At 46.7% G+C, this 288,358-nt stretch overlaps 5 protein-coding genes across 6 annotated transcripts in view; 2 read left to right on the top strand and 3 right to left on the bottom strand.

The window, feature by feature from the left end:
• LOC125939776 (embryonic growth/differentiation factor 1-like) overlaps positions 1 to 16,609 on the bottom strand; it is a 92,157-nt gene extending 75,548 nt beyond the window's left edge. The window contains exon 1 of the mRNA XM_049655213.1: positions 16,387 to 16,609. Within this exon, the coding sequence (XP_049511170.1) occupies positions 16,387 to 16,406 (20 nt within the window). The 5' untranslated portion in view covers positions 16,407 to 16,609. The remainder of the gene's footprint in view (positions 1 to 16,386) is intronic.
• LOC119436027 (sodium/hydrogen exchanger 3) overlaps positions 1 to 38,279 on the top strand; it is a 190,835-nt gene extending 152,556 nt beyond the window's left edge. The window contains exons 2-11 of the mRNA XM_037702760.2: positions 21,108 to 21,568; positions 23,116 to 23,372; positions 23,981 to 24,198; positions 25,422 to 25,624; positions 26,034 to 26,123; positions 26,219 to 26,292; positions 26,884 to 27,277; positions 28,962 to 29,172; positions 32,187 to 32,372; positions 32,717 to 38,279. Of these exons, the coding sequence (XP_037558688.1) occupies positions 21,108 to 21,568; positions 23,116 to 23,372; positions 23,981 to 24,198; positions 25,422 to 25,624; positions 26,034 to 26,123; positions 26,219 to 26,292; positions 26,884 to 27,277; positions 28,962 to 29,172; positions 32,187 to 32,372; positions 32,717 to 33,249 (2,627 nt within the window). The 3' untranslated portion in view covers positions 33,250 to 38,279. The remainder of the gene's footprint in view (positions 1 to 21,107; positions 21,569 to 23,115; positions 23,373 to 23,980; positions 24,199 to 25,421; positions 25,625 to 26,033; positions 26,124 to 26,218; positions 26,293 to 26,883; positions 27,278 to 28,961; positions 29,173 to 32,186; positions 32,373 to 32,716) is intronic.
• Positions 38,280 to 65,241: 26,962 nt separating this feature from the next.
• LOC119436025 (lysophosphatidylcholine acyltransferase 1-like) lies at positions 65,242 to 192,043 on the bottom strand. 2 transcript variants are annotated; one of them, XM_037702757.2, is made up of 14 exons: positions 191,773 to 192,043; positions 128,036 to 128,175; positions 125,430 to 125,575; positions 113,540 to 113,757; positions 109,186 to 109,359; positions 103,055 to 103,113; positions 102,937 to 102,971; positions 99,315 to 99,369; positions 99,094 to 99,176; positions 98,003 to 98,125; positions 90,612 to 90,765; positions 82,527 to 82,619; positions 79,167 to 79,305; positions 65,242 to 66,530 (listed from the first exon to the last, which is right to left on the bottom strand). In XM_037702757.2, the coding sequence occupies exons 1-14, from the start codon at positions 191,855 to 191,857 to the stop codon at positions 66,418 to 66,420; spliced, it is 1,617 nt and encodes a 538-aa protein (XP_037558685.1). In that variant the 5' UTR covers positions 191,858 to 192,043; the 3' UTR covers positions 65,242 to 66,417. The 2 variants fall into 2 exon arrangements, with proteins under 2 accessions (XP_037558685.1, XP_037558686.1); XM_037702758.2 differs by lacking the exon at positions 113,540 to 113,757 and adding an exon at positions 117,109 to 117,326 and having other exon boundaries at positions 191,773 to 192,042.
• LOC119436026 (uncharacterized) lies at positions 191,932 to 241,732 on the top strand. The gene is made up of 4 exons (XM_037702759.2): positions 191,932 to 192,309; positions 214,809 to 214,950; positions 236,583 to 236,715; positions 241,232 to 241,732. Exons 1-4 carry the CDS (start codon positions 191,932 to 191,934, stop codon positions 241,329 to 241,331), a joined length of 753 nt encoding a protein of 250 aa, XP_037558687.2. The 3' UTR covers positions 241,332 to 241,732.
• A 13,573-nt stretch (positions 241,733 to 255,305) lies between these two features.
• Positions 255,306 to 288,034, bottom strand: LOC125946229 (uncharacterized). Its single transcript, XM_049668839.1, has 4 exons — positions 287,734 to 288,034; positions 259,774 to 260,362; positions 257,789 to 258,846; positions 255,306 to 255,865 (listed from the first exon to the last, which is right to left on the bottom strand). The coding sequence occupies exons 1-3, from the start codon at positions 288,032 to 288,034 to the stop codon at positions 257,904 to 257,906; spliced, it is 1,833 nt and encodes a 610-aa protein (XP_049524796.1). The 3' UTR covers positions 255,306 to 255,865; positions 257,789 to 257,903.
• Positions 288,035 to 288,358: the final 324 nt, after the last annotated feature.

The following is a 288,358-nucleotide window of genomic DNA, read 5'->3' as shown; positions in this document are numbered from 1 at the left end:
GCCGTGATGGGAAAACATGACGAACAAGGCGGCATCTGCACGTCGACCACGCCGTATAATTGTCATTGTTTTCCGCTTTATTTTAGTGTTCGTATATTATCTCACTCCAAACTCACCAATGTACAGCATACGAGATGGTCTGCAGCTAAGCGGAAGCATTCAAAAGCTACGCCTCTCCCAGTATTATACACGTCGTGCGTGTGCACAACCTCGTGTAGGAGTTCTGGGTGTATTTGCTCAGAATAAATGTGGCCCCGGGTTCATGCGGCCACATTTATCCTAAAAAGCGGTGGCCGCACAGTATTCCGGCGCGTTCGGGCCAATGGCTCATGTAATTCTGACGCGAAACTAGCCCTTTCCTGCCTTTACGTCAGTGGCGCTCACACGGAGGAATGCTACATGCGCACGCCCGTCCATCATCTCACCTGTCGAAGCTGTAAAGCACGCCGTATTGCGCTCTGAACGCCCACGTGCGGCAGCCCTCCGTAGGCATGGCTCTGTCCCTCGCCATGCAGGACCTCATCAGCATAGAGCCTCTCTACTATCAGTGGCCTAGCGCACGTGCACCTCGCGCCGCTGCGTGCGCAGCACTGCGTATAGGCAATGCTGCGAGCGCGTCGAGATCGATGCGACTACGCGCAGGGACGCGTACGGGACGCTGACGGCCGCGGTGCACGCGTGTACCGGCTACGTCGCGACCCCTGCACTGGCCGCGGTGACGCTTCCGCCACGTGACTGGGGTGGGCGATCCCGCGGCTACGTGTTTGGAAAGTGAACGTAACCATGGCAACGCAGTTCCGACCTTGCAGGCCTCTCTTTCGCTTTGTTCGATCGCCAGGCGTGTGCCAGTGCTGTGCTTTCAAAAGACCACACTACCTCTACAACGCCTCGCGGGAACCACTTTCGCCTAGCGCCGAAGGGGGACAGCAGCCACTAGGGACGCCATTTAAGCCGGGGACGCCTGTGAATCCGCACATACGTGATCTGCGTGCTCAAGGAGCCGTCGATGTGAGGCTTACACTGAGAATGCGCTCGGCACAGATGGTAAAAAAAGTCGCGGCAAGGTCAAGGTCAACTGTGTATGTCGTATCCAGTATTTCTGAATTCTTACGAGGTAGTGTTTGTTCGCTTGTCGAAGTTGTTAACTGATTAAAAACATAATGACCCTGTGTCGTCTCTGCGTTAATATGTGGTAGGGCAGTCAGCATTATTTAATGGAGAGAATGATCAATGTTGCCACGTTGCGAGAGGCTCACGTGGGAACGCCCTGACCGGGGTGGGTCGTGCAACACTGCTATCCCGTGACGCGGTACCGTTCATAAAACGCAGTGTTCCAAGCTTTGTTTTCGTATTTATTGAATTCGGATAGAGGGCTTTTGCTTTATGTCAGTCAAGAAGTTATGTCTGACAAGAAATTGCAGTGCGCCGTGTACAGACATTCCTGAAGTGCCTTTAGGTGTGTGACGGGTGCACGGTATTCCTATAAGATAGCCAAAATATTATTATTATTATTATTATTATTATTATTATTATTATTATTATTATTATTATTATTATTATTATTATTATTATTATTATTATTATTATTATTATTATTATTATTGGAAGTAGAAAGGTAGGCGTACTTATCGCTGTTGATAGCGTGATAGAAGGTGTCCGTCACTTGGATCTTGAGTGCGAACATGAGGCTGTTTGGATAGATAGTCGCGGTTAAAGTGGTGAATGGCTGTTGCTTGGTGCATTCTATGTAGCCCCTGACGTAACTCCTGCTGCATTTGGTTTAATCCTGGCATCAACTTAAACCGTTATAATTACGCATAATAACCACAAAGTGTTATTTATTGGAGGCTTTATGTGACTGGAATTTCATAGATTAATAATACTGTCTGCCAGAATTCCCTTTACATTTCTCAAAAATGACACTCCTTGCTTGACTTTGCCTCTTTTAATTCTCTGCAGCAGTTAAACTTCACTGAGAGCTGCTGTGTCAACATTTTAGATCTTTGTCTCACGCATCTTGAAGATGTCTCCGTCACGCATGGCCACGTTCATCTGGTTGCGCCAGACAAGTTCCACCCTCCTTTAATTGTTTCTTTAACTCTGGCAGCACAGAAACGCAGCACCCATTCCGATGACAACACGAAGCGCAGCTTCAACTTTTCCTTTGGACACTACGTTGGCTTGAACCATTATCTTGAAAACGCTTACTGGTCGTTCGTAGATGGGACAGCTGATGTTGATGAACAGGTTACTTTGCTTACGAAAACTATTGAAGATGGCATGCGCATTTTGATGCCTACAAAAACGCTCGAAAAGTCAAGCTTCCCTCATTGGTTTTCTGAAGAAATAAAAATGGCAATAAAACTGAAAGACCGCATACACAAAAAAGCGGGGCAAACAGGCATAAGATAAGTAGAAACCTGAATTTAGGCGCTGTCGTTCTCTTTGGAAATTTTATTATAACAATGATCACTACAACCACACTGAACGTGTTGAAGCTGGCATGGCACGTAACTAAAAATATTTCTGGAGCTACGCGCACTCTCATTCTTCTAAAAAGAGCGCCGAAGATGTATGTCTGGTTGATGAAAATGGTGATGTTGTCTCGAACGCTGCTGATGCCTCTGCAGGACATTTCTGTTCTGTATTTGGTGTGAAATATGGTTCTACCTCAAGTAACCTCCCTCCTCAGTCTGGCACGGTGTGTACGCTATCAGCCAATGAAGACCTTGTTTTCTAGTGTATAAAGCGACTCAAACCTTCCCTTTCCTTGGCGCTGATGGTATCCCTCCCGCAGTGCTTAAGACGTATGGAAGCAAACTTATGCCTGTTCTCACAAGCATCTTCAACAGTTCTTTGAAGTCTAGTATACGTTTTCTAGCGTTTGGAAGGTAGCACGGGTAGTGCCCGTACAGAAATCGTGTGCTATAGAAGTGCAGTTACTAACTACAGGTCTATATCTATCCTCTGCACTGCGTCAAAAGCGTTTGAACCTGTATTGCATTCCCTGCTTTCCGTTAGTGCTAAGCGCATTGTGATGGATGAACAGCGTAGCTTTGTATCAGGGTGCTCCACAACAACGAACTTTGTCACATTTATTACCCATGCTTACAGTGCGGAACATAGTAGGGGCCAATTAGACGTCCTTTACTTCGGCCTAAGTAAATCATTTGATGTAGTTTGCCATGAGCTCCTCATTACAAAGCTCCCGCAAATGGACTTACCTTCTTCCATCACTGCCCTGGCATCTAATTACCTAAGCAATAGAGCTTGCTTCGTTGGCTTTAATATGTTAGCTATTGTTATATGTTAGCGGAGTTCCTCAAGGATGTGTTCTTGGCCCTATTCTCTTCCTACTGTTCATAAATTGTATTTCGTCAGCAATTCAACACTCTACATTTCTTCCATGTGCTGACGACTTAAAGCTATTTAAGACTGCCAACGGGGTTCACGACTGCATTGACCTCCAAAAATACATTTTTTTTCGCTTTCAAACTGGTGCATAAACAATAAGCTACTCTTAAATGCTACCAAAACTATTCTATAAAGTTAGACGTGGAGAACACTCCATGTGCAATTTTTATACACTGCCCAGGGTCGATGAAATGAAAGATCTTGGTGTGTACTTCGACAAAGCGCTAAGCTTCTCTTCACACGCTAAATATGCGAAACAACGTGCCCTTCGCGCTCTTGGAATTGTTTGTCTTATATTCCATGACTTCCACTCCCCTGTTGCCTTTCTGAAATTGTATTCTACTGTGTGCCTTCCACTACTAGCATATCCTCTGTGGTTTGGGACGGAACGTGCAAGTTTAATTCTGACCTTATTGAACGCGTCCAGAATGAATTTCTATCGCTTTTCAAGCACCGATTCTGCCGTTCTGGCGAACATAGTCCAACCTTCTAAAATATACCTCAGCTCACACCTCTAAAATGAAAACGTATTAAATCGGACCTTCTGTTCCTCTATAAGGTGTTCCATGGCATTATGGATTGTCCAAAGCTTCTTGTTCATGTGCAATTATCCGTGCCGCAAAAGTATACCAAGCAGCATTCCGTGTTTTCTGCGCGGCCTTGTTGCATCAGAGACTGTCCTATATGATTCGACTCCAAAAAACATGTAATAAGTATTCTGCCTGCATTGACATATTTCAGAGTTCATTTCCTGTGTTCTGTATATATGCATATAATCATGCTGTATGATTAACTCTTTTTTACATCCGCCTCTTCGTTTTCTGTTTCCCTATATCTCACATTGTTTTGTCTACCACATTTGTCGTCTGTGTACATTTTGTCTCACGTATTGATTTTTAAGTGCACTAGTGCGAAGGCTGCGTAGCTGTTCCTGGGCACTATAATAAACATTTGATAGATAGATTGATTCATTCATTCGTTATTATTATTATTATTATTATTATTATTATTATTATTATTATTATTATTATTATTATTATTATTATTATTATTATTATTATTATTATTAAAAGCACCTTTACACTAAAGTCACAGTTTCAAGGAAGGAGGGAGCACGGCAACCGAGTTGCGTTGATATATATATATATATATATATATATATAATACATTCCTTTGAACTGCCATTATGTGAGCACCCAACGTCAGTTTTACTCATATATTCGGCTGTTCTTAATTATTACTAAGGCAACATTTGCCTCTCTCGAAACAGAAAGCTTTCTGCTCTCTTGACAAGAGCCCTTTCTTTCTGCCCATATATCTACCACTATGAGTGAAGAGAAGATTAGCTCTGCGAAAAAAAAAAAAGAATGCGAAAACATTGGAAACGTCGATGATGTATGTAAACGACTGTATAATCAACTAATGACCCAGAGTTTTAATATGAATGAACTTATGGTTCTATTGGCAGCGAAAACGAACAGTGCGTCAAAAGCGACATACACACGCAGGCAACTACAGGTTGCCGAAACGGTGTGTGTACACACACCGTTTGTACACAGCGCAGGCGCGCGCGCGTGCGCGCACGCGCACGCACACACACACACACACACACACACACACACACACACACACACACACACACACACACACACACACACACACACACACACACACACACACACACACACGCACACACACACACGCACACACACAGCACGCACGCACGCACGCACGCACGCACGCACACACACACACACACACACACACACACACACACACACACACACACACACACACACACACACACAACGTCTGTATTCACAGGTGTAAGGTTTATTCACGCGGCTAAAGCCAGTGACAGATCAAAAATACAGAAACTGCTCCCACAAAAGCATTCCATATCTGCTCTCTGTTGCTCCGCGTGTTCCCAGTCAAAACTGTTCATTTACAGGTCACACGAAGAGGTGGTAGCAGTGGTGCAGCAACAGCGAACATGCCAAGATCGACAAGTGTTAGAATAAAGAAGACAGCTCACATCCCAAATATGAACACACGTAGACACAGCAACAGTCCCCATGTGGAAGCGTTGGTGCCCGGCTGAGGTTTTTTCTTGTTCGCGCACTGTCGATCACAAGAGACGCACAGTAACAGGGGACAGACAGAAGTGAAAGATTCGGAGAGAGAAGGCAGTGATGTTAACCAGAAAAGCGTCTGGTCGGCTACCTTGCGCTGGGAACACGGGAATAGAACGATGAGGAAGAGCTAGGAAAGAAATACCACGCGCATGAATGCGTGCTCACGCGTGGACAGCGCTATACACGTCAGAGGCGCTAGCATAAGTCGATCGTTCTTAAGATGCACAAAAGTGCATTCGCTGTCGGCTGCGCACATGATCCGTGGGGACGGTAATCCAGTAGCGTCTGCACAGACAGTGGACGATCGTCTAGTCGCCCCAAATCATCGGACATTGTATATCAAATCGAGGACAGTCGCACAATAAGTGGTCCATGTTCGCTTACAAACCGCAGATATCATATACACTCCTGCCAGCCATTCCAGTTACAGTAGTGCTATGGAAAGGGATTACGAGAAGGACATTGGACCTGGCCTATAACGTCCAGAGAACCACCTCGCCTACAGATGACAGGGTGCACCGCAAAAGATGGAAATTAGCTCAGCGCATATATCTCAGCGCAACAGTTGCCCGTCGTGGCTTCCCTACAACTCAGTTCTGCTCGTTGCCGACTTTTTTTTTTTGAACGTGTCTGCCATGAGGAAGGGAGCGGTTCCACCTCGATGCCTTAGGCGTTGTGAATCCTGCGGCTGAACACGCGCCGCCGTCTTCTGAGCACGCGCACGACCGAACGACGCTCTGGTCTGGGTGCGGTGCCGCCTCTGCGCACAAAGCGCGGCCAGATCCCAAGGGCGGGACGACGACGCCGTTCGCTTGTGGCCGGGACCCAGGTGCCCCGCGCGTAATTCAGTCGGTGGCAGCGACGGGACGTTGGCGCGCGCGAGGAAGGGGAGAGACCGTGCGCCGACTCGGATCCATATAGAGAGCAGCGCGGCGGCGCCTGGCCGCCCGAATAGCTATGCAGGTCGCCGTCTTTCTTCGCGTTTGTCCAGTCTTCTCTTGCTTGCTTATTGCTTTGCTCCTGGAGGTGTCGCCGACGTTGTTGCGGGCAAGCTCTGTTTATCTGTGTAACGGGCGTGTGGACTGCCACAAAGAGGCAGAAGAGCGCTCGGTCTAGCGGCTCACCCGAACGATCGTTTTTCTCAGTCAAGCGCGTGGGTTTGTGGCTCCACCCGCGCACGTTTCGTGCACCCATTACGCTGCGGCGTCGCAGTTCCTGTCGCGCGAGCGTTATCGTTTGACGATGGTGAAACACGCCCTTTTGTGAACAAGCGAATCCTCCTCCCAGACACCAAATCAGAGCACTCCAAGAAATATATTTCTAGAATGCAGAAAACCAGTCTTCTTCGCCTGTTAGAATAATCTGTGTTAATTTAGCGTTCATTTGCTTATAGATCACGTTTCGGAATGAGCGTGCGGTAATCTATGAGTATTCATTTTATTCTATTTTCTTTCGAGGTTTGGGCTTCTTCAAGAACGTTTTTGTCTATATATGTTCCGTAGCATTTTCGCTCGTTCAAATATGATCTATTGCTCTCACATTTTTTTTTTTTTTTTTTGTAATCTGGTTTTACCGGTCTTGACCAGTATAAGTACCCAAGAGCCCCTTTCATGAACGAAATTTTTGCTTGATCATTCCACTCTGTGTCTATTGTCACTGTTCTTTTCTTTATCAAGCGTCCGTACCATCTTTCTGAACGTGTCTCACAACACCACCTGAGGCGTTGCGGGCGTTTGTGCTAAAATTCGAGCTAATTAATTTCAACGTTTCTTTATTTCACTACTTCTGCCCTCTATATCTCCCAGCATACCGTTCGCGTATATATTCGTTTCTTGTTTTTGTTTTTTGCGTGTGTGAAGTCATTACTTGCGGGCTTCACTGGCGTCCCGCCGTAGCGGCGGCGCTGCATCGACTGATCGATCCTAAGGCGCGACGACGGGCCCTCTCTAGACCAGCGGGTGCCGTTCTCTCGCCTCTTCCGCCACGTAAAGCGGAGACAAATGAGCGGTCGCTCCCGGACGCAATGCGACGCTCGATCCTCGTATACTGTGTCTGCAATGTGCAGAGCAGCCGATCCGAGTCGTGCCCACGCAACTCGTGCGGCTCTTGTGACACCCGATAGAGCGGTTGGATGCTCGCTATAAGAACTGAGTCAGCCGTAGGCCCGTCGAAAGCACCCGAGTAGACAGAGAGAGACACTGGCCTTAGTTGAAAGTGGAGATGTTAGCCTGGCCGTAGGCCTGCCATGTTATTCTAGGTGAAGCGGTCAAATATGAGGCGACACACACATCGAGAGCGTGATCATCGCAAAGTGGCACGCAGGCACGCTCAACGTATACCGTCAGCGCCAACAGAAGTGGGAACAGCGAAAAAGAATGTAACATACAGCAGTTGTTGCTGTTCCGGAAATTCGGGCTGTCGTTCTGATAACTCCAGTGATAGGCATCCGTTTATCTGCCATGTTCACTGGAGTGTGATGCAGTCGAAATGCATAGAGCATGCCGTTTCAATTACGATTGCTGTCGCGTACACCCATTTGCAGATCTTGCCTACCAAGAGCAACCTTGCGGAGCACTTTGAACGGAAACTTTCAGATAAATGTATTCTGCTTTCGGAGCACTCGTCGCACGCAACTCCCAAGCCCGCTAGGCGTAGTCTTCTCCTCGAAGGATAACTCTGGAATCCTGCCATCGGAAGTTTTTCACAACATTAAAAATACGCGAAATATTCGCTATCGAAACACAAGACAGTGGACACATATGGCGCTGTAAAGTCGATCTATATGAAAACATGTTCTAGCAGATGCTATGCGACGGCATGAGTGAGCAGCCGCAGACACCGCCGCGAACCCTTCGTGCGCATTCGGCGCTCACAGAACGCGAACTGTCATCGCACCTCTTTCCCGACGACAACGACCTTTGGCCGTGGCGAGGCTGAAAGCGAAGTGTGCTGTTCACGGATACGTGCGCGTACATCAAGAGTCGCGCTGCCAGGGTTGCTTTTTTTTTTTTTTCCTCCCCTGCTGCAACCGCTGCTGCCGCTGCTTCCTCTCGGGTCCTTTAGTGGATGCGGGCATTATATTCTGCCACCATTCCATGCATGGCGTGTCCAGAAAACTGTTAAACGACGGCGGGTTTAAATGAAGGGCCGAAATGGGTCGCGCACCACGACGTTCTTTGTCGAAGACAGAGCGAGCCGAGCGCACGCCGCCGCCTTGTGGTATGACAGTATACGATCTTCGGTCAACCTACTGCGCCGGTCCTGCGAACTGTCAATTCGGCTGCATTGATACGAATGCCCATAAGATAGCATCGAAGGTAAGAAAGAGATAACGCGCACTCTTTGCACCCCCCCCCCCCCCCCCACACACACACACACCTAACCCCCTATTTTTCTTTCTTGTTCTAATACTTTTTTTTTCATTACCCTCGATGAACTATGAAAGGAAAAGCTTTCGCACGTCATAATTAGAGCAGCACGAAATGGTCTTTTACAATGAGTTGTGAGTACCCCGCTTACCTGTGTGGCGTGACTTCGGTCACGCCGCGCTTTCCGCCCACTGTCACTGACGCTGTCCACAAGGGGACGGGTTTTCATTGACAACGGAACCAAACTACATTGTACATGTGTTCAGAAGCCATTCAGGCACTAGGAGGCGCCTTACTTATCCATGATGTAGCCGGCAATTTCCAAATCCTACATTCTTTCTCTTGAAATCTTGAAAGAAGATGCCGGATTTTGACCCCCGATAAAGAACTGTGTCAAGTATAGATGTGTACCGAACACTATCTCGCACTCCTTAGGATACCTCAACGTAACGAAAGACTTAATACACACTTCTAGAAATATTCGCACGCAGCTAGAAAAAAATGCATCTTGTAGTAGCTTACATAACAAAGAGCCACAATCGATGATCATGACAACTATATCTATATATTGTACAACCCTTTTCGTGGGACCGGGCTGCTACACGTTTATTATGGAAAAGCCAGACCCTCTATTGCCGATAGTGAGTAGCACAAATGGGAAGGGAAAGCTATCATGTTCAGAAAGATGGGCCAAACAATTCATAATGTTACTAGTTTCGTGTTTTAGCAGATTATGATAAGCGACGCATATTGTAATCATAAGCTGCAATACTGGCTATCTTGCTTGCAAGCATTTTGACCAGTCATTGGAGAAAGCGAGCTCTTCAACTAAATGTACACTCATGGGTCAGTGTTCGTGACTGCATTCGTTCTCGTTCCGAAGTGTCACGGGCGATGCGCAGTATAGTGCACTAGTGCACTGTAATGTGTGGCATCATAAGCTTCCCGCGCGTTTGCGTGACAAGAAGACAACTCTGTTCTGACTGGTTGCCGCTGTATGAAGCCAAACTGCACTGTTCATTTATTTGAATGGGCGTCATATATAAAACACCTGCTTTGAAGTTGGGTCTGATGAACACTGCTACTTAATTGGCGCATGCACTGGCCTTGGGCTACGTTCTTATTATTTTTTTTCATAAGAATACGCGACAGAATGCAGACGCGTCCCTATGTTGTTCATAATAAACAATACAGCACACAAAATACAACTGTAAAATTTATTGATAGGACGAGGTACGTTCACGAAGGTCATACGATGTCAGTTATTGCTCTATACAGCATTACATGTTCAGTCAGTGAGTATATGTTTTCAACTAACTATGAAAGCCCGTGCTTACTACCGCAATTGCAGTTAAATGCGCATATCACCTCTGGATCCACTACCATGATACTTCTATGTTCTTTCGGGTCGATACCGTTTGTTGCGCCACCATATTAGCACCCCCCCCCCCCCCACACACACACTTTTTCTAGCGCACATTCCATTCCATCCAGTCTCTGCTCTCCACCTTCCTCCTGAAGGCACGCTGGCGATTTTAATTATTGCGTCCTCCGAAGGCGACCTGACCCGCTTGGAGTAACGCTATACAGTGCACACCCACGGAGGCCGTTAACACACTTCAGCTGACTAAAAGACCGGCGTTAAAGGGGAAGCAGACGGCGAAAACAAACAACGCGGCCTAAATGCTGGGAGCGCTTTCATGAGTCTCCGGCTTTGGTTTGATTCCCCGTCCCCACCTTAGCGGCGGCGTTTTTTGAACGCGCCGCTGCATAATGCGTCTTGGCGCCCGCGCACGTCCGCCGCCCCATTCAACGGCAGTCTGAAGGGGCGTCGGCCTTTGCACTGTTCAGCGCTGTCACCATTGCTGCTGCTGCTGCTCAGAGCAGCGCAGCCATCCGCCATGTGCGGCCTCTGCGGTGACGGGCCCCACCTTGCCGGAGACTATAGAAGCCGACTCGGAGCATCCAGCTTGAGCAGCGCATGCGGTGCTCACCGGTGCCTCAGCGACAGCGTATGCCTTCAGGGCTGGCTCTTGCGCTCGCCCAAACACCTGGGCTCGTATTTCTCAAAGAGCTACTAATTAGGCGAGAAGTGTTCGTAAGAGCGAATTCCAGCCAATCCTGGTGCTGGGAATATTATTAGCCAAGGCGGCTGACGAATGGCAACGAGAACTTACGAACGAAAAGATTTGCGAATTCGACCCCTGTGCGGCCCGCAGTCTAGACGTGCGGTGCTAGTTCGTGGTGCCGTACCTTTCGATTGACAATCTGGTAGATGGACTGCGTACACAAATATTCGATTACATGGCCGTGGATTACCTCTACGGCTTCGTTAAATAACATTTCTTCATTTAGCAGCAAAATTCTTGTAGCCTTTCGCACTGCCTTCCTGACATGTGGGAGCATACCCAATATCGACGCCGCTTAGTAAGCGCACTCATGTGGCGAGAAACGCTGACGGCGAAAGGCAGTTTGCCCACGGTAAGGTATCGTTGTAACGGCTACTCTATACAGATAGTGCTGCAGGACCGGGATTTATGTTTATTTGTTTCGGCGGATGATATATATATATATATATATATATATATATATATATATAAAGATAGCTACAATGGCTAAAGGACATATTTACAGCTAGAGAGGCAAATACACACTAAAGAAAGTAAATGACCACACGAGGGGTACGCTTATATACAGCCAACATAAGTAGACAACAGTTACTATAACTGGGAATATAAGTGTCATGTTTTAGAGTAGAATTCACTTGTGAATATATTAATCCCGGATATTGTATACGAAAACATTATCCGTAATATAGCAATTAATATAGCAATTATTTTAATGCCTATTCTAAAGCGCAGGTGGCTCGCTTGACCGGCCGATCATTTGTCAAGTTATAGCGCGTGTCCGCCATCATGTGATTTGTGCTTGAGATCACAACGGTGTCAAATGCGGTGTTATTCAAAGCGAAGGCGGTTCTTGTGCAGTCGCAGGTTCAGCCAATATTCAATCGGTTTGTCCTGCAACAAAGCCAGAACCCAAGAGCATCAAAAGGGTGTGCGTCCTGGTGGTAGAAGTGCGCCTTCTAAGTTCGATATGTTAATATTCAGTTCGAAATAAGCGATATATATTGCTCGACACCGCTAACAAGGTTGCGGCGTTTATTATAGGCCACACGTTTACTGTGTCTTATATACATCGTGATAGCCGGTTTTCATGATACGTAAATGAGCTGAGCCGCGAGCATAAAAATATGGAATTCCTGCTTTATTTAGATTAAACCTTAAAGTACACAAGGTCAGATTAAACAACGAACATAGCGCATGACCTCTAAATTATCTAAAGTGAGCTTGTCCTGGGCAAATCCTGTAGTGAACAACTTCCCACTTCGGCGCCGGCGACATGCGTATTTCTGACGAGAAACGTGTTTGCAGATGCTACAACGTAGCTTTGGGTCTTAAGTGTGGTATATCATTTAAATAAACTTAGGCGGTAAAACTGGGTACAACAGCTTGCTGCTAGAAAAATGAAGCAGTCGATGTGGCATGCCCACACACACACACACGCAAAAAAGATCTGTCAAGCATTTGCGAATGGGAGTGCAATGCATCCATCGTGGAATGCATCGTGTGCGCGTGCGTGGGCTTGAATTTTCGCACGACGCACTCCCATAACAACCTCGAAGCACTTATTGAAGTATTTTGCTTTCAGGACGAATTCATCCTTTCTAAATCTCTGCCTTGCACGCATGCCCACACAGGTCTACGCCCCTCGAGGTCATGGCCCAATAATTGGACCGATTCTGCGAAAAGTTTTGAGCTCGTAAGAGCCAGGCAAGTACAGGCCTATCACCAGGTGTCGCGTATTCGCGCAGCCGTCGCGTGAACGTACGTGCCTGGAATCAGTGCGCTGCCCCGGATCTTGTATCATTACATTACACGATTTCACTCTCAGTGGCTCTTCACAACGCATACCTAATATATGTATACACACTACCTGTGCGTGTGTGTGTCTGCTCGACTTTTTTCTAGTTATTGTTGTTGTTTACTTTTCTTTTTTTAGAATCGTCTGACGGATGCAACGCTAATAAGTATTTCCGGGTGGATTTCTTGAAGTTGCACAAATTACCTGCAAGAGAAATCACGATGCCTAAATACCTAATTAACAAGATTCCCTAGTTACCTGTTAAATTATACATTTTAAGGCACACTTTAAGGTCTGGACATTGAGATTTGTCATGCAGGTAAAAATTAACGTCCGCCTGCTCAGGTAATTCACCTAACCATACCACACTGCGCTATACAGGGCGTCCTAACTATCATGCACCAAGATTTAAAAATATGAAAATACCACGTAGCTGGACAGAAAAAAGGTAAAGTTGTTTGCCGTCGCTTCGAGATACTCAGATTATTTTTTTCGTTCCGCCTAATTACGTAATTAGTCTTAATTATTTAATCAACTTCTCAAATATTATAATTAGATGAAAAGTGTCAATGAGAAAATTGTAGAGCAACATGAAAAAAATCCCGATACAGGTTTCTGTTGCTCAGTACGTGCTACATAAAAGTGTTTTTACGAGCGTCAAAGAGGCCCGCGAAAACACGCAACGTGCCTCGAGCGGCCAGTCGCGCGGTAAGTTGGCGTGTATTCGCCGGCTACAGCTCACACCGTGGTACTCTGAAGCTGCTTCTCTTTTTCCTAGCTCACTTTCTGTTGTGTTCTATTTATTTGCCATAATTTCCACGCTTGCAAATTTGCTCTTACTAACCTGGAAAGGGTAGTCGAGGTTTCGAAAATATTGTTGTATTATAAGTATACTATCATTCTCGTAGCAGAAAAACACTGAGCGTGACGGACAGGGAGGTCATAGCGTGTCTTATATAGGCAGGAGAAAAAAAAAAAAGAAGTCCTGCGCCTTTTCGAGTCGCAGCAGCCGACACATGTTCTAAACACGCACGCTAAGATTCGGTGTCAGAAGGGTGATGAAAAAAGCGGCGTCGCTGTTCACGTGCACGTCACCCCAACCCTTTTGTATTGCGAGGGACTCGCTTTTCTTCTTCTTTCGCAAGCCGCCAAGGATCGTGGGAAAACCTGACAGGTGACAAGTCGCTTTGGCTCATGGCGTGGGCAAATAAAGTCTACGTGACGGTATGGTAAACACGGCACCCAGAGTCCGAGGAGCTGCCAGTCCAGCGCTGTGGCACGCTCTATTCGCCTACGAAATGACGAACACGCAAACAACAAGCGTTTCGGAGATTGAAAGTTTTCTGAAGGAAAGGAAACGGGGAAAGAGATTGATTTCGCTCCATCGGCACGTGTCAAGGCGGCGTATAGCCGCGAGCTTGGAAATGGTGTAGTTGAATTTTGGCTTCAGAAACCTCGGTCGTCTTCCGGGTTCTTTTGCCCGTTCAACTTTTTTATTTGTCTCGCTGACCACTCATGTTCGATTTCGGTTAGGCGTCACATGTTTAATTGCGGCATTGTTAAAGGCGAATTTCATTTGCAAGTCCAACGACAGGGCAGTGTATTAAATAACTTTTAACTGGAGATGAGAGTATCTATGGCCTTGCGGCGGCGGCAGAAACGTGAGCGATGCGATGAGCATGGAGTGACCCCCGTATTCTCGAACGGGGGTTCGACGATACGGGGGTTCACTCGACACTACACGAACTCCGCCTCGACTCAAGGAGGTGGACGGCAGCGTCGCCCCTCCACTAAGCTGGCCATGCCAATTCAGTGACACTTCATGTCTAATCCCTAGCAAAAATTTTGTAACCAGGCACTCTCAGCCTCTGCTCGAATGCATAACGAAAGAAGGTGTGTTCTTCAAGTAACTCCTCGTCGTTGAATCGGCCGAGGAGCGTTATTGAAGGGCAGTGCCTCCTTCAGTTCAAAGGCGGCGCTGTGCTTCACTCCAAGGTAGTTTCTGTACTCTAAGCCTTATTCTATAGAGTCGAGCAAGAGCTTCGAGTCGAAACCCGTTTGTGAATACGAAGGTAAATGACAGTCGATTTTCTCGCTGTAAGATACCGGTGCTCGACAACGCACCTTCAACGCCTGAAGCGGTATCTGCACTTGTTCGTTTGTCCGTATGGCATACGCTGTGCCTTAATTTTACTGGCGCTTGCGATTCCTCGAGATTTCGAACTGTGGAAGCTGTCTTTTTTGCGTGGACCTACGGTGAAGACACCTTGAAGAATAGAGGGTTACGTAGACTCAGTAGCGAAAAAAAAAAAAAAAAGTTTGCTGCGACGTTTGGACTGTGGGCCCGGTCTTTGTCAGAATAGACAATGTCATTCTGACAGAACCTGAAGTTTGCTGCGACGTTTCGACTGTGGGCCCGGTCTTTTTCAGAATAGATAATGTCATTCTGACAGAACCTGAAGCCCACGGAAGAAACTTCACACCTTATGTGTAGCTCTGGGGTGTTAAACCTAATTATTATTAATTAAACTTTAGGATATGGATAGGATCAGATAAGTATCTTCATTCAAACACGGTGCATGAGCTTAACTCACAGTGTCTTTCAGTGAGATATGACAGGAAGACACACAAAAGCACTGAATTTACATGGCTATTGAAAGCCATGACAGGTGCAATTGAAGGGTCATGACATATGGATGGTAAGTGACTCGCCACAGCACATCACTAAATGTATATCCCATGCCTACTGTTTATTTCGATGCGCTGACTCTTGAGTTGTTCTCTGTTTATTACTTGTTTCCGTGTCTAAATTAATGCGTTCTAAACTTGCACGTTTGTTCACCAACTAATGACCTAGCGGGCAAGCGGCAAGACCGGGCAGAATCTCGCAGCCCGCATGCCATGGAGCAGATAATACCCAGAGCGCAGCATTCGGTTGATAAATCATGGCCACAGTGCACCACGCTCACCGCCACGAATATAGCAACGTTCACCGGGATTTCCAACACAGACGTGGCACGCCATTTTTACATGTTATGTGCACTGCCGCTACGCGTTAAAAGCTGAGAGGTTTCTCTGTGCAGTTATGCGATTTATCAAAGACAAATAAAGAAAGGGAACCGTAGAGTTTCAGGATGCCGCCACGCCGTTTGTTTAATCTTTCTTTTTGTACACTACGCCTCTCAAGACCACTGTTAGGCGACAGTTTGCCGCCTGCAATTTGTTTTAATGTCTTCCCGCCCAGTGTATGAACAAATGACGGGTCGCAGTGTTGAAACCGCACGGCCTTCATTAGGCAGTTTGTCACGCGGACAAACAAGAGACTCACTGGGGTAATGTGCATTCCCTGTGGGCGGAACCGCGAATACCTCTCGACTTTTACTCATCCTTCGCCTTGCGGCACCGCTAATATGCGGCAGAGCTTGCACGCACTAAGTGACGCACGTTGCGCCGCAACGCGCCTAAAGTGCCCGCTTGCAATGGCGAAAGTAGTGGGTTAAGACCAAACCAGGCGCAAAAGGAGTAATAAGCGACGTCTGCTGTACCTGTTGGTGTCCTTTTGCATTCACGGAAGGTGCACAAGGAGGGCGAGGAAGCTCGTGTCGTCCGTCGCATCTTGAGCCGGAAGGCAAGCTCAGAATGTACGCGTGTATTCTCCTGTGCATGCTCTTGACGTCTCTTCTAAGAGTCGCGACAGCTGAGCCGCTATATACTTAGCCATCTGCGAGCTTTCGTCTCCGCGGCTGAATTTAGAGGCGAGGACGGACATCTGCCCGAACATTTTATTTTTCTTGATTCACTTCTGTCAGCGACGCCACGCTCATATATGCACATGTACACACACACATTATATATATATATATATATATATATATATATATATATATATATATTATATATATATATATATTAAATATATATATATTAAATATATATATATATATATATTTTTTTTTTGAGGAAGCTGCCAGTTTGGCAGACGAGAGCTTGCGTCTGCCAAAAATGCGTGCCCCAGCCATCTGCTTTGACAACGCAGTGTTGAATTAGCCCCGCTTAGTAACAATGCTCACGTCAGAGCTGGTCGAGTTCAGGCTCCCAATGTATGACGTCATTTCTGACATACGTGCGCTAGAGCTGATGCATCAACCCGACAGCGATGTCTTGTCCCTTTTTCTCTGACTCCGCCGTGCTTCGAGCCTGCGGCGCTCTACTGCTGGCCATGAAGCCACGGCAGCCGCATACAGAGAGGGGTATGCAAAACCGCTTGTCTGAGGTGCTAGTGTTTGGCTGCACGTCACGTAATCGACATTAAAGTGTAGCATTGCATCTACAGCATTTCTCGAAGACCAGGCGTAGTTTTGTGAAGTGAAAATCAGTAGAGTGTTTTACAATTTGGGACCCAAAACTTAGGGTCCTCAAACCTCGTTCAGTGAGCCGCTATTGGATATAGAAGAGCAGTACAGGTTGAGCACAGCAGCGTTGGACGGAGCGCTCAGGACGACACAGCGGTGAAAATTAAAAAAGCGGTTCTAAAACGAGAACCCTGAATTTTACGCACAAGAAAATGGTTAACTTATAATAAAGGTAACCACACTGCAAATTTGGTCCATCCTTTGGTCCATCGAGAATGTACACGGGAACTTGGTAATTCACCCTGTTGCGCCAGAAAATCGCGGGAAGTCTAAAGTTTCTAATCGCGTGCACATAAGCATACACACGTTTAACACTGTCGGTGTTAGCTGATTTAAGTACGGGTGGACAATCAGTATAAACGCCGAACTTAAGTTATACCCGCTTCGGGCTAATTTGTCCCCAGCAAAGGTGTACAAATCTTTAGAGCCGCCACATCAAAGCTGGACGCAAGCTTTCGACTGCAGGCGCTACATATTTGCGATCGCAGCGAGGGACGATGACAGTGAAAATGACTACGTGCCGGCAGTGCCAGCTGCTGTTTGTTCGGTGGATTCGGGTTTATAAATCACGCGACGAAGTTTGCGCCCGGACGCCAGCAAAGTCACTTTGTCACTCGTTGCGCGCTCACGTCGCGCTGCTCGTTTCCGAATTGCTCTCCTCTCTGTCGCATCTTCCGGCACGTGACTCGGAATAAAGAGGGCGCGCGGCTCTCGACTCGATGCTTCTGGTGCAGCCACAGGAAGTTTGCCTTCCTGCGTAGTGTGGCGTTCCGAAACAAGCAGGCGATTTGCTGACCGCTGATGCTCTTACTGTACTGAGATATGTGCGCGCTATGCAAGCAAGACGCGGGGAAATTCCACGGAATACCCGCTACGGAGTTCCTGAACGTGATCAGGAGGCGTCCGTGGCTCGAACAAATTACGCACAGCAACTAGCATCGTTCATTTTCTTCCTTCGCTGAACGAACATTGAAAATGACCGGACGGGACCAAACACAACTTGACTTGTTACGGAGACATGGGCGCGCGTTTGGAGTGCGTGAATCACTGTGCAGTTTAGGCAGCACCAGCAAAGTTTGAAGATCGTGGTGGTCGTGTAGACACAAACCTAGATGCTGCGCGTCCCGCCACTAATTTGTCTTCAAGGTGAACAATCTTAACCGTGTACATTGCACAACACATTATGTGAAAGAATTTAATGTCGCCGACAGTTTGGGGTAACGGCAGGAATGAATAAACCTTATCTTCATGCATTTCCTATAGCACTATACAGTGGTCTTGACAGAAGCATAATTCTCGTTTCTAATTACTGTTTCATCAAAATAATTATGAATGTTACGTAAAGTTATAGCTGGAGTTGATATCCTGAATAAAGTGCATGAATAAAATCGTATTTACGTACAAATATACAAAAGCTCACAAGTACAATGTATGGCTGGAAGCCCACTATGGTTATACTCGGACATTTAAGAAGCCTCGCATATTCCACCGGAAAGGCGTGCCTCTCGGATCTTAAAAAATCATCATCAAAACGGTTCGGAAGCCATACTGACGTCAATGCGCTAACGAGTCACGAATTTACTGACTACAGCCGTGCAGCTTTAACACGTTTTATTTCATTTTTTCTTTCCTTCATTATTATTTTCTTGGCCAGGCTTTAAGTGTCTTTAAAAGATAGCACTCTTCAGTAGCTAGAAGTTTGCTATGGGTACCCACGTTATACGCTAACGGCTATTTCTGGGCTTTCTCCAAAAAACATATTTAAAGTAAGAGTGGATCGAGGATGACTTTATCTGTGCTAATAACATGTTTAACTAATTCTGCAAGTGGTTGTATCGATTGTGATTTCGCCAATGATGGAGTAATAATGACAACACGATACAGGATGCTTCAACTTTTTTGTGAGTAATTGAGTAGAAATTGAAAACCGTCCCGACCGGGCTGTCACTGAACTCCAATTTAAGTATTTGTGATATGAGGACGTCTGCATGCCCCCATGCTAAGGTATTAACGCGTTAATGTTTAGGGCCCCGTGTCGCAGAAAATCTGGCGTTGGCATCGGCGTCGGCATTGGCGCCGCGGCCGAGAAAATCATCCCCAACCACGTTTAGGTATGCTACACCATTCTATCATTAATGTTGCTCATACCTTGTCTTGCATTCTTGGCAAAGCTATTACTAGGAGTTTTGAGAATGACAATCCACAAGCAAATGTCATGAAACAAAACACCCACAGCGCATGCCTTTTATGTTAAATCTTCTCAGACTGAAATATTAAAAGTACGAAACAAATACGGAAACCTGAAAATGATGCAATTTCTTTGGTGCGGTTGTGCACTATCTCCGGGATCGGCCCACGCAAGAGGCCGCGTTTCCACCAGAAAGTTCGCCTACGTGCATAGCGTTCGCCGCCAGTGTTTGCCAGTAACCATTACGGTTGCATAAGCTGCAGTCGTCGGGAACCATGAGTAGCAGTCAGGGATCTTTGAATGCTATCGCGTTCCACTCTTAAAAGCGAAGCTGAAGCGTCCTCCCAATTTTACTTAAATTCACACATTTATTGGCCTTGAGTTTTCATTAGTCTGCTCAGCTTCGACGAATACGTAACACGAAAACATGCATCTTGAATGTTGCATAGGCGAAAAGAAAGAGGTAACAAAATGTAAAAAATGACGCGCGGATAGTGTTCGTGTCTCGAATGTCACGTGTGCACGACACCTGGCACACAGTCTTAAAGAGCTTGTTCTTATCAGCCTGGTGAGTTTGTAAACGTTGTCGCACTTCCGCGTTTGTTTCGACATTCAGCAAACGACGTCTTGGAGACCCCGCCGGTTTCGCGCTCATTTCACGCCATGCGGGTCATAGTGATGGCTGCGCGCGCGGGGTGCCAAGTGCTCCTTGAGCCGCACCTCTCGGGATTGACCGAGTTTCGCTTTTATAGTCGTCGGGAGGAGGCCCGCCAAGACCGCGGAATCCGATACGAGTGCGAACACCGCTGGGGGCGCACCGATAACCAGCCTGACCCCATATTTTCACCCAAAAGCGCTCAACCAACGACCAGAATACCCAGAGCTGATATGCATATAGGAAAAAAATTATCATCCCCGATTTTCAGGAAGGAAGAAAGACCTGCGCTAAAAACTATAATATTGTCGTCGACATGATACTACATGCTATTCAATCTAAAGCTTACTACTCGGCAGCTGAAATTTTTGGAAATCGCGTTCTTCGTGGCTTTTTATCTGTTCATTTCGCGCCCTAAAACGCCTTTTGCGTTACCTTTATTGCGAGGATCAGTAATAATTAACCAATATCTGTAAATATTGCTGGTTATAAGCTCTCCATGAAAGGCAACAACAACTACGTCTATAAGGCCTTCACTCCAGTACAATACGCATGTGCTTACTGTGTGGGTGCCTTCGGATTATGTTGGATAGCCATGCGTGCCCTTTATTCTATGGCGTAAAGTGCGTGTAGAACAAATGCATGGGGATGGCTCGATAAAAAAAAGCGTATGTGCCGTTCAGTACATTACTGTCTCCTTATACAGCAGCCAAAAGTGCAGCAAAATCTAACCCATAAATCTACGCTCCTCTGTCACCGATCAATTCCAGAGAAAACAATCGCTGAGGAAGCGCACCCTTCCCGAAACCCCTAAAATGGAATGCAAGGACCCATTCACGAGAGAAAGAAAGGCTTGAAAAAGAGTGATCATAGCCACGGATAGTGAAATTTTGAGCCCCTAGGGATTCAGCATTAGGGGTAGCGGGCACCACGAGGCCCACCGAACCCAGTCGCTGACGGTGTCCCCTGCCTGCAGTCCTGACATGCGTGACGATGTTTCTCATGTCGCAGGTTTCCACGTGACGCCCAAGTTGCACTTGATCTGCCCCGAGAGCTGCATCCTGATCGTGATCGGTGTGGTGATCGGGCTGTTGCTCTTCTACACGGGCCTGACGTCAGTGGGGCCCCTGACGCCAGACGTGTTCTTCCTCTTCATGTTGCCGCCCATCGTGCTGGACGCCGGCTACTACATGCCCAACCGGTCTTTCTTCGACAACCTGGGCTCCATCATGACGTACGCCGTGCTGGGCACTGTGTGGAACGCGCTCACCATAGGTCTCTGCCTGTGGGCAGTGGGCTTGACCGGCCTCTACGGCACGTCCGTGCCCCTCCTGGACACCCTGCTCTTCAGCAGCATCATCTCTGCCGTTGACCCGGTGGCCGTGCTGGCCGTCTTTGAGGAGATCCACGTCAACGACGTCCTCTACATCCTCGTCTTCGGCGAGAGCCTGCTCAACGACGCCGTCACAGTGGTCAGTGAGAGCTGCACGTCAGAGCTATACAGCGATCCTACGGGAAGCTCTCTCGCATGCTTGTGCCCTCGAAAGAGAAGTGGCGTGGGCGGGTTTCTACCGGGCTGTAATTAAGCGTTTCAGGAATACCAATTCTTGCCACAAATGTTTTTCTCATATAAGCAAGAACTGTTAATTCATGAATTTAATGATTGTACACTTAAGCGAAGAGCTGAGTATATAAAAATTAATTGTAGTAATTGCTGCGGCTTACACGAGTGAAACAGCTGGTAGAGAGAGAGGAAGCGGTTTGAGCAACTTTGTTGCCCTCAGCCATCGTAATCGTGACTTTATCGCCCTTTGTTGCGACGGCCATCTAGCAGAGATGAAGACAAGTAAGGTATTCACGAGTTTTGACAAAGGAAAAAAAAATCTAAACCAGTCGAAGGCCATAATATACAAAAAAATAAAAATATATATCTCTATATGATTAATTTTGTGTGTGGTAGCAAACTGGACAAAGACCAGTTAACCTCCCTGCCTTTCATTCTCTCCCTCTCTTCAGAACTTTGACTCGCCGCGGTGACTCAGTTGCTATGGCAATGAGCACGAAGTCACGCCTTTAGTTCACGGCCACAGCGGCCGCATTTTGATGGGGGCGGGGGGAAAAACGAAAAAAAAAAAAGACTTTCGTGCACTGAACTTATATTCAACTTCACGTTAAACAACCTTTGGGGGTTAAAACTAATCCGAAGCCCCCATCATACGGCACTTCTTGTAGCCCCAGTGTTGTTCTCTTTTCGGACGTTCAGCACAATGAATAAATCATTTTCCATATAGTGAGTAGACATAGTATAGTCCATCGATCGTTGTTTCTCGTATTAAAAGGGATAACATTTTCTTCTAGATCAGCAAGATTCCGGTTGTTCTTTACGCGGCTCAAAACTTTTTACAAGAAGTGCGGAGTACTATTTTGCTATATGGCCAACATTTTCAAGTTTTGGAAAATGGGCTCTGGATGAAAGTCATCTAAAGTCACAGTGGCAATCATGGGAATTGCCTTCTTCTGTAATCTCTGCAGTCTTGTGAGACTGGCGCTTGTGGCATAGTGCCGCGAACAAGGTTAAAATAACTGATGACGGGACGGTCGCCACAGCCATCGAGCAGTGCGAGAGAAATTCGTACAAACATGCTCAGCATAAAAATCCCATGACATGACGCGTGCGCGCAACTAATTCGAGCTTTGATCAGTTGGCGCCAGCTCTATAATAGCTTTACGATTCGGAAGTAAGGCATAATCGCACAAGACAGCAGTGCAATGAAATCCAGGCAGTTACGTTTAGGTGCCAGTTGTGCTGGCAGTTAGAATATCATCCTCCGGAGAAATAACTGCCAGTTACAGCATGTGTTATAAATGCCGCGATACACAGCGTGTATCGACCGATACACGGTTGGCCACACAGGCTGGCCAATACACAGTGTGTATCGGGCCAGCCAATGAATGGTGTGGCCATTTCCACTGGCCCCGCCACGAGATGATGAAACAGGAACCGTGTGATGTGGCGCAGGTGCTGTACCGCATGTTCGAGGGCTACACGGACATGGGCACGGAGAACATAATACCGACAGACTACGTGTACGGCGTGGCATCCTTCTTCGTGGTGGCGCTGGGCGGCACGGCCGTCGGCATCCTCTGGGGACTGGTGGCTGCCTTCGTATCGCGCTTCACGCACCACGTGCGTGCCATCGAGCCCCTGTTCGTCTTCATTCTGGGCTACCTGTCCTACCTCAGCGCCGAGCTGTTCCACCTGTCCGGAATCCTCGCGTGAGTTGCCATACCCGGCGTTCACCCCCTTAGCCCTCTCATCAGTGCCTCATCTATCTAAGTTAGCGTTATTCATAGAGTGCAGCGAATCAGCAACACTTACAATGCAATTATAGCAACGTAGTATAAAAAGTGCACAATAAAGCAAGCGCGGCCCAACACGCTGATAAAAGTTCCCAAAGCAGAAGGAACTCACGTTAAAGTGCGCTTTCGGCCACCTGGTTGATTCTACGCAAATAATTCACTGAGAATCTATATATATATACCAGGAAAGCAATTAAACAATTCATTGTCTTGTGCTTTATTCTTCATTGGCTCCCTAGTCTAGTCGTACTGCAAATGTTATTTTTTCTCGAATATACACCGGCTAGCCAAATTGAAATCCTTGAGCTTACCTTTCCGGGAGTGTCAGTAAAATCGAGAGCCCTGCAGTAGCTCTTGGTCTATGTGCCAAAAAACGAGAAGTAAAAGTGATCAGGGTCGCCGCAGCTAAAGCATGCGTCGTTAGACTGCATCAAGCTTCCAGATGTTGAAATGTTTAGCTAAGCTAGAGGTAAACCGGAATGTTACAGTTATCACTTGAATTATTTTTTTTTCTACACACGCAGGTTAACCTTCTGTGGCCTGACAATGAAAAACTATGTCGAGGAGAACATCTCTCAGAAGTCTCACACCACGCTCAAATATGGCATGAAGATGTTAGCCAACTGCTCGGAGACCATCATATTTATGTTCCTTGGTGTATCGACGGTGAATGACATCCACGAATGGAACACCTGGTTCGTCATCCTCACCATTGTCTTCATCACCGTCTTCCGTTCTGTCGGTAAGACGCTGACGCTTCCTCCAGTGCTTACTTGTTTTCTTGCGCCTAATAAGAATATACATGAAATTTTAAATAATCGTTGCTTTTTATGTGTGTGTATGCTTCCTACTTTTATCTTTTATCTTTCTTTCTCTTTCTTTCTTGATTTTTTTGTTCAGCATACATATACTCTTGCTAATAATGGAAGACAGTGATACTACAAGAACGCTAACAGGCCTCCTAATATAGAAACTTGCAGCATACCGCAACACTCCAAGCTAAAAAAATTTTTCGGTTTTTTTTTTTTCCGCTTATAGTGCGACGATACAGGCCACAGTGAGTAAGTATAATGCCACCTAAGTGAAAAGCTCAGAAACGTGCATACATCACAGGTGTTGAAATTAGGAACGCTGGGCAAAGCTTTTTGCGATGACATTTGTTGAAGAGGAAAGACACTGCAGGTCGAAGCCGAACCCCATGCTGACAGAATGGCACATGCACGCGACGGCCGTAAAGAGCAACAAACATTTTTTTTTCTGGTCTGAAGAAGCCACCGAGAAATGGAGGACACTTGCTTTCGAGTGCAAGGTGTGGTACGCTATTTTTTTTTTTTTTTCGCTTTTTTGTTTGCAGTGCGCTGTCACCGCAGTAGCTCCTCCGTCGTTAAAAAATAGAATGGAATGAGATGCTTGTGAAGAACTCAGCTATACGCTTCAGTCCCCATGAGCTATCTCTCCTTTACTGGATGCCAACACTCACACCCTGTTCACTTTCGATTTCAGTTGACGTTCGTGATAACTAGAACGTGAATCTGCACGAACACGTGGCGGCGAAGCACTGCGTGTTTTCTTTTTCGGGCAAGCTCGCAGTAGGCGGCTACATTAGCATGCGACAGGGTGGGCAGACAGCTGGGCTGCAAAGAATTTGGTGATGCTCAGTATATTTTTGGGCGAAAATACGTGCACCGCTGGAGACGAACAACCTTACAGTTGCGTGTTGCTACAAGCCAAAGTATTAAAGGACCAGAGGTGGGCCTGACAAGACGTTGCGTTCCTTGCGTATACATCACATTTAACAGCTAAATTGCTGCAAATGAGACGACGGCATGATAGAGGAAAATACGGGACATGAAGGATGAACGCCCGTTTTGTAACGCGTCTTTTCTCGTTTAGCACTGCATTACCGTCCGAAAACGGTGCAAGACAATTCCCGACTACTCGTCTTATTAAGGCCCTTTTGCACAGGCGTGGTTCTGCTCACGTGGCCCATCAACCGGTTCCGCGTACACACTCTCAACAAGGTGGATCAGTTCATCATGGCGTACGGGGGCCTTCGAGGAGCCGTGGCCTTTGCCCTTGTGCTCGTCGTCAACGAGGAAGTCATACCGACAAAGAAGATGCTCGTGACAACCACCATCGCAGTCATTTACTTCACCGTGTTTGTCCAGGTGAGATACCTCTGACGGGCCCCACACCGCGACGATTCGTAGCATCCAGCAGGGTGGGGCAAAAGCGTCCTCAGCAGCCGTATACGGACCGTGAAAGGAACATGACCAAGACGTTTCTATATTTTTGTGATCTCGCATAAAAAGGGTGACAAGTTCTAAACTTCCCCTTAAATTCCACAAAACTTATATGGGAAGTTCAATAAAAGCTCAATGCAATTATTCCAAGATATTTTTAAAAAATCACAGAGCGTTGGCTCATTGTGTGACAATGTATACAGTGCTCGAACAAAGGAAAAAATATTCTATGGGAATATTCGCTTGTCTATGTTGTTTCGCTTCTGTATCGTCATTTGTTTCCACGCTACCAAGTTACACCTAGAGGAAAGGCAACATTTTTTTTTTATTGTAGGGGATGACTATTGGACCTCTAGTACGTCTGCTCAATGTGCCACGGAGTGTCAAGAGCCAAATGTCTATGAACGAAAGGCTACACACCAGGGTAAGTACCACACGCGGCCTGTTTATGGTCACGGGCACGGTCGCTCCTGAGTACTTAATTACGTGTGTTAAAGATGCATCTTCTTCATATTTCAGTTGATGGACCACTTAATGGCTGGCCTGGAAGACGTGACGGGGCAGTTCATGGGCAACTACAAAATACGAGATAAGTAAGTTCGGCTCGCACGTCAGTGCAGCTTTTTACAGGGTATTCTGCATTCATACGTTATTGTGCTCATGATTACAAGCTAATATTCTCCATTTGCACAGAAGTCAATACGTTACAAAGCAGCGGATTGTTTTTAGTTTATGTTCACCGCATAACATCACTAAAAGAATTTTGTGATACATTCCCTACCTTCATAATGAATGTTAGCTAGGTCCTGTAGCTAGGTATTGGACATGCAGAATATCTCAACTTTTGTTGCCACAATAAGGAAGCGTTAAACCGTGTACTGACACCAGACTTGCAGATGTTACAGAAAAAAATGTAACCTATTACAATTACAATTAATTAGTTCAAAAATGTAATTGATTGCAGTGACCAATTACTGCTCCCCAAAACTAATTAACGAATTACTCAATAGTTATTTATTACTTCTACGTTACTTTCCTCCGAAGTTTTATTAGCATTGCATAGATGCATGTACACAGAACTCCATGGCTTGCGCCCCTCAGCAGTGGCCTGTTATGTGCCGAACAGCACGTGTCCAGTGTCGATGCGCTTGTTTGGCTCATAGCGCATGTGCGCTGTCGCACAGGTTCAAGTACTACAACAATCGCTTTCTGAGGCCGATGCTGCTCAAGGACCACAGCATCCGCGAGCCTAAGATCATCGAGACGTACTCCAAGCTGAACCTTGCCGACGCAATGAACTTGCTGAAGAACAACAACAGCCTGGTTCCTGTAATGAACGGCGAAAACGGCGTGTCTTTAGCTTCACTCTTCCGAAGCTACACACAGACCAACCTGAGCAAAGGCGCCGCGTCGGCCAGCGGCGACACGCTGCGCGAGCTCGACCTACCAGTTGACCGGTCGGCCACCGTGCTCAACTTCGACATGAACGAGCTGCAGTATTCGCCCAGCAGCAAGGACTACGCAGACGCCCAGCTGCACCACATATTGTCAGACTCCATGTTCAAGCCATCGAGGAAGGTGAGTACCGCCCGGTGTTGCCAAGAGCTGAGACAAGAATTCATGAGGAAACTCTTCCGAAAAATCTGTAGAGAGAATTATTCACCCACCCCTTCAGCGATACTGTCAGCTGGAACACTTATAATCTGCGTAACCAAAATAGCTGCTTTATTCAATGCGAAATATAGAAACTTTACTAGCTGCTAGAACTCAGTGAGTGAGTGAGTGAGTGAGTGGAGTGTGAGTGAGTGAGTGAGTGAGTGAGTGAGTGAGTGAGTGATGTGAGTGAGTGAGTGAGTGAGTGATGTGAGTGAGTGAGTGAGTGAGTGAGTGAGTGAGTGAGTGAGGAGTGAGTGAGTGAGTGAGTGAGTGAGTGAGTGAGTGAGTGAGTGAGTGAGTGAGTGAGTGAGTGAGTGAGTGAGTGAGTGAGTGAGTGAGTGAGTGAGTGAGTGAGTGAGTGAGTGAGTGAGTGAGTGAGTGAGTGAGTGAGTGAGTGAGTGAGTGAGTGAGTGAGTGAGTGAGTGAGTGAGTGAGTGAGTGAGTGAGTGAGTGAGTGAGTGAGTGAGTGAGTGAGTGAGTGAGTGAGTGAGTGAGTGAGTGAGTGAGTGAGAGCGGAGTAGAGTGCCATTTGAATTGTTCAATATTGCACATATATACCCCTCTTAAAGCCACAGAGAGATAGAAAACGGGAAAGACAAAAACGTTAGTCGCACCATAGTCCCTGACTATGGTCACACGGACATTCGAATGTCTAGTCTGTACGGAACGGTGAATCGAACGCGATATATCGAGAGGAGTTCGGAGGTTGGGAGCTGTGCCCTTCAAGCAGTATTGTAGTCGTTCTTGTAAGCGCTCAAACAGCACTTCCAAATGAATATAATGCAAGTCATATGCTAGGCTATGCAGTAATGAGCCCGCTGTTTTTTTTTTTTTTTTCATTTCAAGCGCTTGTCAAATGCTGAGGCCTGAAACGCTACATAACAAAATAATGTCGCCATGGCACGCGTGCAATGGCACAAAAGGCATAATTAGGACGTGGCGCTCGTTAATACGCTCTGAGTGCCTACCGAAAATTTAGCTGGGTGCGGGAGGCAGCCTTGACGAAAAACAGCAGCGCTTCGTAAAAGCTTTTTGCGGGAACTGAATCAGCACACGACGCCGTACGAGCTGAACGTATAATGACACCCTTCCCTTGCAGCAGCCTTGAAGTTCAGCTCACTGGAACACTTAGTCTGCTTGGGGTATTTTTTTCTGCCAATTTCTGCTGCCACATTATTGTGGCTTCGCCTAACGCATTCGCATGGTACCCGTGACACCATATGGATTAAAAGTCATCAGTAAAAAAACATTCTTAAACAAGTTTGGCGTGTTCGTGACAGTCTAGAGGCTCGTTCACACTAGGTCGACACGACACCGATTTTGGTCTGCCGACTGTTGGCGACAGCAGTTTACAGGACGGGAAAAGCTGGGGCCAACGGTTTAAAGGAAGAAAAAAAAACACTGTCGCCGACAGTCGGCAGACTAAAAACGGTGTCGTGTTGGCCTAGTGTGAATGAGCCTTAATCAGTACCTTGCTGATCATATCGCTGGCTTGCAAGACTAGATTACGCACCATCCCTAAGAGCTGGCGCGCTGCTTGCCTCCCATTGCGCGGCTGGGTGGCGCGAGTGCGGGAAGGAGATGCTCACGCCGGCCGCGGGCGCAGGTCAAGCGGCTGTACAAGGACCGTGTGGACGGGCACGAGGACCACCCGCCCTTCCACCACCACATGCGCATGCAAATCCGCACCTTCTTGGGAGAGGAGAGGCGACGCATGCGCAAGGCGCGTAACGGCCGCCTGCCACGCCACGATGGCAACGACGGGGCCCCACTCACCTGCCGACACGTGCACGAACCGCGCAAGATTCCCAATGGAGGTACGTGGTTCGACTTCAAAGAGGCGAGCTTCGCTGCCTATCGCGATGACGCAACAGCTTGAGTGAGAGACGGGTGTAGTTTTCTGCAACCTTTGAGATACGGAGGGTATACACACCGTGCAGATTAGTCATGCAGCCGACGCTGCACAACCAAAATGCAGACCTTGTTTACAGCCAGTGTCTAACTGATATCTTCAAACGCACGTAGCCTTGAGTGGCGTGCGTCGGATTCTGGCGCATAGAGCGCCGAAATGGCACATTGGCATCAGTAGCGCTGGCCTCCGCGCCAGCGTCAGTGCACGCGGTGATTTCCTTGTTCTCTAGATGAATAATTTGCTGCGAAATTGCCTTCCTGTGTAACGGTAAAGTCAACGAGCACTACGCGTCTTATCTAGCCAAGGTAGAGAGACCGCACTGGTCCGGTACCCTAGTTCGTATCACAAAATTGATACTCAGCGCGAACGGAACAGGGATGACCACCGAAAGGCACACACAAGCACTTAGCGCTCGTGCGTGTAGGCCTGTGTTTTCGTCCCTGTTCAATTCCTACTAAATATACAGAGCACCCCTTGATGATTTGACGCGAATCACATATTATACTAAATCAGCTTTGGCTAATTATAACAGTCATAAATGAATGGATTTGGATTGACGCACCTAATCATAAAGGTAACTAACCTCATGGATGACACATCTTTTTGCCAGACACCATCTTCAGGGTGCCATCACTGCGAAAGACGTTGCACTTTGCCCCACACACTAGTCTATAACGGTAGTCATACCATGCATTGTTGACGAAACTGCAGCTTTACAGTGAGCCGCTGCCAGGCTCTCTTAATGATAAATTAAAGCTGCATGGAAAGGACAGAGAGCCCTAGATGCATAATTATTCATTACATAGCAAGGGAGGCTACTCTTTAAGCGCTCAACACGGTTAATGAGCATTTATTTAAACAGATCGGAATAAATAGTCTACTATCCTAAAACTGGCCGACAGCAAAAAGAGGTTCTTCACTGCGGGCCATTCAGGATTTCGGAAGCAGCAGACGACCATTAGCCAGTGCTTCTACGGCCTCACTTGGCTGAAGTTTACTGAAAAAAAAAATCATGCGGACCCCACGCACTATGGTTATCGGCGCATCGCGATAAGAGACGCATAGCGCATGCATTTTGGCGACGGACGCATCCCGCAAGCGCCCTCAGCCACGGACCATGCAGAGATAGAGAGAAGTTTAAGGCTGTTAACGGAACATGTCGAAATAACAGAGGTGAACAATTCGGGACAATGACGGCGCTGTACTACTGACGACAGCATGGCCGGTATTTTGTAGCGATGCGTTAGGCTTTATTCCATACTAGTCTTATCATCTACCGCTCACGGCCGGCTCATCCCGTTGATAACGTGAGCGACCGTCGCTCTGACCACTGACCAAGCGCGAAAAGCACGAAAAGGCATTAGCATCGGAAAGGCATCGCTACAAAATACCGGCCCATCTAAACAGACGTCACAAACAAAACTTCACCATTCTTCTTCTTCTTTCTGTGGTTTTACGTGCGAAAACCAGTTCTGATTATGAGGCACGCCGTATTGGAGGGCTCCGGATTCATTTTGGCCAACTGGGGTTCTTTAACGTGCACTACAACGCAAACACACGGGCGTTTTTCCATTTCGCCTCCATCGAAATGCGGCCGCCGGGGCCGCGATTCGATCCCGCGACCTTGTGCTCAGCAGCGCAACGCCTTAGCTGACTGAGCCACCCCGGCGGGTAAAGCTTCACCAAACAAGGTATCCCAAATGCAGCCAGTCTTCTCCCACTGAAACAGTAGAATTATGGTTTAGCAAATATATTTGTGGAATGAATGACTGCGCGGCTGCATTGGCTTCTTTTTCAGATGTAAAACTTGTATTTTCAATGTGAGCTATCCAAGCGCGCGCTGTCATTCTATGAATAAATTATTATGCGACGCGACACACGCACCATGTGTCTAAAGGCGCTAGATTACAGGAGAGAATGTGGAAGAATAGTACCAGACAGAAGTTTTCTGTCTCACTATGCATGCGTCTTTGTCCTATATGGGTAGAATAGCGGGTCGAAACCCACCATGGGACAGGGAATTTTTTTTTTTTTCATTAGAACTTTTCGCTCGGCGATACAGACACCGATGACAAGCCAAAGCCCTAGGGGGTAGGCAAGCTTCGCTTAAAAAAAAAACCTGCCAGAAAAAATAAGATGGCTGGTGATCTTGGGGGTGTAGAAAACCAGTCGAAGGACAGCGGACAAGAACACAAGGATAAGCGCTTGTCTCCAGTCCTTCGTTTGCCTTCCGGCGCTAGATAAGCACAGTATGGAAAAACACCAAATAGCTCAGACCTTCATGTTACTTGAATAAATACCGAACCTCCGGAAGCCACAGTGCGACTTCTCGAGGAAGGTCTCAAGCATGACGTGGAACCTCGCCGTATTATGGCTTCAGCCATAATTTCCCCAGTTGTGGAACCACGCCTTACTGAGGAGAGTGGCCTCAGCCATAGGTGGCTTCAGCCATAAGTGTCATTAGTTGTAGCCAATAATGGTAGGTCATAGGCGGAAAAGAAATGCCTGCTAGAACCAGTGGGCAGGCTGTTTAAGCACGTTCACAAGAACGGAGGTCGTCCTGCCCAAGTTTCGTTAGACAAGTTGGGATCTGGACGAAGTGACCGTGCAAGCGTACAATGAAGTTGGGTTTGTTAAGGCTTAAAAATGATGTATGAAACAAAAAAATGGCTCAGGTTGGAGAGCTGAAGTCGGAAGCCAAAGGAAGCGAAAGTGTTATGCGAGCTGTTTATAAAAGAAATGGGACACTCCTTCGTTGCCGCGTTCGCGTAGCAGGAACTATAAAGTAAACCCTGGCTCGCTTGTTTGAGGAATTTATGCGTCTGTGCCGCGTTCACAAATGTACGTGTGCTTCGACGTCGAATGTATTCGTGCAGTAAACACTCAGCATAACCACAGTAACGAACTTTCCGCTTTCAGATAAACCACAGCTGCGCTTCAGTCTTCCGATGAACGGCGACTGCTCGCTCAACATCGACTGCCGCAAGGTTACAGCGCCAAGCAATGCGACGTCCAAGTCCGAGGTAAACTCGGGCCTGCAGCATAGCGGGGAGGATGAAGGCATCGTCTTTGTGGCTCGTCCGACAGGCGAAACGCCTCTCAAAGGTGAGCTCACGAGACCGGACTCTCCATGCTGGATGGAAACGCTACTTGTTAGGTTAGATTTCTGGCAGCCCCTGAACGCGCATGATCTGTTGCATTCCGTTCTATAGTGCTCTAAGTACTTAGAGCGGAAACAATAGAGGCAGGTGGCTTCTAAAGTGGTGATGGTAGTGGTGTAGGTTGCTGGCAGGTTTGGCCCAGCAATCTGGTCAAGTGATTTTCTGCCTGAGCGCCTCTTGTTTTTTTTACTGTGGCGCTGTAGCAATGAAGTAATGTGAGTAACATTGCACAATGAGATTGCTGAGATTGAACAGACATGCAACTGATGCATGGTGACTTCTGCGCAGGCTCCCCGCGCTCGTATTCGCCTCCGCCCGAAGCGGAGACCCTGACGGAGACCGAGACCACGCTCCCCTGGAAGCGCGACGACGTGCCTGACGCGGCGGGAGTGCGCGCCCGCTGCGGCAGCGGCGACGGCGGCGTCCGCCAGCGGGAGTTCCCGTCATGGATCGACAATCGCGAGTATATCGCCTACCAGTCACCCACGTCCACAATTCTCGGTCGGCTGGACCGCCACAAGCGCTCAACTCCGGATGTCTTCGAAGTGTTCCAACTCAAGTCATCGGGCGCGCCGGCCGCCCCGATGGAAGAGGTGACCGAGGAGGACCAAGACGGCGGCTCTCCGGAAATCGCCGGCGGCCTGTCCGAGTTCGGTGCCGAGCTCGTGCAGGCGCCACCGCAGGGAGAAGGCACCGGGGAAGGCCCGCCATCTACGACGTCGACAGAACCGCTAGCTCCGAGTTCACGTTGGGAAGAGACAGTCATTGACTTAGAGAGCGACGATTCCGAGAGCTGTGGCTCGAGGCATGTGCGGCTGTGATGTGGACGGAGTTGTTGTTCCTGTGGCCCGTGGCCATCACAGGCAATCCTGGTGGACAAGATGTCTTGCTGTAGTGGCCCAAGGGCGAGAAACAGCGGGTGACGACAGTGCTTCTCTCTGTGCTTGACAAGCTGTGCTCGACTATACCATACAGTGAGAAGGTTAGCATTCAACAGACCCAGCCCATGACAAGCTACGATGTTTATGATGCTGTTGTCGCTTCACTCGTGTGAAGCATCGGCACAGCGAACTGATATCGGCGCACTTCGTGCGCGTCGTCTGTTGCTGCTTGAGCCGGGGTATGGAGCTGCCGGATCCAGATGCGGAATTTATTCTAGCAGTTTTGGATAATTGGCTTTCTTAATTTTTTGCGCGGATCACGTGGTGCAAGTATCCTCACGCAAAAACTTCCGAAAGCCGTTTTCGTTTTCCGTTCCAAAAAAGTGACACTTTTTAATAATTTTATACTGTGTTATATCGCTGGAAGCGGTTTTTCTTCGCCTTGCTTTTCTTTTTTTCTTTTTCGCGCATGGCACCACGCGATTTATAAGGATAGCTGGCGTTGCCAGCGGACAAGGACATGCGGGATCTCTGATACAGGTGCATTTATGAGGAGATGTGCTCTTTCCTTTTAGCTTTGTACATACGAGCACAAATTCATCCTTACAACAGGTGGCAAACCGTGTCGCACAGTAATGGTCAATAGCCGTAAGAAGGCTCCAGCGGCCAGAAACTACGCAATGCAGGTTTTCTTAGTGCTATATAGTTCTCCGGCTTGATGCATTCAGTAAAGCACTTCAACAGAAAGCTTGTTTAATAGGAGGCCTAGACACTCAGGAAGAATAACGCTGACGCAGTCATCAGACTGCAAACAGAGATGCTTCCTTATAGTATTGCCGGAGCATGGTTTGATGGATCACTTTTGAGCAGCGGTAACATCAGCGCATCTTCTGGTAACAATGGTAAGTTGCCATGCGCTTCCCAGAATGTTTTTGACTATTAAAACAACGGAACATGCCACGTTTAACGCGTATTTCCTCCCCAAGCACTTCCCAGCTTGTAAAAGCTTATACTGTGGCTTACCGCAGGAGCGATGCAGGGTTGGTGCCACTTGCTCTACGTTACTAGTATATTGATAGATGTTCATACATCAAGAAAGCTGTTCTCTAAGGTAGAGCACACAGCGCGGTCTAAAAACTTCTTACGGTCGTTACTTAACGGTCTAAGGCAAATAATGCTGTTGTGACAAATGAATACAATCCGACCTCATTTCAAGAAATAAATCGAACGTATGTAATTTGGCTACCTTAGTAGTTGTAGCGTTTATATTGTCAGACCCAACGCTTTCTCGATGGCATACTGTCATGGTTTGTTCTCAATATTGCCACATCAGTGTATGGCTGACAATATTCCCAGGTAACAGTAGATTGCAAGTCCTAAGGAACATAGAGTTCTAGCGTAATCTATCAGTAACGTTTAGATAGTGTGTCACAGAAAAGCGAGAACGAATCTAGTTCTCTGTTCTCTTGGTATTTAGATATAGCGACGTACGTCACGCATACATATATATATATATATATATATATATATATATATATATATATATATTGTTGCCGCCGTGACTGTGATGACATCAAGGACGTAAGAATCCCTGTTACTTGCTCGTGTTGAACTTAGTCTTTAGTTTGCTTTTATTCAGATTTGTTAGTCTTGAAGGTGTGCTTATAGGCGCCGGCATGGTAGGCACACAAGCATCAAATGACGTTGACAGTTATTGCCATCACTGCTTGGGAGCTGAACAGTGAATAGCATACGAGTGCACTCATGTCTGGTAGCATAATCTCTTTAGCGCCGAGCACTTGAACACGGTAAGTAGCGACTGGTACGCATCGCGGCATATGGCGTAGGAGGACGTGTTTTGTTCTATTAATTTGCGTATGTTACGCTCGGTTTCATGAACTCAATGTGGTGAGCTAAGTCGTGCCTCCCTGAAGATATAGGTTGAATCTGCATTTTATGCCGAGCCTATATAAAATGCAAAATTCTTGCTTTCTTTTAAACATGAGTGTGCATAAAAAGATGAAAATTTTTATGTATACATGCTATAGTATGTTTACAGCTTCAGCTGATATATGATTTCAGAGAAGTGCGAGAACGTTTGCATCTTGGCTGGATTTAGAATCAAGCTCAGGTTACAGCCGCACAGCATAAGCAACCTGGCGTAATTCCGTTCTTCCTCCTAAAATAAGTGATGCACGGTGTCTAACACATTGCGAGCTCGGTTTGATGAATTAACCTGTCAAACACGACCTAGTTCATTTCAGTAATGTGCCAGTGATCACTATGTCACTCTTCCGCCTTTGGTCCTAATGTGAATGAGAAAAGCCTGCCGTTTATTTGTGAGTTCTGTATACATCAAAGTGTTTACATGTGTACACTGCTGTGTTTGCACTTTAAGAGTTTAAAGGTGCAAGGCTGCGTCCTGAGCGGAGCCTTCCTAGTCACGCGCTTGCGTAGTCGCTCGAGCAAAGAGGTCTTAGAGCGTTGGCGTCTTCGCCTGGCAAAGCAGCGCTGCACGTAGCCTTGACATTTGCCGTATGCCGTCCTTGTCTCCACGAGACTTGCCGATTTCCTTCCCGCTGAAAAGTATCAATGCCTCTACTAGTCGCGTCGCCTCCTTGGAAAGACAGTGTGGGCATTGAACTGAGTTAGGGACGTTGCCTCCCTGTGCCCTCCGGTAATGTTCGAAATCCGTTACGCTTTTTCTGTGCAGTCTTATTTTTAAGCTCAGGAAAAACATCGGGTAAGAAATCCGACGAAATTAGCTCGCGTCTCGTTCTTTTCTTGCAGCTGCCTGCCGCTGTTTCAATGCCGTCACCACCATAGGAGTAAAATCTGATTACGGCTGCTATCGTAGCAAAAAAAAAAAAAAAAAAAAAGCTTGCGCAATGACGAAAAGCGAACACGGGCAAAAGCTATAAAGAAATACTGGTCTGCAAGCTCGCCAGGCTGGTGAAAAAGTCATAATAAACTTGGTTGGATTTGGCATCACTTTCTGCTTCATAACGCAACATGAGCTACACAAAAAAAGTATACTTTTGAGAATAACGATGTCAAGTTAAATCCGCAATTTGACAAGTTGGCAGTGTATAGAACCTATAAATGTACTTTATGTGAGACTTCTTTTCCCCGACGTCCATTGTTAGTTAATAAACACATATTTTTCCTCGTTTGAATGGTAAGACGCCGCGTTCTCTAGTGCCTCTGTTAGCCCTAATGCTTAGAAGCGCTAAGTAAGTCAGTTCGTTAAACCAAAACTGGCCAAACGTGCCATGGTGCTTTATGGGACCACTCTGGAGAGCATACACTGAGCTTCCGCGTATCGCATAATCTCTTTGCCTTTTCGCTGTTTTCTCTTTGCCCTGATTCTTCTTCACCCACTGGTGAAACCCTCTGCGTTTAGCCGTTGGCACACATAAACAGCCGAAGACTGCACTGGCTGCCTTTACCGCAGACTCCGGCATTTATCGTTTGCGGGCGGGGAGAAATGGCAACCTGCAGTAGTAACAGAAAATTTGCCGCGTTTATCGCTGTTGCGATAGGCAAACTTCATTCAGCCTTTCATTCATATTTTATTGGCACGTATGTTGCTGCTTACACTGAATAGCCCACACAAGCGTTCCTGTAATAGCGTAGAAATACAACAAAGCACGGTCTGCGGTGTAAACACAGCTTCAGTCATGTGCCGTCAAGCATCCATATACTGATGTTTATTAAAACGCCAAAAACTCTCGCGGAAGCAAACGGCCACCCTATAGTGAGAGCAGAGAAACGTATATTTTGGTCTAAGTGACACCATGGAGCGCGCCTATTAAATGTCAGACCAGTCTGCTTAGCGTCTGCCAATTGGGAGCGCTCGTGCGACAATCATGCCTTCGTTATATTTCCAGCTGGCACCTTAGTCAATGCATCCATGCGCGAACAAACAGACGAGAAAGCTTCACGCGGCACTAGCTTAACTGCATGGCTGCGGCGCGCCAGTCTTTGTGCGCATGTAGTAGCCGGCACGTGACGAAGTTCCTAGGACACCCTTTCCACTGAGATCTGAAATCAGCTATTTGTTTTGCTCTCCTTGGCATAGAAACAAGTGTTGTTGTTTCCCATGCTCCTTCCTCACACTGTCTGCATTACCATTGTTTTGAGCAGACCTACCATTCGTCCTCCTGACTGTTTCATTGAAATGAAAGTGCACGTTTGTGAGTTGTGTAGTGGCTGTTTACATGTCAGAGTAGCTGGCTGCCGTGGTGTTATTCTCGACAAGGTCAAGTCAAGGACAGTGACTCTCGTACGACGAGTCGGTTCGACTATGTTTACTGTAACGAGAGCACGAAATCACCCACCAACTTTTTCGAGTAAGAGTACTGCACCGAATTGTATCATGTTAAGTTTACCTTTTTTTTTTTTTTTTTCCTTAGGTGTTTACTTTTCACTGCGTCGATATGTGAATTCAAGTCCGCCTTGTTTCTTCTTCTCTACAGAGGTCTTAAGCACATATAACAATGCATGTATATAGAAAAGTAGAGCATAGTTTGTTTCTTTTTCATTTGTATTGTTGTATTTATTGCGACCACATGCAAGGTCGACAGAAACGCGATCAACAAACGATGCTCATTAGCTTTGCAGATCAAGCTAGCATCCTCCGGTAAAGCTGTATTCTCCATAATGCTTAGCATTAGATACCGTGGCAAACAGCCAACCATCATCCTATTTGTAACGCTACGTGCTTCGAAAATTAAATAGAAAACAATATACGATCTGGGAACCAGAACAGCGTCATGGCAGCCTAGAAATGGACTCTTGTTGTCTTGTTTACAAGTTCATCGAAACACTCAAAACGCGTACAAAACCATTCCAAACAAGTTTCTGGTTTGCCATGTCTACTACGCCACGATGCGAAGGAAATAAACTGTTGTTATGAAACGGCAGAGTTCATTTGTCGTCATTCATTGCAAGAGGAATGGAATTTTGGATGAGAGGAGCGTTACCACGGATTTGCATTGTTCTGCACGGTGAAGTGTTTGCATACGTATTGGTCATGCAAGCTTGGTAAGTATAAGCATGAACGCTTAGTAATATTGTTCAAGAGCGCACCAGCACACGCATCAGAAACTGCGGTCCAGAACTGCCACCATGGTCTAAAGCTTAACAAAGGAATATTCCTAAACACAATGAAAAGGGTACTCTCATTAAGGTTGCTATCGCTCAAAGCAAAATGCGGTGAACTAGACATGCAATTAATCTGCAAAAATTCAAGAAATGCAACAGCGCGCCTGCTTTCGAAATTTAAGTTGTCGCGCATAAAATGGGGCACAGTAGAATTGGATTTGAAACCTTTTCCCGTTGCAGGATTCTAGACCATTTTCCGAAATGAAGATCCTTGGACCTTGGCCGTACGCGTCGATGGCACAGAAAGCGACGAAAGCGTTGTTGCAGTTCCTGGAGTCGACAGGCCTTGGCGACCGTGTGTAAACGGTGCGAACATTTAAAGGTGTGCGCAACTGTGCTCTCTCTATCTCCTCTCTCTCTCTCTCTTCATCCTATACCCCTTTCCCCCAGAGCAGGGTAGTAAACCGGACGTGCGTCTGGTTAACCCCCTTGCCTTTCCTCTAGATCTCTTCTATTTCTCTCTCTCTCTCTCTCTCGCTCTCTCTCTCTCTATTTCCCGATGTAGAAAGAAACTCACGGGAAGGCATGAGGGACCTTGGAGCGACGCCATCGCACGCGTAACGGCATATATGCGGGCTGCCACCACCGGATAAAACTTGAATTAAAAGCTGAGACCACATATGTTTTACTGCAGCCTCACATGCGCAATCCGCATGAGCCAAACTGAGGCTACATATTATTACTGGAGAGGGAAGCCCAGCATGAATCTTAGCAATCGGTCTCCCCGTACCCCGAGGACGAGCATACGGCCAAGGCTGTCCAATGTGCTCTGTTAGGGAGTATTCACCTTGTCTTATGAAGACTCCCTCACGCTTTGTATCGACAGCGCCAGCAAGAAGATAGTTATGCTCGGTTGAGTGTTCGAGCAGGGAGAGACGGCTTCAGTGAAGGAGTCATCCACGCACAGCGCCATTCGACGTCGAGGCTCGTCCATCACGAGCATATGTATAGTAAGTTGAGTTGAGAAGGGTGTTTTCGCGAACCCTCGCCTATCAATGAGAAATAAAGGATATCGAAAATGCATAGTCATCTGGCAACACTGGCCACCCGCGTCTGCCATGTTGCGGCGGCCTATTTTGCAAGGCTCAACCATCGTCGTCGTGAGGCTACTCAGGAATCGCCTTCATCGTACAGTGAGTCGTAAACAGCGAACTTCACTGTGCTGCCACGAATCAACGAAGTCGCACCAGTGGGTTTTTTCCCCTTGGATATCCGTCTGGAAGGCATTCACAATAGGCGCACCTGTTTGATATCGAAACCTACGCCGAGCCTTTTTCTGCGGCGACGCGCACTTGGAACCAGAGCTAAGAGCCCTGAAAAATTGATAATTCACGCTGAAGTTTCCGCGCCAAGCCTCTAAAACAACCTTTCTTTGTAATACATTGCCCCAGATTGGTTGCGTCCGCACGAAAATGCGATCCTTCGAAGCTGATAATAAAACTCCATGCACGCAACTAATGAGAACTGTGGCTGCTCTGCTCGAGTTGGATTGTAGCTTTGAGTGGACGAAATGAAATTGTGCAAGTCAGGTTGCACATGCATGTGCTGTGCAGGGGGCTATATTATAAGTCGCAGTGAAAACACCAGGGGGCGAGATGTAAATTTAATGCTGTACTGTTACGTGCTATAGCAGCACCCGGTTCGCAATGTCGTCAGCGTCCGCCAGTGTTCAGCATGCGGATTTTATTTTATTCCCTCACTTTGTTGCGCCCACTGCCGAAAAAGACAGCTCTAAGTTGCTGTCGGCGTTGCCACGGATAAATTGCTTCACTTTATATAGCAGTGAACAGCAGTGGGATGACACCACAGAACAAGGGTGAAAACAGCAGCAAATGCTGTATAAAGCAAGCAGTTTCCTTTTGCCGCGCCGTCAAGAAGATGGTGGATGGTGCTTTGTGACAAGTTGATAGATGACGCTTGACATTTTGAATATCCCATATTAACAGGTGTCTTCCAGCATCTAAATACAATCCTGTGTTTTCTCGAAAAATTCGATGCTTCTGGGCGCTATTATTGTAACTTGCAAAGTAAGCTCGGCTTTCCATACAGCTGCTGCCTCCCGCGCAGCAACCACTGACTTCAGTGTCTCAGAAAGTTATACTCGCTACTTAGGTACCCTTACTCAACCAACGCGACCTTTAACATATGAACTACAAACAAACAAATAAATAAATAAGAGGCTATCCAAATTCAGCTTCAGCTGCTTCTTTCTCTGACACGCGTGATCTGTGCACTTACAATCGGAAAATCGCCCCACCGCATTCTGGCGCTGATCAACTAGTCAGCGCACCATGGAAATCCGCTGGTTAATGCTTCAATTCCCGGTTCTACTCTGAGGTGCAGAATTTCTTGAGTTTCCCTTCGTTGCTTTTGACTGTCCCTTTATAGTCGTTGACAAATGGGGCTTAATTGCTGAAGTTTTGTGAAATCTGTAGAGTGGGCAAGCCGGTTCGAACCATGCAGGGTTCCGAACCGGAAACAAATGGAAAAAAAAAGAAAGTTATTCCTGAACACAGCAGGAACGTTACAATTTTTGCACTTCGGAACATACATAACCGAAAAGAAAAAAAAGTCGGTTCCAGTCTGCTAACCCTACCCGAGAGGTTTGTGGCTCAACCGTGAGTGAGTGAAATAACTTTATTTAGGTCCAGAGAAGACGCAGGGGAGACCCCTTGTCACCCGGCTAGTCCTACGTAGGGACCGCCAAGCCGAGCTTGACGCATTTGTAAACGCATACATACGGGCATACATACGGGCTAGAAGGTATGAATGAATACCTTCTTCCGGAAGCGCAGCAACAGGAAGTGGACCTGGAAAAGCCCTAATGGAGAAACAAAGAATTAAATAGATTTCATACTCTCTGCCGATACCAGCATAGTGCAGGTTGTAGAAGTGTTAGGTAGGGTAAAGTGCAGTGACCATAGGTTAGTGAGGTTTAAGATTTCTCTCAATTTGAAGAGCGAAAGAATAAAATTAGTCAAGAAGAAACAGGCCAACCTAGACGCAGTAAGGGTAAAAGCAGACCAATTCAGACTGGTGCTCACAAACAAATATGCAGCTTTAGAACAGGGAGATGAAGACAACATAGAGGTAGTGAAAGAAACTGTAACTAGGCTGAACTCAGAAGCAGCAATTGAAGTGGGAGGTAAGGCACCAAGGCAACCAGTAGGTAAGCTCTTCTAAGTAATAAAGGACCTATTAAAAAACGGCAAAACATGAAAGTGTCAAACTCGAGAGATCAGATAGAATTCGCTGAACTGTCGAAACTGATCAACAAGAAGAAAGTCAGGGATATCCGAAATTATAACGTGGAAAAGACTGAGGCAGCAGTAAAATATGGACGCAGCATGAAATCAGTTAGAAGAAAACTTGGCATATAGACAAGGCAAAATGCATGCACTGAAAGATAAGCAGGGTAATATCATCAGCAATTTCGATTACATAGTAAAAGCAGCGGAAGAATTCTATACTGACCTGCACAGTTCCCAGAAGCAGCCAAGCTACTTTCATTCGAAGCAGTGATGACATAGGCGTATCTACCGGGGGGGCAGAGGGGGCACGTGCCCCCCCCCCCCCCACTGTCAAAAGTGGGGGGGCAAAGCATGCCATTTCCCCCCCCCCCCCCCCCCCACACACACACACTTTCGAAAGCGGGCACTTTCGGCTACACACTGGAAAGTCCAACAAAACTACAGCTGAAGCTATATTTTATTTCTTAATAGAGTCACCACGTTAATAATGCTTTTCTTTACTACTGATCCCCGGTTTGGGCAGCGAGTATTGTGCCTCCTCATGACGCGCTGTAGCGGGCGACGTGCGAGATTCGCCATATACGCTTGCATTGCGCAGAAGTAGTGTCGCTGTACAGTTCCCGCAGTTACATAATACCGCCTAAGCATACTTGAAAAAACAAAACAATCGGCTTGATATGTTTAACCTTCGGGCGAGGGGAGAGGTCCGGATAAAGTATTTTAATCAGCCACGCCCAACAATGGGTGTGCCTTACTGCATGAACTGGTTGGATTATCAAATGCTGGAACTATTGAATATCCGTCCAGAGATAGTCTACGTTGCGTTGCAGTATAAATATATATCTTATCATCATCAAAAATCTAATCAAACCACTTACAGGTGTAATTACCGAATTTATTTGTGTAATCACGACTTATCGTATATTTATTTATTTATTTATTTATTTATTTATTTATTTATTTATTTATTTATTTATTTATTTATTTATTTATTCATGATACCTCAAAGGTCCCAGAACGGGACATTACATGAGGGGTGGGCACGTAGAAAAATGGCGGGACAGGTTAGGTGGCGTGACTTGAAGGATGATTTTCAATATCAGTTTTGAAACGGGAAATGTCGGGAATGAGGGCGATGTCAGAAGGAAGCGTGTTCCATTCTCGGGCTGTGTGCAGAAAAAAAGAACGCTGATACGTGGTGGAATGGGTGCGTGGTGGATACACAGCATTGGGATGCGTATGGCGGGAGAAACGATGCGCTGAACAACCTAAAAAATTAAAAAAAGACGAGCACTTTTGCGGCGGGAGGTGAACGAGAGAAGACACAACCGGGATTTTAAGGCTGAGACACTTGTATTATAGGAGTAGTCAGAGAGAATGAACCTGGCAGCACGGTTCTGAACCGATTCAATGGAATGAATTATATTAACCGGGTGGTTATCATAGACAGCACTGGCATATTCTAGTTTAGGACGGATTAGGGTTTTATATGCAAGTTCATTTATTCATGATACCTCAATGGTCCCAGAACGGGACATTACATGAGGGTCTGCGAGGTGGTATGTTCGTGAAAGCGACCTTGGTCGAACGTGCAGAGCCATTTCAATGCCAATAGAACACTTAACTGAATTTTTTCTAAAGGCCTTTGTCACTACTGCTTTTATCGATTTAATTTTCAGGCGGTTTCTGAATAAGAGCTACCCTACTACTTGTTTCCCGGCAGGAGCAAGAACAGCAGATATTTTATATTTTGAAGAAATGAAGACCACCTTATTGTGACGTGTTCCGAAAATTTGAACTGCGGTGGTTGCTTACGTACTCGAAAAACCGCTACTGAATACTCCCTTTCCCCCAGTTTTTATGCTTTATACACGGCATTTGGTTGTTGATCCCGGTATCCTCAGTAAACTATGCGGGACACGGTGTTAATATTTATTCCAAGTACGAAACAATATCCCGAGTGACGAGCGATAAATGTTTTTTTCTGTGTAGGTTCATTGCAAGCCTTTGTAGAAAGTTACATATTGACGTGTTCTAGGGTGCCATAACGCCGCTTTCCCCAACTCCTAAAACAATTGCATGAGATATGGACTTGAATTTCCATGAAAATAGGGAGAATTTTAAGCGCAGTGCGTTGCGAAAATGTCACTTTCCTGGTTTAAATGCAAATGTTGCAGATAATTACTAAACCCTTGTTTTTCCATTTGTTCCCGTGCATCATACGGGATGTGTATAGGTTGCTTCTTCGGTGTCCTCGGTGAGCTAAACAAGGCATCTTGTTTATATCTGGGGATAATGAAATTTTCTGACGAAGTAAGATGTGTATTGATGAATTACTGTCTTTTTTAAGTTTCAAGCAAGAATTGCTTCAAAGCATTACACGGGGACAAGGTTTAAAACGGAACACTAATATACGGGTAACTTTTCAAGGTATGTGATGTAATTACAGGAAACTAAAACTTTTAGTGCAACTATTCGAGAAAAAAAAAACAAAAAAAACAGCTTCACCTAAAATCGGGTTGTACTTAACTAAGTTCGCACACCTCTGCCGTCTTTCTTTCTTTTCATTATTGAGAGTAATTTATGTTGATTGTACTTCGTTCTGTATAACCTCGACAGTACTACTACCTTAACTAGCGATACATTTAATCTGTAGACTTAAACACCAAGTAAAATTCTTTAATTAGTAAAACTGACTGCAACAAATATGCATTTTTTGTGAGCTGCACTGCTGCTACTGGGTTGGATCAGGGACCTCTGGGCACTCAATGCCATTTGTCCCTGCATCACATATAGATTTTACAGCGACAAGAAATAAATGCAGATTCAAATAATTTTTCGGGCCTCGATGGTTCACCATGTACGTGTGATTGAGAAATAGGTCTATATGTCTGGTACCTGTAAGAAAAATACTTGACAGATGCATTTCCAGGCTTTTTCACTTATTATTATAATAGTAATATATATATATATATATATATATATATATATATATATATATATACCATCAGCCTATATTTTATGTCCACTGCAGGACGAAGGCCTCTCCCTGCGATCTCCAATTACCCCTGTCTTACGCTAGCGTATTCCATATATATATATATATATATATATATATATATATATATATATATATATCATAAGAAGCCAACAAACATTGACACCAAGAACAACATAGGGGAAATTACTTGCACACACTAATTGAATTAAAGAAATGATTTATCATTGTGTGATTTATCAAGAAATGAATGATTTATCATCATAGTGTGTGCAAGTAATTTCCCCTATGTTGTTCTTGGTGTCAATGTTTGTTGGCTTCTTATGATATGATTAATAAAATCGGGCCCCTCGGTTCCCTTTCTTCTCGTTCATTATATATATATATATATATATATATATATATATATATATATGGAGAGAGAGTCAGATCTGCGGTTTGCCCCCCCCCCCCCCCCCCCCCCCACTTGAGAAATAGTTGGTACGCCTCTGAGTGATGAACAGGCTACAGAGGCTCCTTCTATAACCAGCGATGAAGTTAGAAGGGCCTTGAAAGACATGACCAAGGGAAAATCTGCTGGAGAAGATAGAATATAACAGTCGATTTAATTAAAGATGGAGGAGACATCATGCTTGAAAAGCTTGCGGCCTTTTATACGCAATGCCTAACGACTTCAAGTGTACCAGCGAGCTGGAAGAACGCCAACATTATACTAATCCATAAGAAGGGAGACGTTAAATAATTGAAGAATTATAGACCTAATAGCTTGCTTTCAGTATTGTATAAAATATTCACCAAGAAAATTTCCAATAGAATCAGGGCAACACTTGACTTGAGTCAACCAAGAGAACAAGCTGGATTCAGGAAGGGATATTCAACGATGGATTACATCCATGTCATCAATCAATTAATCGAGAAATATGCGGAGTGCAATCAACCTCTCTACATGGTTTTCATAGATTATGAAAAGACATTTGATTCAGTAGAGATACCAGGAGTCATAGAGGCATTGCGCAATCAAGGAGTCCAGGAGGCATACGTTAAAATCTTGCCAAATATCTACAAAGATTCCACAGCTACCTTGGTTCTCCACAAGAAAAGTAGAAAGTTACCTATCAAGAAAGGGGTCAGGCAAGGAGACACAATCTCTCCAATGCTATTCACTGCATGCTTAGAAGAAATATTCAAGCTCTTAGACTGGGAAGGCTTAGGAGTGAGGATCAACGGTGAATATCTCACCAACCTTCGGTTTGCAGATGACATAGTCCTATTCAGCAACAATGGAGACGAATTACAAGAAATGATTGAGGACCTTAACCGAGAAAGTGTGAGTGGGGTTGAAGATTAATATACAGAAGTCAAAGATAATGTTCAATGGCCTGGCAAGGGAACAAGAATTCAGGATCACCAGTCAGCCTCTAGAGTCTGTAAAGGAGTACGTTTATCTAGATCAATTACTCATAAGGTACCCTGATCATGAGAAAGAAACTTACAGAAGATTAAATATTCAAGCTCTTAGACTGGGAAGGCTTAGGAGTGAGGATCAACGGCGGCGGAGGCAATTAAAGTTAGGAAATTTGCAGGCGCAAGTTGGAATCAGCTAGCGCAAAACTGGGGTAATTGGAGATCACAGGGAGAGGCCTTCGTCCTGCAGTGGACATAAATATAGGCTGATGACATACGGGCTTCCTTTAACATTACATGCTAAAAGAAATTTTTAAAATTGGGTTTTACGTGCCAAAACAACGATCTGATTATGGGGCACACTCCGGCTTAATTTCGACCACCTGGGCTTCTTTAACAGGCACGGGTGATTTTGCACTTCACCCCCATCTAAATGTGGCACCGGAGGCCAGGATTTGATCGCGCACCCTCAGGCTTAGCAGAGCAACGAAGGTACCTGGTAGCGAAGCTTCCATAAGCCCATACGTTCAAAACATGGCGGTTCATCAGCGATGATGATGATGATTTAATGGCATCTCCTTTGAAACGGGGCGGTGACAAATAGTCACCCAGCCTGCTTGATTTAATCAGGTATACTATACATGTTCTTTATCTAGCATTTTTGTATACCTCTCATTAATATTTTTCTTTTTTCCACAAAAAAATCTACCTTGTACCTATGATTCTAAGAGATCAGGTCATATCAATCTCTTCCCTGCTTTTTTTCCACCAATACTCTAATCGTATCTTGCTTATCTCTACGGCTGATCGGTTGATGTTTCCTTTCATTTTAAACCCAAGCGCTTCTGGAAGTTGTACGTTACCTACGGTTCTCACTGGGTGAATCCCTTCGCATTCCATTTGGATGTGCTGAGATGTGCTCCGGATCTTTACTGCGGCATACACATGCCTCATCTAGTTCCGAATATTTGCTCCAGTATGTCTTGGTCCTTAGGCAACCGGCTCGAGCCTCAAATACCAAGGCACTGCCCTTTGTGTTATCGAACAGATTTTCCTTATCGTACACATTTTGCTTATTGTACAGCGGTTCGTGGGACTTAGCGTCATCTGTGTGAGGAGGAAACACTTCTGGCGGAAGAAAAAATAATGTGACGTCATATCCGTTAAAACAGAAGTGACGTCATTTTGTTCTCAAAGGCGCGAACGGAGGCCTGCCATTAGAGCTGTATATTCACATGGCCCGCCACTCGACTTGATGGGCGTTCCAAGCTTTCAGCGCGGAAAGCGATGCCGGAAAAGGTCAGCCGTACGGGTGTCGAAATCGCATCCCTGCACAGAACTTCTAGTACACTGTAACAGAACATACTTGCTTTGGAGGCCGACGAACGCTTTGGGCGTACAGTGCTCGTTCTTTCGTCGGGCGCCAAGCCCGTCGGCCAGAGCAGTCGCACGAAAACAACTAACGTAAACAATTATCTGGCGGTCGCAACTCACTACTTTTTACTGAACAGATTAAGAAACAATGAAACTACCCGCGTCACCAAATTCAGACAAACGTGGACAAGCAAAATAACACAACATGTGAGAGCGGCGTATTGTAACAGGTGAACTTTACGAGCGCGCGTTTCTGCACACTTCACAGTTGCATTGCATTGCAAGTGATAGCGACGTCAACGCCCGCCGCTATCGACGGGCGCTCTTATGGTGGGCGCTGAAAAAAGGTATTTATTGATAATGATCAAGTAAAATAGAGTTGTCTCTTTTCTCGCTATGCGTATATAAAATCGATTAGCAATTTTATTTTGGTAGAATGAACCTAACTGTGTCTTGCTTCAATTTTAAAAAGAAACCGCTTTTTTTTTTTCTTTTCCATTGTTTGTTCCCTGCAAACACAGTCGCGCTTTAATCGCTGCTCCCATAACCACCCTTGCTGATGTCGGTGACAATTCATTCCGAACCGCTTTTCGCCCGAAGCTTCACGACCTATTTGAATCGACCTTGGAGCAACGACATAGCCACTACTCAATCGTGGCGGGTTAACTTTAGATGTGGTGGCACCGTTTTCGCAGTAGCATACGCCGCCCTACGCCACCTTCAGAGCATGGCAGTATCGAAGATACATGCATCTAATCTTAGACATATAATCTTAAGAGGCTCTTTGGGTATCTTGTATCTGTGTCATGATACATTCGGCAAGAGTATCGCTATCTGTTTTTTCGATACATCATCTGAAGTATCGTGAAGATACAAGACACACCTACGGCAAAATCTGTGCACAAACGCACCTGGACGTTAAACGACAGTTGAACGATTATTTTAAGCGTGCAACACGGAAGCTGCGCCGACCATCCGGCACTTGCTGCGGGAGTGTCCCAAGTAAGCAGCCCTCCGACGAAAGCACCGGAGGCAAGTGACCAGCTTCGACGAGTGAATCCATTCTTCAGCAGAGGCTGACAGTGTCCTGCGAGCGCAGTACGCCTTTGCTGCATAGGTGGCCATTTTCCGCATGGTGCAATCGTGCTGGAGAGCATTCCTCGGTAGCTGGCCCTGCTGACATATCCTGATTCCACAATCCCATTGCCCTTAGGAAGCCTGTGAGGCGTCCATATTTTAATAAAGCTTTATTATCATCACTCTCAGAGACAATCCTTTTATGCTAATTAATTTATCTAATAACAAAGCACGACTGAGAAAATCGAATTCGGCACTAGTATTAACAATAAATAAAGTTGAACTGATTAACTTTTTTACTTATGGTCATCAGAAGAAATGCTCCCATTGTAGATTGGAAGTCAAGCCAGTGCTCATGTTGCTACCATGTTGCTATGTCTACCATGTTGCTAGAAGCTTTATGCTCGAAACCAGTTTCGAGAAATACGTTTTGAACACGTGTAGTTAAATGCATTGCTGTTCCCGCTAACAGTTTTAGATACAACATTTTGCACAGTGAATACTGTAAAACGCTGTAATATTGCGTGGTTGCTTAGTGGCTATGGTGTTGGGCTGCTAAGCTCGAGGTCGCGGGGTCAAATCCCGGCCTCTTTGGCAATTTCGTGCTTAGGCCTTACAATCTACTTGGGCCGCAAACTTCCTTTGTGTAATATTATTAGTAGTAGTCGTAGTATTATTGCAGGCACGGTCCTACAAGCCAACTGAGACTTAGACCGGCCTGTTCGTGTTGTTCTGCATTTTTGGGTGGCAACAAATATTATTATTATTATTATTATTATTATTATTATTATTATTATTATTATTATTATTATTATTATTATTATTATTATTATTATTATTATTATTATTAGCAGTAGTAGTAGAAGTAGTAGTAGTACTGCTGCCATTGACCACCTCTCCAAAGCAGCACGGAATGAACGTCAGCCTGCCTGTGTTATAGGGCTGGGGAGAGCAAGGAGATATCGGTGGTTAAAAACGCCCCGCGACCGAAAGACATTTTTGTATCCAGGCCCTCTCATGAAACTTCTTCTGCTGATCTAACTGCGCACCTCTCAAACTTTTTCTACTTCGTGCTGCAGCAAGAGGATGTACTTCCGTTTTGTCTGCTGGTTCCCACGTCGCGCAGTCGCACGCGCAGAGAACGAAACTATGTCATTATTTTCTACCGTGTTCCTATCATGCTCTTTCATCCGCTCGCGTCTACATCAGTGTTCATGTGGCACTGGCTTATCATAGCGCTAGTCAGGGGCGTCGTCCCTGAAGACGGTTGCAGCTGTACAACGGCGCGGTGTATCGCGGTAAGGATCCATGAGCCGGGCCAGCCTTTCAAAACCTGCGTGCACTGAGGGATCCATTTCGCAGAAGCAGCCAGACAACAACGCAGCTGTGTTCTCGAACATAGCTCGCAAGATCGTGCACAGAGCGAAACGAAACAAACGCAACAGCTCGCGGGCTCGCGCACAATACGGTCACCAAAAGTGCGCCGCGCAACAAAAATGCGCGAGAAAAAAAAAAGGCGGCGACTATGACGTGTAAGTACGTGTCGCGTTCCTCCGGCTCCGGTGTGGGAGAACGCAGGGAAGAAGAAGATAGATTACGCTCCCTGGAGGGCACGTAATCTATCTCTGCTAATAATGAACTTATCTGAAAAATTAGTGTAGGAGAACGCTCCCTAGAGGGCACATAACAACTTTCAGTGTATAACCAAAATTTGCTATGTGACCTGCTAAGGGGCTCCTTAAAGAAGCCCAGGCGGTCAAAATTAATCAGGAGCCCCCCACTACGGCGTGCCTCATAATTAGATCGTGGATTTGGCACGTAAACCTCCAGAAATTAATTTTTAATAAAGTACGCTTGTAAAAAAAATGTCGCAGTTTCGCCCGAAAAGCGAAGCATCAATTGCGATAGCAAATTAGTAGAGAGCTATTCGGAGTAGGGATAGTAGGTATATCGGCTGCATAAACTTGGACACATTCGCTTACTAATGAATTAACAAGCGTGGTGTCAGCGCGCACAAACAAACATGAACAAATCACACTGAATGGCCGCAGACGACTGTCCAAACGCTGGCAGCAAGCGCAGCCGCCGCAGCGGGCGAAGGCTCGTGCGGTCTATCGCTTCAACGGAAACTGAGCGGCGAATGCACAGCGCATACAAAGGTCAGAGCCGTGTGGAGATAAGAGACGGTGCGGGTGACCGCCACAGCCGGGCAAAGTACAAACGAAGTTATTGGCAGAGTAGAAGCTGCCCCCCCCTCCCTCCCACGCTGCCTTCCCGCTTTCTTACTTTTGCGGGGGAGATTGAGTGGCCAGTTCCCCTTGCGCCCGGTTGCAAGGTACGCATTTCGTGCCGCAGCACAGCGTCGCCCCACCTCCCTCCCTCCCATACCCCACGGCCTTTCGCGCGACGGTCGCGTTTGCTTTCCGCCGTGCGTTCGCTCTCCGTGATAGCGCGCGGGGGAATACGGCGCGCGGTGACGATTTTATCGCTCTTGGACTTTATACGGAACATCACGGCGACGGCAGAAATCCGGTTGAAGTGTCCATATAATTGCTATCGCAATAAAAGGAGAAGAAACGAGAAAGATCGATAGCTGTCTGTCTAGGTGGTGATTCCCAAGCACGAGAAAACAGAAACTTTAGGTTTATGCTTTCCTTTCTAGCTATTTTTACGGGGATGGCTTCGCTGGTGAAATATGCATACACTTTGCCTAATTTCTGCTACTCTTCTCCTTTTCTTTCTTAAAGTCTATTCTAAACAAAAATATTTCTTGGCTATTTGTCGCGCACAGCAGTGCATAACGCAGCCCTCAACTCCTCAGAATATGCATGCAGAGTTGAGGTATAGAAGTTCACTTGAACTTGAAAGGGGCACGACAGAGAAACGCTAAATCGATTAAACTGATAAATTATTCTTTTAAAACGTCGTTTACATCGCGGTAGGTTTGTTACTAGAAGAGAAAATGAAGTCCAGACTTCCATACATTTTTCACTCCGCGCCGAAACCCCAGCGCATGCGCGTCATTGTGACGTAAGGGATTTTAAAGTATGCTTTCTTATCGTAAGCTGTAATGGGCTCATTCTAACAGTCGGTTCGGTTGGCGATGGTGTCCGCCGCCGGTGTTGTCCGTAGCTGCTATCGCCGGGAATGAGAGGAAAATTACCCAGCTCCCGCCGGGATCGAACCCGGGCCCGCTGCGCGGGAATCGGCTATTCTACCAGTGAGCCACGCCAACGCTTTCGAGTTTACAGCGGAAAATGCTTTATAAACGCACCCTGGTGCGCAAGGAAACACGCGATGTGAAGTGCGCGCCGCGTAGCATCGATACGTGCACACTTTGCATTGCATGTGCATATTGTTACACCAGGTAGCACGCCATGTAGCAGATGCGCAGGTAGCGGTACAAGGTAGAAGGTTTGAGGAAGAAAAATAAGTTTAAGATGTATACAAAAATGTTAGAAAAATATCTATTGTGTACCTGATTAAATGAACCTGGCTAGGTGAATATGTCCCCGCCGCGCTTTAAAGGGGATGCCACTGATCTCTACATTAGTACAGGTCAGTGGGGGATGCCAATAAATCTTCATCATCCTTATCATCGTAGCATGCTACTTATCACGCGATGTGAGACGCGCGCCGCGTAGCCTCCTTACGTGTGCACTTTATATTGCAGTTGCATATTAATACATCAGGTGGAACACCATGTAGCGGTTGCATAGGTAGCTAGTTCATCAGGGAGGAGTGCCTTTTAGCGCGTCGGACGTAAGGGTGACGCCCCTGTACAATGTAGACAGAGAAGGTTTGAGAAGAAAAAGATTACGGAGACGTATACAAAAATGCAAGAATGAAAAACATCTATAGCATACCTGATTAAATCAAGCAAGCTAGGTGATATCACCGTACCGTTTCAAAAGGAATGCCATTAAATGATCATCATCATCATCATCATCACTAGCATCGTACATATTCTAGTACACTCTACATCGTACCCTGCCATTTGTCACGCGATGTGAGATGGGCGCCGTGTAGCGTCAATACGTGCGAACGTTGCATTGCAGTTGCGCTATACTCCACCAGGTGTCCTGACATGTAGTAGATGCATGTAGTAGGGACATGGAGCAACCTCCCTGTAATCCTGACTATGCATGGGAATATTGCAATAGAACAGACGGCAGCAGAAAAGGGGGTGGAATTGGTGCATTCATTCATAAAAGTATGAACTGGCAAAGGGTCAAACAGGAATGCAAGGAGCATTTATGGCTAAAAGGGAAAGTTGCAGGAGAGCAGACACTCCTTGGCTTTGTATACCTGTGGACAGGAGCAAATGCCAAAGAGGAAAACAAAAAAATGCTGGAATGCATATCAAGTGACATTAATGAGCTAGGAGAAGGGTGCGAGATTATTATACTAGGAAATATGAACTCACACATAGAAGACATGGACGGGTACACAGACTCAACAGGCAACATGATGCTGGATATGTGTGAAATGCATGACTTAGTTGTATGCAACAGTACTGAGAAGTGTGAAGGGCACATAACATGGGAGGTAGGGAGCCTGCAGTCGACGATAGATTATGCACTAATGTCACATAGGATGCACGATAGGCTAAATGTAATGAGCATAGATGAATATGGCTCCAGAAGTCTAGGTAGTGATCACAAACGTATTAAGGTGAGTTTTAGAAGGGAAATGAAAGTAGGTAGGAGGCAATATGAACAACCAGGTGGGATATTTTACTCGGAAAAGCAGCTTGAAATAGCAACCCAGCAAATTGAGGAAGTAATTTCAGGGGATACAAAAACAGAATGGACATATGCAAATTTAACAGGACTATTTGAGCTAGAGCTTACTAAGGTACGAGTCAGGACAAAAGGGAACAGAAGACGTAAACCCAAGAGCTGGTGGGATGAGGAGGTTAAGAAGGCCATAGAGAAACGTCAGGAAGCATCCAGGGAACACAGATATTCAAAGCAGAGGGGTGAACCAGAAGCTGATGTAGGCAGAAAATGGAATAACTTCTTAAACTGTAGAAGGGAAGCATCCAATTTGATCAATGAGAAGATCAGAAGAAAGGGGAGCCAATGGTTGTCAGAAGTAAACAAAAAGGATAGAAAAGCAGCGAAGAAATTTTGGAAACATCGCAACTCCTTGAGTAATAAGACTAGCCTAGAGCAGAGGTTTATAGTTACAGCTCAAGGTGTTCGACTAGAGGGAGATGAGGCAATGGAACATATAAGAACAATGATGACAGAAAAATTTAAAGAACGAAACATAGCATGTGCTCAATCAGGTGAGGATGGACTATAGTCAGTGCAGTGGCTCCACTGGCACAAAGCGAGTGGGAAAGGGCAGAGAAGAGGGTTCCTAGTAGCACGTCGACAGGTCCTGATGGCATCCCAATTATGTTGATAAAGACATTGGGCCCAAAATCTAAGAAAGCATTAAGAGAGGCAGTGAGCAAAATGATAATGGACGGTAAAGCCCCCGACGGGTGGAGACTGAGCAGGATGAGCATGATATATAAGGGAAAGGGGGACAAAGCCGACATAAACAACTACCGTCCCATAACAGTGAAGTCAGTGGTTTACAGGGTGGTGATGCAGATTATAAAGGACAGACTGCAGGCATGGGTGGAGAGCGAGGAGGTGCTGGGGGAACTACAAAATGGGTTCCGAAAACAAAGAAGGTTAGAAGATAATCTGTTCTCATTGACACAGTGTATTGAAATAGCAGAAAAGGAACACAGGCCCCTATGGCTTGCCTTTCTGGATATGAAGGGAGCCTATGACAGTGTAATCCAAAAGGATTTGTGGGACATACTGGGCCCTCTAGAGGTGGAAGATGGAGTAAGAAATCTTTTGAAAGATATCTATAAAAGTAACAAGGTGCTTATAAAATGGGAAAACAAGGTATCTGGGCCTATAGAGATACAGCAGGGGCTTAGGCATGGGTGCCCTCTGTCACCTCTGTTGTTCATGCTGTATTTACAAGGATTAGAGAAAAAATTAGAGAGGAGCGGACTTGGCTTCAACCTTTCCTATTTCAAGCAAGGAGAATGGATTAAACAGTCATTACCAGGACTGATGTATGCGGATCACATTGTACTTATGGCTGACAGCAAGGAAGACTTGCAGAGATTAATGGACATCTGTGGTAAAGAGGGAGATAGCTTAGGTTTGAAGTTTAGTAAAGAAAAATCGGCGGTCATGACTTTTAATGATAATCAGGACAGCGAGCATAGGATACAGGAGGTTACGCTGGAGGTGGTGGATAAGTACAAATATCTTGGAGTGTGGATTAACAATGGGGCTGAGTACCTAACGGAGCATGAAAAATATGTGACGGCTAAAGGTAGCAGAAATGCAGCTGTGATGAAAAATAGGGCACTGTGGAATTACAATAGGTACGAAGTGGTGAGAGGGATTTGGAAAGGGGTGATGGTCCCTAGTTTAACTTTCGGCAATGCGGTCCTGTGCATGAGATCAGAGGTTCGAGCAAGGTTGGAAGTTAAGCAGCGAGGGGTAGGTAGAGTGGCTCTGGGAGCACACGGAAATACGCCAAATCAGGGGGTACAGGGTGACATGGGATGGACGTCATTCGAGGGCAGGGAAGCCAGCAGCAAGATAGAATTTGAGGAGCGATTGAGAGAAATGGCAGAAAAGCGGTGGGCAAGGAGAGTTTTCAGTTATTTGTACATGAGGAATGTTGATACAAAATGGAGGAAGCTGACCAGAAAACTGTCAATCAAATATTTGGACTGCAGGAGGGGTGCAAACCAGGAAACAGCGGTTAAGGAAAAGGTTAAGGAAACAGAGAGGGGTCTGTGGAAAACAGGGATGCAGACGAAATCAGCACTGGGAACATACCGAACTTTCAAGCAAGAAATTGCCAAAGAAAATATCTATGATAATTCTAGGGGAAGCTCTTTGTTGTTTGAAGCCAGGACGGGAGTATTGCGGACTAAGATGTGGCGAGTCAAGTACCAAGGTATAGACACGTTGTGCTGTGCGTGTGGAGAAGAAGAGGAAACGGCTGAACACCTCATACTTTTCTGTAAAGCGCTTAACCCTACAGTGCAAGGCAACGGGGCTGATTTTTTCAAAGCATTGGGGTTTAGGGACAGTGAAGGCAAAATAGACTTTAAGCGGGTAGCAATAACCAAACAGAGGTTATCTGATTGGTGGATAAAATCAAGGCAGGGGTGAAATTTCACCCACCACAAAGTACAAAATATGTTAATAGTCATGGCTAGGTGGCATATGCCACCGCCCGGTTTAAAGGGCTCAGCCTGATCCATCCATCCATCCATCCATGCATCAGCGCCTGCATGCTGCATATAGCACTTGCATGCTGCTTGTAGCTGGACCTGTATAACTGAAGTAGGCTAGGTTTGTCACCACCCCGTTACGGTGTCTAGAAGGGGGTCCCCTTCTAGCCACCGTAACCCCGTTTCGAAGGGGCCAATAAACCATCATTGTTATCATCATCAACATCGCATCATGCCACGGGTCAAGGGATGTGACATGTGTACCACGTAGTCTGGATGTTTACTCTTCAGTGCACGTTATGGCGCCTCCTCGCAAGATACGAACCTCTTCTGAAGAAGCGAGTCATAGAGCTACGCACGTGGCTGCAACCAGGATACGTCAGGCTCAGCTAGTACACTGCTGTGCAGATCCCAACGGGTTCGGTCGCAAGCCACAGCTCGCCGTCGATGCAGGGTGGACAGTTCAAATCGTTCTGGTGAAAACGATGCGAAGAGACTTCGCCGCGAAGACCGTGTAGTGCTTGGTGCAGAAACTTAAGGTCTTATGGAGCCGCTTCTCCAGCCTACGCTGCGACTGTGCTGTGTGTGCTGCGCAAGCCTGTGACATTTTTTGGGTGGTTGTGGCTCAGTAAAAGTTCAGGAACCTTGCTAAGGTCAGCATTTGGCTCGTCTAGAATTCAATGTAGTCCATCTTTGCTGATAAACAATTAACTAGGCCCGAGCAGAAGCCGCCAAAATCAATGACGTCACTGCGAGCTGGTGCGGGAACTTCTCGGCAGTGTCACCACCTGTCTTTCATTTTTGCGCGTTTTCTTGCTTGCCAAACCTCCACTCCACTTGCTTGCCAAACCTCCAAGAAAGTCCACTCACGTGGACTTTCTCTTTTTTTTTTTGCATTCTAGGAGCATAATTCACCAATACAGATCAGCTTAACTTTCCCTTTAGTGTCCCTTTCAGCTTCATCATAACATATTCCCCGGGCATCTAACTTCTGTTGTATGTGGACGAGCTTCTCACGATAGTGAACCCAGTCGTGATGCTGCAAGTAACTAGAACTTAATAAGTACAGTCAAGTTACCACCAAAAAGTAATTAAGTTGGAATACTATTTACTGATCACAGCAGTAGGTGCAATAATTTACAAAAGTATTGAGGTTGCAGTAACATTATTTCATTTTTCTAGGCGGGAGGAGGGGAGGCTTCTCCATCATCCCTTTCTCTCGCCCTCCCATTCCACACACACACAATAGATATATATATATATATATATATATATATATATATGTACATGCACAGCGAAACACCTTTATTTTCTGACTACTGACCAAAAAAAATAATAATTCTGGAGTTTTTATGTACCAAAAGCATGATCTGATTATGAGGCATGCCTTTGCTTCTTTCAGGGCGGCGGGGAAGCTTTGTGAGCATTGTAATAACGCCTCGACACAGACAAAAAACGAAGGTTATTCATTGTAATCTAACCATTAATTAACCAACACACTTGAAAATTTTTTTGCACGTTACCACTAATGCTCCCTACATTCTCTCAAAATAGACCTTATATTTATATAGGCAGCGCACTTGAAAAAACACGGACACGAAGAAATGAGACACTGAAAAATTTTGAGTGCTACTTGGGTGCCCTCGGGTACTATTGCGGATCCTGAGCATATATATACCCACATCTGAATCTGCAAATGGAAAGAACCGACAGAGAGGAAGAAGGTAAGCTGCCACATGCCTTCTGCACCAAGAAGTTAAGCTCTTCCTTTGATAAAGCCACAGACGGCTGACTTGAGAGAGAGAGAATAAACTTTAATAAAAAGAGCACGCGAGCGTAGGTAGCTCCTCCGCTCTGCAGTGGGTGGTCCCCTCAGTCCAGGAGTCCAGCAGCCTTAGCTGCCCTTCTCGCTCGATTGACCAGGTTGAGCTGGTCCGTCGAGTCGGAGCTGGACAGTGCTGCCTCCCATTGCCGTGTGGTGGGGCGTGTTATGGGTGTTAGCTGTGGTGTGTTTGCGCAAGCCCATACCATGTGGTAAAGTGTTGCACATTGATCACAGTGTGGACATTTATAGGAATACAGCGCAGGGTGTATGGCGTGGTAAAGACTCAAATGTCGATATGTGTTTGTTTGGAGTTTTCGCCATATTACGGCTTCCTCTCGCGTCAGAGCATTATGAGGTGGGGGTAGTGTTCTTCGTGAAAGGCGATAGTGTTGTAGGATGTGAGTGTAGGTTAATGGTATGGGCTCTGGTTGGAACTGCTCGGAGCGGTCATCTCGCGGCTCCCGGTGTGCATGCGCTCGGGCGTAGGCATGTGCCTGCTGATTGCCGCGTAAGGACTCATGCCCCGGAGTCCACACGATTTGTATGTATGGTAGCTGGTGCACTCCATTCAGAATGCGATGTGCAGGCCTGGAAATTTTGGCCCTGGAGTAATTTCTGCATGCCGTCTGAGAGTTCGTCAGAACTATGACGCAATCCCACTGCGATCTCGTCATGATGGCTAATGCTATCGCTAGTTCCTCTGCCTCCGCAGCGCTCACTCTGGAAACCGACGAGGCATTTATTTCGGTCCCGTGATTGTCGACTACGCTGGTGACGAATGTGGTGCTTCTTGCGGTACTGGCCGCATCTACGTACAAGACATTGGGGTGGTTTCCATACTTTCTCGCGAGCGCCTGCGCTCGGGCTTGTCTCCGTCTGATGTGGAAGTTTGGGTGCATGTTCCTGGGAATCGGCGAGACGTGCATAGTTTCTTGTATTCGTGTTGGGATTTTGGTCAGTACACTGGTCTTCCGTACGGAATATCCAAGACGTTCCAAGACGCAGCGTCCCGCTATTGTGCGTAGTAGTCGTTCCTTCTGGCTTACCAGGTGGGCCTCTATGATTTCCCGTGCGTTGTTGTACACCCCTGTCTCCTCGAGGCGAAAAGTAGCCGTTCCGGGTGGGAGTCCGAGCGCTTGCTTATACACCTTGCGTATCAGCCGGTCGAGTACCTCCACTTCCGCGTTCCTTAAATTTAAATATGGTGCCGAGTACGCAATGCGGCTCACAATCAGAGCTACTAATCGGATAAGGTCCTGTTCCTTGAGTCCCCTCTTCCTGCTAGTAATTCGTTGAATCATGCGCAAGATCTGCGTGGTTGTGTGTTGTAGCTTCTGTATGGCGTATCCTCCGCCCCCGTCCTTTTGTAAGTGTAAGCCGAGGCGTCTGCAAGAGCACTACAATAAGTTGGCTACGTAGCTACAGACAACCAACTGGCTACCTATTGTAAAAAATGTGACACAAAGCCACCTTGCCACCCTGTTTTCGAACAGACTACTGTTGTGTATCGCCACCTAGATAGCATGGGCAGGAGATGTATGCGTCTGTCTACGGCTGACTTCACGCATACATCTCCTGCCCGTGCTATCTAGGTGGCGATACATAACAGTAGTCTGTTCGAAAACAGGGTGGCAAGGTGGCTTCGCGTCAGATTTTTTACAATAGGTAGCCAGTTGGTCGTCTGTAGCTACGTGGCCGACTTATTGTAGTGCTCTTGCAGACGCACATTCAAGCATCTGCCGGACTGACTTTCACACTTTAGGGGCCCGGGCTGTCGGCGGCGTCCGTCGTGTGTCATCTGTCATGATCACGTTCACAAACAAGTGCTCAAAACAAGGTCAAAACAAGTGCAGAATTAATCAAAACTGGTTCAAAATAAACTAACATGATTCAGAATAATTTAAAAGACAGGAATAATCAAGCATTAAGTGCATTAATTAGCAGAAAATCGTTAAAATCGGTTCCAGACTGGTACCAGCGCAGCGCAAGAGAGGGCGCCACTAAAGTCCCTAGATATTTTTGCTTTCTTTAAGTAGCGAAAAGCTTTGAAGCACCACCGATGAATCTCATTGGGCGACGCTCATTCCGGCAGCCATGTTCTTCCCTAACACTGTGCCCCCGCAATCACTTGCAGGCTGCTGCGAGCAGCGTGGATTGCAACGGCTGTTGACGGTCGCATGCTATCTAGGAAGATAATGGCTGCCGACGGAGTAGATGTCGCTACTTTAAAAAGAGCACGAAATCTAGGGACTTTAGGCGCCACCACCTAAGAAGAAGAAGGGAGACCACAAACAACGGAGACGTCCAGAAACAGAGTTCTAGTAATGGTTCAAAAAGGCTGATGCCTGGAATTCTTTGTATTTGTGTGTTTCTCAAAAATAAAGGTAGGACATTAGGCAAAATAATAACAACAGCTTGGTGGCGCAACCCACCACCCCGTTTCAAAGGGGACGCTCATAGCATCCATCCATCCATCCGCTCGATTGCTTCGCACTTCCCCACGATTCACGTTAGTGGAGCTGTGTTAGCACTGGATTTAGGGAGCTCCATGTACCACGCAGTATATGGAGGCTCCCTAGCTGGATTTGAACTACGCAAGCGCAGGATTTGAGCAGAATTGGAGCTACATTAAGCGCTGGATTTGAGCAAGACTTGAGCTGGATTGGAACTGCATTTGACTTGGGGCGCAGAATGATCTCGAAGTCGTTCCGAGGTAGCGGCGGCAGCCGACGACGCGGGCGGCGCGCAATTAGCTCTTGGCGTTCGCTGCGGACGCGTCGCTGGTTCGATTTTTTTCACTACCACCCAAGCGACGACACGCTGTTGAAACGCTCAGAGACTGCATAGCCATTTTGATAGTTTGCAATTTATGGCATGTAGTTGCGAACGCTCCCTAAGTAGGGCAATGAAAAAGGCGGCCAACACGACAAGATCAAGAAGCGGGAGCGCACTTCAGAGCACCCGCTGTTGAGGGCACTCCCAGTTCTAAAAAGCGCCATCCCCGAATTTTTAGCAACGCCCCTTTTGCAGGGGACGTAGGCATTTTTGTGCTTGATAGTGCAGTCTGGTTTCCGCTTTCTCGTGGGGCAGCTCAACTTGCACAAACTGAAAAGCTTGTTTGGCACCGTAAACAACACTTTGACGCCGGAACGTTGCCCTACCTTTTTAAGATTGTGACATAATTTATGCAGGTAGGGAACCACTGCTACCTTCTCTTTGTCTTTTTTTTTTCTTCCACTCTATGTTCGTTGCTCATGTGCGATTTCGCCTTCCTTCTGCGATGCAGGCATTCGGCAACTGAGACTATTACATGCCTCGGATAACACGCCGCCTCCAAACGTGCCACTTGCATTTGAAGGCTTTCTTCCATGGGATGATCGCATGACTTGCAGAGAGCGCTCGACAAGAAAAGAAATTACGGGGGATGCTTAGAACTTTTTCAAGAATGTGAAGGCGAAAGCCTAGTTGGACCCATAGCGATGTAGAATCAAGCTCTGAGCCAACGCGGCGATGTATACAAGGCACGCGAGCGTGCTGCCGCCGTTTCCAGAACGTTCTACGGGCGCCGCCGCTGACATTTCCCTCGTCCTCCCCAGTGTTGCCACCGCGCTTGCCGTCAACGCCCCTACTGCGCTGCTGCTGACATTTTTTCCCTCCTCCCCAGCGCGGCCGTTGCCCTTTCCGTCAACGCCCTCCCGCGCCACCACTGACATTTCCCTCCTCCTCCCCACGCCACTGTTTCCCTTTCCCTCAACGCCCTTAAGCGCTAGGGGCAAATAAATTATGGGTTTTACATGCCAAAACCACGATCGGATTATGAGGCACCCCGTAGTGAGGGACTCCGGAATAATTTGGACCACCTGGGGTTCTTTAACGTGCACCTAATTCTAAGTACACGGGTGTTTTCGCATTTCGCCGCCATCAAAATGCGGCCACCGTGGCTGGGATTCGATCCCGCAACCTCGGACTTTTAGCAGCCCAACACCATAACCACTAAGCAACCATGGCGGGTAGCGTTAGGGGCAGTATGGGAACGCTGGCCTGATGAGCGGCGTCAGAGCCAGTTGTGGGCCAGCGCGAGGCAAGCACGAGGCACGAGGCGAGCTCGTTCACTTTTTCTTTACCTCACAGTGACCCTGAAACAGAGATTTAAGGCTTTTGCCTTAAAAGAAAGCACAATATTTCTTTTTACAAGCTTCGAGTGTGCACAGCTGTATGGTAAAGGCGGCTTGTTGGCTCTTGGCACAGACGGCACGTGGCAGTTTACGTTTTTCCTCTCGGTTGGTTCTTTCCATTTGAAGGTTCAGATGTGTGTATATATATATCTGCAAAAAAACCTTAGTTGAGAAAGTCAGCGCTTGTCCTGTCTCGACCTGTCCTTTGTTCTTACTGCGCTATGTATTCTGCATAAACCTCCCTGACCGGCTGCTTTCTGCAGCTGCCGGCAGGCGGCAACATAAGTTTATGCTTGCACTGTAGCGGCATCAGCTCCAATCTCCATAAACAAAGGCAAATTTGCACTTTCTTCTTAAAAAGCAGGCAGTTAACTCTGGCAAGTATTACACTGAACGACGTAGACTCCAAAATGTGATCCTTCTGCAAAATTTTTAGCAAGAACAGTGCAGAGGTAACATTTTTTTAACACGTTAAGCGAAATATGCATGTCCCTCTATGTGGCTTTTACACAAAAGTATTGTTGCTACATGGAGGTTGACATGCTAAAACCCCTTTTTCCACATCATTAATGCATATCTTCTTTTCCCTTATGGTTTTGCAATGAATCGGCTCGTTCACTTAGGTTCTTACTGTCGTTTTATGCATTGGTAATACGGTATTTTTTTTTAAGCAGATTTTTATTTTGAAAATATAACATGGACCATACGCATAGATCTGTTTAGGTGGGTTACCAGAAGGGCCGCGAACATTACTTGCCAAATTAAAATGGTCTGGTGGCTAATTAGAAAGAGACACTAACTTTTTATTTAGTCACTTTAGGGCACATGTTGCAATCACAACATTCAAGCCGCTCGGTAGTGAAATCGTCTGCTTAGCAGGCATACTCAATCTAACTCCACTTTCAAGATATCAGTTTCCAAAATCTGCTAAAGAGATGAACTGGTATTCCAATTAAGATCATCCCGAACTACTAGGAGGAGGCTTTTGGGAAACTAACTGTAACACAAATATTAGGTAGCACATTTTCTAAATCAAGAGTAGTGATAGTCTTAGTATTTCTACTAAGCAGAAATGATGACTTCATTACTGCTCAGCATCAATTTCATAATTATAACCTGCACCCTAAGGTGGATAATTATAAAGTTCATTTGCAGATCTTTTTAATTAACTATCTGAACATTGCAATTACTTATACACTATAAGCCTCATCTAGAAATATGCGTACCTGAAAAATAGGAGCGGCACTATCTGTCCCAGGCAATTAAAAAAAAAATCTGTTCAAACTAAAGAAAAGGTGGTATATATTATCTGCATTAGTTAGCGGAAGATAAAGTTCTGCCTGGTTGTTTCCACGGCAACCTTGGCCAATCCCACATCGTGGTTATATGCCATGTTTCTATCAGGTAACAATCGCAACCGTGTCACTGATTAAACAGCCTCTTTTCAAATATGTGACCTCTCCTCCCACTGTAATCTCCACTGGCAGAGATGCTTGAATCCAGTTCACCTAATGTGACAGTATCCTGGAAGGTAAATATGAAAAATGTGATGATAGCCCCTGAATCATCCCCAACTAAAAAATCTTGGCACCACCCCTGCAGAAACACTATAAAGATAGCGACTTCCAGCAGTAAGGTCCCACGCACACTGTCAATACACCAAAAAGCCCTCATTACTGCCACTGCAGGACCACCATGGAAACAAGAAGTCCTAACACTACCAAAAATTGTATTCGCAGGCTTCACCGTTTTTGCTGACGGGCAACTAACAGCCTTCGTTGATAGTGGTGCTGATTTCTCTACAGTAAGTCATGACCTTGCTGCCCACTTTGAAAATCGACAGGGCCCCAAATACCGACATTGTGTGAGCGATTAAGTGTGCCAAAAGTTATACTACAAAAATCCACATGGAGTTTCTTCGCTTGCCACTATTTTCATTGTTCTCCCTGCATACTGCAAAAAACTGACCATAAAAGTGAACTTGAGGAAACAAGGTGGGTGGTGAATATCCTGATTGATAAGTCCAAATTGCTTTGAAACCCTGTCCAAGCCGTTAGTGTCTCACGATGTGGTCACCCGCGTTTAGGTTTTTGATTAAAGTGGCTGTACCACCTAGTTACCCCCTCATCACTGAGAAGCTCCCACCAAACCAAACTATTTTAGCCTGTTGGTCACATGTACATGCTCCTGCACCATTCTTACGTCTGGGATATCAAGAAGCTGTGTGATGCAGCAGTGTGAAGTAGTTTTTGTCACTAAGACTTCATATCACATTTGGCTTGTTGCTGTTAAAACTACACAGACACTGCGACCCAAATTTCGGCATTTTTTTTTAGCTTACTGTTGTCAAGGGTGCCCACAACAAGATAGAGGCCAGATGCAGAGGTTTATGTTGAATTACTTTTAATTACTTTTCATACCACATTCAGGCAAATGAATTCCATACACTAATACATGCAAACTGGTAAAGACATAAATAAGAAATCAGTAGTATTACAACTTTTCCCAACTTGTCATACTTTACAAATAACAATCATATTGCAACATCACAAACATCAAATACCTAATGCAAACAAGTTTTTAGCCGACAATGAATATGTATGATGACGTTAACAAATCATGAGCCAGCTGTGTCATCATTCACACTATAGTCGCAACAAAATTAATCAGCAAACTTAAGTGAAAAAAAGCATATTCCATTAATAAACTTAAAGCCACTGACACTGAAACAAAGAATCCTGTATATGCATTTGCTTCCTTACACACCAATGATGAATGCTAGTACAAAAATATGGGCATAAAAGATCCCTCTCAGTTGATAAAAACAACTGGGACAAGCCTGTGGCAAGGATAAGCTACAAGCAGACATTTTGTGCCAAATTTGGCCAAGATTCATCACACCAGAATCAGCCTAAAAGCTACTGAATGGGCTTGACAAAGTCAGAACATTCATCCGTGCAGCCTTTGGCAATCCTAAGTAAAGCAGTCAGGGTTTGAGACAACAAACAGCAACAACATTTACACCAACCACAGCTTGAGCCAAGACAGCTTGAGCTAAGCAGCATACAGGCTTTTCATACACCTGGTCTGGTTCCATCTAAAGAACACTATACACATTCATTTAGGTCCTGCTGCACATTATCCAAACAATCCTTCAGTGACAACATTTTTTTCAAGCTCTTCCCATATAACACGCACTGATAGCAAGCATGCACATCTGCAGCAAACATCTCCAGAACCAAGTGGCACAAAAGCTTATGTGCAGAAGTTAAAACTCCTAGCAAATTTTTCTTCAGAGGTAGCTTTATGTGATCTGCAGTGTGATAATGCAACTGCATGCAACATAGCACTTTTTTTTCGTTTTCAGATATACCTTAGAGCCCAACTGAACTTTGCCCACTTCCACATTTGTCATCCACTGCATGTTTTCAATAGATAAAAAATATCTACAAACGTGAACAACAATGCGTTAAAAGCAAGAGCCTACTTCATGATGGTCATAGTACACTTACTTTTGCAAAGTCTTTCAAAGCCTCAATTGTTGGTGTTGAAATTCACAAAACACGTCAGCATTATTCAGGCAGGTCACTAACTTGCAGCATGAGTGAGCTCCCTGAATTGGGACAAAGCAAAGAGGCTTAAAGGCAGCCATCAGCTAACACCGGCCAAGCCTACAAGTACCATTTCAGGGCAGAGTTTTGTAATATGGTTACGCACCTGGTGTGTAAATGAAGAAGTACACTGGACTACTACTTCCATTGCATTCCTTCTTAGGCACACGCAGTACCAAGCAGTGCTATATACTACACTCAGTTCCAAAACATATAAAAAGGCCATTGGTATATAGTGTAAGCTGTAACGGTAACTTCCAAGATTTAAACAGTAGTAAAATATGGCTGTTTCCAAACTGAAGCCAAGCTCAGAGCATTTGCAAGTGCCATAAAGCACAGCCTCACCATAAAACAGCTTGTTTATCAAACAATCTTAAAAGATGGCATCCAAATGCAAAGAGCTAGGTGAAAAGTCCTGTGGGGCAAAACACCCGACACCAGAAAGGTCTACCAATCACTTTTACAAAGGTGAGTCTACAAGGCCAACTGGGCTGAACAGCAAGCAAAAGCTGCACAAGTAGTATTTCCTTCCAGCATCACTGCATGCTTTGGCCGCATTACTTGTAAGTGCACCACTTACAGCAATTTTTGTCAAGGGTGGAGCTTGTTATGTACATAGAACATATACTAAATCTAAGTGCAATGCTATGTCACACTGCTTCCACTAAGAAAAGTGGGGACAGATTAAAAACCAGCACCCATGGCATCTGGTCCCATGTAAGGAAGTCCAGCACTTTGCCAAGTGACTAGCACTAGGCTCCAAGGACCATAGTGGCCATGCTCTCTGCAGGAAATGGTCTCTCACAATGAAAAATATAAATATCTTACACTGAGTGAAACAAATGACATTTGAAATCTGTGACTAAAAGAGAACTGGCAGTTCCTGGTTTAAAACAATAAAAATCACAAAAGAAAACAAACACAGTGTGTATCTACAGTCACGGCAACTGTCCCTTATCACTCTTCTTTGCTTGGCACACATTTGTCTCCATCTTGTAAGTCATTGTTGCCCAACGGTGACGCCAAGATGTCAGCCCATTTTGTCATCGAAATGAATTCCTTGAAGTCTTCTGAAAAGAGGTAATACACCAATCGATGTGTGACAGCAGCCATTTGACTTGTGTCAGAAGCGCTATAGAACATTTGGTAATAGGGTGTTATGAGCCACTAGAGAGGTGGAGGTTACTTGCCCGCCACTGCACTCTCCAAAGTGTTTGCATGGGAAACTATTTTTAATCTCAAGATGAGGCACTAGGGGTTTGAGGTAAAATAGGGACAGGAAGACTAGAAACTATCAGTACGGTCCCCAGTTCTGATCAGCCATCAATAGGACATATTAAAGGGGCCCTGAAACACTTTTTTAACATAGTAAGAAAATGTTGCCAATCTGTCGTAGAGGTTGCTGTGAACATGTAAGCCAAATATTACTGCACTGCATGCAGCAGGGAAATTACAATATCCTGTCAAACACAGCGAAAAATTGCTTGCTCTAGCTTCCGGAATGTTGTCATGAAGCGTCATCAAAAGCAGCTGGACCCACCAATGCTATTGGCTGATTTCGTGAATGCGAGAACATTTTCTGTAATACATAACTGCTAATCTTGAGTTATTTTAAATAAATGAAAAATATATATGTCTGCAATCTCAAAAAGACAGAAAAATCATTTCATCTTTGCAGCGCGCATAGCTGCGCCTGCTGCACGTGGCCCACCGAGATCGCAGCGGCGTGCTGCATAGCGTGGCCTACCGTGGCCGCCATAGGGTGCTGTGACGAGCCCGTTTGCTGTCGCGGCACTCAACTTCTGGCCGGGGCTTTGCCCTCTTCTTGGCTTCGCTCCGTACATAATTTTACATAATGCCAAACTTGGCCAGTGGTATACAAGAGAACGTCTCAACATTGCATGACACGCTGGTGCCAGTTAATATACTACTTGTGGCTAGGCTAGTTGGTACATACTAGCTCCTTGCAGTGGAAAAGACGTGAAAACATGTAAAGGTCCTGTCTGGTCATTTCTCTACATATGGCTTAAAAATTTATTTTCAGGAAACATTGGACATAATAAACTAGGTTTCACACTGTCTACTACGAATATTTGTAGCAGGGCAATTCTGTACACTGTACAGCTTAAAAATATGAAGAAACTGTCAGTGTGTTTTATTCACTTGACTAGAAATGCAAGATTAAGTGTATCTGTCAAAGTAACATGACATCAAAACAAATTTTATACAAACACACAAACATAGTTTTATGTTTCAATACACAAACACCTAAAACAAAAAGCTAGTGCACTACCTATTCTGTGTTGGTATCATTGCTTTAACTTAAGGACTTATTATGCAAAAATGGGTCCCTTTTCTGCACAAACCTTTGCTTAAACTTTACATTGCTACTCTTGGGGGCTTGAAATTTAAGCCAATTTGCTGATCTAAGAAAAAAACAGAAAACAATGTTTTTATTCCCTGTAATTTTTGTTTTTTTGACCATTTGCATATCTTTCTTAGACACGCATACCCGCATTTTGCGGGTATGCGTGTGGCGCATACCCGCATATGTGGCTAGGAGCCAGGAATAAGAAAGAAAGAAAGAAGGAAAGAAAAAAATCACGTGTGGCTCATACCAGGGTCGCACATTTCAGCTTCTCTGGTGTTCTATCTGTGCATGGGCGGTGAATTTTTTTTTCACAGTTTCATTTCATTTCTGAGTTGTTTTGCTCTCATTCTCCTCTTTATACCTTAAGTACATTAGTTTTGTTCCCCCCATGCAATTTAAGCTGGCTACATAAGTAGGCGTCGTCTTCAAGATCAAACCACTTGCGCCTTCCAGTGCACTATCCCCGGCAGTGGCGCAGCCACTGCTCCAACAGGCATGCATGCCGTGTTGCTTGCGGTTTCAATGGAGGAGGCCTCTTGCCTTTATCAGCACTCAGAGGTTACTCTTTACATCTATTTCAGTGTGCGTGTCTTCACTGGGACATTACACAAATATATACTATAAACAACTAAACTGTTATATTCAAGTGTGCTCTAAAATCTAATTTTGATGCAGTACCATAAGATGAATAATTTAAAAATTAATCACTACTAATCAGCTAATAAGAGCAACACCACAGTGCGAAACTAAACCCCAACACGGACCGAAAACTGCACCTGAACCATTATTCAGGCTGGAACTGAACCCAAATCGAACTAAAGAAGATAATGGCTACTGTAAGGTCAAAATGAAATAATTAATCATAGTATTGGCTGATGTAGAGTCAAGAAATGCATTAGCCCAGTGAAACACAAATATCCATTGGATGTACCACAAAAGACCAAATATCCAAGACATTTAATGATGTCCAGTTTACATCTATAGTATGTTCGACTAGTACATGGCAGTCAAGGGTCATCCAGAGGACGTCGAATGTCCTTATAATTTGGACATCTCTTGCACATTCAAAGCTCTCGTGCATTGATCGTACATTGTGGGTTATGAGTAGATGCACGCACTATGCCACAGAAATACAAGCAAATTGTCTCTAATGCCTAACAATGGGAAGCTAGGAGAGCAAAAGCATTTAATTAATTATTTTGCAATTTAGCACGACCTTTGCACGCACTGCTGGAGGTCTAGTAACATTGCTGCCGGACACCCCGCACAAAAGCCAATATGTGCTTTATTTGTGTCTTTACGACTTTTGTGTGGTTGACCATGGCCCAAGTACATATATACTAGGCAGAACTGTACAGTTGCGTGCTGAAATTTAGAGCTGTGCTTCTGACTGCTATTTGTGGTACGTTTGTTCGCCTTGCGGAGCGCTTACGGGAATGTTCTGGAGGCAATGTTTTGATGGTTAAGGTGCATTCACACGACCGGACAGAGGAGGAATTTTCGTAGCAGATGGCGTATCACGTGACGCGCGAGTCATCAAAACGTGCTGCCCTCGCCTAGTCCGGCCAGCTCCGCGCGCGGTCCGGATTGAAAATGCTCGCCGGTATTTTCGTCCATCCGTTTGGCGGTCGTCTGACCTCAATTTAGCGTAGTCAGCATCAAATCTGTCAACGCTGGCAACATTGGACGGATTGGCGTGGTTACGATGGCGTAGTGCTTGAAGCCACGTGTATTTTTGTTGTGCAGCAGTTACCGCATGTGCTTTTGTTGTGGTGCAGCGGGAAAGGCGAGTCGGGGTTGCGCGCGCATTTCCATTTGCTCAGACCACGCAGCCTGCGTGACCTCAACTTGAGTGATGTGCACAAGAAAACGCTAAGTGAAGAGGCAATCGTCACTTTTTTGGCTCTTGTTGAGGGATTCACAGCTCTATGGAATATAGAGCACGCCGATTATGCAAACGCGCAGCATTGGAGTCGAGAGTAAGCACGCGGATTCTGCAAATGACGCTCCGGCTGTGGGAATGTGACCTAAATCGACTGCGCCGGATTCAAGCGATGACGTGACTGTTTGGCCCGTGAAGCAGGCGGGATTTTGCCCTCGCATCTGTATCCACCTTTAATTTTCGCACATGTTTGTATCGCTTGGTTTCCGGCGTTCCTCTTCAAGTGTAGGGGATATTTCTCATTTGCAATGCCTACCTCTAAGTCTCTGGCAGCATTATGTTATTGGCACTTTTGTGACCTGAGAAGCTGCCTGACCAAGTTGCCTATCAAGATGAACATTCCATCTCTGGATTCTGCTTGCGTAGAATTTATTTTACCATATATTTTTCAATGCAGCGAGAAAGTACTGGCTTTCTATCTTGAATCCGATGGCCCCAGAAGCAGGTGCTGGCAAGCAGGCACTTTTGGTCATTAATTAGTATGTGATACTACCTCTTACTAATCAGTTTTATTCTTTTTATATAATTGTGGCACTGTGCCTACTAGTCATTTTGTGCCTACTCGTTACTTGTGTTTTAATGACGTTTAATTTTCAAGAATCTGTTTTTGATTACGTGTTTTTTTTTTTTTAGATCCGCGTTTAACCTATTTGTATACAGCGAGAACATGTAATGAATAATTTCATACATGTGCGTGGCTGGGGGCCGATCATTTTTGTAATAAAGCTTTATCAGTTGTATAAATAAAAAAGTAACATTGGTATGACATTGTGAGTTTCACTGGTGTGCTTTACCTAGTGCTTACTGAACTCACTATTTTTCATTTATCCATTGCAGGATTTGTAATGATGCATAATGATCAAAATGCGGACTTACGGTTTTGTTAGCACAGTTTTCGCATTTTGATGAGCGCTAGAACTATATATAAAAGTTGACAGTCACTTTAGCGAACACTGAAGAGGATGAAGGCAGAAGCCTGCGCACTCACAAAACCTTAATTAAATTATTTGTCATTCTCATTTGCATGCGTTGTTACTTCTATTGTTTTCTCCTATCAAAGTTGTGGGCTCGAGTGCCTTAATTACCTGTGCCTTAATTAACTTCGTCATAATTAACACCAATGGTTGCGGGCTCTACTCCCACCAAAGGTCGAGGGTTTGAGTGCCTTAATTGTATCTTAATTACCTTTGTCTTAATTAATACCAAAAGTCGTGGGTTCGACTTCCACCAAAGGTCGAGAGTTCGAGTGCCTTAATTAAGTCTGCCGTAATTAACTTGCCTTAAGTAACTTCGCTCTAATGAACACCCAAGGTAGTGGGTTCGACTCTACCTTCACCATGTCAATTGGAATCCAACTTGGAAATAATTTGGAGATGTGGCCGGTTTGCCCATATCTCCAAGTGGTTTCGACTCCCAACAAAGGCCGTGGGTTAGAGTGCCTCAATTAACTCTATCTTAATGAACTATGCCTTAATTCATTTCGACCTAATTAACACCAAAGGTCGAAGGTTCAATCCCCAATTTTGGTGCCATTGAAGTTTGGTGCTGCAACGCTGGACATCGGATTTTTCGACCATTGAGCCATCTAAGGATTTCACCTTAATAAGTGTTGCAATTTATATTTTCACATTCACACATTTACATGTTAACAAAACATTTCAAGCAAAGTCACCAGCTACATGCCGACAATGGGGGTAACTGTGCCATTAGTGTGCCTCAGCAGATGTACCATTGAGGACAAATTAAATGCGAACAGCGAAGCATAACTAAAGGTATACTGTGCATGTCGTCGGCCAGTCGTTGGGCACGTGCGTGGGGATGTAGTTCTCGAGGAAGAGTGCAGCGCTGCTCGCCCTATTGCGATAAACGTCACACGTATTTTGTCCGAAAGTTGTTTTCTCATCTCTCCTCGGCAGTGCCATACCCACCTGGCAGTACACTGTTATGGTGACTAGCACCATCGCTACATCTGTAGTGTGATATAGCTGGCATGCACCCAGTTTGCTAACGTGCATTGCTTTGCTTTTGTTACTACCATCAAAGCTGCCAGTGTCTAATTGTAATTTGAATAGCACGAAAAATGTATTGCATTGGATGCGCAACAACAGTGCTAGCCACCTTAAAAGTAATCACAGATAGGAATGGCACTGCAATGGCGGGGTGAGAATACAAGCTTCAAACAAAATACAGGTGATGTAATACACACTAGGATAAGCAGCCCCGCACTCCGCATCGAAACCACATGCATGTGTATACAATCATCCCTGGCCGACGCCACACACTCTGCTTCTAGTTATGTTTTGGCCACACACTTTGCTGTTCGCATTTCATTTGTATTCAATAGTACATCTGCTGTGGCACTCACAGGTATACAGATCATTATAGCGTCAGCAGGAAAGATCCACTAGATGTTCTATGGACCTCCTGCATCCCCAAAAAGAACATCTATTAGAGGTTACTTATGTCCAGCTGCGACATCCTTTCAACATTACAGCAACGTGATCTGGATGGGACTTAGATTATCCATGGGACGTATTTGTAATGTTGTTTGGAGAAATACAGATATCTATAGGATGTGCGCAATGTCTCAAACGTGATGTTCTATGGACATCTATGGGACATTAATGGTTAACTGGGAGGCTAAAAAAAAAAAAAGCAGGTTCCCTTCTACAGGCAGCATGCCTTCCCAACAGTGTGTTACATCTTACTAGACAGGTTGTATGCACAAGTCAGGAAAGATGCTATGTATATGCCTGCTATGGGCAACTATGCTGAGGTGCTTGCAGTTCTGAGCTCAGAAAGGTTCGTAGAAATGTTTTTGAAAAGTGGACTTCTGTTTGTGTTGCAACCTTATTATTCAATGATTAACTAAGGTAACCCAAACACCAGGTATAAATGATGCTTCACTGCACCAACAAGCAAGCCCTTGACCCTTTAACAGACACAAGTAAACCTATCACATTGTGTCTAAAGCATTACGAGTGTGCTACTGATCAGGTATTGTTCATGAAAAGTCAAAGCCGAAAGCTGAGAAACGTCTTGTATAAAAGAAAAAGCAGGACTTATATGTGTCCACTATACATCTAGTCCATTTTCATCACGCAGGGCATACATATCCTTGTTACCTGCTTGTACTTACTTGTGGCAGCTTATAAAATAATCAAAAGCAGCCTCTATTTCACAATACAAGCAGCATGTCAACGCTTTTTTGCATGTTTTCATTGTGTTTATTGAGTACCCTTTGTACCAGCATTACTTGTCAGGACTGCCCATTATCACAAAAGCTATCAAAGAACAGATGCTTTTGGAAAGCCTCAAATCATATGTATTTCTCACACATATAGGGCTGTGATGTGTTGGTGAGGCCAATAAACAGATAATTTATGATTGGTAGAAGTGGACATGGCAAATTGACGTTCCTAAGACCACCAAAATCATAAAAGCAAACAGCTGCAAGGAATACACATCTTGAGTATTTTTAATGACTATTTTCAATACTAAACAAAAATGGCCTTTGCCTTTTTCTCAATCTTTACTCTTGTACAAGAAATCCAGCTCAAAAGAGAAATAATTTATTGTTGTGGTGGCTTAATAAAATCTATAGCAATAACAAAACGTAGCTTAAAAGGAAGAGCAAGTAAGCAATTGGTGTATCCATTCTGTCCTATTGAGACATAAGATTTAAGGGGAGATGCTACTCGGAAAACATTTTCTTTAAATATTAGTGACAGATCAATGGAACTTTCACCATTTGCAGAGTTTGCGCTCCTCTTTTCAAATCTGTGTTTAGTTTTTTGATAGCTTATTTGCTTAATTTCTTTCACACCATGCATCTGTAAAAATAATGAATTTTTATGCAAGCTTAGGTGATAACAGTGAGCACAAGAAAGCACTAAAAATAGCTCATATTGCTCCCAATGAATAGTAGAGTTCAATAAAACAAAAAAAAATAGTGTAAGATTTGTGTTCTGGTCTAGAAAAAAATTCCAACACTGAGTTTCAGTTTTACCATTCTCAATGAAGAAACTTTTGAAGTTATCTTACTGAATATATTTAAGGAAAGCTCTGAAAGTTGTTTCTTTGGAATTCAGGACATGTTAAAACATAAGCGTGTGAATTTCATTATAATCAGACTACATAAAGTGCACAAATTTTAGTGCACAAACTCTAAAAATGCTACAAAATGAGAAACTGAGAAAAACACATTTGAAAGTGAAAAAGAAAAGTCGCAACGCTAGACTTCGGCAGGGAAACAATTTTTTTCCCATATTTTCAGCAAGAGAATGCGGCGCTCAGAAGTGGGCTATGGGGAGAAGAGAGGCCTACATCCCTGCGAAAATTCAAGAGCAGGCAATGCCGCGCAGTGAAATACCATGCGCACAAGTGCTTTTTGCATTTTTTAGTAACTTCTAGTTGATTCTCAGGTTTCATTTTTCAATACATAAAAAGAAGAGGCTTGGGTAATATGAAACACAACAAAACACAAAATCAACATTTTCGGAAAAAATCGTGTTTTTTTTTACCCTCATCTCCCCTTAAACAATGTTCAAATGAGGTCCAGAGACATATTCCTGCAAGAAAGTTCAGTCGTGAAGTGAAGTTGCTCTGAAAAGTGGGACCAATATGTTCCACTCTCCATCAAAGAGTTGAAGTGTGCATGCCAGGAGACATGTAGAGGAGAAGACAGATGCGTTAGCAGAAGGAATGTGGCAAGTCAACCAGTGGAGTGGGTCATAATTCTTGCAACCATCATAGTGCTATCGTGTGTGAATGTAACTACAGTATAGACCACTTATAACGTAACCGCTTATAGTGCAGGACCGGATATAGTGTGGTCTTTTCAGACTCCCGTTAATTTTACCATAGCACTCTATGTATACACGTATCGCTTAAAGTGCAGTTGCGGGAAACGAAATACCGGTTACAGTGCAGCTGCCTGGGCGTACGGAAGTCAGCGGAGACGGCGAACGCTCCCCTCAAACCGGCGCCCCAAGGAGTGCTCGAGGAAGGAAGAGAGACGAAGTGGAGGAGAAGGGCACGTGGTGCGAACGAACAGCCAGTGAGGCTGAAACCAGAATCTTGAGTGTGAGTCGTGAAATATCACGGCACGGATCGCGAGCGAGGGCGACGAAACTGCCAACGCCCACCAACGCTCGCTTCAAGATAACGGCAGTAAACGAAACTTCAGGGAGCGGAGCAGGAGGCGCCGGCACATCACGGCGAAGGGTGCACGCGGAGATCGTGGAATGTGAGGGAGGAGGGCGGCAGGGAAGCGGATTTCGCCTCGGCAACTCCGCCGCTTCGGTGGCTCCCCTTGCCCTCCCACATAGCTCCCTCACTTTCGACTGTCACCGTGCGCACCCGCCGCCGTGCAGGCACCACCGCTCCAGCCGGCCCAGCACCAGCTCCCCGAAGTTTTGTTTTCTGCCGTTATCGGGAAGCAGTCGTTTGCCGGCGTGGGCAGTTTCATTGGCCAGCCTGGGACAGCACCGCTGCTTCCCTCTGCGCCGTAGCCACGGCGTGCATGGTCAACACGTGACTAGAAAGTAGGGGAAGCATAAAGGAGAAAGAAGGATTCACTGCCCTTTTCTACACGTGGCTACGGTAGCGTGGCTGAGACGTCGGCACGTACACACATGTTCCGGCGCAACGCAGAATCGGCGACCTTGCCATTTGAGAGAGGGTGAAATTTCCTCCGCATTTTTTTTTCTTTCTTTTTTTTTTTCGTTCGCGCGACATTGAGGGGTCTCTCCTAAGCTTTTACTCCATGGCGGTGCCGGGAAGCAATGCCAGTCGGAGGCGCAGCCGCGTGATTTGGTTCGAATTAACGAGATTCAACTGTAAATTGAATGCAAACTTTCTAGCCACGTTCCTCGAGTGTAGCATACGCGTGGCGGCTCGGTGCACATGTTTTGCATATGTGCGGGCCTTGAAAATTGTTGCTTTAGTTATAGTGTGGTACCGCTTATAGTGCGGATATTCGCGACTCCGGCGACTTACGTTATAAGCGGTCTACACTGTATCTCAAAAAGATAAGCACTGGTGTCACGAGGGGGGTGCAGCTGACCACGACAGGTGTTCAGGAAAGAATATTTATCTTTGTAGAGAAGAGCTCCAAATAAACACTTGAACGTTACTCTGAGCAGAAAGAAAAATAGTGAATGTTCAACATGGGCCTAGCTGTTTTATCAATAAAGAAAAATAATGAGTGACAAGTGTATTACCGACCACCTTCAGCAAATCCATCGAGCTACTCAGCCAGCCTGCTCGCGATGCTGCTTTTTTAAGACTTAGCTACAACGTCCATCTACAGCCAATGTTTAAAAACAATTCATCATCATATATATATATCCTCCAACACAGCAGGCATCTTACAAAAAATCCAGCAACAATTACTCAAAGAAGAAAGAAAATTTGGCAGAACCCATCTCAGGATGACTGTCAACGGTACTGCGTTTAGCATTGAATCAATATAGCGACACAACGTATTGCCACCGTTGAAATGAGTTATGTATGAGCCTTGTACTGAAGTGGGACTCCTCTTTCACGCTTCCCTAAGAACACTCGGCACAATCTAGTGACTCCACTGTGAAGCCTGTGCGTGGCCTACGAAGTGCATGGCATGCTGGTGTGTGCGAACGCTTAGAAACGCGTAATGTGGCAACCGGGATTCTTTCTCCCGTTTCTTTCTGGACACACAGCGCCACCTAGTGGTGCTGCCAAGAAGTCTGTCTGTGGCCTCCAAGACGAGAAGCGTGGTACGCCAGTGCCTTAGAACGCTGAGAATTGTTCCCTCCCTAGCTGCGCACCCAGTGGCACATATTCAGTGACCCAAGTTGGTGAGAGGTTCATTGAAAAGCAGCCCATGCCCAGTGCCTTTGTGGCACGGCCTGCTAAAGCGTCGAGTTGCTGTCCTTGAGGAACCCTTGTGACGTGGATTCGATCCCGCTGAGCATTGGAGAAATTTAAGGGATCTTTTTCGTCATTGTCGAACAGCACATTCCCAGTAGTACATACCTAGTTGCCCAAACTGGAGTAAGAAACATTCATTGAGGAGTGGCACACACCTACTGGCACATACCCAGGGTCCCAATCTAGTATAGACTGAGCAGCAGCTACTCGTGTTGCTGGCATTTCAACATATCCTAACGTTGCCCTAAGCACACTAAAAGTAAAAGTTGCAGTGGTGTTATTTATGTTCTTGAACGTTTTCACTAGAGAGCTTCAGCTTTGCCCATACTAACTTTGTACAAGATTTTTTCATTGCTTTTTGGAAATTGTGTTGTGTAAGCAACAAGGTGTGTCACTGTTTGTTAAAATAATTTGCACAATTCTTCTTCAGTATTAAACTACAAGTCATCCCTGTGCATGTACTACAGCTGGTGTTAGTTTTCTGATTGTTTTGGCCTTTAAGCTGTCATATTAGTCACCATGAAGTTGCTTGAAAAAGTTGCCTGCAGTGCCTGTCACTAAACTAATTTTTACATTCGTGCAACAAAAAGCACAATAATTCATTCAGAACTGCTAAATTGTTTTTCAGTTTACAAAATAAATGCTTACAATTTCATGCACTTGTGAAGCAACTTATTAAATATATTAAAATAAACATACACAGTATCAATAAATGATGCATGTTCAACACACTGCTTTGTACAGTGAACATCATCACCTCATGTTTTTCATCTTAGTCTTATGTATGTATGTATTAAATTTGAAATACACTGATCCAAACATTTCAAATTAAAGCCAAAGGAAACATGTGTATGCTGTAGCCATATAGCAATAAATTTATATGCTTAAAACCACATAAAGTATCAAGTTCCATCTCCCACATGCAAGTTAGGTCAAGACCTCTAATGTTACCAATAAAAACTTGCACACACAGACAAGTTGTTGAGAGGCTGTGTACGCCCCAGCTCTTGAATGATTACAGTTGAAAAACGCCCCATATGTCCCATGTTATAGAATCCAGACACAGTTAATGGCTAGAAGCATCGGGGTCTGCCGACTGTTGCGTACCTATGGACAACAAAAATATAAAGTGCCACTTGCCTTGACATCACAACAATAGAAAAAAGAACTAGGTTTATTAGCACATAGTAGGCAAAGTAAAATAAAACACATTTCCAATCAGCACCTTTCTTCAGCCGATTAAAAACTTTTTAGATGTTAGCAGGTAGTGATGCACTGAAGCAAAGTTTCATTTTGTCACTCACTGATAGTGCATCAGTCAATTAACCCCACAGAAGGATACCTGGAGAGATCCGAAGTTTGAAATGAAATTTCTGGACTGGTATATTTAAACAACTATGCCATGCATCATGTTGAACAGCATGGGATATGCCAAATATCAAGTCTACTATGTTGACTTGGTTCGTGAACAGTGAAGTTTTATTCCCCAAACTAAAACTGAACCAGAACAATATCAATGCACATTGAACCCAAACAGAACTCTCTTCTTGTTTTGTTTTTTTTGCCGGCTTGACCATCTGGACAACATAACAAATATAGGCAGTTTCCTTATATGGCTTTCATTTCCATAAAAGACTGTTCATAAAACTGTTTTATAAGACTGTTCCATAAAAGACTGTATATGTTAGCCGGGATAGCTGTACACCTATATTTCTGCAATAGTAAAATTCTGATGTGCTGTAGTGGATGGAAGGTCTTGACTGCACACAGATGTCTACCAGCTCTAATTCACTTGCATGTATCATTGATTTTTTTTATTTCTTGGAAATTTCATTGACTGATTGATTTTGATTGACAGTGCCCAAAAAATTGGCAGAAACTTCAACGTTTCTTCCATCTGATGCTGGGACAACTGCAGTGAATGGGCCTAGCATTAGACATACATTTACTGGACTGACAGGCTTATTATAGTGAGTCATAGTAGCATCAATTCATAATCACATATATTCTAACTGAATATTTCCTAGGCTGCATGAGCCAATACTTTTGCCTCAGGGCTGGACACGAAATGTCTACAGACCAACTGTGTCAATTAATTCCAAGGAGTGGAAACAATGGAATACGAGCCCTATGAAAAGTGATAACCTTGTCCTTAATAATGCTTCACATTTCATATTTTTTTTGTGCATCAATGACCAATGGCAGCACTCGTGTCGATGCTGAATCAGCACCTTTTTAGTGCTACTGTATATTCACACAACTTTGTAAACCAAAATTCAATTTTATGAGCAAGGATCACAAAATAATAAACTTCATTCCATGTTTCAGGAATACGGAAATTAAAAGCTCATATTCAAGAAACTTACTTTGTGGCTATTTCAAACAGCCAAATAAGACACCATAAGGCAAGAACATTGCTAGCTATGTCTCACATAATAAGTATCTATACAAGTTCCCCATAATAAAATGTGGAGAACTCACCAAAGTAAATTCGCCCCAGGGCAGCAGTGTCAATCTTCTGAAACATTGACATGGCTGCAGACTTTGGAAGTGCAAGAAGAATCCAGATAAGTTGTGCAAAGTCCTCCAAACGTATTCCATTGCTACCATCACAAAATGCCTGCAGATGAAATGACACAAGGACATCATCAACAAAAACCTACCAATTAATTAATAATTACACTGAGCTTGTAGCTTAAGTTGTTAGGGACAGTTAGCACATGTTGAACTACTGAGGAATCTACCAAATAAAATGTAGACAAGGAAGAGCAACAGACAGCACTTACTTTGTCCATTTCTCTTCCTTTGTCTATGTCTCTTTCTGGAATCCACTATAAGGGTCACTAAATTTCTTTTTTTTTTTTAGCCTCCGAAAGCACTTTTTACTTAAGTACCAAAATGAATGTTTCATCAAGCTAATAGACTATAACATGCATAAAAAGCTTGCAATGAATGTGTCACAACAATAAGATTACAGGTTATGACCCTTAACAGCAGACTTCATGCATTCATGGCAGCACACTTCTGCAATATGACAGCCATGAGCCTGGCAGTGCATCTGGAGAAAATAGTTATAATATATACATCAAGAACCAGCATGATAGAGACCACCTGGGAATGCCAAAGGATTGGCTTCACTTCCCCCACAGATGTAAACAGCACTTAAAGCATATGCAGGGTGTTTCAGCGAACACTTTCAAAAATTCTTTACCTGTGGCAGATAGCCCAATTCTTGTTAATGAGCCGGTCTACTCGAAGCGGCGGACATTACTTGTGCAAAAAATTGAAATGCATAATCGACTAATTAATAAAAATTCACAAATTAGTTTTTAACTAATTACGTGATGGCCGATATTGTAATCTAAAAATTGTAGCCAAGGAGTTCGCAAGACGGATCCACTTAGAATGAATTCTCGGGATGACACTAGTTTCGGGATATTAATTCCCGAACTTTGCGGAGAAATGCATTGGCGTTCCAGTTCATTTTGTCCTTCAATGCATAAAGTGACGTTTTGTTAAGATACTAACTGGAACGCCAATGCATTTCTTCGCAAAGTTCGGGAATTAATATCTCGAAAGCGGTGTCATCCCAGGAATTAATTTCAAAGTGGATCCGGATCGCCTTGCAAACTCCACGGCTACAATTTGTAGATTACAATATGGGCCATCAGGTAATTAGTTAAAAACTTAATTAGTGAAGTTTTTATTAATTAGTTGATTATACAGTTCAATTTTTTGCGAAAGTAATAGTCCGCCGCTTCGAGTAGACCAGCTCATTAACTAGAATTGGGCTATCTGCCACAGGCAACCTTAAATAATGTATGAAAGTGTTCGCTGAAACACCCTGTATATACACGAGCAGCTGGAAAATTAGTAATGTTTTTATCTTGCTTCTTGCATCTTTTTATTTTATGTGGTTGCAAGTTTAATAAGAATTACTTTCCAGAACTGATCAATCAACATAATTGCCAATCCCCTACCCTCCCTCCCAAAATATGGTCCCAATATATATAAAGGGCAGAGCTTTTTCATTTTTCTAAACCTCCCACAATATAAAGCACCCAATTTTCTCCTCATTAATTCAGGTGCCTGGCTTGAGCTAGATAGTCATGATGTCAGGGACAGCAGATTCATGCTGGCATTGATGTACCAAGAGACGATTTGACATTAATGTATTCAAACAAATTTTATCTTAATGCTTAGCCTTGCTTACAGTATGTGTATCAGGTTAGCGCATTACCACATTAAACACACACCTCGCTGTGTGGACAAGCTTATGAAATAATTATTAGGTGCAGTTGTACAGGACTCAAATGGATGTTGTTAACCAAGCTTGAGAAACTGCAATGCATGATTTCAATGCACATGCCACCAGACTTGATACCTTGAACATTAGTTGGGACAAAGCGAATTACTGTGTTTGACAAGTGTTACTTGAAAGTATAGTAAAAAAAGGAAAGGAAACAAATGCTGTCATAAGCATCTAAAGCTTCTAAATTAATAATTAGCTACTGATCACCAACAGAACACTACTCTGACCGAATGTAAAATTCTCATTGTAATAAGTGAAACTTCAAAACGCGTGGCTTAGTGAAGAGAACATACTGATGTTTTGCTCAACAGCATGCCAGCCTTTTATGCTAGGTTATTTGTTACAGTTGGCTCCAGAATATTTTACTCATCACCCAAAATAAACCTAGACACTTATTAAACCACCTAAGACCTAATCTGCAAACATCTTATATCATGCATTAGTGTAGCACACACTGGAAAAGTGGGAGTATAAATGCACCTTCCAGTTGTCTTGTGTGCACTTTTCATTTCAACATGATAGTATACCTCAATTTAGTTTTATGCCATGAAAGCTAGCAAAATGTTCGCCTAAAGCATCATACTTCCCTATAAGATGATCTGGTTTCATCTCATGTGCAAGCATTAAAATATTCATGCACTGCTACAATAATGTAAAAGCCTAGTCAATAGTTTTGAGTGAAGTTCTACATAAAATACCACTAATTTCTAAAATGTGATTTATATATGATAAGGCTGAAAAAATAAATGAAGATATGAAAGATCCTTGGATCAGTAACAAATGTCAGCGTGCCAGTCATTATAACTGCAAATACATACAATTTGAATTACCGCCAATACCCATTAGTATACAATGCACATTTTGCTGAAAATGAGCCCCAGCCACAAGGATTACAATATGCACTATCTGCACTATATGACACACCTATCTAGCACAAATTAAAAATGCTTTATTAAAAAATCATGTGTTGTAATGGAAGCTTCAGCATTAAGATGGCGATTTCTTAATCAGCATATCTTTGATTAACTATGAACATATACAAGAAAAGATAGGTTCACACATGTAAACAGCACTTAAAGCATATATATACACGAGCAGCTAGAAAATTAATAATGCTTTCACTCGCTTCTTGCATCTTTTTCTTTTTATGTGGTTGCAAGTTTAATAAGAATTACTTCCCAGAACTGATCAATCAACATAATTGCCAATCCCCTACCCTCCCTCCCAAGATATGGTCCCAATATATATAAAGGGCAGAGATTTTTCATTTTTCTAAACCTCCCACAATATAAAGCGACCCAATTTTCTCCTCATTAATCTCAATGAACACAACACCAGTGAAAACGAGCCTCAATCATATTTTATCAAGACCAGGGGTGCCTCTACACTTTAGTCTGCATGACCATCTCATCCCCATCAAATCACAGCAACATGACATGCTTTATTACATTCAGTGCACAAGTATTTGATATTTAGTACACAGGGACACATCAACTGAACTGTAATGAACTACAGTGTAAGACACCAACCTCAAAAGCTTTTTTGGTCTGATACCTTTCAGACTTGTGAACCAACCAAAAAGCAGCCAGGACAGCCCGCAAGTCCACTTGCTTTGTTTGATCCTGAAAATATCCAAGTGATAGCGTTTTAACTCAGCATAGTTGAACTACTGCGAAAGTAAAATCATTCATCTAGAAGCAGATAAATTGTTAACAGCAGAAAAGAAATAATACCCACAAATTGTCGCTTCCTTCTTTTGAAGGAAACTTTCATTAATGTGGCTTCTTGCAGTAACTAACTCACAGAGCCTCATACAGCAACTTCACCTATTTCATTTGTTTTTTTACATGCACTACGATTTTGCATAGCAAAAAAAAAAAGAAAGAAAGAAAGAAAGAAGCAGGTGGAAGAGTAGGAGTATGCAAAGAGTCTACATTTTTGAATAGCGAATCAAATAGCAATCAAATCCCTAGCTATTAAATTTTGTCCTCGAATCAAACTGCCACTATTGAGATTCTGAATACTTTTTCCAGTAGTTTTCGAATAATTTGCATTGTCATGAGAATGACTCAAAACAGAATGTAAAATGAAGGTGCTCGACTTTCCACTAGAAATAATGACAGGCATCAACCAGAAAATTCAGACAGCAAAGTGCACAGCAAAACTTGTAACTCCTCACTCCTAGTGCAAATGTGGAGCTGAATCAAAACAACTATTTGACCCTGGCACTGTCACTTTCATAAGGCTCTCCAAATACTAGTAGCACAAAGAGGACTCAGAAAATGTTTCTCTGTGTGAAGGGAAATTTCATTACTAAGCACACACATTGCTTTTATTATATTAATTTCTTCACTGCACATCCCAGAAATGACAGTGAGCTGAGCCAGTTATTACTATACTGTATAATTTCAAGCTGTGGTGGGCGACGAGTTGTAAAACGCCTCCCATGAACAACCCACACAACTAGTGTGAAACATAAAATTCAGTGCCTGCAGCAAGCAATCACCTTACATTTGCAGTGACTGGCATGTCAAATTAATGAAAGCTTTCTCTAGAAAAAATTCCAATAGAGACATTTTATTGGTTTCATCTTACAGGATTATGAAACAATAGACCCGATACACTGGCAACACTGGTAGCCTGTATTTGTGTATTGGATTACAAAACAGACCTGATAGACTGAGCCTGGATTGGTATATTAGCTTCCAAGTGTATTGGTGTAGATAGGAGCACTGTCCCTAGGAAAAATTCCAATAGAAATATTTTATTGACTTCTATAGGTTTCATGTTATTAGATTATGAAACGATAAACCTGATACACCACTAAAGCTGCTAGCCTGTATTGTTCTATTGTATCATGTAATAGACCTGATATGCTGGTAAAACTGATAGCCTGTATTGGTCTATTGGATTATGAAACATACCTAATACACTGATAAAACTGACAGCTTGTGTTGGTCTATTGGGTTACAAGTGTATTGGTGTAGATAGCACTGCATGTGTACAAAAGTGTTTTTTTTTTTTCAACAAAATTGTTAATTTTAAAATGAAGCTTTCTAGGCGAACCCCCCTGGACTTTGCTGATTGTGGTTGCTGCTGCTGCCTTGCTAAATAGCTTACACACAGAACAGCACTTACATAACGAATCATGGCTTATATATAACCCCATTTGTACTACCCCTACAGATGTGCTGGCAGCCAGCTCTGATCTCAATGAAATTACACAGTGAAACAACAAACAGTACCTAAATATCCTCAATGCAACAAAAATACAACTTGGAACGCATAATTCCTTTATTAAAGTGACGCCTTCTGTGTTTTCATTCTCAATGTTTGCTGCATCTGCTTAATTGGGTGGCTTCTTGTCGAGCAATACTACCAACACAAGCTTATATCATCATCATTACTTCTATTGCATCTACTGGGACCTATAAAGCATTTTACTTGCCCAATACAAGTTTATATCATTACTTATATTGCTTCAATTGGGACCCATAAAGCATTTTATTCTTATAGAGCATTGTATTGCCCTGTACAAGAAGCTACAAAACTGGCAGAAATCTCTATGAGACCTGTACATTTTGCTATTGGACCTATAATTTTTGTATAATACCAATAGTAATTTCTATTGGAATTTCCCCTAGGGAAGCTTTTAATACCATGAGAAGCTGGCACAAATAAGCATTCTCAATACATGTAGATGATTTTTTTTTCCACTGTACCAATACTTGCTTAGCCAGTTTAATATACTGAGACCCATGACTTGTGCTGGAATCACGGCATTCCAAGCAGGAGTATTTGCAGTAGCCGATTCATTCAAGAAGTTTAAGAAGCAATTTTTTGCAACTTATGTCAGTGTGAGAGGGTCTTGACTCTCGTTGCCCTGATGCCATTTGGTAGCCCACGATGGTTTATTGGCCAGTTTCCAGCTCCTAAGATAATGTACTACATGATGCCTGCAGTTACAAAGGAATTTCCACATTCGCCACCATGGTCTTGAGTGGTCCTGGCAAGCAATTCTAGAGCTAGGTTTAATTTTAACATGTACAACTGGCCTATCATTTACTAAGAATATGAAGCTTATCACAAATTTATCACTCATACTTAAATTTTTTTACATTTCCATCAGAAAAAGAAAAAAAAAACTTTCCCTATGCTTTTTCATGGTTTCATTTTCTGTTGGCTTCATATGGTCAGGTCAAGAACATATTACATAAACCATTTGGTCCACCAGGTCATTGTACCTTGTCTTTAATAATATGTACACCAGCAGTATTTACATCTAAAGTTGGAAAAGGGACTCATGATAACATGTTGGTACGAAATGTAGGGTTATTATTATGATCCCAAAGAGAATTACTGATTTTAAATGGTTATTGCATGCTTAAGAAATAACAAAAGAATCAAAGCAAGACTCCTTATTGATGATGAATGCATAGGGACTGTGAACAAGGGAAACAACTGCTTTCCAAAACTTTGCTAGCTCATATTGCCATAAAGCAATGTCTTGCTTTGGTGATTTTATGTTTTAGTGTTTAGTGCAGTTTTGAGCGAATAAACCAAGGCGGTGTCAGCACCAAAATGCTAATACAGCTAATGAGCACAATTGCTTCTTTTGCTTTTACGCTTAACAGCGTGAAGCTGTGATACACAATTCTGAATTATGGCAAAAACTTTATAAGCAGCTCGGTGACACTACAAAGATTAGTAACCTGAGTAGTTCATTAGTAATTAGCAAATTATTAACGAGTTATTGTTTGAAATCTTTTTAATAAGATTTCAATAATTGCTTGACACAGCAAACCTTCAAAATCCTTAAATTTAATGTTTACGCCATTGACCATTGCCAACAATCACATATGCCAAGAGCAAGGAACGAACTGCCAACTCAAAGTTTTTTATAATATGCAAGGCTGTTGATACATAAAACAAATAGGTAAGTTGTTCTGCAGAACTTGTAAAACCAGTATAACTCTTCATTGTTCTTAACAAATGTACATAATCAATATTATAAGTTGTCAATGCTACAAATTTTGCACTAAAGATGCCTGAAAAAGGTGACTTGAACGTTTTCAAAGGCATCCTAAAGCTTTTGTCATGGCCACAAACAAACTGATTGCCCAAATGTGTAATGTAAAAATAGGAAAGTGCATAACACAAATAAAACTGTGTGCTGGTTCCAGTTGTCTATCCTATACTGGAAATTGATGACTGATGATTTTAGTCACCAGCTGCCAGACTGGGGTCATCCATATTTCCTTCAATGGACTAATTTATTAATTACAATTTATTCAATGAAATAATAATAATAATCAATCAAAAATTTGTTGGGTGTATAGAGGAACACCCCAATAACTTGGAATGTTTCTCAAAAAGTACAAGCTGACAAGATACTTTTTGTATAGTTTGTTTCTTAAGGCAACGACAGTAGTTGTTGCCTTAAGAAACAAACTATGCAAAATATGTAAGTGCCTGAAATGAAAAAAAAAGGAGAGCAATAATAAGGTGACTAACAAAGCTCCTATGTGCTGTGTCCCACTTATCCTTTTCCTGGAAAAAAGAAACAATGGGAAAAGTAGCTTGCAAGAAGCACTCGAATCATGTGTTTCTGAACATGCTCTACAGCTTTTTGAATTTTACTTGAGTTATGAAGTGATTACTAAAGATGCTTGTTATTGTTAATCATTTGCTTAACCACCATGCAAAATTGACAAGTCTTTACCAGATCTGAAGTGATCAACAACAGTCGAACAAGATATGTCTCTGACCAAGCTAAATGGTTTGACAAGGGGACTTGTTTTCATCAGGGCCTGATGGAAGACAACCCTCCTTCGACCACTGTTGATCCCTTCAAGCCTCCATTTTTCTGTGAACCTGTCTTGTTTGCTGGAGCTAAGACATAAGAAAAAGCCTCCCTCATACATGTATTGAACACTGGATGCCCTGCAGGCATGTTTAATAGCTGCTGTGAATGAAATTGCTCAATCAACTCTTGCAGTCAGAACTTTGCCTAATATCAGGCAATTTATCATAATGCCTCCTTTCAATCAACTCCCACCATAAACAACAGTGTATATATCATGTGATACCCCTTTGGTGACTCCTCTCACTCAAATCAGTAGGCCAAAGTAACAGTACCCGTCATTATTTTACACCATGCATCACTGAGCCATAAGTGCATCAGAAAAAGGCATATGCTGGTAAAAATACTGGAAGCTAACGTAAACAACTGGTAACTATATGCAGTTTTAGCTCACAGCTCTTCATTATTTTGTATGTTGTGTGGACGTATTGTAGAGTAGCTGACGTTCAATTCGTGATGCTTCCTCTTAAAAAGATATTTATCTATATGGTGGGATCACATTCAAAGCTACATTTATTTAGTGCTTTCAAGATGATATTACAAAAAGTCATCTTGATAGCCTCATTTCTCCCTGGTTGCGATAAATACTGCATGGGACAGCACTAGTAGGTTTAGGCAGTGCCATGTGCCAGAAGGATGTCTCAAAACAAACTTATCAGTATGCTTCAAAGACAAAGGGTTCATCATGACACCATCAAAGAAATACATGATGACTGCGACTCACTGCGGTGTGAGCAAATAATGTAGACATAGCTGCAGCAAGCATGTACTTTCATGAGAAAGACAAGCTGAGTAAAGTATTGCAACTGATTACATTTAGCATTCTGTGACAATCCTCCTGTGGTAGATTCTGTGAGCATAAATGTAGTCCTGATTATATTAAGGTAAGCTATGATAGCTTTTTAGTCTTTTTTTAATGAAACATAGCGGATGAAAGAGTGTAAGTGCAAACTTGCCAGCAGAACAGTCTGATTACAGGGTCACTGACCACAACTTTGCAAAAATGAGAGAATATGGAAAATTAATAGCTGGTAAATCATTCAACACAATCAAGTTGGCAGATTGCCGATTGGTCTCAGAACCCTGATAGTTGCAAAATTGCTCAAAAATTCTAAAGTACTATATGCTAGTATATCACATACAAGTCCATCAAAGGGCTTTTAACTTATCTTTTAAAATGGTTGAATTAGTCTGTATTTCCCAATCAGTACTCAGTGTAATGGTATGAATGTTTTGTTCAGTAATGTAAGAGAGGAATATGATAATGTGAAAACACTGAGCAAGCTTCTAATGTTAAGACCTGCGATGACAACCGTTAATACGCTACTAAGAAGCGAGAGCGGAGGAGGGGGCGCCTAATAAGACCTTCGCTGACAACCGTGAAGAAGCTACTGAGAGGCAAGTGAGAGCCAAGGGGGGCCATTAACGACACCGTCCGTGCGAGTTAATTGTGGTTACCACTGTGCCCCGTGTCACCGACCCGACAGTGTCCACTGCACCCTCCCCACGGCACTGCACGTGCCTGACTCACGCCCTTTTACTGTGCTTCTTTACTTCTCTCTTTCCACTTTCCTTTCCCCACTCTAGTCATTTACTACTGCAAATAAACCAGTCACGAAACGGATCCCAAAGAGTGAACTTCTTCCTTCGTGGCTCCTGCACGCGCGGCCGATGCCGTCCTAAGTTCAGTTAACGCGCAGCAAAGTTAGCAGTCGTTCAAAGGCAACAGTGATTAGATTCAGTCCATCGGCGCGAATATTCAACATCTAAGGAACAAAAAAAAACAGAGAAAACGCTTATGCATGCTAAACTGGCTCTTTCAGAATGCTCCCTGCATTTACCTAGCAGACAAATACTGCTTATCATCATCATCAGCAGCAGCAGCAGCATATATTTATGTCCACTGCAGGACGAAGGCCTCTCCCTGTGATCTCCAATTATCCCTGTCTTGCACTAGCTGATTCCAACTTGCGCCTGCAAATTTCCTAACTACATTACCCCACCTAGTTTTCTGCCGTCATCGACTGCGCTTCCCTTCTCGTGTCCATTCTGTAACTCTAATGGTCCACCGGTTACTATCCTATGCATTACATGGCTTGCCCAGCTCCATTTTTTTCATCTTAATGTCAACTAGAATATCAACTATCCCCGTTTGCTCTCTGATCCACACCACTCTCTTCCTGTCTCTTAATGTTAGGCCTAACATTTTTCGTTCCATTGCTCTTCTTGCGGTCCTTAACTTGTTCTCGAGCTTCTTAACTTCCAAGTTTCTACCCCATATATTAGCACCGGTAGAATGCAATGATTGTACTTTTCTCTTCAACTACAGTGGTAAGCTCCGAGTCAGGATTTGATAATGCCTGCCGTATGCACTCCAACCCAATTTTATTCTTCTGTAAATTTCCTTCTCATGATCAGGGTCCCCTGTGAGTAATTCACCTAGATAAACGTACTCCTTTACAGACTCTAGAGGCTGACTGGCGATCCTGAATTCTTGTTCCCTTGCGAGGCTATTGAACATTATCTTTGTCTTCTGCATATTAATCGTCAACCCCACTCTTACACTTTCTCAGTTAAGGTCCTCAATGATTTGTTGTAATTCGTCCCCATAGTTGCTGAATAGGACAATGTCATCTGGAAACTGAAGGTTGCTGAGATATTCGCCGTTGATCCTTACTCCTAAGCCTTCCCAGTCTAAGAGTTTGAATACTTCTTCTAAGCATACAGTGAATAGCATTGGAGAGATTGTGTCTCCTTGCCTGACCCCTTTCTTGAGAGGTAACTTTCTACTTTTCTTGTGGAGGACCAAGGTTGCTGTGCAATCCTTGTAGATATTTGCCAAGATATTCACTTAAGCCTCCTGTACTCCTTGATTTCACAGTGCCTCTATGGCTGCTGGTATCTCTACTAAATCAAATCTATAATCTATGAAAGCCTATAGAGAGGTTGATTGTACTCCACAGATTTCTCTATCAACTGATTGATGACATGGATATGATCCATCGTAGAATATCCCTTCCTGAAGCCAGCCTGTTCTCTTGGTTGGCTGAAGTCAAATGTTGCCCTGATTCTATTGAAAATTATCTTGGTGAATATTTTATACAATACTGAAAGCAAGATAATATGTCTATAATTCTTCAATTCTTTAACGTCTCCCTTCTCATTACACAGGCACTCAAAAAATGAAAGCCAATTTTTCCTAAGTTACATGTGAAAAGTGCAGCATCCATTATAGACTTGCATAATATGTATAGTAGACTTCATGACATTTTCATGCCTTTTGGTTCATCCTATTGTAGAAAAATGAGCAAAAGATAAAAGTATAAGCTTAAATTACCTTTTTACTGTAGCGCAATTATTTTTTAAATATAGTTAACTATACCTCGTTAAAATGCACCATAATCTGTGGTATGACTGTGAGATGGCTTGTGCAAGAACTCCGAGGAGGTGTGACGGCCCTTTGTTTTTATGCTGCTTTATGGCCATACCAAGCCTTAGCTCTTTACAAGTATGACAAAGTCAATATTTGAGAAGTGTTACTTAACCGTCTAGTTTAAACCAATAACTTTCTTTGATGTCCCTTCAAATCCACATAAATAAGTCGCAAAGGAATTGTCTCAATCACTGCACTTTTAACTGGTAACGTATTGCATTTTCAAATACAAAAGCTTCAGCACGGAAAGAAAAGATAGAACCATGCACAAGTACATCTGCCATGGCAGAGTATCAATGTGAAAGATGAATGACTTACTATATCAAGAGCCTCAAAGATGTTCTTGGAAATGTGGTCTGAGGGCACTCCAAGGATAGCAACAAACTCTAAAAAGCTCACCCTTGAGCTGTCACGGTTCTTTATGGCAGCTTTCACTTTGAGAATCACATCACTTATATCTCGGAACTGGATGCTATTTGAATGAAATGGGAAAAACAGCAGCAGTCAGCATGTTATAATAAAACAATTACATTACAGTGCACAGCCTCTTTACTTTACACATGAAAATAATGTGAATGAATATGGCTACAGTCGAAGCACTGCCAAACAACATCAAATTCAAAATAGAAATCCAGTCAAACTCCTGATAAATTAAACAATAATTTCATGAAATCTGCAATATATAACCAACATTTTAAATTTCTCAATCTTAGATCCATCGAACACCGTGTGTCTTTTCCGATGATTTAGCGAAGTAGCATATTGTTCCACAGCTTTTGATTTGGCAAAGTCTACGTGCACTGCATGCATGTATCTTTGTGACAAGACAAAACAACATCACCCAAAATTGAACTCTTCATTTGCAGGTGTCTTTACGCATGCAAACGTTAATAGCGTGACAAATTCCATTATGTTTTGTCATGGTGCCATCCCACAGTGCCATTGTCGCAAACAACTACCGTTAAAGGCCAACTGCAATGAAATTTTAGACTGAGTTCCTTAAATAGCCTAGTTTAAGATAATGTAGATCGATATAGCAGTCTCCGTGAAAAATTTTAGTTTTGAAATACAAGCGTAAGCATCACGGAAAGCTCGCAAAAATAGCCGTTTTTGACACCAAAACTGAAAAAAAAAAAACACTGCCATTCATGCTCGCCGGAAGTGACGCAAGACCTAGAGCGCATGACTCCTATGCATGACCTCCGAGATAAGACAATATCTGCGGCAGCCCACGGCGTGCTCAAAAATCTCGGAGGTATTGTGCTGGGCCTTACGTCATAAGGACAACCATCAGGTGCATACATTTATTTCTGCTTAAGTGCTGTTGAAAGGCTGCTAACACAAAAACTATGCAATTACCAGCGCTGCAGCTTTGCCAAGATTGCTTTAGTGATATATACTACTCATTTATAACAAATTTAGCCACAGTGATATTTCGTTGCATTTGGCCTTAACGTCGTGCAGTGATCTTGGCCTCATGACTCCCTACACCTTTTCAAACAAACAAATGGCTTCCTAGTTTTGATGAGCTGTGATTATGATGATACATGAGCAGACATGATGCCATATGACAGCGGCCACTAGCAGTAGGCATGGTCTGCTTTGCTTTTGACTCGATCTCTGGCACCACCACTGGTTGAATGAGAAGGGAAACAGAGGGGCTCGATTTTTTTAATCACAACCATATAAGGCTAGCAGGCAATGAAGCTAAGGAAAGCATAGGGGTAATTAGCTGTGGTTCAAATTGAAATGTAGAAAATAATGAAGAGGAAAAGGGGAAACCCACAACCTACGCAATCCCAAGGTTGTAGGTTCGGTCCCCACTGGCGACTAGTTATCTTTTCGTAAACTTTCATTTCCCCTTTTCTTCATTAATTTCTACATTCCCCTTTTCTACATTTTCTAGATTTCGTCACCCAATAGAGGTTACCACGCTGCGGCTCCATGCTCCTCGCTGTCGCAGCACACTGGCTGCCTGCTCTAATAAGCTTTAAAGGGTGTGATGTGAAGTGAATGAAACACTGCTGTAAAGGCTGTCACATAGGTTAACAACAGCTTCTAGTTAACATATGCACGATAAAAACATTCTCATTTGATAGCTGGTATTCTACTTATCATTTGCACCTAAGAGAACTAAGCTGAGTATAAGCATCAATCATCTGGGACTTTAAAGCACTAGAGCAATACAGGTGTGAGTAAACAACCAAACACTTCATTTCTGCTTTTAGCTTGAATCGCTCGTGCCAAGGTTTCATTACTAGGTTGTAAATATTGGATATAGCTTTTTGCGAGTAAATCAGAAAAGTAATTTCGATTTTAGTCAGAATAGCATTCCTGCTGCTTCTACGTTTGCTTTAATTTTAACTGTTAGTGAGTGGCTCCTCCAATTTTTCTTGAAGTAGCTCATCCGCAAGTTTCAGCCTACATGAGTATATATACAAACTTCTTGTTTTGTTGCCAATGCAATTTGAAACATTTTAATACTCGTGGCCATGAGTAGCAGCACTTCTAACAAACAAGTGCAAGCACACTCCCGAGTATTTAAATGCTCAGTTTGGCCCCTTTATCAAACCCACTAAACTAAGGAAACTGATCCTTTCGGCAGACCTCATCAATGGCTGGTGATAACTTGCATTGCTGAACAATGGCCATAAACTTTTCTTTTCGATGCAAGCAACTTGCCACTTTGCAGGGAACAAGCCTGCAAGAGGTGGTTATCAAAGAGGTACTGAGCAATGCAGGAGGGCCTCTGTAAACTCAAAACATCAAAGAGTGGCGAACAAGTTTACATTTATATTCTGACTTTGTGCCTTATTCAAATTCCATGCTACTCAAAGCATCAGTATTTTGATTCTGTGAAGAGATCATCTGCAAGGAGCAGGTGGGGGTAGAGCAAAGTGCATTGTTTTTGTTTGACGATGACTGCCAGAATCAGATGACTGCTGCAGCAATAGACACAAGTATTTGGCAGATGCTTTCAAGCTGCTTCAACAGTAGGGCTCTCAATGCTACTTCGCATGGAGCCCTACTAAGTATAAAAAAAGGTGACAGCTAGACAGTCCAAAATGCCAAACTTGCTTTTGGTTTAATATAAAATGCGATTTAACTTTTTAGTCAAGATAGCAGATCATTTACCAGCAGAATGGTTAACTATTTAAACTGGTTATATTTTGCAGAGAGGCTCTCAGACTACTTTAACAAGTTGATAGAGGCCTTTTTAGCCACGAAACACCATATATTAATTTGAAGGCACTTCTCTGTCCGACTCGGCTCTGCATTTTAATAACTATCTGCCAGGAAATATACTAGTAATTTTAAGCATTATCACACACATACCTTAAGAGCCCAGTACTTTAAGATAAAGGAGGGCTTAAATTTATTTTTAATTTTAGTCAAACTTCTTGCTTGGCACATATTGCTAATTCAAGTTCCAATTTGCACATTCTCATTTCCTCTTTTGTTTTTGTTTTTTCCCTCGTCTGTGCAGGTTTTGCTTGCTTGTGTCTACAAGAACCTTCACGCGTGACCGGCGACAAAAAGCATTTGTGGGCAGCCAGTGCTCTCCTACAAAGACTGGCCTGCTCTGGCTGCGGCAGCAATCATCTTCAAGCTCTATGCATGGCCACCTTTGCTGCTATTTGTCACTCTTGTTATTTACAAGTTCTGCATCTTTTCTCAAGTCATTAGGTAATTAAGTTTGACTGTGTCACATGGTGTGAAGTAGATTTCTTGCAGCATTTTAGCTTGCAGTCATGTTTTATGCACTGCACTGCATGAAAAGCTCATCGTACAGTGTGTGTAAAAAAATAGCAGCTTATTCTAATTTATCTTTCAGTTCTGGTAAAATGCAATATGCAAGGAATTCATTCAAGGATGGTATGCCGAAGAACTGGCCATTATTTATGCGTGATGCTCTGCAAGCATATGCAAGCATATGCATATGCAAGCACTTTTAAATGAAGCACAAACATCAGAAGAAAATATTTGTTTTGCTGGATAGAGTGGTGCGCAGAGTGCTTTTCCAGATGTGAATCATTCTTTATTTTCAAGAATTCATTGTAGCACAACATTCTGTTTCGTATACTTGTGTAATGCTATTCTACCGGCTGTAACTGATACCAGGATGTCATCTCTGCCTGAACCGCAGCATCACTGACAAAAATGTTTCCCTGCTATAAACTATTGCAGTCCGCAGGAGACCCAGCAGGGCAAAGTTTTGTCGACAGTGATGTGTTTCATGCAGACGTGACATCCTTGTTTCAGTCAAAGGCGGCACATTGGCATGACATCGGCATACAATACAGATCTTGTTTTATAGACGAAATAATTGTGACCGATGTCATTCAATTGATTGGTCTAAGCAAAATGCACTAGTAAAAAAATCAGGATATGCTACACTATTCCCATGGTTCACATCTGGAAAAGCAACCTGTGCATCACTCTATCCGACAATATAAATGTTTTTTTTTTCTGATGTCCATGCCTCATTTAAAATAAATTGTAACTGTGGACAAACCTCGTGTTACTGTAGCCGCTGCCACAAAATTTTGAGGGAATGTCTAATAAAAGTCTTCGGTTGTTCTTGTCAAGATGTCCGTAAGCCAACTTTAAGCGTAACGTTAGCAGGGCTTAGTGAAGTACTTCTAGACGTCCACGGCTACAAAATGTCTTGATCAAGACAGCTACTAGACTTTTGAATTATTCGTTCAAGACATCTTTTAGACATCAAATAGCTGCTTACGTGTTTCATGGGTGGCATAGCACTCACTGCCACTTAGTTCACCCTCCCCATTTGCAACCTTTCTACTATATAAGAGCCATCTCCTGCTAGAAGCCTGTTGAAAGACATGAATCCCATTCAAACATTGACTGTGGCAGCTTGTGAATGCATGTTCACAGTTAAATGAAATGTTCTTCTTAGTTTTCTTATTATTTAGAAAATTATTTGCATATTGCTTGAAGGGTAAAATCTCAACTACATGCATTTTATATGAATGCAATGAAATATTTGCCCACATTTGCACATCATTTGAAAGGGGTGAGTAGAAATCATAGGAGTGCTACTATATCTGGCTACAGGTGTACCCTTTGGTGTATCCATTTGTGTACATTTGTATCCTACAAGTGTATCCATTTATGTACTCTAATGGGTACACAAATGGATAATGCTGAATACCATAAATGGTCATACAACCAATCTTACGCCACTGGTATGAGCAGCTGTGTGGTGCAAACCTGCCTTTTGCATTGCGCTGTGGTACCATCTCAAGGACACCATGAAAAACAAAATGGCAGGCATTGAGCTGCCACGATGGCAGCCACATAGGCTGTGTGAAGTGAACTGCATTGATCTCATGCAGTTATTAGCTGTGTTAATGATTCCCATTTTACATCAAATGAAGCTACCTCATCAGGATTTCATCTCTTCTTCCCCACTGACATTGTTTCTGCAAATAAGTTAAAGGATTTGTCTGTGGACATGCGAGTGTGTCATGTGTCTGAACAATGAAGAGATGAGGACCAGAAGTTCAAGGAAGGAGTTTACTCATGCAAAGTTGATTACAACCTTGCTCATTCAGTTCTCACAAAGGATTTTGCAAATTATTTCCCATCATTCAGCTACTCTCGCTCATGTTATCATTGAGAGATTGAGGCACTGTAATGGAAGGCTATAGTCTCCTGTATTTTGCATCTGTGCATGAGCAAATCCATGACATTCTGGAGGACCATAATCTAAGCATCTATCTCAACTCTGCCATTCAGGTCATTTTTTTAACAGTATGGGCAATGTAGAGCGGCAACAAAGGCTTATTGATCCCTGCTAGCTAGGCTAAACAGGAAACTGTATGCAGCCAAACTTAAAAGTTCTATTTCTTACTTTGATTAACTCTGGACAGAAAGCACTACAGATAGACTGAGATAGTTAAACAAGGGAAGCAGTCAGTACAGAGCAACAAAATCTGTTTTGTCAAGATATATACAGGCATGAAGTGTAGCCAGCTGTTTTAAAACTGATCGCTTGTTCATGAAAGCTGCTCTAAACAAGCTGATCACGATGGTCTCATCATCACCATCAAGTTGGGGGTCCCATAAACTTGCATAGCATGTGCATTAGCTGTGCATGAGATATGTGATCACAACGTGAATGCAGACAAAGAGACATGGCAATCTGGGCCTTTGGCTAAGCTAGCTAAGGTTATGGAAGTAGGGTGTTTAAAATAGGTGAGCGAAATGAACAGCCCTGGGCCTGGCAATTCAGTGGGTGAGTTCTCTTGCATTTCCAAACAGATTGCTGATTTGGGGAGATCTTGGCATGAGAACTCAATTCGTCACGGCGAGCTATGACTATCCAGTGATACAGTAGCGCACCCAGGATCTCTGCCAGGGGGGGGTTGACAGTTTGCCAATGCCATCTAAACAGCACTAATTTCAATTTCTTCACGGGAAATTGTCAAAAAATGCGCTTTTTGCGAGTGTGCAGATGATTGCGCGTCTTACATCTTAGTTGCAGTACTCAAATGCGCAAGGAAAGAAAAGCGGTTATACAAAAGGGAGGGTTAAGTCGGCCTCAGGGGGGTTTACAACCCCTGAAACCCCACCCGTCGGTGCGCCACTGCAGTGACAGCACAAGGCTCTGCGTAAGCAAAAGCAACAGGCCGTGCTAGTTGTGTTACAGCCTGTGAGTGTTTGACTATGCTTTGGGTTTTTGTATTGGCTACCAAGCACAGTCCACACTGCTAATAGAACAGCCCTTCTTCCCTTGCCAGGATTGAATGAGTGTTACAAAATTTTGAATTGCATGTCTGTTGAGCATTGTATGAATCCTTACATGCCAAACAAGAAGGCATTATCTTCAAAAAAACTTCCAAACAAACACTGCTGGTACATCTGCGGTACTCTGTGACTGTTAAATTTCAGTGCAAGGTGGTTGTAAAATATTTTTCAGCCGCATACATTTTCATGCTGTCACAGTGCCTCCCAGCATCACATCTCATGCTTTGTGGAGCATAACAGAAACTCAATCTGAGCTACCGTGATTTGTTGGAAAATACTAGCACAAGCAGCATTATCATCAGCATTGCACAATAAGCTCTAGGCCAGGTCGTCAATGCTGCTGGCTTCACGTTCCTTGCGCATTGTCTGCTCTGCAAGCAGCCAAAGCTTGGCAAAATATTTCAGCACTCATGGCTGGGGTACAGCACATGTGTGCTTTGATCATGCAAAAAGCAGATTGGCCTAGACCTGGCTGCTAGCAATTGGCCAATGCAGTGCTGTGAAATGCCAATTATGAGCCAATGTGTACATTAGCTCAACATTGGCAACAATGGGACAAGTAGGATTCAGTGTTGGTGTGATGCCTCAATAGTCTCGCCATACCTATGACCTTAAGCACTGACTGGTTTCAATTCCAGAACTGCAACATGTTACCTATAAAGCCATAAATTAAAAAGAAAATAAGTGAATCTTAGTTAATTGACAATTCAATAAGTGAGTGATCATCATAAAATTTCTTATGTTTGCTGGCACCAAATGGTGTGTCACCAAAATAATCTATCTCTGCAGCACTATTATTAAATAGAGTCTTCCCTTAAACACCTGGTACACATTGCCAGTAAACATCCATGGCCTGTATACATTAAGATTAGATGCACAACAAAATCAATTAGAGATGAAGTAGGCTGCCAAGTATAGAAGGAAGATATGCTCACCAATTCCTACTGATGAGCTGCTGCAGGCGATTGCACACAACTGTCTTCACACGAGCACTGTCCTCCACATCTGTCTGTTTGAGATCATCATATGAATATGATGAAAGTGGAATTCGCAGGGCCCTGCAAACAACACAGGTCATTATTAAATGGCAATCAGCAGTGCAATGGTAACTGTACTAACCTAACTCATCCATTTCTAGTTACACGTTCGAGTTAACATTTATCAAGACTGTGTAAAATACAGTATTAAGTGTTAACTAGAGCATCAATGGATTTCACAACAAACTTTGAGGACATATTTATCGAAACTAGTGATAAATACAGCTTTTCCACTAAATGAATATTACTTAATTACTGCTCCACAATTGCAATTGGAACATGCACTCTATTTGATTAACTATAAATTTATTTAGTAAAAATTCGTTAATTAGCAAGCATCACTCTGCTATTTATCTTTCAAGTAGTATCCGCCGCTTCAAGTAATCTAAATGGTGTGAAAAAAATGATATCTACTACAGGGGATCTTCACCATCTGCTTTTATGAAAATGGATTGCCCAGTTTATATTCACATGCATGCACATGCATACACACACATCCGCTTTCTAGTGTACACAGATTTTAATAACAAAAAACTATTTTTCACTGTTAGCACATCTGCCAACCTGGAAATTGTATTTGAATGCAGTAAAAACTGCTGTAGGAGTGACACAGAACAAAACACAATATATACTGCTAAGAAGGACGCAAAACAATCTGTGTGCAATAAGCATCAGTTTGACTGCTGCAATGTAATTCAGCATTCACACTTGCAATATCACATATGAAACACCTGCAATGAAACCATCTCTTAATTTTCTAGTGATGGAATCAGGGCAAAATTGTTTTGTCAAAGCTACGTGGAAAAGAAGCATGTCAAGTTTCTCTGACAGTCTCAATTCTAGCGAGGTGTTGCACAGTTTTTGTGCAGATATCTCCATAAAGAGCTTTCATTTGTTACATATACATTTCTGGTACACTAAAAATCCCTAGACAGTCACGTGTTTTTATATGTTTCAAGAGGACTGCACCAATAAAAGAACTTCCTTACTTGGCCATCAAGCAGCGAACATTTTCAGCATAAAGCTTGGGGTCTTTCTTCTCCCGTTCACTTGGGACATAGACAGGAAGGTACTGAAGAAAGAAATATCAGCAATGTATAAGAATCAATGATAGCAGTTAAATGATGCAACTGTAACACATAAATATACTTTAGACTTCATTTATATTAAAGTTTTGTAAAAGCAACTAAAAATGCATACGCGTAGTTACCTCAATTTCCATGTGTGTTCGTAACTGGCACAAGGTCAACCATAAGGTCTCAAAGCTGAAATAAAAGGAATGAAAGCAACATCAATGTAATACAAACAACAGTATGTTTTTTTCTCTGCATGCAACTACCATTTTCATTGCTTTTTAAGATGAGTTATAACTACAGGGTTCAGCATTATCAGTTAAAAAAAAAAACATTAAAAAAGTATGCTGAATATTTTTCCAGAATTCGGTTTACTAAACAGGGTCAGTGAAAGCAAATTTACCAGAGTGCCAAGACAGTGATCGGGTGCGCAGCTGCAGGACTACGTGTGATCAGACACAAGGAGCCAGGCAATGTCAAGGTCACACGTCTTGCCTGCCACCTAAGCAATATTTACTTTTTAAAGTGCATGAATACCTTTTTTTTTTGGCTCTTTCACCCGTTTTCATGGTGACTGGTGTTTGGTGGTTGAACCAATAAAAGGAACTGATGAAAACAATGTGTGCTCATGCATAACCAAGTTGCAGGTCACATTTGTTACCGAAAGCCAACTATTATAGCTCTTTGAGGCGCACGCGCTGCACCGCGAGAACTTTGGGACGACTGAAGGTTTAGATGCTGTGGTAAATCACTCAGTAAAGACAGCCCAGTTCCTCTTCACCTGCTGCTCTCTCCCCCCATGGCGTTGGAGAAGAGGATGGCAGTCGCCTTCCACGCCAGCGCTTTGGCCGCTGGAGACAACACGAATGTGATGAATCAGCTTATATGGATAGCTACCTATACTACCCCCACAGATATGCTGGTTAATTGCGCTGTTCTCTATGGAATTATGCAGTTAAACAACAAACACTACCTGAATATCCTCACTGCAACAAATATACACCTTCAAGCGTATCATTCTATTAATAAAAGCAAATAGCTTTATAGAAGCATTTGCTTACACTAACAATTAGCGTAGATAGTTTCTGCACAATTTTTATTTTCCTTATTAATGTCTGTTTTACTTGCCGTGCTGCAACAAAAATGAGAAGAAGAAATGGGGGGACGTCTACGCAGAGGGGACATGGGATCTCTGACCAGGCTGCCACTGCTGGTGCATGAACTAAGGAAGTTCACTGATGGTAACACGGGGTTGCATCTACATAGTTTGTTTTTTTTCGTAATATTTGTTGGAACTCTGTACCTCCATAATGTTACAAATAGTTTCATTCAATTTATGTTTGAATAATAAAATGCACTTCCTCTTATTTCCTGCATGTCACCCATCCACACCAACATATGTCGTTGTGCCCTTACAAGACAGCTGCTTCACAAGAAATGTTCGAAAACTTTATTATTCTGTGTATTTGATGCAACTGCAGCATTGAAGAGCAGGATCTACAGTTATACAACACATTTCAGCGTTCAAAAAATTGGTGAACCAGATATTCACCAAAAAAACAGAAAGCTCAAAGCGGAAAAAGAATCCGCCAAGGAAAGCCAATGAGAGTTATCTGAAAAAATATTTTTATGAAAGAAACTGGATTTTCAGCTGGAAATGAAAACCAAAACAGTATGCCGCATTTCTAGAAAATAATAACTTCAAATGCTGAACCCTAGTTATAACGTTTCAACATGCAATCTACGCAACACATTTAGCGTTGATTAAGGCTGCATGCGCAGTGCTATGGCGGCATCTCTTAGGTGGAAATCAATACAATTCTCGCCCTCGATTCCATCCTTCTAGGCCTACCGGTGTCGAAACAAACAACTGATCTCAATAATAACAAAAAAACAGTGCTTAGACTTAGTCATTAGTGTGAGATGGGACTAAGCGATGGCTGATTTTACCATTTAATTATTGGTGTCGCAACGGAGGGCAAGTAACATGGGCGAATCAGGATCGAAGTGCATAACCTGGGCATTGCCATGTTGTTATGCAGTCAAGGTAACTGGCAGTAGCCATCCAGTAACTTAACACTTAACTCTGCATGCGCAGCTGAGACAGCTGGTATTGGTGACGGTAAAACGGTAACACTATGTTAAAATTCTCTATTTGCTCCCTCTTGGATCAGCCACTCGGCATAGTTAACGATAAGAATAGAAAATAAAATGGATTGTTACAAAATACAACATATCTATGCTACTCTTATGTACTTGGCGATTGTTCAGCTTGTCAATGTTTAGTGACCACCAGAGTCTGCAAGCTTTGATTTTGTGCTACGCTCGTCGCAGAACAACAGCAAAGAATTGCTTTTCATTGTGATAGCAATAATACGGACAATTGAAGAAATCACGTTTTTGCCGTCATCGCCACCGTGCTGTCCTGAGTAATCATGTGAGTAAAGTCCAAGTGCGAGGAGAATGAGTGGCCCACGCGTCATGTGTTGGTGGTCACATGATATGCTGCTGTTATGTCGGCGAGCATGCCAGGGCTCAGCATGCCAGGCTGGAGATGGCTGGTGGTTTGATGTGCGCTGTCATCCCGCGCGCTTGCAGCACACCCAGTGTTGGAGATTACTGATAAAGCCCTGGCCTACAGCTGGGCTAGAAGAGCTAGAGAGCGTGTGTCCCCTCTCCTCTAGCTTGGCCGTGGCTGCACGTGGCCGGCATGGCCAATGTTGGCTGTGGCTACCCTCACGGCCGAGCGCATACACAATGTGTGCGCTGTATCTTGGAGGCCATCTGCTGCGGTTGTCAGGGCACAGGGCGAAAATGCAAGGGCGAGCTGTTGCAGCTGGTAGCTTCATGCCCTGTGTATTTCCGCCTGCCTAGTATTGTAGCTAACGTGATCCGAGTTTTGGATACACGGCGCAGTTGAAATGATGAAGCTTGAGGCAACCAAGGTGAAGCAAGGGGCAGCACGAAATGATCACTTTGGGACAAGCATGTGCACTCCCCACTGCCGGTGCTCCTCATCACACCGGCGTTGTGATGGTGATCTAGTGCTCGTGGTCATCAAGTGAAATCTGTTCATGTTTGCCTGCGCGCACATGACACCACGCTTATTTATTTGGTAAATGTTTGTTGCAATTTACACCAGCCCATAAAACTAAAAACTTTTCATTAAGCAATTGTATATTATAATAATTTGCTGTTGCTATCAATGCTCCACCTTTCAGGCGAAACTGCGACTTTTTTGTTGTCGTTGTTGTTGCTGTACAGCTACAAGCACTGTGTGAAATCAAAGGCGTTAAGCGCTCCACAGGCACACTCACCAAATGCTGATAAAGCCTGATGCGCCGCTACTTCTGTGCACCTGACACCGCTACTTACGCGCGCATGGGGCATGTTGGGAACGGCTCTGGTGTAATAGCGTACTATGTTATAGTAGAGTAGCGGTACGTACGTGTAAATTTGTCACAGTTTGCTCCGCCAATGTAGCGAGTGATCATAGTGTACACTTACTCATTCAAGATATGTTGCAAGCTTGATTTCCACTTTTTTTTGCTGAAATTGGATGCTGATATAGATGCTTTGAATGAACAAACATACTACAAAGGGGTGATCCTCTAAAAGAATCCACCAAGAAATGCTTGTTCACTTCACATTGCATGCTTGAGAAAAAGCAAATAGCAACATTTCCCTTCCTTCTAGAATTGCACATCAGCACTTATGCACGAAAATGCAGTTAAAGCCAGCTATTGAAGCTGCACATACGCAGAGGGGCCATCCCATGTCCATATGAGGGTATTCTGAAAGAACAAAACAGAGGCTTGTGTTATCCAGCTGACATAATATGCACAATATTGACTCTTTATGCATATAGTGAACATACCAGTTCATTCGGGTACCGAATGAGAACAGGCTGGACTGGGACTCCGGGAACAAAGGCACCTTAAAGAGAGCAATGTTACCACGCAATTAAATGACTTTATTCTGAATTTTAAATATTATACTTTTATTTCAAGTAAGCTATTTCCAATGATAATCTTCAGATTTACATACAGTGACATGCTATACGATGGGTAGCATGAAAGAAATATATGCACAGGCATGATGTGGAAAGGCCTAAACCTAAAGTTTATAGTTTTGTCACATTATATATAGTTAAATCTAAGTATAAAATTTTACAAAAGAATCGGTATTACATTTGCAAATCTGCAAATATGAGCAGCCTTTGAAAGTGTCAGGTACCAAGGTGCAGTGCAGTGTTATTGCCACAGGCTTTGCAAAGAACAGCAGATAACGGCGATCAAGAGACGCAGACTGGCAATAAATATTAGTGCAGATTTTTTAAGCCAGCTCACGCGTATGACCATTATATGGCTTCTTTAAAAAAAATCACCAGCCCTTCCCCTGTCCAGGAAATGGGGGTAAGCGAAGCTTGTGGCAAGATGACACCGTGGCAACATGATGCTGTCGCAAGCGTTCCGCTTCATTTGCCCTAAACTCAGGATCGGCGGCTCTTCGCTGACGTTTGGCCTCAATGTCGCGCTCCCGCAACTCGGGGTCCGTGGCTCTTCGCGACGTTTCGCCTGGGCTTCGGAAAACCTCACGCTAAAATCGGCACGTCGACGACGAGCCCTTTCCCGAGCGAGTTTGCGGCGCCGTTGCTCAAGCACAGCCTGCTCCTCGGCGGAACGCACCACGCGCGGCCTTCCCATCCGGACGCCGAAACTCATCAGAGGCGCCGGAAGCCCGGTTGAGCGCGCGCCAACCCCCTTTCCTTCCCTTTCTCTCCCCGCGACACACCAATTGAGCGACCCTCATTGGTCGCACGCGTCACATGATCCGGAGCCGGCGCAGCTTTCCCCGCATCTGGTCTACTCTGGGAGCAGCCGGGTTTTTTTAGCGTGACACCACCACCGCCGCCGACACTTGTGAGGCAATACAAGCTTCGCTTGAAAATTACATTCTGGGGTTTTACGTGCCAAAACCACGACCTGATTATGAGGCACGCCGCAGTAGGAGACTATGGATTTTGACCACCTGGGGTTCTTTAACGTGTACCCAATGCACGATACACGGGTGCTTTTGCATTTCGCCCCCACCGAAATGCGGCCCCCACGGCAAGGATTTGATCCCGTGCGTCAGTCTTAGCAGCGCAATGCCTAAGTAACTACGCCGCCGCGGCGGGTACGGCTTAGGAGACCACAAAATTTGAGCACCATAGACCCTTTTCGCAGAGTAACTTGCTCTAGAGGAACGAGATCGCGCTTCCGGCGCCGTGCCACACGTTGCCTCAAGCGAAAGCGCTCGAATTCGAAACGATTACCGCTTCTACACAACTATAAAGTGCGAATTTGAGCCGGTTAGTACATGTATAGAAAACGAGTAACACTGCAAGACACAGGACATAAGAATCCACCCAGTGCTTTGTCCGGCTCCTTATGTCGTGCGTGTACGCTTGTGTCTTGCACTGTTCCACGTTTTTTAGCTGTCGGAAATGCAACCGGGTGTTGCTAATGCACTGTGCACAATTCATGCTACAGAATGTGTAACGGTAGAGGCAAGACATGTGCAGTAGTTGGCTCCAAAAACAGTGACTCGCATATTAACGAATAGAATTAATCTGACTGGGCCAAGTTCACGGAAAGTTGCTACAAAGGACTGCCTGTGTTGCCTGCCCTTCACGGTGCACGGCTTTCCTCGAGGACAATAAAATTAATTCATTTGCCAGCGTTGTACACTCTTAAAAGTTTCCATCCTTTGGGGCTTATCTTGTCCCACGACGATAATCGTCATCTGCCTTGCTTGCGTTTCCTTTCTTGAAAACTCTGCACTCGCTACTTTCTTGTAGAGAATGCTATGCCACGCTGATAACCTGCATGCCATTCGTGACCTGGAAGTACCGGGCGCACAGCGTTAAAGAAAGGAAAGGCGCGCAAGATAGATGGCGATTATCGTTGCGCGACAAGCCCCAAAGGGTGCAGACATTTTTAAGAGTGTATCGCTAACCTCTAGACAAAGGACTTAACCCCGGAATTAACGTTTGCAAGAGTGAGTACCGCTCGTTCCGCAGTGACAAAGAGAGTATAGAGCGCCGCCTCCTGGCCATAGTAAGTTTATCTCACGTTACCTATACGCACATCGACCCCAACTCACATTCAAACTTACGCCAACTATATCGCCCACGTGTCAAGAATAAGTGAACGGGCGCTGTATTGAATCAATGCGCCAAAGCATGAGTGACAGATATATATACACACCGACAGCACACAAATATTCCAAGCTGAACGTTTCATGACGGGCCACAGAAGTGACTTGTGACACGGCCACAGAAAAGGTCTTGTGCGTGGAAAGAACAAATCTACCGCAACTGAGCACGCGCGAGCGGTTAACCAGAATGACCGCACTGAGGAAGGTTACCGAGTTAGAAACATGACAAGCAGCTGCTTCGGAGTGAGTAGCAAATAAAGAACGAATAGCCAGAGACACGGGTCATGATTAATTTCAGAGCGGAGAGTTTGGACAGCTTGGAACACATGTCTAGCCCCACTTCTAGTACAAGCACCGTAAACGCTGCTCGCGCCATTTGGACAAGGCGTTATGAGCTCCGAAAGCGCACGTGTCCTCTGAAGCTGTGGCCAAAACTTCGTGTCGTCCACCCAGTCACCGTCTACGATATCCGCCGAAAAAAGGGCTTGCTGAGCCGCACCAACATGATGCACATGCAAATGTAAACACGGTGGCAATTGAGGCAGCTGAGGTAGAGTGAGCTGAGGCAAGCAATGGACGCGTCACCACATGATCAAACATGGCGGCGAACATAGGATCGCCGTGAAAAGGATCTAAAGAGACCTACAATCATTCATTGCTTTACAATTCTTAAGGGAACAGATCAGCCAATGACATGTCAAATAATTAGGGGGCTATCTAAGTGCAAGCATATGCGCAGTAAAACATGGCAGTGGCACCAAGTAGCAATGTAACCAAGAGCGTCGTCGGCATCAACCAACCATGAGGCATGGAATGAGCAGAACTGCTGCCATTCATTTCATCTTTACCATGAATTAAATTTAGTGTCTCATCTCGACATCATGTGGATTTTGAAATCTATTAAAATTAGAAAATGTGTACTTGCATGGTGCTAGAAAAGTGAAGTGCACCTTTATATACCGGGTGTTCAAAATTAAGTTTTACAGTATTTTTAAAATCGCCTGTGGCAGGTAGCATAATTCTTATCGTTGAGTTGGGTTATTCGAAGAGGCTGACATTAGTAGCACGAGAAATCGAAACACATACTCAACTGATTAACAAAAATTGACTAATGAATTCTTCGTCAATTACTTTACAACACATATTGCAATTTACGGATTGTAGCCGGTGAGTTTGCAAGACGATGATGCATCCGCTTGAAATGAATTTCCAGGTTGACACCAGTTTCGAGATATTATTTTGCAAAGTGTGGAACCAGTTACTTTTGTGCCTCAATCTATAAAACAGCATTTTGGTAAAAAAGTAAGTGGAACAACAGTGCATTTTTACGGCGAGTTTAACTCCGAGTTTGATGGAAGATTTTGTTAGTCAATTATGCTATTCTATTTATTGTGCAACGGCCACGGAGTAAGTCTGCCTCTTCGAAGGTTCAAGAAATCAGGAATTATTTATAGTTGTCACAAAAGCGCGCGCCGCATGTCACGCGAGCCAGCGAAAGAAGCACGCTGGCTCGCGTTGAAGCATACGCTTCAAACGGGCGACGCGACCAACGGCGTCTAGACGTCTAGACTCTAGAACATCGACGATGCGACGGTAACGAGAGAGAGAGAGCGCGCGCGCGGGCGCCGAGATACCTTCTCACCCGGCGAGTCGAGAGAAAGAGATTACTACAGCGTGAGCGTGGGCCAACAGGATGACTCACCACCCCCTCGACGACGCTCCGACAACGGCGGTTGAAGGTGCGAGAAAAGACTAGAAGGTTCCCAGGCTTTGGCCATACTACGGATCACGACTCCGATAGGAAGGTTCGAGAACCCCAACAGAGAGTATAAAACCACCGTGCGAGAATCAGAAGGGAGATCAGACCGCTCCGGTGAAGAGATATAACGTGGAGACTGACCGTCTGCGGAAGAAGGGGATTCCCCGGCAAGCTAGTCGACGAGTTCATCGAGCGTCTGCATTTAAAGAAGTTCCTTCTTTGAGATTTGCCCCGAGCTACGCCGAGATCGTCCGAATGAAGACCAGCACGGGTGAATACGATTGGACACTTAATGTTCCTTCTAATTTTGTACTTTACGTGTTGGACTTTTAAGTGCTTGTCGTTAATTATTTTCCTGTATTTTGCGAATACCCATCTGAATTGTATTGTGATGTGTCTAGCCTGAGTGTGCACGTGTGTGTGTAATTGCCTTGTGTGAAGAATATATTTTGTTGTGTTTTGACAACTCTGGGCTCTGACTCGGTCTTTGGACAGCAACCGGCGTTCGCTGGCGCACCAGAGGGCCCATTACTAATTGTCCTTGCTATCGTGGGATTATTTTCGGAAGCTGACAAGTCAGCTTTGGAATTTGGTCCGGCGTCTGCGCCTCGTTCACGGGGTCTGTGACAACAGTCTAAAAAACACCTGGCATGTTATTATATACACGTACCTCCCCACATCACCGAAGGCCGCTTTGATCTGCATGATATGCTATCGATCGCATTAAAACTCCTGTGATGACACATTTCATCATGTCCAGGAATTTTGGACATTGCCCCTTCGGCATTCTGTGGAACTTCGCGGCGATGCACCAGCGTAGCAGGTTGGGCACGATTTTTAGGAACTTTATATTTCAAAATATCGACCGAGTTTCAAAAAGTTTCAACTAACAGCACTGAGAGGGTACTTCCCTACTTCTTTAGTAAGGGTGTGCGAATATTCGAAACTTTCGAATAACGAATCGAATATGCCCTATTCGATTCGGTCTTCGAATCGAATAGACACTATTTGTAAACAATTTCTTTTCGAATAGTTTTAGCATATTTCCGAATCGTCAACTGTGCACACTAAACATAATTTTGGAGCAACAGCACATCCCCGCTGCCATAGTAGACATAAAACAAGAAAAGTTACTTAGTGAAGCAGGCTACGTCGCTCAGGAAGTCAGACTTAGCTGGCTAAACCGTGATCATTCGCACTCTGCGAAGAGTCCTGGGTATTGCCGCGCGACTGACCGCTCGAGGCACTTTGCATATATTCGTGGGCTTCTTTCACGCTCAGAAAAACACTTTTATGTAGCACGTATTGAGCAACAGAAAGCTGTATCGGGAGTTTTTCATGTTGCTCTACAATTCCCTCCCTGACACTCTTCATCTAATTATAATATTTGAGAAGTTGATTAAGACTAATTATGTAGTTAGGCGGAATGCGAAAAAATAATATGAGTATCTCCAAGCGACGGCAAACAACATTACCTTGGTTCTGTCCACCTAAGTGGCATTTGCATATTTTTAAACATTGGTGCATGATAGTTAACTAGGATACCCTGTATATGTTGGCATGCACTGTTATAATGCGGCAGCAATCTTCTGAATCCAAGTGCTTCACTACAGATGGGCCGGTGCAGGAGGAAGGCGACAGATGGCGAACACCTGCCCTGAGATTCTGAGGTTTCGTACAGACAATTTATTTATTATTTTTTACCACATTGTACATTATGCAAATAGTCTCCTTCGTCCTAGTCTATCTTCTCTTTCTATCCTCTCTTACTGTCTGGCTTATGAAGTAGGATACAAGTGTGGAGGACATTCCAACACTATATATATACGACTCCCTGAAATTAGCTCAGCCTCTCACTGCCACCCGATTACGGAAAGTCTGGAGCCGTCCATGGCTGCAGATAATACCATATAGCAGCAAGAACTGAGTTAGTCCTTGTTCAGAAGATTGTAGCGCTTGACAGCTGTACGAACGCAAGAGAGCACGCATGGAAATCCCGCAACAAAAATGCCGCAACAAAAACACCGCTGAAACGAAGCGGCACTCACCCAGCTTGAAGGTGATGAGGCAGGAACGGTTAGTGCAGGTTCCCTCCGGGAAGATGATCACCTGGGACCAAGGCTCCTTGGAGGTAGCGCGGCGGGTGATCTCCCGCACAGTGTTGTGGCGCGAGTTGGGGTCGCTCCGCTTCACGTACACGGGCTGAGTGAAGTTCAAGATGGCTGCCGGGCACACAGCGAGGGCCCGCGGCCTATTAGGCGCTGCCTCTCCTCGGTCGCAAAACACACACGCACACACCCATACCACAGGAAGGGAAGCGTGAACACTCAGCTCTGAAATATGAGGCCACTTATAGTGACTGAATTTGTACTCCATTTACACATGTGCGAAGACGGCACAGCGAAGGTTCACCTGCTCGCAGCCTCGCCATGCACTGCTCAATTCTTTAAACACAAAGCTTTCGCAAAGTGCATCTATTCGGCGAAAAGTACAGGCGGTTTGTGTTGACTGTCGCAAAATAATGAAACAAGTGTAAGTGAATCAATGGCGATGATATCAATTCGATATCTTGAGTCGTTGGAGATACAAAAAACACGTCACACGCTCAATCGAAGTGAGGGAACCCTCCCCCCGTCGTACACGCGCTGTTTGCGTCACGTGCTCAAGAGTGCATAAGCTGAAACGAATTTTCCTTCACCCCATTGTGAACAAGGCTTCCGTAGCGAAGCCGAAACGTCTTTTACTGAGTTTTTATTATTTTTTTAGCTTTTATTTTGGTCGGTGTCTGTCGTTTTGTTGCTTCATATCAATTCGAACACGTGATCAGTTCATAGCGGTTTAAATGTGCAGTTGAAAGCATCAAAATCAAAGGACAAAGGTGCGACCGGTACAGGCTAAATTTAGTTTAAGAATTTATCAAGAAGCAGTGGGCTAAGTTTGACAGTTCCGACGAACCACCTCAAATTATCATATTCCAGAAAATCTATACAAACAGCGTGCAATTAAAAATAATGATAATAATATGTTGCCAGCCATGCCATAAAGCCTGAAGTAGACCGAGTTTCATGGTGGATTTGGACTGTTTGTAATCTGAGCTCTAGGTATCACTCTACACGGGTTTTCGTGAGAACAATACACCACAGGGAAGCGAAACACGTGTGACCGGCGACCAAACTAAAGTGAACTAGATAGGGGTAGTGGGTCGAGGGAGAGCGGATAGGGGCAGCGCCGGCGAGGCGAAACACACGGAAATATTCGCGCGCCGTGTGGTGGCGCCACTGCGCCTTTCACCTGAAGCCGCATCCCCGCCGCGCCTTTTTTCTATGGCCGCGCGCGTTCGGACCCGCAATCACAGGCCCCGACGTGTTTACCGATTGTAGTTGAACGTGCGTGGTTTTGTTGGTGGCGTGTGCGCGTTGAGTTGGCTGATTTACTGAATTATGAGATAGAGAGACCTCGGCGAAAGAACTATTGCTTTGCGCCTGGTTGTAAGACTGGGTACATCAGAGTGAAAGATGCCCCGAAGTTGTCTCTGTTCAGTGTCCCCGAGGATGAAGAAATGCGCCTGACATGGGAGCGGAATCTACACCGCAAAGACAAGCCGCTGTATGCCACTGACGCCGTATGCGAGCTTCATTTTGAAGGAAAGTATGTACTGAGAGATTACGTACACGTGATAGAAGGCAAAGAGGTACGTACACCACGCGGAAAGCTCTCTCTCTCTCGACAGACGCCGTGCCCACGATTCTGCCTAATCTCCCCATGTACCTTTCGAAAAATTCATCGCGCGAACGGCCCACAAGGAAAAGGGCTGCCTTACATCTCCATGGCGGCCAGACAAAAAGGCGGTGCCTGCAAGAGGACGACCTGCAGACCAGTGAAACTGTGGACATAGGTGACGGCGCTGAAAATCGTGCCTTTGTGCTGAGTGAAATTCCCAAACTCCATGGCGACAGGGCTGAGAGTCACTGAACAACATGGCAAGGAGTGTGGACGGTGCAAATGGCACCCCTTATATCATAAATGCACTTCTTAGCGTGAACGACAAAACTCCCAACATTTCTCCAAACAGTGTTGATGAGCTGCTCGCCCAAGGGAGGTTAGAAGAAGCTGAAGAGTCTCTAGCCATAGTAGAAGCTACCCGTGCTAGCCACTCATCATATATAGTAATGGAGAGGAGTGACTCGCGGCTAGTATATTACGTAGCTGGCAACGTAGCAAGAACGTGCGTCCTAAAACTTGACTGTTGTTTATGTGAGCACATCCTCCACGTCAGGCGAACAGAAGTCACACCTGTTAGCCTCAGAGTACACTGAGCTGTGTGACTGGTGTGGACTTTTGTATCCGTCGCAAGATTTGTATTCATTTATTGAAGCTCTTGAGAACATATTCACAGAATGCTTCAGCATTTTAGAACAGCATCTGCGATGTTGTGGCTCTTGTAAAAAAGAGTAAGTTCTTCTGCTCAAATGGTGTTGGATGCGACGCTCACAAGGAAGAAGCATGAGAATTGTTTCTTTCTATGTTCTCGCGCTACTCCACTTCTTAGTCAAAGGTATTGACAGTCAAGCTCGAGAAGCGCAAAGCTACGGAGAGCTAAGCACCTTAAGCTGAGCAGGACGACCTAGGGGCCTGGTTTTGTTTTGACGCTGGTATTGTGATCTGAGCATTAGTCCTGAATAAAACGGTTTCATATCTTCCTTCAGAGCATCTCTCTCTCTCTCTCTCTCTCTCTCTCTTTTTCTTATTTTTTGCAATCACGACGCCGGAAACGCGCCCCGGTGGTCCCCTTTCGATGTACTGGTACACCCGCGGATTTGTACCTAAAATCCCATGGCTGGGAGCTTTTGAGACAAAAATATTTATTTACACAAAGGTGGTTGCTTGGGCTAGTTTGTAATCTATGGTAAAAAAACGATACCCAGCGCGAAGGACAGGAACTCAGAGAGACGAAACGCACTGCGCTGCGTGTGTGTCGTCTCTCAGCCCTTGTCATTCGCACTGTACATCGTTTTTTACTGTTTATTCACTATAGACAACACTATATAAATATATTTATTCTCCTTTTGCTGACATTGTGAGCAATGTAAGCATTCAGGAGTCAAGCATGAGCTTCAGATCTATCGTACTCTTCCGATGAGTCCGCGGCGAATAAGCGCGCACTGCCGGGCGGTTCAGGTGAAAGGCGCGGCAGCGCCGCCTGCGGTTTCCGTGCAAACGACCTCGTCTCCCGGATCGCCCTCGTCCCACTACCCCTATCTAGTTCACTATAACCAAACCAACCGTAGGTCCCCAATCGGGAGCTCCCTTGACATTTCTATTCACTGCAGCATAAAAACGTTACGTCCACCACACCAGCATTTCCCCTATTATAATGTTACCGGAACCACTGCATGATTGAAACGCACAAGCGACGAGCTAACACACTGTGTGATCCCAATATCTTGCACTTGTTTATGCTTCATAATAACTTTTTATTCCCACAAAGCACTTTTTTTAATTAACACAAATTGAATTATACGTTTAAGAGAGCACTGCGGTTTAAAAAATGCTATAAATAACACACCAATTACACAGTCAAGAATTCGCAACGAAGTTTGAATTGCCAACTCATTGTAGTGTGAACCTAAATGATTATATTACTTCATGTTACTGATGGTAATAACAGTTAATATGCATACTGCGACACCTGGTGGTCATTTAACGTAACTTGGGCCTGGCGGTTTTTCTCGTTACGCTTCGACGCTTAAAAACTGGCAATAATTCAAATACAATTTACAACAACATGCCTTACTAATTCACTGGAGCGACGAGCACACATACCGCTAATACAGCTAATACAGCTAAAGCCGTCGTTACTCGCCATATCTGCAAAACGGGAATTCACGGCAATGTTGGAACGCTGCTTTTATCGACAGTATTCCCAGCCATCAGTCCCATCTTCGCAAATCGGAAGAATGCGAGTGTTCCGGATGATGAGTGTCACGTGCACAATGCTTATTTGTGGTATTAGTTCACCGCCAATTCCGGGCAAAGTACCGCAGTGCTTCGTGCACTCAGTTTTGTGAGGTAACGAGCAGCGAAACGTGCGCTCAACTGTTTTTTACCTGCTAACAGTAAAACTGTGGCTCCAGATCACCGCCATATAGAGGCGCCGGCGCAGCTAAAGACCTCCCGTCAGCAGCCTTTGGACAAACAAGTCTCATGTGCGCTCCTCGCTCCAGTGAAGGGGGAGAGCCCCTGCCGCAGGCATTGCCGCGCAGCACCCGCGGGCCCTGTTAGCACAGTTAGTTGGCCCCAAGCAGGCGACACACCAGAGGACCCAACCACCAAGGGGAGAGAGACAGGGACAGACACACAAGACCCACATGAAATTGAGAAGGAGGGGTGCTGAGAACGTACTGCCGAGGAAGAACATGCCCTTGCTCTTGGAGCGCACGACGGCCGAAGGCACCGGGTTGCCGTGCATGGCGGCCACTGTGTCGAAAAAGGAGGAGTGCGGCGCGGCCACCAGGATGGGAGCCTCGTGGGCGGGCGCGGCCCGCCCCACCGTCCGCAGCACGAAGCCAGCGGAGCGCACGCACATGAGCACGCACTCTCGGGACGCGCTTTGGATGGCCCTGCGGCAGTCGCCAGCCACCCGGACACCACGGAAAAGAGACACAGGCGGACACACCATGTACGTACGCACACAAACACACAAGACACGCAAATGCGCCGCCTGCAGGCTAGCCGCCGCAACGGGCGCCAAACCTCTGCGACCCCTGGGGCATTCGCGTGTGTGGCTCCTTAGCCCACATTGAAACTCGATCGGCCCATTTGTTTCTGATTGGTATGACTGCATACGTCGCGGGCAACCCCAATGAAACAGCCAACTGAAGAGATGCATTTATAAGCATAAATATTGCGAGACAGCCAGGTGAGAAGAGGAGTGGCACCCGCTGTGCGATAAGCGACGAGGCGGCTTGTTGACTTAAGAAAGCGTATGGTGGGGAGGAGGAAGAAACTTTACACAAAAAGAAAAAAAGAAAAAGGTACGATGGCGTCTGTTTTTTACGGCCTGTCACTTTACACGGAGCAAAGAAGGTCTCTTTAAGCAAGTATAACGCTGCAGCTTGAACTTTCCCCGTTTAGGTCGAAGGAGCAATACGGTACAGAGACAGATCAAGGCTTACGGAGTGCGGGTACAGACGTGACGAAGTTTATGTTAAAGCTGTAACGTCTGCTAACGAAGACAACTATGTCAGCTTTTGATTTCTTTATTGGTATGTGGCGACAAGATTACGGGGTTAAAAATGTAACAAAATATCTGCTGGTCAACGTGGAAGCAGAGGACTCGGGCACCACGTGATGGAAAACGTTCGTGACGTTCAATATATCATCTCCCGCTCGCTTCCCATCTTTCCTTTTTTCGCATTCCGCAGCTTGCGTAACAATGCTGCCATGCTAGAGCCCTTGTATTAAACATCTCACGTATTTCCTCTTCCCCTTCTGTGGCGGTTATTAATCCAGCTCTTAATGTAGCTCCAATCCTGCTCAAGTCCTGCGCTTGTGTAGTTCAAAACAACGGTGAGTTAACATAAGGGAAACACCGGCCCATCACTGCTTCGCACTTCCCCAGGTTTCACGTTGGTGGAGCTACATTAGCGCTGGATTTTAACTACACAAGCTCAGAATTTGAACAGGATTGGAGCTACATTAAGCGCAGGATTTGAGCAGGGTTTGAACTACACAAGCGCACGATATTTTTTTTTTCGCATTTCGCAACTTGTGTAACAATGCTGCCACGCTACAGCCCTTGTATTAAACATCTCACGTATTGCCTCTTCCCCTTTTGTGGCGGTTATTTATCTGTGCAGTTGCAGCTAAAGAACTCAGAACTGATAGCAGTTCCTGGATGTCAAGAGTAAGAAACGCGCTCACGCGATCCCCGAGGCGTGCAGGACGTAACGCAACACCGCTGAAAAAGAACTTCAGGAACGTGATCAGACACCACTGGCACAGCAGCAGAGGCAACGGCAGTTATTAATTAAAGAAAGGTAATTCGTAATAACCCAGAAATTGACACTGCATGCACCAAGATACCCATGCAATTCCTCCACCAGTTACACTTAAGTAATACGCGTACATCACAAAATTGCACACCAACACGGCACACGTAAAAACTGCGCAAGCCAGCAACCCAGCAAAACAAAGAAAAAGCACAGTGGGAGAGCAAAAGGAAAGACGAAAGAAGGTAAAACGTGACGAACAGAAACCGGCAAGCATTACCGTGGCATGCTAAACGGACAATGTGCAGAGAGAGAAATGCGTCGATTCATTTGTACTCTAGATTCATAAAAACTGTCCAAGTTACCTAAGGGCGCACACCTTTCTATACGTTGTGTGTGTGAAACAAGTGTGAGAGAGCAGCCGCTCTGCATCACACATGTGACACGATTTCAATTTTTCTTGGTCGAACGGACCTTGCGTCAAAAACGAACAATAATAAGTGGACGCGGCATTCTCATTGCCGGATAGCGAGGGACAAGATCCAAGCGTCGGTTTGAGCAGCAGTTCATTTCAAAGGTCGTAATACGGAGAGTCGACGTTCCAAGGGTCGCACGAAGCCTGCCGTTACCGAACTGTGTCGAAGGAATTCGGGGTTCCTGTGAAAGAGCCAGTAAAGAGAGAACTTGGCACAAGTCGCGGTGCGTTCGGTCCAGCTTGGTCTCGGTCTCTCGGTGATCGAGCAAATTTATCATTCAGACAGTTCTTCCGCTTCCAGCAGTCCTCAGGGGAACCCCGTTCCGATAACCTTCACTTCTGTCTTCACACCGCATTCCTGCGATCAATAATACGGCCAAAGCGCGCGCACTAGGCAGTGATGAAAACAGGATCACACGCTGCTCCTCGTCTTCGCTCACGCGGATTCCTTGGGCCGCCCGAGCCGAAAGCTGGTGTTGGGCACGAACGCAGGACCACGGATGGCCGCCGGCTATAGTATACGGACGTCCCATATCGGTTTCCAAGGATGTTCGCTTTGTACAGACGCTTTGTACTCTGCTTTGTGCAGGTAGACGAAATGGAGCGGTGTCGAGGTAAAATGCTGCGCTGTGCGACATATTGCGGACAGATAAAGCACGAATGCCACATGTGAAGATATTGGCAATAGTGCTTCGTATACGAAGGCGCAATTATCACACTTTGTAAGTGAAAATAAACCGCCCCTCATTACTTACCTTACATCAATCCAACACCTTCATGTATTATGTGTTCGTGCCATCCCACTCCCATTTACTTCGTTCAAGAACATTTTTCACAGCCTCTGTCGTAAAGTGAAATGACAGTGCGCCTTTCAATTTACTTCACGACTCCAACATAAAAGCCAGCTTTCACTTTGTTGCATGACAGGAGAGTACCCCTCATATTCTATTTATTTCCGTCCGTCCGACTATCGGCTGCTGCTGTCTCAAATTATTCTAGCTAAACTACAAGTGCCGTACTTCCGTTTTCGTTGTTGTGCAGTGAGCGAAGAGGTTAACGAGCGGCGAACCAGCGCCACACAAACAACACATGTCAACGATGTGCGGCATCGAGGAACCACGTGCGCCGCACGCATCCCGTTGCACCTGCACGTGCGCCTTGCCGCCGCCGTAGCAGGTCATGCCAAAACACTTCAACCTTATACGTAAAAGGCGTCTCGCGCAAGCAATTAAATAGCCTATAGAGCACTGTACAATACGACAGAAAGAACACTGCATCGATGGAACCATCCCGGAATTGGTCGCTACATCGGCTCTGGACTCTTGAAGTGACCTTGATTTGCTTTATTATGCTATACTCCTCCCGACAGCTTCCCATGACACCCGCAACAGTGGCTTTGACGACTGCCACCATAGAGGCACTTGTTCGTTCTACAAGGGACGCGCCAAAGTCGTCCACTGCGCGAGCCATGCTGTGGTCAAATGGTCAAAAGGGACGGCGCTTACTTCCAAAGATGGGCACGTCCGCGGAGCCGGCTTTGGCGACGGGCGTGAGCCCTCCCAACAGAAGCACGACTACGCCATCCAGAAGGGACGAGTGCGGTCCCACAACAAGCACGGGCGCCTCCTTCTGCGACGCCAGCTTGCCCTTGAAGCTGTAGGCCAGGCCACCGCTTTCAAACGTGAGCCGTAGAAAAAACGCTAAAAACGGCTTAAGGTAGTCCCTGTCCGACACCGCCGTTTGTCGTGAGTCGAAACGTAACCGTCGGTAAATTTTAGCCACGCCAGACGTCCATCATAACGAACCAGTCCGTGAAGTCGTGGTACGGCCATTGACGCCAATGTCCGTGTCGGTCCGCGGCGATGACGACCATTGGCGAACAGTACAGGAAACACCAACAGGTAACAGGTGCCAGAAAAGGCCAGCGCATCGCCGAAACGAGGCGACCAGGCGTTGCGTTCATATTGTCATATACGAGAGAAAAAAAAAAAGAAAGAAAAAAAAAGCAGAGTAATGACACTTAGAGGCAGATTTTGTTCCGAAAAATACGCACACATAAAATTCGCCGAAGCAGGTATTTAATGCGCGTGTTTGTAAGGCAGAGCACGACAGGTTTTCATGGCCCCGCATCAACCACGAGACGCCATGGATAATGCGGCACCACAAGTGTTTGGTTAATATTATTGTTAGGGGTCACAACCATCCATACGAATCAAAGCAGGGGTTGAACAAGGTAATTTGTTTGTATGGTTATCAATATTTTTTTTTTTTTTGTAAACACGGGGGAAAAATAAAAACAATTGCAAGCAAGGTGAGGATAGAAAAGCACACAGACCATCATTGTGGAGGCCGCGAGATGTGAAGAAAGTATAAATCAAGAAGACGCGACCGCATTCAACCGATGTCAATAGTTCGTCCACGGTTCGTTCGATCCACAATCGCCAGCAGGCCACGGCGGGTGCACAGGGTTGCCAGGGCGTGCGGGGAGGATGGGGAAAAGTGAACAGAAAAGGGGGTGGGGCCATGGGGGAGAAGTCACGCGACAGAAACAGATGGGAAAAAGAGAAAAAGGAACAGAAAAAGAAAACATCAAGCAATGAATTAAACACTGAATGCAACTAAAACATAGAGCTAAGACTGTATTCAAAACAACCAAGACTGCGAGGCTCACTAATCAGCCATAACGCCACGCCAAGGCTTTCACATTCAAATACTCCAAAACACACTTAAACCGAAAAGAACATTGTGACTCATTTGAACACATCATACAATGCAGTGAGCATAACTTCAATGACAGGCGGTGATGAAGCACGAGCTGCGCCACGGAAGAATATGTAAGCGCGCCTATTGCTGGCCGATTCAGATTAGATGTGTGGCTGTATGGGCAAGAGATGTTTTAGCCGACAATCGAGATTGACAAAAGACGCAGCGAATGTGCAGTCATCCGAGCCGGCTTTCTCCGAACGGCTGTCGTCAGGCGTCCGGGCTGCCTAGATTACATAGCCACCCATCTCGTGGCATGCAGCGGCTCTCTGGAATTCTCTATCGCCGAGCGTCAGCGCAGCGCGGGGAGACGACTAAATGGCGGCTGCCGCGGTTCCGCGGAGCGGCATGTGTCAGCCGCGCACGATGAATGCAGCGAGCGCAACTCTAAATGAATCATGACAAGCAGAATAGAGGACCGCGCACAGCAAAAAATGCGCGCGTTGCGACTATAGCAGAGAACGGCCGACGCCTGTCTGAAAGACCGCCAGCCCTGCATGCCGCTCGCAGCATCGTATACATGTCACATAAGCGGGTACACGAGCACTTCTGAGAGGAGCCCTGCAACAGCCCTCTTCGCCCTTTCCTGAGGGTCCAGCTCGTGGTAATTTTTCGTTGGCATATTCACGCCATAGTGGACAGACTTTCTTTTTTTTTTTTTCGAGCTCAATGTTTCGGTTGGCGTGGCCACTCCTTTGACGTCAATTGCGAGCAGTCGCGGTGGATCTTCAGAAGATCAACAATCGTCTGCATGAGGATTTACGAAAAGAAAGGAAATACATGTTTTCTCAAAAACAGACCACGTATCGCTAATGCAGTTCGTGCGTCCACCAATCGATGTGTTAGATGTGGCAGAGGGGCTTTTGAGCAGTAGACGTAAAATATCTAGTGCGCTCTTATCCCTGGAGTTACCGATTTGTACTTTAGTGCAAAAGTCAGTTACTTTTCGTAGCCCACGCCGCCCTTCATTTGTACTTGTTTTTTTTTTTTTTTTCAATTTACAGTGTAAAACAGGGGCAGTATTCTCGGGCTATTACTTTCGGAGATGCTTTCACTTTCACGAGATGTCGAGTGAGTGCCGGGCGCGTAAGCGTCTGCGGGCGACAGCGTTCCTAGCACTGTGCTAAGACAGCGCGCTAGTCACGCGAAATCTCGCGAAAGTGATCGCCCGAGAATAGCATCCCAGATGAGTATTTTTTGTTTGTCTTTCGTTCATGGTGTTTACTACATGTCCATATGCGGCCATCTCGTTGTCGCTGTTGCGCGTCTCAGCTATAACTGTCCGAGTACTTCGAGCGCAAAGCAGAGAAGCGGCCGCGTAGGCGACATCTGTTGTAGGAAGCCAAATCATACGTAACGAGTAATGGCGCCAGCGCTAAAGGAAGGACGCCAAATAGATCGAATGCTTCTTGAGCAGGTGTCTCGCAATCTGAATTTGCTTTATTTCGGACAAGCTGCTGGCTATTGTGCTACGACAAAATTGCAGTGCTACCAACGAACGTTAACTTTCTTAAACGGCACTACAGATATTCCGGAAAGTTAAGCGCGTGTTGGTGAAATACGAGCGAAGTTTCATTATCTTCTTCTTAATATTATTGAAAGCGAGAGTGTGTCACGCTGATTATCCAGTTAACACTGCAGGTTTATGCTACCGAATTGGCAAGGCGTCTCATGACATGTGCCCTGCTACCACCGAACCCAATCGCCATCCATTAACTCTAACTGCTTGAATGTACACACAGTGCATGGCTACTGCGAGTTACTGCGGACGTACCCGCGCCTGCACGACACGGACGCCAGTACCATGGCTGTTCCGAGTAAGCAAATATCCGAGCAAAACAGTACGCACTTCCCGCACAGTCGTCTGAGAGGTGGTGAGAGATGAAAGCGTCGAGAGAGCGGTGGAAAAGGACGCCACTATTTCTCCCCCTCCACAAATTCATGTCGGCTGTTTACCATTAGATACCTCTGAACAAGGATTATAAAGAGTGCAGTGGGACAACATTGGCTTTCGTAAATGGTCTGCCTTTGCATTAACAATCACTTTCATTAAAATACAACGCGCCTGTAAACCAGCGGGAGGGTTTCGCGGTTGTTCTAGATTGCTGAATTCCTTTGCCCATTTTTTAAAATCTTATCTTTACGGTCCTTTATATGCACTTGGTAACTGGGAACAGTCATATTTCGCACCGGCAAGCAAATTGCATGGGGACGAAAAGAAACATTCAAGATATATCGAACACCCGAATGTGTTCTCCGCCTAATCTTCATCGAGCAAGCTGCCTCAAACGAGCATTTCCTGCACTATAAGGTACAAAAGTTTTGCAAAACGCGGCGGGGAATCGTTCAGGCGCCACTGGTGAGGGAGCCAAACACTATGTCGAACATCGGGAACAAAGAGGGGGGGGGGGGGGGGGCACCCAAAGGAGGTGCAATGTTCTGCGTAAGTTCCTCAACTACACCCCTTCCCTCCTCCTCCCGTGCGTCTTAAGTCTCCGTGGAGAAAGGGAGAAAGGAAGAAATGCGGCAAGGCGTCCAGCTACCACCAGCGGTTTCTAATTAAGTCGTCCTTTAAAATCCTGCGCGCATAATTAAGCACTGCGGGCCTAAGGGCGGTGGCTATGGACGAAATTTTCACCGTTCCGAAGGTAAGCCGCGCCGCCACAACCAGCAGGCGGTTGCACGGGCGCTGTCTCGCAAAAATTGTGCAACACTGCACAAGGTAAAGCTCATGTCAGCCAACGAGAAGCTGAATTCGAGAAGCTGTCCGCACTCAAAGGCTATTCATTACTGGTCGGCATGCGTGCGCTATATAGTCAACAGAGGGTAGCCAACTATATTACAATGTCCAAGACACGAACCGAATTTTTCGCGTATGTGAGAGGTCTGTCGCTTGGCATCAACCCTGCAGTTTAAGGCAGCGCTGAACGCTTTTAGAGAAGCAGCGTAGCTGAGTTTGTCGGAGTAAACCGAGTTAGAGGCGCACCCGGAAAGCCTCCTTGCGACAGCTGTGCAAACAACTCGACCTCTGAGACACAACATCCGTCGCCGAAGAAGCTAGCGGCGGCTGCGCTGCGCGCGCCTTCAGCCTCGGGAGCGGAACCGAGTTCCTTCGCGTGCACGAAGCGTCGCCCTCTTCTTAGCCCGCAAAAACGGAAGCAGCGTATCGTCCCAAGACACACACATACGCACACGCCGGAGCACACGCAAACCCTTGGCAGCTCAGTTTCTGGACAATATGAGGCAGCGTTAAAGTTTCCTTTTGCAGAGCTTAGCAAATATTTTCCCTCGGACACGCCTCTTAACGAACCCAGTTCGAAGCCAGAGTTTGTACGGCAAAGCGCCGTATAAGCACCAGAGGGACGCAGTTGTCCCTGGTGCCTGCGCGCAAACACGAGGAACTGCGGCAAACTTAATCATAGAAGGACCGCAACATATTTTGTTCACTCTGTCTTGGCCAGAATGGCACCACGCGTGGATTAATATTTTACAGCCGAAGGCTGTTGCCTAAGTCCTTAGCATAACGCGGAAAACTCTTTTTGCGGCAGAACTGTTCTTCAGAAGTCGTGCAAGAAGGACTAGCGCATGCGCGGCGCACATGTTGATCGTAGCGACCGCCGGCAGGTTGTGGCGATGGGCACAGTTAAACCAAAACGGTGAACTTCAAAGCATTCGTAATGCTTGCATTTTTATCCCGGAAATGACTAACTACGGTTCATGACATTGTCAAGACGTTGGGAGAGGACGCCCTCACCTATAGCACAGTAAACAAGTCGGCTACTTCCTTTAAGCATGGACGGAACAGCATCGAAGACTATACCCACGTTGCGGAAGGCCAGCCTGTGCCAGCCCGAAGAAGGCTCTGGGACATAATTTAGTTTTTCATGTCGGTTCTTATTACCGACTGGCACGTTACGAACGTATCTTCGTGTACGAGGACGAAGAAACCGTATCATGTTTGTTACGGTAAAGCAGGCTTTGTAACATCATGTGGCAAGTAGGCCTCCGTGCTGATGCTCCATCCAACTTTTTCCTGTCATCGCGCGGTTTTCAATACGCACTTCATGGGTGCGTTTCGTCAACTGTGACGACATAACGGCCTAGATAAAATTTGTCAATTTTCTCAAACGCTGGAGGCAAGCATATGACCAAATTACAGTTCTGCAGGCATCTGACTTCATATCCGGGACAAATGCTTTGAAAAGGACTGAAAGCAATGTGCAATTATACGCAATTCCGGATCCCTCGTTTTCGGGTAAAACCTGATAATTCCAGAATTTTTCACCACGAAAATGTTTAATTAAAATTGGGTTAAGCCCCATTTCTCCCCACGTTTGCCCTTTCGTAAAGGATAATAATAAATGCAGGTGTTACAAAACTAATGAACGCTGCCCACCTTGCGTGAGCAACTTGTCAAGATATATCATATTGTTAATGAAATAATATAGTGTTTTAGAACAAAAACAGCGCAAAAAAACTGGAGAAGACTGAGAGACAACCACAAAACGCTGTAGATGGCTCTTTCTTGTCCCAACTTTTTTTTTGTGCGGTTTTTGCCCTAAAACATAACGTACTAATTAGCATTACTGCAAACTAACCTGAATGAATATGGTATATGCCTTAATTTCACTGCACACTCAAGCGAAAATTGGCATGCATAAAAATATAATATATTGAGCGCCTGCCCACCTTGAGTCGACAAAAGCTGCTTGCTTTTTTTTTTAGTATGGCCGCTTTTACATGAATACGACAACTGCGCAATCCATCGCATTTGCTGCACGTCGCGTACATGCATGTAAACAGCGGTAATGCGCTGGGAAGCGAACGTAGCGCTGTTACGCTGAGAGGTCCTTTACCCAAGTATGCTATGCTCAAAGAAAAGTGGCTGACTCGGCTAGTTAGTATTCCATTAATTTTGTTGCAAGAGCTATATCTGAACCAGTAAAATGGGACAACGGAAAAGACGAAAGGCCACATGAATGCTCACGATGCATAACCATGCATAATGTCAACAAGGGCCTTCTAAGATAAGGAAAAGCATCACACCTCAAGTGTAGCATGCCCGTGTGCACTAGTTATACTTATTTCCTTTTGAAAAAAGCGGAGACATTGAAGAAGAGATCGCCAAACACGTCTCAATTTACTGTTTTGGTTAACTTGGTTTTTTTTAATGTATTAATAATGGGGGGCCTGACAAGGAGTTCGTCACGTGATTTGCGAGCAGCTCTCTTTGTCATTACATGATGTGCGTGATTTCGCTTGTTTAAATAGAACGTTTGTGTCCAAAAGGATACCTCTGCCGGTGTGAATCTTTTGTAAAGGTAACCCGAAAAAATCTCTAACTTTGGACAGCCAGACAACAAAACCCCGATTTGTCCCAAATTTCCCTCTTCAATAATACCGCCCCATTTCTACCACCCGATTTTATATATATGTATATATTTCCATATATACAGGGTGTCCCAGCTATCACGCAGCACGATTTAAAAAAAGAGGAACGGCGTTACGCGAAGTCAACCTAGTGCGTATTGTTTCCAGTACAATGGAGTAGCCGCCAGTAATTTTTTCGTTACTGAGATTTAATCAATTAATTGTAATTAATTATCTAACTCGGGAAGTACTGTCCTAATTATCAAAGTGTCAATGGGAAAGTTGTAGAGCAACATGAAAAATCCCGATATAGCTTTCTGTTGCTCAATACGTGCTACATAAATGTGTTTTTCCGAGTGTGAAAGAAGCCCGCCAATACACGCAGAATTGCCGCACGACTGGCCGCTCGAGGCACTTGGCGTGTATTCGCGGGCTTCTTTCATGCTCAGAAAAACACTTTTATGTAGCATGTATTGAGCAACGGAAAGCTGTATCGGGAGTTTTTCATGTTGCTCTACAACTTTCCCATTGACACTTTGATAATTAGGACAGTACTTCCCGAGTTAGATAATTAATTACAATTAATTAATTAAATCTCAGCAACTAAAAAAATACTGGCGGCTACTCCACTGTACTGGAAACAATACGCACTAGGTTTGCTTCGCGTAACGCCGTTCCTCGTTTTTTAAATCGTGCTGCGTGACAGCTGGGACACCCTGTACATGCCGAAAACGAAGGACCTTAAGTATAACGTACAAGGGCTCTCAGGAGGATATATGCTGTTCATCTATTTCCTGCAGAGAAGGCGGACTTCGACTGTGAAACGTTATGTTGCCCTCATATATCACCTTTGAGGTAGAGCCAGACGACGCGCTTTGCTTCGAAGGGGGTCAATTTTCACCAGGACAATGCGCCCTCACACCGCGCAGCCATATGGGTGGATGCAACTCACTCCCACAACTTTTCTGTGATTAAGCATCCGCGCCAGATCTTCCGCCATCGCACTTTCCCCTTTTCGTATAAAAACAGAACTCTCTCGCGTCCACGTTTCCTATCAAGATGACATCATCGATCCTGCGACCCGCTTAGCAGAGTGCCAAACTTTACGTTTCTTTCTTTTCTTTTTTTCTCTGCAGGGATCCAAGCAACGGAGAATTGGTGGACCAATTGCACGGACACGCTAAATAGCTATGTTGAAATGCAACAGATACTAAGTTACACAAGCTGCTTGTTTCTAGGCTAGGCCAGGAATTTTCGGCACAACCTTCACATGATTCATCCAAATCAACTTTTATGCCCCCTGTAGAAGAGGTAGACATTATAAAACTAAGCTGAAAACTAACAGAAGTTCTTCCTGACTGGGAAACAACCTCTGTCCTTAGACGCGTGCTTTGTGGCTTATGGACCCTACAACACATGGCAAAGCCTCAAATTAACCACAGAAAGACGCAGCTATACCGGCTACCTGCGCAAACAGGGACAACGGCAAATTTTCAGTAGAACACCGTGAGATGGTTTATCTCCAGGATTCACCCACTGCCGCTAAACGACGTCAGATATCGGAAGTGCCAAGGATTTCAACAAAAAAAAAGAAGGAAAAAAAAAAGCGTGCTGCAAGAGACACGCGTATTTCCATGCAGGCATGCTGGTAGTGTATGAGAGCATGCGAGTTTGCGCCAAATGGCGAACGCACCTGCGGAATCCCGTGAGTGGCTTCTCTGTGCGGTCCTTGTGCGAAAGGCCAAGTTGACCCAGGTAGCAGCCGAACCAGGTGAGCAGCAGGAAGAATATGATCAAGACGATGCGTATCGGAACCACGAACACCGACATCAGGGCCACCTGGCACGCGGTATAAGTTTATATTATGGCGAAACAGCGGAGACAACGGGACGTGTGAAAAACGGATAGGGTAATGCGAAAGACGGACAGGACAGTCGGCGCAAGTTTATAATTTCCCACCTCTACATGACAGAACACTGAGCCCAACGCGCACACTGGACCCCGCTCATCTTCGCTGGCAAGAGAAAGGGCAAAATGACAGAAAAAAAAAACAAAAAAAAAAAACATGCAGCTTCTTGGCACCACAAAGAAGGTGTGGCAAGGTACACGTGGTAGAAAAGGTTCCATAGAAGCCCGTACGTTCAAGACATGGCTGTTCATGGACACTGACACCGTCTGTGTAATGGGGGGGGGAACACTTTCGGTGGAACAAAACATCCGCAAAAGAAAATGGGAAAAAAATTGACACCACAGTTGGGGGCCGGGTGGTGTCTCTCTCACACACAGACACACGAGTTGCGCTCGTATTTTTAAATGCCACGACAGAGCAATACGACATACGACTAAAGAAGGAAATGAAAAGAACAATAAGATATCCCCAACAAAAATGACAGGAATTGGGCCAACCCGGAGCCTTAAACTTACAATATTGCGGATAATAAATTTGCCTACAGGTATAAAGAGCACACTATATTCACATTTCAAAATCATTTTTCTGCGCTGTTGTTACCCTCCGCAACCCCCCCCCCCCCCCCCCCCCCGTTTCTTTTTTTCGGTCGCTTTCAAGCGAAAATCTCTCGTTCATGTCGCTGAAAATTGCTTCTGGACCACTTTTCGTCCTGAGCTTCGCGACCCACGTGAATGAACGTTTAGTTTTACACATAGTATACACTGCAGTTTGATTTTGTCTGGTCTTCTTTTCCCCATTTCTTATTTCGTTGCTCCTGGTCATTTCGTTACTGATCATCGTCAGGACACACTTGGTTACCTTCGTTTTTTTTTGTTTCTTTTTTTTGTGAACAGATTATTGGAATGGCATATAGGAACTGTGAAACAGGAACTGCCTGAATTGGGCACTGTACTATAAATGCAACTATGTTACAGTACGTGTGGCACTGCTGTCAATTTCCGGCATGAAACATAGATGTTTTAGCAAGTGAAGTTTGAGTTCTCATCTCTGCAGTAATCATTGCTTCGATGCCGATCAGGCGTTCCTTTCTTCTACAAAAAAGCACCTGGCATTGATAATGTAAGACTGCGTTGCACTTGCATGAAGGGCCACTAATGAGTAACTGGTGAAGCCTTCTTTCGAGACGCCGCATGCATTTATTTGGCGGGAAAAGATTGATTACTAACGAAGAGAATGAAGGCCAAAGTTTACTTTTCTTTAATCTCGTGCCCAAACCACAGCGCCGACGTACATGCGTGACGTCAAAGATATCAAAGTATATTGTTTGTTTCGGTCTTTTCCTGTATAGAAAACGTTATCAAAATTCACTATGTTCAGTCTCAAGCTCCCACAGAATTTGCAGTGTAATCGTCGTTTAGCGATGAACAATGAACTAATCCCAAGCAGGCACTGTCAAAATCCCATGACATCACGTGTATTTAGTGCGGCAACTTCAAGGTTGCGTCGCCACCCGTCGTTCGTTTTTGAGGCTCTTCTCAAACAGCCGCTCACGGTATTACTGACCTTTCTCGGTATTACTGACCTTTCTCGGCTTTCCAGGTCAATAATTTACTAATGGAACTTAATTTAGTGTTTTTCCTTTTGTTTTCTTAACAAGAGAAACCAGGTTTGAATTTTACGGGCTCTCCTTTTTTTTTTTGTAATTTCGAATTGCGTTACGTGTCTGCGTCAGCACACCTACCATGTATACAAGGTTATGTACACCCTATAGAAAAAAGCAACGGCCAGCTACCCACTGCCGAGAACGGCCGACTGGCCTGTTGTACGACATTCTTCTTGTTTGGATCCCTGGTTTCATGAATCCTAAAGAATGAACGAGATGACCAGCTCACCTGCGAAATGAAACTCCAGGCTCTTGGTACTCGCGAGCCCAGCCCCCAACCTCCACCACCCCCAGCATCACTACCTATAGTAACACAAACACGGCAATCCCAAACCTTTTGTGACAGGGATTATACTTTCATGAGGTCATCTGGAATTATTTTTCCAATACGATAACGAAGAAGATGAGCAAAGAAATCTAAGATCACAGACTTTTGGGCTAGTTGTTTGATACATTTGTATACGATGATAAGAAAACAGTGATTTGATACAGTGATAAGAAAAGATCACCGGGGCAGAATCCGGTGCTATATGATTTGGTGAGGGCCTCCCATGTATTTGCACGAGTAGCACTCATGCCTGTCCTGAAATTTCGCAGCTTCTCCGGCGAGGCCTTCGCGTTCTAAAGGTAACCTTGTAGCAGGGTGCCATTAGCGCTGCCGAATAAAACAATAAAAAAAATAGAAAATCAGGCACATCAGGCATGCGTGGAGACCACTCGAACGCACCTTGATCTTGTCGGCCCGGGTGAGGTGGATACGATAATGAAACGGGTTCGGCGCGACGTCTTTCATCGGCGAGTAGGAGCCTTCGATCAACTGGCTCGTCATGTTGTCGATGTCATCGGGAGCTTTCAGTTGCGTGTAGTCTGCGAGACAAACGGAAACATAGGTCACGCACTAGTAGAAGTGTGACAAGGACACCATTCATTCGCGTACATCCTTAGTGAACAAAGGGGCACCATTTTTTTTATGGGCCAAAAATAGCTTTCCGATGTATTTGCAATGTATTATTCTTGCCGGTAGCTATAGTACTTGCCTACCTTTCACATTGAAATTAAGAGGAATCGCGCCCAGCATTTCGTTCTGCCACTTTCAGTACAACTTAACAATAGCCGCATTTACATGCACATCTGGCCCATGCCTTATCCTAGCGCACCATGTTTATGCGATGCGCCAGCGCTTACATGAATTCCCTCAAGTCCACTTCTGCTCTTGAGCTACACTCCTGCTCGCTACACGCCTCTTCCTACATTCCTGCCTACTACATGCCCGTTTGCATGGATGCCATGCATTAGAAGGAAGATGCGATGCTATCGCATTCAACGTAAACGCGGCTAATAAAGCACTTTACATACCGCATATGCGATTCGATACCGCCATCTTAATCGGCAAGCTCCTACCTGCACGCGGGTGGCTTCTGTCGATGATGCTTACGTGGCCACTCGTGCCCGAGCATCGCGGCAGCGGATCGTGTGTATCGCTATGCAAACATACGTTCTGATGCTTTTATTTCGCTCTCAAAGTTATGAAAGTGCTTTTTAATAACATTCGCAACAGAAGAGCTACTTGAGATTTCACTTTCATCTTTTTACGATTTATAAAGAAGAAGACGACGACGTCAACATTTGTCTCGAAAAGGACAAGAGTTTTGTGTCAGGGGAAGGCACGTAAAGACAGTACTGAGGTGACAGCAGCAACAGTTTCATAAAACTGACATAAAAAAAGAAATAAAAAAAACAATAGCAATGTGGAGGTAAATTTTAGATATAAATGCGTAATCAATACGTCGCCGTGTACACCACATTGCAAAGTGTTTTGTTGTTCAGGAGCTCTCATTCGACCCATGTCCTGCCTCTTCGAGGAGCTGCAACTGACGGTGGTCCTGAGCAGACCAACGCCAGTTGCGATTCACACACACACACACACACACACACACACACACACACACACACACACACACACACACACACACACACACACACACACACACACACACACACACACACACACACACACACACACACACACACACACACACACACACACACACACACACACACACACACACACACACACACACACACACACACACACACACACACACACTTTTTCCCACTTTGACATTCCTAATGCTAACGCATTAAAAACGCGGAAAACGGAGAAACTACATTTCTTTCAAAGCTAGTGTCGTAAGTCGGCTACTGCTGAAAATTTTCAAACTGGACGAGTTGGTATGCGCGCATGGTGTGAGCCCACAGCGCGAAGAGTTAAGAAAGAGGAACATGCGCAGACGGAGCGCACGCTAGACTATAGCTCTTGGAAGGGACAGCGTCTGTTGTTTATTTTCCTCGTCTTTTGCCTCTTCGCGCTGTTTCCACACAGTTCAGTTACTTCAGTTCTCACAGCTCATCCCAACGTGGATACGAAGCAGTGAAAAGCACGAAATAATTATTCGCCGGTACAGCGCAGCGTCATGGCTCCGCATAAAGACGACTATACTATAACCAGCAGCGCGGACCAGCAGCCCGTGAACCAGCAACCAGCAGCCCGTGAAAGTGCTGCGCGATAAGGTGCTTCTATGGCAGCACAGCCGGAAATTTTAACAGCTGTGCCCGTACTATACACTTATCATTCTCAGACTTTATGTATGTGCACTAAACACACCGCGCCAACAGTTCTGCTCTCTTGTCGTGTTTTCTTATTAATAATTTTTTTCCTTTCTTTTCTTTTTTCTTTTTTTTTTTGCCTGCTGCATATTTTATATAGGACATGCGAAGTCTCTCTGGTAAAAATAAAGCCTATAGTAATAATTGTCCTCGTTAACTGCAATCACATGGCAACCATCGATGTGTATGCAACATATACGGTATACAGTATACCGTATATGTTGCATACACATCGATGGTTGCCATGTCGTATACTGTATCGAGGGCAATGGCAAAAGTACGCCCGACGCGCACACGCTACTCACTCGCGGCCACTCAAAAGTAGTTCGGATATTATAATGCTGCTCAGCAAGTCAAAGTTTTCTCATTCAACTAATTACCGTATATACTCGTGTAATGGCCACATGTTTTTTTTTTTTTTTCTGAGATTTGTGGTGCGAATATGGCGGCCCGTCGCTGAGAGAGAGTCTCTCCAGCTGAAAGCGGCGTCGGGCCTCGATGAGCTCGTCCAGTGTGTTATGGTATCACCTACCACCATCAACACGGCCATAAACACCAGATCCCCTCCACCTACGAGCCTGGATTCACGCCGACCCTATCCCCAGAAACATGCACCCCGAATACAACCGCGCACGCCGCACAGCATGTGCCACGGCTCTCACCAAAACCCTTGCTCGCAACAACGGTGTGAGTTTCGTCGACGCCGCCGAATATCCCCACGGTACCCGCTTTGCAGCCGTCGCCACACGTGAGGGCTCTCTCCATCATGCTATCAGCCTAGTAACCCCACACGCTGAAGAAGCTGAAGAAGCGACCATCGCACTAGCCACACAAGACCCAACATGCCATACCATCGTCTCTGACTCCCGCTCCGCCGTTATTAACTACATCAACGGCCGTATCTCACACCAAGCCTTGCGCATCTTGCAACAAGCACCCCGCTCATCTGGTTGCCAGCTCATGTATAGGCACCGTCCACCCGCACCTCCCCAACCTCAACGAGGTTACCCACTCCCTAGCGCGAGGGCTCGTTAACCGCGCGGGAGACGGGGAGGATGCCCCCACCGGTAGGGATCGCCTGACACGCTACAACGATGTTGTGAAATCCTCCTACTTAGAGCGTAGAACTTTCCCCGGCCCACACAACAAGCTATCCCGAGCGCAGGCTACAACTTTCCCCCTGCTACAAACCAATACCTACCCCTCGTTACACCGTTACAACAAGATCTACCCAGACATTTACCTCAATCCCACGTGCCATATCTGCAAGACACAGCCTGCCACACTTCCACGCATGCTTTGGGACTGTACACAACAATATCCCGACACTAACCCCACGACCCTCTCGTCGATATGGCACGCTGCCCCGCATAGCTCCAACCTCGACGACCAACTCTGGGCGACCCAGCAAGCCTGCGAGGCGGCGAAGAGGCAACCCCTCGACGTCCCCACGTGGGAGGCCTAGGCCCAGCCACAACCTCTTGCTGGTTTTAATAAAGTTTATGCAGTCAGTCAGATTTGTGGCGAAAATCTGGAGTGCGGCCGTAACACGGAGAAAAAGACACTTTTTTTTTTCGTAAATGTTTTCGATGGTACTTGTCTTTATTGAACTACAGTACTCGCTTGTACTGGCTCTGGCTATTCTTGGTTATTCCCGTAGCGCGTCACCTGCCGACTGGAATAAATGGTGACGCCCCACAGACCAGCGACGCCAGCGTCTCGGAGGCAGCCGCTAATTCTCGGAGGCTGTGCTTTTGCTACGTGGAGACGCAGAAATCTCGGCACGACTGCTTTGTTTTGCCAACAATTAAAAAAAAAAAAAAAGCTTCGGAATTATCGCACCACACAAGAGATAACACTGCCAACCTACTCAAAAGTCAAGGATGCGACTTGTACGCGGGTAATTAATATAGATGTATATATATATATATATATATATATATATATATATATATATATACACAAAGTTCTCGATGCGGCATTTACACGGGTGCGGGTGTTACGCGAGTATATACGGTACTTTTGAAGATAACGACATATACACAGTATGTACGAATCTTTTCGAATACTTTCCGCAAAATAGTTTGTGGCGGGCTTTTATTTGAAATATTTTTTTTCTACGTGGTTTATTATGCCTTTTCTTTTTTAGCGGCGCTATACTCGCGCATATTTTTTTTTATTCCTAAAAGTCTTATGTACGAGGAGCTCAGCACTTCATTAGCGCGCAATAGTAAATGCTTCCATTGTGCACTGATGTCCTAAAATCTTTCATTTTTGTCTATCGCGACTTTGTAAGAGTTCCTGCACTTCCTAACGTTGATAACTTGTAGAAAATATTCGTGAAACTCGTTAGTATGATTTTTCTGGCTACTATTGATGTTTACTTCGCCTTTCTTGTACGTGCAGCGCGCTACTGCTTTTTGTCATAAATGTAAGATACGTCCCACGAAGAAATTAACATGAGCAGACGACGGAGCAGGCGGCCAAGTAATTAAGAATGACAACGCTGACGCGACGAACGCTTGCGCTGTTGAATAAAATACATCAAGAGAAAACGGTTGGAAGGTCATCCAAGCTCTAGTTGAAGTGTATAACAGACAATGCCTTTCTGAGCGAGTTGGGGGTGAGAATGAGGCGGAGTCACTGCGCACGACACTCTATCGCGTGTCCCCTCGCGTGAGGGGAGTGTATATGAGCGTCGGGCTGCTTCAATTTTTATACTGCAGTATCTTCGAGATAAGCCCACAATTTTAGAGTGCACAACCTTCGGGATCGGCCCACGAAAACAGTCTAGAAATCCATACATCCGATACGGAAAAGAGGGGGTAACGCGCTGAGAAAGACACTGTCTTTAAAACGATCATCATCAGGAAGGAACCGCGCAGCGCCGTGGCAGGAAGGCAGACGTGGCCCAGAATTGGATGGATTGGCCAATACCCCCATAGGGGGTATGAGTCATATACTTATTGAAGCAACAACAGACGTGACCGTGGAAATAGAAGGAACGCCGTTGACCCAGATGGGCGCTATCAGGCCCGATAATTGGCATGCATGGGCCCGCCTCTGTGCACGCGGCCCGAAGGTATCTTTTTTTTTTTTTTTTCTCGTCAACGCCAGGCGCTACGTGTCCATAACGTGAAGCGTATGGGCAACGCTGACGACTGCTCCGAAGCCACCGCCCCTATATAGAACCAGCCGCATCGACTTGTTCCCAGCGTTAGTCGTCGTGGTTCCTCGGCCTGCAGCCCTCCTCTGGTACCCAGCTTGTGCCATCTCAAACCGTGAAAGCTAGAACTCTGGGTCTCGAGTCTCTATAGCTTTTGGGTCTTAATGCTGCGAATCTTCGAACAGCTCTCTTTGGCTGAGTAAAAATTGTGAGGTTTTAGGTGCCAAAACCATGATTTAATTGATTATGAGGCACGCCGTAGTGGGGGACTCGGGAATAATTTTGGCCACCTGGGGTTCTTTAACGTGCCCCCAATGCACGGGACATGGGAGTTTTTTTGCATTTCGCCCCCATCGAAATGCGGCCGCCGCGGCCGTGGTTTGAGCCCGCGACCTCGTGCTTAGCAGCGCAACACCATAGCCGCTAAGCCACCGCGGCGGGTCTAAGTAAATACAAAGGAACGCAACCTGAAACACAGACGAAGAAAGTGGACGGGACGACCGCTGTCTTGGAGGAGCGCTTCTCAGGCTCTTTCGCCCGTGTTCATGGTCGGTGGTTTGTGGTCGGTGGTCGGACTTTCGCTGCCGATACAACGGCGCTGATGCAAGGGGCGCGTGCTCTTGCGCAACTGAACTCCGGGGCGCGTTCGGCTACGAACGCGAAAAGTTAATATAGTATCAGATTAAAAAAAAAAAAGAAAAAAAAAAACCCTTGGTTGCGCACGCAGTTCTCACAAACTTATGAATTATAGATATGGCATTTGTAACGGTAATTTTTTCAAAATTTAATCTCGTTATTAGCAGTCAGGCCTATTGCGGAGGTTTTGAAGATAGGTAATGGGTGACGTGTTATCACGCGAGAGCTTTGGGGCGTGAGGCGTTCGGGGAACCTCGCTCTTCTCCCGCCACCCCCTTCCCCTGTGGCAGCTGCAGAAGAGGGTTCCGCGGCGCCGTTGCAGATGCAGTGGTTAACGGTCATCTTCTCTACGCACTCACGCAATGAAAATATCCGCTTTTAAGCTTATCATTGCTTTCACAAAGTGGATAGCTTTCTAGAAGGGAACTCGGGAACTCAATTTTATGTACCAAGTTTTCCTTCGTATATCCAATTGGCTTCCCGAGTCTCTTTTTCTCTACGCGGCACGCTCACAAGTGAGACGTCCTCCCTTGATATGCATCTCTATAGGGCTTTACGTTTCCACGTGTTTTATCGTAAACCAAGGCTGTATTCTCTTGTTAATGTTTTTGTGGTAAACCAAGCCTCACCTCTCTTGTCACCTCGATGAGGCGTCTAATCCACCGTATTGTGCCAGTCTGGCCTTGGCTGTCAGAAGACAGCTAGGAGTATTAAATAACTAAATTAAATGAATTGACGCACTAGGGAAACAAATGTGCAAGCACAATAGCTCTACCCGCTCTTGCTAAAAATATGAGCAGATTCAACAACAGACTAACAGTGAAAGGCATAGCAAAACGGTTCGATTGCGGAGACTCGAATTATCGCAATCACCGCAAAGCTATAAGCCATATTTAGTATTCAAACGTTGATTGCACGCCAGGTCTGAGCTTCGAAACTACAATGCCCAGTCACACAAAATCTGACAATTTACCCGAGAGAGAGAGAGAGAGAGAGAGAGAGAAAAGAAAACATTTGCTTTCAAGTGACAACACACTAATCGTCGATGTGGTAACCTGAGCCGCGGGAAGTCAAGGTCAGTGCAACTACTCTCTCTACGCGAGTGAAATCTGAAAACCGCGAGCGCGTGATGTGCGAAAGAAGTCCGCGAATATACAAGCAAAATTGCCGCGCGACTGGCCGCTCGAGGCACTTTGCGTGTATTCGCGCGCTTCTTTCACGCTCGGAAAAGCACTTTTATGTAGCACGTATTGAGCAACAGAAAGCTGTATCGGGAGTTTTTCATGTTGCTCTACAATTTTCTCATTGACACTTTTCATCTAATCATCTAATGGAGAAGTTGATTAATTAATTAAGACTAATTATCTAATCATGCAGGTGGAATGAAAAAAAAATAATCTGAGTATCTCCGAGCGACGGCAAACAACATTACCTTGGTGCTGTCGAGCTACGTGGAATTTGCATATTTTAAAATCTTGGTATGATAGTTGGGAACCCTGTATATAAACCACACGAGACAATAATGAGTTTCAATCTTTTTCAAAATAACTGCGATATTTTAAAAAAGAGGAAGGTTGTTAGAAAAGCAGTGAGCCTTATACAGACGCCCGCTGCGGTAAACATGTTTTTTTTTTCTTTTTAATTTGTCACGCTTAGCTTCTCATCCAAATCTCTTTCACATTTTCCAATGCAAAAAAAATTGAAATAACTACCTCGTATAACGGGACGAGGACACAGAGACGCACTTCGCTGTTCAGCCACCAAGCACAAATGCTAACGCTATCACATCACTACCTGCATGGCTAATTAGAAAACAAAAATTTCGCTTACACTATAGAGGGTCTCACGCCACTACAAGAGTTCTATAGGCTCGCAGAACGCATGCACTTTCGTTTTTCTTCCTTTTCTTGTATTTTAATGAAATCTTTGTCCCAGTTGAGTGGACTCAAAGTTGATGCCTACCGCCAACAGAACAGAGGCGAAGCAATTGCAGACAGAGGGGAAAACCATCCACTGAAAAACAGGCCGCATGCATCCGAGAATATAATCTTCGATGGGGTTCTCGCTGCGCCCCTTCGCAATCTGGTCAAAGGATCTCCACACGGAGCCATCCTCAGGTATATTGGGGGCACGGCAGTTCGCTGGCCAGAGTCGCAATCGCGCTATCGCCTCAACGCGGGCGCCCGAGTTGAGCCCCCGGCACCCGAGGGTCCCGGACGCGCACCGCGGGCTTCCTGCTCGCCGCAGCTCGAGGGACACCTCCCCTGCCTCCCCATAGCGCCGCGCGAGATAAGGAGGGCGCGATAAGCGCGCGCCGAGGAAGCTCCGCTCGGCCACCGTTTCGCTCTGCTTGGCCGATCTGCGCAAATACCGAGCACATCCAGCGTGCTCCGGGTCTATGCCGCGAAACAACTTTCCCTTTGTGTCTGTGCGCCCAATGCCTGCGGTATATACAGGAAACCACCAGCACAGAAGATACGATGCCGGCGCCTGGGCTCTTCCGCGCCCGTAGCGAACGGCATGCGCGCTACGTGAGAAAGGACACACATCATCACAGAGTTCTAACTAGAGCACTGCACGGGCCGATTTTTGCGGCCCGGGCCCGGCCCGGGCCCGTTTTTACATTGGGCGGCCCGCCCGAGCCCGATCAAAACTTTTATGGCGAGACCCGAGCCCGGCCCGGGCCCGGAAATAATCTACGTTACCCGCCCGGCCCGGCCCGCCACCCCTTTACCTTAAGCCCGAGCCCGGCCCGAGCCCGACTCAAAACCGGCCCGAACCCGGCCCGAGACCGAAAAATACGTGTTTTTCAGAGTTTAGAAGCCCGAGAATAACTCGCAGAAAGCCCGAGCCCGGCCCGGGCCCGCGTCAAAAAACCCGAGCCCGGCCCGGGCCCGGGTCACAAAGCACACGCCATGCCCGAGCCCGGCCCGAGCCCGTGAAAAAACTCCTCTACCCGGCCCGGCCCGGCCCACGGGCCGGGCCGGGCCCGGGCTTTCGGGTAAGCCCGAGCCCGTGCAGTGCTCTAGTTCTAACCACCAGCGAGTTTCAGCCCCCCCCCCCCCCCCCGTCTCCCTACTTTTTCTTTATTATTAGCTTTCTTTAATTGCGTGCTACGTTTGTGACTGACTGCGAGCAGTCCGAGCTACCTTGAATGTAAATATGCATAACCGACCAATATTTTCCATACCTCAACCGATGTAAAAAAAAAAAAAAGTTACACGATGGAGTAAAGGTTAAAGAAATATGTTGATCAAGACGGAAAGAACCCTCTCGTCCACTCGGTTTAACGACGGAAACGCTTCTGCACAGTGTTACGGCTGCTGGCATATATATCTATAGCATGCCTTTCTTACGCGTTAGACTTTCAGAGGAGGTGATCGAAACGCACATCCCCGAACATCTGGTGTGTTTCACAGAGGAAAACTACGAAAGTAGTGGCAGATCAACCGACCTGATAACCTTTAGGACGAAGATCGCATGTATTTTTTAAAAGCAGAATGTTAAAATCGAGAATTTCCGTCGTAAATTGTTTTCTGAAACACTGCGGCTTCACTATATAGCCAGTATTCTTGCGCAACGGCTTGTTACATGCACGCAGAGTATGGTTAGGCAGCTCAAGTGGTTGATAAAACGCGTTGCGCACAATTCCTTGTTGGGCGCCTTATATAGGAACATAGAAAAACTAAAAGATCTACCGTACAGAAGTCCAGCGAGTCCAAGCTCAGCGTTGACTGACAACAGACAAAAGCTGCCACCTTGGCTGTGATGCTGAAGTGCCATCAAAGGAGCGTTCTTACATTTCTTTACCGGCCGGTGTAATCGGCACAATTGCACAATGCCGCCACTCAATACACGTCAAGCTGGTTTTTCTGGAGCCAAATTTCCCTCCGCGTAATATAAGATAGCCCTGCATTCTCTTAAAGCGATGGCACCCGCCGCGGTGGCTCAGGCGGCTATGGTGTGGCGCTGCATGCTAATCACGAAGTCGCGCGCGATCATATCCCGGCCGCGGCGGCCGCATTTAGATGAGGGGCAAAATGCAAAAACGCCCGTCTCCCGCGCATTGAGGGCATGTTAAAGATACCCTAGTGGTCAAAATTAACCCGGAGTCCCCCGCCACTACGGCGGGCCTCATAATCAGATCCTGGTTCCTGGTTTTGGCACGTAAAATCCCAGAATTTCATTGATTCACTTTAAAGCGATGGCTTCCTTGGTTCTTGCCCCCCTCTTTGCGGTTTGTCAGTTTCTGGCCGTGTGTGTTTAGAAAAAAATTTATTTCTACAAAATACGATACGTATGTACATTTTGAGTCACAATGACCGCACAATACCACCAGGACGATAACATATACAAAGAACTGAACATTGTACACTGTCACCGACCCCGTGAACGAGGCGCAAACGCCGGACCGAATTCCAAAGCCGACTTATCAGCTTCCGAAAATAATCCCACGAAAGCAAGGACAATTAAGAATGGGCCCTCTGGTGCGCCAGCGAACGCCGGTTGCTGTTCAAAGACCGAGTCAGAGCCCAGATTTGTCAAAACAAAACAAAATATATTCTTCACACAAGGCAGTTACACACACACACTTGCACACTTATAGGCTAGACACAACACAATACAAATCAGATGGGTATTCACAAAACACAGGAAAATAATTCACGGCAAGCACAAAGAGTCCAACACGTAAAGTACAAAATGAATAGGAACACTAAGTGTCCAATCGGACACTTAGTGTTAGGCACCGTGCTGGTCCTGGAGTCGGACGATCTAGGCGTAATTCGGGGCAAATCTCGAAGAAGGAACTTCTTCCGGAAATGCAGACGCTCGATGAACTCGTCGACTATCTTGCCGGGGAATCCCCTTCTTCCGCAGACGCTCGGTCTTCACATTACATCACTTAACCGGTGCGGACTGAACTCCTCTGCTGATTCTCACACGGCGGTTATATAGCCTCCGACGGGGTTCTCGAACCTTTCTATCGGAGTCGTGATCCCGTAGCATGGCCAAACCCTGGGAATCTTCTCCGTCTTTTCTCGTACCTTCGAAGCGTTGTCGAGGGGGGGGGGGGGGGTGATGACTCATCCCGTTGGCGCACGCTCAGGCTGTAGCAATCTCTTTCTCGACTCACCGGGTGAGAAGGTGTCTCGGCGCGCGCGTGTGCTCTCTCTCTCTCTCTCTCTCTCTCCTGTTGACGTCGCTTCGTCGATGCTCTTCTAGACGTCTAGGCGCCGTTCGCGTTGCTGTTTGAGGCGTATGCGCTCTGCCCCTCTGTTGAAGTTGCCGCGGGGCCGGCATGTTCTTTCGCTGGTTTGCGTGACACGCGGCGCGCGCTTGGATTACGCGCTCTTTTGTGATATACACACTGCACGTTTTTACAGACATGCCGTTTACTGCCAACTAGGGCCACTGGATGTCACTAGGTGCTACTAGGCGTCCAATGAAAGTACCAGCGAACGGGCCTATATACGCCTTTTATGGAGACCAAGTATGCCCACTTCTTTTCTTTTGTGATCCCGCGATCTCGTGCTTAGTAGCGCAACAGCCACTAAGCCAATCCAATTCATACCCGCCACCACGGCGGGTAGGAATTGGAATGCAAAGCAACGGAAATAGTAAAATATGATTAGTCGGATGCCAAAGAAAAACACCAAGAATGGTGCATTTGAGGAATATAAAGTACGTACTGCGAGCATAAGGCAGCTTGATATGCCGAAAGAAGACAGAAGCGAAACTTACGGGCGGATCCGCCATCTTTACATTCCTATATCAGTTCATCCTTGACGTCATCAATCCTCGAAACGTCTGGCCGTAGCTCGTTAATAAATTATTACTACTAGGACTGCACCGTAGTCAAGTATAAACGAGGCTAGACTCAACCAGCACCGCAGCTCGGACACGGCATTGAAGGAAAAAAACATTGGCCTTCATAGAGCTATTTTAGCGTGCCGCGACGCTTGATCCGCTGCTGCGATCAGCGCTAGCAAGATACCATCTGCGCACGCGGTCAGCTATATACTCTCGCATGCGCATGCGATTTCTTTGGGCCGCGTATCGCAGTAACGCATCGCATCGCAATGCTCTCTCGCGGGACAGAGATCCACAAGATCATAAAACCAGTCTGCAGACTGACTGTTTATAGGCACCGTTTCTGGAAGCTCGCCAGCGACATAAGCGAAACAAGAGGTAGAACGTTAGCACACCCGTTCGACATTGAAAAAATGAGAGGGACCCCATGAAAACGTCAGGTGATGATGACAGACTATATAGTTTCTGCCTTTGGTACAAATAACAAGAATAAATTGCAGAATCACGCGCCAACCTCGACATCTGCTCATTATTGCTCCCGACACCTGCCACGCTTCGAGACAGTCAGGCTGAATGTAAACCTGCATTTACGTACAATAATAGTAAACGGGATTTTGCACAGAGTGAGAACTTGACTTCAATCTAAGTATATAGGCAATAATTTAATCTCCATAATGTATCCATCATGTGTCCCGGCCGTTCACTGTGCCTCAGCGTTAATCTGAAGAGGTAATGTCGAGCGTAAAATTGGTGTACGTTAAATATTTGACGTATTCCATGCAGAAAGCACTGCATGTGGGCGCGCAGACACAGTGAAAACAAGCTTGAAGGAGGCATGGCAAAGAAAAACGATCAAGACGACGGAAGAGAACCTGTCTTCGACCGCCTTAGGAAGCGGGGTGGCCGAACATACGGAATGTTCCGGGAAACTGGCACCGAAACGCGCTGTGGTGTCTTCCCGCGTACTCGTTCTCTGCCCCGCAGACAGAGGCGGACCGGTTCCCACAGCTGGGCTGATTTCCATCGGCGGAGCGCTAAAAAAGGTGAGGCCGCTGATCCCGTGAACAGCTAAACCACGGTGCCGATAAACATCGATAATTCCTATAAAGCTCCGCTTGATCAGTGCTTTGGCATCCCCCCCCCCTTTTTTTTTTCTTCACAGAACACCTTCAACTATAGTGATCACGCTTGCATAATGAAGGCCAGCAGACTTAGGGGAGTCAATCAAGGACACCGTGACAGCACTTTTCTGCGTTATTTTATGCAACAGAATTTTCTTATCGGTCGGCGCATACCAGCTATCAAGAAGTCTTGATTTCAGCTAAGATAGCCAATGAAAACGAAAGAAAAGCCAAAGAAATATGGAGGCACGAAAAGAGCCGCATTTTACGTAGTATACGGGAAAGGTGTCCCTCGATATGTTTGTCGCACCCGCATCAAGCGTTTTCCACGTCACGATTCCATGCATGAGCGCAAACTAAATGTCCACTGGAGAGCGTTACACGCGTGACTGTTAGTATAAACAGTACAAGGCTATAAGCACGAAATTCCGCAAACCACCGCGCGGCTTGCAAATTACGCGCCGGGTCAAGATGACATACACAATAGTGTGCAATTACATTTAAATGAGCCGAAGAATCGGCGCTAAATTGAACTTTGCGGTTTGCGAAATTCTGTTATATTTACACAGCCGCATGCATCGTGCGCTATTCCTATACAGGGTGTTTCATTTTAGCTGCACCAAGTCTTTAAAAATTGCCTGTGGCAGATAGCGCAATTATAATCCTTGATAAAAACTACTCGATGAGGCGGCCATTACTTTCACGAGAAATCAAAACGCCTAATTGAATAATTAACATATTTACACCAATTAACTTTTAATTAATTATTTTACGGCACATCTTGTAATCTACGAATTATAGCCGCTGAGTTCGCAAGGCCACTTGGGACGAATTCTCAGGACTGAACCAGTTTCGAGATATTCATTTTCAAAGTGTCCGACGAAATGCATTGGTGTTCATTTTTAAAATACCCTATTGTCTCACTATTTTTTCACGACCAATGTACAGAATGATGCTCCTCCGGCCGTTACGTAATGTCTCGCTAGCGGCCCATAGATATAATAATAATAATAATAATAATAATAATAATAATAATAATAATAATAATAATAATAATAATAATAATAATAATAATAATAATCATCATCATCATCATCACCCAAGCACTCCGTACAGATGGTTAACCAGCGAAGCTGAAACGTGCGGCCCCGGTGTTTATCACTGGGTTAACCCCGACGGTACATTAAAGTCTTTCTGAATTATTGGTTACGTCTTTGTGTTTCGTAATGAGGTTACACACACGTTCGGCTGCGACGGAAAGAACGACGTCACTGACGGAATATGGCCGCAGTCCGCCGTTGTCGCATTGCCGCTTGCGATTCTTCAAAATTAAATCGCTTCAAAATCAAATCTGTTCGCCACGTAAGACAACGAATGGCTCATAACCCCCTTAAGCAATGGCTCTTACCCCCGTAAACGCGGCCACCCCATTACGACGACAGAAGAGAAGTGAAATTATACGCTGTAATCATGAGCGGCAACGGAGCCAGCTGCGGAAGAAGACGACGAACGCGGGAGCAGTGGCACGAGCGCGTTCGCGCGGTTGCGCCGAGGGGCGCCAGCGGGCCAGCTGTGGAAGAAGACGATGCTCGAGCCATTGCTGATGATGATAGTTTCTGTGTACAGGTGACGGACGAACGAATCGGCTAGCCATATAGAGCTTCGCTGTAATAATAATAATAATAATAATAATAATAATAATAATAATAATAATAATAATAATAATAATAATAATAATAATAATAACAAAGTATACGCTGTGTTTAGGAGCTTGCCCATAAATATGTCCGTACCCTTCGTGTTGCATTAGGGCGTTTACTACGCGCCAGTGCACAGCGCACGAAGCCACACGTGTTTGCAATAAAGGTCCTCGACATGGTATAGCTTCCAATTGGCACCGAAGCTTTCCACGCACCTATACAGCGGATAGTTCTTTGGCAGCGGGTGTGCGCGCGCCCAGTGCAGTGCAAGAACCCGGTGGCCGCTGAAGGGCGTCTATCGCGCCGTGATAAAAGTGTTTGTTTGAGTCCTCGTCGTGCCACTGGCCTCCCACTCGGAGTCAGCCACAGCTCGCACTGACGGGGAACATGATACGCAGCCTGCAAGGGCAAAGGCACCGCGGGCGTAGGAGCGTGCACGCTAGTTGCTGACCGCCTAGCGAGGGCGCACAAAACAGTTGCGCGAGTCGCTCGACAACTCAGCAAACGCACTGACGTGGACCCGAACGACGATAACGCGCACCACCGTCACTTCCGCGGCACCAGACGCAAGTCAGCTACACGGACCTCGGCATCTCAGCAATGCGACGGCTGTGCGCCCCGTAGTGCGGCGACACTGCTGGGCTTGCGATACCGTTTGGCGATAAGAACCGCGCGTCTACTACAGTCAGTGCATCAGTGCGGCAACGAGGTGCCGCGAAAGATGGAAGGCATTATGATCGAAATACGTTTTGCAGCATTTGTTCCCCTATTCCCACCATAGGTCTTTTGTAGCCACGCTACAGTCGCAATACTCTCGTCGATGATGCAGCGGGGCGCAGACACCTATATATATATATATAGCGAGCCTAGATCGTGGTGCAAGCGCTACGAGTGTCCCTTTATATGCTCCACTGCGAGTATATTTATTTATTTATTTATTTATTTATTTATTTATTTATTTATTTATTTATTTATTTATTCATAAGATGGAAATGCAGGGAGGTTAACCAAGGTCGCGCCCGGTGTGGTTACCCTGCACGTCGGGAAGGGGGGTATTACACAGACACCAAGCACTACTGCTTTCAATGCTAACACCCCAACTTACGCAACTGGCAAGCCCTCGAAACACTCCACTGGGAAACACAGAGCGACATTGGCGGCGCACCGAAACATGCGCGAGCACAGGAGTTTCGTATACCGCCGAACTACTGCCGATCCGAGACACTGTCGAATCGCACAAAAGGATTTAATCGCCCCCCCCCCCCCCCCACACACACACACACGCACACACTACTTTGGAAAGTAGTGGGGCACGATTGTTGGTGTCTGAACGCTGGAAAATTCAACAAAACAACAGCCCAGGCCAAATGTTGTTTCTCAGTACAGTGGCCACGTAACTATAACGCTTTTCTTTATACCGCATCCCCTGCTTCGGCAGCGAGGATTGTCTTTCGTGCCTCGCCGCAACGCGCGGTAGCGGACGACGCGCGGGATGCGCCATACACGCTCGCATTGCGGAGAACGCTGGCGCTGGCAGTTCTCGCCATAACAAATTTCAGCTTGCGCTTCTTGCATCATGCCCAGCTTTTTTGGGGGACCGCCTAATCATATTTGAAAACACAAAATCATTTTGCTATATATAACCTAAGGGCGAGGGGAGGGGTCCGGCTAAAGTATTATAATCAGCCGCGCACAGTAACTGCACGCATTACGACATGATGGCATTTGATTATAAAATACCAGAACTTTGTAATCACTGTCTAGAGACAGTGGACATAGCGTTTCAGCCTCAGTCTCTCATGACCAAATTTTAACGTTGCTGACTTATTTCGAAGCGTTTCGCATATTTATAGAACCCTCGTTTTTTTTTTTTTTCGTTTTTTTTATGCATGACATATAGGGTTAACCTGGTGCCCTCAATTAACTGAACGAGGCCGGTATGTTATGTTTGGTTACAGTAAAGACCAGGTTATGGGTGATACGTAGGCAAAGTTAAAATTGGGTGGGTAATTGGAGCTTTGGCAATGAATTACTTATGTAAGAAGAGCTCTAGAGCGTTATGAATGTATCTATAACGAGTACGGCAAAACTTAGCCCGTTGCCCTGGCAGAACTACAAATGCCTCCGAGATCAAATCTGGCGATGATGGGTGTAACGCTATGGAAAATCTCGGCGCGAAGTTAAATGCGGTTGGATCAAACGCAGTTTTGTTGCAAAAAAAAAAAAAAAAACACATTATTCAAGTTTCAGTACGTGTGTGACATGGCCGCTGCTTCCCAATGCTCCTATGATTAATGTTTTGGCGCAGTAAAATGTGTGTTGATCATTTACTGACGTTTAAAAAATTTCTAACAACACATGCTCGAAATTGTTCCACGAGGGCAAGGTTTCAAACAGTACAGTCATATAGTTGAAACATTTTAAAGTATGTAATATAATTACAGGAAACCGAAAGTCTAGCTTATTGCAACTCCTCAAAAGACACAGCTCCGCTGGAAAATGCGTTGCAAGTCTGCAAGGTCGCACGCATTTGCTGGTTGTTTTTTTTCTTGTGAATATTGCAAGCTAGTCTTCTATGTTTATTGTACTTTGTTGTGTAAAGTTCGATACTATTGCTTCACTATATAGATATAATTTTGTGCGGTTATTGACTTAAACACCAAATACTATGCTTCCTTTAATTATTAACACTGTTTGTAGCAAATGTGTATTTTTATATGCGCTGTATACTGCTGCTACGGTGCGGGGCCAGGGACCTCTGTCAGGCACTCCTTGCCGTTTGTCCCTGCATCATCATGAGAGTTTATCTAATTTCAAGTAGTAAATTCAAATTCTAATGAAGTTTTCGTCCCCCATGGCTCACCCTGTGTGTGTGATAATCAGGTATATGTCTGTGAAATCTAAAAATAACTGACAGAGGCATTTTCAGGCTCTGTCTCCCAATGCTATATATATATATATATATATATATATATATATATATATATATAGAGAGAGAGAGAGAGAGAGAGAGAGAGAGAGGTTAGCTGGTTTGCCGAACACGAAACAATGCTGGATAGCCAGATACCTGCAAAATGCTTCGCATAACATTGATTCCGACATTTATTTTTGCTGTACTTTTTTTTTTACCCAATTCGGCCAAAGTGCCATCTCTCGTTTCAACGCATTCATGTCGATGATAGTTGTTTCGGAACTGCTTTTCGTCCCGAACTTCGCGACCCATGTGAATGGACTGCGGTCGTATACACACAGGACGCCGAACGGGAGTATACATTGAATATATTTATATTTACGTGTACACGTGCAGTACATTTACGTCACGATTTCGGCGTCACACAACGCATCGAAGTGCGTCGCTTTACGTGGAAGGATGCTACGTACGTGAGGCCTCGATCGTCTCAAAACTCGGAAAGTAGGTGATGTGCTGTACTTAAACGGCAAAAGAAGGGAGAAACTGTCCCGGCAAGCATACATACGCAATATATAAGCAAGCGAAATCCGCCTGCAGCGCCATTTATTGACGTCCTGAAGGCTGTGAAAGCTGAAAAACCACGTCGGGCTCAACCTCAAGCCGACAAGTCGGCACCTCCAAAGGCGTGGTCACGTGCACATTCTATAGGCGCCCAATCGGCACGCGCGTTTCGATGGTTGCACACTGTCTCAAGCTGTACAGTGACGCCGATCGACGGGCGCTGCTCCAGTTGTCCGCATTAAGAAACGCTTCACGTGTTTGAGACATCATTCGTAATGAACTTGGCCCTCGTCCATGCAGTTATGGCACCTCGGTATTACAGTGACACCGCCGTTTCGCGTAAGTCAAACAAGAAACAAAGAGTACGTGCGCTCTGGCGTCGCTGTAATATCACCTGCATGAATTTAGAACAGCAGGAGTGCGTACCTTTCCCATCGAGCGTCCTTTCCGCACTGCTACTGAAGATTACACCAAACGTAAGCCTGCGTGGCTGTGCGCGGACTACTCTGCTGGCTCCACTTAATGGCCTCGGTCACAACAGGAGAGCAAACAAGATTAGAAGGTAATTTGTATTTTCTGCACCAAAGCAACAGGTCTAATTTTGCTCATTCTGCCTTCAAAGTATGCAAGCGCTAAGGCGAACGTCGATGAGACCGAACGGCTAGGGAGTGAACTTGGCGAGTTGGTCATTCATATGTATTTTGCAAACGCACCTTGAAGGCATGAAAACACATTTATCTTTTATGTATGCTTGATATTTGTTCGTTTGTTTGTTTTTTGCATCCGCATAACTTCTGTTAAACTGCCAAGGAATCAGGGCTTCCAAGACGCCTTCTTCCCTTTGCCTTTCCTCTTCCTCGCATTAGGCGAAAGCGCTATCATTTGAAATAGAAAACATTTCTTTAACCAGTAAATGAATCAATGAATCCGCATTGCCATTTTATCTCACTCTGCCACCACCTTTCTGGAATTTTCTTGCTCTGTATGACTTGTTCTAAAGACGACCGAGCAACGTTATCCAGAGCACAACGGCGTCTCGCCGAGATGGCAACAACGCCGGCCGCACCGTGACGGCCGCGCGTGACGTGCCGCGAGCGGTTGAGAAGAAAGGCGCACACGAGCGGCGGCAACGTCCGTAACCTTCGCGGCTCGCGTCGTGATCTTTTCTCATTTTGGAGCGCGCCGCTGACGGCAGTTCGCCCCACGACGCAGTGCTTCGTGCGTTCTCGTGCAGTTGGACGGCGGGCACAAGTCCGCCGACGAACCGTACGCAGAGAGAAGCGACGGTGCAAATGTCTTTGAACGCGACCCCTGACCCGCGATGAGTGGTCGTATCCAGCGGGCGCGGCGCATCTCAAAGCCCGCTCGCGTTTCCCCATTAGACACAAAAAGGCGGGGGGAAAGAAATGAAAAGATAGAAAGGGCATGAACTTTTCGAACTGCGAGCGCTATGGGGCTCATCTGCGAAGACCCACAGCGCGCGCTTACGAGGAAAAGGGGGAAATGACTTTTGCGCATTCCCGCTTCAAGACTAGGAAAGAGATTTACGCCTTTAAAAGAAATTCTTGCTGATTAAAAGAAATTCTTGCTTGAGAAGTGCTTGTTTTACGTGCAGGGGAAAAATTATGAAACGGTCAAACGACCGCGTGCAGGTGATCTAACTTTTTTTTTTTCCATTACACCTCGTACTTTCTGCCCGCTGGCAGATCCTGCTTTGCTAGATCTTGCCGATTCCAAGCGTAAAGAAAGTGAGCCGGAATGCAAACGGCGTACACAGTGGGCGGTGTGAGAGGGCAAAAAATTAAAATAAAAACGTAAAAGCGACAGTAATGAGCAAGGTGTCTGGCAAAGGAGAAACCGCACGACCTTTCCTCCACTTCTGTTTGTTTCTCTTTCTTTCTTTCTACTTTTTTTAATGTTTTTATTCAGAAACAGGTGGTAGGCAGGCGGAGTGATGTTAAGCCACTCCGCATCGCCGAGACAAAACGCGAAGGAGAGAGTGCTCATGGTACTGACATGTGCAAAAGTTGCAGTTTTGCCCATGATGCGAAGCAGTGACGCGACAGCTGGCGCAATACCATGAGCAGCAAGTCCTGCACTACTGCTTCGTCTGGTATTGGTTGGAATAAGCATTCGCAAATGCGCTCGAGCAATCTGCTTTTGAGAAGAAAATTTCTTCAATGTCGAGTCTAGTTCATGTCGTCATCGTTTGTGCAAGTGGCGCTTCCCGGAATATGGCGGAGAAGTGAAGCGACACCGCTTTTTCTTCCTTCTCTCTCCTAAATCCTGCATACGGCTCTTTACCGCTGGCGCCGTTTAACGTTTCCCTTCTTTCACGCGCTCGGTGCTGGTTTATAGAACAGCTTTAGAGCGTGGCGTCAGCCTACGCGGTAGCTAATCATCACAGCAGAACTACTACACCATGTCATAGAGTTTTACCTATGCGCACCTATATCCTTTAGAATGACTGTCTTTAAATACGCCAGTGCATGACATTTTACGGAATGAAGGTTGCTCAGGGCTGGCTGGAGTAGGTCATGCAACTCCAATGTGTTCTCTTCTTCTTTCTGGGGTTTTACGTGCCAAAACCAGCTCTGATTATGAGGCACGCCGTAGAGGAGGGCTCCGGATTAATTTTGACCACCTGGGGTTCTTTAACGTGCACTACAACGCAAGCACACGGGCGTTTTTGCATTTCGCCTCCATCGAAATGCGGCCTCACCTCCATCGAAATGCGGCCGCCGCGGCCGGGATTCGATCCCGCGATCTCGTGCTCAGCAGCGCAACGCCTTAGCTGACTGAGCCACCGCGGCGGGAGACTCCAATGTGGTGAAAGATTATATTATTATACACAACCTTCCGCGAGCTTTCTTTCGTTCTTCTTTTTTCTTTTTTTCGTGATTGGAACAACACGTACGTAATATTCCCTCGTTGATAACAGTCAATGTTCTACAAGCGTAAAATATCTCCAGCGATTACTCTCAACGGCATTCGATCCCGCAATATAACTACAGTCGCGCGCCATGTACGTATATACCTACGTCAACTGTGGGCCTGATAGTGACGTCAATCGACGACACTGGATCTCAGGCTGGCTAGCCTCACAGTGTGTCAGTTCGAAGTGCTAAAGCGGCGCATAGACACAAAAGAGGGCTAAATACGGCGCCGCATCTGTCTGCTTGCTCTGTCGGTGTCCTTTCAGTTTCCAACTCTCATTATGACATGTATATATGGCGTGCCCTTGCCCCGCCAATTTTCGCCTTAGCCAGACGGCAGACCCATTGTGGTGGCTCAGTGGCTATGGCGCTCTGCTACTGAACACGAGGTCGTGGGTTCGATTTCCGGCTATGGCGGCCGCATTTCGATCTGGGCAAAATGTAAAAACGCTCGTGTACTTCGGTTTAGGAGCACGTTATAGAACCCCAGGTGGTCAAAATTAATCCGGAGCCCTCCACTACGGCGTCCCTCGTAATCCCCACACTGTGCAGTTTCGGCTGTTAAGTTATACGCCACAATTTTTCAGCCCGTTGGCGGCGGTTCTCTCGACAGCATCCTGCACACAACGCATACCATAAGCTGCACAGGCCTGTAGCAGCCAGCTCAGGATTCCACGAGTCGCGACGACGGCACGGACATCGAGTCGAAGTAACGCAAGAAAACAGTTTGCTGCCACGTTTACATTCGCACGCTTAGAAACAACATTCGGAACCGATTAATGACGCCGCAAAATCCAACGGTTAGAATGCAAACCTGCGGCAATCGGAACCCCCCCCCCCCCCCCCCTAGCCCTTCCAAGCCGTCGCAAATGGCGCATCATGGAGACTTGCTGAATGTTATTGTTATTTCCAACGCGAGCTGTGTAATAAATTTTACGGCATTTCAATAGCTGATAATGGCAATTTCTGCGCGTTGTTCGGTCGCTGCGCGGGCTAGGTTTCTGCGCAGCGAATACACTCCCACCAGTAGGTTGCGTGCATAATATTTACATAGGTCATATTCTTAAGAGTGCATAAGCTAAGGTGCTGTGTTGGGAGGGTACACGTTGCACCCTTCTCTTCGCCGGTGCTTGCGATCTGTACTACGCATGCACGACGTAATCGTTGTACGTCGCCATGCCTTCTCCACAGGCCGCGCGGGCGTCCGAGCCATTTCCTGCGGACCCTTGTGGCCACAGGAAATGACCTCAAGGAAAAGGAAATGGCCACAAGGAACCCCTCTAGGAAAACGCTCCCAGAAGACCAGTGTCACCGGAAGAACTCCTGGATAACACTAAAAGGTTCGCTCGCAATCTGGAGAAACATGTAGCTTGCCTGCATGTATACGTATAGTGAACTAGATGCTACCTATGCTCTAAGCTAGTTCACCACACATGCCGCAACATACGCGTGATCTCCTCAGTACCACCCATTTGCAAATAGGGCACGCGATACAAGCCCTCTTAACGAGCCCTGCGCGAGTTGGCTATAACTCTTGGAGTTTTCTTTTTATTTTAATTTGCTTCACAAACTCTCGCATTTCGCATAAAACACGTGCAGCGAAGAACACGCCGTATTTCACGTAGTGCCAACGTCGCAGCCAATGCGTCTCGATCAATGCACACCACCTGGCTGTGCACTGCCAGGCGTTGCAATATATGACGCACGAGATGAGGCACGCTGCGGTGAAGGGGCTCAGGATTCACTTTGACCCCCTGGAGTTCTTTAAAGGTACGCTAAAAAGAAACACTTACCCCCGTATTCAGAAATGCATCTTAAGTTGAAGTCCATGCTTGATTTAAGTGACGCCTGGCGTGAACGTGCCCAGGACGCTCATTGCGCTTCTATTTTCGTTAGTTTCGCTCTCATAGATTGATTAATAAAAAAAGAAAATGAAAGTCCAAGTTCATTTTCTTTTTTTATTTCACGCCGCCGAAACTGCGGCGCCGGTACCTCGGTGTGATGTCACGGATTTGAACGTATTTTTTTTCGTATTTGGGCGGTTGTAGATCAGTAAAAGTTATGGAAACTTGATAATTTTACAGTCTTTAGGTGTTTTAGATTAAAATTCTAATATATCTTTACAAAGAAAAAAAAAAGGCTAATTTACCAGTAAAGTTGAAATAACGTTTCTCCTTAGTGTAATTTTAACTGCACCTAAATCTAAGAGCACTAGCGCCTCTTTTTCATTTTATATATATATATATATATATATATATATATATATATATATATATATATATATATATATATATATATATATATTCACAGTGAAGTAGACGCGCCTATGAAGCGGTTTATTGACGTTTCGGCCGGGGTCCATCCTTCATCAGAATCAATCTGATGAAGGCCGGACGCCGGCCGAACCGTCAATAAACCGCTTCATACGCGCGTCTGCGTCACTCTGATGAAGGCCGGACTCCGGCCCAAACGTCAATAAACCGCTTCATACGCGCGTCTACTTCACTGTGAATATTTACCCGGACCCAGAATCACTTTTTTCTGGTATATATATATATATATATATATATATATATATATATATATATATATCAAGGTATTTCTCTATCAAAATGCAGCCGCCGCGGCCAGGATCGAACCCAGCAGCGCAACGCCTTAAGCGTCAAGTTACACACTTCTTCATATTGCGGGGAAGCGTTGTCCACAAATTTCTAGCAACTCTTCAGGTGGCACTGTAGCTCTCATCTTCAGAAGTACCAGTGTGTTCTCAAAGTCACGTGGCAGTCTCTAATCGTACCGAGGAGTGGGGGCTCATGTACTGCTTTTCGCAGTCATTAACTTAAGGTATTCAAAGTCATATCCTGCGCTAAGTACGACTTTGTTCAACAGCATTTTCCTGTTTAAGCTGACGCGTCGTCAACCTGATCGAGTCACACCTAGCACACGAGTGTACTGCGGGGGCGCAAGGCTTATAAAATAATTTAAAAAAAAACATAGAGAGAAGACGCTAACAAGGATAGCCTCACAGCACGCGCAGGCTCAGCATCGAGTTAACTCGCCACGCGGTGGCTCGCTGGCTACGGCGTTGTGCTGCTGGGCACGAGGTCGAGGGTTCGATTTGCGGCCGCATTGCGATGTGACCGAAATGCAAAAACACAAATGTACTTAGGTTTAGGTGTACGGTAAATAGACAGTTTTAGTTTAGCGTTTTTACGCTCCGCTTAGCTGCTGAGCGGAGCGGAAGCACGAATGCGCCTTGCATCGAGGCACCACTCGTGCGAGCGCGAATAACTTTTGTAATACACCTCCAACTGGTTAATTAAGGAAATAAAGTGAACAGCACAGCTAACAAAAACGTCGCCAGCGTATTGGCGTCAGAAAGGATTGGATTGGATTCAAAATGCAACCTCGCTGGCTATCACGTGGCGTTCAACAAGTCGGCGCTTCATTTTGCACTCGATAAAATGGACCGCTAACGCATTACAAGAACCCATCTAGATACTTAATGAGCAAATAAGTTATATATATTCGTCTTACTTTGTAAAAGTGACAAAACGTTCTTTTTTATTTTGTTTCACTACGCTGAATTTGGCCAGAGGGCGCTGCAACTACGAAAGGTCCGCTCCGCTACGCTACACGCATAACTAAAACGTGAAAATCGCCCGCCGCTCCGCTGTGGCTTAGCGGGGCAACTCGGAGCGGAGCGGACCGTAAAGACGCTCAACTAAAACACTCTAATAACTCCATGCGGTCAAAATTTATGCGGAGCCCTTCTCCACGGCGTCTCTCACAGCCCCAGTGATGCTTTGGGACATTAAATCCCATCAACCAATCAGATCATCATCCAACACTATATTTATCCTGCACGGCCGATGCGAAATCGGCGCGACCGCGCGCACAATAGTTTTCGCAGCACGTCAAGCCTGTTCTAGCCCCAGAACCACGTGCCCAGAACCCATGCCAAGGCAACAGTGCGCGCAAACCCGCCTCGCCTGCTCCACCCCTTTCCCTAGCCCATCAAGAAACAGCGCGGCGCGCCCCAAGCATCGCTCCAAGAGTGCAGGCCCCCACTGTCAACACACTTCGCGAGGGGGGCCTGGGGAGTGGGTGGGGGGTGGGCTTGGCGGGAGTGCAGCGGCCGAGTCGGCGCCCGCCGCGTCACCTGCAGCCAAGCGTGGCGGCGAGATTTCGGTGGACGGAAGCCGCGACGTAGCCTGGAAGAGCAAGTTCGAGCGGGGCTCATGAAATATACAGTCGCGCCCGGTGCCCTTCTCGAAACAGCGCGGTGCGGACAGAGACGGCATTTACACATGCGGCGGGCAAGCAGCTCCGGCGGCCGCAGCAGTCTTCCCTTTGGCACTTAGTTTCTTAGTTTTCTTGGAAGTGCACAAGACCAACAGCGCAGCGAGAACGACGAACCTCAAAAGCAAAAATAATAAAGAAACATTAACGTCCGCTCGCGGGAGCGAAAAGTTGGCGCTTAAGAACGTGCACTTAGCGCTTGCGAGAGCTGCTGCCACGGTTGCTAAAAGAAGCAATGCTCGCGTAACTAGCGTTGCTAACATCGAAATCCACACGGCCGTACGCAGCACACGTCGCTGGGACAGTGCACCGAGTTGGATCATTGCGAATCGCCGGCTTTTTGCACGGCACGCTGACCACGTGACAACGAGGATACGGTGATCTGTTTGTACTAACGAAATAAATATGGCTGCGCATCCGGTCCTTTATCAAGGACGACGAAAGCACGGCGTGCTTTAGTGCTGAAACCCGTGGCTGGATACAGTGAAACGTTTCGGCAAAGCGCGATGCGTTACACCGGCGATATACCACAAAATGCCATATGCACACGCGCAGCTGATCTGGTTCGTGCGCTTGATTCCTCGGGGGCTCGCGTCACGCTTTTCTTAAAAGCACGTAACGTTTGCTAGCTTAGCGCTCACGAAAAATCCCAGTAGCCCACAGCAGACGCGAACGCCGCACGTCTCAACCTTCCGCGGCCACAAACCTCCGGAAGCTAGAAATCAAAGGCGAAAAAAAAAAAAAAGAACGCTAAAACATCAGCGGACAAGCGTGTATACTGAATGACCTGACTGAATTTGCGATAAGCAAATTTCGTTTCGCGAAGTCGAGTAAAAAAGTGATAAATATATTTGTAATATAACTAGGATAATAAGCGAACGGAGAAGAGCAAGATGTCCCCGAATGTCGCGTCCCCGCTGGACGAAGACGGGAAAGCTTCGGTGCGCTGTCCCTGCGTCGCCGCACTAACAGAAAAGTACGCTTCCGCGTTGAAACGCGTGAACGTCCATTACAGCCTGGAGGTCGAGCTAAGCGTCAACAGGGCTCTTTGCGGATATCGACCGACGCTATATACTACCGCGGAAAGGCCGCCAGTCGCGCCATTTACTGCAGCATTCTACACGATTAACTAGCTGTTCATCAAACGGGCAGAACAGCGCCATAGCCTGCAGCCAACCTCCGTACACGGCGGGCCTCCAGCAACGTCTCGTGGAGGACGGTCCGTAACGATCGCTATCGCGCTCGGCTGACGTCACGCGCCTCGGTTCTCCCAAAAGAGCGGCCGCGGCACGAGGAAGTGGTGCCGAGCGGTCGCCTCCGGCGGAGAGGATGACCGCCGGCCTCGGAGTTCAGCGCTCCCTTGGACGCCTTTGGACGGACTCCAAGTTGCCACGGCGACGACAAAAGATGTCACGCTTGCAACCCCCCAGCGCGCTCGCGGCCGGCTTTTGAGTGCACCGTGTCGCCCTTTCTCCACCGCACCGCCGAAACAACGCGCGCGCACAAAGTGCACGTCGAGAGACCCACGATAGAGCAGCGATCACGTGGAACGCATTTTCGCCGCTATACGTCGCAGCCTTTTATTCCGTGACACGCGAGGCCACGGATGAAATGCGTCCTGTGCGCGATTTGCTGCTACAAACTTAAGCCCTCGTTACAACACTGGAATCGCGCACCGTTTTAGATCCGGTGACGGCGCCAGAGACACGGCGGTAATACGTTCCATGTGGCTGTTACGTAGTACTTTTATTTGCGGACTCTATTATTTCCTCTATTGTTTGTTTTATTGACCAGTTCAGTAATAATAATAATAATAATAATAATAATAATAATAATAATAATAATAATAAAAGACTGCAGAGAGAGAGAAGTAAAGATAAGTGGCAGAACAAGGACAACCAACTGTGCAGTTGACTTTCGTGCGGAAACCAGCGCAATAAACGGAATGCTGTCGTACCAACTAGCCCGAGTCAAAGCCTTATTGACTGAACAGCTCTATATGGACGCATACGTGTATACAACTGACTAGATTGAGATCGATATGAACACAGAGGTGTATGTATATTTATGCGAAATGCACTGATGCTCACCCTTAAAATAGCTGCCCTTGCAATGAAGCCAACAAATGCCGCCTGGACCGTCTCATTCCGCGGTGTGCGCATATTGTACTGTTTATTATCACGGCATACTCTCCGGCAGTTTCACGTTCTGTTCGGAACCCGACGCGACGTTATATGCAAGATTATGCTTTAACCATCAAAAGCACAGCCAACCATGCATACACTTTTTTTTTAATTAATGACTAAGAAAACTCCAGCCAAAATTTTCTTTTAAAAACCCTGCTTAGACTCGTCTCGGTCAGTGTGAAAAGGAAGAATTCTGCATTTCTAGCGGCTGCAAAGGGATTGCCGTCCAATGGCAGCGTGGACTTTCTTATCCTGCTTTTATGGCTGCAGGAGGAGGAGGACGTTGTTGGAAATGAGTCTGCAAAACGTTACCAATCACAATCTAAGTCCACATCACTTTACTAACTAAGAGCGATATTGAGTGACTTCAGTAACTAAAAGTGATTCACTATAAGCGATATCGGAAAGCTAGATAGCTTACCAAAAAAAAAAAAAACAGTTCGATTCATCTGCAATAAATATGGGCGTACTTCAATTACTAACTTCTTATCTCGGAGCGACTAGTCTTCTATTACTGATATAAATCGTGTATGTCGTTTAAAATTCTTTTTCCAACTGATAAATGGTCACTACAACATAGACACGTCTCACCATAGCCTCCTCGATAAACTCTGTGCCTGTCAAGACGCCGAGAGAACAATAGGGAGGCGCCGTCGGCAGAGTTGCAAACTGCCGCCGCTCATTTCGCTGAGGGCGCCACCGACGTAGAGTGCCACCGCGCCTCCCGTCTGCGGGGCGGGCGCGACGCCGACTGTTTTAATTGCTGCGATGGTGGAACAACGATCCACTGGGTGACCAGAGCCTTGTTTATAACGCTGTAGAGCACCGTAGTAGTGTCTCGAATACAGTCTGTGAAAGTGCGAGCGCACTTGCAGCAACTGCAGCGTCAAAGTTAAGTGCGCGTCGCACGTAACAAAAAAAAAAAAAAAAAAAAAAAAAAGAAAGAAAGAAAGAAAGAAAGAAGAAGAAAAAAGAAAAAAAAGCCCGAGTTTGTTTATTGTGGTTAATACGCTCTTCGTTATCGTAGTAAAGTGCAGAGAATACGCAAGTCGCAAGCGTTCTTACAGCTATATCTTGTCAAACACTGCTTGCAACGCTGCTCTATAGTGAGCCGTCCTTCTTCTTCTTCCTTCATTCTTATAGTGAGCCGTCCTTCGGGCCTCGGCGCACGTTAGTAGCATACTATTTTTACGACTTTCAGACAAGTTTTCCCCAAGTTCTTTTGCACCAGATGAGCGTTGTGGCCGACGTGAATATTTATACAAAGAAACCTTTGCACTTTCTACCACGTCCGTGTGCCTTGGCGACCAGGAAAAATAGAAACAAATATTTGAGGACCTATAGAAAAAGCGCCGCATGCCTTGAATAAGCAATATGCGAGCAAATATTTTATTGCAAACGCTTTGTTGAACGATGCATGCAGCTCAGACATACAAAACCCCGAGATGCAAACAGTTCAGACATACAAAAAAAAAAAAAAAAATCCCGAGATGCAAACAGTTCAGACATACAAAATCCCGAGGGCGCTTCTGTCGCTATATATGCGTTGCTCGAAGTTACATATGTATCCACGTGAAGAAGTTCACGGTGCTTTACCCGCACATGATGTCTGTGAAAGAGCGTGGCCTCATCGAAGGTTTTTTCTTTCTTTTTTTTTTTTTAAATAACGTGATCGCACGTCAAAAGCATCTAGCAATCCCGGTCGCTCAGCGTTAAGCTCAGGTCCACGATCACCCAAGAAGGTTTAAAATGCGTGGACCGCACCAACGTTGCGAGGTTTGACCGTACTGCACGAGAAAAACCGACAAAAACAATGCACCCGACTTGCGATCCCAGCGGTGGTAACGGAGAGACGGAGACGCAGGCACACCGCAGGAGTCATGAGCTAGTCAACGTCGGTGACGCCATCTCTCGGTGGAAACGACCAATAGGGAGAGGGGAAAGCGACGGCCGATCGAGCGCCGTTTGACAGGCACAGAGTTATCGAGGAGGCTATGGTCTCACCTTCTGACCTATACAACAGGTTGCGCTACCAGACACTCACTAGCTGTAACTTCCGTTACTACACGTGCAAACTGCTTCAAGTATTCCTTTTTTTCCCTTGAGCCATATATTGCGACTCGGGGCGGCTGGTGGCGACTCTCTCCTCACAAAGGGCCGGTTGGGGCGGGTGCTGACGTCACCCACGTCGAATTCTTCTTTCGTCACGGAGAAGGCCTCGCGCTGCAAGACGTCACCCGCGTCGCATTCTTGTTTCGTCGCGGTGATGAGAAGAGCGCAGTGGGGGGAGCGCCCGTCACCTCGATGATAGGCACCCGGTGAGGAACAACCCTAGTAGATTGGAATAAGCTGGCCGATAAACACTGAACTCACTATCACTTTTCTAGACATATCTTTAAGGAAAAGTACCTTGCGCTTGCCGAGATTGTTTGTGATATCACTGTTTGTATGATTTGAAAATCGCTGAACTAAGTGCTTTTTTTTTTTTTAGGCGCTTGTAAGCTACGGGTCGCGTCCGCAAACCAGAAAAGATAACCAGAAGGTATCCTCCATTGTCGGCCTTTGATTTCCCTGCGCGCAACGCCGACTGACACACATGTTCGGGCTTTTACGTGCCAAAACCACGATCAGACTATGAGGCAAGTCTTAGCGGTGGACTACGCATTAATTTTTACCCCCTGGGGTTCTTTAACGTGCACCCAATGGGCGGTACACGGGCGTTTTTGCATTTCGTCCCCATCGAAACGCGGCCGGGATGTGATCCCGGCATGCGTCGCGCTGCTAAGCCCGACGGCTTAGCAGCCTAACGTCAAAGCCACTACGCCACCACGGCAGGTTACGCCGACTGAACGGAAGCGTTATCGGTGTTACGGAAGGATTAGTAACACACAACAGGCGAGTCTTCCTCTTCCCCTCTCTGGAACACGCCGCCGGCTCTAATTGTTAATGATTGGCGCATACTAGTCCTATATATAGATGGTCGCTACAATGCACGGAGTTGGCGAGGCGTAATACAGAGGTTACGATTTGGCCCAACAGACCTTAACCAAAAAAAAAAAAAAAAAAAAAAATGTTCTCTTCCGCGACAAAAAGTCACGAGCACCATTTTAGCAGCTTTTGGCAAGCAGCGTCATTTCCGTTGAGCAGTTATTCACCCCGCTAGGTGTATACATCCATGGCATGCACTGAGCCGTTCGATAGCGTGTGAATATATTTTGAAGATTTAAATTCACTAGAAAAGCTTTAAAGAACTAGCTTGGTGGCGTGCATACCACCGCCCCGTTTTAAAGGGGATGCTCATATCATCATCACTATCAGCTAGAGTTACTGTCATTTTAGGCCGCCATTTTATGCAGGTTTCGCTGCCATATGTCGCATATACGTATTGCCGTGCTCCGCGTGCCAGGCTGAACCGAAGCGTTGAACGAAAGGGAAGCGCTGCCCTGTGACTTCTCTCTTCGTGCAGCAATCGCTCCAGTCGATTTCCTGTGGCAAACGGTTCATGCGCTCGTAAACGTGAAGCTGCATGCGAAGGTATGGTATACGGACGTGTACATTTCCCCCAGCCGAATGGTTGACAAACAGCTTATATAACCAGACAGTCTCAATTCCATTCGTGTTTTAGTGCTTATGTAATCTATGTCCTAAATTTAAACGCGCGTTTAGACGCCGACAGTACCGGACCACCATGTATGTAACCCCCTTCTATATATAGATGGTACAAGGTCTTGTGCACAATTGTATCTAGCGGCGCATTCGTTCTAGAAGGCCCCAACGGCCTTGTTTTGAGGCCCTTCCTCGTATGCATGGTGTAGAGCAGCCATGTGTTCTTTACTTTTTGTTTTAGAACTCCTCGGTAATTCTCTGGTGGAAAAAAAAAATTGCATATGGTGAAAAAAAAAAAAAAAAAAACATGCGCTCAAAATTAATCTGGAGATCCCAAGTATGGCGTCTCTCGTAGCCTACGAGTTGCATTGAGACGTTAAACCGGATAATTCAATCCACTCTGTAGGCAGGTGTTGTGCTGTCATGTTGATATAACCGCCCACCAGGGTAAGCAGAGGCACACGCAGCACAAAGTGGGAAAAAAGACAACTCATTTTTCTTTCTTTTTTCCTGCTGTTGGTAGTCTACTGCTTCTGGGAGTATGAAACCAGAAGGCAAATCCGCGGTTCTGCCTTGCGTTGAAATCACACGAAAGCGCCGATAAGCGAGGGCGCGGCAATTTTTCTACCGTTTCGTAAGGGGGGGGACCTGGCCTCCCCTGTTTGGGTAAGCGGCTGTCACGGTTCCGCGAATCATACAAGATACACGCTGCCACGATCCCACCTATATATGATCAAAGTATAGAACCGCGAAACTCACTCAAGCCGAACGAAAGCACGTACTACGTGGTCACCTCACGCCAATATCGCGCATATATCGTCACAGTGGAACAGGGAAATTCGAGACTACGCTATAGACGCCAGCTAACGTTAGCCGCACGTAGACACAAAAATCTAAATATATACTCTGCGCGAGTCACGCCGATAACCTTCGACCGGCAAAAGTATATTGGACACCTCCTATGGTCTGCTTCCTGCATGAACTCGTGTGGTTGCTACACTTCATTCTAAAGTAGGACACGGACTTCTCCTAATTTTAAAGACCGGTTTCTCGGGCTGTAGAAGGACCCGGATACACGAAAGGACATCCCTGCCACGGAAGGGATGATAATTATAATGCAGATGACAGAAATTTAGTATTGCACCGCGCACTCCGTCATCAATTTGTTACTATGCTAGCCTGCTCAACGAAACCTACAGCGTCTTGCTTCCTCCCGCCGCGGTAGCTCACTGGCTATGGCGTAATTCTGCTGCTGAGCAAGAGGTCGCGGGTTCGATTCTCAGCCGCGGCATTTTGATGGGCAGCGAAATGCAGAAAAAAAAAAAACACTCGTGTACTTACGTGCGCGTTAAAGAACCCCAGGTGGACAAAATTAACCCCAAGTCCTCCACTACGGTGTCCCTCATAACCCCAGAGTTGCTCTGGTATACGTTAAACTCCACGAATCAAACATGCAGTGTGTTGACATATCTAGAGCACATATTTATATAGCACAGCTCGAAGCCATCGCAGCCTTCAAGTAAAAGTCAAGCAACCCACTGTAAACTATATTAGCATGGCGAAAAAGAGTACACTTCGTGCAAAGTGCTGTCGGAGCCTCTGAAAGGCTCCTGCGAGCAGGGAATGAAAATTTAAACTGTTGCTGTATATAAAATTTAACGCTTCAACTTTGAAACCCTGTTGGGCTTGAAAAGTTTACGCAAGTTACGGAAGACCTCCTATGCTTAGAATCCGCCAATGAAATTATTACGCTCAGGAGTACTAATTTGAGGGCGTTAATTGTAAGCAATCGTTCGTTCAACACCGCCGACGCAGCAGCTGTGGCAGGGCGCGGATCGGGGAGGCGGTGATCGCGAAGTGTGCGCGAGGGCTGCGAGGCCTTTTTGTCTCGAACTCCGCTTGATCTTCGGTTGCGATTACGCAAGGTGGGCACGCGTATGCCGGGGTTTTCTAGGAGCACGGGTATCTCAAGGAAATTTCTATCGTATGCTTTGGCAATGAGCGTCAAACTGCGCGAATGAGAGCTGTCTATATTTTGTTTTCCGCAAGCTAACTTTGATGACTGGCTTGCGGCGCTCTCGATCCGAGCCATCGAAGAGATAATCTCTACTGGCCAAGCTGTACCTGTGACGTCCTTCAGGAGAAAAAGCAAAATACAGGGAGTTTAGCCAGGGTAAGTATCGGCTGGGTACCAGCCCTGTGCAGGGGAAAAGGCATGAAAGCTATAGACGTTTTCACGAGGGCGATTCGGCGGTCTGGCGTTGAGAGTATGTGTCAGTGTTGCCTGTTTGGTCTGGACTGTGAGCATGCCTTGCGCTTGCGTTGCGGAGTGGTAGCTTTCCTTTGATGTTTCCGTTTATTTGTGCCACGAATTACTTAGGCTCGTAAATAATGGCATATACTCATCAAAAGGCTACAGGCCAGCACTGTGCAATTTATGGGTGCACAAACGACCAGCGAAAAATAACGATTTTGGGGACTATAGTGTGTCCACAACACAGCACTCCACGAAACCACTGCCGATGTGGTATGTTCACGCTTCACCGGCCGGCTTCCTGCATCACCTGAGGACTTAGCATTTCAGTCTAATATGAACCAATGCACACATCAGTTAAATAGCGCATTTTGGTAAGCCTTTTTCGGCACATTTCCCTATAGGTTGCGAGAAATGTCAGCTCTTCGATGCAATATTTTCTCGTATGTAGTGGCAGAGGCTACATTTGTTACTATTTCAAACACGACTTCATTCCAGTGCCTAATACGGGGGTCACACGGCGCACTTTTGATCGTGATCGAGCCCGATCTGGATCGAATTTCTCGGTCGTGATTGGCTTCTTTTCTCAATCTGTGGAAGCTTGGGGAGCCAATCGCGGTCGAACATTCTGATCCAGCTCGGGCTCGATCGCTATCAAAAGTGGCCGTGTGACACCGGTATGAGACAAATTGAAGCATTCGGCAAGAGAACTATAGTCGGTAAATACACTTCGCAACGATTTGGAAAAATCGTGTATTATGGAAGATGTATGCAGCCCCTATGTCCACCAAAACATTGTGTCTGCGTTCACACGCGCCCTGCCCGGCCCTGCACATAAAGGTAATTTCGAAATCTAGCACCTCGGCTGTATCAGTTGCGCTGGCATCTGTGATCACTGTCGCGCGTCGGTTCGCTGCAGGTACCGCGTTGCTCGAGCGCTACGCTTCTACTTTGACCTTTGGTTATAAGCAGCCTGCGCTGCACCGGATCGAATACATTTTGCATGATTGAGCTGTTCAGTTGCGTCGGAATCGTATGGAGTAACCACCGCATATCTACCAACCGCTGACACGCGTCGGCGGGCCGCCGGCGCCTGATTCTAAGCGTTACCCGACAGCTACGTAAGCACCTGCTTTCGCTAAATGAGGTAACCCTCAACCGCGAAACGTAACGGTGATCAGATTCAATCAACGACTACAATCACATGTGCCCAGCAATAACAATGAATAATACCGCTGACAGAACGCCAAGTCTCGACGAAGTTAGACGCGGCTACCGCCGCTACCGACGACAAAACGCCACATCCACTGGCTAGGCTTGCTGTTTCCATTGTACTTCACACTGAGTGCTCAAACGAGCACGTGAAACATGTAACAAGTCAAGCGGCACAAGGCAAGCGAAGCGGAAGAAAACAATCGAAATAATGCTCGGCGAAGATCCCATATGGGTGCGGCCGGCCTACTCTCGCAAGCAGGGGCGGATCCAGGTTTTTTCTGAGGGGGGGGGGGTCAGCTTCTGTCAATGATGATGATGATGATAGTAGCCTTTATCATTTACCGAAATTCACCGTTTCTGCTCACGATAAACCCGCGTTTTATACGGCATGAGCAACACCTGTAGCCCGCCGTGGTGGCTCAGTCAGTTCAGGCATTGCGCTGCTGAGCACGAGATCGCGCGATCGCATCCCGGCCGCGGCGGCCGCATTTCGATGTAGGCGAAATGCAAAAACGCCCGTGTGCTTGCGTTGTAGTGCACGTTAAAGAACCCCAGGTGGTCAAAGTTAATCCGAAGTCTTCCACTACGGCGTGTCTCATAATCAGAACTGGTTTTGGCACGTACAACCCCAGAAAGAGGAAGAAGCCCTATAGACGTTTTCACGAGGGCGCTTCCGACGGTCTGGCGTGGAGAGTATGTGTCAGTGTTGCCTGTTCGGTCTGGACTGTGAGCTCGCCTTGCGCTTGCATTGCGGAGTGGTAGCTTTCCTTCGATTTTCCGTTTATTTTTGTCACGAATGACTTACGCTCATAAATAATGACATATATATTCATCAAAAGGCTACAGGCCAGCACTGTGCAGTTTATGGGTGCACAAACAACCAGCGGAAAATAACAATTTTGGGGACCAAGTGTGTCCACAACACAGCACTCCGCGAGAACACTGCCGCGATGTGGTATGTTCACGCTTCGCCGGTTTCCTGCATCACCTGAGGACTTGGCATTTCAGTCTAACATCAGTAAAATAACGCATTTTGGTAAACTCTTTTCGGCACATTCCCCAATAGGTTGGGAGAATTGTCAGCTGTTCGATGCAATATTTTCTCGTATGAAGTGGCAGAGGCTACATTTGTTATTCTTCCAAACACGACTTCATTCCAGTGCCTAATACGGGGGTCACACGGCGCTCTTTTGATCGTGATAGAGCCCGATATGGGTCGAATTTCTTGGTCGGGATTGGCTTCTTTGCTCAATCTGCGGAAGGGAAACAATCGCGGTCGAACATTCCGATGCAGATCGGTCTGGATCGCTATCAAAAGTAGCTGTGTGACAGCGGTTTAAGACAAATTGGGGCACTCTGCGAGAGAACTAGTCGGTAAATACACTTCGCAACGATCTGGAAAAATCGTGTCATATGGAAGATGTATGCAGACCCTGTGTCCACCAAAACATTGTCTATGCGTTCACACGCACCCTGCGCGGCCCTGCCCATAAAGGTAATTATCTTCAACAGTGTGATGCTGCATCGAGCACCCATCTTTGAGCGTTGTCTATGCGCTTGGGCAGCAAGAGAATGCAAAAACGAACGTGTCAGCCTCATCAGCGCGGCCTAGCGCCAGTGCTAGAGTTCGGGAACCGTAATGCGCTAACTGTGTGTGGCGTAGAAACGCGCTAAATGAGCCCGCGCAAGTAAGAACGTAAAAAACGGTATTCGCATGGGTACGCGGACAATAGCATCATGCTTGCAAGAATAACAGTAACGAAAATAAATTATTCGCACAGTCGATCAAGTGAAATACTTACGTGCGTGCAGTGACCGCTTCGCTGACCACTAAGCGCTTTTCACTCACGGTCAGTAGTGGTTCACAGGTATTTATTCGACAATTGTTAAGACTCGACATTACTTTATTATGAACATAGCACGTGAGACGGTGTAAGGGAAACAAGAGAAAGAGCGAAGATGTCCCTAACGCTGCAATATATTATTGGCTTATTTCGCTTCAGAGATAGCGCACACGAACAATTCTTGCCGTACGCGATATCTTCAATACAAACTTCGCGCACGATCTACGTTAAGGTTCACCGTGAGCGAAGCTTGTTTCAAATTCAGACATTAGAAAGAAAAGCCATTCCAGGTAAACAAACGTAAAAAATAGGTATACAAGTATATCTTTATAACAAGTCCTGTTATAATCCCTGTTGGGATTGGCAGTATAAATAAATAAATAAATAAATAAATAAATAAATAAATAAATAAATAAATAAATAAATAAATAAATAAATAAATAAATAAATAAATAAATAAATAAATAAATACTAAAAATAAAAATCTAACACCTGGGCTGCATCAGTTGCGCTGGCATCTGTGATCACTGTCCGCGCGCGTCGTTTCGCTGCAGGTACCGCGCTGCTCGATCGCCACGCTTATACTTTGACATTTGGTTATAAGCACCCTGCACCGCACCAGATCCAATAAATTTTGCATGATTGAGCCGTTCAGTTGTGTCGGAAGCGTATGGAGTAACCACCGCATATCTACCAACCAGTGACACGCGTCGTCGGGCCGCCGGCGCCTGGTTCTAAGCATTGCCCGACAGCTACGTACGCGCCTGCTTTCGCTAAACGAGGCAACCCTCAACCGCGAAACGTAATGGTGATCAGATTCAATCGACGATACGGTCACATGTGCCCAGCAATAACAATGAAATATATCGCTGATTAGCACGCCAGGTCTCGACGAAGCAGACGCGGCTGCCGCCGCTACCGACGACGAAACACCACATCCACTGGCTGGGCTTGCTGTTGCCATGGCACACTACACTGATCGTTCACGCGAGCACGTGAAACATGTAACAAGTCAAGCGGCACAAGACAAGCGAAGCCGAAGAAAACAATCGAAATAATGCGCGGCGAAGATCACACAACCGAAGTGCGGCCGGCCTGCTCTCGCAAAGCGCACAGTCCAAAATGGCGGCACAACCTGTTCTGACGCTAGACGTCGCCCGTGTCGGCAAATGGCGCTGCTCAAACGTCGGTTTGTGAAAAGGTCTATATAGCGAAGCCAGGTATCGGTTTCTCCGAGCTTATAGGAAAATGACGTTACCCAATACAGCCATGTGCTTGGCGGCTGTGCCTGATAATGCAGGTTGTTCAAAACTAAGCTTTATGGTTTTCTTAAAATTAGGCACTGGGAGGCACGCGAAGACCACCTGTGCAAATAAGTTATGTGGCCAGGGGCACAAAGTGAGATGATAATTATCGCTGTGAGCAGCCCAATTAACTAAAATTGAACAATTATTTTTGTCGACTGCAGTAAGTGGGTATGTTTGTATTGAAAACTTAGAGGCAGTCGTGTTTCTACACAGTATCAGTCGGAAGAATTATTCTAGCGTGTTCATGCTCCGAGATATCCGACCCCAAATTTCAATTGCACTGCGCAGAGTTATCGACTCGACGCGAAAGCGGTTTATGCTTTGCGTTGCTGTGGAAGGGAGGCATTTTGAACATTTTTAGGGCATTGACATCTTGATGGGTGAAGTGTTGTCATGAGATTTGTGCATGACAACACCAAAGTTAAAGCGGCACTATGAAATATTCGTTAGCATAGCTAAAAAGGTTTCTGCTGTTAATAGTGCAGTTGTTGCTTTTGATTTCAATAAAACTTACAATACTTGGAAATCAGCAGTCACTTTATTTGCGTAGCCCAAACAAGGACCATGCCCGGTCGTCTAGTCGCCATTACGCACGCGCACTGCCCTCCGGCTTCTCCGCTCGCGCCATTATCTCGGCATGGCAGCTGCCTCCATCTTTACAAGCTGCGCGGTCGCATGTTACGACAGCGGTTACGGGTTCTTCGATTTCTTTTTATTTCGCCAGCCGTGAGGGGAATGGGGGCAGTTATTATCTTTGCCAATGCCTCCGCCGCGTTGTCAGACTAAACGCTGCACCCAACAGCCGCGTCAGATCAGGGAGGAGCTTTGCGCTGATCCTCACTCTCTTGCATGCGTAATCATGCGAACGACAATTAAAATTTGGAGTTGGATATATCGGAGCATAGACATGCTAGAAGAATTCTTCCAAGTGAAACTGTGCAGAAACACGACTGCCTCTAACTTTTGAATACAAACATACACACTTACTGCAGTCGACAAAAATAATTGTTCAATTTTAGTTAATCGGGCTGCTCACAGCGATAATTATCATCTCACTTTGTGCCCCCTGGCCACATAACTTATTTGCACAGGTGGTCTTCGCGTGCCTCCCCGTGCCTAATTTTAAGAAAACCATTAAGCTTAATTTTGAACACCCGGTATATCAGCCTGTATTGTTTCTTAAAATAAAATTTGGGATGGTCTGTCGCAGGTTCGTTATAAATGCGTAAGCATGGGTCCGTCTTTGGAGTTCTGTTGGGACACCTTTATTTCCTTAAGAAGATTCTTTGTGTTCGGCTGAGACACCTTCGTTTCAACGCGGCAACCAGTACGCTGGTTGTTTACGATATGCGAATCACCGCGTATGAAGACTCACGACGCCACCTACAAGAAGAACGATGTGGCGTAGCAGCCGTGAGCGCGAGCCAGCGTCTTCATGTTTTGTTTCCCACGCGACGTCATCCTTTTACACAAGGCGCGCATCTGCTCCCGTTTCTCTAACCACGCGACGCCATCCTAGGCCCGCGCGCTGGCGTTGGCCGCTGACGTCACGCTCCCCCACTTCGCAGCCCCTGCTCGAGGCTTCGCCCCGCTCCGCGAGAACGCCCACTCAGATAAACGGATCCGGTGGGCTTGAGCCTCCTATGCTTAATGTACGACAATAAAACTGCGAAGTTACAATGAAAAACTTGTAGCGTACGAACGGTACTATATGCTTCTATTGGATGTTGTCAACGTGTAACTGTGATGACAATGAGTGCTACAGTTAAAAAAAAAGTTGTCTATGCGTAGTTCTTAGTTTAGCTGTTAGTTGTTATTATTTATATATGAACACTTCAGCGAGAGATCTCTTTCATTAAGCAGGTTGGTCGCGGAACCGATGACAGCAAATGAGGCAACCGATGACACCCCAATGGGGAACTAAGTTGATCAGGCGCGAAGGCGCTCGCGCGGACATAGGCGTGCTTGGCAAAAGGGACGTCCCCTCGTTCATTCGACGCCACCGACGGGACGAGTAAGGCACGGCCGGCGCCAGGAGGTCCAAGGTGTTCATGAGAAAAATTAACTACGGCAACTTCGCGACACCACACCCCTACGGAGTACAACTAAGCTTGTGAGCGAGCTACCTTTACTTATACATGGCTGATACCACTGGTACTCACGAAAAATAATTTTGAAGAATTCTGGTGGCCAATTTTTTTTTTTTTTTTTTGTGACAGGGCCATCCCCCTATCAGCGAGGGGGCGATACAGAAATCTGAGGGAGGGGGGGGAGTCAGGATATCCGGACATCCCCCCTGGATCCGCGCCTGCTCGCAAGGCTCAGTCCAAAATGGCAGCATAACATGTTATCACGCTAGGCGTCGCCCGTGTCGGGTAATGACTCAAACGCCGTTTTGTGAAAAGGTCTATAGGAGAGAAAAGAAGAAAAAGTGAGAGAGAGAGAGAGAGATAGAAGGTGCACACACACACACACACACACACACACACACACACACACACACACACACACACACACACACACACACACACACACACACACACACACACACACACACACACACACACACACACACACACACACACACACACACACACACACACACACACACACACACACACACACACACACACACACACACACAAACGCGATCCAATGCACTACAACTCTTACAGTCGGTCACACAGTTCGCTAAGAAGTCGTCCGACATACGAGAGTTCAGAATTTAGAGCTCATATACCATTCCTGCCCGTTCCTGTTCTAAAGTCACTACAGACGGCACAAAAAGCAGCTCTCTGTGCTGCTCGACCCAGTTTCTGCTTCCACGTAGCTTTACTTACTTATTTAGAATTAATCCAGTGTTTTTATTTAAATTTAACTACATCTCACGTACGTAACGGGAGGTGTAAGGAATCTAAAACAACCGCTTCGCTAGCATAATAAAGCCGCAGGAGTTGCGTGCTTGCATCCGCCGATCTCGCATGTACAGATGTACTCGCAGTGAAAAGAGTATACATGCAAGATGCTTACGTCCAGAGCAAACCATTTCGAGCCTGTATTTCCCTCAATGTGCGTTGGAAAAAAAAAGAAAGCGATAAAAAAATATTAACGCATATGGCATAGCGCACGGACATACAATGCAGTTCAGTCCGTAGAAGTGATTAAATTAAATAAGAGGGGGAAACAGAAAGCGCGATGCACCACAGTTGTCAGTGCCGCAGTTTAATGGTGATGAGCGTTAATTTGTTGGCGGACGAAGCATGCAGGGGGGAGGGTGTTGAGAATTCCAAACAATCGGTACGCAGATTCCGTTAGAAATACCGTTCTGTACAGTTCATATTCGGCTATATGTAGAACTCAATTCTGTTCAGCAGAAATAATAAAGATATATAACCATGGTCATATATACGCGTATTTATTCGTACAGTACGTATAGCAATAATCATAAAGGGGGTGTTTTCATGCATATACTCAAGGAGTTAATATTTTGAAGAGCCCTGAAAACGGGAGGTTAAATTGCAATCACGGTCGCGTAACAAATTTAAGGCGCAGATTAGGGTCAAGAGGCTTAATACAAATACGGCACCTAATTAACTTTGTGTTAAGGCTGAGTCACGGCACTTTGTGCAGGCGCAGGGCGCACACTCGCCGTACGAAACACGTGGCTCTCTTCAATGGCCTCTTCAGGGGAGCGGCCAGATTGGTACCAACCACACTGTACAATAATTTACACCCCTAAAAATTAAAAAGGGTGTAAATGTGTCTATAACTCACACCCTTCGGGTGTTACTTATATAAATTACACCCTAAGGGTGTGAGTTATAGACACATTTACACCCTTTTTCCCTTTTAGGGGTGTAAATTATTTTACAGTGCACGGCCAACCACATCGCTTCTCGAGTGAGAGACCTGTTTCAGCGGTTAAATTGTAGAGGGTAAACAAAGAAAGAGCCACCAGCTCCGACGCCATTCCTTGTCTTCTTAGTATACGCGTGAGAGCCTCAATTGCTTCAAGAAGCAATGTGCTTGCTGTGCATGCAGGTAAAAGAATAGTCGAATATGCACATGTATATAGGACAGTGTATACAGGACTGTGCATAGAAAAAAGTATCATCTCGCAAAATGCGGTCTCTGCGTACGGAACATCAAGTAGAAAGGCAAACTCGCGCGTGCTGCGCAGACACAACTTAGAAATGATTAGCTTAGATGGCCTTTTCGCACGCTCTTCACGTCTCCGCGCAGCCGTGTTGCTCCTCAACGAAGATGTCTTTTGGCAGAACCGAAGATTGGGCTATAGTGGTATAAACTGAACATGGTTTGATTTCCTCCAAAAAGCCCTGCTTGTGAGTGTATACCGCTTCTTTTGTGTGTTATCATCTTCGTCGTGTGTCACGTCTATCGTGCTACAGTGCCTCATGTTCAGAAGATGTCGTTTATGATGACGCTCATTTTTGGTGGATATTTAGCAGAAGACAACTAGGCAGAGCTGACACATGCACGCAACCATGGTGGACCGCGCCTACAGTGCTGTCCACCATGGTTGCGTGCACATGTGAGCTCTGCCTATGACAGCCAGAGAGGAGCGCGCGCGTACACACTCCCGTCCGCGGTCGTGTAATGATAGACCGAGAGCACTTCCTGCCCGTGTAAACATAAGTTACTGACTATGGGGGTGTTTCAAACATAGGTGGAAGCAGCTACTTTGCAGTCTTCACTGTACAGCCGCCATCTTAGGTGCTGTTTCAATCTTGACGTATAACACCAAGGGGACGGATTTGGGGAGACGGCGTCGAAGTCTAGCGAGCGACAAGAACGGGTGCTACAACGGGGAGGTGAGGATTTACTGTCGTGTTGAAGGCCCGCTGAGGGGGAAACGCAGGTGTCGGAAAGCGATGTGCGCGAGTCGTCAAACTACAAAAGTATGCAACCAGTTGTTTGTTAATTAACTAATTGCGGGGGTGTTACGTGCCAATTAACCACGATCTGATTAGGAGGCACGCCGTAGTGAGGGACTTCGTATTAATTTTTACCAGTTGGGGTTCTTTACCGTGCACCCAAATCTAAGTGCACGAGCGTTTTTACATTTCGCCCACATCGAAATGCGGCCGCCACGGCCGGGATCGAACCCGCAACCTCGAAGTCGGCAGCGCAACGCCATAGCCACTGGGCTACCGCGGCGGTTACCAGCTGTTGTGACACAGATTAGGGCACAAAGTGCGACATAAACAATTGACTTTGTTTATGTCTGTGGGGTGTTTCTTAAAGAAAAATACAAGAACCTTTCGGTTTACCTTGACGTCAAATACTGGACGCCAGAGAGGACGAACGATATCAAAGCGTGTTCGTGTTCCTTTACACAGATATGAAGCTGTCTTTTTAGATGTCAAGTTAGGCAGCTTTCTCGTAGAAACGAATCGGAACACACCCTATGTTGTGGGAAGCACTATACAGTTTAAACGCTGATGTTTCCTACAAATGTTTGTCACAGCACATAAAGCATGACAACCGACAGCTGTTTCATCTAAGCCCAAAACGAAAAATTGCCCTTAGACGCAAAATGAGTTACTTATCACTAGGTGTTGGATTTTACTGCACTTGTTTTTTTTTTTTTTTGTTTTTTGTTTTTCAAAATTCGGCGAGCCAGACAACAAGTATGAAATTTATCTGTACCAGTTTCATTAGAATGTCCATTTTCGGCATTTAGTTTTCGAGAATGATGGGGAAGGGGCAGATCTGACATTCTCATGCATATGTACTATCGACTAAAAAGTTTACAGACCGAGGGACCTGACAAAAAGCTCAATATCTTCGCAGCCTCAAAACTGCCTCTTTCCCAGCCTATTTCCAGCCTCTACTGGTATATGCGAACAACATTGCGATGTACAGTTTTAACGGCTACTTTTAAAGGCTGCTCGAATATTTAGCGTTTTCTGAGATCCCGTGGTCCGTAAACTTTTTTGGTCGATAGTACATTAGAAAGCAAGCGACACGTATAGTAAAAAGGTTATTGTTCTTTACAAGCAAAACATTTTCCATTACAAACCTGTTAAAATTTAAATGCATCGGTTATTTTTTTTCACTTGGCCTTGAGGTTATACATGTAACGGTGGACGGCTGGACGGTGTGAAAGAAGAGGACGGAGAATAAAGGTAGCGTTCGGAAGTACGTGCAAAGGTTCTCGTCCGGAAGCAAGCTGCGCTTCTTTCTGTAATGCTTCTATGTCCAGCATGTCGTCAAATTCCCTCTTTGTGTATCTGCTTATAGATTAAAATAGCTCTTGAAAAAAGCCGAAGAGCACGCTTAAAAAGTAAAAAAAAAAAAAGGGGGGGGGGGAGGGGGAGGGGGGGGGGTAAGCGTGGAAGCATAGTTCAGCATAGTGAAGCTGATCACTGGCAGAAAGCGACAATAAAACAGCGACCCTTGTTTTGCTCCGTGAATATATAGGGTATCCCAGCTAACAGCCAAGCTGCTCAAAGAAACAAATTATTTTAAAAAATACGACGCAACATCCAATTTTAAGACATATAGTGTTCGGTCGTCAGACCTCTGACGACCGAACATCGCTGGTCTTATACTCGTATTTTGCACGGTGATCGTTTAACCTTTTATTTTTCTTTGAAGAGTTTGGCTAACGTTAGACATGGTATACTAAAACCAAAGCGCACCAGCAGCACGGAACACGTTTTTATTTAGTTCTGTGCGGAGCTTTCACTCTGCGAAAGAGCTGCCTTAGATGACTGGACATTTTTTAATGGTCTTGTGCAAGCTTTACCGAATTCTCAAGTTCGGCACGTATCGGTAAATATACCTAGAAATCCGGTTCATAAATACTAATCGTTTTATTTCCTCGAATGGCAAATTCGGCGACCGATACGCTCATGCATGTAGTCATAGCTTAACTCAGTGGGCATACCTTCACGCCTGCTTATGGATGTACGCGGATTATCAGTCCCCTGGTGCATTAACAACCAACTGTGACAGCAATACAGAGGAACTAAAAAAATAAAACCGTCTACATATATGAACACAAGCACTGTGACGACGAATCAAACAGTAATGAAGTGGTAGTAACCATCATCTGTTGAGAGAACGGAAAAGAAAAACAACCGTGTGGGCAATCGAATGCCGCAATTCACCAGGAGGAAACATACGCACCGACATGGCGTATTAAGGATGCGTCATGCCGAAATACGCGAACAACCAACAATCCTAACGTTTCCTTCCTGCTTTCGGTCAAAACCATAGCGTCACTGGTGAACTAATAATTAACCCAGAAAGCAAAACCAGCGCTTTTCTGCACTGACTCAAGGTACCGTAAAGGCTACCGAGAGGAGGAGGCCAGAAGAAACACGCTGCAGATTAAAAATCACGCGTTCAAGCATAAGTGACATGATCGTGACACACATTGGAGAAAGCGGAAAGGGAATGCCAGGCTCTCATCTATATGAGCACACTCGTCCGCGCTTTAATTTCTGACCATATATAGCACGCTACACAATAATGACTACGGCAAGGCGGCGGCCGTGTCCCGAGTCATTCTCGAGACGAACACCCAGCAAGAGCCAGAAACACAAGAAGCGCAGCATTAGCGGCGTACAGAAGAAATACAGGCGCTGAAGCTGCGCAGCGTAGTTTAGCCGGAAGCCGGCTCACGACGGCAGCCGCCGGCGGGGCTCTAGAAACAAAGCGCCGTCAATCGACCAAGGCAGCGTCCGCCGAAGGCCACACAAGGCGGATGGCCCCAAACGGAGGAAGCCCCGACACGGGCCACGCGCATTAATCGCGGCTCCGGACCTCACCGCGCCGCCGTCGTGCGTCTCCATGCTCCCAAACATTCGAACGCAGCCCTGCTGTCGCCGACCCGCAGCAAAGCCCCCCTCGATCGACGTGACTTTGGCAGCTTTCCCGCGGAGAACGTATACGGAGGGGCTTCATCCCGCAAGACCCCCAGACACTAATTTTGCAATCGTGCTCGCTCCCAATTGGTAGCGGGCCCGTTTGTTTTGCAGAGGGTGTTTTGGCACACCGGTAAAGAAACGACCTCCCTGTGGGTGGCACCCGAATCTGCAGTGCGCCGCGCTCGACCATGTCGCACTCGTAGATGGTTGGGGCTCCTCTACTTGCCTCAATCTCCTGCGTTTGAGCTCCCTATGGAGAAGGACACGTTCTGCCGGGGTCAAAGGGGGTTGGGTAGCCCTCTGTCTTTCTGTCCGAGTCTCTACACGCCACTTCCCGACCCTACGTGTCGAACAGGGGGCCATATATAGGCGAGCAAGCGTGAAAGCTTTTCCAACAAATTGCGCACTTGTAGGCCTTATAACTCCTGATGAGCACCAGTTAGAGTTTGATAAATTCGATCTACTATGGCTGAGTGAGCTCTCTCAAACGCGACAACTTCAGCTCGGGTCGACAAATGTACTGCCGAGCATGCGCCTCATGCGAGGGACTAGCTCCGACTGGGACATGCTGATGATGATTTATTGGCATCCCCTTAGGGCGGCGACAAATAGCCACTTAGCCTGATTGAGTTACTCGGGTACATGCTTTTCATTCTAGCATTTTCGAATACATCTCTTTAATCTTTATTTCTCTTCCTTGTACCGCTACATATATGCCTTTAACAGATCCGGTCGTAACAATCTCTTCCTGGGTTTTTCCCGCCAATACTCTAAACGTCTCTTCTTATCTCGACTGCTGACCGGTTGATGCGTCCATCCTCTTTAAATCCAAGCGCTTCTGGAAGTTGTACGTTACCTACGGGTCTCACCGGGTGAATCCCTTCGCATTCCATTAGGATGTGCTGAGTGGTCTCAGAAGCCCGCGAATACACGCACAGTGTCTCGAGCGGCCATTCGCGCGGCAATTTTGCGAGCATCTTTCACGCTCGGAAAAAAACTTTCATGTAGCACGTGCTGAGCAACAGAAAGCTGTATCGGGAGTTTTTCATGTTGCTCTACAATTTTCTCGTTGACACTTTTTATTTAATTATAATATTTGAGAAGTTGATTAGCTGATTCAGACTAATTATGTAATTAAGCGGAATGCAAAAAATAATCTAAGTATTTCCAAGCGACGGCAAACAACATTACCTTGGTTCTGTCCAGCTAAGTGGTATTTGCATATTTTGAAATCTTGGTGCATGATCGTTGGAAAACCCTGTATATCACCGACGTTACTGTGGCTGGCCTGTACGAGCTCGTCCTATACGCTTATCACCTCTGCCTTTGTAGATGAACTTGCTTTCACGCCATCCATGCTTACCGCGACAACGGCGCCATCTGTGCACGCGACACATGCATGATCGAGTAATGGCTTCTTTCGTCTACACAACGATATCAAAGTAAGGCGCGTTAGTAAATGCAGTTGCAGAGATGTAAGTGATAATACAATGGCAGGTTTTCGTCACATGCGGTTTTAACAAGTGCCCCCTCTGACCAGATTTAAAGAATTAAGTTTGACGTCAAGAAAAAAAGAAAAAAAAAGACAACTTTATTCGCGAGTTTGCAAACATGCAAACATCGCCTGGCTTTGCAAAACAAAGGGGATCAATCGCCAGAAATCAGTGATGACTCCGGCTCTGAAGTCATTTATTGCGACATCAGCGGGCTCTTACAGCAAGAAACCACCATCATTTCAAGAACAACTTCTTTGCGAAACATACAATTCATCTTAATCGGCTGCATGCAGTGTTGCTTGCTGTGGCTTCCGAAATACATGCACACTGTCAGCTTGCGTGGCGCACATTACCCGGATAAATTGCCTATATATTTCCAAAGCTGCGCGATAGCGCATGCAGTGGTTCCTATACTGCCCATAGACCTACTGCATACCCTACACAGCACACTGCCGCAGAGACACGATTTCAAACTCAAAGTGCCGTATAGCGGGCAATTTTTCTTTTTCATCGCCATGAGACGAGGGTGTGGTAGCTGAGGAAGCGGCCTGACAATGACGATGACTGAGTAAGCACGGCAAACCCAGCTCCACACATTTAAATACTGTAGCAGTGAATTCGCGGGCCAGAAAAACAACGAGGCTTCAAGTTAAGTTAATTTTAGACAATCGAAAGAAACAGTTTCCGGAGGGCCTGGTTCATCGCAAGCCAACACCAACCGTGCTGCCGTGAGGTTATTTTTAGCCGCTCCCCGCGTCTCTACAGCTCTGAAGCAGTTCCAATGCGGCCGCCCCTGCCGGGGCCATAGCTACCTTGGAGTGGTTTCTAAACCATGAACCACGAACGCCAAGCAACCACCTCTTTCGAGGCCGATGGTCTAAACAGGAGTGCAAAGGGCCTTCGGCCAATTCACCGCTGTATTTTGATGGAGCATTTATCTACCACGACGTCATTTTTCAACGAGCAGGAGGCGCAATCGGCGACGGAAAACGCCGCCGCGCGTTCCTCGGCAACAACGAAGACGCCCGAGGTGGATACTGCGGGACTGGCCGCTGATCCCACCGTCGCCAATTTTCCCTCCCAACAACGAGAGGTGGACACTCCGACCACCGAAAGGATGGAGGAAGATGCTGCCCTGAACATTTACGACGACAAAACGGACGACGACGCAGGTGGCTGTTGGAAGACAAGTCATACACAAGCGACGCGCCCGTCAAATGCACGCCAAGATACAACCTTCCGAGAACATCTTGGGCATACCGGACGCCTCTCAGCTTACCATATATGCAAGCGTCGTCAGAATCAGAACCCACCTCGACTTCCTTTGCACAATGAACAGATAATTCTGCGGCCTCACAGAGGACTTTGTCTTGATAAGCGGACGCGCCCAGAACTCGCCAGTGCTCTAAGGAGTGCGGCCGGCTTGACTACCGAGGACCGTCAGGACATCATATTCTGACTGCGACCTCAGCAGAACTTGACAATCATCAGCACACCCCAGTCACATGTGGCCGACGCATTGTTCAATGTGGCTGAGCCTTGGTCAGCGGGTCTATCCCATCACAACATATTTTGCGGCCCCAGACAACTCATGCAAGGGAATTGTTCCTGAACTTGTGCCCGGTACGCCGTCTTCCATGCTTGTGGATGAACTTTTGGCTCCTGGAACTCAGGTACTTCAAGCCCGAATGATGGGTCAGACCAACGTTGCTTTGGTAACCTTTGAAGGGCTGAAAGTACCTCGCTACGTGCGTTTCTACACTGCAAAACTCCGCTCTTACCCCCATCGCCCCCGCCAACTGGTTTGCAAGATATGCCGCAAGCTCGGCCATTGGGCTGATTACTGTCCTACGCCGTACGTGGTCATTTGTGCGACGTGGGGGACTGACAACCCCACCCCGTCGCATCCATGCACCCCACACTGCACATCCTGTGACGAGACTCACCGTACAACAGATCCAAACTGCCCGCGGCGCGCTCGGCAGACATTGAACAAGGCTTGGGTGCGGACAGCTCTGGAGAAAGAGCAGCGTGAACTCCAAACCTCCATCGACCCGACCACAACCACCGATACGACGGAGACCCGAACATCACGCGCCCCAACGATGGAGATCAGACAAGTACGGTCGGAGACCCGTTCGAGATCCCGTCGCAAGTCCCGGACCGGTTCCAAGTCTCGGTCCCGATCCCGCGAAGCATCGATGCGCCTCCCGGAGAAGCGCATCGATGCTTCCCCATCTTCCCAACAACCCTACAAGAAGTCCCTTCAGACCAACGCCCCAGCCAAGGTGACCCAGGCTCCTTCAGAGGTGCAGCGCACCCCGGAGAAGAAAACAGCGACGGAAGCGCCTCGGGAGGTAAGTCGGGCGGAGGGTCCCCCACAGCTCGCTCCACCCCGGAAATCTCTCCCTACCCCTTCCCCTCTTAGTAATTCGTTATCAACCTCTGATCCTCTAATAGAAATAGCCCGTCTACGTCGTGACACGGAGGCGCGCTGTGAGCGCCTGCAAAAACAGATGGACGCTCTGGTGGCAGACATGGGCACTAGTATGCAGGCCGCCCTAGATAGGATAGAACGCCAAATGGAGGACCTCCGAATAGGGATTACGGAACAAGTCAAATCATGTATAGAGAGCACTTTCGAACGCATTCAAGTTGCTGAGCTTAGCGCTTACAGCGCAAGCTTGCCGCCCGACCAAAGCTCTCGGCCAGATACTTCAAACGTGGGTGCCCGGCGTTCGCATCCCTATACACGACCTCCTGCTTCCTCTCGCGATGATGATGGCGCTGCGTGACGCGCGGCAAGTGGTGGTGTGGCAGTGGAATCGTATAGGGATTTCGCAAAAAACGAGGTTCCCTACAGCAGTACGTCGCCACAGCCACAAACCCTCCCGCGATGTCATCCTCATACAGGAACCCAATTGCACCCCTTCTTTATCCGGCTACAGCACGCTCTCGTGTGTCTCTCCACTTGTGGGAGAATTAGTTTCGAAACGAGTTACATGTCGCATGCATACGACATGCAGCGACATCCCTCATCAAATATTGGAAATAATTACGCAAGGGAAACGCAGCGAGAGTCTGTTCATATACTCAATGTATACAGTTCCCCCCGTTCGCGTACGCACTGTTTTCACCGCCTACTAACAGAATTTAGTAGTTTTGGACAGGTATGTGTGGTATGCGGTGACTTCAACGCTCCGCATACAGCATGTGGTTACGTTAAATCACAGGCTAAAGGGACCCGCTTGTGGAACGACATCTGTAACATGAGATACACACTACTCACCGACACAGAGCACCCCACTCACATAGGCAACTCTCGTGACACCTGCCCTGAGCTTACATTCGTGCGCAATACTGGCCCAGTCGTAGCGCACGGGCCTTTAGAGGAGCACCTTGGTAGTGACCACTACATTGTGGCGACCACCTTGCCATTACGGGGTGCGCGCAGGCCCGAGCGAAATGTGCGCATTACGGATTGGGCGAAATTCAGGGAACGCCGCCAGGACCAACCTGAGGGCCAAGGCTACGAATGATGGCTGGACTCTCTCACACACGATCTAAAGGTCGCCACGCGCACACTGAGCACCACAACCGAGACACCAGACATAGACCCCCATTTACTTCATCTTTGGAACGCCCGGAGAGGGCTGACACGGCGATGGAAACGACAACGCCTAAACCGCAAACTTAGAAAATGTATAGACCAAATTGCACGGGAATCCCAGGAGCATGCAGAGACTCTCACGAGTAATAACTGGCGAGGATTTTGCGACCGCCTTTTAGGCACATTGAGCACCGCAAAAACGTGGTCGATTCTTCGCTCACTCACAGACCGCACTACAACGAGAAAAACATTTCAACAACTACACATCCTAATGCACGAGTACAGGGACGATGCCTCGACACTCCTCAGGGATCTAGAGAAGCATTACATACCCTAAGGCCCGCCGCCGCAGTACCCTGACTATCTTAATGTAGGCGAGGCCAACGATTTGCTGGATTCAGACATCACAGCTGACTATGTGGGGGTGGTGTTGCAAGATATATACGCCGCAACACGGCACCGGGAACCGACCACATCCGATTCGCCACTCTTCGTAACCTCAGTGACGCGGATATTAACCACCTCACCCATATCTTTAATGAGTGCTGGCGCAAGGGTACGCTTCCCCAAGCATGGCGACACGCCGAAATTACACTGATCCCCAAACCAGGCAAACCGGTAAAGGTTGAAAACTTACGGCCCATCTCCCTAACATCCTGCATTGGCAAGCCCATGGAGCATGTACTCCTGCGGCGTCTGCAGCCCTTCCTCGAAGAAAAATCATTCTTTTCTCACTCTCAATTCGGATATCGAGCTCATCTGTCTGCCAAAGATGTGTTTTTACAATTACGGGATGAACTCATAGGACCTCCGTCGCGCGCCCAAACGAGAGTACTCATCGCCTTAGACCTGAAAGGGGCATTCGATAATGTTGAACACGACCTCATCCTTCGCAATGTTGCACAGTCGCACTGTGGAAGTCGTATATGTACAACTACATCCGTGCATTCCTTCAAGATCGCACAGCCATCATAGGAATGGGACCGCATCGATCCGGTACGATCCGCCTCGCAGGACGTGGGACACCCCAGGGCTCAGTTCTTTCCCTCATTCTATTCAATATCGCGCTTGCAGGGCTCCCCCGGCTACTTGACCAGATCCCCGATGTCGCCCACGCTATTTATGCGGACGACATTACGACATTATTATCTGGTCGACACGGGGTTCCGACGGACCCATCCAGGACCGACTGCAGCAGGCAGTCGACACAGTCTCCGAGTACGCGAGAAACGGCGGCTTAAGATGTGCTCCGCAAAAGTCCGAGCTCATAATCATTCGCCCCCGTAGCCGTTGCTCTATTCCCCCTATCACTGTGCACGTGGATGGCATACCCATACCACTGGTTAATCGTGCTCGCATCCTCGGCCTACACGTCCAAGCGGATGGCAGGTCTAACTATACTGTTGCCCTTCTATCCCGACAGATTGAGAAAATTCTGGCCATGATCCGGCGGGTCTCCAACAGGCGCTCGGGCCTTCGAGAAGAGGACCTGCTGCGCTTGGTGGAGGCATGCGTAATCAGCCGGCTTACATACCATCTCCCCTTACAGCGATTGACCCAAGCGCAACAACTTCGCATAGACGCAATGATTCGAGCGACAAAGCTGGCCCATGGCCTCCCGAACTATACTTCCACACGCCGTCTCCTTAACTTAGGGACACATAACACACTAGGCGAGTTGCTGGAGGCACATTGGGTCAGTCACCGCCAGCGCCTCCTACTCACCGCTACTGGCCGCCATCTTCTCACACGGCTGGGATACTCTGTCCCACCACTTGAGACTGAAACCCGTCCAACGAGCTTATCATCCACGATACGCCAGGTACTAAGCATTCATCCATTTCCACGTAATATGCACCCTGAGCATGACAAAGGACGACGCAAAGCCCGTGTACAATACTTTGGCCGCATGCTTGCAAAAATCCCCGAAACACATACTTTATACACGGACACTGCACGCACTCAAGAGGGCTACACTTCAGTAGTGTTGGATGGCATCGAATCCCTGAGGGACTCTGCTGCAATGCGCGGAACAAATGCCGCTTGCGGAGAAATTCTCGGCGTTGCTCTTGCGATTCGATACATCATCCGTGTTCCCGAGGAAGTGTATATATTGACGGATTCGCAACAGGCATGCCGGGCGTTCCTATCAGGACATGGCATCCCGAGAGCGTCACAAAAAATTCTCATACAGATCCTGCAAAATGCATCAACCACATCTCCCCGCATCCACTTACTCTGGACCCTTGGTCATACCTCGCTGCCGGGTAACGAGCGCTCACATGCAGTTGCCCGAGAAATTTCCCTCCGGCGGCTCGGCGTGGTGAGGCGACTAGTCCAGGGTGGGGGGATCCAGGGTGGGTGGCTCCATTACGGAGACATCCTCCGTCATTATACACACATTCTTCGCACCCACGGCGCACCACCGCCGTCCTTCTCGCCAGAGGAAGCAGAGGCGGTGTTTGAAGGCAGTGTTCTCGCCAGAGGAAGCAGAGGCGCCAGTTGCAAACCACAACTTTTCCAAATCTTTTCTCTCTCAATAAATTCTACCCAGACTGTTATGCGGACCGTTGCCCTGGCTGCGGCAGCTCGCCCACAATCTTCCACGCCACGATTGAGTGCACTGCAAACCTCTTTCCTCCCTTGCCAACTCTCCTTTACCCTCTACGCAACAAAGAGCTGTGGGACGATGCCCTTCGCGACGGACCCCCCGAAGTCCTCCGAGCCATGATACAACGGGCTCGAAACATCGCCGGAAGCATCTTAGGGACCCCGGACTGAGGGTTCCTCCCACGCTCCTCTCTCCGTTGTAATATTATTAATAAAGATGTTTTACTCTCACTCTCTTCTGAGGGCCTTGACATAAAGGCAAATGAATGCCTGAAAATTTGCCAAGACAATAAGAGCGACGATCAACTTAGAGAATAGGTACCAGCTGGTGTGACATGTTGAAACAGTTAAACCAGCGCGAAGGGACAGTACAACGATTCGTTGATTGTTTATTCACCCACATAAAAAAAAAAGAATAAATGAAGAAAAAGAGGAGGTACGATGGCGGGAGAAGAGAAAGGAATGTGTTCACAAGTGGCCAAAGATGCGAACAGTGAGTATTGTGCGCGATGGCTTAGGTCGGAGGGGGGGGGGGGGGGGGGGGGGGGGGAGTGAATGGTGTATCGGCGCACTACGCCACTACGCGCGCGGTCGCTCAGTCACGCGCCGAAGAACGTGCGACGTTTGGTTGTGGCAGCGGGGAAGAGGAGCGCGGTCTTTGTGTCCGCCGCGATCCCTACAGATTGCGGAAAGCAGTCAGGACCGCTGCGCGCCGCGGTGTGCACCTGAAGATGCAAGGCCGTGTTTGCGGCGACAAGCCATCGACCACGCGGAACTCGTGCAAAGACATAGCAGCGTGATGCACTGCAAAGCCCGCTCGGGCTGATGCAGGGCGGCGGGTGCAGCTGCAACGCGAGCGTCTGAGTGATGATGGGTGATGATGAGATGCGCAAGCTGCCATCTACACGCGCATCATCCGCTCTTACACATTCGGAAGCCGCGATATCGTGGCCTTCGCCCGCCAGCCGATTGGCATCCTCGTCGCCCTCGGGACAGACACAACAGAACAGACAGGCCAGCGCGCAGTCAGCGCTTTCTGTTCCTCGGCTCCACTTCCCCGCTTGGTGTTAAAGAAAATTTAGGCGACACACCCCAATTCCTCCTCCTTCCTCCACATAAGGATTTTCTCCCCTTGCTTAAGTTTTTTTTTTTTTTTTTTTTCCCCGCTTTAAGTACGCGAAGCAAGTCTCAATATGAAATTGTTCACAGTGCATACATGCATACACCCCTTCAAAAAGTGGTGTATACAGGCTAGCGCTATGTTCGACACTCAATTACGGGATACGGGCACGCGCGGGTAGAACTGAAGTGAGAGTATTGGCCGCGAGATCGGGCTTTAGGTGGCAGCACCATCGCTGCGTTAGTGTGGATGGGCAGTCGGCAGCGCGCCTTGAAATGTAGTACACGGCGGCGCTTCGCTGTGAGTGATTTGGGCCGATTGTTTGGTAATTAAACGCGCTCACCGCAGTGCATTGATTATATATGGCCCTCGAATGACACATTGTTGCACGAAAAGCAATGTACACTCTTACTATATACGTGAAAGTAGCTCAAAATGCTGTTTCTGTCCCTGTACACCCATGGCGCTTTTTGTTCGTGTTCCGCTTGCGTTCACCATATTCTGTTGGCGCTGCTGTTGTGAAACTCAATTTTCTTCTCTTGTTAATTAAACAGGTTATGAAAATGTCTGTATTCCTGTACAATGAAGTTAAAGCAGCTAGTTATTGGGACTATACTTCACCGCTTGTCCGCATACATAACTATCTTTTACTTCGTTTTCGATTCTCTGTCAAATACAAGATAATTATACAAAGTTCAGCTAAACAAGGTACGCCACTATGAGTAACAGCGCAGTTTCAGGATCACCATGTTACTTCACACATATTTCTGTTTGTTTGCTTGGTTTTGTTTTTGCGGTCTTTTTTTTTCCCGCTGTAACAGTAAAAACGTAGCATTGTAGCACAAGGATGTTGTTGCATGATTAAGTGCATGAGAATGGTGCGAATAATTTTCCGTTATTTTTAGAGCCGACCTTATTATGTTGTTTCCTTTGTTTGCGAAAGCAATGGCCGCTAGCTTCCGCCAAGCTAACAACACCGCGTAAAGAGCTCATTATATTAGCCGCCTTCAGCTTAGTTTTGCCATATCCCATGCAGCTGTGTCTAGTGACGGCAATGTTACGCGCGATCCTCTTGTAATGCTCTATTTCCGCTTCCCTTTTGTATCAGATAATCAAAGTACCAAAGCGCGAAAATTCACTTACGAGGCAAAATTATTTCTGCGTAGTGGGATACCCACGTATTAGAAGGGCACCTTAGGAACAGCTATAGGGATGGTCACGTAACCACGACCGTCATACAATTATGTGCCTAAGATACGTTGTATCCTGCGACGTCATGTGAGCGCTTAACATATTCTTTCCGCCTGCTCAGTGATCTCACGCCACATCGCTCATGTTTTGTGTTATCATGAATTAACATTGCAGAATCGTCAGCACACCACCAGAGGGTATCGCTAAATCGCGGCGTTCAGGTATCAGAGCGACCACTTCATTTGCTTAAAACGACGCCACCTGCTTTTGTGAAGTGCTGTAATCAAAATACAGCTATAAAATTGCAATGATTGTGGCGAACGGAGGGCGCGACGATGACCCATCACGCGCTCGACACGCGCAGTCGCTGATTTTATTGCAGCGAAAAGACTAGAGCGCAAAGCCAAATGAGTCTCTACATCGTCAAAAAAATGCATACCACCACTTACGACTGCTCTACAACCAGGCAACAGACTTTCAAAGATATGTGTGCCGTACGCGAACATGTAAACAAGTATCGGCTAGCAGACGACACGACGCGCCTTCCAAACTACCGGGCTTCAGCCAGCGTCCGCCAAGCGGCGACTCAGCACGAGGCTTCCTCACGCGAGCAGCGCGCCCTTGCCGCCATGAGCTGGTACATAACGACTCAATAAACGGGTCCCTTATGTGTAGAATACGCAGAGGCCTCTATATACACCGAGTGTTCATTTTTAGAAGGTCCGAAATTTTCTAAAATTGCCTGTGGCAGATAGCACAATTCTAACCCTTGATCTAAATTACTCGATGAGGCGGCCATTAGTTCTGCGATAAATCAAAATGATTCGACGTCTCCCTTATCACCGCAATCAAACACAACGCGCGCGACGTGAAAAGTAATCTGACAGAATTAAAGCGAGCCTGCACTCACGTTTCCTCTTATCCCGTCCGCTTTCCCTGCGGCTGAGCACGAGGTCGTGGGATCGAATCCTGGCCACGGCGGCGGCATTCCGATGGGGGCGAAATGCGAAAACACCCGCGTACTTAGATTTAGGTGCACGTTAAAGAACCACGGGTGGTCCAAATTATTCGGGAGTCCCCCACTACGGCGTGCCTCATACGCAGATCGTGGTTTTTGCACGTAAAACACCATAATTTAATTGGTTTAGCCGATCGCTGCACACCGGAAAGCGATATCCACGAAACATTTACTTTTTCAAAGTACGCTGCTATAGGAGGCAAGACTAGACAGACGAGAGTATTCAGTACCGTCTTACATATGGAGTACGCCGATGCATCAAACGCTAGGTTCCGTGTGCATGTAACATGCAGTACAGCTACTTTTTTTTTTAATGTAATAAAAAAAGCAGTGTATATATAGATGAAATGCATGAATTAAACTATCTCGAACAAAAAGAAAGAAAGAAAGAAAGAGAAAGAAAGAAAGAAAGAAAGAAACGGTTGGCTGATACTCTAAACGCTAGATCTGCATTGTGTTCAACGGTTTTACGTTTCGGTAGGAGACTCACAGATGAAGCGTGTGCTTTATCACTGCAACGTGACTATAAGAACGAGCTGGAACCTTTTATCTGAAACCATGCACGCACGGTACACGTGATATCAGGCCGCCTCGTGCATGAAACAGATCCTAGCTAGCGTGTATATATATATATATATATATATATATATATATATATATATATATATATATATAAAGATCAATAACTCGGACGACCAAGTCTATAGGCAGGCATCGAATCGCCAGAACCGCGGTTACCGTGTCCGTAACAGTACCTACTCGAATCATCTAACGTCCCAGCATTGTCGTGCTTCAGCTGGCGGATGTAGGAGTGAGATTTCGCACTAGACAGCGCGTATAAGGTGTCGCGAAACAAAGGAGGGAAACACCAAGGAGAGACCGTCAGTCTTTGCAATCCTGTACAATATGAGACATGTTCACCAGAGATATTCAATACATGCCACAAACGCCGTCCTCACAGTTGAAACAAACCTTCGCATCTGCCGCTTCAATACCTAGAAGATGGCTCTGATCCGGCTATCATGCGCTAACCAAATTTCAATGCGGGCCAGTACACACACAATATACTAGTCCATTTGGATCAGCACTCCACTGCATGGTTGAATTTGCGAACAAAAAACACACACACACACACACACACAATACACATTATTTTCAGTAACATAATAGTTAAACACAATAGCTACAAGAGTGTCATATCGTCGCTATAGGCGCACGCGTTCACTCGTGTAATCATATTTGTTTTTCAAGCTATCTCCTTTGGGTGAGCCGTTTACTTCAGGTCGAATGGAGACAGCCGCGTGACAAGCCAGCGCAAAGAGGAAGTAAAAGCTAACGCCGCGTACAAAATGCGTCGCAGGCCTTGAGTTTTGAAAGCGCCATCTCACAGGGACGAGAGGGAAAGCGGAAGTAGCCAGAAGGACAATGACATGCAGCCCGTTTTATCGTCGAACAAGAAGAAATTAAATGGCGCTCACACACACACACACACACACACACACACACACACACACACACACACACACACACACACACACACACACACACACACACACACACACACACACACACACACACACACACACACACACACACACACACACACACACACACACACACACCACACACACACACACACACACACACACACACACACACACACACACACACACACACACACACACACACACACACACACACACACACACACACACACACACACACACACACACACACACACACACACACACACACACACACACACACACACACACACACACACACACACACACACACACACACACACACACACAAAGTTGCTCTTAGATCGCCCGCCCGGAATGGCGATGTTTGCAGGGTGCAGCGGCGTAATAAGCGTTGGAAAAATAGACCGGCCGTATGCCTCATGGTCAAATGTTGTGGCATTTCGACGGCCACTCACGCAATGAATCGTTGTGAAATTATGCAAATACCTCAAAAGAGTGGGTGTGGCGGGAAGTACCGCAAGGTAGGGGAACGGCGTTCTGCCAAAGACAAAGACAGACCCGGGGGCACTGTCGCACACCGGAGGAAAACGAGAGAAGAAAGAGTAAGTTACGCTTTTCGTCATTTTACTCCTCCTCCTCTCATTCCCCTCCGTTTGAACTTATGTAGCAACGCTGCAGCGCAGGAAAAAAAAAATGAAATAAATAAACACAGGCGAAATTATGTTCGTAGTGCGAAAAGGAGATACTTGACGACAGCACCTAAGTGGATCACGTGTGCGCCACGAATCAACACGACGGCAAGAGAGCACGCATGCAGTGCGACGAACACCAGCTGAACCTATGCATGGGCAAGCAGCGGTGGCTCAGCGTCTAAGCACTGGTGGTCGCAGATTCAGCATACGCCCATGCGTATATATCTTTCCCTGCGCAAATGAAGGACGCTAGCTTAATGTCCAGTATGGAGCACTCGCCTGCATGGCGCACCTCTCTGCCCATGGCTGCAGCCTTCGGGACGCCAGAATGAAGGCACATTTGATCTGAGGTTATCAAAGAAATCTTAAGGCCCTTTTTCCAAGGATGGAGATATACACATCGATACCGCACAGCACCACAACGAACACGCAGGAGAGAGAGGAATGAGGGAATGTCAGCATAATTGCGCAATTCTTCAGGGCGATGCCTCACACCGAACTGGGGCGCTAAGCGTCCATTCATGCAAGTACATATAGGAAAGAACAGGGCGGTTCTAGTATCGTCTCAGCAGAAATACGATTAGAGCACGAAGTGCACCCAAATCGAGGCTAAGCATGCCTAGCTGGGCGCCTGTTTCATGCAACGCCGGCACAGAAATGTAACCAGCGGCCAGGCAGCGCGTAAGCGGGCCACAGGGGTTTCAGTCGAAACCCAAGTAGCAACACGACTTCCCGAGCAAAGCACAATACTGGCCGTTGTATCTTACGAAAGGGGAACGTGGAACAGTGTTCCGTATACCTTCACTGAAACAAGCAACGATCGTTCGGATGATCTTGATTCTCCTCTGATACGAATTAAAGAGACTCGAACAGTTATACGTCGTGAGCCAGTCGCGACGCGCTAACCACACGGGAACCGATTCTAGCCACGTTTGAGACCTCGGCGCCGGACACCGTTATCGGATGGTCTCCGTGCGTCGAAGGGGGTCGCCTGCCCGATTCAACATGGGGGGGGGGGGGGGGGGGGGGGGGTCGGCGACCACGCACCCCCTGTTTCAGAAATTCGCTTGACTTCGGCCTGGCACGCTATACTTCGGTGGCGTGGCTGCGCAGGGCACGTGTACATTTCGTGTGCACGCACAGCGCCGCATGGCGAACCGAACGTGAAGCGGGTGCCAGGCCTACCCGCCGGAAAACACGGTAAGCGTGCTACAGACGCCGCACTGTTCCGAGAGACCAGGAAAGAGCTGTTACATTTGGTCCTGCGACCTTCAACTGAAGAACACCAACCGTTCACCGCGTGCTCTTGAGAGCGGGGCGGCGGCGTAAGGAAACAACGCCCAAACAAGAATGACGACAAAACAAAGAAACGGAAGGACCTGCGCGAGGGGCAGCCGGTGAACCGGACGAGTCTGGAAGGCGACCTCGCACCGACACGTCATCTGAGGCAGGTCGCGCTGCGATTCACGTAGGGGGAAAAAAAATTGGGGGCGCGTCCTGCAGACCAAGAACGGCACGGACGATGCGATTTGCCGGCGAGTCAGTAAATGGTATACGTTGCCAAATTATTTGCCACGATGCTGAAAGGCTGAAAGTAAATTCAGCGAACACGAGCTCTCGGCATGTCGGGCCACTCTGCGCGACTGCCCGAGTGCGCGCGTCATTTCTATGTATCACGCAGAGCGCAGCAGTGAAAGCAAGGAGACCCAGTTAGGCAGGACTGGTCAATCGTTTAACTATACTACGTGGTAAACCGACGCCAATAACGTGCGCCTGCTGTCAACGTAAGACTTGCGGAGAGCCTACCGCGAAGGCATGTGATGAGCGCAACCAAATGCAATAAATGACCGATAGCAATGGCCAACCGTGGACGTCGCGTGCCCCGTGGAAGTTAGGGACACGAGAGCGCATACACGGTGGGAAAGCGTCAAAGCGGCAATAGCATCTAAGTGTGAAGTGTGACATTTCTTTCTGTAGTTTTAAGAATTCAGTTCTACAGACACTGTCTAGATTTAGAACTTAGGTAAAACAAGCAATTGCATGTCAATAAATAAATAAATAATAAATAAATAAATAAATAAATAAATAAATAAATAAATAAATAAATAAATAAATAAAGGTGATTCTGGACTGCCTCACGGCAAAAGTCAGTTAGAAGCGACATTAAAAAAAAAAAAATACAAGGCCACCGGCACACCAATCGGTGTGCCGGTTGCCGATAATAATGAACTCGGTATATCTAATTGCGCTTTATATCAAACAATCGCAATTCTACGAACGTTATCAACGTAAAACACGTCACTGTTATGCTCGAACTTGGGGTATATATAGAGCTCGGAGTTCGTGTGCCAACAACACCGAAACGGGCCTGCTTTTGTATTTGCCAGTGTCTCACGGTCACGAAATTCAAACTGATTGAAAGCGTTGATAGCATCCGCAAATTTTGGAGCTATGGAGGAAGCCTCTAACGCTTGGTTTAATGTCATCCTTTTTTTCCAGCGCAACTTCTGATCTTGCAACATGCGCGAGAATCAACAATATGGCGGGCTCAAGGAAATCATCCACAGGCGCTTTAATGCGGTCAGCAAAATATTTTTGCCTCGAGCTGGAATTCCCCGTGCTCCAGTATTTTGCCAGTTCTTATCCTTACATAAAAGCAATGTTCTTGAGTGTTTTCTATTTCTTTCTTTTTCTAAACTGCTTCTGTTACCTACAGCTGGACCAGTATAATGTAAGGATTCCTTTCGCTCGATACTATTCCTTTCTTATCAACCACAGTTCTCGGACGACCGATCGATCCAGGTGATAACGTGGGCGCTGCGCCGCTCTGACCACTGACGAAGCGGGAAAGGAATAATATTGTAATAGAATCATTACATAATCCCCGGTCCTGGTGTCATCCGTCTTTCAGATCGAAAAATGCATGAACTGGGCGCTTATCTGCAGCAACTGCACGCGATGGACTTGTTTATTTGTTTCACAGCCTTTAAAATAAATGTTCAAAGAACGCCTATTCCTTCATGAGTTTTCATTTTACGAATAACACGTTCATAACAAACGATTAAGTTCGTTGTATGCAGCATTAGGATATATTAAAATTATTGGATATATGCAATTAACATTCGCTCGTCTTGCAGCTCGGCAAACAATTAGGTGTGCTTTACTGCATGTGCTCTGAAAGGCTCGGACTCACGAACCCATTCATACGCGATAACGGTTCACAAGAATGGGCGGAGGCCAATCGCGATAGCGAGTCAGAATAAGAGAGAGAGGGGGGAGATTGTACCAAAGGAGCCGACAAAATGAAACATGGCAAATGAAATAGTTTCTGAATCCGACCGAGCCGCACGCACAACCAATCATGACCGGAAACGAAGCAGTGGACGATCCTGAGCTGTAGTGAAACTTTAAAAAAGGTATTTGAACCGGGAGCCGAATCAGCAAAGTTTTTTCTGAGCGCTCTTACTGGTCGACGTCTTGGCGTTACCTTTCGATAGTTGGTCAGTGCACGGTCGCCAAGTGGTCGAGAAACGTTTTTACGCGTGAACTGCTTCGTGAAATCGGCCGCGGGCACCTGGTTAAAAACGTGTCCAAAAAGCTCTGTATGGTTCATGGTTTTTGGCAGTTAGTGCCGCTGCAACCGGTGGTACAATATATACTCAAATCAGGGCCTAATAAGCACCCCGGGTAATATGGACAATGTGGGCACCTGATGTTGACACCGTAACAAGCATATTCAGAAACACTGTACAAGATGCCAGCAGTCAAATTAAATAAGGTGTGCCGCACAGAGCGACCCCGCAACGATGATAACGGAGAAATGTGTTATAGCGACGATCAAAATTCGCACGATCTACAGTTATATCGACGAATAGAGCGAAATTGGGGGGTGACGACGCAGGAAACGCGCCACAGTGGACGAAAAAAATACCACCAGCTTTGACGACACACACAGCAGAAAATGGAGCAGACGATGGAAAGCTAGTGGAGTAAAGCCATACTTAAGAAAGATTGAAGGAAACTAAGCAGTCGCTGTTGGCGCTATTTGGGAGAATTCCTCTGTAACGGTCATCAGTATAAGCCAACAATGATGTTGTAGCGCAACGTCGCGGTTGATGACCAGCAGCAGCAGCACACGCACACGCACGCGCGCACACACACACACACACACATGCGCAGGCATGCACGCACAACGGAAGGAGGCCGCTCGTACAGACGACGAACGAATGGTAGGCCAGGCGACAGTGGGGCCGAGGTTCTAGTTCACTATAGGCCGAGCCTTTTTATTTCGTGCTTTTTGTAGTGGTCGAAGAGAAAGAACCTAACGGACGATCGAAGGACCCGCCTTCGCCCACCCACTAGTTTTCGGCTCAAAATTATTGTAACTAAATTTTTACTATGAGCAAACCGATGTCTTTCACATGCATAATGTATAATCATTACGCACGTGATACGACAGTCGCGGCAACTTTTTTTTTAACTTCTATCTTTTTTTTTTTTTTTTTTTTTTCGTCTGTGGCGAGTTTGCGGTGAACACACACTAAACAAGGCGTACGCAAGTGCCAGCTTGTGGAGAAAATGAGAGCTGCTTCCATGCTAACATAAGCGCAAACAACCTAATAAAAAAAAAAAAAAACGACAAATTTAAGGCTTTTGCAAACGCTCCGTATGGGAACATCGAATGCCTCAGATAATAGTTAATAATGGTTTGCTGTTCAGTAAACGTCTTTGATTTCCAGCGACCTATATAGCGGGACCGATAAAGTGCGCACTTCGCTGTGCTGTCAACAGACACTGCACTTCTCTACTTCGATCGTTCACGAATCTGCTGAAAAGCAACTCATCGTCAGAAATGCCAGTTCGACCCGTTCACTCCCATTACGTGGCCGCGGCCAACTTCAACAGCGGGCACGCAACAAGCTGCTAAATATGTGCCGGTGACAGCGACAGCGCCGAAGTGGTTTTCCCAGACGCGAACCGTTCGAAAAATAACATTTCTTTTTCTCGAAGGTTTAGAAACTCAACGACAGCAATGAACCGAGCGACGAAGTGCAAGAAGTGCGCCTAACGCACTTCTCAGTCTCCTCCGCTCTTCCTCTCCCTTCTCGTGGCCACTGACCTGGCAAAATCTTGGCGTCCCCCAAGGGAAATTTCGATGCGTCGAAGATGGGACGCTCGCCCGCCGGACTGTCAGCTTCATTCATGATGCTAGCGGAGTCCGCGTCGCCGTCCGAAGTTCTTGTGATCTGGCGCCTCCGCTGCCCCGCCGCTGGATGTGATGCGATGGAGCTTCGCACGCGCAAGAGGCAAGCTCCGCCGCTCTTCTAGGACAAGGTTACTACGAGGAAGATCAGCGTCTGCTTATCCACAACTTCCCGCAGCCACTGCGGCTACGCCACCAGCCGCCATTTTCGATTTGCCGCTGAGCGCCCGTGGCGCCATCTGGCCGCGTCACCGTCAGGCAGTTTGTCTGGTTTGTCGGCGCTCTCTCGGACGGCGTGGTGAAGCCAGCATGACAGGAGCGAGGCGCAGGTCTAAGCAGGGAAAGCGAAACGTCGCCAAGGAAAATGAAGACGCAGACAATCTGCCGTTCGGTGGCAAAGTCCGACTCGCAAGGCGTCGAAAGCCAGATGGGTGGCTGGTTATTGCCCTTGAGGTGCGTACTCAATTATTCTCCCTAGAGTGTCGCCTCTCCATCAGATATACCTCCTTCGTCGAACTTTCGTTCCGCCTACCAATTACGTGTCTGCTACTGATGCATGATAGAAAAGAGGAACTAGAGAGCGAACAACAAACGCTGTCGTAGTCGCGGTTTAATAGTTTTTGAATTCCTCCTGAATTCCTGCTAAGCGCAAAAAAAAAAGAAAAAGAAAATACTACCATGTCGCTTTCGTTCCCCGCGTGACTGCTCAGTGATTGTGCGGCAGTATAGTTGGAAATTTCTCCCACCGACTAATAATATTCCACTTCAATTTATATTTAATAGCAAGCGCACCTCCATGGAGAAATCATTTTAGTTTCACTTTCGTTGGAGCCACGAGTGAAAGCGCGGCCTGTTGTTGACCACGAAGTTTCTCGTTTCCATGACGACCGTCATCACGGAGTGCGCTCTTTAGCAGCAACGAACACAGAGTAAGGCTTTCTTCGTCTCTTTTGCTTTTCTTTATACACGGATAGGGCTTTGCCCAGCCATTCTGGCCTTGCACGCAGGAGTATTTTCTCTGTCAAAGCACATCGCCCTCTTTTATGTTCCGTCGTTCAGTTCTCGGGAATGGGGCCGCTCATGTCTGGACTTCTGTCGTTTCCTCACTAGCCGCTTTACTTGAATTTCACTGGTCGCAAAGTTACTGCAAAAAAGTGCACAAGAACTGCGAACAGCTTTTATTTTAGCTACCTCATGTTGAAAAGTCTCGGTGATTGATGTCACACGCTATATCGTCCTGCAATGTCTGACTGGAATTCCCACACGTAACTTGGAGAACGCTATTCAGGATTTATATGTCCTTTTCTTCTGTTATATTAATTTTGAAGCGCGAAGAAGCACGTACAAAGATGAGGACAAGACACCACGTGCGCTAACTCACAACTTGTTTATTGGGTCGCCCAAGAGAAACAGGATAAAATAGATACGCACAGTAAAGCGCATGCGTACAGGTTCTTCATGACAAAGAAAAAGAAAATTCATAAATGTGTGTCTCGCTACCAAATAACCTGAACGGCATGTCGCTGACGCAATCCGTGCCTCTTTTTCTAATATGACAAGCCTCCAAAAGTTCACGAGCAGTAGTATCCTTACTTCTTAAATACTTACTGACTTGCTTAAATTACTTACTTAAATACTTACATACTTAAATAGATACACTGGGTATATCTATTTTTTTTTTCCTGTTTCTCTGAGGCGACCCAATAAACCACTTGTGAGTTAGCGCCCGTGGTGTCTTGTCTTCTTCTTTGTCCGTGTATCTTTGCGCTACTATGGCTTTAATACGTATCAACCAACTCGCCCAAGAAGAAGTTTCACTGTCTTATATTCATTCTTGACCGAGTTATCCACGAACTCATTCAGTAAGGAAACATATGTAAGCGATGTAATCTCTTTTATCTAGCAGTCATGCACTCAATGCGCTTCCTTTTGTTGGACTTGTGTCCTGACGTTAAGTGTTTCGCGCGTAATCAAGAGCGGCGCGCGACTCGGCAGAATTGGGGCTATCATCGCTTAACTATCGCCACCTTAATTATCGAGACAGTGTTCCGAGCCGGATTACTCGGCACATTAACTGAAAAGTGTTAACAACGCTTTCAGATTAGCCACACACTAAATAGTACATGCGAACATGCGTTGTTGTTGTTGTTGTTTTTTTCTTTTTTTTTTCTTTCTTTTTTATCCCCCCACCCTGTTTGTTGAGTTGTTCGCAATGTAGTACGTTTTAACTCTGCTTCCTGTGTGCTTTTTTCGTCTTTCCTCGTTCTCTTTACCGTTTACACTGGGCGTTCTTTTTTTTTTTTTCTTTATTTGTTTGTTTGGTTTCTAAGGTTACTATATATTTTTAAATCAGCTCTGAACACTCGTGAAATTCCGAATACGCAGAACGATTATGTGGACAGGTGGGCGTTGCTGACACAGCAAATCACAACGATCTAATATTTCATTAACAAGATGTTACTAGCCTAATTTCAGTTACTGAGTTCAATGCGCACAGATATATGAAGCAGAACTGAAGGCTGTCATCTGCATGACACTATGCTTATAGTAAAATATTTCTGGCGTATTTGCGCGCCAACACATTCGCGGTAAAATTGCGATTCGATGCAGGCCCCTTAGTTATAGTGAATCCGTGAGTAACCGTGGTCTTGGACTGATAAGCCGCCACCCTCCCCAAGCCCTATGGCATGGTGCTGTGGATCCGAGCGTCAGCCAAAGCCTGCAACACGGTTTTTAAGCGGCTGAACGGGCGACCCGCTACATCATCCCTGGCTTGTTGACACCTCCCGGCGTAGTAACGAAAAACATTTTCAATAGAGGCGCGCTCTTGTGACCGAGAGCGGGAGAATGTACAGGAGCACTAACCGGAAGCTCCAAGGTGCCAGATTTGTCTTCAAGGTGCCGTACTGGGATGCCCTCTTCACCACCGGGTGGGGTCCGTACAAGTTAACTTTATGAGAGTCCTAATTTTTTCCCTCTCAGCACCTCGTCATCAACCTGTACGTCTTCGCGCCTCCTGTCAATACTTCTCTTCATTCGTTGTGTGTAGATGTCTGAACTCCTTCTGTGCACCTTTCTTCGTCTCGGTAAGTTCAAGCTTGCTAAGGGTGGATAGTCGGGCGTATTCCAATTTTTTTTTCCCTTTCATAAACTTCTCTCCACCTTGCGGACTTCATTTGCCATATCATGATGTCTGGTATAGGCTGTCTGAGCTTCCCTTTGTTTGCCTGACCCATGTGGCGCCTGCGAGTGTAGTTTTTTTCCTTGTGAGTTGCCATGCGGCATAATGTGGAAATGGAATTACACATATACGTATGTATGGAGGCCCGTTTCATGCAGATATTGCAACAGTGACTTACGAAATTCATTCCATGAGCCAACGCTCACTTTCGTTAGGTGGGTCAGTAATTTAAGTGCATGTTCACGGACCATCTTTGTCCCAAGCCATGTTGAAAGTAGGAGACGGGTACCCGCTGCAGACGCAGGAGCGGAGCACTTCTGCCGTTGCTGATGTATTCTTTGATACTTGGAAATGTAAATCGCTTCAGTAGCTTGTTCTTTTAATTTTTATATATGGCAAAATTCATCGTATCCGCCGGACTCTGATGTGTCATAATAAATATGAACCTTCGGAACGATTGTTGCCGGCCCCATGGCACTTTCCGTCAAAGCATTTCTTCTGTACCTTCCCGCAGTTTCAATGCATAAAACAACGTTTTGTTAAGAAAGTAAGTGGAACGACAGTGCATATTTATCGCAAGTTTGACGGCGCATATTTCGTAAATGGTGTCATTCACACAATTATTTTCAAGTGGATATGCCTTGCAGTCTTACCCGCAAGAATTTGTAAATTGCAATATGCGCCATAAGGTGATCAGTTAACAATTTAATTAGTGTTTTTTGTTAATTAGTCGATTATGTATTTCTATTTTTTGTGCAAGTAATGTCCTCCTCTTCGAGTAGACCAGCTCATGGACTAGAATTCTGGTATCTGCCACAGGCATTTTTTAAAGAATTTTGTAAGTGTTCGCTAAAACACCCTTATATACCGGGTATTTCTGCGAAGACCAAGTACTATTTAAAGATAGCCGTTTTGAAACAAAAGGACGGTTCCTTCGGAACATGCCGTCAGTGGGGGCAACCACGGGGTGACGGGCTATACGTGGTCATTAGTCACTAATTAACAACAATTCATTAATCAAAATTTTACCTTTTAGTTTCAGCGAGCTCATCGTAATCGGGAAATTGAAGCGAGCTCTCCGTACAAGCCATATACACTTTTGGATCGGGAAAAATGCGGTTACCTACAGAACTCATTCATTCGCAAAACTTTATTAGCGTACTGAAGCCCAGAACTGCCAGGACTAATTTCGGCTATCAGAGCTCGCGAAACCGAAACTGGGAGGCTGCAGCGAGCGCAAAGCCGCGACCCTCCTGGCGACGTTCTCCTGGCGCTGTCTGCCCAGCAGCGGGCAGACAGCGCGCTGCGAGGCGCACTAAGCCGCAGCGCGCTGGCTGCCCAAGCAAGACGCATCTATCCATACCAAGGCACACATATATATAGAGCAAGTGTCATGCATCGAGCAAGCGATTAAAGCAAAGTCTAGTGCCAATGGATCGGATTACTACTGTTTGGTATGATCAAGGCGCAAATGCGCATTCATTCGACCAACAGACATAGCATAGCGAGAGTCCGGTGACAGAAAAGGCCAGAGATGTATTTCGCGAGTTCAAACAAAAGGTATCAATGCTTGCTTTACTCGATCATCCTTATTGGAACTCGAATCATGAAGTGGAAGAACCTAAATCCATAAGCTATACAGTCTCAGATATAGAAATACTTCTGCAAAGATAATAGGAAGAATCCTTACAAAATCTTTTCCGTGCCGGCGGTGCAATTGATATTTACAAACCGCTGCGATGGTTCGTACACCGACGCCGATCGCGAGCTGCGGGTCTTATTTCCGGCCGCGAAAGCCGCATTTCGATGTGGGCCGAAATGCAGAAACGCTTTGGCTCCGCTCTAGAGAACCTCAGGTCGTCAAAACATGTAGGGAATCATTATATGAAGTTTTGCGAAACGTTGAACTTCATTCGCGCATCTGCAGGAAAAGGCACTACTTCGACTATATGGCTTCGCTGCGGGCTGGAAAACCAACTAAATACGTGTTGCAAGTACATACTGGTAATTGCTGTCTCCGGACACCGCCCCTTGAACTTTTTTTTTTTTTTCATACGACAACATAACAAGCGGGGTAAGCCGCGGTCCACACGCGACCTAGATCTAATTGTGGCCGATCATGTTTTGAGCTTACCGAAAGACTGTGAAGCGCGCAACAGCTTCACCTGCATACCATTAGCGCGTCCGAGGCCAGCATGTATCGACATTTATTAGATTATGTAGTCTCGGAATGACCAGCCTGTCAATGTACTGGCAATCCCTGTTGACTTCAATACACAATGAGCAAACAAAACAAAAAACAAAAACAAAAGGACAACCGTTGGTTCCCTTCATGATGAGCTATAGGAGAAGTGGACCTCAGCCCACCGTGAGCGCGTCTGCGCACTTCCGCCGAGGCCACCCTGTGGACGCGCGATGAATGCAATGCGGTGGCGCAGCGCGCTTTGTGCACGTCTCAGTGGCTATGTCATACCTAAAAGCAAGCAGGGTTGCAGGGCACGCGATCGGGCCGATGGGCCTGCAGCCATGCGCGTCTGCGAGCTCCGCGTGGACCGCCTGTAAATGGGCTCCGAGAGTCCAGAGTATGTCCGCCGTTAATTGTCAGGGTGCAGACTCTGCGACCCAAGTCACTGGGCCAGGATCGCGCAGTTATCACCCCGTCTCAACTGACCGGAGTAAAAGGTCGCCGGACGGCAACGTGGGGTTCCGCTGGAAGCCGCAAGGCGCGCGTCTCGCATCTGGTACGCAGCACGTGTCGGCAACGGAACCAAGGTATTCGCTTTCATCGAAGCTGATGCTGCTCTAATACTTAATGTGTGCGTGCATGTTCTCTCATTCTTTATTCTCTTGGCCGGGATTAGGGAAAACGAACGAATGCTTTTATGGTTTAGTCACTGTGGGTGCACTTCTGTTAAAGAGATGTTGGCGAGAGAGAGCGAACGAAAAGTATTTTCGTTCTCTCTCTCTCTCTCTCCCATATTAGTCCTGGTGTTTCATCATGCTGGCTCAGGAGCGGGAAAAAAAAAAGGTTTCTTTAAGCGCAATTTAAATATTCCACTAGTTCACCTAGTCTGGACACCTGGGCATGCGTCTCTCCCTGGCAATGAGCGCGTTCATGCGACAGCCCGAGGCCTAACCCTCCAGGCACCGGTGGAAGACCAGTCCAACCCAGACAAGGTGTAAACGATACCGCTTACATACACGCATATACTACAACACCGCAGACTATACCCCGTAGAACATTACCTCCACCACACGTGAAGCTAAACCGTGCAGATGCAGCCGCTTGGCGCCAGCTCCAAACTAATACGTTCCCCAGCCTTGCTCTCCGCCACACTTTTTACCCTAGCCAGTACCCTGACAAATGTCCTTTCTGTGGTGGTCACCAAAACCTCTACCATTATACGTGGGAATGCTCCAAACCACCCGGCTTACCTAGAATACGTTCAACCCTCCCCATCCCAGTGGGAAGCCGCTCTTTCCAGCACAGCCTTCGACGATCAGCGATACCTGATCAACCGGGCCAGCCGGATAGCAGCAGCAAATGGGGCCCTGGACTGAAGGCTCCACCCTCTGGGACTTCGTTACAAAACATCAAATTAAGTTTTCTGCACTACTACTACTACAAGCTCCTTAGGGATGTTCTGAGTGCTTCAGGTAATCGCGTCGACATCGCGCAGCTCAGGCTTCGAAACGACTCAATAAAGGAAAATATAAGAAATGACTCGACATTGTCGTGAAGTCGCATAAGTCCGGCTAGCTAAGCGTCGTCGTGGGTGAAACTAAGGAAGCAAAAATCAGTTACCTACTACAGTTACCTAAATCAAGTTATGGAGCAGACATCTGCAGTCTATAGTGCATGTAGAAATCTCGAAAGCATTTCGAAGTCGAAGACAGAATTTCTTTCCCCACAAGTTTCGCTCAGAAGTGGGTCACGCGATGATGCAGTGACGTACAACACGTTTCTGCACTCAGCACGTGTACTTATTCGAGTTTAACGCGACATCAATGACGTGAGAGAGGAGAGAGGCGAGAACACGGTGGGGCGCCAGCAACGCACCAGTGGCCTACGTTTGTCTCGTTAAGACAGCGTATACCAGAACTTAGTTCTTACCGAAGTTTTCACATGAAAATGTGTCGTATATAAACAACTAATAATGCGCTCGTGAATAAAATGCTACAAATTTAATAAACACGCAACACTGTCGTCCGTGGTCTCAAAGAACCACGAAGGCAGAGAACGATTTTCTCTTTTTTCCCCTACCTCTATGGTCCCAACCAACCACATCTCGAGTCGCTCCACATCTGAGCGATTCGACACGGCTATACGGGTGTCGGTATACCGTGTCGGGCATTTTGGCACGAGCCTGAATCTACACCTTAACCGCAGTGGGAGCATGTACACGGCCAACGCAGCCAGCACATCTTAATTCTGACAAGCGATCACTTTATTCAAGGTGTGTTGAACGATTTAATTGACACAACTGGTAACATCAACCGCCTCACAATGTATCTGTTTGTAGCTTTGGATCAGCTGTCGGTCGTTTCGTTTCGGGCTAAAGTGTCAACTTTAGTTGTTTCATTTTGGTTTGATTTATCTGTACAGGACGGTTTGGGGCCGGGAGTGCTATTCTGGGTACTGTCAAGTTCCTCCATGTTGGCGTTTTCAGCCAATCAGAGAGGCTGTAGCAGCACTGTGAGCTAATCAAAACTGACAAGATATGGCGGAAATTGACAATGTTCAGAATAACACCCTGGTGGCGTCCCTTGTTATGTATACGTATATCACAGCGTATACATGTAGTTAAAGCTTGCTAGGCGATGAACGGACACCGCGAGTTTTCTCGTCGTATTTATTTATAGATCAGCTAGCATTTATGTTGCGGTCAGAGATATGCAGACTCAACGATGATTCATGAGCACGTATGTACTTGAGTCGCACGCCGAGGCCATAATAGTATGGTCTTCTGTTCCAGGCGAAAAAGCTCCAACGCTCAGTGCCGGAAAAATGTGTTAACACACGCGGTCAGCAGGACTCGCGTGTAATAGCAGCAGTAAACAATACTGCTTGACTATTGTCTCTTCATATTGACGGTAATTAAATTCCGCCTAACCACGTAGCCTACCTGCAAAAAACTGCAGGGACTTAGACATGGCAGTATCTTAAAAAAAAAGTGTTCCGCATAAAGAGAATCATCTGGTATACGCCACACACACACACACACACACACACACACACACACACACACACACACACACACACACACACACACACACACACCACACACACACACACACACACACACACACACACACACACACACACACACACACACACAACACACACACACACACACACACACACACACACACGCACGCACACACACACACACACCACACACCACACACACGTGTGTGTGTGTGTGTGTGTGTGTGTGTGTGTGTGTGTGTGTGTGTGTGTGTGTGTGTGTGTGTGTGTGTGTGTGTGTGTGTGTGTGTGTGTGTGTGTGTGTGTATCGTGCAGCCTTTTAAAAACCCCATCGCGTGATTTCTTGCTATAACTTAAACCCTGTCCAGGCAGAAATCCTAAGTGCGCTGATGTCAGTGGGTCCCTCCTCTCATCTAGTGGTCGGTTTGTGCTTGCAGTACTGAGTTTATCTACCTTGTTGATGTGTTTTACGTCATAGCAGGAGAAATAATTTCGGGCAGAACTTGCCCGTGTGCTGTGTAATGGCACATATAGATCAGCAGCTTTCGTGTCATCTAGTAATAATCACCATGGTCGACCTACTTCAATGCAGTACGAAGGCCTCCCCAAGTGGTCTGCAGTTACGCCATTTACACCATGTAATGCGTCCGCCGATTCCATCGTTTGCCTGCAAATTTACAAATCGCATGACATTATATATATATGCACCTATACTCTATAGCTGCCGTCCTCGGCTGCATTTCGCTTTGTTTGGCGCCCATATACTGTAGCCAATTACTTCTTCGGCGCATGGCATTACTCGCCCATATTTCCCTTCTTGCTCTTACAGTCTCAACTATAACATCGTATAACTGCTCAGGCTTGCTCAGTATAACGTATCGCCATGGTGGCTCAGAAGACATATGGCGCTCTGCTGCTCAGCACCAGGTCGCGGGTTCGATTCCCGACCGCAGCGGCCGCATTTCGATAGGGGCGAAATGCAAAGAACGCTCGTGCTCTTAACTTTAGCCGCACGTTAAAAAAAAAGAAACCTTATAAGTGGTCAACATAAACCGCAGCCCTCCTCTACCACGGCGTCCCCCATAACCCAGTGTGCAGTTGCGGGAAGTTAGACCCAACAATTTTTGTTTTCGTTTTCTTTTCTCTAAATGTGCGGCCCGACATATTCCGTTCCACTGCTCGTTGCTCAGCCCAATAGCTTTCTTTCAATCTTCTGTGTCCTCCTTGACGTTTCGTCTACACCGCTTAGTGCTGGCAGGTTTGCATTGATTATACCGGGTGTTTTATTTTAGTTATTACAATTCTTTTCTATTTTAAATATATTTCATGGAGCGTACAGTGCGATGTGGTCCGGTCCGGTCAGGTAGATTATGCCTGAAGAGGAGGACATTACTTGCATGACGAACCGCAATACCAGATAGCTAATAAAGAAAGTTCCTAAGGCTTTCTCCACTTTGGAGATATCCATCCCCATAACCTGCTAAAACATGTATTGTTACAGTTGAGATCGTCTCGAACTGCTACAGGGAGGCTTTTGTGAAACTGTTAACTGGGACGCCAATGTGTTTCGTAGCACATCTTAAGGATGAATATCCCGAAAGTAATGTTCAGCTTCAATTTCACGGTTCGAACATGCGCACTAATTAAAGTGAATAATGAAAAATGTTAATTAGTGTATATTTTAATTGGCTACCAGGACATTGGGATATTAATGCAGGCGATTTTCACCTCTTCCAGGGTGGAACAGCGCTGACACAGGCGATATTTTAAAATATATTCAAAGAAAAAAAAAACGTCATATATGGTTCTTGTGTAGATGACTTCCATATTCAGGTTCCAGTGACGGCCTGTCTGGACCCAATGATTCTTAGCATCGTCTGCTATGCATCCTGTCTGACCACAGTCTTGCTCAGGTGCTCTACAGCCATTGAGGACTAAGTGCCAAGGGATGGATTCATATGAGACATAGTTACTAATACATGTGCCAGGGTTGACAACTTTTGTCCTGGTGAGGAAGCGTGCTTGTCGTTCAGCAGGCCTAGTATTGCTGCACCTAGGCCAGCGTAGCTTCACTGGCCCTCAGCTCGTCTTTATTTCTTCCTTCTTTTTTCTTGTAATCAGGCGCCACTCTAGGCCGGAAAAATGTAGAGTATCGGGTTCGCACGCACAGCAAGCCTCCTATGCTTGTTACCTGATTCGAAGTGTGTAGAATATTTTCATTGCCTTTTCCAGTATCAAGATCTTCACTCGAACTTTTGAATTTTAATGAAGCCCTCGTTCGCTACAAGTGAAACGTGTGAGATATTCCAAGCTCAGAAATGATTTTTTTTCAGTTTATAGGGATGTTATGGTACACTGCAAGAGATCGTGCAACTTGCACCATGTCGGGCGGCGTTCTCGCGCAGCGGAGATGATCGCGTGCAGTGGTGCTGGACTCGTCCCATCAGGATGATAGTGGCGTTGACAGTGGCATTGGCGATCCCGAGAGAGTGTCATATGTGTATATCATTGAATGGAGCTCTGAACACACAGTGTTATCGGCCCTTCAAAAAAAGTCCCAGTTTCGCCCGAAAGGCGAAGCATCGATTGCGATAGCAAATTAGCAGAGAGCCACACGAAGTAAGGATAGTACTTTTATCGGCCGTATCAACTGGTAAACATTCGCTTGCTAACTAAATTAACAAGCACGGTGTCAGCGCGCACAACAAACATGAACACAGCACACTCGATAAGCGCGGATAATCGCTGTCAACACGCTGGCGTGAGGAAACGGGGCGGCAGCAGCGAGCGAAGTGACCTTCGTAGGTCTATCGCTTCAACGCAAACTGAGCGCCAAGAACACACAGCTCACACAAAGCTACGAGCCGCCGACGAACCGAGACTCTACCCTCAACGCAGATAGCTCTCAAGATTCGGCCGCTCGACCGCGCGCAACTGCCACATACGCAGTTAATTGCAGCCGGAGTAGAACGCCGCTCCCCGGTGCCTCGCAACGTTGGATGCCTCGCGCGCGACGGAAAACGGCGTACTTCCTGCCCGCTTTCCTCCCTCTCGCGCGGGCGAGATTGAGCCGCGATCGTCGGCTCTCCTCGTACGCTCTCACTTGCACACACAGCGTAAAGCGCGCGGCGACGATGTTATGGCCCTTGGACTTTATTCGGAAACTCACGGCGACGGCGACGGCAGAAATGCGCCTGGAGTGTCCATATAAATGCTATCGAAATAAAAAGAAAAGAGTAACTGAAGTGTCAAACAAGCACCATGACACTGCTATGACGTTTTCAACCAGAAAAGCCGCGTTGATTCTAGAAACTGCACAGATATTCTCTACCCAGAAGATCGGCTATCTTCATCCACTCCCAAAGAATTTTCAACATATTACTCAGACATACTTGTTTACTGCTCTATTGCTTGTCGTACTTGGGGCCGCAAACGCGGACATTGTACTAGACCTTGTTGAACTACCTACTAGCGCATTACTTGCTCTTGAGGAATAGCAAGTAATGCAGTGGACAGTGAACTTGCCCAACAAGGGCAAGTTCACTGTCCGCTTGTAAGTAGAGAGCTTGACCTGCATTCTACGTGTGTGGTTTTCATTCGTACAGTCTTCAGAAGCCACATTGTCCGGAGCTGTCGTATGGTGCCAGCAGCTGTTTCTTCTCCGATGGCATGAGGACCACGGCAGCTCAGAGCCTCGAAGCTCTACGGCATGATGCTACAGAAACACTTAATTATGTCTTGAAGATATAAATATTGCGCTTACGTTATATACAGTGGGGGGTCTGTCAGTGAAAACATTTTAACCGAGGAACTTTCAATACTAGGCTCCGTGCTATAAGCTGGCATTCTTTTATGCCCAAAATCCTAACATATATGAGAGCATATTCTGTTCCATTTTGAGTGTGTGTGCGCTTCTGCGAAAAAATTCTAGATAAGACTATTTCTCTGAATCGTATACAGTTCTCATATCTGTTAACTACGCGCGAGAAATCAGCCAGCAGTTCCCTCTGCATCTCCTACTGATGGCCAACAGCATTATCAGCGACATTATGCACAGTAAGCGCCACTGCTCAGAACGTTTTCCATCTTGTCTTGGAATAAATGCACGACGCCAGCGGTGCTGCACAGTGTAGGCCTTGCGTTACAGCCAGTGCGCATTCCCTATTACTGCGGAGGTGTGCCACCGGCGAAGCAGAGCACTTATTCCAAACGAAGGCAGAGAGGGCTATGAGCCAAGCGCGCGCTGGCAACGTCTATCTCGCTAATAATGCCGATGACTTTCAGTGGAAAGTACAGAGAACGACCACGCGCTGGTAATCGACCTGAAGTATGTACTGTAACAGGATGGCGAGTTGGGCTAGTTGATCCGAATTCTTCTTGTAGAGCAGCGCAAACAAAAAAGAAATAAAAGACCGGAAAATGCAAGGCACTACAGTAAGAAACGAACGACGAACTCTCCGCCGTTTCTTTCTTCCTCTTGTGCCTTGTTTTACTGCTAACAGCACTAATGAGCTGCAATAATATACATCTCTCAACTGACTGGGGCAAGAAGGCTGAAAAGAAGCAGCCCTGGAGCGGATGCGTGCCCTTCGAAAATGACAGGGAAGCAGCTCGAAAAGAAGCGGACCTGAAAACGAAAACAGCCGCGAGAAAACATATCACTGGTGTTCGCAGCCACAGAGCTAAGAATATCAAAAACTCATTGCAGCCTACCAGTTTTTTTTTTTTTTTCACTCCAGAGTAATACATTTTCATTTGCATACAAAGCATTGTACATGAGTTATTCTAGTCCTTGGCACTTTTGTCTTTCTTGAGGGCGACTGGCCTATGTGAACGCCTTTGACTTGCTCAGGACCTCCGCGTGCGTGCGCGAGCTCACCGCGTCCTTCCTCCCTCCCCCCCCCCCTCTCTCTCTCTATCTGATCTTTTTATTCCCTGTTTCCCGTGTAGGGCAGCCAACCAGACGCATTTCTGGTTAACATCCCTGCCTTCTACTCCTCCTCCTCCCACGCTATGTGAAGCAAGCAGATTGTAATTGGATTTTATTTATGAAATAAAGTTTTGTTTTATAATATTGCACAGTTGTCTTTGGATATAATAGTTAATTGTTGGGCTAGTTGGTTCTTCATAACTGAACAAAGTAACTCAGCGCGATATAAAAGACAGACACAAGAAAGGGGGAAACAAAGACAAGCGCTACTCACAACTGTTTAATGCAATGGAAGGATTGTACATACATATATATCCTCTTGTCACGCATGCGCAGACCAGACAAAAAAGAAAGGCACGTGTACATTAAAGACGGTTGCGCAAGAAGTCAAATTCGGCATCAAGTAAAGAGATAGACGGCTCACTTACACACCGATCTCTGTTCTGCTTGATAAAGAAGGCCTCCAGTGCAAGACGAGAAGAGGCATTGCCACTCCTGCCCAAAATGGTAGTCTCACAAAATCGAGCGTCACACCCACATGCGGTAACATGGGCCACCAAATGCGCGCCCTTATCCTCCTTTTTGTTTATTTTTTGCGCATGTTCCCTTAAGCGGTCGTTCACGCAACGTTCAGTTTGGCCGATATACAACTGCCCACAAGGGTGCAAGGAGATGGCATAGACAACCCCTCTGGAGCACTTCACAAAGGGCTTCTCGTGCCTAGTACGGCAGCCCCGCCTGCTCTCACAGCAAACACGAGAGCACAGCTTCGAAAGCTTGTTGGGCGCAGAAAAAAACAAGATGTATACCGTAGCGGTTAGTAACCTTTTTAAGGTTGTGTGACACTTTGTGCACATAGGGTATTACCTCCGGCCTCAACTTTGGTAGTTTGACCTCTGCCCTTGCCCTTCGTGCTCCAAGCTTTACTTTTTGCAACAAAGACTCGGCTAAAGCGCTGACGACTGCCAAAGGGAAACCAGCTGTCAAAAGGCGGCCTACTTGGTTTGAGAAACTATACCGCATTTGGTGCTCGCACGATTTTCGCAGGGCTGATTCCAAGCACAGACCGCCTACTGCTCGCTTCACCACCTTAGAATGGGCGGAAACAAAAGGCAGTAATTGCGTCAATGCACGCGGTTGATACTCCCAGCAGACGTGGCCAACACCAAAGGTCAGCTTTAAATCCAAAATCTGCAGGCCTGTGGCGTCAGGTAGTTCATGCGTAAAAACGAGCCCTTGGCCTTCGTTGTTAAAAGCTTCTAAAATTAAAGCAGGGGAAGTAAGGTCACCCTTTTTGTTTAAAAGCACTAAAAATAATCAACATACCTAAAAACCTTTAAAGCTTGCCCCCCATCAAAAACATGCTCCAAAGACCGGTCAACAAAAGACAAAAAAATGTCGCATAAGATAGGAGCGACACATGAGCCGATACAGACTCCCCGGCGTTGCAGATATGGCTGCTCATTGAAAATAATAAAAGTCACACTTAAATAAAACTCAAGTAATGTTAAAAAGTTGTCCACTGACAGGCCCGCAGAGTTCTGGAATTCTACCACATCATTATACTCAATACATTCCCTTAAGGAAACCAGAAGCTTAACCTGAGAGATTGTACGGTTTCTGTGTCTACATCAACACAGAAACCGTACTTAATGCCGTCATTGCACTTCACAAATTGCGCAACCTCCGAAGAACTTTTCCCACGGAAAGGATCGTCCACATCAAGCTTCTTTAGCTTTTTCAAAAGAAAAAGGCTCACGCAGTGCTGCCACGCCCCGCGTTCGCTAACAATAGTTCTGAAAGGAATCTCGGGCTTATGCGTTTTTGCGGTAAAGAAAACCGTCAGACTGTTTTCTTTGCTGTTCCTGATTTCTTTAGCAAGGGTGGTTAAATCCAAGCTTTTGCAGAACTCAATGAACTTGGACTTGACCCTGACAGCACTCTTTCTGATAGGGACGAAATTCTTATTCACCGCCGCCAACGCTTTATCATTGAACCGGCCTTTTGGCAGCACAACAAAACCACCTTCCTTATCTGACTGCAAAAGCATAAGCTCGTTATGTTTGAAAAACTTCACCACACTTTCTAGTCTCTTTTTAGCGCGAAAGTCAGTTACCCGTTGAACATCTTGAGATGCAGATCATTCCCTCCTTCAGGCATTGGTCATGGACGTCTTGGCCACACCTTGAAGATACGTCTCGGTTGAGCCCTACCAGGTCGTGGGGCCGGACGGGGGGAGGAACTGCATACTTAGGACCTTTTTCGACTAGACTCGAAATGCCCTCTGGGAGCGACACTTTGTCTAAAACGACCACAGGCTTCCCCTGAGCGGACCGAGCGGAACGAGCGGACCGGAGATCAGGTGGAGGACCATGCTCAACTTTATTCTGAGGTCTTCAAATACCAATCGGTCCGCTCAGGGGAAGCCTGTGGTCGTTTTAGATGAAGTGTCGCTCCCAGAGGGCATTTCGAGTCTACTCGAAAAAGGCCCTAAGTATGCAGTTCCTACCCCCGTCCGGCCCCACGACCTGGTAGAGCTCAACCGAGACGTATCTTCAAGGTGTGGCCAAGACGTCCATGACCAATGCCTGAAGGAGGGAATGACCTGCATCTCAAGATGTTCAACGGGTAACTGACTTTCGCGCTAAAAAGAGACTAGAAAGTGTGGTGAAGTTTTTCAAACATAACGAGCTTATGCTTTTGCAGTCAGATAAGGAAGGTGGTTTTGTTGTGCCGCCAAAAGGCCGGTTCAATGATAAAGCGTTGGCGGCGGTGAATAAGAATTTCGTCCCTATCAGAAAGAGTGCTGTCAGGGTCAAGTCCAAGTTCATTGAGTTCTGCAAAAGCTTGGATTTAACCACCCTTGCTAAAGAAATCAGGAACAGCAAAGAAAACAGTCTGACGGTTTTCTTTACCGCAACAACGCATAAGCCCGAGATTTCTTTCAGAACTATTGTTAGCGAACGCGGGGCGTGGTAGCACTGCGTGAGCCTTTTTCTTTTGAAAAAGCTAAAGAAGCTTGATGTGGACGATCCTTTCCGTGGGAAAAGTTCTTCGGAGGTTGCGCAATTTGTGAAGTGTAATGACGGCATTAAGTACGGTTTCTGTGTTGATGTAGAGGACCTTTTCTACTCAATCCCTCAGGATGAGCTTCTGGTTTCCTTAAGGGAATGTATTGAGTATAATGATGTGGTAGAATTCCAGAACTCTGCGGACCTGTCAGTGGACAACTTTTTAACATTACTTGAATTTTATTTAAGTGTGACTTTTATTATTTTCAATGAGCAGCCATATCTGCAACGCCGGGGAGTCTGTATTGGCTCATGTGTCGCTCCTATCTTATGCGACATTTTTTTGTCTTTTGTTGACCGGTCTTTGGAGCATGTTTTTGATGGGGGGCAAGTTTTAAAGGTGTTTAGGTATGTTGATGATTTTTAGTGCTTTTAAACAAAAAGGGTGACCTTACTTCCCCTGCTTTAATTTTAGAAGCTTTTAACAACGAAGGCCAAGGGCTTGTTTTTACGCATGAACTACCTGACGCCACAGGCCTGCAGATTTTGGATTTAAAGCTGACCTTTGGTGTTGGCCACGTCTGCTGGGCGTATCAACCGCGTGCATTGACGCAATTACTGCCTTTTGATTCCGCCCATTCTAAGGTGGTGAAGCGAGCGGTAGGCGGTCTGTGCTTGGAATCAGCCCTGCGAAAATCGTGCGAGCACCAAATGCGGTCTAGTTTCTCAAACCAAGTAGGCCGCCTTTTGACAGCTGGTTTCCCTTTGGCAGTCGTCAGCGCTTTATCCGAGTCTTTGTTGCAAAAAGTAAAGCTTGGAGCACGAAGAGCAAAAGCAGAGGTCCAACGACCGAAGTTGAGGCCGGAGGTAATACCCTATGTGCACAAAGTGTCACACAACCTTAAAAAGGTTGCTAACCGCTACGGTATACCTCTTGTTTTTTCTGCGCTCAACAAGCTTTCGAAGCTGTGCTCTCGTGTTTGCTGTGAGAGCAGGCGGGGCTGCCGTACTAGGCACGAGAAGCCCTTTGTGAAGTGCTCCAGAGGGGTTGTCTATGCCATCTCCTTGCACCCTTGTGGGCAGTTGTATATCGGCCAAACTGAACGTTGCGTGAACGACCGCTTAAGGGAACATGCGCAAAAAATAAACAAAAAGGAGGATAAGGGCGCGCATTTGGTGGCCCATGTTACCGCATGTGGGTGTGACGCTCGATTTTATGAGACTACCATTTTGGGCAGGAGTGGCAATGCCTCTTCTCGTCTTGCACTGGAGGCCTTCTTTATCAAGCAGAACAGAGATCGGTGTGTAAGTGAGCCGTCTATCTCTTTACTTGATGCCTAATTTGACTTCTGGCGCAACCGTCTTTAATGTACACGTGCCTTTCTTTTTTGTCTGGTCTGCGCATGCGTGACAAGAGGATATATATGTATGTACAATCCTTCCATTGCATTAAACAGTTGTGAGTAGCGCTTGTCTTTGTTTCTCCCTTTCTTGTGTCTGTCTTTTATATCGCGCTGAGTTACTTCTTCAGTCTTTGGATATATTGCTACGCGAGAGACATTCATCCTGGGGCAGACGACGAAGAAGACGGTTCTCTCTGGTGCTGGTGGCTGTCCACCATCTTGGCTACTGTGTCTCTCTCATACTGTAAATACAGTGTAAATAGTCCCGCCTTGTGCCGTTTTACGTAACATATTTTTGGTGGAGGTGCTGGGTAGTTCCCTGTTTCAATCACGGAGCGTCGCAACGGCCGCCTCATCACGCTTGCGACCATGTCAGTCGGTGCAGGCACATCATCTTCACCCCCTGCCCCTCTCGTCGCTCCGACCTACATCGTTCTGCCTCCTGCTCGTGATCCTGGCGTATTTTCCGGCCAGGATGGAGTTGACGTCGACAAATGGCTCAACCTTTACGAACGGATCAGCGCCGGCTACAGGTGGGACCCTACCCTTATGCTCGCCAACGTGCTTTTTTACCTCGATGGCCCACCGCGGGTGTGGTTCGAGACGCACGAGGCGGAAATTACCAGCTGGGACTCTTTCAAAGAGAAGATCCGCGACCTTTTCGGTGACAGCACTGGTCGGCAGCTTGCTGCGCGGAATGAACTTGCAACTCGTGCACAAACATCCTCCGAGTCATACCTCTCGTACATTCAGGACGTTATCTCTCTTTGCCGTCAGGTTGACGAGCACATGTCTGAGTCCGAGAGGGTTTCTCATGTGCTCAAAGGTATCGCCGACGATGCTTTTAACCTGCTCGTCTATACCAACGTTGATACCGTCGACACAATCATCAAAGATTGCCGGCGGTTTGAACACGCGAAGAGCCGCCGTATTACCCAGAAATTCACCCGGCTGCCCAATACGGCTGCAACTTCATCGTGTGATGCCGTTCGCCTGCCGCCCACCTGTGACCACGTTACTCACATTGTTCGTCGCGAGCTTGAAGCCGCCTGTCCTGCACCTATTCAACCCCCCGTGTTTACAACCCACGCCAGTGACCCATCGCAGCCATCGGTGTCCCTCATTCAAGCTGTCGTCAGGCAGGAGTTTGCTAATCTTGGCCTTCCATCAGCGTGCCCATTGACTCGTCCTGACGCTCGGCCTCATTCCTCTAGACCCGCTCGACGCTCCTACACCTCTCCCGGCTCCTTCCGCAATCCTGCGGAATGGAGAACGCCCGACGATCAGCCCATCTGCTTCTCCTGCCATCAGGCCGGGCACATTGCTCGTTATTGCCGTCGCCGTTGGACCTAAGTATCTCGCCAGACTTCCATGTACCCTACTTCTTTCAGACGTCCAGCCGCTGGTTCCCCTACTTACTACTCGTCGTCCTCCCACGAGCCTCTTCCATCTGACGCCACTGCTCCTGTTCGCCGCTTCTCCCGCTCCCCGTCGCCGCAACGCCCCCAATACCGCTCTCCGCAGCCTCGCCGCTTTTCCTCGCCGTCCTTCTCTGGACGATCGCCGCAGGAAAACTAGATAGTGCAGCTTATGGAGGTGAAGCTGCAATGCCATCGTCCCCTGCAAATCCTCTACTGACGCTCCCCACTCACCATAGCCTTCTTGAAGTCAAAGTCGACAATGTTCCTGTGACCGCCCTCATCGACACTGGCGCACACTTGTCTATTATGAGCGCCCCTTTACGCCGCCGTCTGCAGAAGATTATGACGCCGTCTACGACACAGACAATACGTGTTGCCGATGGTGGTGCTGTTCAAGTGATCGGAATGTGCACCGCCCATGTCAGCACTGCCGGTCGTCACACTGTTGTCCTTTTTGCCGTCCTTGCTCACTGCCCCCATGACCTTATCCTTGGCCTTGACTTTCTTTCGGCACACTCGGCCTTAATTGATTGTTCTGAAACGCTCTGCCTCGATCTTCCTCTTGTATCAGATGCCTGCGATACGCCCGTCAGCCGCTTAAGCCCCACCGACTTTGTTCGCCTACCACCGCGAGCCGTCACGTACGTGTGTTTGTCATCGACCCCTCCCGTTCCTGACGGGCGACTATATCGTCTCTCCGATTACAGACGTCCGCCTGACGCGCAATGTTACTGTGCCACATACCATCGCCACATTAGTTGATAACTGTGTGTTCCTCCCGCTACTAAACTTTGGTCTGACCCCCCAAGTGTTGCCCCACAAGATGTCGCTTGCCCACCTCACCGCGATAACAGACTATGACGTCGAGGTTGTCGCCATAACTGCACCTGCGGAAGCTGCAGTTTACCCGTCACCAAGTTCCGACGTTGGAATTTGTCGCAGGAGGTCACGTAACGTCGAACAGACCGGGCGAGACCGCGCCAAAAGAAGCGGCGCCGAACACGGTCGTACGTGCGGGACACACCAAGGTGACCAGCAGTTGGTTCGTCGTGAAGCTCACGCAGTACCGTTGAACGCAGCTGTTTAGGCACAACAAGAAGCAGCTCAGGGCCATCTGATTGGACGTTACGACGGTAAAGTGTGTCATTCACGAGGACGAACATGCGCAGTGAGGCGTCGTTAGGTGCGGATTCCAGCCGATCAATGAGCGATCGCAAAGAAGCAAAAAAAAAAGGTTACTAAAAGGTTTCTTGTATCAAGAGCAGCCCATAAATGACATCAGTACTTGCGTTCTATAACTTCTATTTAATGTGCATCCTTCATGTGCACTTATATACATACTACTATGTTACTTCTGCTGATATATAGTGTCAGTATGCACAGACGTTTATAGAACAGTGCTTTCAAATCGCAACATATCCGAGTTTCAGCAGCAGTGTTGTAGATCTATGATGCGTGCATGCGGTGCTATTTAATGTGCATCCTTCATGTGCCCCTCTACATACTATGTTACTTCTGCTGATATATAGTATCAGTATGCACAGACGTTTAGAGAACAGTGCCTTCAAATCGCAACATATCCGAGTTTCAGCAGCAGTGTTGTAGATCTATGATGCGTGCATGCGGTGCTATTTAATGTGCATCCTTCATGTGCCCCTCTACATACTATGTTACTTCTGCTGATATATAGTGTCAGTATGCACAGACGTTTATAGAACAGTGCCTTCAAATCGCAATATATCTGAGTTTCAGCAGCAGTGTTGTAGATCTATGCTGTGTGCATGCGGTGCTATTTAATCTGCATCCTTCATGTGCCCCTCTACATACTATGTTACTTCTGCTGATATATAGTATCAGTATGCACAGACGTTTATAGAACAGTGCCTTCAAATCGCAACATATCCGAGTTTCAGCAGCAGTGTTGTGGATCTATGATGCGTGTATGTGGTGCTATTTAATGTGCATCCTTCATGTGCCCCTCTACATACTATGTTACTTCTGCCGATATGTAGTATCAGTATGCACAGACGTTTATACAACAGTGCCTTCAAATCGCAACATATCCGAGTTTCAGCAGCAGTGTTGTAGATCTATGCTGTGTGCATGCGGTGCTATTTAATGTGCATCCTTCATGTGCCCCTCTACATACTATGTTACTTCTGCCGATATGTAGTATCAGTATGCACAGACGTTTATACAACAGTGCCTTCAAATCGCAACATATCCGAGTTTCAGCAGCAGTGTTGTAGATGTATGATGCGTGCATGCGGTGCTATTTAATGTGCATCCTTCATGTGCCCCTCTACATACTATGTTACTTCTGCTGATATGTAGTATCAGTATGCACAGACGTTTATACAACAGTGCCTTCAAATCGCAACATATCCGAGTTTCAGCAGCAGTGTTGTAGATCTATGATGAGTGTATGCGGTGCTATTTAATGTGCATCCTTCATGTGCCCCTCTACATACTATGTTACTTCTGCCGATATGTAGTATCAGTATGCACAGACGTTTATACAACAGTGCCTTCAAATCGCAACATATCCGAGTTTCAGCAGCAGTGTTGTGGATCTATGATGCGTGCATGTGGTGCTATTTAATGTGCATCCTTCATCTGCCCCTCTACATACTATGTTACTTCTGCCGATATGTAGTATCAGTATGCACAGACGTTTAGAGAACAGTGCCTTCAAATCGCAACATATCAGAGTTTCAGCAGCAGTGTTGTAGATCTATGATGCGTGCATGCGGGTGCCATATGTCAACTTACACGTGCAATGCCCGTACAGTGTTGTTCTCATATATTGATCTGAAGAATCAGATAATGCAGCCATGATGGCTGTATTTTGTTTATTTCAGGCTATAGCCTCAAGATACGTTTTAAAAAGCCGCAATACGATCAATATTGTATTCCCTTGGCATGAACAAGACCAAAACATGTCTTGATAATTTGTCTACACAGTGCCCACAGGGCAGCTTGATTTGACATCAACAGGAAGAATACGGAGGAAGCGTTGGTACGTCTTCAGGAAGGATTGGGAGGTTCCAAGGACCATAGCTCAGGGCTTGCACAGGCAAGACTGCAGACGACTTGAGCGATCAAAAAAAATAGCAGTGGCTTAGCTCGGCTATGCCAGGATATACGTAGCGTGATCTATCGGCGAGCCTTGACGTCATCGACGGCGTCTTGTTCTTGCTGCTGCTGAGATGGTCGGGCACGTCGCTCAGCCTCCTGGCGACGCCGCTTTGCTAGACGTTCCCCCCTTTGCTCCGGTGTCTCCGCAGCACATTTAGCCTTCTTCTGTTCGTTCTTCCTACGCTCAACCGCTAATTGCCAGGCAACTACATCGGGATCCGGTGAGTTGAGCTTCTCCGCTCTTTTGCGCCGCTGAGCAGCAATTTTGCTCTCCTTCCCACACTGGCAAAAGCCCCGCTATATGTATACCCCCATTAATACCTCTGCGCATGCGCACAAAATGAGAGGCGCTATCAAGCGGCTCCGGCGCAGCGTCAGACTTGGCTACTGCGCAACGGAGGCGCACGGCTGGGCACGCGCCGGCGCCAGTGCGTCTGCCGCGGCTATGACATCACTCCTCTGGAATGCGCAAACCGACGAGGCGCGCGCAGCCGGCTGCGCGCCGTGTGACGTCATTGCTCCTCGCGCATGTGCAGCAGGGCTCTCCAGGAGCCACGCGAAACTGCTCAACCTCGGCCAGTGTAGCCCACGCTACAAAAATATTTCAAACAGATTTGTGCTATCAGGATCATTCTCCTCTTCTCCCTTGGCCGTCGCAGGTGCTGGGGGCGGCGGTGGTGTTCGTGCTCGTTTACTTGGGCTATTACCACCAGGAGGCGGTGCACTTTCACTTGAACCACGCGTACGCCCATGTTGGACACGCGCACGCCCAGCACGTGGTCGCGCACAAGTACCTACATGGTGAGAGCCTGTCCTGCACACCACCTTATTGAACATTGTATACTGTTGTTCACTTTGATAGAACTCACTGACAACTCAAGCAGCGACAACCAAAGCAGTTTGCGCAGTTTCTGTAGTCAGTGTTTTGCTAAAAACGATGGATTCGAGCATTCATTTTCTGAGTACGTTTGGACAGTTTGGTACGAATTCTGGCACTGAGTGTGGATATATTGGTTATTCGAATGTATGCGGAGTTTTATATGTTGCACTTTCAGTGTTCACGTTTATGTTTATAGCGGTTAGTCGCAATAACAACTTCGCCGTAAAACTTCGCGCCTTATGCGCTTCCACGGTCATGATGACGATGAAACATGTTTATATAAAGAAAAAAGAAACTAGAAATGTTATAACCACTTGAGTGAAGCCCAGGAGTAGCGGACTCGGAGTGGTGAAAAAAAATTATGGGGTTTTACGTGCCAAAACCACGATCTGATTATGAGGCACGCCGTAGTGGGGGACTCCGGAAACTTTGGACCACCTTGGGTTCTTTAACGTGCACCTAAATCTAAGTACACGGGTGTTTTCGCATTTCGCCCCCACCGAAATGCGGCCGCCGTAGCCGGGATTCGATCCCGCGACCTCGTGGCGGAGTGGTGAAGACGTTACAACGCCTGGGTCCGTTCTTGTGCTGTAAGCTTAATAACGGAGTGACTTATGAGCAGCCGACGCCAATAGAAAATATACGCGGATACTTCCTAAAGCACGATAGCTCTCCAAGTTTCGATCCATCTCCTTCACGGTGCTTGTGACACTTTTCCGAAATGTGACAATTTACTGGCGTTGCATGCCAGCATACAAATATACTAGGATGACTGTAAATGTAAGGACATCCACTACGTGAAATCTGCAGGCCATGGGTTTTAAACTCTCAAACGAAACAAACAGCGTTCCAGTGTCCAGTGTTACGTTTACATCATAAGTTGTCAGGAACAATTGCTGTTCTTTCATTCTACTTTGTCTTAAATACTGACGCACGCGTTAGAGCGTGACTGAACATCATAATTAAACTTGAATTTTGGCTGCGAAAGACGGTTTAGTTTGCGTTGGCTGCAGCCAATGCAAAGAAGTTATTCCTTCTTTGTTGAATAGGTAGAACCATTGTTTTGTTTTATGGGTGAGTGTTACCATTTTCTTTTCTTATGCTCTCTGTTATCTCTGCCGGTTTTTCCAAGCAATCTTTCTATTGTTGTTTTTAATTTCAAGTCGTAGCTTTTTTAATTTGTAGCTTTTAGTCGGCTGTCAGCGCATGCGCATTCTCAGCTAAGGTCAAACCATCTCGCGAGGAATGTGGCGTTCTATGCTTTCTAGATTGCTTGTTCATCTCTGCCACAGATGTACACGGTTACGCAAAGGAGCGTGGTGGTGTTGTGGTTGTTTTAGGGGTCTCGGTCACTTTGCTTCCTGCCCGCTTTATTGTGGAGGTGATACCTGTTTGCTGGTATCATGATGTGTATAAATTTCGTATTTCCTCAATAAACCACAGTTAGAAGTTAGCGCCAGTACTCTGTTTTCGTCTCGTCTTCGGTCCTTTTGCGCTACTATTTTAATGCGATTGCGTTAAGGGCCCCGTTCCGCATAAAATACGGTGTCGGTGTCGGCACCGGCGTCGGCGTCCCGTCAGCGAAAATTTCCGTATAAATTTAGGTATTTGTATATATTCCACGCGTTGCTATATGACATGTGGTATATGCGGGTTATATTGCCACACCATTCTATCACTCAAATTGCTCATACCTTGTCTAACATTCTTGACAGTTATTCCTAGAAATTTTGACAGTGACAGCCCATAAACAAATGTCATGAAACAAAACACCGAAACCGCGTGTCTTTTATGTTAAATCTTGTCAGACTGAAATATTAAAAGTGCGAAACAATAACAGAAACCTGAAAATGATGTAATTTTCTTGGAACGGCTGTGCACTGCCTCCGGGATCAGCCCACGCAAGAGACCGCGTTTCTACCAGAAAGTTCGTCTTCGTGCATAGCGTTCGCCGCCAGCGTTTCCAGGTGAACATTACGGTTACATAAGCTGCAGTTGCCGGGAAGCGTGACAAGCAGTCAGGGACCTTTGAATGCTATCGCGTTTCACCCTTAAAAGCGAAGCTTAAGCGTCCTCCAATTTTTTTCTTTCTCAGCCATGAACCGAATCGCCCAACAAAACGTTTTACTAGGTCATATGTTCCAGGGTTTTTATAAAATTCGCAGACTCCGCTTCCAGCTCGTTGCGACTGCATTTTTCGAAATTATCAGAAAAGGTGTTCCGATATCGCTTTCTTTCTAACAAAGTCGCAAAATCAAACGCAATATTATAGATAATTAACGTCAGCATAAATTCAAACGTGAACTGCCAAACTACTCAAATATGTTGTTCCGTTTCCAGGTTCGCCTGCATCTGAAACAGTTGCTCTAAAACGTACACTTGAGGCTACTCGTTGCTGAACACATGGTTTAAACATAAAATAGGAGTAATATACAGTTCGAAAATAAAATTACTAATTAAATTATATGAACTTGTCTTATGAAATACAGCAAGAATTTTTTTTTTTTTTTTTGCTATCCACAAAAGACTTCTGGCAACATCACACTGTCAAATGCGTAGGGTCCTTCCTTCTCGGGTTTTATATTTTTGTAAATTCAGGGGGTTAAAATCGGATGTTATTTTTAAAGAGGAAAAAAATTAGCGTAGCTTGCACTGAAGGCGCAATGCTAAAGAGACAGCGGACCTGATGGGCACCTAGCTAGTCCTGGCTTTTGGGCTAGGCTAAGCACTACCAAGTCATCCCCAGCATTTTCCGGAATTGATTGATTATTGATCAATTATCGATTAGCTTTTGATTGGCTATTGATTGGCTATCGTAAGGTATTGGCCACGTATTCAGGCTAGGCTAAGTACTACCAAGTCATCCCCAGCATTTTCCGGAATTTATTGATTATTTGTCGATTATAGATTAGCTATTGATTGGCTATCGATTGGCTATCGCAAGGTATTGGCCACGTATTTGGGCTAGGCTAAGGATAACCAAGTCGTCCCCAGCATTTTCAGAATTGATTGATTATTGATCGATTATTGATTAGCTATTGGTTGGGTATCGATTGGCTATCGATGACTGACGTGAGAGAGAGAGAGAAACGAAGAGGGAAAGGTAGGGAGTTTAACCAAGGACGTGCCGGCTGGCTATCCTACACTTGGGGAGGGGGAAAGGGGAAGAATAGATAAGGAGAGAAAAGAAAATAGAGTCAGTCATTCACAGACAGTCACAGAAGAATCTCCGTTGTCACAAGCGTTCGTACAATCCAGTATTCTTCACGAAGTGCTTTTGTGGCCTTTTGCATGCAAGAACGCATAAGCCATGGCCCAAGGATATTTTCTTCCGAGATCGTTCTGTTATGTAACAGGTTGAGTTTAGCTTGGAGAGTACGTCGTTGATGCATCAACAGCCATAACCGTTGGACATATAAAGTTTATTCCTAACCTACGTCGTTGAGTGTCAAAGGATGGAAATGGCACAGAAGGTGCTCGAGAGACGTGTCGCACCTGCACAAATTGTACGCCGCACTGTTGGCCATCCCTATTAGGAACGAATAGGCGTTGGTAAATGCGACGCCCAACCACATGCGACACAGTAAAGTTGTTTCGCGACGGGAGAGTCCAGATGGTAGACGAAGTCTCAAGTTAGGGTCAAGAGAGTGCAAGCGTTAGTTGGTGAAACCCGGTGAATTCCATCGTAGATGTGTGATGTGACGAGCAAGCGATTGAAGTTGCAGCGTAGCATCCGTTCTTGAGAGTGGTATAGGAACCCGCTGATGTTTTTGATGAGCCGAGCATGCAGCTTCATCTGCGCTGTCGTTGCCGACAATTCCGCAATGGCTCGGCAACCATTGAAATATAATGTCGTGTCCTTCTTCGAGCGCGTGATGATGAGCGTGTCTTATTTCGTGCACTAGCTGCTCGTGTCACCCATGACGTAGGGCAAAATGCAGACTTTGTAGGGCTGCTTTGGAATCACTGAAAATGGCCCAACGATTTGGCGGCTGCTAGAGCACGTAATTGAGTTCACCTTGAAGAGCAGCAAGTTCTGCTGTTGTAGACGTGGTATAGTGCGAATATTTAAATTGTAAAGTGATGGCGTCCGATGGAACAACTACTGCTCCGGTAGAGCTATTGGAAATGGTGGAACCGTCCGTGTAAATGTGTATGCGGTCAAAATAAGACTCGCTGAGGACAAGCAGAGCCAATTGCTTCAGGGCTAGTGGTGACAAGTCTGCCTTTTTTTGTAATCCCAGGAACTGAGAGGCACACGTGAATTTGCCGAAGACACCACAATGCCGATGTTGGGCGTTTCACAGGCTTGGAGCCAGATGGTATTGAGACATGGTGTCTTGTCCCAATGCTACAGAATGTAGCCTGTGGTCTTCGCACTAGCAAATCGGCTAAATGATGGGATGGTATCCGTGAAATGTGTCGAATGTGCGCTCTTAGCGTCTCACCGACGATATGAGTTGTGATCGGGTGCTCCTGTGCAATAACAATCGTTGCAGCTATCGATGAACATCTCGGGTGGCTAAGACATGTCCGAAGTGCTTGGGCTTGTACGCTCTGTAGTGCAAATATGCATGTGTTGGACAAGACAGGAAGACTATATATCGCAGGAATCCGAGAAAAAGTGCCGTGTATAGCTCTAACATGGAGCGCACGGATGGTCCCCACGATTTTCCAGCTACGAATTTAAACATATTCTCAATACAAATGAGTTTTTTCATGTAGGAGACATGGGGACTCCAGGTAAGGTCGCGATCCACACTAACGCCTAAGAACCTGTGAGTCTTCTTGTACTCAATTGACTGGCCCTCGATACAGACCGGGTAGAAAGACATCCGTTTTCGTGTAAATGCCACTAGTGCACATTTTCCTGTGGGTATCGTCAGACCTTGCCGGCGAAGGTATGCCGCTGTCAAGGTTGCCGCTGTCAAGGTTGCCGCTTTCTGTACTCTGGCGCGCACTTGTGGCGTTGTCACGCCGGAGGCCCAGATGCAAATATCGTCTGCGTAGAGCGAGACATTAGCCGTCTGTGGTAGCGTTTCGGCGATCCCCATTAGAACAAGATTGAAAAGAGTCGGGCTCACTCCGCCTTGTGGGACACCACGAATGGAGATATATCTATTTGTATAGGGCCATCTTCAGTTGGGATAGACACATCTCCGTGAGAGATGACTCCTAATCCACCTAAAGACGTGGCCTCCAAGTTCTGCAGCGTCAAGAGCTTGGAGAATGGCTTCGTGGATTGCGTTGTCGTAGGCACCTTTTACATCTAAGAAGAGTGCCACAGAGAGGCGCTTCATAGCTTTTTGTTATTGCACGGAGGTCACAAAATCAATGACGCTATCAATTGAAGACCATCCACGTCGAGAACCAGCCATAGCCTCAGGGTAATGTCATAGTATTCGAGGTACCATTCCATACGTGTCAGCAACATTCTCTCCATGACTTTACCGATGCAACTCGCAAGTGCAATCGGACGGCATGATGTAAGGCTCAGCGGAGACTTCCCAGGCTTCAGTAGCTAGAGGCACCAGTTGGCTACACTTCCAATCGTCGGGGACTATGCGTCATGCCAAGATTGATTAAAGATATCGAGAAGATAGCATTGTGCTGTTGAACCTAGGTGCCTTAAGGCAGCGTACGTCACCCATCGGGACCGGGTGATGACGACCGCCTGCACGCAGCCAAGGCCGCTTGCAGTCCTTCCATAGACAAAGGCGCTTCCATGCTTTGATCTCGCGACGGGAACGTCATGTAGCGAGAAGTCAGCCAGCAGAACGAAGTCGCCAGCAATTGTCGCACAAAAATCTCCCGCGACCTCGAGCTCTGGACGACCTTGATGTAGAGCCAGCGCTGTGAAGGGACGACGCTGTTGTGGAAGTAAGCGAAAACCCTGAAGAGCACTCCACATCGGGGATAACGACTTGCGAGGGTCCAGCGATTCGCAGTTCTTCCATCGTTGGTCCTGAAGTTTGTTCACCTGACGCTGAACTTTCTTCTGAATGCATCGGGCTTCCGTCAGGTCATAAATGAACTTAGTGCGCCTATATCGTCTCTCGGCCCGCCGGCGGATCGCCCGAAGTCTCTCCAACTCTTGGTCGAAATCTGTGCGTTTTGTAGATCTTGTATGCGTCCGAGTAGAAACCTGCAGCGTTTGTATGATGTTGATGATGTTGTTTGATGATGACTGATTAAGCTTAAGTAGTCCCAACCATGCTTAGCTAGACTTAGCCAGGCTCAGCTTTGCTAGTTCACAGGGGTATGTGTCATTGCGCTTGGACCCGTTCTGCACTACCGCCAGGATCGGCCCACATTTTCTGTTCGTACGTTACGGACTAACGCTCGGCTTAAACAGCTCCGCTTTTAAAAACGGTCAAATACGGGGAGAAGGGTAGCAGTTTAGTGTAGTTGGTATTCCACAGTCTAATAAGAGTAAAGCGCGAAAGAATACAGGACGACATGAAACATATATGGACAAGCGCTTACTTCCAACTGAGTTTAATGCGAAAAAACTACGATTTTGTACATGTTTGCTAGACAGTAGTCTCACAAGAGAAGGGAGATAAAACCGCCACGTTTGGAAACAACCCTTCTATCAATCATGGCGTGTGAGCAGATTAACCCGAATACAGGAGCTCAAATAACAGGCAGATTAAACAAATGACCGCGAACGCCTATCGCACGAGCCAACACCTTCCAAGAAAGTCAGTTCCTTTTCAGATAATGACGTAGAAGGCTTACAGACACATGCGCACTCCTCCCGTTTCATTTGTGCCGCTTCGACTATAACCCGAGTGCTAACATCCTTGTGCTTATAAATTACCACGGTGTGTTCCAACATGCACTGGGGTACAGCCGCATATATTACGATGTATAACCATAGAGTAACATATTGACCCTTTTCGCGGAGCAGTTTGTTCTAGAGAAACGAGATGGCGCTTGCGGCGGCGCGCCATACGTTGCCTCAGCGATAGCGCACGAATACGAAAGCATTACCGCTTCTACCTTGCTTCTGTGCGATCAGCTGTCGGAAATACAACTGAGTTTTCGCTAACGCACTGTGCTCCATTCATGCTGGTTTGAATCATGTGGATTGAAGACGCGTGCAGTAGTTGGCTGCAAAAATAGTGACTGGCATATTCAGGAATGTAACGAATATATGGGGCCAAGTTCGCGGATCGCTGCTACAACTGTCCGTGCGTGTTCCCGGCACTTCGATATGTATACAGTCACAATCTTTTTTGAGGGTGAACACGGGAGCGCATGGCCTTCTATATCACCAGCGCCGTCAGACGGCAGCCACAATATCTGCGCGCATGCTCGGGGAGGGTAGGCTCCTTTCGTCCGCATTACGCCATCGTAGCGAGCGTGTGTGGTCTGCTAGCAGTTTTTTTTCGCTCAATAGAAACCAAATTATGACAGAAACCACGATGTTGATGCTTTTAATTCAGAACGTTGTGCTTCTTATGCTTGGCGTTATTGTGATTGCTTTTCACTTTGTTTAGTTTTCCTTCTGCTGTGTTCTTATCGTACAACGAACAGGCAAGGGAACACAAACATCCGAACTTTTATTTGGTGCAAGTTCAACAAAAGATTGATCCGTTTAGAAGTAGTATTAGTAAGCAGGAATAATTTTCTCTTTGATGATGTTAGTATTTTGTCTATAACCCTTTGCGGAAACGACTTCTGCCATCCTAGAGGGCAGTGACGCGTACAGCGTTGGCACAAAGTCATGATGCGCTCGAAGGTCCTCCCATTCTTGTCGAACGGCTGCCCACAGCTCGTTCCCAGTCGTCGGGCGGACAGGTTTTCGCACCGTGGCTGCTATGATGTACCTCCATATATTTTCGCAGATGTTCATGTCAGCGCCTTTGGCCGGCCAGAGAAGCATGCTGATTCTGCGATTTTCTATATGTTCCTTGACAACTTTTGCCGTGTGAACCGGCGCCAGGTCATGTTGAAACATAAAGTCGGCACCGGGAAAGACGCTGTGGGCGTAGGGCAGCAACACATTGTCCAAAATTTCTGTGCAGTATCGCTGCGTTGTAAGGGCACCTTCTATGCGATGCAGAGGCCCGAGACCATGCTTTGACACCGCGCCCCACACGTTCACGCAGTTTCGGCCACTCGCGGTGACTCCCTGCACATTGGCTGGCTTGTAACTGCATGGAAATCATATTTTTGACCATCCTTCGCAAAATCAAACGTGCATTAAGAAAAGTTTCTTACCGTGTGCCTCTGGTTCGCCAAACTCGCATCCGTTGGTCTTGGCAAGTTGTAAAAGTCGACTCATCCGAGAAGATCACTTATAAATCATTCTTATAAATCTCCATTGTTCTTTTTGTTTCCATTCTTTGCATCCAATTCACGGTCTCCGTTTCTCTCACTTTCTTTCTGATGACTCCTGATTGTCTATTTACAGTTTCGATTATCCTGTACTTGGTTTCCAACTTCCTTGACATTTTCCTCCATTCTGTGTCCACGCTTTTCATGTATTCAATTCAATTCAATTCATTTTTATTGATAAGTAGAGAGAGTAGATTTTAATGAAGAGAAGGGAGGAGAGGTCGGCCTGGAGAGCGTGTCTCTAGCCTGCTACTCCTCACTGGGGTAAGGGGAAGTGGGTGATACAGAGAGAGGTAGGTGACAGGTGATTATGATATCGTACAAGGAGCTACTATTTACACACGTTGTCCAATACGCGGTTGTGCACTTTTCACACACTACACGCAGGAGTAGTGTTGTCCGCACAGAACGTCATCGCACAAACACATTTCGCGCACTGCACACTGCACAGGTCCTAGAGACGACCGTCTAAGCCCGTCTCACACATAAAGTTCAGAAGTGATCTTATGGTGCGCTGGGCATGATCAACGCTTCTCCATGCGCCTAAAATCTTGGCTTCCGAAAAGGGGCGGGAGTCCAAAGAGTCAACACTACGTTTTAGTGTCCTTCGCTCGGTCGCATATTGAGGGCACACGCAAAGTATGTGTTCTATTGTCTCGGGAGTGTGACAGACGCTACAATCAGGGTCTCGTTCTCGTAATTTATTGATAAGTAAATTAGTACATAGACTAGTATACAGGAAGGGGTCCCAAAGTAAAAACTGCAGGCGGGACCCCTTGTGCACTTTAGCCGCCCATTTATTTTCATCCATGTTCCTGAGCCTTTCTCCAAAACTAATTTTGCTCTGTGCTTCTCTGACTTCAAAACGATTTGGGTTCGCAGCTGATGATGATGATGATGATGATGATTTATTGGCATCCCCTTTGAAACGGGGCGGCGACAAATAGTCACCTAGCCTGCTTGGTTTAATCAGGTATACTATACATGTTCTTTATCTTGCATTTTTGTATACCTATCATTATTTTTCTTTTTCAAAAATTTACCTTGTACCGCTGCCTATGATTTTAAGAGATCAGGTCGCATCCATCTTTTCCCTACTTTTTTTCCACCAGTACTCTAATCGTCTCTTGCTGATCTCTACGGCTGATCTGTTTATGTTTCCTTCCACTTTAAACCCAAGCGCTTCTGGGAGTTGCACGTTACCTACGGTTCTCGCTGGGTGGATCCCGTCGCATTCCATTAGGATGTGCTGAGTGGTCTCTGGATCTTTACTGCAGCATACACATGTCTCATCTAATTCCGAATATTTGTTCCGATATGTTTTCGTCCTTAGGCAACCGGCTCGAGCCTCAAATAGCAAGGCACTGCCCTTTGTGTTATCGTACAGATTTTCCCTTCTAATTTCTTTCTTCTCATTCTTGTAAATCTCCATTGTCCTTTTCGTTTCCATTCTTTGCATCCAATTCACGGTCTCTATTTCTCTCACTTTCTTTCTGATGACCCCTGGTTGTCTATTTACAGTTTCGATTATCCTGTACTTGGTTGCCAACTTCCTTGACCTCTTCCTCCATTCTGTGTCCACGCTTTTCATGTAGAGATACTTGTGCACTTTAGCCGCCCATTTATTTTCATCCATGTTCCTGAGCCTTTCTTCAAAACTAATTTTGCTTTGTGCTTCTCTGACTTCAAAAGAGGCCCAACCCATGTCTCCATGCACTGCCTCATTTGTCGTATTACCGTGTGCTCCCAAAGCCAACCGGCCTACTGATCTTTGGTTAACTTCCAAACCCGCCAATATATCCGATTTTAAGCATATAATGGCATTTGCGAATGTTAGCGCTGGCACCATTACTCCTTTCCAGATTCCACGCACCACCTCATACTTATTGTGGCCCCACAGTGCTCTGTGTTTCATTAATGCTGCATTCTGCTTCCCCTTTATTTTCAGATTATCTTGGTGGTTGCTTGAGTAATTCTTTCCTTCGTTTATGTGTACGCCGAGGTACTTATATTGCTTCACTATGGGTATTACTTGCTGTTGAATTGACACCACGAAGTTACTCGTGTGCTCATTAAAGATCATAATCCCTGATTTCTCTGTGCTAAACTTAAGGCCTAGATTTGTCGCTGCGTTCCCACAGATATTCGCAAGTATCTGTAAATCTTTTTTATTGTCCGCTATTAGCACAATGTCGTCTGCGTACATCAGTCCAGGGATCTTCTGTTGCACCATTTGTCCATTACGCATGTAGGATAAATCAAAACCTAATTCGCTGTTTTCCAGTCGTCTTTCTATGCCCTTGACGTAAAGCGTGAACAACAATGGTGACAGAGGGCATCCTTGCTTCAATCCTTGGTGAATTCCCACCATTTCATTTCCTTTTCGGCCTTCCCATGCCACTTGTACTTGGTTGTCTCGATATATCTCCCTCAGCAGCTCCACGAAATCGTCATCTATGCCTTCGTATTGAAGAATATCCCACAACAATTCCCTGTCTACGTTGTCATAAGCTCCTTTAATATCTAGAAATGCTATCCATAAAGGTCTTTTCTGAGCTATTGAAATCTCTATGCACTGAGTTAGTACAAACATATTGTCTTCTAAGCGTCTGCCTGGCCTGAACCCATTCTGTAGTTCCCCCAATACACCGTTTTCCTCCACCCACTTCGACAGTTCTAATTTTATGGCTTGCATTGCCATTCTATATATCATCGACGTTACTGTAACTGGCCTGTACGAGCTCGTCTTTTCCTTATCTCCTTTGCCTTTGTAGATAAGATTCATCTTGCTTTCACGCCATCCAACGGGAATATTCTTTGTTCTAATCACTTGCTCTATGGCATTAGTCAGCAGTGCCTTGCTTTTTGGACCGAGGTTTTTGATTAGCTGTATTGGGATTTCATCGGGTCCTGCTGCCGTGTTGTTAGGGACATTTTCTGCTGCCTTTTTCCAATAAAAGCTTTCTATGCTGAATTTTGATCTCTCAGGCCTCTCTGTTGTTGCTGGATCTGTTGTCTGAACTACGCTTTTTCTCGTCCCGAAGTTATGCCTGATAACGTCTGTGGTGTACCGCAGCGCATCATCGCCTTCATAGATGTTACCGTCTTCATCCCTTATAGCCGTTTGCGAGTTTCTAGTTGGAGCTCCGAGTGCTTTTATATGGTTCCAGAATCTTTTTGGGGCGCCTTTGTCTCTTTTGTGAATGTTATGCACCCAACGTTCACTTGCGCATTTAATTTTCTCTTGCACGAGCTCACTCGCAACCCTTTTCTTTTCTCGGTATGTATTCCATCTAAGGAGCACCTCTTCTTCTTGTAATCCCAACTTTTTGGCTTCTCGATGAACCCTAGATGCCTCTTTACGCTCTTCTATAGCTTGTTTAATTTCCTTGTTCCACCACTTACGTGGTTTCCTCTTTCCAATCCAACAATTGTATTGCCGTGTCCGCCTTATTTCATGCTGCATAACCTCCACCAGTTCCTTATATTCCCAGACTGCTGTAGGAAAAGCCTCAATTTTCTTCTCTATGTTGTTTGCGATCTCTGTTATTTGCTCGTCATTCATTTTTAAAAACTCTGAGGCTATTGGTTCATGTTCTGAGCTGGTATCTCTCCCAAACTTTAATGCTAAACGTCTATGATCGCTTCCCAGGCTATTTTTTCCATTTTCGTCTATTATCATTTGGTCCAGTTGTTCGTAGACCATTTCTGAGACTAAGGCGTAGTCGATACATGACTGCCTGTTTCCGCATTGCCACGTTACCTGTCCATGACACTTATTCTCCCTGTTAACTACTATAAGGTTCTGTTCATCACACAAATCCAGCACTAGAGAGCCGTTGTAATCAGTATATCCGTCTAAATCGTCCATGTGCGCGTTCATATCTCCCACTAATATCACCTGGCCCGAGTTACTGAACTCATTAATATCGCTTCTAATGCAATCGACCAATTCCTTATTTTTTTCCCTGCTATCACTACCTGTCCACAGGTAAGCTACTCCCAGCCACGTCTTTTTACCTTGCCATGTACCACTAATCCATAAATGCTCTTTACATGTCTCGTTTACCCTTCGCCACTTCAGACCTCGCCTAATTAGTACGCCTACGCCTCCGCCTTTCCTTGACCCGGTCATTCTGTTGCACCCTTCCCATACAAAGTTGTCAATAACCGGCGGCTGCTCCAAATCTCGTAGATGCGTTTCGGTCAAGGCGTACACACTAATCGCTTCATCATTCAGTTGCGTTTGAATTTCCAGCCATTTTTCCTGCTTACGACCACCCTGCATGTTAATGTAGCAAATTTTACCTTCTCTATTCTTATCCTTTCTGCGTCTTTTCCTGACTCCTGGTCGCCTAATTCTGCCCTTTACTGGTGTTTCGCTATGTTCAATACCTAATCCTGCTTCCTGATTGCCTGGGGCCCGCCTAAAAAAGCTACAGCTCGTGCCGCGAATCGATTTCCGACCGGTGTTGCTACACTTTCACTAAAATGTATCCCGTCACGCACAAAAGCGCCTTCGCGGCCTGCTCGGTGCACTTCACGGTTGATGTCAATGACCGTAAAATTCATTGCTTTAGCTAGAGTCCAAATTTCCCTGTTTACTGCAAGAACTGCCCTTTCAATTTTATAACCCTGCCTTTCAACCTCTGGCACCGTGCACACCGCGATTTGTACTTCTTTTGAAACATTCCGCAGGTCGGTGACCCCTTTGGCTATTTGCTTTGTGATTCCTGCTGCTCGTCCGTTCAGTACGTCAATCACTCCGCCCATTATCACCACTAGGTGTCTCTCCTCCATTGTGTCCCACATGCGTTCCTTGGCCTTCGCGATCACCTCTCTAATCGGCTTTCCCGGAAGCGCGCTAACCTGGACTCGTTCGTCTGCCCCTACCCTCTCTGCTATCGCCGGTTCTACTTTACGCATGTTGGAATCCCCAACAAAGACAACTCGACGCTTTCCTTCCCCCTCACCGCCGAAAGCTGCCCCCGAAGTCACAATGCCCTCCCCTCCTTTCTTATTCTTGCCCTTGGCTTTGTTTTCTTCCCCGGCCGCGTCAGTGGTATCCCCTTCGTGACTATCACTGACGTTTGCGCCACTGCTTACCGGCGTGGCGGGTTCGGCTGTCTCTACACTCGCATCGGAGCCAGCTCCGTTCGCGGTGCTCGCCTCGATGCGTTCATCATTGCTTTGCAGAATGGTGGCGCTCAGCTGGATTTCTGCGTTAGCTAGCTTTTCTTCTGCCTCCTTCCTCTGCTTCTGCTCGATTTGAAGTTCCTTTTCTAGCTTTCCAACCCGCTTAGCTAACTTATCCTTGTCTTGCTCTAGGCGGTCTAGCCGCGACCCTAGCACACACATCCTACAGATAAAATCTGCACCATTCGCTTCGCGTGCTGATTTAAACCGCGTTTCTTCCAGCGCGTAGGAACGCTCGCACTCAGAACAACGCACGCGTGGGTTCCCCCTAGTACCAACCATCATCTCGTACTAACAAGGCGTAGATGTGGAAAAGAAAAAAAAAAATTTTTTTTTTTTACCTACTTTTATCTAAGCGAGAAGACCAAGAAAGTGAGAAAGCATTAAAATAATTTATAAAGATTGTTTGGCTAAGCTAACCTTCCTAAAAAAACCAAAAAGTGAAATATAAAATAACAAAACTTATCTCTTTGGCACGCTGCTCCTGCTGCGCTGAAATGGCACCTCGACTCGACACGTCCGCTCCCGTCGGCTTCACTCGTGAGAGCTGATTTGGGTTCGCAGCGCACCTAGCGGGTGTGTGGAATCTACAGACTCAGAGATTATCGAAGGCTATGTTCTAATCTCGAAGGCTATTTTCTGGCGATTAGAAAAATTACACGGCCTCCAGGATTGCTTCTGTGAGAGTGCTCGTCCCGGAGGCTATATCTTGATTTTTTTTTTTTAACGCGTTGCTTGCATGGATCGAGTAGCTTCGTGTAAGCTGTACCGCCAGAGCAGCAAGCACACGATGCCACTGTGTGTTTATGCAGACATTTTAAATAAACATGACAAGTGTTGGAAGAGACGAAACATTTTATTTTCAAGTCATATTCTCAGTAAGCACATGCACACTTTTTTTTTCGCAACGTTCGATGAACGCAAGCACAGAAAGATGGGTGCACTGCAAAGTGCGAGACATGCCAATACAGCTGCAATATGTTGAGAATAAATTTCACAAAAGGAATAAACAGGTGATATTATTAAAAACCCTACAAAACAGTAAAACTGCAGAAGACAGCATTAGCATTAAAGAGGAAAGCAACGCTTGTCCTTGGAAGCCTAACCTTTCTTATTAAGAGGTAGTTTCGGGCTGCATAGTAAACAAGGAATGAAGGCTGCTCACTGCAGTTGTCACCCAACAATGGCAACCACAGCGCCTTGCTATCTTCACAACGACGTTGTCTCGCTTACGCTGGATGCCGGGGTGGTCACATATGTGCGATAGACATGCGCACTTCGTACTTTGAAAACACGCTTTGAATTGTTGCATTCCAGACGGGAAAGTGCGTAGTGACGTCAGCCCCCCCCCCCTCCCCCCCCCCCCCCCCCCCCCCCCCCCGTCACACAGGCCCCTCACGCAGTTGTTTACAGGCCAGCTGTTAAAAGGATGCGCATCATGTCATGTGCTGAGCCAGTTTTGTTATGCATATCTTCTGTATACGAAATGATGACAGCTTGTGTACTATTTCCTCAACTCTTTGGATGCCAGCACTGCTCTCAGTGTATAGTACTTTGAGCCGAAGTAGTGTGCTAGTTGTTTTAAAGCGCACGGACAATGTCCATTATAATGATCGCCGTACAGATATATAACCTGTAGATCTGCAATGTCGTTTCATCGGGTGTACTGCGAGTCAGAGCAGGGACAGTGCGCGCGCTACGACTTCTTGGCAGGCGATGCATACGAAAGCGCAGGCCATCCCTTCTAACAGTCAGGCTTTCCGGCTTCTGTCCCCGACGTGCCCACAACATCAGCTGTGCAAGGCGCTGGTGTTGGTAACGGAAGTAGAAGTGTTCTTCATAGTAGCAGTCGCAGTATGTCTACATCGACGCCGGATAATTTCAGCGGCTTCTCTGAGTCGAATTCTGGTTCAAGTAACGTGAAACACCCTGTAGGTGGTACACTGTAGTTGAACCCCAATAACTTATGCTAAAACGTACTGCATATGAGTGCTTCACGATCACCCGCCGGGGTAGCTCAGTCAGCAAAGGTGTTGCGCTGCTGAGCACGAGATCGCGGGATCGAATCCCGGCCGCGGCGGCCGCATTTCGATGGAGGCGAAATGCAAAAACGTCCGTGTGCTTGCGTTGTAGTGCACGTTAAAGAACCCCAGGTGGTCAAAATTAATCCGGAGCCCTCCACTACGGCGTGCCTCATAATCAGAACTGGTTTCGGCACGTAAAACCCCAGAAAGAAGAAGTGCTTCACAATAAAAACTCTATGACTGGGTATAGTGCCTTCCATATGAGCTCCAGCCTATTTTTATCTAAAGATTGCAAATTTCTTTCTCTCGACCCGGGCCTAGATAAGCGTAGTGTTTTTGCACATTTCCTAGAGGCTCCGTGCAAAGACAGAACGGGTGGATCATTGTTTAACTAAAGGACACATGTTCGATTTTGATAATGCAACCATGAACGCTTATTCGCTTTCCAGGCTATTGAACATTACCTTAGTTTTGCGCATATTAATCCGCAAGACAGAGAGAGAAAAGTTATAAGGGAATTAATCTGTTAATCCGCAAAGCTACCATTAGAGTGCTGGATAGGTTCTTCAGTTATTTGTCGTAAGTCATCTCCAGCGTCGCTGAACAAAACAATGTCATCTGGAAACCGCAGGTTGCTCAGATGTTCTCCATTGATCCTCACAGATATATACTCTTCCAAGTATGGGGGAAAATGTTCCAAAAGCCAGGGGAACTCATACTTCAACGTTTTATCACTGGCTTTTCTCAACAATAAAATATAACAAAAAAATCCGATACATAAGTTACGGATGTACCCTTCTTGGCCCTTTGATGAAATACATCGACCACTCTACGAAGATTGCCCTCCATGAATGCCACCTGCGTTTGAACTACAAGTGTCTAAACAGCAACGTTGTTCTCAAAAGCCTGCACTGCCGGACACTGGTCAACATGCCCTACGGACGCAAGCTAGCTTGCAAGAGACTTCAGCCGGAATAGCTTAAAAGCCCGTATTCAAGAAAACAAGCAGCAAATTAACCAGACAAGACGTCAAATCTGTACATTTGAAACATGTATTCGTGCAAAGCTACACGTTGCCGACTTCAGTGAGGTTCTGGAAGCAAGAGCGAAGGCGGAACTTCTCGAACGGGAAAAGTACACGCATGCCCCCAACAAAAAATTGGCTACCTTGCTCCCCAGTCTACCGCAAGGAAATTTTGAGGCTACAAGTGTGCACAACCTTTCTGAATACTCAACAATAAAATATAACAAAAAAATCTGATACAGTTACGGATGTACCCTTCTTAATTGGCCCTTTGAAGAAATACATCGACCACTCTACTTAGGTTGGCTGTCACAAGACCAAGTGAGTGTTCTGTCGAAAGGGATGAACTTTGCTATCGCACCGCGGTTTATTCCGAAACGCGATATCATAGTAGAAACGGAAGAATGTTTCCGTCACATGAAAGATGGTGCAACTGTAAGCCTTGCTCGTAGCCGCATTGTGAACATTTTGGCAAATGCCCAGACGCCTCAGTCGAATTTAACTAGTAAAGAGCGCGCTGTGCTTGATGACCTGAAGTCTGATGCATCTGTCGTGGTCCTCGAAGCTGATAAGGGCAGAGGTATTGTAATAATGAACCGCAAGGACTATGATAGAAAAATGCAACTGCTTCTGGATGATCCTCTGCACCTTCAGAAGATGCAGCACGACCCCACTTCCAATTGCGAAAGGCAGTTGGTCGACTATTTGCGCAGGTTAAAAACGAAATGAAGGGTCGACCAGACGCTATACCGTCGCCTCTTTTCGTCTGACGGAGCGACGCCGAGAGCGTACGGGTTGCCAAAAGTTCACAAAGACGGCTGACCCCTACGTCCTATTGTTTCTTTTGTTGGATCGCCGACATACAACTTGTCTAAGCTTTTGGTTGTAATTTTGAAGCCACTTGCGAAGGGAGCACGTTCACGGTCAAGAATTCTAAAGAATTTGTTACCGCGGTACGTCAGCACCAGCTTCGGGATGAGGATGTTATGGTGCACATGTCTTACGATGTCGTGTCCTTGTTCACGAATGTGCCGATAGCGTTGGCTACGGATATTATTGAGAAACGCCTGCAGGATGACTGTACGTTAGAAAGCCGCACTTCTCTCACTGTCGATGACATCATGATTCTGCTTAGGTTCTGCTTGAAGCAAACATATTTAACGTTTGCCGGAACCATATATCACCAGATAGAAGGCGTCCCGATGGGCAGTCCTGTTTCTGTAATCGTGGCTGATCTGTTAATGCAACACGTAGAAACGACTGTGATGACGTCCTTGCCCTTCCCTGTCAAAATGTATTGTCGCTATGTAGATGACACATTTGCCATTGTCGAAAAGAAAAACCTGCTTGCCCTGCATGAGGCCCTTAATGCTGTCCACCATGCCATCCAATTTACATGCGAGACAGAGAATAGTGGCAGCCTAGCCTTTCTAGATGTGCTGGTACGTCGGAGCGAAGGAGGTTCAGTGGAGACAGCCGTATATCGCAAATCTTGCGATAGCGGGAGTGTGCTGAGTTTTGACTCTCACCACCCTACAGAACACAAACATGCCGTGGTCGTCAACGCAAACATTGAAGGAGCAAGAATTAACTAATGTTGTCGCTCTTTTGCATAAACGGAGTTACCCTCAGCGCTTTGTTAGTGATACGCGACGCCGCATGCAGAGATCCCGCGAGAGCAAGGCCGAAAGGCCGGCTTCCTTTGTGTGCATTCCGTATGTCCGCGGTGTATCAGACGCAGTGCACAGGGCTTTACGGCCTTTGGGTGTTCGAACTGTGTTCAAACCCTCGTACACATTGGCAAACGTGTTCCCGAAGCCAAAGGACCGCACACCTCCCGACGAGCAAAGTGGTGTCGTCTACAAGGTCAACTGCTCGGACTGTGGTGCCAGCTACATTGGCGAGACGGGGCGGCGACGTCGCACTCGACTCAAGGAACACTTAAGGGACGCTACGAAAGCGACGCATGCCACACGTGTAAAGACAGAACGGGTGGATCATTGTTTAACTAAAGGACACATGTTCGATTTTGATAATACAGCCACGTTAGCACGGGAACACCGATGGGGCACAAGAAAATTTGTGGAATCATGGTTTACCCGTTGCTATTGATCTGAATGCAATTCCAACCGTGGCCCCCTGCCGGATGTTTACGGCAGTATCATACATAAATAGGATGTATTTTCCCATTTGTTGCCATTTGTGTACTGACGATGCCACCCGCATAGGTAGCGAAACGTCTATGTTTTTTTTTGTTATATTTTATTGTTGAGTAAAGCCAGTGATAAAACGTTGAAGTCTTCCAAGTATGACGGCTTGAATACTTCTTTCAAGCATGTAGTGAATAGCATTGGAGAGATTGTGTATCCTTGCCTGACATCATTTTAATCGCTATTTCGTTGCTTTTCTTGAATTATAGTAGCTGTGGAATCTGTGTAGATAGTTTCCAATATATTTACGTAAATGGTTCCTCTAGGAATCCTCTGACTACTCAACAATGCCTCCATGACGGCTGGTATCTCCGCTACATCGAACGCCTTTTCGTAATTCAATTACACCAGGAATTTATACCGTCAAATTACTAAGATGTAAATAAGTAAACAAACAACGCGATGAAGCGTTGTGAGGGCGTCATTGCGGTTTTCTCAATGCCCAAGTGATGGCACGCACACGATGAAACTCGCCATGTGACAGTTGGTGCTCGCGTGAGGCAGGGATAAGTGCCTATCGTAACTGATCCTTAGACAGACTTGCATCTATGCAGCAAAAATGAGTCATACTGTTAAGCGCATATTAAACATACTATTAAGCATCTCCTGGACCATAGGAAAAGCTCGTGGAGAAGATGCAATAATAGTCAATTTAATTAAAGATGGAGGAGATATTATGCTTGAAAAGCTTGCGGCCCTTTATACGCAATGCCTCACGTCTTCAAGTGTACCAGCGAGCTGGAAGAATGCCAACATTATACTAATCCATAAGAAGGGAGACGTTAAAGAATTGAAGAATTATAGACCCATTAGCTTGCTTTCAGTATTGTATAAAATATTCACCAAGTACTTTCCAATAGAATCAGGGCAACACTTGACTTGAGTCAACCAAGAGAACAAGCTGGCTTCAGTAAGGGATATTCTACGATGGATTATATCCATGTCATCAATCAATTAGTAATCGAGAAATCTGCGGAGTGCAATCAAGCTCTCTATATGGTTTTCACAGATTATGAAAATACATTTGATTCAGTAGAGATACCAGCAGTCATAGAGGCATTGCGTAATCAAGGAGTCCAGGAGGCATACGTGAAAATCTTGCCAAATATCTACAAAGATTCCACCGGTAGCTCGGTTCTCCACAAGAAAAGTAGAAAGTTACCTATCAAGAAAGGGGTCAGGCATGGAGACACAATCTCTCCAATGCTATTCACTGCATGCTTAGAAGAAATATTCAAGCTCTTAGACTGGGAAGGCTTAGGAGTGAGGATCAACGCTGAATATCTCACCAACCTTCGGTTTGCAGATGACATAGTCCTATTCAGCAACAATGGAGACGAATTACAAGAAATGATTGAGGACCTTAACCGAGAAAGTGTAAGAGTGGGGTTGAAGATTAATATACAGAAGTCAAAGATAATGTTCAATAGCCTGGCAAGGGAACAAGAATTCAGGATCACCAGTCAACCTCTAGAGTCTGTAAAGGAGTACGTTTATCTAGATCAATTACTCACAGGGTACCCTGATCATGAGAAGGAAATTTACAGAAGAATAAAATTGGGTTGGAGTGCATACGGCAGGTATTACCAAATCCTGACTGGGAGCTTACCACTGTCGTTGAAGAGGAAAGTGTACCATCATTGCATTCTATCGGTGCTAACATATGGGGCAGAAACTTGGAAGTTAACAAAGAAGCTCGAGAACAAGTTAAGGACCGCACAAAAAGCAATGTAACGAAAAATGTTGGGCCTAACGTTAAGAGACAGGAAGAGAGCGGTGTGGATCAGAGAACATGCAAACGGGGATAGCCGATATTCTAATTGACATTAAGAGAAAAAAATGGAGCTGGGCAGGCCATGTAAAAGCGTAAGATGGGTAACCGGTGGACCATTACAGTTACAGAATGGATACCAAGAGAAGGGAAGCGCAGTCGCGGAAGGCAGAAAACTAGGTGGGTGGTGAAGTTAGGAAACTTGCAGGCGCAAGTTGGAATCGGCTAGCGCAAGACAGGGGTAACTGGAGATCGCAGGGAGAGGCCTTCGTCCTGCAGTGGACATAAATACAGGTTATGATGATGAAACATACTATTATGAAACATATTAAGCACATATTTGTAATATATAAAACAACAAAGTTTGAATAAAAAGGGGCGAGGACGATCCTCGATCGGCCTTGCCATTACTATATTGTCACGTAGTAGTGACGCTGAAGAAAACAGTCGTAAAACTGTGTACAACGAAACTGGTTGTTTATTGGGCGAACCTGTGCCCACAAAAGCAAGGTACACTCAAAGCACAACGATAACGGCGAACACAGTCGGCAATCGTCGAAAATCTGATCAGCGGCGAAACGCGTCGGCTTTTATACCTGAGTCATCGAAGGTTCTAGATTAATCCCTGATGCCCGTGTGTCTTCCAGAAAGTTCTAGAGAATTCGCGTCAGTCATGCAATCAGATAACATAAGCGTCGGTGAAAACAAGCAATGGAAAGAAGCATCGATAGCGTTCTAGAAACTTCCGATACAGGCGCGTCCTGCGCCGAGCGATAACGTTTAACATTTGTTAGCCGGTGGAAAGCGGCCACCGGTGAAAGATAAACATCTATACGTGTCAATATAGGTGAAGGCTTGAGGTGCATCGTCTTATCATGTGCGATTCGTACAGCCTCAGAATTGGGCAGGTACAGCACACATTGCCGCTGCTCGTTATCGTGATTGCGACAATTCTTCCAGACAATATTATTTTCTCTCGCAGGAAACGGTGTGCCTAAGAACAGCAGCATGGCATTCTACTGGTTCAGAAAGGCGGCTGACCAAGGGCACGCACATTCGGCGTACAACTTGGCTGTAGGTCACATGCAGGGATTTGCTACCGATGTGAAAAAAGGGTAAGAATATATATACATGGCATTGCGTATGCACTCGCGAACGAATTGCGTGCAATATCATAATTATTAATTGCAACACAAACACCTATGTCAGTGATATCGATTCGCGTCACCCAACACCACCCTATGCACTATTCAAGACCAGGAAGGGTTTGGTCGATCCAGAATGCCTCGACGTCTCTTTGCCAGGCCAAGCTCCGCATGTCCCCGCTGCCCCGTCTCGTGTTGATGCCGAGCTGGCGCTTTCGTTGGTAAACCTAACTGAACAGTTATTTACATATTAAGGCAAAGATCGAAAGAAAGAAAAGAAAAAAGAAACATACCAAGCAAGCAGAATTTTCAATCAGAAAAATAAGAGAAGAGAGCGAGATTCGTCTCGTCGCGTCTTTTTTATTCTTCTCCCTCGGCGGCTCTTTATTGCGACCTGTCCGACGCAGTCAGGTGATAAGTCCATGTTGTTCTACGCCGGTGGCAGGCAGGAGCACGCAAGCTTGCACCGCTGTGCGGTATTCTTCCTGGATTTGGCCGCCAAGTCCGCCCGGAGCGCCCCGTTGTTGTGCGCCTTCTCTGTGGCGTTTCTTACGCGCTCAGCCTGTTAAAATCTGTTGGTCACCATCTAGCCCAATGCCACATCGTACTGGCATAGTGAACTATAGTACTGCACTTTGTGTAGGTGGAATGCCTAATGAACATGCCGATTTATTTGGACGATATATATATATATATATATATATATATTGCTGGCAATGACGTGGATGAAGAGGAAATGAACAAGGGAGTCGTCCATATGTGCGCTGCTTGTTGGCTAGCCAGTGTTTAACGATTTATCGCCTACTCGGGAAGCCCGTATTCAGTCTATTGTGCCATTTATGAATTTTGGAAATTTGGTGATGGCTCAGGCACACCAACTTACCGTATCTGCACTTCCAGCATGAGATGCGTGTAGGTACGTTTCTCCTATTTCCTTTTCAAACATTTGCTAGAGATTTGGAAGCTAGCTTGTTCAAAAGACATGACCGCTTGTTCCGCAGGTTACTTGACCTATAATTCCGGGTCGCGATTTTGCAGCGGTGCCTTCCGCTCGATTCTGTATGCCACTCTTGTCGTCCACTGGTCACGGCCGGCTGATCCCATTGATAGCGCGGGTGGAACGTCGTTCTAACCTCTGACGAAGCACGAAACGCGCAAATAGCATCGGAAAACGCATCGCGGTCCAGAATTACAGAAACCCGCCATGGTTTAATTTAATGAAATTATGGCGTCATACGTGCCAAAACCACCATCGGATTATGAGGCACGCCATATTGAGTGACTCCGGATTATTTTGACGACCTGTAGTTCTTTAGCGGGCGCCTAAAGCTAAGTACATGGCCGGGTTATTTTAATTATTTTTTTTACTTGCCCCCCTTCGAAATGCGGCCACCTTGAGCTCAGTAGCGCAACGCCACAGCCTCTGGGCCACCGGGGCTGGTCCGCCATGGTGTCACATATATAGGTATACGGAGGTATGCTGCGGAGCACGAGGTCGCAGGTTAAAAAGAGAAAGAGAGAGAAAGCTTGTGCAGGCGCACGTTAAAGAATCGCAAAGGGTCAAAACTGCAAAATTCATCATCGCGCTATACTGTAGCAGGCCCGCAGTGACGCGTGAGAAGAGGTCTACGTGTTTTGACAACCACTGAAGACAAATAAGCAGTGTATAAGAACTTTCTGTTGCTTATTCGAACATTTATTTATTGCAGCTCACATTAGGATTCGCGCCTCAATAAGTAGTGTCTCTTTAGCGTATATCTTCATCGCGCGTTAAAAGACACAAAGTTGAGCTTCGTGAGGGCGTTCTCCAAGGTGGTTAATTCTGGCACTGCAGAGGCCTGTCACCATAGTGACATACCTTACTTGCGATGCTGCTTGACACGGACCTGTCTCTGCGGCCTCGAGGGGCCGGGACTCCTCATCCACCCCCGATAGCCGGTCGGTCGGTCGGTCGGTCTGTCTGTCAGTCTTTTATTTATTTATTTATTTATTTATTTATTTATTTATTTATTTATTTATTTATTATTTATTTATTTATTTATTATTATTTAACGTGCAGCGAAGCAACCCTAAGGTTTAAGTGCTAGCGCACGCATACAGTTCATAAAACGACTACTACAACATAATGTAAGCAAACAAAGAGGGAAAAGATAAACAAAAAGTGAGAATTGGGATAATAATAATAATAATAATAATAATAATAATAATAATAATAATAATAATAATAATAATAATAATAAATTTATTTAGCGTGCCCAGTAACAACCGAATGTCTAAATACTAACGCACAGAGAAACACAAACAAAAAACGTAAAGAGGTAAAACAACTACGACCAAAAGTTATGACATACAAGAGCAAAAACAAACAACAACATAAAAGAACAGGATAAACAGGTACATAATCAGCAACAATCCAGCAATAACACAAGATTTAGAGACCGGGTACATATACGGTAGGAGAGAAAGTACGAGAAGACCGGAGAGCAGTGCAGCTAGAAAGAAGGCTCAAGGGAAAGTGCGAAGCTAGGAACAGAAAAGACATGTCTTGAAAGATATCAAGATAGGGAAAACGATTGGCAGTTGTATATAGGCTTTGCATTCTGTGGAGAGGGGAGTGTCTGCTCAAACAGGCAGACACGTGTAAGGGTCTATGTTCCATGGGCGTCTTCTGAGGAACCTGTGTAATAGAAAACGGTGTTTATACATATATGCTCACGAACTTTTTCTGCACACGCTCGATTAATATGCTGTTTGAATTGCTTGTCCCATTCCTCACAACTGAGGCGCATTCAAAATAGTTGTGCTGCTGCATTTTGTATTCCGACCCTCGACTTGAGCTGGGCGGGCGACTAGACAGCCTGGTTTCATCGACAGGCGCAGAGGGAGGTGTTATAACTGCTGCTCTGAGGAAACTGAAGAGATGTTCCGCCCAGAATGTGATCATCCTTGACGACCCAAAGTGCGCACTTCTTCAGTTGTCGCGTGGTTATCCGTCAAACAAATTCAGTTCACAATCTCTCGATATTTTAAAAGACCTCAAGAACAAGGGATTTACAGTCAAATTTCAATGTATACCTTCAGACGTTGGCCTTTTCCGAAAAGAAAAAGTTGACTCTATCGCACGTGTAGCGTTATGAAGCCCCACAAAAGTGAAAGTACCTAAAAATTCCCATCTAACAAAGGAGGCCATTCACCGTCATTTTTGTGGACACTTTGGATCCCATCGCATGGGCCCTGCATGATCAAGAGGCTAACGCGCTCGGAGGTCACACTGCTTTTTCGAATCAGAACTGGTTCGGCGTACACGGCAGCTTGGACATTTAAGTCAGGGATCACGTCTTCCCCGCTCCGTGGAAATTGCCGAGAGATGCGCGACGCGGAGCAATTGATATGGTCCTTCCGACGTTACACTGCGGAGCGAAACATTCGAGTTGACGCCATGGGAAGAAGAGGTTTCCCACACGATTTCGCACAACGCCTGGTACGCGTGTTTCCACAAGGTCACCAGATCATCCAAAGAGAGGTACTACGCCTTCTTCTTACGTTTGTTAGGGACACTGCACTTTCATGCACGTGGTGACAGACTCTATATCCATAAAGAGGCGCTACCGGAAATGCGACTGGGTCAGCTAGTTGGCACACATATGAGAACAAGCAACGCCACACTCAGGAAAAACAACACGAAGACACGGCATGCAGCGCCGCATCCTGTGTATTCTCGCTCTTTGTCCCCAGTTTGTCCCACGAAATCACTTCAAATCATAGGTTAGCACGAAGAATTTTTCCTCCTCCTCACCAAAACCTCAAAAAAGCACAGGCCGTCACTTACAGACAGTTGCAGACTAGGACATACATCACACCAACAACACTAAGCAGGATCAATCCTGACCTTCCTACTGCATGCCCACACTGCGGCCACGACAACAACTTCGAACACATGCTCTGGCTGTGCCCTGCCAACGCGGACACGGACTTTCCTGACCAGTCCTCCTGGGACTCAGCGCTCAGAAGCACAGAGCTCATCGCTCAGCTCAAGGCTGTACAGAGGGCCCGGGCCGTCGCCGAAGGACTCTGTCTACCGGCCCCGACCTGGGTGGAGCCACCGGATTGATTGGCGGGGCCTCCGGCCCCGCTTTAATTCTTTCTCCTCAGGACCTCAATAAAGTTCGTACTCACTCACTCCCGAGTTTAGTACTTCTGCTACCGCCGTAGTGCGCAGTCAGGTACTGGCAAGCAGTACGTAACTTACTTTTTCGACAATTAGCGACGATTGCGCGACAAACCGGAATATTGATGAGTTGAACGGTTCACCGCGACGCGCTGCATTTAACTGTAAGGATGCAGTCATCCCGTTCTGCATTGAGGCATGCTTAAGAATAGACATGCCCAAGTGGAGCAGCCATTGTGGGGCGGGGTAGCAGACGAGCTACCCGGAATGGGGCACGAATGTTATGTTCCTGTGTTCACCGAAGCTGTTCTATTACAGGGAGGCCAAAAAGCTGATCAAGTACGCGGCAGACAACGGAGTGCACGAAGCCCACCGCGTGTACCACGAGGCCTGCCACGCAGGAAAGTGTGACCACTGACCGTGGAAAGAGGGCCGCCATGGTCCCGAACTACCATATAACTACTTTGTTTGGTTCTCTTACACTTTAATTTTTTTTTTGAGCCAACGGTCACACATTCGCTCAAATGAGCCCCTCTTCTTGTCCTAAGCGGCGCATCGCCTCTAGCGCGAAGAGCGTCGACACAAGGTTGTATTCGTCGTATACTCCGGGAACATCGGCAACTATTGGGACGAACGTATGGGAGGAGACTATATTTGCATGATCTGCCTCCTATCTGAACAGCTTCAAGAAAGCAGCACTTAAGAAGGGGCATATTTCCCAAAGAAAATCATTTTATGTATAGGAAAACTTATCTTTGTAGGATGACAATAAAGAAACGTTCCGGAAAAATTAAGATGCCGTTTGGTCAATTGCAAGTCATTCATTACACGAGCGAGGAAGAGAAGAATGCTTGAAGAAGCAAGTCTTTTCAATTTTTTTAGCCCAGGCAACAGCTTTGTGACGTCAGGGCCCGTATTCAAAAGAAGCTCTTACGCTATAGAATTGTTCTTAAGAACAAATTCCAACCAATTTCGATACTGGACACATCAGTGAATGTGGCCAGCCAATGACGAATAGCACTTACGAACGAAAACGTTTTGTGGATTCAGGCTTTGGTATCTCGAAGTTGTATGAGTTCAAAAACTTTACGGTACCGTTTATCGTTTTGTCTCGTGATGAGGGTCTAGAGCTCCATCTTTTCTCAGTGAGTACCGTAAGAGTTAAAAGCCTTGAGAAGCAAAGCTAGCATGCTATTTTTATGTGACTATAATATTACTTATGCGGTTACACCTTAACCACAGTTGCAAATCCAGTGCACTGACAGATTTCCGGTACGAAACACCCCTTACGTGTATACACGAGAACACAATCATTACGCGATAGCATCCGTATGAAGCATCGTTGCTCTGAGTGTAGCCGAGAGAATTCACAGCATGCTTCGGAGCGAGAAAGCCACGTTCGCCAACTAAGAAGCTGAAATACGGATACTCTGAGTAGCAGGAGAAGTTGCTTTATTGTGCATGCATATTTTGTGCGAAGTCCGCTCTCCTGTCAGGCCATCAGTGGTGTGCACGTCTAGGCCTATACTGTTGCTGCTGTCGGTTCCTAGACGCGCGCTGCCGGATTCGCACTTACCAGCACCTATTAAAGTCCCTTGATAATTTGAAAGTACCGACATTCTGTGAACTCTGCCGCCGCGCCGAAGACCCTCGCACGCCCTCCTCTCCCGCCTCTCGAATCGGCGCTTTTCTGAGCGATGATTGGCCCCTCGGGCCGTCGCCCGGGAAACGCGCGCGAAATAACGCTTTACTTGTGTTTTCATTTTTCGTCGTTGCCATTAGCAGGCCGCCTCCCTCTGTTGCGAGTCAAGCTCCGTCGGGGTACGAGGGATACGCTCTGACTGTTGAAGGTCTGCTTTCTATGTGGTTTTTGTTATGCCCGGGTACACACAGCAAGTGCGGAAGCAAGAGCGTTGGGATGCGTGCCGCGGTATCCGGAATACGGTAGAATATTCGAATCCTTCCTATTCATGCTGATGCGTATGGTTGTAGGGCAGCGCGTGTCCCCAGCCAGGCTTCCACAAGTTTCTTCAACAACTGCGTTATGCCTAACACCTTTTATTTCCCTATGCCTATGCCTTCCTTTATTTTCCCGTATGTTTCTCGTGCAAAGCTTAAGGAGGCACCTCAAATTAAAATTGCACCTGAGCAGTTGTCAGTTGTCGTTTTATTGCTGTTGTGTAATCGATACTCCAGACCGGTACTCCGGATTCGAAATTTGTTTTGGCAGCGCTGGATATTTTCTACCAGTACCTGAACAAACAGGCAAAATATAAAAAAAATTGTGGCTCCAATCCACGCTGTGAAGGTGGTTGGACAGCGAATCTGTAAACGACACCCACAATGATTACCCATTGTGACGTCACTTGAATTAACACACGTGGCTCTACAAAGAGTGAAACCAGAGACAAGTGAAATGTAATTAACTACATCCTTTATTACTATATAACTATATAGTTGAATATAATGTGAATATAATGTCGTTACTATATAACGACATTATATTCACGCTGTTCTTCTGGCGTCATTACTTTCCGTGGTCTACCCATGGTAGCCTGGAATGAACTGAATGAGTTGCTAGACCGTGGTGACGTCCCTACGTGATTTCTATGCTTTTGGGTACTTTTCCACTCGGAGTAACTTACGCAACCGTAATCTTTACCGGGAAACACACGCGGGAGAAGGAACGTGCTTTGCAGTATTCGCAGACGTCATTAGCATACAGTTTGTTCTAGAGAAACGAGATGGCGCTTACGGCGGCGCGCCATACATCTCTTCAGCGACCGCGAATACGAAACCATTACCGCTTCTAACTTGCTGCTGTCCGATCACCTGTCGGAAATGCAACTGAGTTTTCGCTAACGCACTGTGCTCCTTTCATGCTGGTTTGAATCATGTGGATTGAAGACGTGTGCAGTAGTTGGCTGCAAAAATAGTGACTGGCATATTAAGGAATGTAATGAAAATGTTGGGCCAAGTTCGCGGACCGCTGCTGCAACTGTCCGTACATGGTTCCGGCACTTCGAGATGTAGGCTTTCGTCGAGGATACACAAATTTACTCATCCTACAACGTTGTGTTGCTAACCTTCAAAGAAAGCGCTTCAGCCCCGGTACGTCGGCAAGAGTGAGTACCGCTCGTTAAACAATGATAACGGGAGTAGCGCCGCTTCCTGTCATAGTAGGTTTCGCGCACAGTATCCTACACACATCTACCCCAACGAGCACGGTTGCCCCAACCAGTATAAGAATGGATAGTTGGGCGAGTTGGTACGGTAACATATTCTTGATATAAGCGCGAAGAAGACACGGACGGTGGCGGAAGAAGACAGGACGAGCGCTACCGTTACCGTACCAGTGTTACCGTACCAACTCGCCCATATATGCATTCTTATGCAAGGAAAAAGATGTTTGTTTTGGGTCCAAAGAATGCAAGCGCACCATCGAACACGAAGAAGACGTCCAGCGCGCCACAACTAACTGGTTCGGAAACAGAGTAAGCATCTCATTTCCCGCGTCTCACACCGATAAACGAAGTTATTGAGCCAACGCAAGCGGTCACCGCCGCTGAGAAACCTGTTCCAAAAGAGTCCGAAAAGCGCACCTATGCGGCCGCAGTGAACCGACCTCAAGTACCACTTGGAAGCAGTCAGCAGGAAAACTGCCAGCATGTGATGTGCGCTTTGTTCACGGCACTACGTTCCCACGTCGCGAAGATGCCTGCGAGTTCAACGAAGGATATGCTGGAAGCAGTGCTGGCTCTTGAGTCAGTAATACTCTGCTCTACTTCCACATATATACGCTCAGTGGCATAATGGTAATTTCTCGCCCACTTGGTCCATTCCGTCGTCCAAAAGAGCCCTTAATAATTCAATGGAACTGCGCCGGTATTCTACAGCGTCTGTGTGAACTCAGCCTTTTCCTTCGAGACATACCTATACCAATTCTAGCCCTCTCGGAGGCCGGTCTCCCAAATGGAAGGACGATCTCAGGGTACATCAGACATGGAAATCCGAGTATACCGTCATTTGCAAATGGAAGTGCGATGATATATATACATCAGGCGTTTCTAGAAACACTTCACGTCGCCTTACCAGTGCAAGACCTTTGTTCTACCTCCTTGGAAGTCGCCGCTGTGCAAGTGTGCCTAGGAAACCGACAACTCAGTGTGGTGTCGGTGTATAGACCTTTTCATCGGGCGAGGAGGAAAGGGCGCGCGACGAGCCTTTCCTCCTCTCTGGCTTGTGCGAGCCGGCGCGGCGCGGCTTGAATGTGTTGCCGGTCGCGCGCTGCGGAACGATTTGGAGATGTTTCAGCTAGTTCTGAATGCAATTTACGGGATGCCAGTTCTTACGAGATCGCCGATCAACCACTGTGTAGCCTTTAGGTGCTACACCTAAAGGCTGAAGGGTCAATAGACGAGAAAACGATCGCCAGAAGGCGCTGCTGCGCCTCCTGACATTAAGGTCAGGGACCTTATCCTGACGTATCCTGACAGCGCCCCCAATGTGGAAATTTCAAGCAGCGCGATCGCGCCGTGGTGCAGTCTCAGCTTTGTTTACACAATGTTTCGCCCGGCGCCCGCGCTTTCCTTCGCTGCTCGTGCTCACGGCACTCCGTTTTCGACGGCGGCAGATCGCCTGCTTGCTGAACAGCGATGCAAAGACTGCAGTGCGGTTTCAAGACGGTTGCCGACGCCAACAGCTTTTTTCGTGGCGGCAACCTCAAGAAAGGGGACCGTCTGCTTCCACACGTGTGTGGTGTTGACCAAATTGTGGGCGGTGATGTGACAGTGAAAGCCAAGTGCGCGTCGGAGGTGTCCCACAAGATTGTATACGACATCGAGTTAGAGACTACACACCGAGTTTAGTAACGTAGTCACTTTTATTTCTCTATGATGCAGTCACAAAGCGGTCATGCATGCTTGCAGAGATGTGCAGAGACGGTGACGATTGCGGTTGGTTTCGTTGGTCGCTGGGCGCGCACACACGGCTGCTCTCATTTTGGCTCCCAGGGAGTGGCATCAGCACTGTCAGAACAGAAAGAACACATGCATTAGGCACCAATAAGCCAATAAAATTCATTAACGATGTAAGTACTACATATGTGCATAATGCCTTATAATATGCTGTATAAATATTTAATGTATATCATGCCTTATTCAATGCAGATGTTACAGTCATGGCAACTCATTGAATTATTGAGCAAGGTATCTTTTCACTGGTCAAGAGAAATCACTCGTACAAACTGCTCCGCGAAATGAACCCAGATCACGGTAACCAGCGATGGGACCAGCAGCACGAGTGCAAGAATTAGCGATACATGCCTCATCAAAGCAAATCTATAGTTTCTCGTCGGGCGAATGCTCCGCAGCAGCTAAAGTAAGCTCACACCGATGGCCGGCTACTACACGAAACGAAGTTTCTGGGCAGGAAGAGTGAAGCAGGAAGAATGTGCAAGGTGGCAATTACTTTAAAGCATGCTTGGATATTGTGAACCTAGAAAGCATGGCCAAGCAACAAACATAACTCGCGCGTCTCGGGCAGCTGCTTTGCGATCTGCCGCTTACCGACGCATGCGATGACCGCAGCTTGCATTAAATACGGATTGCCACCACACAAAAGACAAGTAACGTGCGGCCCCTTTTGTTGCCTGCACAACTAGGAATTTAAGTTGCAGCGTTTCGAAAAAGGATATAATTATCTTGAGTACAATCAATTAAATTCGTGGGTTTTACGTGCCAAAAGCACGATATCATTATGAGGCACGCTGTAAGTGAGGGTCTCAGGAATAAATTTGACCAATTCTTTAACGTGCGCAAAAATCAAAGTACTTGGTAAGAACTGTATTCTTGCATTCTTGTATTCTTCCATTGCATCGAAATGCGGCCGCCGTGGCCGGGAATCTAGATCGCGTCGTCGAGCTTAGCGGCACTGCACGTATGCATTTACCGCTAAGCTGCATTTACCGCGGCGGATGTCCCTGTACGATTCAACTACTCGACACGTCTAAACAAACGGCCATGCGCTAAATACAGGCACATTTCTATTGCGTTTTTATAGAGCGGCCGTGATATTGCACGCGAATGCGAAAGTACGTCACTTACAATTGACTCGGCGCACCGCAGTTATCCACGCTTGTCGTCTGTCCTTCTCGTACCACCTTCCCGGAATTCTGTAGGACTTCACGGGCGGCTTTCGACCTTTCGAAGCTCTTGTGGCAATCAACAACACAGCAGTATTGCGTGCCACCTTTCCTGTTTGATGAGGTCGCGCTTGCCGTTGCGAAAAGAACGCGCACGATCGCTCGCGCCGTAGAGAACACGGGCGCGCGCTGGCCCAGCGGCGACCTTCGACACTTCCATCCTTCCGCCAGGGGAGTATTCGGTGCTGATGCCGCGCGGGAAAACTTTAGGTTGCCTCGTCTATAGAAAATCTATAACACATCATTTAGTACTGCCTCGGAAGCTCGCGCAGTCTGCAGCTGGTCGTTCGACCACTCGAAAAGTGAGATTTCCACTATACGGTATGCGGTTATTATTAACCAAACTGTTTTATTTGTGGGCGGAAACCTTGCCCAGCAAGCAGGGCAGTCGCCCAATGTATCTACAGATAACAACTTGAACGCTTGTCAAAGTAAACAGCACAACTTAATCGCCAGCAGAACGGTACCCACGCTGTTAGGATCGTCAAATGTTTCGTAACTACTCGTTGCAGCTAAACCAGAGCTTAGAATTACAGTGCTGATAATGCTGCAGTAAGGTAACATTCGTGAAACGAATTTTCAGAAATACCTAACTGATATCCGAGGCTGATTGTAAGTTCAAACAAACGCGCACACCTCGCGCTGGGTGCTCCGTCCGCTCTAACGCGCCAGCAGAAACTCCAGCCGCTTAATTACTTCAGACTTAAATTCCTTCACTATGCCTCACAGGACCATACCCACGTAGTAGACGCCATTTCATGCTACACAAACCGCGAGAGTGCGAAAAATCCACCAATAACTGCCGCCAAGCGTATACCATAGCATAAAACACGGGCGTTCGCCCAAGTCAGCATGCCAACTACGCATAGATGGCGCCACTGCCTACGCAATGGAGGCGCCCATGAAAACGGTCTATATAAGTCCACGCAGGAAGGTCTCCATGGAAGCGTTTATAAAGGACCTTTGAATTCGTTGCCCCTCTCCTAGAATAATCTGTCGCGATTTTAACGCACATCATTCACTTTGGGGAGATAAGATTGCAGATTTCCGAGGCAAGGAACTTGTCGCAGCCGCGGATGCTGCTGACTTATGTATCGCGAACGATGGCAAACCGACTTTCTTCAGACCACCAGATTCATGGAGTGCCAGAGACCTCGTGACCCATTCTACAGAACTTTTCGTATCGTCGACAACGGCCCCAGACAGGATGGGCAGCGACCATTTTCCGATCTTCACCAACCTCACCGGATTTCCCACTGCTGGTCGACAATTCTGTGCTGTGACACGCTGAGACACATAGAGACGCGTTGGATGAATCCCCTGGTGAGCTGTTCGCAGATATGCTGCGGAGCAAGATAGTGGCTACCTCAGTGTTGAAACTGCCAGATCATTTCCCTACTCCTGATTTGAAACTAAAGAACCTCTGCGCAGCGCGTAGGAGTGCGGAGCGGAAACTAATGAGAAAAACGGGAAATCCCTATGCGAAAACTGAATACAACAGGATAAACGCTGTCATCCGTCGTCAGACAAAAAGGTTAAGACGAGTTCAATGGGCTGCTTTCTGTGAGAGTTTATCGGCGTTTACTCCCATGACAAGGATATCGGGAGTAATTAATAGCCTATCCGGAAAGATTCGCCCGCACAGGCCATTCGAAGCACTCGCTTTAAAGCAAGGAAAACATTTGCAAATTTACCCTTGCAGAAGATTTTGCAGACGTATACACATCTGGCAGATCAGCAGGAGTAGCGAACCCTCTGTTGTCTAAAGCATTCCATACCATGGATACGCCTTTCACCTTTCGTGAGTTGAATTTGGCGCTTAGCAAATTAAGAATTAAGACGCTGTGCTGTGGGTCCTGATTCGATCAGCAATCAGATGCTGACAAATCTGCCATACGAACGAAGACGAGCCCTTCTGGACATATTTAACCATGTCTGGAGCACAGGAGAGATCCCAGAGCGTGGAAGACAGCATGGGTGGTGCCAGTGCTCAAGTGCGGAAAGGATTCCGCGAACCTCGCCTCATATCGGCCAGTATCGCTAACATCATGCGTATCAAAGCTGATGGAAATACTAATATGTACGAGGTTAACGTGGTATCTTGAGCAAGGAAATAGACTGCCATCGTGTATGACCGGATTTCGTCCACGGTTGAGTGGCCAGGACAGTGTCTTGGATTTACTAAGCCATATCGAGCACCATCGCGTAGACGGCCTTTCCACACTCGCCATCTTTATGGACGTTGCCAAGGCATACGACTGTGTGCTTCATACAGGCATCATCAACGTACTCCGAACCATGGGCGTCTCGGGAAATGCTCTTCGATTCGTCCATGAATTTCTCAGAGATCGGTGTGTCCAGGTTAAGCTCGGAAGTATAATGAGTGAAAATTAAGCGACGAATTTCCCTCGGCGTCCCACAAGGAAGTGTCCTATCTCCCTTGCTTTTTAACTTTGCCATGGCCAGCCTTCCAGATGCACTGAAAGTAGGTCGGACGGCAATTAAAATGTCCATCTACGCAGATGACATCTGCATTTGGATCTCGGGGTACCAACACAAACGTTGGGCCCGGATAGCCCAGGGCGCAATCTCCCCCATCGAACGCCACTTATCGACGCTTGGTCTATCTTTATCAGCGGAAAAATCTGCCTTCATGCTTTTCCCGGGAGTGAGACGCAAGTCAACACGCCTGACGCTGAATATCAGAGGGCATTCAATTCTTCGTGCAACTCATATTCGATTCCTGGGCGTCACCATCGACAGCAAGCTACTATGGCGTCGTGCGGTCGAAAGTGTAGTGGCTGCATCAGTGCAAAGAGTCAACGCACTTCGTCGATTGGCAGGTGTACGTTGTGGAAACAATCCTATGTCCCTGCTTAAACTGAACGCTGCACTGATAGCAAGCCGCATTCTCTATAAGCTCCCTCTGATATCACCGTCATCGAGTCAATTCGAGCGCTTGGAGGCAGTGCACAGAAAGGGACTTCGCTTGGCAATGGGAGTTGTACAGGCGGCTTCAAACAAGAAAGTCACTAATGAGGCAGAGTCTCTTCCACTCCGCCTCTTGACATCTCAGGCCTTGCTGACGCAGCTATTAAGGCTGGGCGAGTCCCGCGCAGGCACGGCACCTCTCTGGCGGCTATAGGAGCAAGAACTCGCTCACATTTCCATGCGGTGCTGAACACCTTCCGATTTGTAGGATTGGAATGGCCTAAACAGAGTCGCCTTGACCCGCCATGGTCTTTTTCGGACGTTACCTGCAGCCTCAGTGTACCCCACTTACCGGCGAAACGCACCATTTCAACTGCCGGGGCAAAGTTTATTGTGCTGGACCACTTGAGCACAGCGTTTCAAAGCCACCTACAAGTTTACACAGACGGTTCGGTGTGCGCAAAAACAGATAGCTGTGCAGCGGCATTCTGCATACCATCCCTTGATGTGTCATGGTCTGGCCGACTGGATCGCGTAATTTCCTCTACAACAGTAGAAAGCGCCGCAATCACCGCGGCTTTGCGGAAACTACGGGCCTTTTCTGCACGAGATGTCGTGGTGCTGACGGATTCCAAGTCAGCGTTACAGAGATTACATCGTGGCCTACCTCTAGAAAAATTTACAAGGCAATCTCTGGCACTGATTAACGACCTAACGAGCAAATGATTTAATATAAGGTTTCAGTGGATACCATCACACGTAGAAATTAATGGAAACGAGAAAGCTGACGCCCTTGCACGCCTAGCGCTGACATGTGTCCCAAAAGTGAAAGCTCCAAAAGCTTTTCAGAACCCTAAGGGTACAATCCGCTTCCACTTTAGGGAGATCCACAAGAATCCACACGAAGCCAGTGTAACTCATGGATTTGCCCGCGAAGAAGCGTCGCTTTTATACCGCATCAGGATCGACTCCACGTACACCCCAGCTTGGTTATTCAAGACTGGGCTTCGCGCTTCCCCACTCTGTGCTTTCTGTGGTGACAGTGGTGACATCGAACATTTCATTCGGCTATGCCCGCAGTTTGACACAGAAAGAAAAGCGATGGTCGACAGCCTACAAAAGAGCGGTCTTACGCACAGCACCTTTGAAGACGTCGCTTTTCCTGGAGGGCCCGCGGCAATCAGGAAGAGAGCGCAACGACTGCTGATAGCCTTCCTGCGAGACACGGGGCTCATCGACACCTGGTGACACACCCCTGATCTCAACTCGAAGGAGGATCAGGCGGAACAATTGCCGGCTATGTATGCCAGGCTAACCCCACCTGCTTCAACATCACCACCACCACCAGCAGCTAGTGGGAATTACTCAATTTTCCAAGTTAGCATGAGCCAAATACACAATGTTTAGTATAACGGCTTACTAGTCTAGCTTTTTAACAGTGACAATGTAATTGCAATGTTCCAACATAAAAAATTAACCTAACTTGCTAATAAATGCATGTGCATATCATTATTCGATATTCGATTCGATATTCAAAGCTAAGTATTCGTATCCGGAAATCTTGATATTCGCACACCTCTAAAAACGAGCAAAGAAACTTCTCCTCCATAGCACCTAGGCAAAGTCAAATATTCAAGGAGCGAAAGCTCCCAGATTTTCGCGTCGCTGCGTGTGGTTGGGCTGGGATTTCACCGCTAGCTTGCAGCGCGCTCGAGTTGTGCTCAAATACGCGTGCGGTCTGATTCCACGTACCGCAATGTGTCTGCTTGTAATAGGACTTAAGCACAAGGGCGCTTATATACCGAGCATTAGGTACTATAGTGGGTACTAGTAAGCAGGTGTGGATGCGCTTTAAATTTCGAGTTTATTAACGCGTAAGCATTCTCTGGCGAGTACCCCAGCTCCATCACGCGGAAAGTGTAATGCCTTGTATATATCTGCACAAAAATGCGTAATTTGCGAGGTTAAGACATTTAATCGTTGTAGTAGTATAAATGTAGATGATTGGTAGTTTTATAAGCGACTAGAAACAATTTACCAGCCCGCACAGTCTCTCTGCAATCTCATCATCTGCAACTGCTGAAAAATTACTATACCGGCCCCCACAAGGCTTGCGCCTCGTCCAAATTCCACCCGGTGAACTGCACTCCTCACTAGGGCTGACATCTCTGCTAAGTGAGGCAGAACTACGCTCCATTTTTATTCGCATCCTACCTGAGGGGAACATTGCCCTGCTCGCCTGCCAGACTCCCTCTGTAAGTGCGAAGCTTTTGGCAGCGGATCCTCTGACCGTCCCAAACTTCCAACTAGCTGCCCACATCTATCAAGCCACTCCGCCCAGCACCTTCCGAGGTGTCACCCATGATATAACACGTAAAACCTCTTCGGCTGTACTCATGGGAAACCCCTGGGACCCTGACTCGGGCATCCTCACCGCTCGCATGATGTGCTCCACGCACACCGCCCTCATCACGTTCTCTGGATCGCACATTCCGCACTGGGTGAACTATCAGCGTGTGATGGTGCGCTGTGCCCCATAAAAGCCTCGGGCACAATTCTGCACCGTCTGCTCCGGCCTCGGTCACCGTGCGGATGTGTGCCCCAATACTGGAGTTATTAAGTGCCTTACATGTGGCATTACACTAGACTCGCAGAACCAACCGCACACTTGTCGCATGAGCTGCCCTCACAGCGGCGTGGACCACTAAGCTGGAAACCCTCGCTGCGAAGTCTTAGCGGCTGCATACCGCGCCCGAGCTCCGTCAAACGGAGTACGCGCACGTCATCTGCGTCTCCGTGTTCCTGCCAAAGATCTCCAAAAAGCGGTAGAACCATCAAGTCAGCAGCAATTCATTCCCTCGAGTACCTCGCTTACCCAGGCAGCATTCGTCGCCAACTCGTCCACCTCAACTGTGAAACCTCGCCAAAACAAAAGCGCAAGCCAAGTCAGGAGCAGCAGTGTGCCCCCGAGCCGCTCCAAGATCCCCCACCGCTCACCCAGTGGACCAGTTAGCCAGGCCGCCTCAACCTCACAGGCTACAGCGGAACAACTTTCTTAGGCAAGTCAACCAGGCAGCCATTCCTCAACCCTTCCTGCCCCAAACCTAACATTCAGCCAACAGCCCCCAAACCCCCATAAAGCAAAACATGACTATCGCGCTGCTGTCCTCCGTACCAACTGTTCTCGGGTGGCAGAAATCAACTCTCCTCCCCCTTTACCCCCCTCTCAAACGTCATCTGCCCTGGACATTGCCCCAGCTACTAATACAGAAACATCTTTTTCCAACACCCCACCTACAAGTATCCTCCACTGGGCTGAATCGACAGACCTCGTCGTCTGCCTCTTCATCTGAAATTAACACGCCGCACTCAAACCAGTCAGCCTACGCCTCTCTGGAGGAGGAGGAGGAGGAGGAGGAAAAAGAAGAAAGGAACGGCAGGGAGGTCAACCAGACGCACGTCCGGTTTGCTACCCTACACGGGGGAAGGGGATTAAAGGGATGAAAAGAAAGGAGAGAGAGGGAAGAAAGTACTCGCAGTATGAACATGTGCAGTTGTCCAACACTTCACAGTCGGTCACTGAGGCCAGTCGACTTCATAAATTTTAGCCTGAGATGCGTGGGGTGAGCCTGTGAGAGATTGTGAGCCTGAGATGCGTGGGGCCACGGTCCAAGAATCTTTGTCTCTGAAAACGGTCTCCTGTCTAATTTGTTTAACACACTCTGGAGAATGCGGGCCTCTCTGGAGGCCCGCATTAAAGCTATTGAACAAAGCCTTGCGGCATGCCCGCTCATCTCCAATCCTGCGGCTCTCACGGAAGTCTTAGACACAACTCTTTAGAACAGCGCTTTGAAACCACACTCTCTAGGGTCGAAGCGGCATCGGCCTCTGTCCACCACATCTCCACAACTCTTGCGCAACTCTTGCCAGCGCTGGACGATCGTCTGGCACAATGCTTCGGGTGACATGGATCATCTGCGCGTCGCTCCCGTAGCCCCCGCCGCTCGCGTAATCCATGCTTCGCCGCATCTGAGGATCGGCCGAACGAATTCTAAATTCGCGTTCTCCACAATGGCGTCCGATTTAATCGTGTGGTAGTGGAACTGCAGGGGGCTCAAGCGCAAGCGAGGGCTCCTCCTGCAATACATTGCCGCACACACCTCGCCACCTGACATCATATTTCTCCAAGAACCCGCTCAACTTATTACTTTCACTGGATACACTGTTTTTGGTTCTCACCCTACTCACCTCACCTATGTATGCGAAGACCTCACAGCGATCGAGGTAGCGGACACTCCATCCTATCTCACAATTCGCCTTATTTCCACATCCTCCGGAACCTCTCCTACCCCTTGCGTCTTCCTCACTGACGTCTATTGGCCCCCTCGTGCATCCAGCACAACCCTTGATGACGCCTTTCGCCTACGCCCTACTCGCCTCTTTTTTCATCTCGTCGGAGGTTATTTTAACGCCCCGCACACAGCCTGGTGCTATCGAAATAACACCCCTAAAGGCACTCACCTTCTAAAAACTTTCCGCGATCATTCCTTTCATTTACTTAACAACCCAGATTGTGCCACGCGCCATGGCAACTCTGTTCAACGGGACACAACACCAAATCTAACTTTTATACGGAGTATCTTGACGGTAACGTGGAACAACACCCACGACACGCTCACAAGCGACCACACTCTTCTCATCACCACGCTACATACCACAGCATTCAAGCGCCGCAGCAATTCCACACGCATTACGAACTGGTCCCGGGTGAGACAGGTGCGTCAGGCTGCCCCCGCTGCCTCCACACTACAGGAATGGGTTGACGCGCTTCACACTTATGTTCACGATCACACCACATCGACTCAGACCAGCGTGTCAGATCCACCACCCGATCAGCACCTACTGCATCTTTGGGATTCTCGACGAGGCCTTCTGAAACGATGGCGCCGCAACAAAAGCAACCGCCGTCTACGTGCTCGAATTAACCGACTTAATGAAGAAGAAGAAGAACGTAAACTTTATTATCAAATCAATAAGATTTGAGTCCGGCGTATTTTTAGTGGGTCTGGGCACCCGCCGCGGATGCGGTTCCGAGACCTTGTCTCGAAGAGGCTTCCTCGGCTCGCTGGACGGCCCAGAGCTGTACTGTCAGGTTCGAGCTGAGCAGTGCGGTGGAAGAGACGGAGGTGTCGGCACTGCCCGAATTGTTTTTTTTTTTATGTCCTGACATTCCCATAACATGTGATTAAGTGTGGCAACCTCGCCACAGGATGTGCATCTGTTTGTAGTGTACGTGTCTGGATACATGGCGTGCATGAGTCTTGGGTTTATGTAAGAATCAGTTTGTAATTGCCTGTAGTGTACTGCTTGCGCCCTCTCTAACTTAGCGTGAGGGAATGGTTATACGCGTCTCTGTAACTGGTAGTGTGTCGTGATGTCGTGGAACCTGGTCAAACGATCCTCCCACGCCCAGACGTTTGCAGTACCCCGCGGGGGCTCTTTCTCCGATGATGCTCGGTGAGTGAGGCCTCGAGCAACGCGGTGAGCCGCTTCGTTGGGGGTGCTCAGTCCAGTGTGTGCCGGGATCCATAGCAAGTGCCTTCGGTTATCGACGTCGGCCTCTCCCTGGTGTATGGGATGTCGCTTGAGTATGTGATACGCCTCTTGCGATGTGCGCCCATTTGCAAAATTGCGAATTGCCGTTTGCGAATCGCAGATCACGTATCTAGCCTTGGTTTGTGTGAGGGCCAGTGCTATGGCCGCTTCCTCTGCCGCTTCGGCATATGCCGTGTTCACGGTGACGCTCGTGAGGTGGTTACCTTAAAGCCCCTATATAAAAAAGTAGCGACACTCTCCTCCTCCACCTTCCCTCCTCCTCAATTCTCCTCTCTTTCGCGCTCGCTCCTCGACCGTGGCGCCGCCTACACCGCTCGAGCGTAGCAGACGACCTTTCGCAGAGTGAATGCGCGCTTAGCAAGGCGGTGCGTTTGAGCGTTTGCGTTTGCTTTCTAGCTTCGAGTAACTTCGTGTACAGCATAGAATTTCTGTAAGGAGGGTTATATAAATTCAGTGACGGCAGGTTTTCGTTTATTCCTGTTTTGAAAACTTCTTTTAAGTACCTAAACGAGCGCCAACGCCGTACCATGACGACCCCGAATGTATCGCGTGCGCTACAATTAGGTACGTAACATTTGTCAAGCGCGTGTCGCAAGATATTGTTGCGAATTGGTGTAAATAATAAGTTTGTGATCGAATGTCAACATCTTGGCCTCCACCAAGCCCTCGGTAACCTAAATAATCCGCACCGTCCATACCATGTGAATTCGCGACGCGTATCAGATGACGTAAAAAGGCTGATAGAGGACACAAACAATCGCTGCCCTGAAGGTTCGATGGGGCATTACAAGCTACAAAGCTGCCTACATGCGTGCTTGCCAATCTTATAAGCACGCGCCAAGGCTCGGGGTGGGCGCTGGTCCTATTATGTTTCTAGTGCCTCATACTCGACAGAATTTTGCGCGGTCGGTCATCCAGTCGGGACTCTGCGTACATAGAAAATGAAATCACTTTTTTAGCATTCGCTCGCGAAGCGGGAAGGCGGTAACAGCGCTTCACTCAGTCTCAAACTAGAGCATAGTGAGCTTACGTTCAGTAAATTATTTTTTCAGGTTTGTGACTTGTCACGTTAGCTCGTCCGTTCACGAAGTGACGTACTTGTCACCAACACAGTTGCATTAAGGTGCATGCTTTGGGAACGGTTGCGAGCGGGTGACCGCACGTTTTCTTTGCGAGTGCTCCACCGCCGCTTCTTAAAATTCACACACTTTAAAGCTCACGCGAATTAGCATGTATGTACGTCTCAAAGACCTTTGATGCTGTCATTTGGCGACGAACGCACCCTGTAACTCAATTTTGGTAGAGTACGCACGTTTTTCATCGGTGCCTTTGTATCGCTTATCAACCGCGCTACCACCAACGACAAACACGAACGAAAGAGGCAAACAAAGCTGTTTGCTGTAAAGAGGGCTATTAAGTAACCACAATTACGATAAAGAGTTGCTTTCCTAAGATGACTTTTTACACTCGACCCTTTAATTTTATCAAAAGGACTGCGCAGAATCTTAAAAAAAAAGTTCCGGAATCAAGTTTCGGAATGACGTTCTCGCACGCAGCCTCGCGTGCCCGCGAATGCAAGCCTGTAGGCGTACAAAACGATTAAGCGCGCCGACTACACGTCCAAATACACCAAAGTACACGTACTCGCAAATTACCTCGCATAGTCGTGTGGAGAGTGTTGGTCTGAAGTTCTTCCTGCCAATTCGATGAATCCACGTCTTTCTTCTTAACCCGTCGCGCTTACCGGACGGTATCGAGAAGAGTCGCTTGCCTTTGCTAGAAGTATTTTGGCATCCAAAGGCGCAGCAAGCCATGGTTATGGAAAATGCCTTGAAGCGACGTCGCACTTGCCACAAAACTTAGTTTAACGCATTCTCAAACTTAAACAACAAGGAAGAGCAGCGGTACCAACGTGCGCTCCTCGCCAGTCGGTAGACGCTTATCAAGCGAAAATGGCGACGGAGCGTGATCGTAAACAAACGCAGCCAGCGTCCGGCGGCTCGGCGGTCCACGTGATGTCATTAGGCCAATACCAACGCGGCGTCGGCCTCGGACAGGGTGTGCGAGGAGGCGGCGGCATTCTTCAAAGCGTGACGCTACTTTTTTATATAGGGGCTTTAGGTTACCTCGGTGGCTAGTAACTGCCGCCACGAAACTCTTCCTGTCTCGATAACGGGCTGCGTCGGTGAAGACTGCCTCCTTGTCGTTGGAGTAACTTTGGTTCATGTGTTGTGCCCTGGCTTAACGTCTCCCCGTGTGGTGTTGGGGGTGCATGTTGCGAGGCAATGTGGGCACGTATAGTTGCTCGCGCATGGTTCTTGGAATTTCCACTTTGACGCCGTGCTGCGTGTGGTATGTGATGCCGAGCTTTTCGAGCACGTGCCTGCCCGGGCGGGTCTTGGATAGCCGCTCGAGTTGGGACACTTGTTGCGCCTCCACGAGTTCCTCGAGCGTGTTGTGCAAGCCTAGTTCTAGGAGCTTGGTGGTGCTCACTCCGGGCGCAAGTCCCAACGCACATTTGTACGCCTTGCGTACGAAGGCGTTGAGCTTGTTCCTTTCCGCAACCGTCCAGTTGTGAAACGCTGCCGTGTACGTTATTTGAGAAATAACGAAGGCTTGTATAAGTCGTATGACGTTGCCTTCGCGCATGCCCGCGTGTTTGTTGGTGATGCGTCGGATGAGCTGCATCGTGCTGGTGGCCTTTGATGTTATCTTGCGAAGTGCTTCGCCATTGCCGTCCTTGTGTTCAATCATCATTCCTAGTACCCGAATCTTTTCTACCATCGGGATGGGTAGGCCGTTTGATGCCGTTAATTGTATCTCTTCCTTTTCCGGGGGGTTGTAGCCTTTAGGTGGGCGCCCCTTTCTGACCGGTCTATATAGCAACAGTTCGGATTTTTCGGCCGAGCAGGTGAGTCCCGTGCCCACGAGGTAGTTTTCCACGCACTGGATGGCCTGCTGTAAACGTTGCTCGATCGCTCCGTCGCTGCCCGTTGTCGTCCAGATCGTAATATCATCCGCGTATAGCGTGTGGTGCAGTCCTTCGATTTGCACCAATCGGTCGGGTAATCCCAGCAGGACGAGGTTGAAGAGCATCGGCGAGATGACCGAGCCCTGCGGGGTGCCCGAGCTCCCGATGTTGATTTGATCTGAGTCTAGTTGTCCCACTCGCATGCGAGCTGTTCTTCCCGTTGGAAGTCTCGGATGTAGTTGTACGTTGGCAGTTCGAGATTTAGGTTGTCTATTTGTCGTAGTATGGCATCGTGGCGAACGCGATCGAAGGCCTTCTTCAGGTCCAGCCCGAGGATGGCTCTCGTCGAGCGCCCCGGATTGTCTATGAGTTGGTGTTTTAGTTGCAGAAGGGCGTCTTGCGTGGAGAGATGTCTTCTGAACTCAATCATGGTTTGTGGAAATAATTCGTTGTCCTCGAGGTAATCCGTGAGTCTATTAAGAAACGCGTGCTCCATCAACTTGCCTGCGCAGGACGTGAGGGAGATGGGGCGCAGGTTCTCCAGCTGTAATTTCTTGCCGGGTTTTGGTATCAGTATGATATTTGCTTTTTTCCATTGCTGTGGTAGCTTGCCGTGCGCCCAACACTCGTTAATGTATTTTGTGAGTTTCTCAATTGATCCGTAATCGAGATTGTGTAGTGCCCTATTGAATATTCGATCGGGGCCAGGGGCCGACTTGGTGCTGAGTTTGACGAGGGCCGCCTGGATTTCGGCAACGGAGAATTCCGCGTCCAGGGTGGCGTTGCTTTCTCCCGTGTAGTCCGGATGTATTAGCGGTGGCGTTTGAGATATGTAAAGGAGTTCCGCATCCCGTAAAAAAATGCTGTTCCGTTCCCCCATAAGCGTGTATGATTTTGTATATGCCTTGCATGTGTGTGGTCTTGGTGTTGGCGGGATCTATCACGTACCGCAGCATCTGCCACGTGCCACGCGTGGTGAGTTGACTGTCCATCTCCGCGCATTTCTCTTCCCATTGTTGTCGTTGCAAGGTAAGCGCGTGCTTTTCTATTTCTTTGTTGAGCTGCGCTATCCGTTTACACAGTCTCCTATTGCGTCTCTGTTGTTTCCATCGGCGCTGCAGGTGGGTCTTGGCTTCCCACATGTGCAGTAACCGGGAGTCTATTGCATCGAGCCCAGCTTTTGACGGCATCGTTTGCGTCACGCGCTCGATGTCCCGCCGCAGTTGGTCGGTCCATTGGTCTATGTCTTTGATGTCTGCCACCTGTTGCTTGTCACGATGTTTGCGTAGTTGATTCCAGTTGGTGATCTTCATTTGGCGACCGGCATTGTGTTCCTGCGGGCCGTCTTCTGCCGTTATGCAAATGATGTAGTGATCGCTTCCCAAGTCTTGCATGGTGTTTGTCCAAGTGACTTGGCGTGTGTTGCACGTAAAAGTAAGGTCCGGCGTCGTGTCCGTGCTGACGCTGTTGCCCTGCCTTGTTGGTGCCGCGGGATCGGTGACGAGCTCGAGTCCGGCGTATTGCACCGTTGCCCACAGATGCGTGCCTTTGGGCTGATCGTGCTTGTAACCCCACGCCGTGTGCACCGCGTGCACCGCCGTGTGCACCCCCGGGGTCCGGGGTGCGGCTCCGGGACCGGGAGCGGCCTCGGCTGCGGGTCCTGGATCTCGAGCGGGACTTGCCGGCGGAGCTGGTGGCTTTGGCGGCCTCTTCCGCCTCCTCGGCGGCCCTGTGTCGTTCCCATTGCCCCTTTGTCACGACGTAGGGGGTCTTGTACCATGCGCGGCAGTTGCGATCCGCCGTCATGTGTGTTCCCCAGCACAGCTTGCAAGCACTGAATGAAGAAATCGCCGATTATTCCGACACACTTACGCGAGAGAGCTGGCTCCACACTTGTGACCGTCTAGCCACTACCATGCACCTCGGCTCTGCATGGTGTCTCCTTCGCTCCCTTCTTAATCCTGCGGCCACACGCACGAGCAGCCAGCACGCTTTACGCAAGATCCTCGATTCTTATGACACAGTGGAAGCTCTCTATCAAGATCTCTGGGACACCTACATTCCCCCATACGATAAACCAACGTACCCAGATTGCACAGGACCCCCCTCAATCAATCTCGATCTTTCGAATCCTTTCACTCTTCATGAACTCCGAGCAGCTGTTTCAGCTCTCCTATCCGGGTCAGGACAAAGTCTCCAATTGTCACCTTCGCAATCTCGCCGACTCAGATTACGACTTCCTAGTTTCTGTTATGAATAATGCCTGGAATACTGGGGACCTTCCTTCTGCATGAAAGCATGCCGAAATCATTTTCATACCCATACCAGGGAAACCACCTACACTTGTATCCCTTCGACCTATTTCCCTCACCTCCTGCATCGGTAAGCTCATGGAGCGCTTAGTACTTCGCCGTCTTCAGCGTTTCTTAGAGAATACATCCTACTTACCTCCTACTCTCATTGGCTATTGTGAACACATCTCCACGCAAGATGCGTTTTTACAAATCCAACATGACATTCTCTCTGACCCTAGCACCTCGAAACTGCGCGCTATACTAGCTCTTGACTTTTGAAAAGCCTTCTACAACATGACACATGATTCAATGTTGTAGGAACTTGCTCGCACGGACTGTGGTGCTCGCATGTACAATTACGTTCGCTCGTTCCTACGCGGTCGCTCCTACTCCCTACGATTCGCCGATGCCCCGACATCATCCGTATATTCGCACCTTCAGCGCGGTATACCGCAAGGCTCAGTTCTTTCTCCTCTGCTCTTCAACCTCGCCATGTGCGTCGTTCACCGCGCCCTCGAACCGTTAACCTCCATCCGCTATACTATCTATGCAGATGACATAACCACCTGGTCTTATCTAGGTTCACCGGGATACATACAAGACTGCCTACAGGACGCCTTTGCTACCGCGTCGGCTGCCGCCAAAACAATCGGGCTTTCTTGCTCACCCGCTAAATCTGCTCCCCTCCTTGTCCACCATCCTCGATGGCAACCCCCTCCCCTAGCACTACTACTGGATCGTCATCCCATTCCTCTAGTAAAATCCATAAATATTCTCGGCCTCGACATCCAAGCCGATGGCGGAGCTACTGGATCGTCATCCCATTCCTCTAGTAAAATCCCAAAAACTTCTCAGCCTCCACATCTAAGCCGATGGCGGAGCCTTTTCTGCGATCGGGCACATTCTCCTGCAAGGGGAACGAATTCTACACCTAATGCGTCGCTTCACTAACCGGGTTAGGGGCCTACGCGAATCTGAACTTCTTCGTCTTCGTGACGCACTCCTTCTATCTCGCTATCGCTACCAGCTCCCTTATTTAACTCTTCGACAATAAGACCTTAATCGCCTTGACGCACTCGTACGCAAAGCAACAAAAATTGATTTGGGGCTCCCTATCAGTCCCAGCAAGGACCGCCTAGCTCAGCTGGGCGTCCACAACACTACAGAAGAGATTACTCTGGCTCACCGTCGCAACCAGGAACTTCGCCTGAGCACCACCACTCAGGGACGCCACATCCTGGCCTATGTCGGCTTCTCTGTCTCCACGTCCACCTCCACCACCTCTACCGCACCTTCGTCATCCTGCGCGGCACTCCTACGAATCTCGCCATTATCTCGCCACATGAATCCCTGTATACACGCACAACGCCGCGCGGCTAGAATCCGCTATTTTCAGCCTTTCATCCGCAATCATCCAAACCGTCATTTCTATTACACGGACGCTAGCGTCTCCTCACTCGGCTTTGCCATAGTAGTTCTTTCGGGCAGCTATGCTATTCTCCATAGAGAAGTCCTCTCGGTAACAGATCCCACACTTCCTTAACTACATGCGATAGTAGCTGCTTGCCGATATCTTCCCCCCAACACCCCGCACCTGCCTATCATTTTCACAGACTCCATGCATGGCCGCCTGTCGCTCTTTATTACGCGGGGAACCTCCTACCCCTCTGGCACACATTCTCCAAAGTAGTCTTAATACACCAGTTGAAATCGTGTGGGTACCTTTCCATGGCACGCGGGACTGTCGGGGAACGAACGGGCTAACCGGCTCGCCTGTGACACTCTTCGCCAGGCTCCCGACTTCCTCGGGCCAAGCTCACATGATTTCCGACCTCCTCCCAATTCTCTCCAGCCCTATCCTTCACGCATTCGCGGAAGAGGCACCTCCGCGTTGTCACAGGTGCGGCGGTCATCCCAATGGCTCTCACATACTGTGGTAAAGCGGTGCACTTGTTTACATCGACATCTACAGCCACAGATTCTTGTTAGCGTCAAGTATTGGGGAAAAGGTGCATCGCTGATATGAAATAATGTCAAAATGTAGAATAAAACGCTTTTGGGCCGCGTTGTTCCACCGTGAGACGAGTCAGTATGAGCGGCTGAGCCACTTAAATAACGGCGACTTTGATTCAGTTACATATATCGGGCTGTTAATTTATTACCGATTCTCGCTTTTCTTTAACTTCACCATACTTACAGTTTGCGCGTGCCATAAAGCATTACTAGAGAAAACTGTGCTCGCATAAGCGCTCATTTAAAGGCCGTGTTGTTCTCCCGCGAAAACGCGGATGCCATCGCTGACACCGTTGGTATATAACTGAGCGAGGCGGTTGTTAATGCGGCTGTACCGAATGTACCGTCTCTTGTTTCACGTTTGACGCTGAGGTAAACAGTACATATCAGGAATTAAGAAATGTGTCTGCATACCAACACGTACAAACCCACCCATCTACGTTGCGAATGCGACCGGCAGCCTACGGGAACGGTGACGTACAGATGTTGGCACAGCCGTTGGGCACAGCGCTGTGTCGCCGCTTGCAGCTTATTGTCTACGCGCCGTGCGAAATGAAGAATAGTTTATTTCAAATCGCTAAGGCCAGAACTGAACTATAAAAGCAGTTTCCTTTGTCCTAACTTGCTTACTTTTCAGTACAGGTCCGCCGGAAGCGTGGGCACAAACTCGATGGCGCCAGGCCTAATTTACCTTCGCTGTACATGATCAACATTGGCTCAAACTTCATGTGCACTGCTTGAGAGGGTCTAAGCTTCCGCATTTCAACTTCGTAGGCATGTTTCGACTGACTTTGAGCGCGATTATTTATATATAGCAACGGAGGCGTTGTGGCTATCACGTTATCGGTTCGACGGCCTATCGCGCGGGGTTCGGTCGAACGATGGTCGGCACGGTAATTTTATCGGTGCCGTCGACAAGAAAGCCCGTCGCAGTACCAAAGCTAGTCTTACGCTACGCACGTTTTCGGTACCGCACCGACGTCGAGCTACCAGTGGAGTTTCAACACGGTAAACGGCCCGAGTTGGCAGTAGCGCGCGTCCGAGCGCTTTTTTTTTCCCGGGGGACGTTTCCCCGAGATGGGCGCTCGGCCGCGCGCGTGACCCTTCCAAAACGTTTCGCGACTAATTCGCCAGGGCATGGCGCATGCGCCGTCTGGCCGTGAAAAAGGCGGATTGAAGTATGGCGGCAGGCATACACAGCTCCCAATTTCTCAAGACGGGCGAAAGACTGCGTGAAATTGCACTGCTCAGCTATTATGATCAAGCAATATCCAGGCACCACATGTTCGTGAGACGCAATAAGCGAAGCACATTATTCTGCGCAACGTACAAACGCTGGCCAGGTGATTGGCGTGAGCTGCACAGCGGGCATCGAATTGTGCTGATGCACGACATGGGGCCACAAAAAACGTCACCACTTGCAACGCTAATGTTAATGACTTTTCCGCGGGGATAAACAGCGCATCGAACTGTCAAGCAATAGCGCTTGCGTTTGTGCACACAGCGCTTTTGTGAGTAGCGAAAGCTTGAGCGCTACCATTTTTAAACTACCAATTACAGCCAAACGCAGTTCGCGTCTTTTGCGACTCGGTAAAAATCATTTCACGGAACAATTAAAAGTTCAGGTTTATGGGGTTATAAAAAATCACTTATTCGTCCATAGAGTATAAAACTTGCAAAAAACGGTCGATTATCGTACATGTATGCCGCTTTTTGGTGCGAATTTGCCGGATGGTACGCAGGTACTGCCGCCGCCACAAGATGATGTTTAACTCGAGGAGAGCAGAGTTTCTCTCCCAATTGCGAAAAGAAAAGCCAATGTCTTTGAGCAGCCTTTGTATTGTACGTATACACATATTTTAGGCATATCCATGTCAGTATCACTATGCACATATCGAGCAAATTTTGCGGCTGTCAGAAATTTATTTCGCAGGAAATACTGGTGCACTTTTCTTCGTAGAGCGGCGAGGGAGACACTGGGCGCGTTAAGTTAGCGCGCTCTGAACTCCAAAGGAGCACGCTCGAGTGCGGTCGAGTGCGATGCCTTCGGAGCTTAACTAGAGTGTACTAGATAATGGTCGAGTGGGCCGAACGGCGCTCTCCCGCTGAGGCGCCGCGTGTGGAAAAATTATGCGAGGGCGCTGCGAGCGAACTGGATTGGGGCGGAGCCGCGCTCCGCGGCATATTCAACGTACTTTCGCTGCGGGCGCCGAGGCCGATTGTGCATAGTACGCTCTTAAAATAGTGCTTTATTTCAACTGCAAATTTATGTTTACACCATCTTGCTAAACATATATATTTGAGGCATGGATTATACAACGCGTCGTCTTCAGTTTTGCTGGCGTTGTCAAGCGCGTCGTCTGCTAGCGAGCGCGTTTTCGCTACGCGGATGCTGGTGGCGCCCAGTTTTTCTCGCAAAACGTCTGTGTAGTGCATTTTTTTGTTGTTTGTTTTAGTTGCTTTGGTGCGCCCATGACTCTTGACGGCGGGTACCAAAGGTAGTTTTAGCCAAGTGAACCATTGTTTTTAACACTGTCTTCTAAAAGCAACTGGCATCTCTGCAACATGAAGCTACGTAGAAAAATTTTATTACTGATTGAGTGTCATTTTACGCGCGCTTCTTGTCGGTGGATATTGATCAGGAACAATGATCGAAGAAAACAATATTAAAGTGAAAAAAAACAGGTTTATTAGCTGCGTGGCGCGAAGAATGACCGATGTATTTCTACGTAATTAAATAAAAGGGTACATTGAGAATGGTACAAATGGTACAGTGAGAACTCCCGACCGTGCACGTTTGCATATGCAACACACGTATTAGTGAATACTTCACATAAAACTCTCATTCGCAGAAATAATATTCATAGCAGGCAATTAAAACTATATATATATATATATATATATATATATATATATATATATATATATATATATATATACATGCAAGTGTTATTGATATGCTGTACGACGCCGAACAGTCGTTTCCGTACGAATGTAACGCATAACAGCACTATTGCAGTCTCAAAGGTGAGTTACCGATGCAAGTGCAGACTGTTATTCCGAATGATTGTGCTGCCGGAGAGTTGTGGCTGTTGCGCAGAGGCGCAGTTCCTGAGAGAATTAACGCAGGGGTGTTAATAAGTCCGGCTAATAAGCTGCTAATAAGCCCTGCTAATAAGTGTAATAAGCTGTCATTCAATATAAATGCCCCGTTTTGGGGCAGCCTATAAATCTGCTAACTTGATTCAGGCAAGGAAAACTTTTTTTTTTTTTTGACAGTCTCACCATCTTTGCAACCCATTAAAACTGGGTGCCCCATGTGGTACCCCACTTATCGTCTTGAACGAACGCAGCAGATCTACACATATCTGTACGTGTATGTGAGGTATGCCGTTTCTCTAATTGCTTCCTTATTGTCGTTATGATAGTGCGTTGAATAACTGAAAGCAGCCGTTTATAATATACAACCTGCTTAGTTGAGCGGACAGACATTTGGGAATGGCATTACATTTATGTATGAAATATAGGATAGGCGTAACATGTTTTTCTCGGAAATCAGACTCGAGAATAATTTATTTTGTTCACACTCCTAGAAAAAAGACGAAGAACGCAGCCACCTGTCTTTTTATTTTTTAGTTCAAACAAATTTGTGGGTTTTATGTGGCAAAACCACGATATGAGTATGAGGCACCCGGTTTAGATTTCCCCACCTGGGGCTTTTTAACGTGCACCTAAATAGAAGTACACGAGTGTTTTCCATTTGTTCCCATCGAATTCCGCGACGGATTGAACCCGCGAGCTCCAGTTTAGCAGCGCAACGCCGTATCCACTATACCGGGTGTTCGAAATTAAGGTTTAGAGAATTTTTAAAAATCTCCTGTGGCAGTTAGCACAATTCTCATTGATGAGCTGGGTTGTTCGAAGAGGCGGACATTAGTAGCACGAGAAATCGAAACACCTATTGAACTTATTAACAAAATTGATTAATGAGCTTCTTAGTTAATTACTTTACGACACATATTGCAATTTACGAATTGTAGCCGGTGAGGTTGCAAAACGCATCCACTTGAAATGAATTTCCAGAATGACACCGACCGCGATAAAGGACCCCGTACCAATTACTCCGCATTCTGTTACGCGAGTAAGGCGGAAACTTGAATAGAATGTTGCGCTGCAGTTTTTTTTTTTTTAATAACAATGCTTCCCGTAAATCTGAGTACCAGCCCCGGGGGCTCAGTTAGCTAAGGCGTTGCGCTGCTGAGGACGAGGTCGCGGAATCGAATCCCGGCCGCGGCGGCCGCATTTCGGTGGAGGCGAAATGCAAGAAGCCCGTGTGCTTGTGTTGTAGTGGACGTTAATGAACCACAGGTGGTCAAAATTAAGCCGGAGCCCTCCACTACGGCGTACCTTATAATCAGAACTGGTTTTGGCACGTAAAAAAACCGAAAAGAAGAAAGAAATCTGAGTACAAGGTACCGGATGGGGCAGATATATGCTTTACTTGTTTGAAGCGGCAAGCAGGAAGGTTACATATGTTTCTCCGTTTGCGTTTCGCAAGACCTACTGATGGAAAACTATATGCGGAACAATACACACGAGAGATACATGCTGCTTGAAGAACGAGAAAAATATTTGTTCTCCAAAGGGAACCGTACAATAACATAGTAGAATGAAAGCCGACACTGCGGCCGCAATGCACGCGCATCACCGAGCGGCATTAAAAAATAAAATGAAGAGAAAGAAAGGCATTTATTCTTAAGACATATATACATGTCCTATTCGATTATGAACACCATTTGAGAGGTCTTAACGCAAATACCAGCGCGCGAAGTAGTGCGAATGACCCTGCCGAGCAGTATCGCCAGCAGTTTCCAACGGCGCGACCTTGATGTGGCCCAATCCAGTTCGATCGCAGCGCCGCCACAGTATTTTTCCACGTCGGGCGCCTCACTGCAAAGCATGCGCCACCCCAGCCGCTCATCCCACTCGACCATATTCTAGTACACTCTAGCTTAACTTAACGTCATTTGTCCGGAAGCCGTGCAGGCGCGCGCTCTCGCGCACCGTTTCCAGGGTGGAGCGCGTAGAGCGCGCTCGAGCGCCTTAACTTAACGCGCCCACTGTCGTGAAGTTGCAGTCTCGTTCTTCCGGTTCTGGCATTCGTGTCTGCGGCTGGGAGACGCGGCCGTTTGCGCTTCGGTGACTTCAAGGTGCCACACTTTACATCGCGCTTAATCCGGTACACACTGCGTTTGCTAACACCTGCAGTCAGCTCACTCACCTACCGACATGAGTCTGCGATAGGCAGCTGCGGGTCACTTTATCATACTTGTGCGTAAACGTTGTGCAGGACTTTCTTGGCCTGCGTGGACAGCTTTTCGTACGACAAATCTTGCCACAGATTCACGGCGACTGGGGTCACGGAACGCTGTGGACGTGCGTCGGCAGGCGACCGCAAAGCATGGAATAGCGTGAAACGAAATTCCTTCGTCACGGCATGCAAGGTATTTCTTGATTAATTAATTAGTATCTTGCATCGAGAACAAGTTAAGGACCGTACAAAGAGCGATGGAACGAAAAATGTTAGACCTAACGTTTAGAGACAGGAAGAGAGCGGTGTGGATCAGAGAACAAACGGAGATAGCCGATATTCTATTTGACATTAAGCGGAAAAAGTGGAACTGGGCACGCCATGTAATGCGTAGTATGGATAACCGGTGGACCATTAGGGTTACAGAATGGACACCAAGAGAAGGGAAGCGCAGTCGAGGACGGCAGAAAACTAGGTGGAGTGATGAAGTTAGGAAGTTCGCAGGCGCAAGTTGGAATCAGCTAGCGCAAGACAGGGGCAATTGGAGATCGCAGCGAGAGTCCATCATCCTGCGGTGAACATAAATATAGGCTGATGATGATGATCTTGCATTAAAAAAGTGCAAGTTGCTGTAACATTTTTATTTAACCTACATAGCCTAAAGATTATTTTGGTAGTGAACTACATGCACGGGCGTAGCAAAACAGGTGCGATTCGGCTCCGTAGCCTCGGCTGCACGGCTGCAGAAAGTTGTCGCCAGGTAGTTTCGCTCTCAGCGCGCGCGACTGCACGACATGGGAACAAGCAGACGAATGGTAAGTACATTTCTCTTGGTGCGGTGCGAAGTAAAACAAAAACACGCAGACATTCGGTTTTTGTGCTTTATTTCTCTAAACCTTAATTCGTCTAGTGAAGCAACAGATTACACGAATAACAGATGTTGCCTTGAATAATTATCGAAGCGTACGCGTCACTATGAGCGACGTCACAGCACATATAAGTACGCAGGCGCACTGCTAATATACGTCATCCCCCGTCTTGGAGCGCGGCGCCAACGAGGAAAAAGGGCAAACGGCGTTTAGTTTGAAATTCTTAGCAGACACGATCGTGAGCGCGCATTGTATGCACTGCGCTTGTCAGCTCAAAATGGCCAGACCTGGTGAGGGGCCCTTTAAAAGTGGAACGCGATACCATTCAAAGATCCCTGACTGCTTCTCACGCTTCCCGGCAAATGTTTACCTGCAAACGCTGGCGGTGAACGGGATGCACGAAGGCGAGCTTTCTGGTTCTTTTTTTTTTCTTTCCCCCGCAGTGCCCCTCTTTACAGGACCACACGGATCAAGGGATCCCGCAAGACACATTTTATTTACTGATAAAGAGTCATGACTGGTTCCACCAACTCAAGGCAGTCCAGAAGGCCCACGATGTGGCGGTGAGGCTTGGCCTTCCCGTCCCGACGTGGGAGCGGCCCGCGGTCCTCCCTCCATGAAAACGAGGGGTGACTACTTCAGGACGTCAATAAAGTTTACTACCTACCTACCTATCCCCGCACGGCGGATTCTGACTAAGACAGAGGTCAAACTAAGACCTCAAACGGCAGCTGGAAAAGGGGTGTGTGTTTCCGCGTAACAGAATTATATTTTCTCGTATATTCAAATTACAATCCGACGCCATCATGTCTGTAGGTTGTGTGTAAGTCGTACTTAACGAATTTTCTGACGCATTTTACTTTGAGAAATTCAATTAGTTCAGTAACGCCTATGCGCAACGCGGAGCGCCTGCGTGGTTCGGGATGATTTTTCTCGAATGGACAACGCCGCCGACGGCAATACCGACACCGGATTTCTGCGACACGTGACCCTTAATGTCATCGCGTTAAAAGCCATAAGTGTCCATTTCCAAGCGGTTTGCGCGATGTCATTTTCTAGCACGTCATATGGTCACAGTAGGCCATGGAGGACAACCTGCTACTTCATGTACGTGGCGACCCCGGTGGTGAAGGTGAAGTGAAAAGACATAGCTTTTGATGCGAAAGCATTATATACCCCATTTCGCGAAAATCCGGCGGCGGCGTGACCAAAAAATGGTACCAAAAATGACCGACTTCGCAAACAGTAAACACATGTGAAGAAATGCTGGGATTGACATCAAGTTTATCAGTGTCTTACACAACCCGGCATCGTGTCTTCCCTATATGCAAAAGCTCACAGAACACTTTCGATGGTGTGCGGGTCACCGTTGTCATCGTCTTCTATCAGGCGCTAACTGTCTTTCAATACGAAATGGCACCGCTGCGCTCCGCGTATCCATTTCATCGTCAATCCCCCATAGTGGGTAGGAGCCACATACGTGACAAGAAACAACAACACTCTCGACGCCAAATCATGAGAATATAAAATGAGGTGTACCACCGTCATCATGTCTCCAAAGGAACGCCGAGCAAGATTACAACGTGCACGATGACATGCGGATGAATACCTATATAAGCGAAAAAAATTCACCATAGCGACTACAATGATTTCACATTCCCACACGTAAGCAGTCTGAAGTGTGTCTGCCGAATTTTTCTTTCATTTTCTGCCCATTCGATTTTTACAACTGGATTCATTTGTTTCAGCTCGGAGTTGCTTCCACCTCGGTGTTGGTGCCAGCTGCCAATCCGTCGGCGAATGATAGCGTGTCAACCAATCATAATTCTTCAAGCGCATGCTCTTTCTGGTGTAGCATCGGGGCCGACGCCACATTATGCGCAGTAAGTCTTGCCCTGTTTCATACAGTATCGGTTGGAATAAAGATTCGCAGGTGCATGCGGAGCACTCCACTACCGATAAGAACACAACATTTATTATGGAGGTGAAGCGCCCCGGTCGTAAAGTGGAAAGACGCTACTACCATAGAGTTTCTCACTATAACACCTAGAGGGTAAACTGGCGCCACCGTCTATGCGAGTTTCCTAAAGGGACACTAAAGTGAAATAAAAAGTCAAGCTAAAGTGATAGAGCAATGCTCTAGAACGTCTAAGGCGTCAATATAATCGCGAAGAGAGCTTTTGTAATCGAGAAATTGAGGTAAATGCAGGACACGATAAGAGACTCCCCAGGGACATTCCGGTATACGTACCCGATGACGAAGGCACTCCTCAAAACAAAAAATTATGTCATTAGTGCTCAACCACTCATATTAAAAAGATTGTTTCGTTGGATTATAAGACGGAAGAAAATGCTACTTGTCTCCTTCTATTAGATTCTTAGAAAAAATACCTTTTTGGCGTTACACTTGATAACGACGCGGGCGGTCAAAAGCTTTCATTTTCGCTCGACTCTGCGCCGCGGGCGCTTTCGTGTTTCAGAAGTTTCGTTATCGCGTAGTGCTGCGCTGGTGTTACTGGCTCGCTAAACTTGCACTTGAATTTGCTAGTAGCTTGAGAGTCGCGATGGCACGTCCAGACGGTGACCAGCTTCGTCGCCCGACGACGCATTGCTGGAGTACTCGCTGCTTTAGCGCTCGGACGAGCCGGTGTCGAGGCCGCCGTCGTAGTACGCAACGACGCCGGCAGCGCGAGTCCTCAGCAGCATGTCACACTCATCGGAGCTTCAATCGCTAAAATCGAGCCCAGCATCGCGAGCCAATGTGTCGTTGTCAGGGTCGTCAACTAGTTGGTCCATTGCGACGACCGTCGACGATCACCGTGTTCACAATTCGGCGCGCGCTTTACCTTTCTCTATGGTGGCTAGCCGCCATACTTCTGTTTTCGCACTGCCTCCGGCTTTGTCTTGGCTCTGCTTCTGGCCGCGCGTTTGCGCTTTCGGCAAAAAAAAAAAGAAAAAAAAAAACCGTAGCGCCGTCTGCGAGCGCCGTTTTACTCACTGGCGGCACAACGTCACTATATGGCCATGACGTCACCACTCCTCGCTCGGTGGGCGATTTGAATTGCGTTAGAGGTACGCGGACGCTTCACACGCAATTTTCTCTTCAAATAAATCTTTTATTGGCACGAAAAAACCGTTTCGAAGTTTCTGGTATGATATTTTAACAGTCTACGTTGAAATAATATTTGCCTTTAGTGTCCCTTTAAAGGGCACCGTGCCCTCATGGGAATGACGGGATCGATATGTGTCTGCGAGGCTTGTATTGGCTGGTGTTGAACGAGGCTTCATCTAAAACGTGGATATGGCTACACAAATAATGCGTTCTTAAAGTAAAATCTACATAAAAGGCTTTCATTCACCCATATTACATCTCTCAATAAAGTTTACTCACCTACAATGCAGGATCAAGCGAAGAAAAGCAAGAACAGACGACAAAGCGAGCGATAATCTTGTCGTCTGCCCTCCAACTTTAGTGGCCAGCTGGTACTTTTTACGTTTCATATAATTATGCATCCAATAGTTAAGTCCTCAAAATTAAACAAAACATGCTGTTTTAGCAGGAAATGAATCATTGTGACAGACAGAACGGTGCTAGCCAGGCGTGTCTTCAAGGCGTTCTGGCTCTCCAAGAATGATGCCAATCCGAAGTCACAATATACCGGCATTCCCATGGATACAGTGGACACCACAGCGCAGCAGCGCCAGTTTTTCCTCTAGGTAATATAGTGAGAAACTCTTTGGCTACTACTTTGTCCTTTTCTCTTTTCCCTGCCTTTGTGCAATCTTAATGCTAGCTTCGCTTAAATTGTTGCACCTTGGTGCTGATTTATAGACAAACTGAAGCACCGAAAACCGTGGCATCAGTCTATCGGAGCAGCTAGAGACACTGCTCCACTATTAATTTAAGGTGCTGTATTATTCCCCTCGTTTGCGTTGTTAATGGAGTGATCCAGGAGTCCTACCGTGGATACTGCATTGACATGCAGTCCAAGGAGTGTCCAGAGCCGGTAGATGATTTGGAGTGCTCTGGGAAAGAGCCCAGGGTTGCCGCGGCGAAGGCGAAGAAACCCCTTCATGGAGCCCCTGTGAGTGCAGATGCCGCTGCAGTTAAAATAGTTCCTGCAGCTGCGACTCCTCAAAGGGGCGGGACAAGCAAAACAAAGGTAGCAGCGCTACATGTAGGCGCTGCGCCTCAATAGTGAAGTGATGACGAGCGCCTTTCCGTTAACCTTTGGAACACTGAATGTCTGTGGCTTACGTATAGTAAGCGACGGCAGGGTCAGTTGTTACACTTGCTGCGCAGCCGAGCGTTAGATATTACTGCAATTCTGGAAACAAAAATTGAATCCGATGACGACACAGCAGCTGCTGTAGCTCCATTTTTTTCGGAGTATGAAGTATGTATCAGCCACGCGATTGGTGTCTCGGCAGGATGTATGCTATTTGTGAGGCAAACGCGGCAATGCAACGTGTTGGGACTGTGCACTGATAGGGAAGGGCACTTTATAGGGTGTTTTGGCAATGTGGAAAGTCAAGTTTGGAGGTTTCTTTGCGTATATGCGCCAAGTAGGGCACGTGACCGGGAGGACTACTTTCTCTCACTGACCCAGCATTACGCACTGACCGTGTATTGGTTGTCCTAAAGTGAATTGTGTCTGCAGTGCACAGGATCGGTCGTCTACAAGTCGATGCCATGATACCAGTGTTAACGTTTTGAATGTCATGACATGTGACTACCAGCTAATTGATGTAGGGGAACACGAAAAAGTACCATTTCGCTACATACACTTTCAAGGTACATCTCATGCAAGGCTTGATCGGATTTGTGTATCATTACCTATATCCATTATGACATAAGGAGAAAGAAATGGAGCTGGGCAGGCCATGCGTAGGGTAGACAACCAGTGGACAATTAGAGTTACAGAATGGGTGCCAAGAGAAGGGAAGCGCAGTCGAGGACGACAGAAAACTAGGTGGGGTGAAGTTAGGAAATTTGCAGGCCCAAGTTGGAATAAGCTAGCGCAAGACAGGGGTAATTGGAAATCGCAGGGAGAGGCCTTCGTCCTGCACTGGACATAAATATAGGCTGATGGTGATGATGATGACCTATACCCTCCCTATACTATACGGCTACAATGCGCCCCCTGTGTTCTTCAGTGATCATTGTTTGGTGTAGGTTTGTTTTGGCAACTGGAAATTTCAAAGTTCGCGGATGAGCTGGAATTTATGGAAAATTAATAATGTGTTACTCTCACATAAGCCTTTTCTCAAGCGCGTCCCGGAAATTCTTATTGAAGTATCAAGTCGCAGTTCTTTATCTCTCTTTGCGCAGTGGGAGATATTCAAGCAAGAAGTTAAAATGATAGCCATTGAAGAATCTTCCATATTGTCTTTTGATAAAATAGGAAAATATAAAGAGTTGTGCAAGTTGCTAGACCAGCTACACAAATTTGAGTGCTCGCATCCTGGCAAGTACATTGAAGGCATTTACAACATGAAGGCACAAATGCAGACAATGGACACTGAGAGATACAGAGATGCATTAGTCCGAGCGCGTACTCGTCGCTATTTGGAGCAACAGCCTTGTAGTCGTTCGCTTGGTGATGAGCATCGGCATGTTCTGTCGAAGCAAGTGCTCGAGATAGAGCATGCCGGAGCGATTGTTAATGACCAGGCTAGAATAATGAAAGCGTTCACGGACCATTATGACTATTTTTCAGTGTCATAAAGTAATTAATAGTGAAGCTGTAACGGAAAAATTTGTTTCTTTGCTGCCACAGCTCAGTCAAGAAGAGTGTGATGATGTTGATAGAGACATATGTATCACAGAAGTTGAAGCAACAATTGCTTCGCTAGCTAAATGCAAAACTCCTGGGCCGGATGGCTTGAGCGCAGTGTTTTATCAGTGCCTTTGCTCTATGTTGGCTCCCTTTCTGCTTAAAGTGTATTACGAAGCTTACAGGATTGGATACCTACCTGCCACGCTCTATCAAGGGCACACAGTACTCATCCCAAAAAGCAGTGATGCAACTAAATTGCAGAAAGTTGAGGAATATCGCCCCATATCACTTTGCAACGTGGATTATAAAATATTTGCGAAGATATTACGTCGTCGCCTTCAAGACGTAATTATATCATTGGTAGGAGACCATCAAACATGTGGCATAAGAGGAAGATCAATCCAGACAAATATCCACGTTGCGCGGTCTTTGTTAGAGTGTGCAGCAGGAAGTCAGGTCGCAATATTTCAGGTTGATTTGGCAAAAGCATTTGGTAAAGTTAATCACTACTTCTTGTTTCGTGTGGTAGAGTACATAAACATTGGGTCCCTTCTTTTTAAAGGCATCGCCATCTGTTATGCTAATATCACAACAAGGCTAATAGTTAATAGTCGTCTATCCGAATCTATCTACCTCAGTGCATTGGTAAGGCAAGGTTGTCCCTTGTCCCCTCTATTATTTGCTTTGTACTTGGAACCGCTTTGCGCACAAATTCTGAAGGATCATTGATTACACGTGTTCAAATTGTTATCCAATGAGGTCCGAGTACTTGCCTATGCAGATGACATAGCCTTCTTCTGAGCTGACAAGAATAGTGTAGAGACTGCCCTTGCCATATCTCAACAGTTTTGCTCAGCTTCTGGTGCAGCAGTAAACTGAGAAAAGTTCAGGGTTTTGGTTCGGTCTATGGTGTACGATGCCAACCCACTTCGCAGGTATTCAATGGAGGCAAGATTTTAAGTACTTGGTGTACCCCTCTCTCAATATCGCAACAGAAATCCCCACTGGTCAGCGGAAGTAGCAGAAGTACAACGTAAGGTTAATAACTGGTAGGGGCGGCAGTTGTTCATATTTAGCCGAGCTGAAGCTTGCAATGTGTTCCTAGCAGCTCGACTTACGTATGTCCTACAGGTATGACACTGCTCGCGGCTTAGGTTGCAAGCTTTCCATTGTGTGTTTGCTACCCATGTATGGAGCTCAGGTGTTGAGGCCATGCGGCGTGATAACCTTTCTTTTCCTCTTGAGAGTGGGGTCTTGGCCTAGTTCACCTTTTATTGCGATAGCAATTATATGGACACTTCAACCGGATTTCTGCCGTCGGCGTCGCCGTCGCCGTGAGGTTCCGTATAGATAAAATCTTCGCCGCGCGCCGTATGCCCCAGAGGCAGCGTGCGGGGACGCGCGCTATCACGGAGAGCGAACGCACTCAATCTCCCACGCGCAAGCAAGGAAGCGGAAAGCCAGCGCCGGAGGGAGCAGGGGGGGGGGGGGGGGGGGGGGAATTCTCTGCTAACAACCGCGCTCGTCGCTCGTCCGCACAGTCTCTTATCTCTCCCACGCGCAAGCAAGGAAGCGGGAAGCCAGCGCCGGAAGGAGCGGGGGGGGGGCGCACTTCTACGCTGCCAACAACCGCGCTCGTCGTTCGTTCGACCGCACCGTCTCTTATCTCCACACGGCTCTGACCTTTATGCGCATTCGCCGCTCAGTTTCCGTTGCAGCGATAGACCGCACGTACCTTCGCCCGCTGCCAGCGTTTTGACAGTCGTTGGCTGCAGTCATTCAGTGTGATCTATTCATGTTTGTTTGTGCGCGCTCACTCCACGCTTGTTCATTCAGTTAGTAATAGTCGGGCCACATTTTCCAACGCACGCTACACATGCAATGCTGCCCAGATCGGCAGTGCAGCACTACAGGTGTGTCCCTTCGCACGCGCTGCCCACGGTAAGCGCTTCTCATCAACACCACCGTTTCACACGCGCCTTCTCGTGGTCATCGAGTCTCTCTTCATGTCGGTCTACTTACGCCGCAGCACACCTGCTTACTTAATCCAGCTCATGTTTACTACAATTCAAATTGCTACCAAAGCCGCTCACCTTACTTCGTATGACATTGCTGTGTTGCTATCGCATTCATCGCTTCGCCCTTAGGGCGAAACTGTGACATTTTTGTTAGGCTACTTGTCTCTCGGTTATTCTTCTTTCGTGATGTAAACAGTCCATTTCTAAGAGATATTACAACTTCGATTAATCAATTACCTTCCAGAAATACAGCTAGTGCCGTCATCTGCCAGTGATGCACCACCGGTGCCTTGGGGCTTATTGAAGGAGGTTGCTGAAGGCTTTCACTTTCTTAAGGCTCACTTTAGTATGGATTATATTTTCACTACCTCTCGCAAAGAAATTTCTGCTGCACTCATAGACACATTGTTTCCTGTTCCCCATTCTCGTGCGCCTGATTTGGTACGTTATTACCTAGATGTACTTAAGCGAATGATCATTCCTACAGGGATCAAAACTTTTTTCTTTAAGTTACATTTGGCAACCCTTCCTGCAAAACCTGGTTAGAAAAAAGGGGCTGTTTCGTGCCGTGGTCGACAAAATGCCGTTTGTGTCCACCTGCTGAAACGATTGATCATTGTTTTGTAGACTGTAGGGATGCTGTGTTCTTCTGGGACATTCTCCAAAGAACACTTAAAGAAGATTTAGATATCAGACTATACATAATTCGTTTCCTACCTTTCAAAGATGCCTGTGACCCACCATATGACATGTTCCTGGTACTTGGCCTACACAGCCTCTGGCACAGTAGAATGTGGGACAGGCACGCTGAACCACCGCGAAGCACTCGGTCGTTTTTTCCGTAATCTACTGCCTACGTTCGTAGTGTGACGCTGCACAAGAAACAGCGCCAGACTGCATGCTTTTATTGGGCGCTTGCACGCGCTCACCTGACTTTTGAATGTTTTTTCAGTCACCTTAAATTTCTGTAGCGCTTTGTTTTATTGCGATAGCAATTATATGGACACTTCTACCGGATTTCTGCCGTCGCCGTCGTCGTCGCCGTCGCCGTGAGGTTCCCTATAGATAAAATCTTCGCCGCGCGCCGTATGCCCGAGCGGAAGCGTGCGGGGACGCGCGACGGAGAGCGAACGCACTCAATCACCCACGCGCAAGCAAGGAAGCGGGAAGCCAGCGCCGGAGGGAGCGCGGGGAGGGGGGGGGGCGCACTTCTACGCTGCCAACAACCGCGCTCGTCGCTCGTCCGCACCGTCTCTTATCTCCACACGGCTCTGACCTTTATGCGCCGTGCATTCGCCGCTCAGTTTCCGTTGAAGCGATAGACCGCACGTACCTTCGCCCGCTGCTGCGGCGTATATATTCGCTTGCTGCCAGCGTTTTGACAGTCGTTGTCTGCAGTCATCCAGTGTGATCTATTCATGTTTGTTTGTGCGCGCTCACACCACGCTTGTTCAATCATTTAGTAATAGTCGGGCCACATTTTCCAACGCACGCTACACATGCAATGCTGCCCGGGTCGGCAGTGCAGCGCTACAGATGTGTCCCTTCGCACGCGCTGCCCACGGGAAGCGCTTCTCATCAACACCACCGTTTCACACGCGCCTCCTCGTGGTCATCGAGTCTCTCTTCATGTCGGTCTACTTACGCCGCAGCACACCTGCTTACTTAATCAGCTCATGTTTACTACAATTCATATTGCTACCAAAGCCGCTCACCTTACTTCGTATGACATTGCTGTGTTGCTATCGCATTCACTGCTTCGCCCTTAGGGCGAAACTGTGACATTTTTAAATGCGAAGCATTTCTTGGCGAACATTTGCTACTTTGACAGTATCTATCTATCTATCTATCTATCTATCTATCTATCTATCTATCTATCTATCTATCTAGCCGCCTACTACTTCGTGCTCTCATGGTCCTTTCGTTAACATGATATGTACCAAATTTGGCATACTATGACAAGAGCATATGACGAACATAAATGATATGTCATAACATGAATATCATGACATGCGTGTCATGTAGGTCATGAAACAGCCGCCTACGTCATGGTACTCTCATGGTCCTTTCGTTAACTTGGTAGGTATCAAAATTGGCATAGTATGACAGGAGTGTCGACAAACATAAGTGATAGGTCATGACATGCGTGTCATGTAGGTCATGACAATGACTCCGCGAAAGATATTAACACTCAAAAACCACTGAAATGGGTTCGGACGTGGGTACTAAGTGAAGGAAACACTACAGGATGCTGGTAGAAGTCATAGTCATGAGCATGACTCAGCATAAATGACAATGACTCAGCGAAAAAATATTAACACTCAAAAGCCACTGAAATGGGTTCTGATGCGAATACTAAGTGAAGGAAACACTAAAGGATGTCGGTAGAAGTCATGGTCATGACCATGACACAGGAAAATGACAATGACTCAGCGAAAAAAGAATAACACTCAAAAGCCACTGAAATGGATTCTGACGTAATACTAAGTGAAGGAAACACTAAAGGATGATGGTAGAAGTCATAGTCATGACCATGACTCAGGAAAATGACAATGACTCAGCGAAAAAAGAATACCACTTAGAAACCACTGGAATGGGTTGATGATGGATGAAGTCACTAAAGGATGATGGTAGAAGTCATAATCATGGGGATGATGGTAGAAGTCATAATCATGGGCATGACTCAGCAAAAATGAGAATGACTCACCGAAAAAAGCTTAACACTCGAAAACCAATGGAATGGGTTCGGATGTGGTACTAAGTGAAGGAAAAGGCTAACGATTGATGGTCGAAGTCATAGTCATGAGCATGACTAAGGATTTCGCCTTAAGGTCTCTTAGGTGTAGCTAAAGGGACTCCTGAGGACTCATGACATGAATGTCACGAGATGCGTGTCATGTAGGTTATGAAAGAGCCGCCTGCGTCTTGGTGCTCTCATGGTCGTTTCGTTAACATGGTAGGCTCCCCTCCCCGCACACTGCTTCGCATAACATCGATTCCCACAGGGCGTGGGATCTGCCGGCTTATTCTTGTTTTGCTGACGATTCTGATCCCATGTAATAAAGAAAAAAAGAAGAGTCCGACTGCGAATGCGTAGGTACACAGTTACATTTTTCCTCTTTTTTTTTTTTTAGTGCGAAGCATTTTTTGCGAACTTCAAGCGTTTTGAGCACGACCTACTGGAACTACAGACCTGCACAGATGTCCGGCTTCTATGGGAGCAGCTTGCGCCCACTTTCGTTCAACCGGTGGCCATAGGTGGCGCTTTTATAACCTGTTCGTCTGCTACTCAGCGGGTGGCTGGGCGGCGTTCGAATACATTTTCCTTCCTCCATGTTCGAATGTATGCGCCTGCTCTTCTGTAGCGGGCTGCTAGCATATGTGACAATTTCTTACGAAGACAACAGCTAGTGTGTAAAAGTTGTTTAAGTGTACTCATTGTATTGGCATGTAATAATGCGTAAAATAGCACACGAATTCTTTCTAGGTTTGATATTATGCGGAAATTTCGCGCCGCTCACACAAGAAAAAAAAAACTCACTGATGGAGTGATTGTTTACGTGTTTGTTCGGCCCGTCAAATATGCATCGCAAATCTTTTATGAAACTGTGAAAACTGATGCTAGAGTCCTTGCTTTGTTATGATTTACATTATGGCACACAGCAATATACCACAATGTGATCGTTTACGTTATCCCGTCTGTAATTAACTCAAGCAAGCTGCATGTAGCTAAAGCTGAAGTTACATGCCTTCTGCAGCGTCTGCAAATTCACGCAGTTTGTGTGTGGTCTGCGTATACATGTCGTCTGCGTGATTCTTTTAAATGTCCTTGTTCATATCAATATATCAAGTTCTTTATATTGTAGTTCTTTATTACTCCATTGTACTATATTTTATCCTATGAATCTTCTGGTAATCAGATTTTTTTTCCTCTACTGCGAAGGCAACGGGAGGAAATGTTATCGTCTGCCGGCTGTACTCGTTGTTTTCCTTTCTTGCGCCGCTCTTCCTACTGTACCTCGTGATTGAAATGAGAAGCAATCATTCGCACATTTTGTTTTCTTTTTTATTTTCGTGAATTTATGCATTTACAAACAATGTAAACGATCTGGGGCTGCCGAAATAGCGGCACGAGCGCTGGAACAGATCGCAGAAGCAGACGACAGCGAACAGGTTATAACTAGCGCCACTCTGCTCATACGTTCTATCCCTAGCGGGAAAAGGGGTGAACTAGACCAGGCGTGCTGGAGCAGGGAGATCTGTGCAGGTCTGTAGTTCAGTAGGTCGTGGTTTTGAGTGTGTATATCTGACTATCTAGCCTCCTACGCTGTGGTGCTGGCGGTATTTGAGCCACTGCGTGTAGGCTCGTGTTCGCGATGCCGTCGCGGTCGCTGCATCGTCGTCATTCGAGCCTCGTCATCCGACTCTTGCTTCAGGTTCTCGCCTACTACCTGCGCTCGAACCAGTTGGCGCGCGTAAGATTCGGGTACGGTCCCTAGATAAAAAGAATTCGCCGACGATTACGATACTCCCTAATGCGAAATTTGAACGCAGCTGTATACGAGTTTTTATTTCGCGATATATTGGCTGGTGCGGACAATCTGTCTCGTGCGGCACGTTGCAAGCAGAGCGAAGTGTGGCGCGCGACTGCCTCGCTAATCGGGAGATCGTGAGAGCCAGCGCGTGGGCGTTATTCAAAGCATGCAGCCGCCGCCAACAGACCTCCACTCATGCAGCGCTTTCTTTCCATTCATGGTATCGGTGGCGTCATCGGTGAATAGACGACGCGCGCTGCTCTGCCATCATCTCGTAGCCATCATCTTACGCGGCATTACGCTTTTCTTCTCACGCTTTCGCCATACCCTCCTCCTCCGTGTCATGGTTCTGCTGCAGCCTCTTCCTCCGCTTTCCTCCTCGCGCTCTCTTCGCTATCGCCATCTTTCATCCGCGCTCGCTCTTTCATCCTTCGCTGTGCTCGTTCGCTCGGTTACGAGGTACGCCGAGGGACGACGCCGACGCAAGAATGGGCGCCGAGCTGCGCTCTAAAAGTTTATCTAGGGACCTTAGATTTGGGCATCTCGGCTGCGGAACAACGGGTGGTGGTTCAACAGCGATTCAAAAGCAAGTTTCCCACGGGCGTTGTTCTCCGAATGCCAGACAGCAACGCGCCGCCTTCTCGTTCCTCCCCAAGCTCGAACCGGACTTTCACGGCCCTTCTCGCATTTACCAAGCCGTTGAATTAGGCATCGAGGCCTGCTATTTTGTGCTGCAAATTGAGTCGGATCCGAGCCCGACAATGCAGCGCCGAACTCCAGCATGGCAGCGACATTACAGCGACTCGGATCGACGACATTGGCTTTTGACGCTAACAAAGAAGCTCTTAGAGAGCCGCAGCTTTGTCAATAAGTGCGTCAAGCAGTTCAAGAATGACGTATACTACTATGGTACTACTGGGCGCAAAGGAAGAGGAACGTATTCGACTAATGATCGAGCAGCTCGGCAAGCTCTCTTTCACCCTCAGCATGTCCGAGGTCCACAATGAGCTCGAACTCACCGAAAGAGTCCAAGAGGTGGTCGAGGCAAACCATTGTAGGGTTGAAGCCATATCCAGGTATCTGAAAAATGCTTTGCAAAACTTCGATTTCCATATTATGTGGGATCTGCATAATTTTTTTTTTCATTTTATTTCTTTGGAAACATCTAGGAAAACACTTCGGGATTACTTTAGCGGACGTCCAAAATATTTGGGTACTGTTAGAAAAAAAGACATCGCTGTAAAAATAAAACGTACTGTGCATTTTGGCAAAACACGCATGAAGGGAAAGGGTACGTGCAATTGCAAAAAAAAAAAAAATCACCATTTCAAATGGGTGTATTAGTTCACCGAAACACCCTCTTCTGCGGGTGTAAGGGAGAGAGTAGTGTGTAGATTTGTCGCTACATCGCCACACACATTCGCAAGTGCAGAAATCCACTCGATGATCCCCTTTGGGACGGGGCGCAGACAAATGGCCACCTAGCCCGTTTGATTTATTCACATTTTACATTTATCGCCATATCTAGCCTTTTGCCTATCTGATCCCGATATTAACTTTCGCATTTAAAACCTCGATTATTATATTGTACCAATACCTACGCTTGCAGTGACTACTGTTATATCAATCTCTTCCCTGCTTTTTTCTCAGAAATACTCTAATCCTCTCTTACTTATATCGACCGCTGACCAGTATCATCCTTCTATCTTCTTCCCAACGCTTATGGAAAGTGGACACTCGCTATGGGTATCTTGGCTTTCCATTACGATGTGCCAAGTCGTTTCCCGGCTTTTTCTGTAGCACGCACATGTCTCGCCCTGTGGCGCATATTTGCTCCGGTATGTTTCTGTCCTCAGGCAGCCAGCTCGGGCCTCAAATAGCAAGGTACTCCTCAGGCGCCTTTGCGTTATCATACAGATTTCCCCTCCAGATCATTCTTACCGTTTCTGTAAATCTCCATGGCTTTTTTTTTTTTCGCATCCAGTTATTCGAGCCCTTGCCTAACAGTGCCACTCGGGAAAGGCGGGCGCGCGCGCCGAATGGGACGGCCAGAGCAAAACCTGCTAGCGCACGCAATCTCGGAGGCTATGGGGCAAAAAAAAAAAGTTTCACATTTGCCCACTATGACTGAGTGGCGCTGGCTAACACTCCCAGGGGATAGATCTAGTACATATAAATACCCAAGTTAGTGGACGGATTGATAGCTATCCACAATTGGTAGCGCACCGCACCCGTAATGCGAAGGTTGTGGGTTCGTTCCCTACAGGCGTTGAGTTGTATTTTCGGCCACTTTCATTTCCTCTTTTTTTCATTATTTTCTACTTTCAATTTCAACCACAGCTAATCACCCCTATGCTTTCCGTGGCTTCATTGCCCCCTGAACACCCGCCGCGGTTGCTTAGTGGCTATGGTGTTGGGCTGCTAAGCACGAGGTCGCGGGATCGAATCCCGGCCCCGGCGGCCGCATTTCGATGGAGAGAAATGCGAAAACATCCTTGTACTTATATTTAGTTCCACGTTGAAGAACCCCAGGTGGTTCAAATTATTCCGAAGTCCCCCCCACTACGGCGTGCCTCATAATCAGATCGTGGTTTTGGTACGTAAAACCCCATAATTTAATCTCTTTTTCTTTCTTTTGCCTCCTGGGTAATGATGAATCAATGAATCACGCCATATATATGGGCGCGATTGTGCGTGCGTGCGTGCGTGCGTGCGTGCGTGCGTGCGTGCGTGCGTGCGTGCGTGCGTGCGTGCGTGCGTGCGTGCGTGCGTGTGTAGAGAGAGAGAGAGAGCGAGAGAGACAAGGATCAGAGGGCTAGCGGCGTGCCCTCCCGCTCGAGTAATCGGTATGCCACTTGCATCGGCGTTTTAAAACGTAGGAGCGCATGACCGTGGACCGAGCTCGGCGTAGGATAGGAATAAACTTTATTTGTTCAGCGGTTAAGGCTGTTGGTGCCCGGGGCTAGGTTGCCAGGGGTCCATCGCCGGAGAAAAATCTTTCGAGATCCTCGGCAATGGCCCTGGCCCGCTGGACGGCCCACTCCTGGTCCTCGGGTGCCTCGCTGAGGAGGGCGGCTTGCCATCTCTCAGCGAGGCGCCCCGCTTCAGAGGGTCCTGCTGTTATCTTCCCCCTTCCTCTTGGTCCTTCTTCAGGGCGTTCACATTCCCAAAGTATATGGGCCATATCAGCCCGTTCGTGCTCGCACCACGGGCAGCCGGGCGACGGGTGCAGCGCGGGCCACAGGCGGTGCAGGTGATAGGGGTTGGTGAAAGTGCCCGTCTGCAACCGCCTCAGGTCGACTGTCTGGGACCTGTCCAGCCGCCCGTGGGGTTGTGGATATGTCATAAGTTCTTTCCTGTAGTGTGCAAGAACCTCTCGGTACGAGGCCGGGAACTCCTCGATATCACAGTCAGCGTCCCCGTGGCCCCCAGCTCCGTCCGCCGCGATTTGGGTTGTGTTGGTAATTCCTCCGCTGGGGTCCCGCACAACAACGGCGGCTGCCCTCTGGGTGATCGCGTCGCGGCGCGTAAGTTGCCTCGCGACGAGATGGGCACGCTCGTTGTGGTTGGGCGGGATGCCGGTGTGTTTTTGGCCGTTAGTATTGTTGTTGTTGCGGCTGTTGTCTTCTTTAGTACCAAGCTCCCCGACGTGCGCGGCGAACCATTTGAGGGACTTGTTCGTAATCCTGCCGGACACGAAGTCTCCGGCTCTGGCGTTGAGCATGCGCGCCACCTCCGCGGACACCCAACCTTTGGTGTAGTTCCGGATCGCTGATTTGGAGTCGCTTATGATCAGGCTATCTTCCGTACCTCCGTGGAGTACCTCGAGGGCTATGGCCATCTCCTCCGCTGCTTCGGCCGACGGCAGCCTAGCTGATGCCGTGACTCGGATCCTTCCCTTCGTATCTACGACCGCCATGGAGAAGGCGGGCTCCGCCGCCGTCGGCCAGCCGTGTCGTTGATGTTGCTGCTGTTGCTGCTGCCGTTTTTGTCGTAGTAGTAGTAGTGATGGTGGTGTTGGCATCCCCGGTTCGTCTCGCACATTTCGTTGCAGTGGCGATGGTGGTCGTCGTCCCTCGTCGCCATCAACGTTACCGGCTGGCCGCGGGTACCTGGCTGCATCGACGAAGAGGATCCCTTCTCGTCTTCCGCGCTCCTCGAGGACTGCTACCGCCCTTCGTTTACGTCTTTGCACGTCATGCACCGCGTGCATGTTCTTCGGCATGTTTTCCGTCTGTATGGCGTCCCTGACTTCCGGTAGCAGTGTTTCCTTCAGTCTCCGCGCCTCATGATATCGAATCCCGAGCAGGTCGAGGATTCGTTTTCCCGTTTTGGTGCCCGACAGCCTCTCCAGCTGCGCTATTCTCTGCGCCTCGGCGACCTCCTCGAGCGTGTTGTGTACGCCCAGCTCGAGGAGCCTGTGAGTTGGCGTGTACTAGGGTACCCCCAGGGCGGTCTTGAACGCCCTGCGGATCGCCACGTTCAGCTTGTCGGTTTCGCTCCTGTTCCAGTCGGCATACGCGGCGACGTACGATATATGGCTCAGCGCGTACGCCTGTATCAGCCTCGTCACGTTGTGTTCCTTCATTCATTTCCTCTTGTTCGCGACCCGCCGCACGAGGTGCGTGGCGGCGGCTACTTTCTTCTGCAGTCGGGAAACCAGCTCGCGGTTGGCACCGTTCTCTTCCAGCCACAGGCCGAGCACTCGCAACTTGGACACCGTCGGTATTCGGGTCCCCTCCCTCGTCGTGACGTGGAGGGGTCCTTTCTTGCGCGGTCTGTGGAGTAGGATCTCTGACTTGTCGGGTGAGCAGACGAGTCCCGTGTCTTCAAGGTGCCACTCCACCTCCCGGACGGCCCGGTGCAGTCGGTCTTGCATTTCTCCAACGCTCGTGCTCTCCGTGGTCCACACTGTCACGTCATCTGCGTAGATCGTATGATTGATGCCCTCTATCGCGTCGAGACGCTCCGGCAGGCCGATCATGACTAGGTTGAAAAGCATGGGGGAGAGTACGGAGCCCTGCGGCGTTCCCGCACCGCCCATTCGGAGTTCGTGGCGTGGCCCCGTCGATCTTGACCGTCGCCTCGCGTTCATTCAGGAAGCTGCAGACATATCGGTGAAACCTCGCCCCGAGATCGAGTCGGCTGATCTTGTCCAATATGGCCATGTGCTTCACAGTGTCGAAGGCGCTCTTGAGGTCTAGCCCGAGCAAGGCGCGCACGTGAGTGCTGGGAGCGTTCACTACCTGTTCTTTGATTTGCAGCATGGCGTCCTGCGTGGAAAGTCCCTTCCGGAAACCGATTATGTGGGTGCCGAAGGCGTCCTGCTTCTCGAGGAGCGTCGTCACCCTGTTGAAGCAGGCATGCTCCATCACTTTCCCCACGCAGGACGTGAGGGAGATCGGCCTCATGTTTCGGACCTCTAGCGGTTTGCCCGGCTTCGGTACTAGTATAACGTCCGCGGACTTCCACTCTTGCGGAATACGGCCCTCCTTCCAGCACGAGTTGATGTGCTCGCAGAGCTTCTCGATGGCGTCGTCGTTCAGGTTCCTCAGGATTTTGTTGGTGATCCTGTCAGGACCGGGCACCGATTTGGTCTTCAATAGCTGGAGGACCGCTCTAATTTCCTGCACGGTGAAGTCAGCGTCAAGCTCCTCGTTGGGAGCCCCGCGGTACTCGGGGTGACTCTTCCATTCCGGTCGAGCGAGGTGCGTCTTCACGATCTCCTCCACGAAGGCTTCCGGGTCGTCCTTCTACTTGTGTCGCAGCTTGGCCATCTCTGTACGGGTCGCCGTTCTGGTGCTTCCCGGGTCGAGCAGGTGGCTGAGAATCTTCCAGGTGCGTCCCGCGCTCATGTTGCCGTTCATCGTGTCACACAACTCCTGACATTCTTGCTCGCACAGGCGGCCGCAATGCGTCTCGATCTCCCGGTTGATTTCGGCGATCTTCTTGCGTATCTTCCTGTTGAGTTTTTGCTTACTCGCTCTCCGTTGCATGGATTTCTTGGCCGCAACGAGATGTGCCAGCCGGCTGTCCACTCTGGACGGTTGGGGAGCGTCGTCGTCCCCAGCTCCGCGGGATCTGTCTCCTACTTCTTTGGGGGATTCTTGTCGCCAGTCCGTACATTCAATCTCATCGGTGGCTTTCGCTACGTCCGCGAGTAGTTCTCTGCACCATTCGCTGATGTCTTCAATCGGGCCCTCCTTCTTGTCTCGTTCTCTATTTTTCCAGAATCTATCCCAGTCCACGATTCTTGCCTTTCGGCAGACGTCCTCCTCACTTTCATTCTCTCCCACGGTCACACACAGGATTCTGTGGTCACTCCCCAGGTCCTCGAAAGAGTTCGACCAAGTGACCGCGTCCGCGCCCGACCAGACGGAGAGGTCGGGGGATGTGTCGCGGCACACTCCCTGTCCGATCCTGGTGTGCGAAGCCGGTTCGTTGAGTACGGTCAGGCCGAGCTCGTCCATCAGTCCGGCTAGCCTCTTCCCTTTCGGCGAGTCAGCTCCGTATCCCCATTGCGTGTGCGGCGCGTTGAAGTCTCCACATATCAGCAAGGGATTGGAGGCGGCCTGGGACATCGCTTCGCGAAAGAGGGCGTCGAAAGTGTGAGTGCGGTTTCTTTGCGAGGGGGAGCTATATACGTTGAACACGAAGAGGCCGGTCTTCTTTCTTCCACTACTCGGAACGACTCGATCAGGACGTGGTCTATGTCCGACTCTTCATGGAGCACGAGTTCGTGTTCAATGAAGGCCGTCCCACCCTTAACCAGGGTGCACACCCTGACGTCCCTCCCAATGCATTCGTAGGGGGTACAACACGTAACATAGCCCGGAAGCTGGGGCCGGTCGAAAGGTTCTTGCAAGGCAATCACGACAGGAAGTTTGTTATTTGAAAGCGTTTTC

This window comes from Dermacentor silvarum, chromosome 1 (assembly GCF_013339745.2).
Source record: "Dermacentor silvarum isolate Dsil-2018 chromosome 1, BIME_Dsil_1.4, whole genome shotgun sequence".
In the NCBI taxonomy this organism is placed as follows: Eukaryota; Metazoa; Arthropoda; class Arachnida; order Ixodida; family Ixodidae; genus Dermacentor; species Dermacentor silvarum.
This window is presented reverse-complemented; position numbering and strand designations above follow the sequence as displayed.

What these genes read in the sequence shown, in the direction of transcription:
- LOC119436025 (XM_037702757.2), bottom strand. Translation starts at nt 191,857, where the DNA reads ATGAATGAAGCTGACAGTCCGGCGGGCGAGCGTCCCATCTTCGACGCA. An exon ending in TCTTTGAGGCTCTTGATATA is followed by an intron (nt 82,620 to 90,611) that starts GTAAGTCATTCA and finishes GGATATTTTCAG; the next exon opens with GATCAAACAAAGCAAGTGGA. An exon ending in CCTGGGGCGAATTTACTTTG is followed by an intron (nt 66,531 to 79,166) that starts GTGAGTTCTCCA and finishes ACCTCTTTTCAG; the next exon opens with AAGACTTCAAGGAATTCATT.
- LOC119436026 (XM_037702759.2), top strand. Translation starts at nt 191,932, where the DNA reads ATGCGATGGAGCTTCGCACGCGCAAGAGGCAAGCTCCGCCGCTCTTCT. An exon ending in GGCTGGTTATTGCCCTTGAG is followed by an intron (nt 192,310 to 214,808) that starts GTGCGTACTCAA and finishes TGGCCGTCGCAG; the next exon opens with GTGCTGGGGGCGGCGGTGGT. An exon ending in GCTACCGATGTGAAAAAAGG is followed by an intron (nt 236,716 to 241,231) that starts GTAAGAATATAT and finishes GTTCTATTACAG; the next exon opens with GGAGGCCAAAAAGCTGATCA.
- LOC125946229 (XM_049668839.1), bottom strand. Translation starts at nt 288,034, where the DNA reads ATGTCCCAGGCCGCCTCCAATCCCTTGCTGATATGTGGAGACTTCAAC. An exon ending in GACCGTGGGAGAGAATGAAA is followed by an intron (nt 260,363 to 287,733) that starts GTGAGGAGGACG and finishes GGAACGACACAG; the next exon opens with GGCCGCCGAGGAGGCGGAAG. An exon ending in GACTCCCGGTTACTGCACAT is followed by an intron (nt 258,847 to 259,773) that starts GTGGGAAGCCAA and finishes TCCAACGGGAAG; the next exon opens with AACAGCTCGCATGCGAGTGG.